A 288358-nucleotide genomic window follows, 5' to 3' on the forward strand; every position below is an offset into this window, starting at 1 on the left:
TGAACTGTTCTCCATAGCATCCTCTGATGCACACATTAGGACACATCATCAGTGTTGTTTCCTGGAGTCATTGGGTGTTTCAGGTCTTACAACAGACAACCTCTTCCAGGTGATCCAACCAAGGCTGAGCAGACCACAGCCTGTGTCCTAGTGGCATTCTTCTGCCCCCACTGCTCCCCCTCTTCAACCAGAGCCATCTTGGTGCTCTCTCTACCACCTCCATATTGTGATCTATGACTCTTCTTCTGCTGGCACCAGTTATGCATAGGGTTCCATAAGCCTTGTGCAGGGAGTGACCAGCAAATCCCCTACAGCACATCTCCACTGGCATACATCTGGTCCACCACCCATTTCTCCAACAATCCTCCACCAGCTCAACTGTCATCCTCCATTCTGGGGCAGTGGAGAGGAAACCTACAGAGCAGTCTTTTGGTGTTCTCTTCGGCACCTGTCCCTACTTAATAAAGTGGATGCCCTTGGCTGCAGCATGGGTGTATCTGCTATCCTTGATCCCCTTGCTGATTGCCTCAGTGATGGACTTGAGGACCTGGTCATGTCTCCACCGATACCAGCCATCACTCAGTACCTTGGAGCAGCTGCTCAGGACGCACGCAAGGGTTCCTGTCTTAGAAAACAGGGAGCATGCAGGTGTTTCTAGTTTGCCCCATGTGAACAGGTTGGATGGGCTCAGAAGGATATCATAGACACCAAGAATGAAGAAATTGATTCTCTGGGGGTTCCACTTCAAGATATCCTTCCAGGTGACATTTCGCTCCATTACCTGTTCAAACTTCATCCAGGCACCTTGCTTCCGCATGGCCCCTGCTCTGCTGGTTTGCTCATCCTCCAGTGAAGCTCACATATCCTTCTGCACCTGCTTTCACCTCTCCTTCCCAATAGCAGAGTCATAGTTGTGCTTGAAAGTTTGTGAACCCTTTAGAATTGTCTATATTTCTGCACAAATATGACCTAAAACATCATCAGATTTTCACACAAGTCCTAAAAGTAGATAAAGAGAACCCAGTTAAAAAAATGAGACAAAAATATTATACTTGGTCATTTATTTATTGAGGAAAATGATCCAATATTACATATCTGTGAGTGGCAAAAGTATGTGAACCTTTGCTTTCAGTATCTGGTGTGACCCCCTTGTGCAGCAATAACTACAACTAAACATTTCCAGTAACTGTTGATCAGTCCTGCACACTGGCTTGGAGGAATTTTAGCCCATTCTGCCATACAGAACAGCTTCAACTCTGGGATGTTGTTGGGTTTCCTCACATGAACTGCTCGCTTCAGGTCCTTCCACAACATTTCGATTGGATTAAGGTCAGGACTTTGACTTGGCCATTCCAAAACATTAACTTTATTCTTCTTTAACCATTCTTTGGTAGAACGACTTGTGTGCTTAGGGTTGTTGTCTTGCTGCATGACCCACCTTCTCTTGAGATTCAGTTCATGGACAGATGTCCTGACATTTTCCTTTAGAAATCGCTGGTATAATTCAGAATTCTTTGTTCCATCAATGATGGCAAGCCGTCCTGGCCCAGATGCAGCAAAACAGGCCCAAACCATGATACTACCACCACCATGTTTCACAGATGGGATAAAGTTCTTTTGCTGGAATGCAGTGTTTTCCTTTCACCAAACATAATGCTTCTCATTTAAACCAAAATGTTCTATTTTGGTCTCATCCATCCACAAAACATTTTTCCAATAGCCTTCTGGCTTGTCCACGTGATCTTTAGCAAACTGCAGATGAGCAGCAATGTTCTTTCTGGAGAGCAGTGGCTTTCTCCTTGCAACCCTGCCATGTACACCATTGTTATTCAGTGTTCTCCTGATGGTGGACTTGTGAACATTAACATTAGCCAATGTGAGAGAGGCCTTCAGTTGCTTAGAAGTTACCCTGGGGTCCTTTGTGACCTCGCCGATTATTACACGCCTTGCTCTTGGAGTGATCTTTATTCGTCAGCCACTCCTGGGGAGGGTAACAATGGTCTTGAATTTCCTCCATTTGTACACAACCTGTCTGACTGTGGATTGGTGGAGCCCAAACTCTTTAGAGATGGTTTTGTAATGTTTTCCAGCCTGATGAGCTTCAACAATGCTTTTCAAAGATTCATGTGTTATGAAGATCAGACTTTGATAGATCCCTGTTCTTTAAATAAAACAGGGTGCCCACTCACACCTGATTGTCACCCATTGATTGAAAACACCTGACTTTAATTTAATCTTCAAATTAACTGCTCATCCTAGAGTTTCACATACTTTTGCCACTCACAGATTTGTAATATTGGATCATTTTCCTCAATAAATAAGTGACCAAGTAAAATATTTTTGTCTCATTTGTTTAACTGGGTTCTCTTTATCTACTTTTAAGACATTGTGAAAATCTGATCATGTTTTAGGTCATATTTATGCATAAATATAGAAAATTCATGCAGAAATATAGAAAATTCTAACAGGTTCACAAACTTTCAAGCACCACTGTATGAGGACTTTGGTAGGCTCCCAAATCTGGCTCTGCCCTGAACCACACTCCCAAGACTGGCCTTATGCTTCAAGTGATTTTCTGCCTGCTGGACTACCTCTGCTGCCCTCCACTTCCTCCTCATCCTCACCACAATCCCTGCAGCAGACACTTTGGTGTCTCTGGATTCCATGTACTACAAGTGTTCCTGTGCATGTCCCACAATGAATTCCTCCATGACCAAGCTGAATGGGAGCCTGAGCTTGTTGCTCTTCCCATATAGTGCAATGCTGCTCAAGCTGTGTGGCAGACCCAGCCATCTGCATAGATGTGTGCTTACCTTGCTCTCCAAGTACTCCACAATGGTCATGGGGACTTCATAGATAAGCAGAGGCCAGAGGATTCTTGAAAGGATTCCGTGTTGGTAGACCCAAACCTTGAATCTTCCAGGGAGTCCAGACTTGTCCACTGCTCTTTACCAGCTCTCCATGTCAGCACTGGTTGCTTTGATGGAGTCTGTGTCCTTCAGGCTGCAGTTGAAGACCTTCCTGAGACTCTTCACTGTTTTTTTTTTTTCTGTGACTGTTGCCCCAGCCTGAGGCAGAACTTGTCTGTGATCTTCCCTCTTTTCAGAACCAAGAACCTGGACTTTGCAGGTTTGAAATTCATGCGTGCCCATAATATGAGTTTCTCTAACCCCTGGAGAATCCACCTGGCACCTGGCACAGTTGTTGTCACTGTGAGATCATCCATGAAGGTGCTTATGGGAGGTTGCCTTACTCCTGACTTGCTGAGAGGGCCCCAGTATTCCCTATCTGCTGCGTTAACCAGCATATTCATTGCCAGTGTGAACAGGGTCACTGAGATGGTACACCCAGTGATTATCCAGACTTCCAGCTGGTGCCAGTCTGATGTTACCTGGTCAGAAGAGACTCTCAAGCTGAACCTGATGTAATAGTCCAGGATGAGTTCCTTCACCTTCTGGGGTATGTGATGTTTTTCCAATACAACCTCGACCAACTTGTGGGGCAAGGAAAGTAATTATCTGGGGATATGGAATTCACATTTGCCTGCTTTGAAGAATAGGTTTTCCCACAGGTGAGACAACACCTTAACTTCAGTAATGTGAATCTCTTGGGATGGGGAGTAAATCAGGATGTTATCTATGTATGTGATAAAATATTTGCTCAGCATATCTTGTAGCATACCATTTATGAAATGCTGGAAGCAAGAGGGCATACATGAGAGCCCATACGGCATCACCATACATTCATAGTGCCCAGATGTGTTGCTGAAATGCATCTTTCATTCATCTCTTATGTGCATGCATACCAGGTTGTAAGTGCTTTGCAAGCCCAGCTTTGTGAATATATGTGGAAAGCAGAGATGTTGAAGAGCAAATGGGACCAGTAGGAGTGGATAGGGGTATTTCACTGAGATTTGGGTTAAGCCTTTGTAGTCACTGCAGGGCTGCAGGCCACTCCTTTTTTTTTCTCCAAGAAGAAAAATAGATTAGATTAGATTAGATTAGATTAGATTAGATTAGATAACTTTATTGATCCCTTTGGACAGGTTCCCTCAGGGAAATTAAGATTCCAGAAGCATCATTACAGATAAACAGACAAAAGAAATAGAGAAAACTTCTAGATAAATTAAAATAAATTATTTACATAGACAAATATAAAAAGAAGGGGGGGGAAAGGGGGCGGCGGCAGGAGAGATATTGCACTTTATATTGCACATTATATTGCACATTGTCCGGTATTGCTTATTGTTAGGCTAGGCCACTGCTCCTTCCCGTCCTCTGTCCTCCTGTTACCCCTCCTCCCCCCCAGAGAGGAGTTGTACAGTCTGATGGCATGAGGGACAAAGGAGTTTTTAAGTCTGTTCATCCTGCACTTGGGAAGGAGCATTCTGTCACTGAACAGGCTCCTCTGGTTGCTGATGACGGTGTGCAGAGGGTGACTGGCATCGTCCATGATGTTCAATAGTTTGTCCATAGATCTCTTCTCTGCCACCATCACCAGAGAGTCCAGCTTCATGCCGACCACAGAGCCGGCCCGCCTGATCAGTTTGTCCAGCCTGGATGTGTCCTTCTTGGATGTGCTGCCTCCCCCAACACAACATGGTGTAAAACAGGACACTGGTGACCACAGACTGATAGAACATCCACAGGAGTTTCCTGCAGATGTTAAAGGACCGCAGCCTCGTAAGGAAGTATAGCCTGCTCTGTCCCTTCCTGTATAAGTGTTTGGTGTTGCAAGTCCAGTCCAGCTTGCTGTCCAGCCACAGCCCGAGGTACTTGTAGGAATCCACAGCCTCCACCTTGACTCCCTCGATCAGAACTGGTCGTGACCTTGGTATGGACCTCCCAAAGTCAATGACCAGTTCCTTGGTCTTCAAGGTGTTGAGCTGCAGATGGTTCCTGTTGCACCACACAGCAAAGTCCCTCACCAGGCTTCTATACTCCTCCTCTCTGTTGTCACTGATACACCCAATGATGGCCGTGTTATTGGCAAACTTCTGAATGTGACACAGCTCCGAGTTGTAGCAGAAGTCCGCGGTGTACAGGGTGAAGAGAAGAGGGGCCAGCACCATGCCCTGGGGTGCTCCGGTGCTGCTAATCACAGTGTCAGACATGATGTCCTTCAGCCTGATGTACTGCGGCCTCTCACCAGGTGACCAGGCAGGGGTCCACTCGCATCCTGTTCAGTTTGTCCTGAAGCAATAGGGGCTGGATGGTGTTGAAGGCACTCAAGAAGTCCAAGAAGAGGATCCTCACTGTGCCATTTCCCTTATCCAGATGCGAGTGGGCTCGGTGTAGCAGGTAGAGGATAGCATCTTCCACACTGACACCTGCCCGGTACGCAAACTGTAGACAGTCCTGGGCATGTTGTACCTGGGGTCTGAGGAGGCTGAGGAAGAGCCGCTCCAATGTCTTCATCAGATGTGAAGTGAGTGCCACCGCTCGGAAGTCGTTCAGCTCACTGGGCCAATTCTTTTTGGGAACTGGAACAATACATGATGTCTTCCAGAGGGTTGGCACTCTCCCCAACTGCAGGCTGAGGTTGAAGATGCGTTGGAGTGGTTCAGCCAGTTCAGCAGCACAGGTCTTCAGTTGTCGGGGACACACCTTGTCCGGGCCTGCTGCTTTCCTGGGGTGAAGCTTCCTCAGTTGACCTCTGACCTGGTCTGCAGTAATGCATGGAGGAGTCTGTGTTGAGGTGGGGGAGGAGGGGGCTGCTGTGATGACTGGGGGGAGGTGTGTTGAGGGAAGAAGGAGAGATGGCTGCAGTGAGGGAGAGGGTGGGGGGACGTGGGCTGGTTGAACCGATTGAAAAAGTCATTCAACTCATTCGCCCTCTCCACTGTCCCCTCAACGACTCTGGTCTTTGTATTGTAGCCTGTGATGGTTTTCACACCTTCCCAGACCTCCCTCATGCTGTTCTCCTTCAGCTTCTGCTCCACCTTTCTCCTGTAGCTGTCCTTAGCTTCCCTCACGCAGCGTTTTACCTCCTGCTGTGCTGCTTTCATTGCCTCCCTATCCCTGCTCCTGAAGGCGGCCTTCTTCCTGTTGAGGACAGCTTTGACTTCTTGTGTTACTCATGGCTTGTTAGTAGGGTAACACCATACAGTCTTAGTGGGGGAGACCACGTCTGCACAGAAGTTAAGGTAATCTGTCAGACATTGTGTCAGCCCCTCCATGTCCTCACAGTGTGGGCTAAGTAGACATCCCAGCCCATGATGTCATAACAGTCCCTGAGGACATCTTCCATTTCAGGGGACCACCTCCTGATGGAGCTAGTTGTTGCAGGCTGCCTTTGAACCACGGGGGGTGTACTTCAGCTGTAGAAGAACCAGGTTATGGTCAGACTTCCCTAGTGGGGGGAGGGGTGTGACTCTGTATGCATCCCTCACATTAGCATACAGCAAGTCAATTGTCCTGTTGTTCCTTGTTGGACAATCCACAACCTGGTAAAAAGCAGCCAAAGTAGAGTCCAAAGTAGCATGATTAAAGTCCCCAGAAATTATGATAAATGCCTCAGGGTGCTGTGTCTGCAGCCTTGCTGTGACAGAGTGAATCCTCTCACATGCAGCGGCTGTGTCCGCCCTAGGAGGGATGTAAACACAGATGGTGATCACGTGACTGAACTCCCTTGGCAGATAATATGGCCACAGGCTAACAGCTAGCAGCTCCAAGTCCGGGCAACATAAAACTGTCTTTACGGAGATATGTCCCGGGTTACACCAGCGGTTGTTCATGTAAATGATGAGTCCCCCAACTTTGCTTTTCCCACTTGTGTTAGTGTCTCTGTCAGCTCTCACAGCAGTGAATCCCCCCAGGTCCATGTTAGCATCTGGTACAAGGTGTGTTAGCCATGTTTCCGTAAAGATAAATAAGCTGCTCTCCCGATAAATCCGCTGGTTGTTCAGAGCGGAAAGCTCATCGACTTTATTCAGCAGCGAGTTCACATTCCCCATGATAATGGAGGGAATGGATGGTTTGTAGCATTGCCGGTTGTCCACTAGCCTAGCCTTTAGCTTAGCTCCAGTCTTGCAGCCCCTGGGTTTCCTTCTCAGCTCCGCCGGGATGGGGTGTCGTATCCCAGCTCGTCCCATTGTTTTAAGGCCAGCAGCTCCTCTCTCGAATAAGTGGGAAAACTGGCTCCTGGTTGCGTGTTAAAGTTAAATACATCCATGTTATATAGTAAAACACACTATGTCTTCGTAAGAAGAGCAGAAAAGTACAAAAAGGTGGATAAAAGAGGTTTAAAGAGCTAAAAACTATAGAGCTACTGGAGAGGCAGCTGTCTCACACAGCGCCCATACGTGATGATGATACAGCTGAGGCCAGTGAGATGGAGGGCTGGATATACCCTTGCTGGAGTTCCTCCTGGTCATATTCATCCATGGCTTTCTGCTCAGAAAGAGAAAGGGGATATACATGATGAGGCAGGGTGATGCCAAGGAACAGGTTGATGGCACAGTCATATGGCCTATATGAAAGTAAGCCACTAGCTTTGACTTTACTCAAAAAAAAATATTCTCCATCAAGCATTTTGCATTTTCTGCAGGAATGTGCACAGGACTTTCAATGAAAGTGCTGGCTCAGGTGAGACAATATTGTAAACAATACCTTGATCATTTCTCTCTCTGGCCATGAGATTTGTGGACTGTGGAGTTGCATCTATGGGAGGCCCAGGATTAGAGGTTGTTTAGGGGTATTTGTGACAACATGGAAATGAATTCTTGGTGTATGCCACTAATTTGGAGGTAGACAGGTTCAGTGTACTGGGTGAAAAGGCCTGTGTCAATTGGGCCCCTAACAATGATGCTGATGTTCAGGGGCTGTCATAGGGTGTGTTAAGGATTCTTGAGTTTTAGTGTGGCATCTTTGTCAATCAGGTTTGCCACAGGCCCAGAGTTAATCAATGTTCAAGACAGAAATGTTTTAGATACTTGAACAATTCATATAACATGAATGATTGCAGTAACAAGAAAGGGTTCAAACTCACTGGGGAGGTTTGTGATTGACCGGAGGCTCCCTTGGCTGAGTTCGGAACAGGGGTGGCTCTTCTCCATGTGGAGCAACTGGTGATGGCCAACCCCTTTGCTAACTTAGTCAAGATCAAAGATATGATGGAACAGTTCAATGAAACATTCATAGAAACTCAGGCGCTCACTGCCCTGCTCCCAAACCATGGTGGACCATAGGAGCTCCTTGTCAGTGAGTAGGCTTAGGATATGTGCAATTTTGGACTAATCTAAGAGGCCCTCCTGTGCCGTGAACTAGAGGGAACACTGGGGCAGAAAGACTTTGCATTTGGCAAAATCTCCTACAAATTTGTCCAGTCTTGTGACAAGGGATTGGACAGGAGTAACAGAAGCTGGAGTCACTGTTGGGGTGGTGCACTGAGTTGCTGGACCTGAGCATTTCTTGGAGCTGTTGGCTGTGTGCTCCCAAGTAATCCCCCTGAATTAAAAGGGCAGTCTGGAGAGGATCTGAATCTGCTGCATCCATATTGTATGGCAAAGCAATTCTGTTATGGACACACAGAGACAGACTTGGATACGGATTGCAAATCAGTCTTCACTGGATGTTAGAGCAGGCAAACAAATCAAAAATGACAGACACAATTTGATATAGGCACAGGCTGAGAGATCAGCAGACAGACTATCACAGGCAGATACAGTAATCAGGAACTGGGTACACAGAACTTGGGTGAATATCATAAAGGCAGAACAGGCACTGTGATAATGGCTTGGCAAAGTTAAACAAGGATATACTGAGTGATTGTTTCACAAGTAGTGAGCAAATGCAGAGTCCTTATGTAATGTGTGAGTGAGTGGCAGGTGTGAACAGTGAGAAGGCTGGCAAGTTGGAGCACATGCATGCTCACGATGAGCCTTGGGAGTTGGGGTCTCTGTCAGCCATGATTGCAGTCCGTGAATGTTCATGGGACATGGAGTTCATGGTTGACTCCAGTGTGGATGTGTGTTGAGCACAAGCAGGGACTCCGGAAAGGCTAACTATGACAGCAGAAATAAGATGGGAAAGACAGAAGGTAACACAGACATGAGGGAGCCCTGGGACATAAAGCAGCCAGCCACTCCACCTTCAAAAAACCTGAGTGAATGCAGGAAAGTGGGGGTGACCGCATCCAAACATTCAAGTTTACCAAAACACTCTGTGCCTGAGAACCCTCCAAATCTGCTCCTTTGCCTCATAAAAAGCTATTAACAAAAGGCTTGACTAAATACATATTTTTAGACTGGATTTCAACACTGAGACTGTGTCTGAGTCCCGAATACTACTTGGAAGGCGATTCCATAACTGTGCGGCTTTCTAAGAGAAGGCTCTTCCCACTGCTGTAACCTTCACTATCTGAGGTACCAAAAAATAACCTGCACCTTTTGACCAATGAAGGTGTGGTGAGTCTTAAAAGACCAGAAGTTCACTCATGCACTATTAACCTATAAAGCACTGAATTCTTTGTGGTGCAAGAAGCACTGAATTATTTTGTGGTGATACGGTATGTGCTTTATAGGTAAATATAATAATTTTATAATCAATGTGAAATTTGATTGGGAGCCAGTGCATTGTGGATAAGATGGCGTGAAGTGGTCATATCTTCTGGTTCTATTGAGGATTCTCTGTGCTGCATTCTGAATTAACTGGAACTTGTTTATGTAACTATTGGAACATCCAGACAGTAGGGAATTACAAAAACCAAGAGGTAACAAAAGCATGAGCTAGTTCTTCTACATCATATAGTGACATTATATTTTATCTGAGCAATATTTCTGAGATGAACGAAGGTGATCCTAGTAATGTTATCTACATGAGCTTCAAGTGAAAGACGAGTCAATAATCACATGAAGAAACAGAAAGGCCATCCAGAGTTATTATGTAATCAGAAAACCTACCTCTAGCTGCATGCCATCCTAGTACAAGTACTTTTGTTGAATGTCATACATTTCTCTATTTTATTAAGCTGTTATGTCTCATCATTGCTTTGCTGAAACATACAGTGTCTTGCAAAAGTATTCATCCCACTGGTGTTTGTCCTGTTTTGTCACATTACAAGCTGGAATTAAAATGGATTTTTGGGGGGGTTAGCACTATTTGATTTGCACAACATGCCTACCACTTTAAAGGTGCAAAGTGTTTTTTTTTCTTTTTAATTGTGACACAAACAATAATTAAGATGAAAAAACAGAAAACCGGAGTGTGTATAAGTATTCACCCCCCAAAGTCAATACTTTGTAGAGCCACTTTTTGCTGCAGTTACACATGCAAGTCTCTTGGGGTATGTCTCTATTAACTTAGCGCATCTAGCCACTGGGATTTTTGCCCATTCCTCAAGGCAAAACTGCTCCAACTCCTTCAAGTTAGATGGGCTACATTGGTGTACAGCAATCTTCAAGTTATGCCACTGATTCTCAGTTGGATTGAGGTCTGTGCTTTGATTAGGTCATTCCAAGACATTTAAATGCTTCCATTAAACCACTCCAGTGTAGTTTTAGCAGCATGTTTAGAGTCATTGTCCAGTCTCAAACCTCTAACCAACTCAAGCAGGTTTTCCTTCAGAATTGCCCTCTATTTAGTGCCATCCATCTTTCCTTCAGTCCCTGCAGATGAAAAATATCCCCACAGCATGATGCTGCCACCACCATGCTTCATTGTAGGAATGGTGTTCTCAGGGTGATGGGAAGTGTTGGGTTTGCGCCACACATAGCATTTCCCATGATGGACAAAATGTCTAATTTTAGTCTCACCTGACCAGAGAATCTTTTTCCCTGTGTTTGGGGAGTCCAACATGCTGTTGGGCAAACTCCAAATGTGTTTTCTTTAAGCAATGGCTTTTTTCTGCCACTCTTCCATAAAGCCCCACTCTGTGGAGTGTATGGCTTAAAGTGGTCCTATGGACAGATACTCCCATCTCCACTGTGGATCTTTGCAGCTCGTTCAGTGTTATCTTTGGTATCTTTGTTGTGTCTCTGATTAATGCTCTCCTTGCCCGGTCTGTGAGTTTTGGTGGGCAGCCTTCTCTTGTCAGGTTTGTAGTGGTGCCATATTCTTTCCATTTTGCTACAATGGATTTAATGGTGCTCTGTGGGATATTCAAAGTTTGGGATTTTTTTTTTTTTTTATAACCCAAACCTGATCTATACTTCTCTACAACTTTGTCTCTGACCTGTTAGGAGTGCTCCTTGGTTTTCATGTTGCTTGCTTAATAGTGTTGCAGTCAGGGTCCTTCTAGAAGAGGTTGATGTATACAGACATCATGTGACTGATCATGTGACACTTTGATTGCACACAGGTGGATCTTAATCTACTAATTATGTGACTTATGAAGTTGATTGGTTGGACCAGCTCTTATTTAGGGGTATCATATGAAAGGGGGTGAATACCTAAGCACACTCCAGATTTCTGTTTTGTCATCTTAATTATTGAGCTGTGTCACAATAAAAAAAATTGCACCTTTAAAGTGGTAGGCATGTTGTGTAAATCAAATGGTGCTATAACCCCACCAAAAATCCATTTTAATTCCAGCTTGTAATGTCACAAAAACAGGACTGTCAGTTTGCAGGCACTTACCAATGCGGATGCAAGGGACAGTGCGTATGGTGCAAACTGCAGATAAAGCCAAATTGTGAATCACGAATTGTAGTCAGGAGACAGGCAGAGGTCAATCAATCAGCAAACAGAGCAGTGCAGGGCAGATGAAAAGATGAAGTAGAAAGTAAATGTAAACAGTGGTCTTTAACAGAAAGTCAGTCAGAAAACAAACAGCTTGGTAAAGTCAGGTACAGGACACAGAACGATACTTACCGAGGTGTATTTGTGATTGCTGAGCTTATATAGGGAAGGTGATTTCAGGATAAATGGAGACAGGTGATGTAGTTAAAACTCTGGCGATGGGGGGGGGGGGGGGGGGGGGTGCTGTGTATCATGGGAAGTGTGGTCTGGAGCAGCCATGTTTAGAGGCTGCTCCGAATTCAGGTTGTCAGTGCTGTTACTGGCACACACACACACACACACACACACACACACACACACACACACCGAGTGTTTGCTGAGCTTATATAGGGTTGGTGATGTGGGGTAATTGGCTGCAGGACCTTACATAGCAGGTTTGAGGCATGAGACGTGGAATGTTGGATCCATCTTGCTGTGATGGGGAAGTTCAAGCCTGTAAGAGACCTTATTGATTTTCCATAAAACTTTGAATGGCTTGTAATTTCTTGCAGGAGTTGAGAGCTCTGAGGTTCTTTGTGGAAACCCATACTCTGTCACCTGGGGCATATTCTGGAGTGGCATGTCTGTGCTTGTTGGCATAGTGTTTGTACTTCATATTAACATCTTCCATTCTTTGATGTACCTCCTCTCATATCTGCTAACTCACTGGCAGTGTCTTCGGGAATACACGGTAGTGGGAAGATCCGGTAGTGGGATGAGTCTGAGAGAACCTATCACTGATGACCAGAATGACAGTGTTGCCTTGAGACTGGGGTAGGTCAGTGATGAAATCAAGGGTGATGTGTGACCAGGGATGCTGGGGTACTGGGAGAGGGCATAGTTGGCCATGAGGGGGAGCTCTGGGAACCTTGGCTTGAGCACAGACAGAGCATGAGGAGATGTACAGTGGTGCCTGAAAGTTTGTGAACCCTTTCAAATTTTCTATATTTCTGCCTAAATATGTTACGGAGCTGTAAAAAAAATATGACCTAAAACATCAACAGGTTTTCACACAAGTCCTAAAAGTAGATAAAGAGAACCCAGTAAAATAAATGAGACAAAAATATTATACTTGGTCATTTATTTATTGAGGAAAATGATCCAATATTACATATCTGTGAGTAGCAAAAGTATGTGAACCCTTGCTTTCAGTACCTGGTGTGACCCCCTTGTGCAGCAATAACTGCAACTAAATGTTTCCGGTAACTGTTGATCAGTCCTGCACAACAGCTTGGAAGAATTTTAGCCCATTCCTCCGTACAGAACAGCTTCAACTCTGGGATGTTGGTGGGTTTCCTCACATGAACTGCTCGCTTCAGGTCCTTCCACAACATTTCCATTGGATTAAGGTCAGGACTTTGACTTGGCCATTCCAAAACAATAACTTTATTCTTCTTTAACCATTCTTTGGTAGAATGACTTGTGTGCTTAGGGTCGTTGTCTTGCTGCATGACCCACCTTCTCTTGAGATTCTGTTCATGGACAGATGTCCTGACATTTTCCTTTAGAATTCACTGGTATAATTCAGAATTCATTGTTCCATCAATGATGTCAAGCCGTCCTGGCCCAGATGCAGCAAAACAGGCCCAAACCATGATACTACCACCACCATGTTTCATAGATGGGATAAGGTTCTTATGCTGGAATGTAGTGTTTTCCTTTCTCCAAACATAATGCTTCTCATTTATACCAAAAATTCTATTTTGGTCTCATCTGTCCACAAAACATTTTTCCAATAGCCTTCTGGCTTGTCCACGTGATCTTTAGCAAACTGCAGATGATCAGCAATGTTCTTTCTGGAGAGCAGTGGCTTTCTTCTTGCAACCCTGCCATGTACACCATTGTTATTCAGTGTTCTCCTGATGGTGGACTTGTGAACATTAACATTAGCCAATGTGAGGGAGGCCTTCAGTTGCTTACAAGTTACCCTGGGGTCCTTTGTGACCTCGCCGATTATTACACGTCTTGCTCTTGGAGTGATCTTTGTTGGTCAGCTACTCCTGGGGAGGGTAACAATCATCTTGAATTTCATCCGTTTGCACACAATTTGTCTGACTGTGGATTGGTGGAGTCCAAACTCTTTAGAGATGGTTTTGTAACCTTTTCCATCCTGATGAGCATTAACAATACTTTTTCTGAGGTCCTCAGAAATCTCCTTTGTTCATGCCATGATACACTTCCACAAACATGTGTTGTGAAGCTCAGACTTTGATAGATCCCTGTTCTTTAAATAAAACAGGGTGCCCACTCACACCTGATTGTCATCCCATTGATTGAAAACACCTGACTCTAATTTCACCTTCAAATTAACTGCTAATCCTAGAGGTTCCCATACTTTTGCTACTCACAGATATGTAATATTGGATCATTTTCCTCAATAAATAAATGACCAAGTATAATATTTTTGTCTCATTTGTTTAACTCTGTTCTCTTTATCTACCTTTAGGACTTGTGTGAAAATCTGATGATGTTTTAGGTCATATTTATGCAGAAATATAGAAAATTCAAAAGGGTTCACAAACTTTCAAGCACCACTGTAATGGCTGATGTCTGAGATCATGTTTTCCCACCAGTACTTGTGTTCGAGGAGCTGGTAAGTGCGACGGCTGCTGGGATGTCCAGTGGCAGGAGAGGAGTGTGCCCAGGTGATTAGTTTGCCTCTTAGTCTGTGTGGAACATGCAAAGTCCTGGAGGGCAGTTTTCCAGTGGGCTTGTGGGCTATGCCTGCCTGATCTCTCTGTCAACATCCCAGGTTATGGCTTGCAGTAGGCATTCAGGTGGTAGGATAGTGGTAGGTTTGGATGGATGAGATGAGGATGTGTAGATTTGGGAGAGAGCATCAGCCTTGGTGTTTCTGGAACCTGGGCAATAGGAAATGGTGAATTGAAATCAGGTGAAGAACAGGGTGCATCTGGCCTGACAGGGGTTCTAATCCTTCACTGTCCTTAAATATTCTAAGTTCTTATGGTCAGTCAGGATCATGAATCGATACAGCACACCTTCCAACCAGTGCCTCCACCCCTCAAGGGCCAGCTTGACAGCCAAGAGCTCTCGATTACCAATGTCATAGTTTCTCTGAGTGGGTGTGAGCTTCTTAGAGTAGAACCCAATGGGGTGCAACTTAGGTCATTCTCCAAGGTGCTGTGACAGAACTCCTCCGACTCCTGTTTCTGATGTGTCCACCTCCACTACAACTGGTTTGGAAGGATCTGGGTGCTGAAGTATGGGGGCTGTGGTGAAAGCAGTTTTCAGCCAGTTGAAAGCCTGATCGGCTGCAGGACTCCAGTCAAGGCATTGAGGTCCATTTTTCAGGAGACCAGTGAGAGGGGCTGCGATGGTGCTGAACCCATGTGGCAGTAGAAGCAGGTGAACCCCAGAAAGTGCTGCAACTACTTGACTGAAGTGGGAGTGGGCCATGATGTCATGGCTGTGACCTTGGCTTGGTCCATGCTCACTCCCTCTGAGCTGATAATATAGCCCAGGAATGAGATCTGGCTGACATGAAACTCACATTTTTCTGCCTTAACATACAGGTGATTCTGGAGCAGGTGAGAGAGCACTGACCTGACATGCTCATGGTGGATGTCCTCATCTGGGGAGTAGATGAAGATGTCATCGACATAGGCGATAATGAACCTTCCCATCATGTCCCTGAGCACATTGTCGATGAGGCACTGGAAGACGCTGGGAGTGCAAGAAAGGCCATAAGGCATGACCAAATGTTTGAAGTGGCCAGCGGTGGTGCTTAAAGCAGTTTTCCACTTCTCACCCTCAGAAATCCTGACCAGGTTGTAGGCACTGCAAAGGTCTAGTTTTGAGAATACCTTAGCAGATCTGAGTTGTTCTAGGGCTGAAGGTACCAGTGGGAATGGGAGTACGTTACTGTGATCTGGTTCAGACCTCGATAGTCTATGCATGGCCAAAGACCCCCTCCTTTTTTTGACGAGGAAGAACCCTACCAAGGCTGGAGATGTTGAATGTCTGACGTACCCGTGCTGTAGAACTTCTTGTGTGTACTACTCCATAGCTGCTTGTTCCATCAAGGACAAAGGGTAAATGTGGTTTTGAGGAGGAGTCATGCCTGGGAGGAGGTCAATAGCACAGTCATAGGAATGGTGAGGAGGCAGACCATAGGCTTTATCATTGCTGAATACCTCCTTTAAATCAAGGTAACAAGCTGGGACATTGTTGAGAGAGTCAGGCTGAGGGCTCTCTACAGAAGTGGACAAAGTTGGGGAGTTGGGTAAGTTTCAAGCAGTTCTGAAAACAGGAAGGAGACCACTGAAGAATGTCCAATTGCTGCCAGAAAGTCAGAGGATCATGGAATTGGAGCCAATGGTATCCCAATATTAGGTTGTAATGTGAAGTTGGGGTGACCAGAAGGGTTATGCATTCAGTGTGACTGGCATCTACTTGAATCTCGAGGGGAGTTGTTTGCAATGAGACCAATCCCTCACCCATGGTTCCCCTGTCGATGGCCTTCAGCTTGATTGGTATCAAAAGTGCATGGGTGGTGAGTTGATATCTCTGCACAATCATGCTATTTATGAAGTTTCCGTCTGCCCCTGAGTCAATGACTGCAGAAAGCACATGTGTCAAATATTGTAGTTTTAATAACACTGGCACTTGAAAAGATTGTGAGTTGTGAGATGTTTCTGGACTCACCAGGTTAGTAGGGCTGGTAGCCTTGCTTGGCTGACAGTCCCGTGGAGGTCAAGTAGGGCACTTTGAGATCAGATGACCAGCCTCACCACAGTAAAAGCAGAGGCCCTCATGTCTTCTTTTCTCCCTCTCTGACTGTTGCAGTTGTGTATGTAAGACCTCCATAGGAGTTATGGGGTTTGTGTTGGAAGAGGGAGCAGGAGATAGTTGTAATGAGGGTCACTTTTGGATGAGGTGATCTAGATGGATGGGCAGGTCAATGAGAGAGCTCAGAGAGAGATGTTCATCATGGCATGCCAGCTCGCTGAGCAGATTTGGATGCAAAACATGGCAAAACATGGCTTTCAAGGCTGGCTCATTCCAGCTGTTGCCGGCGGCTAAGGTGTGGAAGTCCAGTGCATACTCTGCAATGTTCCTTTCTCCCTGTTGGATGGTCAGTAGACTCTTTCTGACCTCTATTCCCTCAGGTTGATGGTCAAAAACTCTCATGAACAGCTCCAGAAAACAGTCATAAGAAGTAGTGTGTTCGTCCCCATGCATTCAAACTGCACTTGCCCACTCAAGAGCTTTACCAGTGAGAAGACTAATGAACTGGGAGATCTTCTGTTCATCAGTTATGCCCATGAGTGACAAAAAATAAAAAATAAAAAACATTGAAGAAGGAATCCCTTGCAGTTGGAAACTTCCCCAGAAATTTTTTTAGGCAGAGGAATGCTTTGAGGTGCACCTGCGGGTGATGGGGGTGTGTGAGGATGGCCTGCAACACCACAGCAGTGAGCTGTGACATCCTGGTGTTGAGATCGCTGATCATCTGCTGGTGCTCTCTTAGCAGACGCCCCCGTGCATTGATTGCAGTCTGCTTTGCCTCCTCTGCCACATACATGGATGGCAAAGTATCCTGTCAGACTGCAGGCACTTACGAATGCAGAGGCAGGGGAGAGCAGGTACAGGGCAAACTGCAGATAAAGCCAAATAGTGAATCAGGAATCGTAGTCAGGAGACAGGCAGAGGTCGATTGATCAGCAAACAGAGCAGTGCAGGGCAGACAAAAAGACAAAGTAGGAAGTAAATGTAAACAGTGGTCTTTAACAGAAAGTCAGTCAGAAAACAAACAGCTTGGTAAAGTCAGGTACAGGACACAGAACAATACTTCACGAGGTGTGTTTGTGACTGCTGAGCTTATTTTAGGAAGGTGATTGCGGGTTAATTGGAGACAAGTGATGTAGCGAAAATTCTGGCGATGGGTGTCGCTGTGTATCATGGGAATTGTAATCTGGAGCAGCCATGTTTGGAGGCTGCTCTGAATTCAGGTTTTCTGTGCTGTGACTGACAAGGACAAACACCAAGGGAGATGAAGACTTTTGCTAGACACTGTAGTAGCAACAACTTCATGCATTTTTTCAATGACAAAATTGAAAATATCCAACAAAAAAAAATTCAAGCTACTAATTTAAAGCCAGACAATTTAAGTAACCCTGTAGTTAACAATATAATTGTATCAGATCAGAAATTAGAATGTTTTACTTCCTTTAGAGAAATTGAACTAACTCCATTAATTTCCACACCAATATCTTTAACTTGTATACTAGGTCCCTTACCTACATGAATCTTCAAGCAGATAATACCAGAAGCAATTGAACCCCTTCTAAACATAATCAGTTCTTCCCTTAGGATTGGCTATGTATCCAAATCCTTTAAACTAGCAGTTATCAAACCCCTGATTAAAAAACCTGACCTTGACCCCTGTCAGCTGTTCGATCATACACCAATATCAAACCTTCCCTTTATTTCTAAGATCCTAGAAATTCTGTGGCACAGCAGTTATGCTCATATCTACATAGGAATAACATCCATGGCATGTATCAGTCAGGATTTATTCCTCATCATAGCAGAGAGACAGCACTGGTTAAAGTAGTAAATGACCTACTGTTGGCATCTAATCAGGGCTGTGTCTCCCTGCTTGTGTTGCTTGACCTTCATGCAGCTTTTGACATCACTGATCACTCCATTCCCCTTGATAGACTAGAAAATGTTGTGGGAGTTAAGGGAAGGGCCCTCTCCTGGCTCAGGTCTTATTTAACTGATTGCTATCAGTTTGTTGATGTAAATGGTGATTTTTCTATACATACTAAGGTAAACTTTGGTGTTCCACATGGTTCTGTCTTAGGCCCACTGCTTTTTTCTTTATATATGTGACCTCTGGGTTATATTATTTATAACATGGTATTAGCTTCCACTGTTATACTGATGACACACAGTTGTATGTTTCTGCAAAGCCAGATGAGAGATACCAGCTTAATAGAATTGAGAAATGTGTAAAGGACATTAGACAGTGGATGCTTATTAACTTCCTTCTACTTAACTCTGACAAGACTGAAGTACTTGTACTTGGACCACATGCAACTAGAAGTAGGTTTTCTGATTACATAGTAACTCTGGATGGCCTTTCTGCTTCTTCACGTGCAGCAGTAAAAGACCTTGGTGTAATCATTGACTGCACTCTTTCATTTGAAACATATTGATAACATTACCCGGATAGCTTTCTTTCATCTCAGAAATATTGCTAAGATAAGAGATATAATGTCAATTCTTGATGCAGCAAAACTAGTTCATGATTTTGTTACCTCTAGGTTGGACTATTGTAATGCCTTATTACAATGTCACAATCTATCTGGAGGGTCCTCGGGCACAGAGTGTGTTGGTTAACTGGGATGTATGGATGCTGCCAACCCCCCACTATCACACACTCACTTGGGTTTGTTGATGGTGAAGTGGCTAGCTGCTTTATGTCCCAGAGCTCCCTCATGGCTTCTGGCTTTCCCTTTTAGTTGTGTTGTCAGTTAGTCTTGCCGGATTCCCTGCTTGCACTCAGAGCACAATGTATACTGTTCTTAAAAATTAGGTGACACTGGGCATACTGAACAACCTGTGTTCCCCCGACAGAAACTACCCTGCTCTCATTCTCACTAACTCTCTCTAGAGTCTGTATGCACATTTCTAATGCTTCAATCTTTCCCCCTCCTTTTATCCATCCTTCCTTGCTTTTCCTTACTTCCATACATCCTTTCTTGTTTTGCCATTCCTTCTTTTTCTTACTTAATTCCTTATTTCTAGTATTTCTCATTTATTTCACTTCCCTTCTTTCCCATTCTCCCCTTTCTCTTTTCCTTATTCATTTTCTTTTTTCCTTCTCTTTCGATCTTTCTCTCTTTCTCAGATGAAAACTGAAAGCTGTCTTTCTGTTTCTGTCTTTCTCAATGTCACTTCCTTTATAAATAATAACCTGTACAGTGATGATTTTCTCATTACACATTCATTAAACTGAATGGAACACATCAGAGTGACTTGAACCTGATGCTAAAGAGAGGGAGGGAGGAGGGTGTGTGTGTGTTGCAAGCTGGTAGGCTGAGACGAAACAGTGGCTGACTCAGTGGAACTGTAGAGGCAGCGTGCAATAAATTCACTCTTCACCGCAGCGCTCACTGAAAAGCTCTCTCTCTCTCTCTCTCTCTCTGACATCATGCCTCAAACACACACTCCTTGGGCAGCGAGCGGAGCAGATGAACACACCACACACAGTCCACACGTGGTGCAGAGCCGTCACTGAAACACAGACCAGAGTCTTGCATCCAGACTTCAGAGGAGATAAAGGGATTAGCGTTGTCTCACTTGGAGGAAAAAAAGAAGAGAAAGAACAACAGAAGACGCTTCAATCTGACGGATAACATGTCATTGATGGAGGGATGATGGAGAGATGATGGAAATCTCCCAATCTTCTACAGCACACTCGGGATTTTAACCTGAATGAGACGCAGCGCAGGCAGACCTCTGCAGGGACTCCACTTGTTTTAGTCTCTCTCTCTGTGCATGCGTGTGTGTGTGTGTGTGTACACGTTTCCACATGGCGTGCTACTACATCGTGATCAGTTCCACACACCTCAGCAATGGACACTTCCGCAACATCAAAGGAGTTTTCAGAGGACCGCTGTGCAGAAACGGCAACTTGGTAAGAGTGAGTGAGTGAGTGAGTGTGTGTGTGAGTGTGTGTGTTTGTGCACATACAACATCAAATAAACAACTGACAAGTTCAAACACTTTCATTAGTGGGAAATTCATATTTATATAATATATTAAGAAATCATACTCATTATGAGATTCTAAAAGTCTTTGTCTTTCTTTTTCTAAAATTCCTGAGGGTTTTGTTGCACAGTGATTTAATTTTTAATAGTTTTCAAAAACATGAAAAAATATGCAAATGTGTGAAAACAAGCGAAAAGATACGTGTAAAAGTCTTGAATTTTAATAGAGATTAGAAAAAAGATTTGAAAATCAATAATTGATATGTATCAAATATTTTTGTAATATCACCTTACTACATTATCCAAAAATGAAATTTTTGATTAAAATGAATAGAATGACTAAATAAAATATTAAAATTATTTTTTAATTCATTAACAATTCAAACATATCCTAAAAGATTGAATGTGGGAAATTTGTCAGATTTCTTTTTCTTCTGAAAATCTCATTGTATACATTTTAATTTAAAATTAATAAAATATACCAGCAAAATCTATTCAGGATTAAAATGTTTGTAAAAAGTGTGAAAGCATTATAAAATATCTATTTATTATAAATATAATATTATGAACATGTAACAATATCAATTCCTCATTTAGTGTTATTTTGTGGAACCACATTAAAAAACATAAAAAATAAAATTATGAAATAAATATAATTTGCTAAATAAAGTTGTTAATGTTGTTTCATACCAATATTTAGCCGCCTTCTTCTTCTTCTGGCTGCTCCCGATTAGGGGTCACCACAGCAGCTCTTTCATCTCCATTGCTCCCTGTCTTCCACATCCTTCTCTACCACACCTGCCACTTTCATGTCCTCTCTCACCACATCCATGTATCTCCTCTTTGGCCTTCCTCGTTTTTGTGTGCCTGGCAGCTCCATCCTCAACATTCCCCTTCCCACATGCTCTGCATCTCTTCTCAGGATGTGCCCAGACCATCTCAGTCTCATCTCTCTTAGCTTCATTCCCAAGCTCTCCACACGTGCTGTTCCTCTGATGTGCTCGTTCCTTATCCTGTCCAACCTCCCATCGCAAACCTTAACATCCTCAACTCCGCCACCTCCAACTTTGCCTCCTGTCTCTTCGTTAAGGGTCCGGTCTCCAATCCATACATCACAGCTGGTCTCACTACTGTCTTATACATCTTACCTTTCACTTCTGCTGGGACTTTCCGATCACAAATGACTCCCGAAATCCTTCTCCAACTGCTCCACCCTGCCTGCGCTCTCTTTCTCACCTCACTATCGCAGCCCCCATTTTCCTGCACAGTTGACCCCTATTCTTTTTTTAAAATATATAATAAATATATTTTCATTGAAAATGTACATTATATCTTAATTTTTATATAAGACAAAAATATTACATTTTAAAGAAGGAAATTTCACAGAAAATAACTATGCTTGAAAATGTGAAAATACTTGGACAATTTTGCTTTATAAATGAATAAAATAGAATATATCACATTTCAGTGATTTCTGTTTGTAACAAAGAGAAAAAAACTGTGAAACAGTGATAATTATTATCACTGTTTATTAATAATAATAATAATAATAATTATTATTATTATTATAATTATAATAATAAATACATTTTAAAGGTTTTTTTTCCCTATGTTAGAAAGTTATTCATAATATCAACATAATATTTGTGTGTGTGTGTGTGTGTGTGTGTGTGTGTGTGTGTGTGTGTGTTGTTTATCAGTAAAAGTTTGGTTTTGATGGCATGTGATGCTGTATGTGAGGAGTTAGTGCAAGAACATCATGCGCGCACACACACACACACACACACACACACACACATGCAGATTGATCAGCAGTGTGACAGATGGATGGGGACAGCTCTAATCTCTACACATAGTCATAAGCGATGGCTCGGGGTTTAGCTCAATTGCAGCGATTACATTAGCAGTTTCAGAGTAATCCTCCTGCTCCACTCTGCCTCCGCAATAACGTTAGTGAAATCTGGGCCAACACGACGGGGAAATAAAAAAATAACCAAATGTATCAGGATGAAAACTATCTGTAGTTAGTCTCTTATAGATCTGGCATGTTTCCAGGAAAGCGTCATGAAGCTCTGAAGTGAAATTTAATTAAAAACATCATTTAAAATAAATGATCAGAGATTTCCAATCTGAAATCCTCCATTCTTTCCATCTTTCTCTCGTTCTCGTGCTTCTCTCTGAGGTCTGTATTGTGTGTAAAAGTCAAGTGTGTTTGTGAACAAAAGTCGTGTATCTAACAGAGACTCTTGGGATTTGTTGAAGAAATTTGAAGCATTTCTTATTGGAGTTTTTAATCTCCAGCACTGCAGGATGTCTTTTAGATTCTTCACCTGAATTTTGTGTGTGTGTGTGAGGGGGGGGGGGGGGGGGGGGGGGGGGGGGAACAAACCAATAACACAAGCCACTGGAAAACAGTTCCAGATTTTATACACTACCTCTGATTCACATCTATCTTCTGAAATATGAGTTATGAAGTGACAGGTGAGAGTTTAGTGTAGAAGAGGAAAACTTAGAAGGAGAGGAGAACTTAGAAGAGGAAAGTCCTGGAAATTGCTCTCTCTCTCTCTCTCTCTCTCTCTCTCACCATCTTTCCATTTTTCCATTCCATTCTTGTTGGCAGAACAGAGCGATTGTCTTCCTTGAGTGTGACTTAGAAATGACTGGGGATGAAATGTTGACGTGCTCAATGGAGGAGACAGTGACAACATGACTGAATGCGTAGTGTGAAGTGTGTATGGCATTCAGATTTGAAGTGTTTTGTTGTGTGTGTGTGTGTGTTGAAGGAGCCTTTACTAACATGTTTTACAAGTGAGAGTAACGTTTGCATGATACTACAAACATTAACATTACAAAAATAGAGACTGTAGCTGTTCACCTCCTCTGATTGGCTGTTTCTATAGAAACACAAACAGCATCTTTCGAACAGAAAATCACATTATACAATTTATTCTACAGTCGCTGACAAATCAATAAGGATAAGGAATAAAGCTGAATCAGTAAACTCCAAACTGTTGCCATTGAGGAAGCCGCAGCTGTTGTTTCAGTTGTGTTTCTTTATAATATGATGTCGTCATCATCCTAATTATTAAAACAGTGTCAGGGACAGGGAGGTGGCTGCAAGTGTATTTATTAAGGTACATTAAGGTACACAGATATTTATTAAGGAAGTCACAAACAAAAGAAACCAAATGGAAGCACAGATCATTAACAAACACACACATGAAACAAACAATACCAAGAGTAAGGTGATATAACACGTACATGAGACTACACATAACCAAAATAAAAAAACAACAATAGCTTGGCAATGAAGCACAAAGAAACTGAAACTTAAATAAGGTTGGTTTTCAGTACAACAAGAAACAGGTATTATAAACAGTGATTATGGAGGCATGTGATATGTTCAAGCGATGTGCTAGGACTGATGGGTAATATAGTTCTTGTCTGCCATTTTGTGGCTGGAACTAGCAATAATAAAAAAAATCTTAGAAGAGGATGTCTTTTACATTAACTTCTGCTACCTTATATTAAACTACATTACATTATGCTACCTTACATCATCTTACTGTATGTTACCTTAAGCTACGGTCACACTACAACTTGCGATGCTTTGCAATGAGTTATTGATGAAAATGAGGCATCTGGTGGTAAAGATTCCCTGATCTTCAGGAAGTATTCCCAAACCCATCTGTGAATACTTGCTGCTTCGTTTGCTGACAAAAACATCGCCACCAAATTTCAATGCATGCGTTGAAAATTTTCATGACGTTTTTGGCCACTCATAAGGTGGAGGCACACCAAAAAACAACTCGAGAAGCTCGGAGAACATTCACTATGCATTGCATGACTGGTGGCCATGCTACCAATATTTCATCACCAAGGATTTGCAAACCAATCACAAGCTGCAGTGCGTGACCAGGGCCTTACATTACACTATGTTACACTACATTACCTTACACTACATTACTCCTCAACAGCATGATGGATGTTTGGCAATCAAATCTATCTAGACACCTAAAGCTTCGCTTCTTCTCAGCTACTATTATTATTATACATATGGGCTACTTTTTCCATGGAATAAAAACATGTATTCTATTCCCTTCTAGTGGGTTTATTGATAGCATGCAATATTCTTATCATATCGCTTATCCTCCGTGTATTACACCACTCAGGGATCCCAGCAGTAATTGAAAAAAATAGAGGAATGTAAGAAACTATCAGCAGGGGTCAAGGGCGCTGCAAGCCCCCTGAAGCTGTTGAGATTTTAACATTTAAAGATGCTATAGAACACATTTTTTTACATAGATTTAACATAGAAAAGCAACAGAATTTAACAATAATGTGTATCTATTTGATGCCATATTTTGTAATCAATGACATAAGTGGCAAAAAAAAAAATTATTTATAAAAATTAGATGAAAATGTAGCTTTGAAAAATATACTTCTAACCTGGACACTGTTCCACTATCTCTTTTATGGATGATATCTTTTTTCCACGACATATTCAGGGCTGTGAAATTGTAAATAAGAAATCAGAGGAAAAGGGGGGGGTCTGGGGGGCACAGCCCCCCAGCATAAGCCGGACACCAAGCCATTTTAGGTGTTATATGGTGTATTCTGAGCATTTCCTGCAAGTAAAAAATTGATCTCAACAAGTAAATATTTGAATAGTCTTGGTCTTCATTTTGCCATATAAAATACCTATCAACAGTTTTCTCTTTTAAAATGAAAGATCCATGTAAAATACCTTGAAATATCTAATAAGTGCCTATGTATTTTATCTCTTAATCAAAATAAAAGTAAAAAAAAAGTGTAAATAACAATTTAAAGAAATGTTAATAAAAGAAAACTTTGATGGGCCTTTCAAAATGACTTTGTGAAAAATCATGCTCAATATTTAAGTGAGATACCTGTTGTCTTCCAAATTACACTTAATTCTTGTATTATGTCCTGGCTTTTTCCAAGAATCTGTCACAATGTCTCTTGTCTACAGAGCAAAAGTTAAAAAAAAAACTAATGTTTCTTATCTAATATATTATTTACATCTTTTCTTTTACTTCTGGCTCCTTCTATTCCTCTTTGCATCACTCCCAGCTATTTCTTTCAATTCATCTTTCAGTAAGGCTATTAGTTTAGTTCTATAGTATTTGCATTCCTCTATTAAAGCTATTTACAAAATGTTCATAGTCTGTCAAACAGCATCTAATGAAAGTCTTTTAATTTTCTTTTCTTTAACACCATCTCTTTCAGTTTTGCAAACTTATTCTTTTTCATCTTTTCCTTCAGTCTGTCTGTGTGTTCTTTTCTAGCCCTCTTTGCATCTCTCTCAAACACCTCCTTAGCTTTCCTTTTTGATTGCCCCACCAAAATGCACTTGAAAGTGCCCAATCTGGCAACACTGCTCCTGAGTCGCAGTCAAGACGTGTTCCACGCTCAGCTGGCATAAAACTCCGCGAGTCCGGCTGAGCCGCCGGTCTCGTGCAAGGCGATTAAAACTGACTAGACCCCCCCCCCCCCCCCCCCCAATGATTTTTAATGCAAAAATAGACGTTTTGTGAAGATATTTTTCGCGACAGAATCCGCAGAAATTTCACAGCCCTGCATATTGAATTAAGTTCAACGCATTAGAAACAAAAGCACGAACGGAGTTAAAACACATTTTCTAGCAAATGGGCGCAGCCATATTGTTTTCTCGTTCTATTGCGTACAGTCTCGTGGTATTTACATCAATTTAACTTCCGAGTGTTCCCGAATGTCACAAATGAAGCTGACAAAAACATCGCTAAACAAGCAAACCAAATCAGAACGTATTCTGCTGGTCATTTTACTTAAACAAACATATTTTTAACGGATATACAAGAGATTTTAAAAAACACCACGACTTTGGCTAGAAAAATAGTGGAATTCCGCTAAATAGCGGACGTCTGGGATCCCTGACCACTATACCCAATGGGGAATGAGCGTGCAATATTGTTACAATATTGCACATTGTCAAGACAACACAACACCACGTGTCAGAGCTCATGCAAAGATCCAATGACAAAACTTTTCTGCTGCGCAGAATCATTTCTTTGTCCACCAGGAAAGAGAGAAGACAAGTCTAATCCAGTGCTACTGCTAGGATTAAGCACTAAATAAATAAACTGAAAACTAAAACTAAAAAACGCTGAACACCCAAAAGGCTACCAAAACTTCATTATATGTTCTTTATGCATATTTACAAGAGAAAAACCTACCAACAGACAGAAGTGGAAAGTAACAAAGTACATTTACTTGAGTACTGTACTTAAGTACACTTTTTGAGTATCTGTACTTTACTTGAGTATTTTTTTTGGAAAATTATAACTTTAACTTCACTACATTTAAAAGACAAATATTGTACTTTTTACTCCACTACATTTCTATCAAGGTCCTCGTTACTCGTTACTATGAAGCAGCTTTGAAAGTGGATGTTTTTTCTTTTCTTTTCTAAAACGTGATTGATTTTTTTCCCAGGTGACACTGAGACGGCCTATCAGTGATCACTAGGGTCACGTCAAGTCCATAGACTGTATAAAATCAAGTTCAGTGATTTCTCAGCAGCGTTATTGAACATGATCAGTTGATGACAGAATGGAAGGAGGCGGTTCTTCTGGGGCCCAGGGCCATACCTAAGACCCATGTTTCAGTTTTCTGAAAGGATTAAAGATTTGTTTTGTTTTAAATGTTTGCTTTGTTTAAATAAAACAAATCACATAACAGCCTACAAAAACTTGCCATCCAACCTGCGGAAGCATATTGAGGTATATAAACATTTTATTCCAAAAGAAAGCTTGCAATGAAGTTGTCTGTGCTTTTAGAGTTAGCAATAACGTTGCAATATCTATGCAGTCTGGTTAGTCAAATGAATTTCTATGGATTTGCCCACCAAGTTGCCGTAGCCTTGTCCACGGCTAACAATAACACATAGCTAGTTAACTTGGACACTGTTAGTTAACATGTAAAAATGGACTTACACTAACATGAATAACATTAACTTATCTGAAGTCCTTTCAGAAATAGGTTTGGGCATAATCTTGCCAAATAAACAATGTAGAAATCTTTCTTTTCTAGTAATGTTAGATACCCAGTATGATTTTGAGTTTGAAAAGAGTTTGCTAGCATGTCAGGTGGAGCTTCACTGACTAGCTAGCTTAACATTAAACCACCATGATGCACAACATGCATTAATTTTGTGAATTCACAAACTAATCCAGTAGGTTGCTTCAGAGGCATGAGATATTATATGTGTTGACAGAAAATGTACTTGTAATACTTAAGTATTTTTAAAAGCAAGTACTGCAGTACTTTAACTTAAGTAAAAATTTGACTGTACAACTTTCACTTGTATCAGAGTAACATTTGACCAGTGGTATCTGTACTTTGACTTAAGTAATGAAGTTGGGTTCTTTGTCCACCTCTGCCAACAGACATCAAAAACTAAAAGAGACACGTCGGAGATGTAAAACTTCTGAGCTAGTGAGTGACTGTGACAATTTGTAAACAAACATGGCTGTGAGGTTTGCTTCATTAAAAGCAGAAAATTTTGAGAGAATTTTGACTGCCAGGTCGCTCTTTTGTGTGTAGCTGTCGATGTTGATTTTAAAAGTAACTAAGAAAATTACACAGGTAAAATAATAATAATAATGGGCGGCATGGTGATGTAGTGGTTATTGCTGTCGCCTCACAGCAAGAAGGTCTGGGTTTGAGCCCCCTGGCCGGCGAGGGCCTTTCTGTGTGGAGTTTGCATGTTCTCCCCATGTCCGCGTGGGTTTCCTCCGGGTGCTCTGGTTTCCCCCACAGTCCAAAGACATGCAGGTTAGGTTAACTGGTGACTCTAAATTGAGCGTAGGTGTGAATGTGAGTGTGAATGGTTGTCTGTGTCTATGTGTCAGCCCTGTGATGACCTGGCGACTTGTCCAGGGTGAACCCCGCCTTTCACCCGTAGTCAGCTGGGATAGGATCCAGCTCGCCTGCGACCCTGTAGAACAGGATAAAGCGGCTAGAGATAATGAGACAAATGATGAGATAATAATAATAATAATAATAATAATAATAATAATAATAATAATAATAATATTCGGCTTGACTATGCTAGCATTGGCTTGCGCTAACACTACACCAGCTGGACGGTAACTGCACTGCCACACTAACAGCATTGACATTGGCTGTTTGATAGGACAGTTCTGAATGTGAGTTTAAATCCCAGCACCACCATTCTGCTACTGCTGGGCCCTCAAACAAGGCCCTTAACCTTCCACTACTCAGTTGTATCAATGAGATAATGTAAGTCACTCTGAATAAGGGCATCTTCCAAATGCTGTAAGTGTTGTGAATATTATATATATGTGGCAGCGGGGGCGTGGTCAAGCATCGGTCTGTGACAGGAGGGTGGAGCCGGGGAAGGTGAGTGGCAGATTCGCTACACCTGACGGTAATTAACCTGTGTTTTGTGTGTGTTTCCCCAGTAAACCGCTCCCTATTTTAAGAGGCTGAGAGAGAGCAGAGAGAGCGCGACCCGGGAGTGGAGGCTGAGAGTGTGTCTGTGTGCTGCGAGTTCTTTTTAAACTGAAAAGTTTATTAATAAAATAAGCTGTTACTACCTCCAAACGTTGTCCTGCCGTCCTCTGTGCTCCACCCACGCATTGTCCGCGCTACAGTGGTGCCGAAACCCGGGAAAAGGTGGAGCACCAGTGCTACAGCTCCATGGAATCCTCCCCGTTCGCGGACTTGGTCCACGCCCTCGCCACGGCTCAGCAGAGCCAGCACCAGGCACTCGTCACGCTCCGAACGGAGCAGGAGCGCCGCTTCGAAGCCCTGGTGCTGGCTCAACAGGAAGATCGAGAGGCGTTCCGGCGGCTCCTCGCGTCGGCGGGGTCCACCAGCGCCCCGGCCGCGGGCCCGTCTCCCCTCACTGTGACCAAGATGGGCCCGCAGGACGACCCCGAGGCTTTCATCACCTTGTTCGAGCAGGTCGCCGAAGCCTCGGGGTGGCCGATGGAGCAGCGCGCGGCGCGCCTCCTCCCCCTCCTGACTGGAGAGGCGCAGCTGGCCGCATTACAGCTCCCCGCCGACCGCCGGCTGGCCTACGCCGACCTTCGCCGGGCCGTCCTCCAGCGCGTGGGGCGCACGCCGGAGCAGCAGCGCCAGCGCTTCCGCGCGCTGCGGATGGAGGAAGCCGGCAGCCCGTTCGCGTTTGGCCAGCAGCTCCGGGACGCCTGCTGGCGGTGGCTGAGGGCCGAAGATCGCGACGCCGAGGGAATCATCGACCAGGTGGCGCTGGAACAGTTCGTTGCCCGCTTACCAGCCGGAACCGCGGAGTGGGTCCAGTGCCACCGCCCGGCGTCGCTGGATCAGGCCGTAGGACTGGCGGAGGATCATCTGGCGGCTGTACCGGCGGCAGGACAACGGATGACATTGTCTTCTGTCTCCTCTTCTCTCTCTCTGTCTTCCCCCCCTCCTCCCGTGTCCCGTCCTCGCCCCATTCCCCCACCACGGAGGCGGGGGCCGGCCCCACCCCAGCCGGCCCGCCGCACCCGTGGTGCCCTCCCGTTTCTCCCTTCTGTGTCTGTCTCTCCCCCCCCTCAGGTGAGTGAGCCCCAGAACACAGTTGCAGAGGGGAGGCCCGGGCCGGTTTGCTGGCGCTGCGGGGAACCGGGCCACCTGCAGCAACAATGTGCAGCGATGGAGGTGGGGGCGGTGGTGCGGATCCCCGACGCGCCAGAGGCTGCCCTCGATCAGGCCGGAGCGTATCGCATACCGGTAAGTGTACAAGGGGCTACATATCAGGCGTTGGTGGATTCAGGCTGCAATCAGACCTCGATCCGCCAAAGCCTGGTGCAAGACGAGGCATTGGGGGGAGCACAAGGGGTGAAGGTGTTGTGTGTGCACAGGGATATTCACAGCTACCCGTTGGTGTCAGTCCACATATATTTTAGAGGGGAAAAATCTATAGTGAAGGCGGCAGTTAATCCTCGCCTTACCCACTCTTTGATCTTGGGGACCGATTGGCCGGGATTTCGGGGTTTAATGGCACGCCTAGTAAAGAGTGGGTCCTGCCGGTTGACGGGGGAGGGTCCCGGTGTCGCTTTGGCTGGAGTGGCGGTTGCAGAGCCGTCTACGTCACCTCCGCGACAGGGGGAGGAGCCGCCGGCCCCTCCTCTTTCTATTGGGGAATCCCTCGTGGATTTCCCACTGGAACAATCGCGAGACGAGACTCTGCGACACGCGTTTGACCAAGTGAGAGTAATCGATGGTCAAACGCTCCAGCCGAACGTCACCCCGTCCTTCCCCTATTTTTCCATTTTGAAGGATAGATTATATCGAGTGACGCAGGACACTCAGACGAAAGAGCGAGTCACCCAGTTATTAATTCCAAAGAGCCGCCGGGAATTGGTATTCCAGGCGGCCCACTTTAATCCCATGGCTGGACACCTCGGGCAGGATAAGACACTCGCCCGGATAATGGCCCGATTCTATTGGCCGGGGATTCGCGGCGACGTCCGTAAGTGGTGTACGGCGTGCCGCGAATGCCAGTTAGTAAATCCAGCGGCCATTCCAAAAGCGCCCTTGCGCCCCCTACCATTAATCGAGACCCCGTTCGAAAGAATTGGGATGGATCTCGTTGGGCCATTAGATCGGTCAACACGAGGGTACCGCTTTATATTAGTCCTGGTGGACTATGCAACGCGATACCCGGAAGCGGTGCCTCTTCGCAATATCTCAGCACGCAGTATTGCAGAGGCCCTCTTCCACGTCATCTCCCGGGTTGGAATCCCGAAAGAGATTCTGACTGACCAAGGCACCTCGTTTATGTCACGAACACTGAGCGAACTGTATGGGCTACTAGGTATTAAGCCGATCCGCACCAGCGTTTATCACCCACAGACGGACGGTTTAGTTGAACGGTTCAATCGCACCCTCAAGAATATTATTAAAAAATTCGTAAGTGAGGACGCACGTAACTGGGATAAGTGGCTCGAACCCTTGTTGTTTGCAGTGCGAGAGGTCCCCCAAGCCTCCACGGGGTTTTCCCCGTTTGAATTATTATACGGGCGTAAGCCGCGCGGCATCTTAGATGTACTGCGGGAAAATTGGGAGGAGGGACCTTCACAGAGCAAAAACGAAATTCAGTACGTTATGGATCTGCGCGCAAAACTCCACATGCTCACCCACCTAACTCAGGAGAATTTGCGGCAGGCCCAGGAACGGCAAGTCCGCCTGTACAACAAGGGCACGCGCCTTAGAGAGTTCACTCCGGGAGAGAAGGTACTCGTCCTGTTGCCCACGTCGAGCTCCAAATTAATCGCCAAGTGGCAAGGACCCTTTGAGGTCACACGGCGAGTCGGGGACGTCGACTACGAGGTTAGGCGAACGGACAGGGAGGGGGCGCTACAGATCTACCACCTCAATCTGCTGAAACTCTGGAATGAGGAGGTCCCCGTGGCGTTGGTGTCGGTAGTTCCGGAGAAGGCGGAGCTGGGGCCGGAGGTCCCCAAAGGGTCATTGGCATCACGTACCTCTCCGGTCCCCTGTGGAGACCACCTCTCCCCGACCCAACTCGCGGAGGTCGCCCAGTTGCAGGCCGAGTTTTCGGATGTGTTCTCGCCCCTGCCCGGTCGCACGAACCTCATAGAACACCACATAGAGACGCCCCCGGGGGTGGTAGTGCGTAGCCGCCCTTATAGACTACCCGAACACAAAAAAAAGGTGGTTCGGGAAGAACTTCAGGCCATGCTCGAAATGGGCATCGTCGAGGAGTCCCACAGTGACTGGAGCAGCCCAGTGGTCTTGGTTCCCAAGGCCGACGGGTCGGTCCGGTTCTGTGTGGACTATAGAAAAGTCAACGCGGTGTCTAAATTCGACGCATACCCAATGCCTCGTATTGATGAGCTGCTCGATCGACTAGGCACGGCTCGCTTTTACTCGACACTGGATTTGACGAAGGGATATTGGCAGATCCCCTTGACTCCATTATCCCGAGAGAAAACGGCCTTTTCCACACCGTTCGGCTTACACCAGTTCGTCACACTTCCGTTTGGGCTGTTTGGGGCGCCCGCTATGTTTCAGCGGCTGATGGACCGGGTCCTCCGGCCGCACGCCACCTATGCGGCCGCGTACCTAGACGACATCATCATTTATAGCAATGACTGGCAGCGGCACCTGCAACACCTGAGGGCCGTCCTTAGGTCGCTGAGGCGGGCGGGACTCACTGCCAACCTGAAGAAGTGTGCGATTGGGCGGGTGGAAGTACGGTATCTGGGCTTCCACTTGGGCAACGGGCAGGTGCGTCCCCAAATTAATAAGACTGCAGCGATTGCGGCCTGCCCGAGGCCCAAGACCAAAAAGGGGGTGAGACAGTTCCTGGGGCTGGCTGGCTACTATCGTAGGTTTATACCTAATTATTCGGACGTCACCAGCCCGCTGACTGACCTCACTAAAAAGGGGGCACCAGATCCGGTCCAGTGGACGGAGCAGTGCCAGCGGGCTTTCTCTGAGGTAAAGGCTGCACTGTGTGGGGGGCCACTCTTACACTCCCCTGACTTCTCTCTCCCTTTTTTGTTGCAGACGGATGCGTCGGACAGAGGGCTGGGGGCCGTTTTGTCCCAGCAGGTGGAGGGGGAGGACCGCCCAGTCCTATACATCAGCCGCAAGCTGTCAGTGCGTGAGGGGCGCTACAGCACCATTGAGAAGGAGTGCCTGGCGATCAAGTGGGCGGTCCTCGCCCTCCGTTACTACCTGCTGGGGCGCTCTTTCACCCTCTGTTCGGACCACGCGCCCCTCCAGTGGCTCCACCGCATGAAGGATGCCAACGCACGGATCACCCGTTGGTATCTGGCACTCCAACCCTTCAACTTCAAGGTGGTCCACAGGCCGGGGGCGCAGATGGTCATGGCGGACTTCCTCTCCCGTCAAGGGGGGGGGGAGTCGGCTGCGGGCCGGACGGGCGCCCGGCCTGAGTCGGGCGGTGGGGGTATGTGGCAGCGGGGGCATGGTCAAGCATCGGTCTGTGACAGGAGGGTGGAGCCGGGGAAGGTGAGTGGCAGATTCGCTACACCTGACGGTAATTAACCTGTGTTTTGCGTGTGTTTTCCCAGTAAACCGCTCCCTATTTTAAGAGGCTGAGAGAGAGCAGAGAGAGCGCGACCCGGGAGTGGAGGCTGAGAGTGTGTCTGTGTGCTGCGAGTTCTTTTTAAACTGAAAAGTTTATTAATAAAATAAGCTGTTACTACCTCCAAACGTTGTCCTGCCGTCCTCTGTGCTCCACCCACGCATTGTCCGCACTACAATATATATATATATATATATATATATATATATATATATATATATATATATATAGTGGCATGCAAAAGTTTGGGCACCCTTACTGAAAATGTCTGTTACTGTGAATAGTTAAGTGAGCAGAAGATGAACTGATCACCAAAAGGCGTAAAGGTGACATTTCTTTTCAGTGTTTTCTGTTGGATTTGTGTATTATTTTTGTTTTGTGCAGTTGGAGAGTGAAAAAAGAAAAGGAACACCATGCAAAAGTTTGAGCACCCCAATACATTTGAGTTCTCAGGTAACTTTTACCAAGGTTCCAGACCTTAATTAGCTTATTGAGCTGTGGCTTGTTCAAATTCTTCATTAGGAAAGGTCAGATGATGCAGATTTCAAAGCTGTATAAATTCTCTGACTCCTCAAACTTGTCCCTAAAATCAACAGCCATGGGCTCCTCTAAGCAACTCCCTCGCATTCTGAATAATAAAATAATTGATGCTCACAAAGCAGGAGAAGGCTACAAGAATGTAGCAAAGTGTTTTCAGGTAGCTGTTTCCTCAGATCGTAATGTTATTAAGAAATGGCAGTTAACAGAAACAGTGGAGATCAAGGTGAGGTCTGGAAGATGAAGAAAACTTTCTGAAAGAACTGCTCGTTGGATTGCTAGAAAGGCAAATAAAACCCCCTGTTTGACTGCAAAAGACCTTCAGAAAGATTTAGCAGAGCCTGGAGTGGTGGTGCACTGTTCTACTATGCAGCGACACCTGAACAAATATGACCTTTATGGGAGAGTCATCAGAAGAAAACCTTTTCTGCATCCGAGCCACAAAATTCAGCGTCTGAAGTTTGCAAATGAACATGTAAATAACCCTGATGCATTTTGGAAACAAGTCCTGTGGACTGATGAAATCAAAATAGAACTTTTTAGCCACAATGTGCAAAGGTATGTTTGGAGAAAAAAAGGTGCCAAATTCCAGGAAAAGAACACCTCTCCAACTCTGAAGCATGAGTGTGGATCGATCATGCTTTGGGGTTGTGTTGCAGCCAGTGGCACAGGGCACATTTCACTGGTCGAGGGAAGCATGGATTCGAATAAATACCAGCAAACTCTGGAAGCAAACATCACACCATCTGTAAAAAAGTTGAAGTTAAAAAGAGGGCGGGTCCTACAATAAGACGATGATCCAAAACACACTTTGAAATCTACAATGGAATACCTCAAGAGGCCCAAGCTGAAGGTTTTGCCCGGGCTCTCACAGTCCCCTGACCTAAACACTATTGAAAATCTGTGGATAGATCTCAAAAGAGCAGTGCGTGCAAGACAGCCCAAGAAACTTGTAGAACTGGAAGCCTTTTGCAAGGACGAATGTGTGAAAATCCCCCAGGTAAGAACTGAAAGATTATTAGCTGACTATAAAAAGTGTTTACAAGCTGTGATACTTGCCAAAGGGGGTGTTACTAGGTACTAACCATGCAGGGTGCCCAAACTTTTGCTTCGGGCCCTTTTTCTTTTTTTGTCATTTTGAAAATGTAAAAGATGAAAATAAAAAATATTGTTTTTGCTTAAAATATAAAGGGATTGAGTCATCTTTAACTTTGTGCCTTTTGGAGATCATTTCATCTTCAACTTGTTTAACTGTTCACAATAACAGCAATTTTGACCAGGGGTGCCCAAACTTTTGCATACCACTGTGTATATATATATATATATATATATATATATATATATATGTATATGTGTGCAATGTATAGTGCAACTGATGATAAACATGAACCCTGCCTTGGCCACACACACACTGTGTATAGGAATGAAGGACCTGAATATCCTGGTGAAGTGCCATCTGGTCCTCTCACCAGGCACAGTGTTATTTCAGCGCAAACAGAAAGCTTCACTCTCTACGACATTTGTTGAGCACAGCTTAGGCACTGTGGAGACACAAGGAGCGCAAAACAACACGATAATAATGCGGAGTATCCGATGCTCAACCATGAAAAGATGAATTAATTTGGTGAAAAATAAAAACAGAATTATATAGATCATGATTTAAAAACAGCAGAAGATTTTTTAAGCAACACAACAAACAAAAGATGGCTCACACTCAAAGTCAGCATGTGTACCTCTATTCAAGTCTATTATTATTATTATCCTTGCTAACATTTTGTTCAAACTATATTTCTAGTGATTTAATGATTTCCAGAAGTGAAAGAAAAAATATAGATAGATAGATAGATAGATAGAGAGAGGTCCTGTGGTCACCCTTCTGCTCCACTCTGTGAAATCCATCTGTGCAATTAGCACTGGGTACTGTGTGGCGAGAAAATCCACCAGTTGCTACGACACACAACATGTTCTCAGGATTGCAAAGATTCATCTCATCTTATTGCTCCTCTTCAGAATATTAAACATCAATGGTAACCATCTGCCCAACGTTATCAGGACACATCTAATGATCTAATGAAGATTTGGTCAGTTTTAAATCAATCAATTTTAAAGTGTATCTGTGGGAACATAATATCCATTCATAATAATTTGCATTACATCGTTTCTATATTGTTTGCATGCATGCATGCTTGTGGGTGGCATGATGGTGTAGTGGTTATCACTGTTGTCTCACAGTAAGAAGGTTCTGGGTTCGAACCTCATGGCCGATGGGGGGGCTTTGTGTGTGGAGTTTGCATGTTGTGTCTGTGTGGTTTTGCTCTGGTTTCCCCCACAGTCCAAAGACATGCAGATTAGGTAAAATACCCAGCCACTGGGGTTGTACAAGCCAGTGTGTACTTAGTGCTGGTCTCAAGCCTAGATAGATTGGGGAGGGTTGTGTCAGGAAGGGCATCTGGTTTAAAACCTACACCAAATCAAATATGTGGAAAAAAGATCCACTGTGGCGACCCCCAACAGGAGCAGCTGAAAGAAGATTCACTACCACGGATAAATAAATTATGTAAATACAGTAATTAGTGAAAGAACAATTATGTGCTTCAGTGCATAAAAAGGGATCACACCTGTTAATATGTCACCATCGCCACAATCATACAAAAGGCCTATTGATATATAGGTGTGAAATTGAAATATTGAATATTCTCTGAAACAAAATCCCAAAACGTTTAAGTGATACAGTGCATGGAATGAGATAATGCCCTCTGATATGTAACCATGGCAACAATCTGACAAATACTCTCTTATGTGGTTGTGTGTTAACTAAATAAACTAATTTTGTCTGATTGTATACAACCGAAAGTACGAATACTAACCCTGGTCTTAATCTCAACCTTGGTAACTTTTTGTGCTTTTACAAATTTGTAAATATTTGCACATTTTAAATGCTGTATGTAGTAGGCTATGTCTGTGCTGAATTATATATTTTCTGATATCAGACATATTTGACAAGAATAATATTTTATAGAAGAAGTCTCCAGTGTCAGCGCGTTGTTTCAATCTGATTGATATTTAAGTTTTCTGACACTTTCAGGACAGAAGGGTTTACACTTTGCGGTTTCTCAGTAGCATGACAATCTGCATTTTTTGTCTTACTAACTTCAAGAGAGAGAAAAAAGGGAAAGAGAGAGAAAAAATGACTGTTTGTAGCTGCTAAGTTACACCATGAACTTGTTTCATGGCAATTTAAAAATTTTAAATGCAACTGTAAATGGAGTTAAAGTATTACATTTTTTTTTTTTTTATTTTGAGGATAACCCCTTGAGATGTGGCATCTCATTTTCAAGGGGGTCCTAAAACCCCCTTTTATTATTTTTATTTTTATTTTTATTATTATTTTTATTTTTTTATATAACATTATTATTTAATAAATAAAAATTGCAGCCAGTGGCTACTTTCTGTGGTGTATACACAGACTGTGTCATGTTTTAGTCCTTACATAAATGAGAGAAAGCAGTATTTTTGTATTATGCTGAATTTCTAAAATCGAGGAGCTTCCACTGCACGGCTTCTTTTTCTTCTTCTTCTTCTACTAGCTGCTCCTGCTTCTACTGCACTGCTATATGGCATTTAATTTTCTTCTCTTTCAAAATAAGAACCTGTAAGCCGATATTATGATGTGCTGAAACCCACACAATATGGGCTTGGACAATTATCATGCTTTCAATTTATCACATTGTTAGACATTTAATTGCTATCATCAAGGGGGGTTTCATTTTCAGGAGGCAGAAGGAATAAATTGAATCAATATCTGATTACGCACTCCCATCTCCTGTTCCGGAATCATTATGAACTCATATAAATACTTCACTATGTGTCATTGTGTTGGTAAAATGTGCATTTTGTTTCTTTCTCCATTTATAGTTCTGTTAGGTCCTACAGTTTTGGTTTATGTGATGTGTTAGTACGTAACAGAAGTATTAATGGTGATTTCTAATAATATCTGGCCCAAAAATGTCACAGAAATGTCTCACTCCTGATTTATTCCAGCTCCTTCATATGGTACAATGGTGCTCAAGTTTATATTTTAGTCAAGAAGATACTAAAATAACCTGAATGCAGAAAACATCACTGAATATCACTTCTGTTTGGTCTTGCCACTGCCCTGATTTCCATTCTCACCTCCATCTTTAAATCTTGTCTTGAAATCTTGTCCTACTCTAATAAAATCCCCTACATTTTGTGAACATTTGCTTTTTGCTTTCTCATAGAACCAAGCCATCAAGGGAACTGAATACCTGGTTCAGGTGTTTTAGCCCATGTAGAGAACCAAATGTGGTGATTTGGCCAAAGAGTGGAGAACCGGTTTGAGGAACACTTGGGTAGATCCTCCTATGTTCTGTGAGGGACTTTAAGCATTGAGTGCTGTAGCTGTGAGCAGAAAGAGCACTGTGTTAATGCTGTGGTGGTGGAAATAAAAGTCACGAAGCAACAACGCCATTGAACTTCACTTCTTTCTTCACTAGCTACATTTATATCCACACAATTTTTACATTACACTATCATAAATAGGGGTACAGTATGAGTCTATTTCTGTCCCCCAAAGTACAATCTACGCTAATGTTCCCCCTCAGGCTTATTATTGGACTTCAAGGTAACTACGGTGGTGCTTGAAAGTTTGTGAGCCCTTTAGAATTTTCTATATTTCTGCATAAATATGACCTAAAACATTATCAGATTTTCACACAAGTCCTAAAAGTAGATAAAGAGAACCCTGTTAAACAAATGAGACAAAAATATTATACTTGGTCATTTATTTATTGACGGAAATGATCCAATATTACATATCTGTGAGTGGCAAAAGTATGGGAACCTTTGCTTTCAGTATCTGGTGTGACCCCCTTGTGCAGCAATAACTGCAACTAAACGTTTGCGGTAACTGTTGATCAGTCCTGCACACCAGCTTGGAGGAATTTTAGTCCATTCCTCCATACAGAACAGCTTCAACTCTGGGATGTTGGTGGGTTTCCTCACATGAACTGCTGACTTCAGGTCCTTCCACAACATTTCGATTCGATTAAGGTCAGGACTTTGACTTGGCCATTCCAAAACATTCACTTTATTCTTCTTTAACCATTCTTTGGTAGAACGACTTGTGTGCTTAGGTTCATTATCTTGCTGCATGACCCACCTTCTCTTGAGATTCAGTTCATGGACAGATGTCCTGACATTTTCATTTAGAATTTGCTGGTATAATTCAGAATTCATGGTTCCATCAATGATGGCAAGCCGTCCTGGCCCAGATGCAGCAAAACAGGCCCAAACAATGATACTACCACCACCATGTTTCACAGATGGGATAAGATTCTTATGCTGGAATGCAGTGTTTTCCTTTCTCCAAACATAACACTTCTCATTTAAACCAAAAAATTCTATTTTGGTCTCATCCATCCACAAAATATTTTTCTGATAGCCTTCTGGCTTGTCCACATTATCTTTAGCAAACTGCAGATGAGCAGCAATGTTCTTTTTGGAAAGCAGTGGCTTTCTCCTTGCAACCCTGCCATGCACACCATTGTTGTTCAGTGTTCTCCTGATGGTGGACTCATGAACATTAACATTAGCCAATGTGAGAGAGGCCTTCAGTTGCTTAGAAGTTACCCTGGGGTCCTTTGTGACCTTGCCGACTATTACACGCCTTGCTCTTGGAGTGATCTTTGTTGGTCGACCACTCCTGGGGAGGGTAACAATGGTCTTGAATTTCCTCCATTTGTACACAATCTGTCTGACTGTGGATTGGTGGAGTCCAAACTCTTTAGAGATGGTTTTGTAACCTTTTCCAGCCTGATGAGCATCAACAATGCTTTTTCTGAGGTCCTCAGAAATCTCCTTTGTTTGTGCCATGATACACTTCCACAAACATGTGTTGTGAAGATCAGACTTTGATAGATCCCTGTTCTTTAAATAAAACAGGGTGCCCACTCACACCTGATTGTCATCCCATTGATTGACAACATCTGACTCTCATTTCACCTTCTAATTTTAACTGCTAATCCTAGAGGTTCACATACTTTTGCCACTCACAAATATGTAATATTGGATTATTTTCCTCAATAAATAAATGACCAAGTAAAATATTTTTGTCTCATTTGTTTCACTGGGTTCTCTTTATCTACTTTTAGGACTTGTGTGAAAATCTGATGATGTTTTAGGTCATATTTATGCAGAAATATAGAAAATTCTAAAGGGTTCACAAACTTTCAAGCACCACTGTATGTGTCCCTTTTTAGGATTGAAAAGGTGCATATATCTTCCCAATCAGTTTAGAAATGGGACAAATAAGTACCTTTGAGCAGCGTTTCACAACCACGGGGTCATTTGTGGGCCACAAAGCACCATCTAGTGGGCTGCAATTTGTTTTTCCAAGTTGAAGCTAATTTTTAGTATGGGACAATTGCTGGTTGCAGCTGACATCACATCTGCTTCATTAGATATGCAAGACATGAAGTGGTGGTCAGCTAAGCTCACTGTTTACAAAGCGTTACTATCACTGGGACTCCTTGTTAGTCATTAAAATGCCCTGCGCTTGCTTTGTTTTGGGCTGCTTGAATCAAACAAACCATGAAACTGATAAAAGTTTCTTCTGGGTGATAAAAAAGGGTGAAAGAGCAAAGGATTTTACCAAAAAATGATGAGAAAGGTGGCTCTTAAACCTTTTGCTATGATGGAAGGGAGCCGAGTCAAAGAATGCTCAAGTTCACAGTGATTACTTCATGAAAGGTTTGTAAATTCCTCTGATCTATATCATTTGGGTTTGCAAATCACTTTTTCTTGCCATTTTCCATTATTTTGTGATGTTTTGAAGTTCAGGAGATCCTTCAGTGCTCAGATGTGTTTTTGTTTACTGTTTGATCATCATCATCACCATATTGTAACTAACACGTATATAATACCTGTATTACCCAGGTCTTTAAAGGGGTTTCTGCGGATCTTTGTAAAGGATTTACCCAGAAGAGAAGAGCAGGGAGGATTGAGAATCGAGCAGCTGTGGTTTGTTTACACCTGATACTAAAACTTGTAGCGTCCTAGCAACCATCGCAAAAACGCATACAAAAAGCCCAGAAATTCCTACTTATCCAGGCAAAAATGACCCAGGATTTATCTTGTAGTGTCCTGATCCCCAGATCTTTAATCCAGCCACATATAAAAAGCTGTACTCCTCTAGGCTCTTCCAGGTTTTGATCTGTGTGTTCATGTAGAACAATGTCTGCAGCACCAGGTAGTTTGAGATGTCGGAGAACTTAACGGATGGATAATTTTCCAACTCATAGGAAAACTCCTTCTTTGTTAGCGTATAAGGATCTAATCCCACTGAGTGGTTTCTATATCCACTTCTTTTGAGTGAACTTCTTGGTTTTAATAACTCGCTTGTTTTCTGTACACAAACATGGCAATAAGTTCTCGTGTTAATGGACCAGACTCCACTTTTGGATCATTAATCCCTTTTGACTGAGAATGCCCTGCATGCATGGTTTTATGTTAGCTTCTAAATACAATACCTACAACTGAAAACAGTTTGTTTTTATTGTATTTATTTAATCCCTGGGTTCCCATCTGTAACAGAGAGTGATGTTGCATCCCATTAATACACTTTACAATAGATTATTAGATTCTAATCGAATAGATGAGCCAAAATAATTGGTGATCTTTTTTAAAAGGCCCTGACTCATTACAAGTATGAATAGGTGGGCCTTAAAGTAGAAAAGGTTGAGAAGCCCTGCCTTAAAGGGTACTGCCCCAGTGATAAGCCATTGTATCCCTCAAGCTACAATAATGTACTTCATTTTCTGAGAGTGTCAGAAAGGATTCATTCCTATCGCGATCCCGAACGTACCATTGATATAAAAGTGATCAGATAGATGTATGTGTTCATTTGTCCCACATGTTTAATCGGAAAGGAATTTCTGACATGCGCAAAATCTCACATAGCTGGCTTACTCTGCTCCATCATGATGGACATGGTGAGTATTTTAGCCAATCTTACTGTGTTTCTTTTATCTATTTTATTTAAGTAACATTAGGAAAGTAACCTTCTCCTCATAGAAATGTTGAACAGGAAATGACAAACACAAGTTGGTCAACAGATCTGTTTATCCCTGCTTCACTAAGCTTTTCCAACACTTGTTTAAACAGTTCATTGCTGCAAACTTTGCAGTCGTCCAACCATTCAATGATTTTTAATTCTTTAAGTATAATTTAAAAGGAAAATTGTCTCCACTGTCAACTGCTTTTATTACCACGCGCCATCATGTTTCTTCCTGCCGTAAAACATCACCATCACTGTGCAAAGGCATGCTGAACATGCTCAAAAGGTTACAGGTGCAGACGGCAATCTGATCGAGCATTTACATGGCTAATATTTGTAATAATCAAACGGATTATCAGGGGTCTACACCTCCTCTTTCAATCTGATTAAATTCTCAGTCAAAATGGGGGTTTTCCATTCCTATTGAGCTGTTTACATTAAGAAATTTCATTCTGACTGTAGTTGAATCTGATTATTATCTCATCCGGCCGACAGGCAATGAGCTTATGCCATCATGTTTTGTCCATCGTCCGTCTGTTGTTGGTCGTGTGGCATCTCTCTGGCATCGTCCATATTTCACGAAAATCACGTCTTCTCTCTGAATTCTCAATTCTTCACCAATTTTTATTCTTTTTGGCAGAAAGGTAGGTCTGCTTGGGGTGCATATAGCTTCTACCCAAATTTGCATAATTGCAATTAATAATGAGGATATGGAGTAATTAAAGTGCATATTATGGGTAAATTCAGGAGCAAGATCAATGTAATTCTCCTATTTTATATTAAACTTTGGTCAAATATCTGTCACATTTTGCCTTCTCTGCAATTTTTTTACCTTGCGCAATACCAGAAAAATTCAGTTGAAGTCAAGCCATTTGAGGCGAATTGGTCCGCCTCTGAAAAAACTTGGCATTTGAATTTCCCGCCAAATATTGATTTTCATGACGTCATGTGCGGGACGCCTCCCTCTGAATCCTATGTCAGCACTGGTTTGTTTATGAGAAAATGACCTGGCGGGTTTCTGCAAATTTCTTCAATGTTATCGTATAATTATTAAAATGGTTAATAGATGTATCGTAGGAGGGTGTAGCAACACCAATCTTGATGGGATTAGTACTCATCTTTTCCCAAAAGACCGGACAATGAGAGAGAAATGGGAGCACTTGGTCTACACAGGCTGTGCACTGAAACTGGCGCTTCTGCAGGTGACGTCACGAATCTGGCTCCAGACTCCCTTGGGATTTTTCCAGACGCATTTTATTTTATTTTTTTCTGCTGTAGACAGATGGCCTTGTGCAAAATTACCCTTCTGGATGAGTGTGTAAAGGGACAGACTTTCATATAAAAAAAAACACTAAATTGGTCCAGAATATGCACTTTAAGCCCTAACAAGCAGTTTCCACACAAATCACTTCTCTCTCAGTTCTTCACCTATTCTTTCTGCCATGAAGGTAGGAGTACCTAGGGTGCACATAACTTCTACCCAGATTTGGGCTGGAGTGAGCTACACTGTCATTGACGGTCTTGTTAATGGATTACCAGGGTCAATGTAAATGTAGCTAGTGAAGTGGCGCATAAAGCTCTGATCATGGAGAAGCCAAATGTTTCACTTCAAAGCTAACAGTCCGTCACACATTACTTAGTTTTTCTGCAACTGTTAGCAGAAAATAGCAAGGAAAAATGCTTATCCTACATCATTATTACTGTTCTAATACCTTCATTTGCTTTGCATTTTTACCACAAGAACATTTTTACCTACAGCCACATTTTCTATTGGCTCATGCTTCTGATGTTGTAATAATTACAGCAAACTTTTATTTTTATTGAAAACAGACTCCTACAGCGGGCGGCACGGTGGTGTAGTGGTTAGTGCTGTCGCCTCACAGCAAGAAGGTCCTGGGTTCGAGCCCTGGGGCCGGCGAGGGCCTTTCTGTGTGGAGTTTGCATGTTCTCCCCGTGTCCGCATGGGTTTCCTCCGGGTGCTCCGGTTTCCCCCACAGTCCAAAGACATGCAGGTTAGGTTAACTGGTGACTCTAAATTGACCGTAGATGTGAGTGTGAATGGTTGTCTGTGTCTATGTGTCAGCCCTGTGATGGCCTGGCGACTTGTCCAGGGTGTACCCTGCCTTTCGCCCGTAGTCAGCTGGGATAGGCTCCAGCTTGCCTGCGACCCTGTAGAAGGATAAAGCGGCTAGAGATAATGAGATGAGATGAGATGAGACTCCTACAGCATTAACAGCTCAAACAAATCTTAGCGTGATTTTGCATATCTGTAACTTTCATTCACTTCTTCCTGCTGTAGTTGTAGCTCATCAGTATTTAGTGAATACTGTATTAACCTTTTTTCCAGTCTTATCAAGTTCCAAAGCCTTTTCTAGGCCTCCAAAATTCCCAAATTCCCATTCCCCTCAATCCCGAGTCCTTTGTATTTCTGGCAGCTGTTGGTTCTGACTTTTGCTTGACAATGCTAACAATTCTCAGGTCTAAATAAAACTAGACTAACAAGATTAGGGGAGTGTTAGCACAGAAGGTAACGCTATGTTCTAGAAACCACAATCTTGTGATTTTAAATCCGAGCCATTATTTGCTCTTTGACAAAAAAAAAAACTATTTTAGTTTTGTTATTACTGAAGCTTGCAGCACAGTTACCTCACAGCAAGAAGGTTCTGGGTTCAAGCTCAGCGGCTGATGGGGGCAGGGTTCGAATTATCATTTTGTCTCTAAGGGGGTCTCTATCTTAAACAAATAAAAAATTGCACAGGTAGCCATATATATATTCACTGCCGCTCTTGATCCAGTCCGGGAGAGTGTACTGGACTGGATCAAGAGGGGCAGCGATTTTTGAGCACGGCAAAATTTTCGGACACATACACAGCAGGCAAAGAGATTGTAGAATGGATCTTTTTTTATTGAAAGTATTGTTTTACATTTGTAGGCTATAGCTCGCATTCCACTTAGAATACATTGAACTGAAATAGGCTATTCTGTTTGAACTTATGTAGCCTATACAGACAGATCTAACCTCATTGTAGGCTCGTGTTCTGCATGAGTGTAGAATAAAATGTAATTCAGTTTGAACTGATGTAAGAACAGATCTAACCTAAGTGTAGTGTTGTGCATTTGTCTTAAAACTGAAATAGCCTTCATGCGCTCTCCCGGACTGGATCAAGAGGGGGGAGGTTTTTGTGCACGGTAAAACTTTTGCACACGCACATACACAACAGACAGAGAGATTGTTGTATAGATCTTTTTTTAAATGATTCATTTTTGAAAGTATTGTTTTTTACATATAGTTGAACTTATGTACAGGCAGATCTAACATCAGTGTAGTGTTCTGCATGAGTGTAGAATAAAACGTAGCCTAATTCAGTTTGAAATGATGAAAGAAGTTCAGTTTGCGTGCATAGCCTAGTGCTGTGGTGGTGAAGTGCAACTGTGCATATGGCAATTTAACACGTTCACTTAGGGCACACTGTGATAGGAAATTAGTTTTATTTATGATTAAAACATGGCGTATTTTAGAGACCCCCACAGATTACTGACTTTGTTGCTTTCATGGGAGCCATTGCTCACTCAATGGGAGCTCAGCTCCCTCTGGCTCCCACGTAATTCGAACACTGGATGGGGGCCTTTCTGTGTGGAGTTTGCATGTTCTCCCCGTGTCCACATGGGTTTCCTCCGGGTGCTCCGGTTTCCCCCACAGTCCAAAGACATGCAGGTTAGGTTAATTGGTGACTCTAAATTGAGCGTAGGTGTGAATGTGAGTGTGAATGGTTGTCTGTGTCTATGTGTCAGCCCTGTGATGACCTGGCGACTTGTCCAGGGTGTACCCCGCCTTTCGCTGGTAGTCAGCTGGGATAGGATCCAGCTTGCCTGCAACCCTGTACAGGATAAGTGGGTACAGATAATGGATGGATGGATGGATTACTGAAGCCCCTAATCTTTGTGTGTCTCTCTGTACATTCACTCTGTATGCAGACCTGCCAGGATTCCGAGTCCTTGATAGTTCCAGCAGTTCCTGATTCTGACCCTTGCTTGCATACATCAGAAGGACAATAATAACAATTCCCACAGGTTTATGGTTTCGTTAGGGGAGGTAAGCCTGGGTTATAAACACCACAAGGTTGGGAGATGAAATCCCCGTGAAGTCTCTGAAATATGACAGTAATATTTCTTAGTATAGTTTTTACAGAAGCTTGTACTTGTAATGCTTCATTTTGCACTTGCACACTGTATTCCATACATTACAAAATGATCCCATTAATACAGAGAGATACTTCAGGAATGGGCCACAGTCCCTCACTGGATCAACTGGGTCAGTGAATTTACATGCACTGATTTCAGCTGCTGTATCGATATCTTCTCTACACCAGCCAATGTTTCCCAGGATTCTTTACCACTTCAGGTGTGTCATTGAGTTCTGGGGCTGATTCATCACACACACACACACACACACACACATACACACACCTCGCTATTGACGCCTGTTCTGTAGGGACTGAATGGAGATATAGAAGTGCTGTGTCGGCAGGAGGTTGCTATGGTGATGGAATATTTTGATGAGCGCTCTGTGACCTGCACTCCATTACTGCTTTTAAAGCGGCCTGCTTGACTTTCCCCTCTCCATCTGCCCTCGGTCACATCCCTCAGGCCCTCTTACAGGCAGTTCCATCACTATCAGCTCCCTTGACATTCTCTATAGGACAGTTATTTGAGGGAACAAGTTGACATCACTGTAGACTTCTGATTTTTTCATTGGAAAAATACAAATAACTACATCTTTAATAGTTCAGAACACAGCACGTGGTATTTGATATGGGATTTTGTTACTCAGACCTGTCTATCTGTGCATGACAGCGAATTAAACTTTTTCCACTTCATAACTAATTAATTAAATATTAATAAAGTGTGAAGACTTGTTACAGAGATAAAACAGATGGACTTCATGAGTGCATACTTTAATTTTTAGTGAAAAACTCAGAAACATGCTCAGAGTTCTCCAGGGTTAAAACAGACTTTGCTATTTTCTTCCATGAAGTGGAGCACCAAGGAAAAAGTTAAGTGTGAGTGGTCATTAGTCATTACCACCCCTCCATTTTTTCCCTTTCATCAAGAAGAGCCCACAGCCCCACCCACATTTTCTATTCGCTTGAACATTTAATGGAGCTCAAATGAATCTAGAGGAATATAACATAAAGCACAATGAACTGCTCTGAAAGCAGATTATATTTCACGTTCGAGTCACCTGTTTTCCACCAGACAATTTTTCTTCACTCTTGCAAGGTACCAATCCAATCAAGAACCCTAAAAGTGTGGGTTGTGCCTATGGGGGAACCCATAAGCATTCAGTAAACTCTACAACAAAGGTTCTTCTTTGAGAATGTGAAGAACTCTTAAGAATACAAAAATGATCACTTGAGAATCCCAAGGTAACAAACTCATCTAGAACCTTAAAATTCTAGTTCTTCTGTTCCTCTGGAGGAAATCTTACATTTTATAAAGCCTATTAAAGAGTTTCCTTTCACGCAGGGTTCCTTCTTAAGGAAACTACTAACACTTAATCCAATAATTGATTGAAAAGCCATTTCAAGTACCAAATCTAGAACCATAAAGGTTCCATTTCTTCCTCTATGGGGAACCCTTCAGTTTTATATAAACTTAACAGTTGTCTTTCATTCAGACAGTCCATGGATAAACAAGTGAAGATCCAATGAATCCATGAGAAGTATATTGTTGTAAGGTTGTTAGCCTTATCTAGAACCCAGTCTAGAATCCTGGGCTCTAGGTTTTACATGTATCTCTATGGGAACCCTTAAAGTTCTCTAAACATTACTACTGAGGGTTTTCTTTCAGATGGGATTCATCATTGATGAATAGAAGAGCCCTTAACCAAGGCTCATTTGAGAACCCAATTTTGTAAGGTACCAACACAGTCTAGACACCAATACAGAACCCTAAAAGGCTGAATTGTCCTTACAAACCCCTTAAATGATCCATTGAAAAGCCCATTTTCTAAGGTATCAATATAATCTAGAACCCTAAATACAACCCCGATTCCAAAAAAGTTGGGACAAAGTACAAATTGTAAATAAAAACGGAATGCAATGATGTGGAGGTTTCAAAATTCCATATTTTATTCAGAATAGAACATAGATGACATATCAAATGTTTAAACTGAGAAAATGTATCATTTAAAGAGAAAAATTAGGTGATTTTAAATTTCATGACAACACCACATCTCAAAAAAGTTGGGACAAGGCCATGTTTCCCACTGTGAGACATCCCCTTTTCTCTTTACAACAGTCTGTAAACGTCTGGGGACTGAGGAGACAAGTTGCTCAAGTTTAGGGAGAGGAATGTTAACCCATTCTTGTCTAATGTAGGATTCTAGTTGCTCAACTGTCTTAGGTCTTTTTTGTCGTATCTTCCGTTTTATGATGCGCCAAATGTTTTCTATGGGTGAAAGATCTGGACTGCAGGCTGGCCAGTTCAGTACCCGGACCCTTCTTCTACGCAGCCATGATGCTGTAATTGATGCAGTATGTGGTTTGGCATTGTCATGTTGGAAAATGCAAGGTCTTCCCTGAAAGAGACGTCGTCTGGATGGGAGCATATGTTGCTCTAGAACCTGGATATACCTTTCAGCATTGATGGTGTCTTTCCAGATGTGTAAGCTGCCCATGCCACACACACCATACCATCAGAGATGCAGGCTTCTGAACTGAGCGCTGATAACAACTCGGGTCGTCCTTCTCCTCTTTAGTCCGAATGACACGGCGTCCCTGATTTCCATAAAGAACTTCAAATTTTGATTCGTCTGACCGCAGAACAGTTTTCCACTTTGCCACAGTCCATTTTAAATGAGCTTTGGCTAGACCCCGAAGCCGTTTGTTTTCAGGATAATGGCTGGCTGATGAAATTATTGGCTGGCTAGCTGACTCAGCCAAAACCTTAATGGCTGCTGCAGCCACCAAAATGTTTATGGCTACAAATGGCTGATACTGTTTCTTCACGCCTATGGTCTACGTTCAATTGATTATAAGATGCAGTGTACTGGTTACACAGATACATAGGCTATTTCCACAACACGGTTAAAAAACTGATTGTACTACAACAAATGGTGTATTTATGATAGCATTTATTGATTATAAGTTATTTATTTATTACATTTATTTATTATAAGTACTTAGATGTATTATTATTATCATCTCTCTCTCTCTCTCTCTCTCTCTCTCACACACACACACACACACACACACACACACGGGTCATTTAACGTGAAATCATATTTACCACAGGTCCCCTGGTCTCTTACTTCATTGTAAATATAAATCTAGCAAGATTGTAGTTCAATGCTAATAATAAGCTAATCTGGATTGTTCGAGGAAGGCATCTAGCTATCTACTCTCACTAGCAATGACCAGTGAAGGACTGGCAGCTATCTTACTACGATGAAAGTAGAGTGGTGGAGTACTTTTTTTAATCAATCTCGAAGTATGTGAAACAAACAAACAAACAAACAAACAAAAAATACCTTTACACTTTCCCTCAGCAGCGGCAAAGAATGCAGCCATCTCGTCGATATCGGAGTCGATTGATGCTCTGGGTGGGTTCCCGGGTTCCCCAGTGTATCGTGGTAACGGTGTGAGGGGCGGGAAGCCAGACAGGTAGTCACAACGGCAAGCTTGTGGTGGCTCTCTGTGCTGTGATATCAGTTCTAAATCTCTACAGTGTATGCCTATACGTCTCTATTGTGTTACTACTAGTGTGTACAGTTGATCATGTTTGTGTCACTTTTCTTGTAGCTCATGATGTGGATAAACCCATTATTTGATGTACACAATTCTTAGTGGCTCAGCCAAATTTTATTAGATAGCGGCTCAAATTGGCTTACAAAATTATTGGCTGGCGGCGGCTCAAATTCTAAATGGCGGTTTTAGCGGCGCCTGGCGGCGGCTTCGGGGTCTAGCTTTGGCCCAGAGAAGACGTCTGCGCTTCTGGATCATGTTTAGATACGGCTTCTTCTTTGAACTATAGAGTTTTAGCTGGCAACGGCGGATGGCACGGTGAATTGTGTTCACAGATAATGTTCTCTGGAAATATTCCTGAGCCCATTTTGTGATTTCCAATACAGAAGCATGCCTGTATGTGATGCAGTGCCGTCTAAGGGCCCGAAGATCACGGGCACCCAGTATGGTTTTCCGGCCTTGACCCTTATGCACAGAGATTCTTCCAGATTCTCTGAATCTTTTGATGACATTATGCACTGTAGATGATGATATGTTCAAACTCTTTGCAATTTTACACTGTCGAACTCCTTTCTGATATTGCTCCACTATTTGTCGGTGCAGAATTAGGGGGATTGGTGATCCTCTTCCCATCTTTACTTCTGAGAGCCGCTGCCACTCCAAGATGCTCTTTTTATACCCAGTCATGTTAATGACCTATTGCCAATTGATCTAATGAGTTGCAATTTGGTCCTCCAGCTGTTCCTTTTTTTGTACCTTTAACTTTTCCAGCCTCTTATTGCCCCTGTCCCAACTTTTTTGAGATGTGTTGCTGTCATGAAATTTCAAATGAGCCAATATTTGGCATGAAATTTCAAAATGTCTCACTTTCGACATTTGATATGTTATCTATGTTCTACTGTGAATACAATATCAGTTTTTGAGATTTTGTAAATTATTGTATTCGGTTTTTATTTACAATTTGTACTTCATCCCAACTTTTTTGGAATCGGGGTTGTATGTGGCTTGTCCATCTAGGTGGAACTCTTAGGTTGGGATGACACTGACCAGCGGTAGAACTCTGAGAAGTAGAAGGTTTCCTATCGTTTGTTATCGTTCCGCAGGGGAATGGTTGACACCACTAGCATTACGCTAAGGACGCAGGAGTTGAACATTCAGCATTCTAAGCATAACGCAATGCTCACCAATGTCAGTTTAGTGTATCCTAGCAACATTTCTAGCATTTTGAGCAATCAAGGCAATAAAATCTTTACAGAGGCAGGATATCTGAAATGACAAGAAGACCACGTACAACAATGGACACCATGTTCCCTGTGGGTGGAAAAGGGGTATTTGAGGAAGTGAAGAACCCTGAACAATCCAATGATCCCTCGACAAGCTCATTTTGTAACATAATCTAGAACCATTAAAGTTTTTGTCCCTCTGGGGGAAACTTTAAAGGTTTTATAAACTCTCCAACTCAGAGTTTGTGGAAGTGAAGAATGAGAAATCTAATGATCCTTTAAGAAACCAATTTTGTCAGGCACCAATCTAATCTAGAACACAATCTAGAAGCTTCACAAGTGACTTCACTTGTGATTATTTGTAATATTTCTGTTTCAAATTTAAATATTTTGATAACAATTGTTGGATGGAGGGACATACTTGGCTCTGATGGCTGAGCAGTGTGTTTTGGAAGTTGTAAAGTGTGTGTGTGTGTGTGTGTGTGTGTGTGTGTGTGTGTGTGTGTGTGTGTGTGTGTGTGTGCGCATATTCAAATGCAGTTACTGTTGTGGTCAGAAGTTTACATACAGTGACATGAATGTCATCTTGGATATGAATGTCATGGCAATATTTGGGCTTTCAGTAATTTCTTTGAACTGTTCTTTTTCTGTGGCAGAATGATTGTACAGCATACAGCTTTAATTTAAAAAAACACGAGCATTTGGTGCACAAGTTTTAATTTTCTTTGGGTTTTCTGAAATCAACACAGGGTCAAAATTATACATACAGTGTCAAAAATGTACATACGCTCACTTCGATTATTAATTCAGAGGTGCTGAAACTTCCAATATGTCTCTTATCTTGCCAAGTCTGAGGTCTCTTAACTTCCTGTTAGTGATCATGATTGATTACAGCTGGTAGCTTCTCTGTGCCTTCATAAAAAGGGTTTGTTTACAGCACTCATTGGATTGACCAACACTTAGTCAAATGGGAAAGTCCAAGGAGCTCAGTGTAGATCTGGAAAAGAAGATTGCAGATATACACATCTCCAGAATGTCTCTTGGAGCCATTTCTAAACAACTGCAAATTCCAAGATCAGTTCAAACAATTGTACCCAAGTTATTGTGAGGTGTAGTCATGTTGACAAGCCACTTTGCTTTAAGAAAATCCAAACTGTCACCCTCAGCTGAAAGGAAATTGGTTTGGATGGTCAGAACAACCCAGAAACCACTATGGCACAGCTGTGCCATGAACTGGAAGCTGATGGATCACTGTCTACAGTTCAGATCAAGATTCAAGATGTTTATTTGTCATATACACAATAACAGACACAGTGGTTATTATTGGGTAATGAAATTCTTATTTTACAACTACCCGACCAAACTATGCTTACTAATATAAAAAGAAATGTATATAAAATATGTAATATAAAATATAAAGTGCATATGCAATGCAAAATATAAAAGCAGAATGAAAATAAACATAATTAAAATAAAGAATAAAGAATAACAAATAACCAATCAATGTGCAGTAGGACAACAATCAAACAATATGCAATAGGACAGATACTGTATAATGTGCAATGTGCAATGTCTTGTGCAAAATTGCAAATATAGAGGTAGATGGTGATTATAATCAGTGGTTCAAAAGCCTGATGGCCTGGGGGTAAAAACTGTTTGTCAGTCTAGTAGTCCTTGCTTTCACACTCCTGTAGCGTCTGCCAGATGGTAGGAGCGTGAATAGTCTGTGTTGTGGGTGTGTTTGGTCCCTGATGATGCTCTGTGCCCTTTTTGTGACCCGGGTGTTGTAAATGTCCTGTAGTGGGGGGAGGACAGCTCCACAGATGAACTGTGCCATTTTAATGACACGCTGGAGAGCCTTTCTGTCCTGAGTTGTGCAGTTCCCGTACCACACAGTGATGGAATTTGTCAGGACGCTCTCCACTGTGCACCTGTAGAAGTTGCTGAGGAGTTTGGTGGACAGTCCAAATTTCCTCAGCTTCCTCAGGAAGAAGAGTCTCTGTTGAGCCTTCTTGATGGTCTGCTGTGTGTTGTGTGTCCGGGTGAGATCCTCACTGATGTGAGTTCCGAGGAATTTAAATGTTTTCACCCTCTCCACCTGTGTCCCGTCGATGTGCAGCGAGGCGTGCTGGTCTCTCCTCCTCTTCCCCGGATCAATAATCATCTCCTTGGTCTTCTCAGCATTCAAGGAGAGGTTATTTTCCCAGCACCAGGAGACCAGCTGAGCCACCTCCTCCCTGTAGGCTCTCTCATCTCCGCCGGTGATCAGCCCAATGACAGTGGTGTCGTTAGCGAACTTGATAATGGAAGTGTTGCTCTGGGTGGGGGTGCAGTCGTAGGTGAAGAGGGTGTACAGGAGTGGACTGAGCACACAGCCTTGGGGGGTCCCTGTGCTCACTGTCTTGGTGCTGGATGTTCTGGTACTGACTCTGACAGCCTGGGGTCTGTTTGTGAGAAAGTCCAGGACCCAGCAGCAGAGGGAGGATGTCAGTCCAAGGGTGAAGAGCTTCTGATGCCCCTTTTCCACCAAAGCAGTTCCAGGGCTGGTTCGGGGCCAGTGCTTAGTTTGGAACCGGGTTTTCTGTTTCTACTGACAAAGAACTGGCTCTGGGGCCAGAAAAACCGGTTCCAGGCTAGCACCAACTCTCTGCTGGGCCAGAGGAAAGAACCGCTTACGTCAGCAGGGGGGCGGAGTTGTTAAGACCAACAGCAATAACAAGACCGTGAAAGATCACCATTTTTAAGTGACAAGAAGCAGCAGCTGTACAAACATGAAGTCATCCATTATTATTATTGTTGTTGTTGTTGCTGCTGCTGCTTCTTCCATGTTGTTTTTGCTTCGATATTCGCGCCAAAGTTTATGCAAACGTAGTGACGTACCTGACGTATACAGCGACGTAATGACATATACAATGATGTAACTGACGTATACAGCGACGTAATGACGTGGCTTCTCTTAGCACCGCGAGCTATGGAAAAGCAAACTGGTTCTCAGCTGGCTCGCAGGTTGAACGAGTTGTGAACCAGCACCAGCACTGGCCCCGAACCAGCCCTGGAACTGATTTGGTGGAAAAGGGGTATCAGTCAGTCTGCTGGGGATGACAGTGTTGAAGGCTGAACTGTAGTCCACAAACAGCATTCGAACATAGGTGCCCGTGTGTTTCAGGTGTGACAAGGCTGTGTGGATGGCTGCATTGATGGCATCGTCAGTTGAACGGTTCTGACGATATGCAAATTGAAGGGGGTCTATTGTGTCTGGTATGTCCTTTTTGATGTGTGACATGACTATCCTTTCAAAACACTTCATTACAACTGAAGTGAGTGCAATTGGGCGATAGTCATTCAGGCATGTTATATTGTTTTTCTTTGGGAGGGGCACTATGGTGGTGGTCTTGAAGCATGTGGGCACTGATGACATGGAGAGGGACAGGTTGAAAATGTCTGTGAAGACCTCTGCTAACTGTGTGGAGCAGACCCTCAAAGCACGGCCGGGGATGTTGCCAGGTCCGGCTGCCTTTCGGGGGTTAGTCCTCCTGGAAACCTTGCTCCCCTCGGTTATGGTCACAGTGGGTGAAGAGCTCTGTGCTGCCTCTGCTGGTAGAATCCCTCTGTGTTGGTTGGTGTTGAGGGTGTCGAAGCGAGCATAGAACTCATTCAGCTCATCTGGTGATGTGTTGTGGTTGGCTGTGACCCTGCTATTCTTCTGCTGGAAATTGGTGATGTGTTGCAGGCTCTTCCACATGCATCTGGAGTCTGAGGTGTTGTAATATCCTTCCAGCTTCAGTCTGTACTGCCTCTTGGCCTCCTTGATGGATCTATTGCCGCTTTTCCACTACCAACGCGGCTGAGTTGGGCTGAGCCGTGCCGTGCTGAGTTGAGCTGAGTGGGGCTGTTGGAGTTGCATTTCGACTACAACCACGCTGAACCGTGCTGGCTGGAAGTGGGTGGACACATTGGGTGGAGTTAGCGAAAGTGGGTGGACGTCACGTGATGTTGTTAGGCGGCGCAAACAGTGACATCAGTGATCTTTTAAGCGGTAGTCTCACGACCCAGATAGTAAACAATAAACATGGAGGACACGGAGTCGTTAGTGTTGCTGGTCTTAGTGCTGTGGCTTGTTGTCACCAACAATGCCAACAGATACTGGCAAGAGCATGAGGCAAGGCGCATAAGGCTTCAGAAATTCTCGTAATTCGTAATTCTTCTTCTTCCGGGTTTACGGTGTTTACAGATCCCAGCGTGCTCGCGGGGCGTGTGTGGGCATGTGAGGACATGCCTCCTCACCAATCAGTGCACAGGGGAGTGTCTCCTCATGCCCCTAGCCCCACTCGGCTCAGTTTGGCTTGCTTCAGCCCCACTCCAAAGCCGTGCGAGTTTTGGGTGCTAAGCAGGGCTGAAGCGAGCTGAGTTGTGCTGCTCTAAGGTAGTCGAAACTCGAGCCGTGTCGGGCTGAAGTGAGCTGAAGCGAGCTGAAGTGAGCTGAAAAAGGGTAGTGGAAAAGGGCCATATGTAGGTCATATCTGGCCTTTTTATATCCATCTGTGTCACCAGAGGCAAAAGCGGTGGAGCGTGCATGTAGCATGGAACGTACTTCACTGTTAATCCAAGGTTTTTGGTTTGGATATATTTTGCAGTGCTTGATGGGGACAATAGCATTAATGCATGTGCTGATGTAGCTGGTGACCACAGATGCATATTCCTCTAAATCCACAGAACAGTCTTCTCTCAAAGCAGCAGTCTTAAACACAGCCCAGTTTGTTGAACTGAAGCAGTCCTGGATCACCAGATCAGTCCCTTCATTCCAAACTTTAACAGTTTTACTCACTGGAGGGGCTTGTTTGAGAAGGGCCTTGTAGGCTGGGTAGAGGAACACAGAGATGTGGTCAGACTGTCCAAAGTGGGGGCGGGGCACAGCCTTGTAGCCATTCCTCACGTTGCTGTAGACATGGTCCAGGATGTTGTTGTCCCTTGTCGGAAAGCTCACGTGTTGGTGGTACTTCAGTAGCACAGTCCTGAGGTTGCAATGGTTAAAATCCCCGACCACAATGAACACGGCATCTGGGTGTGTGGTCTCGTGTTTGCCAATGATGCCGTGTAGTAGTCCTAGCGCTGTAGTCCGGTCGGCCCGCGGTGGGATGTAAACAGTCAGCATAAACACAGCACTGAACTCCCTCAGTAGATAAAAGGGTCTGCACTTCACCATCAGCACTTCAGTGTCCACACAACAGTGTTTTTCAACCACCTGTACATCCATACACCATCTGTTGTTAACATAAACACACACACCGCCACCTTTGTTTTTACCGGAAGCAGATGTGCGGTCTCCGCGGTGCATGGAGTGGGTCTGTAGTTCAATGGCCAGGTCTGGCAGGCTTGCAGTAGTCCAGGTTTCCATAAAAATCAGGGCACAACACCCTCTGATCTCACGTTGGGATGTTATCCTAGTTCTCAGCTCATCCATCTTATTCTCAAGCAAGCGAACGTTAGCTACCAGAAGGCTAGGTAGCGGTGGTCTTGTAGCTCTAGCCTTTAGCCTAGCATGTAGCCCGCCTCTCTTACCACGCCTCCGTCTTGGGTGCATGGATCGTCGGCCGTTACGCCTATTCGAGTCTGGTGGTGATGTGGCCTGCCGGATGGTGTCGGTGTAGCTTCGGTCGATGTCAGCGATGAGAAGAAAGTTACAGTCCAGAAGGACTGGACTGGGCCCGTGGTGAATTTTGCCAATGTCCAGAAGTGTGTCTTTGCTGTAGGTGATCCTAGTGTACAAGCACTGAGCATTTGTCACGATCAAAAGTACTAAAATAAACAATAAAGACGATCGGTGTTGGGAGCGCATCGCAAACACGTTCGCCACGGGGGGGCACCATGATGAATGGTGATGAATCACCATAGACTAAGAGGTTGCTATCCAAGAAATAACCCCCTGCTCCAAATTAACACCTTCAAGCTTAAAGTTTGAAGCTGACCACACGGACAAGAAAAAAGCCTTCTGGAGGAAAGCTGTATGGTCAGATGAGACAAAGATTGAGTTGTTCGGCCACAATGACCACCATGTACAGAGGGACACTCAGTACGTTTACATGCACATCCAAATCAAGCTGCTGTCGGTAATCGAGCAAAGGGTCCCAGCAGGGGTGCCAGAGAAATCCAATCCTACATGCACACTGTGAAATCGAGCTATTGAGTGAGGTGCATTGTGCACCCGAGCCACAGGTGGTGCTACACGCCCCATCGTGTTGGTACACTTCCGGTTGTCATCATGAAGAGCTATTCAAGAGTATAAACAAAGGGACTACAGGCGGAAATTAGCATGTACTGCTATAACCTGGTACAGACATCTGTCCTTACCACAAGGATAATGTTTAATTTGTGCACTGTCCCTTTTAAAAATAAAATAAACTCTAAACTCTAAGAAGAGTGTTTGTAGTTTGTATGTACGAACAGAAGTGTTCCTAATAAAGTGGGCGGCTAAGGTGAAGTGTCATGCCGACCGAGGCTGTTGTGTTTCCCGCTTGTGGTCTCGTCATTCATCAGTTCCGGAAGGGGCAGTGCTGAAGTAAGTAGCTCGACTACATAGCTCGATAGGGTTTACATGCACTAAGTAGCTCGGCAAAAATCGCATAATCTAGGTCGTGTAGCTCGATTCCGAGAAATCAAGTTCGGTTCAATTTCAGCCGAGCTAAAGGCCCGGTCCCACTGGCCGATGGACACAAAACGTATGCAAAAAGGACACAGCAGACGAGCAAAATTTCGGGGGTGGCTCTATCCATTTTCATCCGCTCCAGAAATGGACAAAATTGGCGAAAATTTGCGAAAACAGAACGGAAAAGAACGGACGTGGGTAGTATATAGTGGGGATGTTAAACGCATGTTCATAGGAAGCCTAGCGGATGGAAGTGGATGACAGCTCCGAAGGGGTTACCGGTGATAACTGAGAAGCGGACGCATAGCAGAAAGAGCGGATGCATAGCAGATGAAGGGGATGCATCACGTACGCCTAACGGAAACAAAGGGGATGTTGCGCGGATGTATATCAGATGCAGACCGATTGTCTGCTAGGTGTCCTTCTACATACTCTAGACATACTCCAGACATCCTAAATATACGAGATACATCCCAGATATAAACGCTTTGTCCGTTTTGAATACTTTATACACGAGATGCATACGCTTACATCCTTTCTATTTCCGTGCTACTAACGATGAATAGACGTTTCATGTACCTTATCTTTCCTCCCTCTTTCCGTTTTCAGCTGCAGCGGATGTGAGTTGCGAGGATGCCCAGAGGATGCAGAGAGGATACAGCAGACGTTTAACGGATGATAACGGACATAGAACGTTTGTTGCTCGTATATGTCGCGGATTTACATCGTACACGGCGGAAAGTTCATCCGTTCTAAAAGTTTTGTGCAGCTCAAAACTTTTTGCGCGGATGAAATCACAGTGGACGGATGCTCGATGGATAGAGCGTATGAAGCACGTATGCAATGAGTACACAACGGATGCATAGCGTTTTCCAACGGATGGGAAAGATTTTTTTACGTTTTACATCCTCTTTGCATCCGTAAGTGCAGTGGGACCAGGCCTTTAGGTGTTTACATGCCATTTAGAACTTCGATTTCAGACGAGCAACGGCAGAAATTCGATTTTCTCTATGTGCATGTAAACGCACTGACTGTACCAGCTGGTGGTGGTGGTAGGATCATCATGCTCTGGGGCTGTTTTGCTGCCAGTGGAACTGGTTCATTGCACAAAGTGGATGGAATAATGAAGAAGGAGGACTACCTCGGAATTCTTCAGCATAAACCATCAGAAACTTGAACACGACTTGGGACTTGGGAGTTACAACAGGACAATGAACCCAAACACGCATCAGAGCTGGTTGTGGAGGATAAAGCAGGCTAACATTAAGCTTAAAATAAGTCCTGACTTCAACCCTCTTGAAAATATATGGACCGTGCTTATAAGTCGAGTCCATGCCAAGAAGAAAAAAAACCTAATTTAATTGAACTCTACCAAGTCTACCATGAAGAGTTGTGAAATATCCAACCAGAATTCTGCCAGAAGCTTGTTCATGGGAAACAAAAATGTTTGGTTAAGCTGACTCTTGCAAAGAGACATTTTACCCAAATATTAGGTGTGCTGTATGTATATTTTTGACCCGTTATGTATAATTTTGACCCTGTGCTGATTTCAGAAAACCCAAAGAAAATTAAAACTTGTGCACCAAATTCCAGTGTTTTTTTTTTATTAAAGCTGTATGCTGTACAATCATTCTGCTACAGAAAAAGAACAGTTCAAAGAAATTACTGAAAGCCCAAATATTGCCATGACATTCATGTCACTGTATGTAAACTTCTGACCACAACTGTATGTATCCTGTCATAATAGATCCTCCATTGGCCAATTAACATGGTTAAATAATTATCCATTAATGAGCCAATCAGTGCTGCTTCATTTTCCTTTTCTACAATCTGATTGGACAGTTTCAGCAGGAGGCATATCAGGGGTTCAGCTCTCATAAGGCATTTACATGCAAAAAGAACTGTGTTTGTTTAACTTTACACACACACGAGCATTCTGGGAGAACTGTGCAGCATGCTTGGTTACACAGTGACACACATGCACACATCTGGCTTCATTAGCATAGCCATAAAATGGTGCTTAACTTCCCGCGCTGGTCCAACCGTGTCGTATACGCTTGTTAAGTGTAGCGCGGTGCTGAAATGTGTGCCAAGATGTTCTCTCTCTCTGTGTAGAAATATTTCTCGCTTCAATTTTCAAAAGAAAGATCAGCTTATGAATGTGCTAATCCTGTGACTTCCTCCTTTTACACCAGTTGGCGAAAAACCATGGATAATAAAATACACATAGCATATAAATAAACGCTGTTTCACTGTGACACGAAAACGCAGCAGAGGCTCAATTACACACACTATTAGCATTAGTATTAGCATCCTGACAAGTAACCTTATGGAGCATTGATTTCGGACTTTAAAAAGTCCTTGTATTTTTTTTTTCATTGAATATATTAAAAAGATCAAAAGGTCTGGAACTTCAATCAGTCCTGACTGAGAAATTAAAGCTTCATTATTAATTAAAAAGCCACAGAGCGTTAGCATGTTTTAGCCCTCCTGTAGCATTCACGAGTTTACAAGGTTCCAGCTCGTCACTGCACATCATCGTTTACAGTTCTATAACAATACAGCAGCAACAGTGATCTGCTGTTTTATGTGGTTTCATGTGACTGAAATGTGACCGCACAAACGATAAACCGAACAAAAGGACAGGATCAGATAAACGACAAAATTAGCTGATATTGTAACAGCCAAAGAGAAGGTATTAGTTTCGGTACCAGTGCATCTCTCCTCAGAACCTTGGATGTGTTTATGCTCTTATGTGTGACACTAAAGCATTAGCATAGTCCAGGTCATCACACTGCTTCTGCTCGCCCCTGAGCACAGGGTTAAAAATACACCAGTGTCCACTAGTGTGTCTGTGTGTGTCTGAAGGGCAGTGTGTAAGGTCTATCTTGGTGTGTGTATTTCCCAGAAGGCTATTCTCCACCTGCAAAGCGTGATACATCTGCCCTGATCTGCCCTCTGGCTTCAGCTTTAGAAAGAGAGAAATTCAGTAGAGGAACCTCTGGTCTATATTTTTAACATGCATCATTTTTATTCAATAATTTCCTCGATTCTTCCTTCCTCGATTCTCTCATTCCCTTCATCCTTTCCTCTGTTATGTCTCTTAGGCTTCAGGGAAACTGCACTGTTGAATACATTATCTTTGTTACTGGACCGGAGTTTCTGACAATGCCGTGGTCAATCATTTCCACTTCCCATTAGGTTTTAAAGTGCAATTTGCAACTTGTGCAGTCTGTGTGTGTGTGTGTGTGTGTGTGTGTGTGTCGTAGTAGTAGGTACAGTATGTTTCAATATTAGTAAATTCACTACAATTTCAGAAGCCTTGTATTTTGTGTTGCATCTCCTGACATGCATATATCTGGCCCATAATATGATGTACGTTCAATACATTTATATTAATATTCCGATAATATTCCAAATACAGCAATATTTGGAATTTGATACAGGTCACGTGAACAGCATATTCCTTTTTTCAGAATTTAGCATTTTCTGATTAAGACGTGGGATATTTGGGTTTGAGAAGCATGCTTAGGACAGAAACACAGCTCATTTGGAATATGTGTCTCATCGTCATGTGCAATAATGTTTTTCTCAACACCATGTGCAATATTTACTTTCACCATCAGGTTAGTCTATCATATGACTTACCTTATTTTCTATTGTTAGAATGCTAACTATCTAGACATTGTTTTTTGGGGTTTTTTTGCATTTATTTCTTGTACAGTTTTATTTTATATACTGTTTATTTTCAGCTTGTGTTGTCGTATTTTAACATATTGTATTGTTCTGGAGCGATTTCTGGCACAAAAATTTCCTTCGGGTTTAATAAAGTTTTATCTTATTTGGGGTTTTTATGGCATTTTGCAACATACGGTATCTTTCCTGCTTTATGGTTGATCAGCTCTGTGTGTCGTACCCAAAGGAACTAGATGACAGTTTGCAAGGCTGGGGTAGGCATGCGTGTAAATTGGAATATTAGTGAAATTTTCATTTTCATTAGCCATGTACAGTGGTGCTTGAATGTTTGTGAACCCTTCAGAATTTTCTATATTTCTGCATAAATATGACCTAAAACATCATCAGATTTTCACACAACTCCTAAAAGTAGATAAAGAGAACCCAGTTAAACAAATGAGACAAAAATATTATACTTGGTCATTTATTTATTGAGGAAAACGATCCAATATTACATATCTGTGAGTGGCAAAAGAAGAAGAAAAGAAACCTTTATTTGTCACATGCACACTTCAAGCATGGTGAAATTCATCCTCTGCATTTAACCCATCTGAAGCAGTGAACACACACACACACACACACACACACACATACACACACACACACAGAGCAGTGGGCAGCCACGCTAGAGCACCCGGGGAGCAGTCAGGGGTTCGGTACCTCGCTCAAGGGCACCTTAGCCCAAGGCCACCCCACGTCAACTTAACTGCATGTCTTTGGAATGTGGGGGAAACGGGAGCACCCAGAGGAAACCCACGCAGACACGGGGAGAACATGCAAACTCCATGCAAAGTATGTGAACCTCTAGGATTAGCAGTTAATTTGAAGGTGAAATTAGAGTCAGGTGTTTTCAATCAATGGGATGACAATCAGGTGTGAGTGGGCACCCTGTTTTATTTAAAGAACAGGGATCTATCAAAGTCTGATCTTCACAACACGTTTGTGGAAGTGTATCATGGCACAAACAAAGGAGATTTCTGAGGACCTCAGAAAAAGCGTTGTTGATGCTCATCAGGCTGGAAAAGGCTACACAACCATCTCTAAAGAGTTTGGACTCCACCAATCCACAGTCAGACAGATTGTGTACAAATGGAGGAAATTCAAGACCATTGTTACCCTCCCCAGGAGTGGGCGACCAACAAAGATCACTCCAAGAGCGAGGTGTGTCATAGTCTATGAGGTCACAAAGGACCCCAGGGTAACTTGTAAGCAACTGAAGGCCTCTCTCACATTGGCTAATGTTAATGTTCATGAGTCCACCATCAGAAGAACACTGAACAACAATGGTCTGCATGGCAAAGTTGCAAGGAGAAAGCCACTGCTCTCCAAAAAGAACATTGCTGCTCGTCTGCAGTTTGCTAAAGATCACATGGACAAGCCAGAAGGCTATTGGAAAAATGTTTTGTGGACAGATGAGACCAAAGTAGAACTTTTTGGTTTAAATGAGAAGCGTTATGTTTGGAGAAAGGAAAACACTGCATTCCAGCATAAGAATCTTATCCCATCTGTGAAACATGGTGGTGGTAGTATCATGGTTTGGACTTGTTTTGCTGCATCTGGGCCAGGATGGCTTGACATCATTGATGGAACAATGAATTCTGAATTCTACCAGCGAATTCTAAAGGAAAATGTCAGGACATCTGTCCATGAACTGAATCTCAAGAGAAGGTGGGTCATGCAGCAAGACAACGACCCTAAGCGCACAAGTCGTTCTACCAAAGAATGGTTAAAGAAGAATAAAGTTAATGTTTTGGAATGGCCAAGTCAAAGTCCTGACCTTAATCCACTGGAAATGTTGTGGAAGGACCTGAAGTGAGCAGTTCATGTGAGGAAACCCACCAACATCCCAGAGTTGAAGCTGTTCTGTACGGAGGAACGGGCTAAAATTCCTCCAAGCCGGTGTGCAGGACTGATCAACAGTTACTGGAAATGTTTAGTTGCAGTTATTGCTGCACAAGGGGGTCACACCAGATACTGAAAGCAAAGGTTCACATACTTTTGCCGCTCACAGATATGTAATATTGGATCATTTTCCTCAATAAATAAATGACCAAGTATAATATTTTTGTCTCATTTGTTTAACTGGGTTCTCTTTACCTACTTTTAGGACTTGTGTGAAAATCTGATTATGTTTTAGGTCATATTTATGCAGAAATATAGAAAATTCTAAAGGTTTTACAAACTTTCAAGCACCACTGTATATTGATGATGTACAGTTACACTTGGAAAATAAATTACTATACTATAGCATTAATGTACCTTTAGGGGTACAACATCATCATCATCATTTTCCATTTGGAAGTTGTAACACCCCTAGGTGCTTCTGTTAGGACTTGGTCCAACAGTCACTGAAAATCAGGTCGAGACATCACTGCCCGTCTTATCGGCTGAGCATCCATGCCCAGCAGATTCTCAATCCTTGTCCATTTCCCTGATCAATTCTCAAACAAAAATTGCTTCTGAATACTGTTGTTCTCCATGCAGCATATGTGCGCCAAGTATTTCAGCCTTTGTTTCCAGCAAATGAGTCTGATTGGGGGGGACGATTCATCACTGGGGCAGTAAGGTATTTATTTGTACACTTGATGCACTGCACTCAAAAAAATAACGCTCTGTGAAGGTAATAAAATTATGGAAAGTATTTCCACCCAAGTAAAATGCGTTAACTTAGCCAGAAACAATTTTGTTGAGTGACCTAAATGTCAACCGTTACATGTTAGACTTAGGTTCATGTAACAGACACCCACGTTGTTGTTTTTTTGAGTGTGTTTGGGAATATACAGTTAGGTCCATAAATATTTGGACAGAGGCAATATTTTTCTAATTTTGGTTCTGTACGTTACCACAATCAATTTTGAACAAAACAATTCAGATGCAGTTGAAGTTCAGACTTTCAGTTTTAATTTAGTGGGTTGAACAAAATGATTGCATAAAAATGTGAGGAACTAAAGCATTTTTTAAACACAATCCCTTCATTTCAGGGGCTCAAAAGTAATTGGACAAATTAAATAATTGTAAATAAAATGTTCATTTCTAATACTTGGTTGAAAACCCTTTGTTGGCAATGACTGCCTGAAGTCTTGAACTCATGGCCATCACCAGACGCTGTGTTTCCTCCTTTTTAATGCTCTGCCAGGCCTTTACTGCAGTGGTTTTCAGTTGCTGTTTGTTTGTGGGCCTTTCTGTCTGAAGTTTAGTCTTTAACAAGTGAAATGCATGCTCAATTGGGTTGAGATCAGGTGACTGACGGCCATTCGAGAATATTTCACTTCTTTGCTTTAATAAACTCCTGGGTTGCTTTGGCTTAATGTTTTGGGTCATTGTCCATCTGTATTATGAAACGCCGACCAATCAGTTTGGCTGCATTTGGCTGGATTTGAGCACACAGTATGTCTCTGAATACCTCAGAATTCATCCGGCTGCTTCTGTCCTGTGTCACATCATCAATAAACACTAGTGACCCAGTGCCACTGGCAGCCATGCATGCCCAAGCCATCACACTGCCTCCGCCGTGTTTTACAGATGATGTGGTATGCTTTGGATCATGAGCTGTACCACGCCTTCGCCATATTTTTTTTCTTTCCATCATTCTGGTAGAGGTTGATCTTGGTTTCATCTGTCCAAAGAATGTTCTTCCAGAACTGTGCTGGCTTTTTTAGATGTTTTTTATCAAAGTCCAATCTAGCCTTTTTATTCTTGAGGCTTATGAGTGTCTTGCACCGTGCAGTGAACCCTCTGTATTTACTTTCATGCAGTCTTCTCTTTATGGTAGATTTGGATACTGATACGCCTACCTCCTGGAGAGTGTTGTTCACTTGGTTGGCTGTTGTGAAGGGGTTTCTCTTCACCATGGAAATTATTCTGCGATCATCCACCACTGTTGTCATCTGTGGGTGTCCAGGTCTTTTTGCATTGATGAGTTCACCAGTGCTTTCTTTCTTTCTCAGGATGTACCAAACAGTAGATTTTGCCACTCCTAATGTTGTAGCAATTTCTCGGATGGGTTTTTTTCTGTTTTCGCAGCTTAAGGATGGCTTGTTTCACCTGCATGGAGAGCTCCTTTGACCGCATGTTTTCTTCACAGCAAAATCTTCCAAATGCAAGCACCACACCTCAAATCAACTCCAGGTCTTTTATCTGCTTAATTGAGAATGACATAACGAAGGAATTGCCCACACCTGCCCATGAAATAGCCTTTGAGTCAATTGTCCAATTACGTTTAGTCCCTTTAAAAACAGGGTGGCACATGTTAAGGAGCTGAAACTCCTAAACCCTTCATCCAATTTTAATGTGGATACCCTCAAATGAAAGCTGAAAGTCTGGACTTTATGTCCATGTCCATTATATAACTATAACTTGAATATGTTTCAGTAAACAGGTAAAAAACCAAAATTTGTGTCAGTTTTCAAATATATATGGACCTAACTGTATAATGTACCATTTTGGCCCTAAGAAGTTACACACATTTACCCTAAGGTCCAATAATGAGCCCCAGGGGGTAAATTCCGGTTAAAAAAAAAAAGTTACCGGAAACGTTTAGTTGCAGTTATTGCTGCACAAGGGGGTCACACCAGATACTGAAAGCAAAGGTTCATATATTTTTGTCACTCACAGATATGTAATATTGGATCATTTTCCTCAATAAATAAATGACCAAGTATAATATTTTTGTCTCATTTGTTTCACTGGGTTCTCTTTATCTACTTTTAGGACTTGTGTGAAAATCTGATGATGTTTTAGGTCATATTTATGCAGAAATATAGAAAATTCTAAAGGGTTCACAAACTTTCAAGCACCACTGTAAATAGCTTAGTAGGAATGTTGCTTTTTTTCAGAATAAGGGCTAAAACTGGAATATTTTGTGCATATAAACATAATGAAAGATACATTACTGGCATTTAGCAGATGCTCTTATCCAGAGCAACATAATATAAAATGAGCTCCTACTGAATAGCGGAGCTTCCATTCAAATGAAAACAAACCTGCAGCAGATGATGGACTTTGTGTTTCAATTTCAATTTTATCACGAGAAGATAAATTTCTCCAAACTCACATGTACATTATTCTTTTTATTCCTATAAACTACAGTGTGCTTTAGGGATTTATAGCAAAATGTTTTGAAAACAAAAGATACACGATTTATGAAAACACTGAGTGGATTCAGGTCACCGTGTCAGATCCCCAAGGATTTCGCAGTGATTTCAAAATCAACATCACTATTTAGAATTAAATTCCTACAACTCATCATTTCTATTCATTCATTTTTTACCCGTTTTCTTTGTCTTTCAGCTTGTGGCTTTTCTTGTGAAAGATTTCTTCGCCTTTCTCTCGCTCTTTCACTGCTTCTTTCCTTTTCTTCCTCTGTCAAAACTATCTTTCTCTTCCCGGGTTTCACTTCATCTTTCTCTCCTTGGTGAACTTGTTCTGACATCTTTTTAAAGTTTGTATTAAAGTTTGTAAAAATTATTATTATTTTGTTGCGCTGTTTGAGTTGTTCTCGGTGGAAAAAAAAACATAAATATGAAATTATCTGGAGACAAAAATAAGTTCTGTAGGCGCGCTCACGCTTCTCGTTCCGGCCAAAATCAAACAGCCAATCAGAATCGCGAGGGGCGGGGACAGACGGACCCAGCTGGGATCCCTGTGTGTCCATGAAACATCAACTCGATGAGTTTCCATATTTTCTTAAGTATGGAGCTCCTTTGGCCTGTGCAAAAGCTCTGCTATAACATGCACAGAGCAGCCTGGGGAGCAGGTGCCTTGCTCGAGGGCACTTCAGACATTTCTGCTGGTCCAGGGAATCAAACTGGCCATCTTTTGGTCCCAAAGATGCATCGCTAACCTTTAAGCCATGGTTTCCCCCATGGAAATGCTGTGGAGATCCTGACTAGGCAGGTAATGAAAATAAAAAATAGCCTCAGTGAGGCTGGAACTCATACCCATAAATATGAAATTATCTGGAGACAAAAATAAGTTCTGTTGGTGTGTGTTGTTGTTGTTGTGTGAGTTTGAAATCCAAACAGTCCTGTGGGAGGAGTAGCGATTTTTGTGAAATTGCATATGACCCCTGTGTCGCTGCATCCATGGCAGGTGGCGCCACCTGGTGAACAATTCTTGTTGGAATATGTCTTTAGAGTCTTCTGGCTGAGTTTCAGTGAAAACATCCTAGCAGTTTACAAAGAGTAGCATTTAATGTGACAAGTCACCCCAAAATTTTTAAATGCCCTTAAAATTGTAAATATGACAGGTGGCACCACCAACTTTTATGCATACCCATCTGGGGAATATTGTATGTAAGTTTGATCAAAATCTGATAAATCCTGTAGGAGGAGTATCAATTTTTTTTTTAAATTGTGGACAGACGACAACAGACGACATGTAATCGCATAAGCTCATCTGGCCTGACCTATGGCTGGATGAGCTAAAAACAGTAAAAAAAAACAGAGGCAGACAGTAAGTACACCATCTAATATTAGTTTGTTCATTCTCATTATCTGTAGCCGCTTTATCCTTCTACAGGGTCGCAGGCAAGCTGGAGCCCATCCCAGCTGACTACGGGCGAAAGGCGGGGTACACCCTGGACAAGTCGCCAGGTCATCGCAGGGCTGACACAGACACAGACAACCATTCACACCTACGGTCAATTTAGAGTCACCAGTTAGCCTAACCTGCATGTCTTTGGGGGAAACCCACGCGGACACGGGGAGAACATGCAAACTCCACACAGAAAGGCCCTCGCCGGCCCCGGGGCTCGAACCCAGGACCTTCTTGCTGTGAGGCAGCAGCGCTAACCACTACACCACCGTGCCGCCCTAGTTTGTTCATATGAAAATATTTCACATTTGATTAAACTGAGTCTACATTCAACTACACAAGATTAAAGCACAATCAATCATTAACACTTTGATATCACTTTTTTAATGCAGCTTAGAGGTGTATGTTTGTGTGAGAGACTGTTGTTGTTGTTGTTTTTCATCTCACTCCTTAAGGAGTTATGTTTCTTGTTTTTTTTTAAAGATAAATAAAATCCAGACTGAATTCTGTCACAGTTATGGCTGTGTGAAAGAGCACTTTCAGAGCCACGGGTTGCACATCACAATCCAATCCCAGTTGGCTAGGTTAGAGTCGTGCATGCCAGAGTGGTGTAAAGACGATGATCTAGACTTCTTTATGAACACTACTAAAGCCAGAATTGGTGGATAAAACCTCCCAGGTGCTGCTGTAGTCATCACATCGCCCATCCTGAGGAACTCTGTCTCATTGAGCTCAAAGTGGAGTGACAGTGATGGACATGAGTTTCCATGCTGCATGCTTTCAGTTTCAAAATCAGCTGTAGCTTGTCTCCACGGGTCTATTTTCACAAGAGTATGTCCTTGAAACATGATACACACATGTATTACTTTTTAAATGCTTATTATACTGATTATACTTTCCTTGTTGGAAGTGCAGCATAAACAAAGCACTGAAGCTGGAAATATAATTTCTTTGTACGGCTGTTAAATGGAGTGTAGCCTGACGTGTTCTTTGCTGCACTAATAATAAAAAAAAAAAACAGTAGCATACTGAATCCGTTTCTGCTTTAACTGTGGAAAAGATGACTAATGAAACATAATAGTAGTGACAGATCCACTTTTCCTTTCGTGACACGTTCAGGATATCATCAGTGTAGATGCAGAAGCAAGCTGAGAAAGTGCTGAAGTCGAGTCACATTCCCTGTTTCCTTTCTGAGATTAGTGAGGTGCAGTCATTTCTTCTCTCCATCTTTCCCACCTGCCTTGTTACACAAGTTTGAAGAGAGCAGTGCAGCTGGAGAACATGAAGTAAAACCTTCTCAACACACACACACACACACACGACAGGATTGAACACGGATGAAGAGCGAATGGAGAGCCGAGTCTTTCTGAAGTACTGCAGCTGAAGTGTGTGGGTGTTCTCCAAACCTCCTACACACTCTCTCTGTGTGTGTGTGTGTGTGTGTGTGTGTGTGTCTCTGCAGAGAGGGATCTCGAAGAGCAGAAGAACAGCTCAATTACTTTTGAGTGCACTGCTTGTCTTTTTCTTTCCTCCTCTTTCATCTTTTTCTCTTTCACATGCTTGCATACACTCTTCTGTCACCCACCACATGGTATCACACATTCAAACATGTCTTGCAGTGTGTGTGATCATCCTGGTTAGGTTTCCACGAAGGCCGTGTGTCTTTCACAGTGTTAAGGTTGTGTGTGTGTGGTGTGTGTGCATTGGATAACACAAAAGAAACATTTTGGGGTTTTTTTCTCCTTCCTGTAGTGTTTCCCAGCTGGATATAAACAAACATATTTGTTAATCATCCACAGGAGCATTTACACAAGAAATTACACTTAGTGTGTAAGCATAATGATACACAAAGGTTTTGTTAGATTTCTGTCTAAGTTGACTCACTAATATGAACCTCTACTGGGTTCAAATTTGTAGAACTGATGTTGAGTTACTGTGATTTTATTGATGGATTATACTGTCAAGTTTAAATCACTGATTTGTTTCAATTATACCCGAGTTTAATGAACATTTAGCGAAATGCAGTCATTTCATATTCAAAGGCTTGGAAGAAATCCATAAATTAAGACAAATAAGATTAGCTGTGCATTTAACACAAAAGTAATGGCACCCCATAACAGGAGGAGTTTGTGTGTCTGTGATAGCTGACGTGCTGCAATGGCTGAACTGCATCACTGGATGCATTTTTTTTTTAAAAGTGACGCTGTTTTAAAACAGTTAAAACACTGTACAAGATCCCAATAAATTCTCGTCTGAATTCTGCAACAGATTGTGTGATAGCGTGTCTCCATGTCAGATGCTACAACCCCAATTCCAAAAAATTTGGGACACTGTGGAAAACATAAAAACAGAATGCAATAATTTGCAAATCATGGAAACCCTATATTTCATTGAAAATAGTACAAAGACAATATATCAAATGTTGAAACTGAGAAATTTTATTGTTTTTTGAAAAATATATGCTTATTTTGAATTTGATGTCAGCAACACGTTTCAGAAAAGTTGGGACAGGGGCAACAAAAGACTTTCCTTGTGTAATGTAAAAAAAAAAACTAATTAGGTTAATTGGCAGCAGGTCAATAATATGATTGTGTATAAAAAGAGCATCCCAGAGAGGCGGAGTCTCTCAGAAGTAAAAATGGGGCGGGGTTCACTGCTCTGTGAAAGACTGCGTGGGCAAACAGTGCAACAATTTAAGAATAACGTTCCTCAATGTAAAATTGCAAAGAATTTGTGGATCACATCATCGATGGTCCATAATATCATTAAAAGATTCAGAGAATCTGGAGAAATCTCTGTATGCGAGAGACAAGGCTGAAAACTGACACTGGATGCCTGTGATCTTCAGGCCCTCAGGAGACACTGCATTAAAAGCAGACACGTGTCTGTAGTGGAAATCACTGTATGGGCTCAGGAACACTTCAGAAAACCATCGTCTGTGAAAACACTTCATTACTGCATCCACAAATGCAAGTTAAAACCAGATATAAACAATATCCAGAAACCCCGCCCCCTTCTCTGGGCCCGAGCTCTTTTACAATGGACTGAGGTGAAGTGGAAAACTCTCCCGAGGTCTGACGAATCAAAAGTAGAAATTCTTTTTAGAAATCATGGATCCCACATCCTCCAGGCTAAAGAGGAGAGGGACCATCTGGCTTGTTATCAGTGCACAGCTCAAAAGCCAGCGTCTGTGATGGTATGACAGTGCATTAGTGCACATGACACGGGTAGCTTGTACATCTGGGAAGGCATCATCAATGCTGAATGATATAAACATGTTTCAGAGCAATATGCTGCCATCCAGACTAAATCTTTTTCAGCAAAGGACTTCCTTCTTTCAGCAAGACAACGCCAAACCACTCTCTGCATGTAACAACTGCATGGCTCTGGAGTAAAAGAGTACAGGTGCTAAACTGGCCTGCTGCAGTCCAGACATGTCTCCCAATTAAAACATTTGGCACATTATGAAGCACAAAATACAACAAAGGAGACCCCAAACTGTTGCAAGTGAAATTGTATATCAGGCAAGAATGGGACAACATTTCTCTTTCAAAACTACAGCAACTGATCTCCTCAGTTCCCAAAAATTCACGGTGTGTTGGTGGTGTAAGTGGTTAGCATGGTTGCCTCACAGCAAGAAGGTTCTGGGTTCAAGCCCAGTGGCCGTCGGGGGCCTTTCTGTGCGGAGTTTGCGTATTCTCCCCATGTCAAGTTTATTTGTATAGCGCTTTTAACAATAAACGTTGTCGCAAAGCAGCTTTACAGAATTTGAACAACTTTAAACATGAGCTAATCTATCCCCAATGAGCAAGTCTGTGGCGACGGTGGCAAGGAAAAACTCCCTCAGACGACATGAGGAAGAAACCCCGAGAGGAACCAGACTCAAAAGGGAACCCATCCTCATTTGGGCAACAGCAGACAGCATGACTATAACATTAACGGTTTTAACATGAAGTCAGTTTCGTTGATGTTATAAACTCTTCATTGATGGAAACTTGAGTGCAAAACTGTTCATGACAATTGCAGTCCTAAAGTTAGCAAGTCAACTGTAGTCCTCAGCCATAAAAGCATTACTGTAAGTGTCCAGAGCGTCTTCCAAGTGTAACATTCAACTGTCCACATGGGGCCGTCCTCCACAAGATCGATGCGATGAGACTCCAACCAGACACAGGGCACCAGGATGGATCAGGCAGGTCTGAGGAGCAGAAGAGGTCAGCATCTCGATTCCTATACCAACATGTAACTCAGAGGGACAGATTTGGGGGGAAGAAAGAGAGAGAGAGAGAGAAAACACAGGTTGTTAGGTATGCCCAATGTCACCTGAATAAATAGGAACAGTATACATGTTGCACTGAGTACAAGCAGGGACTCCGGTAACTAACTCTGACAGCATAACTAAAAGGGGAGAGCCAGAAGGTAACACAGGCATGAGGGAGCCCCGGGACATAAAGCAGCAGCCACTACACCATCAACAAACTCGAGTGAGCAAGCGAGTGGGGACTGACAGCATCCATACATCCCAGTTTACCAAAACACTCTGTCTGAGGATCCTCCAGATCTACTCCTTTACCTCATAAACACCATTAACAAAAGGCTTGACTAAACAGATCTGTTTTCAGCTGAGACTTAAACGCTGAGACTGTGACTGATTCCCGAACACTACTTGGAACCCATGTCTGCGTGGGTTTCCTCCGGGTGCTCCGGTTTCCCCCACAATTCAAAGACATGCGGTTAGGTTAATATGGGGCGGCCTTGGGCTGAGGTGCCCTTGAGCAAGGCACCGAACTCCCACCTGCGCCCCGGGCGCTGTTAGCATGGCTGCCCACTGCTCTGGGTATGTGTGTGTGCTCATTGCTCACGTGTATGTGCATGTGTGTGTTCACTGCTTCAGATGGGTTAAATGCAGAGAGGAATTTCACAAGTGTGTGATGAATAAAGTTGAATAAAAGTAGAGGTGATGTGACACAGTGGTAAACATGCCCCTGTCACAACTTTTTTGAAATGTGTTGCTGACATCAAATTCAAAATGAGCATATATTTTTCAGAAGCAATAAAATTTCTCAGTTTCAACATTTGATATGTTGTCTTTGTATGATTTTCAATTAAATATAGCATCTCATCTCATTATCTGTAGCCACTTTATCCTGTTCTACAGGGTCGCAGGCGAGCTGGAGCCTATCCCAGCTGACTACGGGTGAAAGGCGGGGTTCACCCTGGACAAGTCGCCAGGTCATCACAGGGCTGACACATAGACACAGACAACCATTCACACTCACATTCACACCTACGCTCAATTTAGAGTCACCAGTTAACCTAACCTGCATGTCTTTGGACTGTGGGGGAAACCGGAGCACCCGGAGGAAACGGGGAGAACATGCAAACTCCACACAGAAAGGCCCTCACCAGCCACGGGGCTTGAACCCGGACCTTCTTGCTGTGAAGCGACGGTGCTAACCACCGTGCCACCCCTAAATATAGCATTTCCATGATTTTCAAATTATCGCTGTCTGGTTTTAGTTACAGTTTACACAGCATCCCAACTTTTTTGGAATTGGGGTTGTACGACGAAGATCCTCTCATGATAAACCTGTTTTTAAAGAACACGACTATGTTCTGGTTCTGCTCTCATCATCAAACAGCATGATCTAGAAATCAACTCGTGCAGAAAATGGGTTCACACACACACACACACGGTCTTCACAGTGAACTCAGGGTAATGAGATTTATTTCTGTCCATTAGCATGTTTTATTTACATTTCTCCATCTCCACTACCGTATCTGTAGCTGTGTCATGAGTTCGCCGGCTTCCTATTGGTGGATTTTAGATGAGCGTCTCAGCAACATTCACACTCCGAAATTTTAATTCAGAAATTTCTCACACTGATGCAACTTATCATTGAGTGTCTTTGTTCGCAGTGACACTAAATAAGGCCATATTATACACTCAGCATTTGATCTCACTGCATTACATCCAGCTCTTTATTGAGACTAAAAGTAAATCAGCTCTGCGTGAATGCAGGCACTTAATTTTCATAATTTATGTCGTGATTGGCATTTATCAAACATTTGTGAATAAGAAGGAAATCAGCAAGGCTTTTGTAACGTTACTAGATTTTTTAAAATTATTTGCTTTGGCTTGATTTTAGGAAAAGATTGATAGTGAAATGACTGATACATCATCATTATAACCCTCATTGCATTTTTTAAAACACGTTATGTAATTAAGCTTTGGGATGAAACACTCTGCAGCACTGTAAACATTCTGCTAAGGTCAGCTCATCTAATAAAGCAAGTCGGAGGATTGAGACGTCAGCTTGCCAATCAGTCAGGCTGATTAATTAAAAACTCCACCATTAATTAAAAAGCCAGTGAGCTCAGCTATTCATCAGTGTTAGCGTATTTAGCCCTCCTGTAGCGTTCGCTACTTAGCAATGTTCCAGCTCATCACTACATGCCATCTGTTATGGCTTTATAACAATACAACTGCGACATTGATTTAAACTCCACTTTTTTTTCTCCTCATTGCAGAGCTGATCGATGAAAACAATCCTGACAGAAAGTGTAAAAGCTGATTCGTTGTTTGGGAAGCTTTGTAATCTGTGTGGTTTTGAACAGATGACATTTAAATCCATTGCACAGGTTTCAGGTCATCATGATAAGCTACCTCGAGTTAATTAGCTGAGTAGTTATGTGTGTGTGTGTGTGTGTGTGTGTGTGCCAGAGGTCTGATCTGTGCTGTTTAGAAGGTGAAATGAAGGTCATGGCTCCCTTCTGTGAAATGGCCCTCGGTCCATGACATTTAAGACGTGACTCTGGCTCTGACATTTCCACTCTGTTCTTTTTCACTCAGCTTTACGTTGTGTTCTTATCACTACGGCGCTTTCAGTCGTAATACAGCCTCACTAAACCCAGCTCCTGATTAACATACTGGAAGTTTTTTTTTTCTTTAAATTAACAATTGTATTTTTATTAACATTAAAGAAGCCTGTAACAGTCAAACAAAGACATAAATACTAGTTCTCATGAAAACACAACATGAAGCAGGTGTGAAGTCATGTGATATGAATGTCATGATCATGTGAGATGCAGTGGCTGATGGGAATTGTAGTCCTGGACCCTATTTGGCAGTTTTTCTCCTTTTTTGTAAACCTTTTTATTAATATTTAAGAAAGAGGAAATTGTAATTTAAAAAAAAACTTATCATAAAGAAAAATAAAATATAACAAAATAGGATTTTACAGATGCTTACATATAATTTTTTTTTTTTACTGATACATTAATTATTCACTTAATTAAGAAATGAAATAGGGGAGAGCGGGGAGACTTGGGTGGGCAGCACAGTGGTTATCACTATAATCAGTCATGGCAAAAATGTTCTGGGTTCGAGCCCCGTGGCCAGCGAGGGCCTTTCTGTGCGGAGATTGCATGTTCTCCCCGTGTCCGCGTGGGTTTCCTCCGGGCGCTCCGGTTTCCCCCACAGTCCAAAGACATGCAGGTTAGGTTAACTGGTGACTCTAAATTGAGCGTAGGTGTGAATGGTTGTTTCCCAAGACTGAAAATGGGTGGGTTGCGGCAAGAAGGGCATCTGGTATAAAACCATGCTGTGACATGGATCAATAGGGTCCACATGGCAGTGACCCCACACATGTAAGTGGGGCAAGCTGGAAGAAGTGAGGGAGTGGGGAGACTTGGGACAGTTTGTATTCCCATGAATTAGTTTCACCCAGTCAGGCTTTAGATTCCACCAGAAGTTAGATGTTGCCCCTAAGAGTAATCAACTTCCTTTGGAGCCAGGAAGTTGGACACTGCAGTAAGACTTGTGCAATTCAATATTTCTGTTCCATGGCTCTGCACTATGTCCCAAGTCTCCCAACATCATGTCCCATGTCTCCCTCCAAAAAATAATGACAGACCAGAACATCAAGGATGTAGTAGCTCATCTGGCCTGCCATCAAATAAACCACAACTACCAAAACATCAAACAGAACTGAAATGTGACAATGTGAGAGAGGACCAACCTCCACGACAAACTGTTTACAACAGGAAAATCAACAAATGACTAAATTTTGTTCCCCAAGGGAAAATCGACCCAAAACATCAATCAGAACTGAATTCGCATAATAAATGAGAGAGGAGATACAATTCTAGTCAGAAGAAAATGTGTTAAGTTGACCTAATTACCAGTGTTGTAGTTGAGTCACTAAACCTTGAGTCCAAGTCCAGTCTCGAGTTCCCAGTGTTCAAGTCCGAGTCAAGTCCAAGTCATTAAAAAAATTTGAGTCGAGTCCAAGTCAAGTCGACTATTGATCTGAGTTGAGTCCCAGAACAACACTCCAACCACACCATCTGACGGTGGCTGTTTGAGCACCATTAACATTAGTTTGTTCCTGAACAATATATGAACAGGTGAATGTGCTTCTCTTTGTCAGGGAGTGTGAAGTATTCTATCAGAGATGGTTGGGAGATGGATGTAAGTGTAGAAGGTGTGTTTATTAATGCAAGTGAAGACAGTAAACAATCCAGAATGGCAGGTAAAATCGTAAAACGGTGAAACAGGCGATAGGTCGAGCGAGGCACAAACAGGCTATCATAGACTCAGCAGGATCAAAGATGAGAAACAGGAAATCAGGGATCAGGAAACCAAACAAGGAAATAAGGCTCGGTAACATATCAGCAAAGCAACTCAATACTTCGCAAAGTAAGTGCATTTTCACACTTTTTATATCGGTGCACTGATTGCATCTTAATCCTGTGCAGGTGCGAGTCATTTATGGTGCATACGCGAGAGTCTGCTTAGCATGCACGCTGTCCAGAGCGCGCCCGAGAGTCTATCTGATGCACACGCCAAGGCGCACAGGTGTGACACTCTTGCATGGAATTAGTACAAAAATTAATGTAGATATAAATATCTTATGCCAAATTATTATGGCATGTTACAAAATATAAAGAAAAAAATTTGAGTCCTCATCTCCAATTTACAAGTCTCAATGCAGTTAATGCACAAGTCTGAGTCCAAGTCACGTCACGAGTCCTTAAAATTAGGGCACGAGTCAGACTCGAGTCCAAATCCTGGATTCGAGTACTACAAGCCTACTAATTACTAATTTGTTAGCAAAAAATTGACAATACAATGACCAAGTTTTGTGCATAAGCTCGAGTTCTTTCAAATAAAACAATCAGAACTGAAATCCATTGAGAACTGTGGGAGGAGATATGATTTAACTGAAAATAAACAAAGTTATAAACAAATTGTTTACAACAGGAAAATAAACAAACAAAGGAACAAGTTTTATTCCTCATGGAAAGATTGGCCTAAAACATCAGTCAGAACTGGAATCGGATAAATGAGAATGACAGAGGAGATAAAATTCTAGCGAGAGGCCTGGAAAATTTGTTAATTTAGCCTAATTACTAACTCATTAGCAAAAAATTTGACAAAACAACCAAGTTTTGTGTGGAGTGACGAGTTCTTTCAAACAAAACAATCAGAACAGAAATCTGTGGAGAATTGATGCACGATTTAATTAAATTGTGTATGATGGACGGACAACGGATGCCATGCCATGGCAATCGTCCTTATGGACAGATGAGCTAATGAAGTGAGTCCTGAAGGTCAGTATATGTGACAAGCTGAGAAACTAATGTTGTGGTAAGAGGGTACAGTAAATACTCTAATGCAGTATGAATGTGACACGACCTGCAAAGAATTTCACACAATCTACAAACGCTGAAATCTCATCCCAAGTCTCCCCACTCTCCCCTATTTATTTTTAGCCAAGGAAATTAAATGTAAGGAATTAAAAAATGACAATTATTTTTGATGATGTTTGTTACTTGAAGGCATTGCTGTAATCTGTGGTGTAAAAGTGTCATAAAAAAACTTGGAGGAAAAATGTCCCCATGTTTTTTGATGATTATTGCTGATATTTGGGATAATTATATTTCTTTCCAGCTTTGTGTAAACGCTATAATGATTTTTTGATGTGAGCATTTTCATTTTAGTATTGACAGGATTATTGATTTCAGATTTTTGACTCGGGATAATCATCTTCAACCTTTGAAGAAAGACGAGTGATAAACAGCATGCCAATACCAGAGAGAACTGGTTCAGTGGTGTTATTGGTGATTGTGCAAGATTTGAGAGTGTGTGTGTGTGTGTGTGTGTGTGTGTTCTAGACATGTGTAAACTCCCCAAAGAGCACTCTTGAATGTAACACACTGTGAAATTGATATCAGCGGCTCTTTATAAACTGTACAGACTCGGTATGAAATTTTGGTGAAATTCCTGTGAAATAACAGAAACTACATGGCTGTGCTTTATGTTTTGTAGTACTTGTGTGTAATTGTTTGTGTATGCATATATATGTGTGTGTGTGTGTGTGTGTGTGTGTGTGTGTGTGTGTGAGAAAGTGAAGCTCTTAAACATCCTGAGGTCAGCCAAGGTGGTGTGTAATGGGAATCTGAGTGTGGCTGATGTGTCACACTGCTGGCAGGACGAATCTCGTTGCTGAGCAGATCAATATGAGGGACGTCCTCCTTCCTCGCCTGCGCTTATTCATCATCCTTCCTCTGACTGAATGCTGTCACTTCCTCTCATTTTAATCAGTAAATTACAGTGCTTTTCTGCCCAATGTGGAGTAAGGGGGTGTGCAGGGAGGATGGAGAGATACTTTATCGACCCACACATCTCAGTTGGTTCCTTATTAAACACGAAAACGATTTGTGTTTCTCAAGCCACAAGCCACGTTTCATCACAAATAACACACGAAAACGCTGATCCTGATTGGCTGAGAGCAGCAGGGATCATACACCAACACACCGAGGAGTCGAGTTATACAGTCATTAAAGCCAATATTCATTAATATTGTTTAATGTAGTAGGAAAATGTGTGTGTGTGTGTGTGTGTGTTTTGGGTAAACTGTGAATATAATACCAGAATGTGCTTTTATATTATGTTGAATATACAGAAAATATTAGATTAGATTAGATTAGATTAGATTAGATTAGATTAGATTAGATTAGATTAGATTAGATTAGAATAGATTAGATTAGATTAGATTAGATTAAACTTTGTCATTGTGCAGAGTACAGGGACAGTGGATATAAAAAGTGTACACGCTCCGTTAAAATGGGAGGTTTTTCTGATGTAAAAAAAAAGAGAGACCACGATAAATAATTTCAAAACTTTTCCCACCTTTAATGTGACCTATAACCTGTACAATTCAATTGAAAAACAAACAAATATGTTAAGGGGAAGAGCATAAAAAATAAAGAATGTTCAATAAGCTGCTTGCATAAGTGTGCACAACATTAAACTAATACTTTGTTGAAGCACCTTTTGATTTAATCACAGCATTCAGTCTTTCTGGGTCGGAGTCTATCAGCCTGCCACATCTAGACTTGGCAATATTTGCCCACTCTTCGTTGCAAAAGCGCTCCAAACCTGTCAGATTGCGAGGGCGTCTCTTGTGCACAGCCCTCTTCAGGTCACCGCACAGATTTTCAACTGGATTTAGGTCTGGGCTCTGGCTGGGCTGTTCCAAAACTTTTTTGGGGTCATTGTCCTGCTGAAAGATGAAATTCCTTTTCATCTTCAGCTTTCTAGCAGACACCTGAAGGTTTGGGGCCAAAACTGACTGGTATTTAGAACTGTTCATAATTCCCTCCACCTTGACTAAAGCCCCTGTTCCAGCTGAAGAAAAACAACCCCAAAACATGACACTGCCAGCACCATGCTTCACCGTGGGTATGGGGTTCTTTTGGTGATGCACAGTGTTGTTTTTGTGCCAGACATACCTTTTGGAATTGTGGCCAAAAGTTCAACCTTTGTTTCATCAGACCAAAACACATTTTCCCACATGCTTTTGGGAGAGTTGATTTTTTTTTTCTAAATTTAGCCAGGCCTGGATGTTTTTCTCTGACCCTACCTCATAGTCCAGACATATGGAGAATACAGGAGATTACTGTCACATGTAGTACACAACTAGTACTTGCCAGAAATTCCTGCAGCTCCTTCAGTGTTGCTGTAGGCCTCTCGGCAGCCTCCCTGACCAGTATTCATCTTGTCTTTTCATCAATTTTAGAGGGACGTCCAGTTCTCGGTAACGTCACTGCTGTCCCATATTTTCTCCACTTCTTGATGACTGTCTTCACTGTGCTCCATGGTATATCTAATGCTGTGAAAATGTTTTTGTACCCTTCTCCTGACTGATACCTTTCAACAATGAGATCCCTTTGATGCTTTGTAAGCTCTCTGTGAACCCTGGCTTTTGCTGGAGGATGCAACTGAGTCTGAACTTTATTTGGGGTGAATCAGAGTCATTTTAAATGATGGCAGGTGTGAACCCAAAAAGACTGAATGCTGTAATTAAATTAAAAAGTGCTTCAACAAAGTATTAGTTTAAGGGTGTGCACACTTATGCAACCAGCTTATTGTACTTTTTTTTTTATGCTTTTCCCGTTAACAGATTTGTTTGTTTTTCAATTGAATTGTACATGTTATAGGTCACATTAAAGTTGGGAAAAGTTTTGAAATTATTTATCATGGTCTAATTTTTTTACATCAGAAAAAAACATCAGGGGCGGCACGGTGGTGTAGTGGTTAGTGCTGTCGCCTCACAGCAAGAAGGTCTGGGTTCGAGCCCCGTGGCTGGTGAGGGCCTTTCTGTGCGGAGTTTGCATGTTGTCCGCGTGGGTTTCCTCCGGGTGCTCCGGTTTCCCCCAAAGACATGCAGGTTAGGTTAACTGGTGACTCTAAATTGAGCGTAGGTGTGAATGGTTGTCTGTGTCTATGTGTCAGCCCTGTGATGACCTGGCGACTTGTCCAGGGTGTACCCTGCCTTTTGCCCATAGTCAGCTGGGATAGGATCCAGCTTGCCTGCGACCCTGTAGAACAGGATAAAGCGGCTACAGATGATGAGATGAGATTTTTTAAATGTTAATTCAACGAAGTTTAGTAATCTTACATTTATTTTCAAACAATGTCTTAATTATCCAGCCATCCATTAGCCGTAACCGCTTATCCTGCGCAGGGTCACAGGCAAGCTGGATCCTATCCCAGCTGGCTACGGGTGAGAGGCGGGGTTCACTCTGGACAAGTCGCCAGGTCATCACAGGGCTGACACATAGAGACGCACAACCATTCACACTCACATTCACACCTACGCTCAATTTAAAGCCACCAATTAGCCTAACCTGCATGTTTTTGGACTGTGGGGGAAACCGGAGCACCCAGAGGAAACCCACACAGACACAGGGAGGACATGCAAACTCCACACAGAAAGGCCCTCGCCGGCCGCTGGGCTCAAACCCAGAACCTTCTTGCTGTGAGGTGACAGCGCTAACCACTACACCACCAAGGTCTTAATTATAAATGAATAATACTCCAAGTAGTAAATAATAGGAGAAAAATAATGTAATGTTTCATAGGGACATTTGGGTTCAAATCCTTAAATTTAGCTCTGATTTTAGGGTAAATTTACGAACCCAGATGTGATCTCAGAGGAAGGAAATATCACATTAGTGTTTGAGATGAAGTTTAACATGTTACTGTGGTGATTGTTGACAGAGATGATATGAGGCAAAGGTCCACAAGGTTCCTCAAAGTCTCTCTGGATAGTTCTCTAGCTAAACCCTATCTCTGGATTTTTCTGGATCAGGTTCTTCACTTCATAAAGGGGTTGTACTGTGAGAGGGCCCTGCCTCGTTACAGAGTTCTCTGTAAAGTCTTTAAGGGTTCTTCAGAGAGTGAAAATGTTTCAGCATTAATAATAGCACAGAGTAATGTTCTGTCTCTGGCTCTGTTGTATAATATTCCACAAATCCAGACAATGTGGGGTTTTTTTAATTCTTTGTTTTAATCAGGCCTGAGTGAATTTCTGCGTTTAAATGAGAGCTGAAATGTCAGCGAGTCATGCAGAAAAGGAAAGTAACAGCGGTCGTAAATGTCACAAGACCCAAAAATCAACATTAATAAGCTCTATGATCAATAATACATCATGCTGTCAGGTACACACACATAAGGAATGAATTAACAGCAGTATGTGTGTGTGCAGTGACAAAGGCATGCAATGCAGCAGTGAAATTGATCAGATCTGAAATCAATGGAAAGCGAGACAGAGAGAGAGAGAGAGGGACGTGGGACAGAAGGTCATTGTTGAGAATCTATCTGTCTAGAATCAGCGGATCAAAGTGTCTGGCTCTGGGTACGATCATCTCTCTCTCACACACACACACTCTTGTATCGCTATCTTTATGGGGACCCTCACTGACACACTGTGTTCCCTCACCCCTTACCCAAACCTCTTTTCTGAGATCCTGCCCCTTCCAGGTCCTTCCCAATGCCTGTGTGTCTTGTGAGTCTTGTATATCAAAGTACTGTCTCCTCCAAACTTTTTTCTCAGATCCTGCATCTTGTGAGGTTGTCCCCCCCCCCCCGAAACCTTGTATCTTGTTGAATCTTTTCTGACATCCTATCTCTTGTAAGTATTTTCCGAGATCTTATGTCTTACAAGTCTTTTCCGATGCTGTGTGTGTTCCAAGTCTTTTCTGAGGCCCTGTATCAAGGTTATGTCTCTTGTGAGTCATGGCTGAGGTCTTGTATCTTGTAATTGGCGTAGCCTAAAAGTTAACAAAGCAGGCTCGGGACAGAAAGGTTGCTGGCTTGATTCCCTGGACCAGCAGGAAAAATGTGTGGGCAGGGTTGGTGAATTAACAGTGCTTTACATCAATGGCTGAAGTGCCCTTGAGCAAGGGCCCTAACCACATAGTCCCACTTATTCCTCAGGTTCTGTACACGGCTGCCCACTGCTCCAGGTATGCGTGTTTGCTTGTGTGTTTTTTCACTACTTCAGAAGGGTTAAATGCAGAGCCTAATTTCCCCTCAGGGATTAGTAAAGTATCTAAAAAATCTAATCCATTGCCAAGGTCCTATAAATTACAGGTCTTTTGTCAGGTCCTGTATCTTGGCAATACTTTTCCAAGGAGTGGTAACTTCCAAGTCATTGGCAAGGTCTCATATCTCGCCCTGTATCTTGATCTGGATGTGCCTGTAGTCTGTCTAGGAGATGAGCTTGTGATCTGAAAGTCCTTGCAAGAGTCAGGAATGGATCTGATTAATGATCTTAGTGAGATTAATTGCAGCCAGATAGACTTGGAGATGTGGACAGGAGAAATGTGAGACTGGTAGAGAATGAATGGCATCACTTTTTTTGACTGCTATATTGGAATAACTCTTAATGTTTGTGCAAGGTCCCAAATGGCACTGATGTTGATGAGGATGAGGATGATGATGATGATGAGGAGGAGGAAGAATGGCTTTGATGGGTTGAATCCTTGGCTGACTCAAGAGGAAACAGACGTAGCTCACTGAGAGCTCTGTGTGTTTGGGGCTATTGTCAGTACAGTGGTGTAGTGGTGAGCACTGTTGCCTCACAGCAAGACGGTCCTGGGTTTGAAGCCCAGTGGTTGACGGGCCTTTCTGTGTGGAGCTTGCATGTTCTCTCTGTGTCTGCGTAGGTTTCCTCCAGGTGCACTGGTTTCCCCCACAGTTCAAAGACATGCAGGTTAGGTCAACATGGAGCAGCCATGGGCTGAAGTGCCCTTGAGTAAGGCACTTAACCCCCAACTGCTCCCTGGGTGCTGTAGCATAACTGCCCACTGTTCTGGGTATGTGTGTGAGGGTATGTGTGCTGATGGGAAGACAAGGGCATATGCATGGCCATGGGAAGGCCTAACACTTAAAAAAGGGGGGAAAAAACTGTAACAAGGCTGATCAAAGTATGAAACTGGTTGTAGTTCAATATTTCCACTTTTCTATAGGCCTACATGGTCCATTTCAGCTTGTGTAACAGATCATCTTTGTAGTTGATCCAGTCGCATTGGATTTGTCCAATCACCCACCATCTTCTCCCCAACCTCAAATATAAGTTCAGTTCAGACATGTTTACAAGGAATGTAAATGTAAAAATGCAAAGCAGACAGGTTACACTGCTCATGGATGAGACAAAATCCTTCCTAGGGACTGTTAGTAGATCAGTGACTTCCTGGAGTGTTTAGTTACTGTGTGTGTGTGTGTGTGTGTATGTGCGCGCGCATGTGTGACATTTGCACAGTTGTTGTTATGCATCTGGTCTCGTATTTATCTGCTTTGGCAGTAATGTGATTTGTAACACTTTGGCCAGTAAAGCATCGCAGAACTGAATTAAATTAAATTGAAGAAACGAGCCTCAGGGTATATTCACTTTGATATCCACTATCTAGTCACATGCAGAACAGTTCATTTGTATTTAGGACCTTTATTACGCCTTGTGTTTTTATTGCTTTTATTGTTCTTATATCATACGTGCATGACTGTAAGTCAGGCGTGAGTTCATTGAGTGTGTACTGCCTTTTATTGTTGCCGTTCTTCAATGAGAAATTGCATTAGGGTTACAGCCAGCCAGCCGCCACTCTTAACACACCCTTTCATGCATCACACTCGCACTCTGTGTGTGTGTGTGTGTGTTTCTACAGTAAATGCGTCTGGCTCCCTCTGCGATCCACAACAGCAAATCAAATCTGCTTTTTTACAGAGATTTGCCGCCAGTGCTACAGCAAAGCTAACCACACATTAATTATTAAGCCACACACACACACACAGTGTGCAGCAGGAGATTCTATCTGCCCTCTCAAATGGACCTGTAAAGTGCTCCTGAACACAAAACGATTCAGACAGATCCCAGAAGCTGAAGCTGATAAACACAACAGCATTTTTTATAGCTACAGAGGTTTTCGTGTTTTATCTGCAGACAGTGCAGATAATGACCACATCGGTATATTTTTTCCACTCCAAAGTTTAAAAAGCTAGAAATTACCCTCCAGGTTATAACAATGAATCTTAACGTCCAAATCTGCACTGTATAACTTCATGACTCTCAAACTAAAATTACACCAGGTAACCCCTTCAGGATACTCTCTTAAAAATGAAAGGTTCCTTTGGGAGATAAAAAATACAATGGGTAATAAAACTGTACATTTTTTTTTTTGTTAGCACAATGAACTGAATAAATATATTCCACCACAAACTTGCTTCTACATGATGGTAACATTTATGGTGGGAATTTTCTTTTTTAGTTCCTTCTGGCTATAACAAAATATAGTTAATGGTCATTTAATCAAATTGTTCTTTTGGGGAAACATTTAATCAAATGTTCTCCTTTGGCCTATTGGGGGAAGCCATGGCCTAAAGATTAATGAAGCAGCTCTGGGACTAAAACATCACTGGTTTGATTCCCTGGACCAGCAGGAATGTCTGAAGTGCCCATGTGATGTTTAAATAATATTGAGTGGTATATCAGATATATTTGATTCAACTAGCAAGATACTGAATGAGTCAAAGACAAGTAGCTGAATGGAATATATCTGATATACCACAAAAAAGGCAGCCATTATTATTATTATTATTATTATTATACATACACATTCCTTTCAGGTGTTCAACACGTCTTTCTCTTTCAAAAGTCTCTCAAAATTTTCCGTATTTAACAAAGCAAACCTGGCAGCCATGTTTATTTACAAATTGTCACAGTCGCTTGCTAGTGCGGAAGTTTTACGTCTCCAACGTGTGACATCATGTTGTCTTGACAACCGTGCAATATCGTAAACCATATTCAACGCTCATTCTCCATTGGCTAGAGTGACGCAATACACATAGGATAAGCAATATGCTAACAATATTACATGCTATCAAACCAAATGAATGAAACCTGTGAGAAGAGAACATGTTTTTATTCCATCGAAAAAGTGTCCTGTATGGATAATAATCTGTAATATTGTCTCCTTTTGAAACATTTTCTGGTACTGAACAGAGCATAGGGAAAAGAATAGGGAGAAACTTTAATACACAGCTAAATACACAGTGTTGAATTAACACCCAGACTGCTGATTTAACCCTTTCAGTGTTCATTTGTGTCCAACTGGACATACTCTCACCGGCCACTTTATTAGGAACACCCCTACATTCACCTGCTGTTTTCTGTAGTTCTGTCATCAGCTAATCCCTTGACAGCAGCAGGATGCATAAAGTAATCCCGCAGATACAAATCAAGAGCTTCAGTTAATGTTCACAATGTTTAATATCAGAACGGGAAAAACTGTGATCTCACAGTGTGACTTTCTGTCACTGTGGTATGGGTGTTGGTTTGATCCAGATGGACTGGTTTGAGTATTTCAGAAGCTGCTGATCTCCTGGGGTTTTCACACACAACAGTCTCTAGAGTTTACACAGAATGGTGCAGAAAACAAAAAACACTGAGTGAGTGAGCGACAGTTCTGTGGGTGGAAACAAACGCCTTGTTGATAAGAGAGGGTCAGAGGGAAATGGACAGATTGGTTTGAGCTTTTTTGCCAGGAAGGATATAGTCTCATCTCATTATCTCTAGCCGCTTTATCCTTCTACAGGGTCGCAGGCAAGCTGGAGCCTATCCCAGCTGACTACGGGCGAAAGGCGGGGTTCACCCTGGACAAGTCGCCAGGTCATCACAGGGCTGACACATAGACACAGACAACCATTCACACTCACATTCACACCTACGCTCAATTTAGAGTCACCAGTTAACCTAACCTGCATGTCTTTGGACTGTGGGGGAAACCGGAGCACCCGGAGGAAACCCACGCGGACACGGGGAGAACATGCAAACTCCACACAGAAAGGCCCTCGCCGGCCACGGGGCTCGAACCCAGGACCTTCTTGCTGTGAGGCAACAGCGCTAACCACTACACCACCGTGCCACCCCGGAAGGATATAGTAACTCATATAATCACTCTTTACAACCGTGGTGAGCAGATCTTTTTTGAGAAACAGATCTTTTTTGGGGGGCAAATTTGATACAAAATCATTTCCGCTTAGAATGTAAACAAACTGGCAAAATGATAATAGCAATTTGTGAAAAATGCGATAATAATAATTCTTGAAAAATAAAAGGTACATTCTTACCATCAAATACTTTTATTCCATATTTTGTTGTTGTTTGTATTTTTTGGGGTTTTCCTCGTTTGTTGGTGACTGGCAAACCAACTTAAAGGTGCATTACTGCCACCAACTGGGCTGGAGTGTGGAACAGGCGCTATTGGGAGGAAAAAAACTATATTATTTTAGCTATTTCTCATCTCATTATCTCTAACTGCTTTATCCTGTTCTACAGGGTTGCAGGCAAGCTGGATCCTATCCCAGCTGACTACGGGTGAAAGGCGGGGTTCACCCTGGACAAGTCGCCAGGTCATCACAGGGCTGACACATAGACACAGACAACCATTCACACTCACATTCACACCTACGCTCAATTTAGAGTCACCAGTTAACCTAACCTGCATGTCTTTGGACTGTGGGGGAAACCGGAGCACCCGGAGGAAACCCACGCGGACACGGGGAGAACATGCAAACTCCGCACAGAAATGCCCTCGCCGACCACGGGGCTCGAACCTGGACCTTCTTGCTGTGAGGCCACAGCGCTAACTACTACACCACCATGCTGCCCTTAGCTATTTATGTTTCTTTTAAATAATTTGATAACAATTTTCAGGGTTTTGTCCCCAGTTGTTTCAGCAACACGCGCCACCATTTTGTTTTCCTCTACTCACAGTATATGAGCTGATAGCCTAGTAGTAGAGTAGACAGTCAGTGCGTAATTGCTCATATCCAGTGAATGTGGATAGAATAAACATTAATGTTGCAATAGAAACAAGACTTAGAAAGAAAGACTTAATATAAAGATTTAATCAGAGTTTTCCTGGATCGTATATTTATTTGGTTGTCATTCAGGAATGGTTTGGTCATATTTGATTGTGTGCTGTGTTGGTGTTAATGCTGAGTTTGGTTTCTTCTACACAGGGTGTCATCTGTTTTTAGTTTCGAATCTCTGCAGTTGGTATGTGGGAGTGTCTCAGTATTCCCTCATTATCCTGTTGTAAAAGAGAATAATAACTTCACCTGGATGCTAATGTGTGTTTGTGTTTCACTTTGCTTGGTCTGTATGTCTCTGTTTTTCTGTCTGATGGTTATATCTTTAGCAACATCCTCACAGTTCCTGAATCAAACTCTATTCTGTACCCTGTGGTTTCATCATTAACCCTGCAATATGCCCTGGTGCTGTGAGGGATACTGTGCAGGCAGTAGTGTGTAGAGTGTGGTGGGAGTTGAGGAGGTTGATTTGGAACAAAAACCAAAGCCATTGTTAGTGAATCACAGAGCATGAGGACAGAATGTTTTCAAAAAGGAAATAATTCCATTACTAATAAAAGCAGATTTATTTAATTAAATAACCTAACTTCTGGGTGCCATGTTACTGGATGGACACCAGGTGCATTGTTTACACTCAGGACCACCTGATAGAGCTTTGATACATGCAGATAGGCCTCGAATTCTGGAGGAGCTCTGAAGGTGAAATGGTGGCTGTAGGGCCAGAGCAAAACAAAGAGCAAAAAATAAGGGGAAAAAATGCTCTCGAGCTCATAAAATGGGTAAACTTGAAGCACTAGCAAAATACCAAAGAGAACATGGAGCATAAGGTTTTTCACTGAGACGTGGCTACAGGCACATATCCCCGATGCTGATGCTACCATTGCCGATTTAGACGATACCAAACAGAGCAGTAAGTTGTAAGGTTGGAGTCTTGCTGTGCTTGTAAACAACAGATGGTGTAATCCTGCACATACTACTGTTAAGGAGTACTTTTGTAGCTCGGACATTGAGTTGTTGGCAGTGAGTTTGCATCCACACTATCTGCTATGAGAATTTCGATGGGTACAGAGAAAACTGAATGTGAAGATAAGGGAGTGCAAGGTCTCCTAAAAAAAGAAACTGGAGATGAAGCTACAGCAGAATAATACCAGGAATAATTGGAGTGGTATTGTGACCACTAGCTTCAAGAACGGGCAGCACGGTGGTGTAGTGGTTAGCGCTGTCGCCTCACAGCAAGAAGGTCCGGGTTCGAGCCCCGTGGCCGGCGAGGGCCTTTCTGTGTGGAGTTTGCATGTTCTCCCCGTGTCCGCGTGGGTTTCCTCCGGGTGCTCCGGTTTCCCCCACAGTCCAAAGACATGCAGGTTAGGTTAACTGGTGACTCTAAATTGAGCGTAGGTGTGAATGTGAGTGTGAATGGTTGTCTGTGTCTATGTGTCAGCCTTGTGATGACCTGGTGACTTGTCCAGGGTGAACCCCGCCTTTCGCCCGTAGTCAGCTGGGATAGGATCCAGCTTGCCTGCGACCCTGTAGAACAGGATAAAGCGGCTAGAGATGATGAGATGAGATGAGCTTCAAGAACAGTAACGAGGGAAGTACAGATTGGGCCAATGAGCTGAATCAATTTTTTGCATGGTTCAACACTGGGTCTCCAGCTGTCCCTTAACCATGTCAAATCAAGTCAAGTCAAGTTTATTTGTATAGTGCTTTTAACAATAAACATTATCGCAAAGCAGCTTTACAGAATTTGAATGACTTTAAACATGAGCTAATTGTATCCCTAATCTATCCCCAATGATAACGCCTACGGTGATGGTGGCAAGGAAAAACTCCCTCAGATGACATCAAGTCAAGTCAACTTTATTGTCAAATATGCTATAGATGCTCGACATACAGCACAGATGAAATATCAGTCCTCTCTGACCCACGGTGCAAACAGGCAATGCAATAAATAAAAATAGAGAATAATTGAAATAAAAAATATAAACAGTATAAACACTCTAGTTAAGAAATAGACAAAGACTAAACACACACACACACACACACACACACACACACATAAATTGGAGCAAAAGGACATAAAATAAACAGTCAAGGGCACTTGATGTATAGCAGGTAAACATGAAATAAGCAGTATAAACAATAAACTAATAGCTGTTAAGGTGAGGTAGTGCGGAATAGTGCAAATGAGCGAGGTAAAGTGAAATGTGCAGTCCCTGAGTTCAGTGTGCGAATGAATGTTGAGAGTGTGTGTGTGCGTGTGTGTGTGTGTGTTTGGGGGGGGGACTGTGAGGGTGACATGTCAGATGCTGAAGGGGGGGCAGGGGGGTGTACGAGCAGAATCTGTGGCAGGGGGCAGAGGGGGGAGGAGGGGCAGAACAGGGAGGGAGTTGAGCCTCCTGACCGCCTGGTGAAAGAAACTGTCCTTGAGCCTGCTGGTTTTGGCCCAGAGACTCTGCAGTCTCCTCCCTGACAGCAGCAGGCTGAAGAGGCTGTGAGATGGGTGGGTGGGGTCACCTGCAATCCTGATGGCTTTGCGGGTGAGGCGGGAGTTATAGATATCCATAAGAGAAGGGAGAGAGACACCAATGATCCTCTCAGATGCTCTCACAATGCACTGCAGAGTCTTGCAGCAGGACACGGTGCAGGCGCCGTACCACATGGTGATGCAGCTGGTCAGGATGTTCTCAATGGTGCCTCTGTAGAATGTGTGCATGATGGGGGCTGGGACGCTTGCTCTCCTCAGTTTGCGGAGGAAGTACAGATGCTGTTGGGCTTTTTTGGCCAGTGATGCAGAGTTGTTGCTCCTGGACAGGTCTTCAGAGATGTGCGCACCCAGAAACTTGGTGCTGCTCACCCTCTCCACTGCAGCACCATTGATAGTTAGTGGAGCATGCTGGGTGTGCACTCTCCTGAAGTCCACAACAATCTCCTTCGTCTTCTCCACGTTCAGGCGGAGATTGTTGTCCTTGTACCACATGGCCAAGTGGCTCACCTCACTCCAGTAGATTGTTTCATCGCATTGTTGATGAGACCCACCACAGTTGTGTCATCCGCAAACTTAATGAAGAGGTTGGAGCTGGATGTTGGTTTGCAGTCGTGGGTCAGCAGAGTGAAGAGGAGGGGGCTCAGCACACATCCTTTGGGGGCCCCCGTGTTCAATGTGATGGTGCTGGAGGAGTTGCTGCCAACCCGTACAGACTGTGGTCTCCCTGTCAGGAAGTCCAGCAGCCAGTTGCACAGGGAGGTGTTGAGTCTCAGCTTGTCCAGTTTATGAATGAGCTGCTGAGGAATGATTGTGTTGAATGCTGAGCTAAAATCTATAAACAGCATTCTGACGTACGAGTCTTTTGTCCCCAGGTGGGTGAGGGCTGAGTGGAGGGCAGTGGAGATGGCATCACTGGTTGAACGGTTGGACTGATATGCAAACTGGAAAGAGTCCGGGGGGGGGGGGGGGGCAGACTTGATATGCAGCATGACTAGCCGCTCGAAGCACTTCATGAGGATGGGAGTGAGTGCAATCGGGCGGTAGTCATTGAAGCAAGAGGGAGACGGCTTCTTCGAGAAACCACAAGAGGAACTAGACTCAAAAGGGAACCCATCCTCATTTGGGCAACAACAGACAACATGACTATAACATTAGCAGTTTTAACATGCAGTCAGTTTCGTTGATGTTATAAACTCTTCATTGATGGAAACTTGAGTGCAAAACTGTTCATGACAACTGCAGTCCTAAAGTTAGCAAGTCAGCTGTAGTCCTCAGCCTTAAAAGCATTACTGTAAGTGTCCAGAGCATCCTCCAGGTGTGACTTTCAACTGTCCACATGGGACCGTCCTCCACAGGAGCGATGTGATGAGACTCCAACCAGACACAGGGCACCAGGATGGATCAGGCAGGTCCGTGGAGCAGAAGAGGTCAGCATCTCAATCTCAGGATTGACATGTAACTCAGAGGGACAGATTTTTTTTTGGGGGGGAGAGAGAGAGAGAGAGAGAGAGAGAGAGAGAGAGAGAGAAAACACATGTTGTTAGGTATGCCCAGTGTCACCTGAATAAGTAGGAACAGTATACATATTGCACTGAATACAAGCAGGGACTCCGGGAAATAACTATGACAGCATAACTAAAAGGGGAGAGCCAGAAGGTAACACAGGCATGAGGGAGCCCTGGGACATAAAGCAGCAGCCACTACACCGTCAACAAACTCGAGTGAGCAAGCGAGAGGGGGACTGACAGCATCCATACATCCCAGTTTCCCAAAACACTCTGTCTGAGGATCCTCCAGATCTACTCCTTTAACTCATCAACACCATTAACAAAAGGCTTGACTAAACAGATATGTTTTCAAACGAGACTTAAATGCTGAGACTGTGTCTGATTCCCGAACACAACTTGGAAGGCTGTTCCATAACTGTGGGGCTTTGTAAGAAAAGGCTCCGCCCCCTGATGTAGCCTTCACTATACGAGGTACCAGCAGATAGCCTGCACCTTTTGATTTAAGCAGGCGTGGCAGGTCATAGAGGAGCAGAAGTTCACTCAGGTACTGTGGTGCAAGACCATTCAGTGCTTTAAAGGTCAATAGTAGTATTTTATAATCAAGACGAAATTTGTTTGGGAGGCAATGCAATGTGGATAAGACAGGGGTGATGTGGTCATATTTTCTAGTTCTAGTAAGGACTCTTGCTGCTGCATTTTGAACTAACTGGAGCTTGTTTATGCACTTATTGGAACATCCAGACAGTAAGGCATTACAATAATCCAACTTGGAGGTAACGAAAGCATGAACTAGTTTTTCTGCATCATGTAGTGACATTAAATTTCTTATCTTAATAATATTTTTGAGATGAAAGAAAGCTATCCGGGTAATGTTATCGATGTGAGTTTCGAATGAAAGCCTGGGGTCAGTAATCACTCTGAGGTCTTTTACTGCTGCACGTGAAGAAACAGAAAGGCCATCCAGAGTTACTGTGGAATCAGAAAACTTACTTCTAGCTGCATGTGGTTTGAGTACAAGTACTTCAGTCTCGTCAGAGTTAAGCAGAAGGAAGTTAATAAGCATCCAGTGTCTAATGTCCTTTACACATTCCTCAATTCTATTAAGCTGGTGTCTCTCATCTGGTTTTGCAGAAACATACAACTGTGTGTCATCAGCATAACAGTGGAAACTAATACCATGTTTATGAATAATATCATCCAGAGGGAACATATATAAAGAAAAAAGCAGTGGACCCAAGACAGAACCTTGTGGAACACCAAACTTTACTTCAGTATGACTAGAAATATCACCATTTACGTCAACATACTGATAGCGATCAGTTAAATAAGAGCTGAGCCAGGAGAGGGCCGTTCCCTTAACTCCCACAACATTTTCTAGTCTATCCAGAAGAATGGAATGATCAATGGTATCAAATGCTGCACTAAAGTCAAGCAACACAAGCAGCGAGACACAGCCCTGATCAGATGCCAACAGTTGGTCGTTTACTATTTTAACCAGAGCTGTCTCTGTGCTATGATGAGGTCTAAATCCTGACTGATACATTTCATGGATGTTATTCCTATGTAAATATGAGCATAACTGCTGTGCCACAGCTTTTTCAAGGATCTTGGAGATAAAGGGGAGGTTTGATATTGGCCGATAATTGGACAGCTGACAGGGATCAAGGTCAGGTTTTTTAATCAGGGGTTTGATAACTGCTAGTTTAAAGGATTTGAGTACATAGCCAATCATAAGAGAAGAATTTATTATTTTTAGAAGCGGTTCAATTACTTCAGGCATTATCTGTTTGAATAGACGTGTAGGTAAGGGATCTAGTACACAAGTTGAGGCTTTTGATGCCGAGATTAATGAAAGTAATTCAGTTTCTCTAAGGGGAGTAAAACATTCTAATTGCTGATCTGATACAGTTATATTGTTAACGACAGGGTCACTTACATTGTCTGACCTTAAATTAGTAGTTTGAATTTTTTGTCGGATATTCTCAATTTTGTCATTAAAAAAATTCATGAAGTCGTTGCTACTACATACTGCAGGTGTGCATGTGTCTATAGTGGACTTATTCCTGGTTAATTTTGCTACAGTATTAAATAGGAATCTAGGATTATTTTTATCTTCTATTAGGGAGGAGAGATATGTTGATCTCGCAGCACTAAGAGTTTTTCTATACTTCAGGAAGCTCTCCTTCCACGCTAATTTGAATGCTACCCATTTTGTTTGACACCATTTACGTTCCAATTTTTGAGTGGTCTGTTTTAATGTGTGAGTGTCATCATTATACCAGGGTGCTAATTTTTTGTCTCTGACCGTTTTCATTTTTAGAGGAGCTAAATTATCTAAAGTATGGCGGAATGTTGACTCTAAGCATTCAGTTGCCTGATCAAGTTCTGCAGGGGCTGACAGTGACCCAATCAAAGTTGATAACTCTGGGAGATCATTTATAAAGCTCTGTGCAGTAGTTGACGTGAATCTACATTTAATACAGTAGCATGGTGAGGTGCATATATTATTACTCAGACATATTTTGAATGAGATGAGATAATGATCTGAGATAACTTCAGACTGTGGAAGTGTGACTATATTTTCTTCGTTTAACCCGAATGTTAGTATTAGATCGAGGGTGTGACCACCATTATGGGTCGGTCCTATGACATTCTGATTCATCCCTATTGAATCTAAACTGGACACAAACGCTGTTTTCAAAGGGTCTTCTGGGTTATCAAAGTGAATTTTAAAATCTCCGACAACTAAAGCTTTGTCTAAGGAAATAACCAGATCTGAGATAAAATCTGCAAATTCAGAAAGAAACTCAGAATATGGCCCCGGGGGCCTGTAAATAATAAGTAATGGAATTAACTGGGTAGACCTATTTTTAGAGGCTATGTACATACATTATATGAGTATGAAGAACATCAAATATATTAAATTTATAACCAGGTTTGTGTGTTACACCTAGATAATCATTATAAATAACCGCGACGCCTCCTCCTCTGCCAGTTAGATGAGGCTGGTGTATATAACTGTATCCAGGAGGACTCGCTTCATTTAATGCTATACATTCATTTGGCTTAATCCATGTTTCAGTGAAACAAAGTACATTAAACTCCTGATCAGTAATGAGTTCATTAACCATTAGCGCTTTAGATGTCAGAGATGTAATATTTAATAGCCCCACCTTTAGATCAAAGGTGCTGGCAGCAGCTGTACAGTCAGTATGATCTAATTTTATATTGATTATGTTACTGGAACAAACTCTCTGAGTATTTCTACTTTTTTGTTGAGCTCGGGGAACAGACAGTCTCGATGTAGTGGACCCTGAGTGACGACTCTGTGCAGCTAGCAGACAGTCGGTTTAGCCTGTTCGTCTGCTCCCTGGCCTTGGCTCTGGATTGTCAGGAATTAACTAGGCCTGTTCTGAGACTATGACCTATGCTGCAGGAAATGAGAGCAGTACCTTCTTGAGTGGGATGGATACCGTCCCGCCCTAACAGGCCAGCAGTGCCCTCAAAATTAGCCCAATTATCTATAAAGTCCACACTGTTTTCAGAGCACCACCTGGACAACCAGCAGTTCAGCGACCATAACCTGCTGTAAGCTCCATCGCCACGCCACATTGGGATGGGGTCAGAGTATACTACAGCATTGGACATCACCTTCACTAATTTAAACACCTCTACAAAGTTACTCTTAGTAACCTCAGACTGACTAAGGCATATATCATTAGCTCCTGCATGGATAACTATCTTTGAGAACCTGTGCTTGCCCAGGACCCTAAGATTACCTGCTATGTCCAGCACCCTGGCTCCCAGTATACACCTGACAAAAGCTGCTGGTGCCCCTAAAGGCTGAGCTAATTTCATGTGCCATATGATAGAGTCCCCTATAACCAAAGCTCTTTCAGGTTTCTCAGTTGGTGCATCAATCAGGAGAGCAAACCTGTTCAGCACGTGACATGGAGAGGAGTGGTGCTCCTGTGGGCAAGCCTCAGCGGTAGCTTTGGCTCTATGCTTATGCCGCCGAGTTGTCACGCATTCGCCCCACTGTAAGGGCTCTAATGCCGGAGTTGGGGGATTACTAACTCTACCTAGGGCATCCAGACTTTCCCCTACAGAAACTACACTGTTCTCATTCTCACTGACCTTCTCTAAAGCCTGGATACACGCTTCTAACACTATAATCTTCTCCATCAGAGAGCTAAATAATCTGCACTTATCACAAATAAAGCTATCACTAGGGATGGAGGAAGAATGACTAAACATCCTACACTCAGCACACTGAACAGGCTGAAAGTGTGCCATGATGAAAGGCTTCGCATACTTTAATTGAAGATCTGTTGATATTAAAGCAGATCTGATGTGGATTTCCTCCATTTGTGGTCTTTACACAGGAGGAGAAAAAAAGAAAGCTTCCATTCTCTGTGTTCTTCCAACAAAAGAGAGAGAAAAATGGAAAAAGGAAAGCAAAAATGGAAAGTACAATAAAAAAAATGAAGAGGATACTGGAAAATTATTTGTAGAAAAAATAAAAAAGATTAGTAATTAACGCCAACACTTGTGGAAAAAGACTCGTTGCAAACAACTTGGGAACCAGGAAGTGTGTAGCACAGAATGCACATGCGCAACCCAATCACCAATCACCATGTCACATACAACCCTGATTCCAAAAAAGTTGGGACAAAGTACAAATTGTAAATAAAAACGGAATGCAAAAATTTACAAATCTCAAAAACTGATATTGTATTCACAATAGAACATAGACAACATATCAAATGTCAAAAGTGAGATGTTTTGAAATTTCATGCCAAATATTGGCTCATTTGAAATTTCATGACAGCAACACATCTCAAAAAAGTTGGGACAGGGGCAATAAGAGGCTGGAAAAGTTAAAGGTACAAAAAAGGAACAGCTGGAGGACCAAATTGCAACTCATTAGGTCAATTGGCAACAGGTCATTAACATGACTGGGTATAAAAAGAGCATCTTGGAGTGGCAGCGGCTCTCAGAAGTAAAGATGGGAAGAGGATCACCAATCCCCCTAATTCTGCGCCGACAAATAGTGGAGCAATATCAGAAAGGAGTTCGACAGTGTAAAATTGCAAAGAGTTTGAACATATCATCATCTACAGTGCATAATATCATCAAAAGATTCAGAGAATCTGGAAGAATCTCTGTGCGTAAGGGTCAAGGCCGGAAAACCATACTGGGTGCCCATGATCTTCGGGCCCTTAGACGGCACTGCATCACATACAGGCATGCTTCTGTATTGGAAATCACAAAATGGGCTCAGGAATATTTCCAGAGAACATTATCTGTGAACACAATTCACTGTGCCATCTGCCGTTGCCAGCTAAAACTCTATAGTTCAAAGAAGAAGCCGTATCTAAACATGATCCAGAAGCGCAGACGTCTTCTCTGGGCCAAGGCTCATTTAAAATGGACTGGGGCAAAGTGGAAAACTGTTCTGTGGTCAGATGAATCAAAATTTGAAGTTCTTTATGGAAATCAGGGACGCCGTGTCATTCGGATTAAAGAGGAGAAGGACGACCCAAGTTGTTATCAGCGCTCAGTTCAGAAGCCTGCATCTCTGATGGTATGGGGTTGCATTAGTGCGTGTGGCATGAGCAGCTTACACATCTGGAATGACACCATCAATGCTGAAAGGTATATCCAGGTTCTAGAGCAACATATGCTCCCATCCAGACAACGTCTCTTTCAGGGAAGACCTTTCATTTTCCAACATGACAATGCCAAACCACATATTGCATCAATTACAGCATCATGGCTGTGTAGAAGAAGGGTCCGGGTACTGAACTGGCCAGCCTGCAGTCCAGATCTTTCACCCATAGAAAACATTTGGCGCATCATAAAACGGAAGATTTGACAAAAAAGACCTAAGACAGTTGAGCAACTAGAATCCTACATTAGACAAGAATGGGTTAACATTCCTCTCCCTAAACTTGAGCAACTTGTCTCCTCAGTCCCCAGACATTTACAGACTGTTGTAAACAGAAAAGGGGATGTCTCACAGTGGGAAACATGGCCTTGTCCCAACTTTTTTGAGATGTGTTGTCATGAAATTTAAAATCACCTAATTTTTCTCTTTAAATGATACATTTTCTCAGTTTAAACATTTGATATGTCATCTATGTTCTATTCTGAATAAAATATGGAATTTTGAAACTTCCACATCATTGCATTCCGTTTTTATTTACAATTTGTACTTTGTCCCAACTTTTTTGGAATCGGGGTTGTATTACCACAGCATGGGCTCCTTTTACACAGCCTGTTCACAGCAGGAATTTTACACCTTTATTCTGCCTCACATTCTGTATAAAAGCTCTAATTGTGGAAGGGGGGTTGTGTTTTTCTGCTTCTAAGGCCAAGTTTACATTAGACCGTATCTGTCTCGTTTTCTTCGCAGATGCACTGTCCGTTTACATTAAAATGCCTGGAAACGCCGGGAAACGGGAATCCGCCAGGGTCCACGTATTCAATCCAGATCGTGTCTGGTCCGGTGCTGTGTAAACATTGAGAATACGCGGATACGCTGTGCTGAGCTCTAGCTGGCGTCGTCATTGGACAACGTCACTGTGACATCCACCTTCCTGATTCGCTGGCATTGGTCATGTGACGCGACTGCTGAAAAACGGCGCGGACTTCCGCCTTGTATCACCTTTCATTAAAGAGTATAAAAGTATGAAAATACTGCAAATACTGATGCAAATACTGCCCATTGTGTAGTTATGATTGTCTTTAGGCTTGCCATCCTTCCCCTTGCAAGTGGTAAGTGACGCGCATGCCCGATATGCACTGGAATCACACACACAGCGGCTCAGTCCCGAATCACTGCTCGTGCGCTTCACTCGCGCGCTCTGTGAGCTGCGCAGGGCCGGAGTGCGCACCCTCCAGAGGGCACTCGCTGTTCAGGGCGGAGTGATTTGGAGCGCAGGATGCCTGCGGAGCCGAGCGTATCCGTGTATTGGCGTTGCTGTGTGCACGCGAATCGTGTATTGGCGTTGCTGTGTGCACGCTAATCATTTTAAAAACGTTAATCTGATGATCTGCTGATACAGTCTAATGTAAACCCCACCTAAGACAGAACAATTGATGGCAACAGAAGTGGAATGGATGTCAGTGTCAAAGGGAGAGCTGGCATTGCAGAACAGAGGTGTGACGTCTTTGACACTGATACTTGTTTCTGACATTCTTCTTTCTGAGACCAGCGTGAAACCAAATGTCTCCATCTATGGCATCTAGATGCCTCAAATCACTTCCTACTTCTCTTCATTTTCTCCTACATTGTAGTTCTGATCGCACAGGAACTTTGCTGGTGTTTCAAGAGTGGTATAAATGTGTGTGGTTAACAAAAGCACCTAAACACTCGTCTCACCCACTGTTTCTGTTTTGAACACAAGGCTGGTATGCTCAGGGTATTTGTATTTTTGATCTGTAGTATGTTTTATTATATGGACATGAGTGTTTTACTGGGCAATATGCCATTCATATTTTTCATACAAACTGCAACAGGGACATTGAGTAACATATTTTCCAGTATCTTCACTCTTCAGGAACTCAATGAATTGTTTTGATAAATTTGTATAGTTTTTGTTTGTGAATGTGTCTATATAATAAAAAGAAAATCACATGTTGGCTTGAAGATATGAAGTTTATCTTCTAGTGTTGAAGAACTTGTATTTTTCATATGAAACACATCCCAGACCTGAGTAACATATTTTCCAATATCTTCACTCATGAGGATATCAATGATGCCACTTCCAGTGTTTTCCCGCTGACTTGACGTGCGTTGTCAAAATGGCGAACCAGTTCAAAATTAATATTCTTTTGATTAACTTGTGTATTTTTTGTGGATGTGTCTATATTATAAAAAGAACATTCCACGTGGCATAAAGATATGAAGTTTATCTTCTTGTGTTGAAAAATATTTAATTTGTTCGCTCCACTCACTCGTGAAATACATTCGCCACGCAAAGATAAACTTCATATCCTCTATATACTCTATGTCATGCTAGACACTAGCACTCTGTTGTGTGACACACCACGCCTCTGGTTGCAAAACACCGGCACACTGTGTAAAACACACTAGTGCAGCTTTATGCCAGCTTTATTTGGTTCTCTATAAACAACCAAAGCCAGAAAATTGAGGGATCTTCTTTACGGTATGATCCTTCTACTATTGCAGAAAATCTGTGTAAAAAGGGCTATAGACAGCTGCACCCACGGCCCCCTTTCCACTTCACTTCAGAGATCAAAATCAATGGAACTGATGCCCCTGTTCTCTGCCTACTGCTTCTTAAAACCTCAAAACCTGCCCCTGGCAAGGACATTACAGATACCTCCACATCACAGGCCAGAATACACATGCTGCATGAACAGTACTAGCATGACCAAATTTGAGATCCAATGTGCTTCCCTTGGGTTGACTGTCACTTCAAACAGGTGACAGTGCTCCATCAGAGGTGAAAAGGCTCCATTAGAGCAAGGCCACAGGGCCAAATGGCATTAGCCCAAGGGTCCTTAAGTCCTATGCAGATCAGCTCTGTGAAATACTACAGCCTGAGTCTGAGGAATGGTAAGGTACCCAAACTCTGGAAAATATCTTGTTTAGTTCTAAAGAAAGCATGTCCCAACAGCTATTAGTGACTACGGAACCATTGCTTTAACATCACACATGATGAAAATCCTGGAGGGATTGGTTCTTGCCTATCCAGCAGTAGCCTAGCCTGACAAAAAGCAATACTGTGCAATATAATGTGCAATACCTCTCTTGCTGGACTTTTTTTTCTCCCCATATCTTATTCTTTTTTATATTTGTATATGTAAATACTTAATTTAATTTAATTTAATTTATCTAGAAGTTTTCTCTATTTTCTATTCTCTGTTTATCCTGTAATGACACTGCTGGAATTTTAATTTCCCTGAGGGAACCCTCCCAAAGGGATCAATAAAGTTCTATCTAATCTAATCTAATTATCCATAACCACTTATCCTGTGCAGGGTCACGGGCAAGCTGGATCCTATCCCAGCTGACTATGGGTGAGAGGTGGGTACACCCTGGGCAAGTCACCAGATCATTGCAGGACTGACACTTAGAGACAAACAACCATTTACACTCACACCTACAGTCAATTTAGAGCCACCAATTAGCCTAACCTGTGCATGTCTTTGGACTGTGGGGGAAACCGGAGCACCCGGAGGAAACCCACACAGACACGGGGAGAACATGCAAACTCCAGTTCTTGCCTATCTCAAACCTAAATTTGGTTCATCAATGTACCCCATGCAGTTTGCATATCAACACAAAGTTGGTGTAGAAGATGTGATTTTCTATCTTCTCCAAAGGGCCAACTCCCACCTGGACAAATCTGGCAGTACATTAACACCATATAACCCTCCTTGTTTGGTGAAAAGCTTAAAGAGATGCAGGTGGACACTACCGCAACCTCCTGTATCACTGACTACCTGATAACTCAACCCCAGTTTGTGCATTTGAAAAACTGTGCATCAGATGAAATAGTGAGCAACGCAGGCGCTCCAGGATGAACAGGTCTATTCCCCTTCTTGTTCACACTGTACACCTTTTTTAAGTACACCAGACTGTAAGTAGAACTTAAATGCATGTCATTCACAACATTTTCTTACGGCTCTGTTGTAGTGGGGGTGTATAAGTGAAGAACTGGAGTTGGAGAATAGAGCTGTGTCACTGATTGATGTAGAAGGAACAAGCTACAGCTCAAGGTTGCCAAGACAAAGGAGATAGTGGTGGACTTTAGAAGATCCTTGGGGTGGATGTGGAAGTCACTGCTTATAAATCATAATAAGATGACTGTGGATGGTGCCACATGGAAACCCTAAAAATGGCTGTGGATGTTCTTCCTTAGATAGCCTTAGGACTATAATTGCAAAGAACAATTTGCACTCAAGCCTCCAACATTGAACAGTTAAGCATTTCAGTTTGATACAATGCATTTTAAGTTAAAACAATAATGAATTTGTTCAAGTTCAAGTACTTTATTGTCATTGTTAAGGCACAACAAAATTTATTTTGTGCTGGTCCCAAAGGTACAAAAAGTTAAGGTGCAAAAATAACAAGGACAAGTCATCAGAATGACTCTGATGCTCATATTCATAATCTATGCAGTTTATGCAGGTCTCTGTTTCCGGTTGAGAGTGCGCTGTGCATATTCTGGCTGCTGCTTCTCACCAGAGCTTTTTATTTTTATTTCCCCCTTTGTTTTTCTTTTTGTTTTTGTATAGTTTGATGTTTGTTCTGTGTTTGAATGTTCTTTATTTGGGTATTTTGTCTGCCGGTTGTGGCATAGCTCCGGACCCAGTTTTGGGCATCGGTTTCTTTCAGGCCTTGGTCTGTCATGGGTGATGCCTGTGCAACTCGCTATGGACTGCAGTGAGCTCGTTGCTCTTTTAACATCGGGGTTGTCCAGCGCTCTGTGCAGCGGTGCTTCTATGCTTGGTGTGGTGTTCCAAGTGATGTTGCCCAGTGGTGTTGCAGTGGCTGTGCAGGTGGTTTGGGACACACCAGTGCTCTGTGTGGTGGTGCTTCTGTGCTTGCTTTGTGGATCCTTGGTGTGGTGTTTCAAGTGATGTTGCCCAGTGGTATCACTGCGGCTGTGCAGGTGGTGTGGGACATACCTTTGTGTGCCTTTTGGTGGGACTGTGGGTAGCTATGTCATCGGAATTACATCCTGATCCTCTTTTGGTGGACTTCTTTTTTTTTGTAAGTGTAAAGCGACCTTAAGTGTGAGAAAGGCACAATATAAGTTAAAATAATAATAATAATAATAATAATAATAATAATTATTATTATTATTAGCTGCTCATAGGCTGATAAGTTCCTGTTTACACAATTGCAATTTTAACGACATGTAATCACACTATCAGGTGTCACCCAGATGAGGATTGGTTCCCTTTTGAGTCTGGCTCCTCTCAAGGGTTCTCCTTCATGTCATCTCAGGGAGTTTTTCTTCACCACCATCACCTCTGGCTTGCTCATTAGGGATACATTTATAAATTTAAAATTTTTATCCAGAAATTATATATTTCTGTAATGCTGCTTTGTAACAATGTCCATTGTTGGAAGCAGTAAACAAATAAAAAATGAAGTACTGAAGTGATGGAATCCTACAGGTAACCTGGAGTGCACCAGAGGGGAACCATCAGGGCCTTCTACGTCTTCAGAGAAGCCAAACATATCAGCATTTCAAGTGTTATATTTAATTTCTTTCATTCTTTAACTGCTTTCATTCTTTCATAATTTCATTATAATTATTCTCTTCTAATTCTAATTTGGCCTAATTTTCTCTTAAATTTCCTTCAGAAATGAAAGGGTTACTATCCTGAAAACATTAAAATCGAGTTATTCAATGAGATTGTTTTGTTTGTTGTCTCTAGGCTGAGAAGGTTTTAGAGCTGCTCACTCATTGGTTAGGACTTCATTGCCGGGATAGAAGGCCATGGCAGTGTATGTTTATGTAGGAAGTGACAGATGAATTAACCAATCTGATTTTGATTTATAGTGGAAGGGACCAAAAATGTATCACCCTCAGCCTCTCAAAGGCCAACGCGAGCTTAACCGCAAGTTGGCACTGTCAGCGCAGCAGTGAACTCACCTTCCAGCCGGTGTAGCGTTCATCAGTAATGCTAGCGAATGCTAATAAAGCAGTCAAGTCAGTGCTGTTGAGAGCAAGTAGCACAGATTAACGACTGAGAAACTAAGATTTCTGTCTCCAGTCACTTCTTCCATGCTGCACGCTCGCCACAGTATTTTTCACTCAGACTTAAGGATTCATTTCCCTGTGGAATTTACTGAGTTACTTTTAAAATCAACATTGACAGCTCCACACAACAGCGTGACCTGGCACCCTGATGCTAATCCCTTACAAAATCCTTTGCCCTGTTGCTTTTTTGGTGTCTGGCTAAGTTTTGGCTGAGCTCAAGTCCCAGCTCTAATAGTAATGGTTTGCTACTGGAGTGCACCTTGACAACAGACTGGATTGAACATGTAACACTAAGGCAGTCTGAAGACAGACCAGTTCTCCAAGTCATTTGTGACCATCTAATCGACTACGGTAAGTCATTGCCCTTGCCATAAAATATGTATATTAATTGCAAGACTGTTTGGAAACCCCATGCAGACTCCCCCACAGAAAGACTCCAGTCATGAGGTGACAGTGCTACCCACTGCACCACCATGCTGCCCTTTATTGTACTGCTGGTGCAACAAAAGGATTTACCTCGGGACTCAATAAACTGGGCAGCACGATGGTGTAGTGGTTAGCACTGTTGTCTCACAGCAAGAAGGCTCTGGGTTTGAGCCTGGTGGCCAATGGGGGCCTTTCTGTGTGGAGTTTGCATGTTCTCCTCATGTCTGTGTGTTCTGGTTTCCCCCCACAGTTCAAAGACATGTGGTTTAGTAAACTGGCTACTCTAAATTGCCCACAGGTGTGAATGGTTGAGAGGAGAAAACCTCTATAATAATCCAATAGAAGGCAATGAGGAAACCACTATTGTAATTCTTCCCTAGAATCTTTGATGGCTGACGCTGTCAGAGTGGACCGGCCATTAGGTAGAACACTGAAGAGAGAGAAAGAGAGAGAGAGAATCAATAAACTACTCTATCTATCTATCTATCTATCTATCTATCTATCTATCTATCTATCTATCTATCTATCAAACTGTTTAAGATTTGACATAATGATAGATTTTAATTTTTTTCTGAAATTTCACTCAAGAACAGATTCTTTTCCATTTTACTTTAAAAAGATTATGTATTTTCCATGTTACAGATACACATCATCATGGCGTTATTGTAAATGGGGCTGATCTATACCAACTGACACTATGTTCAAATCACAAATTTAAAGCTCAAATAAGGTAAAGCATGTCCACAATATTGGTCATTGCTAATTCCCACCCACTAACTAGCTCTCCCCTACCACACAAACCAGAGTGGGTGAAAGTGAGCCTGCTTGCTCAGAGGGATGTGAAGTCACCACCCCTTTACTTTAACTGTTCTGTTAACATATGTTCACATTCACAAACCACAAAGTGACAGAAGTGTTCCTTTTCTATGTATGTGTGCAAAAAGATCCAGAAGTCCAGAAACAGTTGAATGAATTGATTTTCTTAATTTTATGCAAAATATGTATGACACTGTAAAGCAAGAAATCTAAACAATTGTTTCGAATGACACCTTGGACCAATTCTCAAGTCAAGTCAACTTTATTGTCAAATATGCTATACATGCTCGACATACAGCACAGATGAAATTTCAGTCCTCTCTGACCCATGGTGCAAACAGGCAATGCAATAAATAAAAAATAGAATAATTGAAATAAACAATATAAACAGTATAAACACTCTAGATAAGAAATAGACATAGACTAAACACTCATATATATACACACACACACACACACACACACACACACATACTATATATATATATATATATATATATATATATATATATATATATATTATCCAGCCACTGGTAGGATTTCTTGATATCAGCCACTTCCTCTATCTGACGGTGGTACATGCCATGTAGGGGTTTGTCTCTCCAGGCTGTCTGTTCCTCCTCCTCCTCTGCACCCTCAGGCAGCAGAACCCTGATGAGGGTGCAGAGGAGGAGGAGGAACAGACAGCCTGGAGAGACAAACCCCTACATGGCATGTACCACCGTCAGATAGAGGAAGTGGCTGATATCAAGAAATCCTACCAGTGGCTGGATAATGCAGGACTGACAGACAGCACAGAGGCACTAATCATGGCAGCACAAGAACAGGCCATAAGCACAAGAGCCATAGAGGCCAGGATCTACCAGAGTAGATCAGACCCAAGATGCAGACTGTGCAAAGAAGCCCCTGAAACAGTCCAGCACATAGTAGCAGGGTGTAAGATGCTAGCTGGATCAGCGTACATGGAGAGGCACAACCAAGTGGCTGGGATAGTATACAGGAACATCTGCAACCAGTATGGAATAGAAATACCCAAGTCCCAATGGGCCATACCACAGAAGGTGGCTGAGAACAACAGGGCCAAGATTCTGTGGGACTTCAGCTTCCAGACTGACAAACAGATCCTGGCTAACCAACCGGACATAGTGGTGGTGGACAAAGAGCAGAAGAGGGTGGTGGTGATAGATGTGGCGATCCCAGCTGACGCCAACATCAGGAAGAAGGAACATGAGAAACTTGAGAAGTATCAAGGGTTGAAAGAGCAGCTGGAACGGATGTGGAAGGTCAAGGGTTGCGTGGTCCCCGTGGTAGTGGGGGCACTTGGGGCAGTAACCCCCAAACTGGGAGAGTGGCTCCAGCAAATCCCAGGAACAACATCTGAAGCCTCAGTCCAGAAGAGCGCAGTCCTAGGAACATCGAAGATACTGCGCAGAACCCTCAAACTCCCAGGCCTCTGGTAGAGGACCCGAGCTTGAGGATGACATGGATACCACCCCCCCCCCCCCCCCGCCGGGGGTGAGAAGGAGATTTTTTTTTTTTTATACACGTATAAATTGGCGCAAAAGGACATAAAATAAACAGTCAAGGGCACTTGATGTATAGCAGGTAAACATGAAAACATGAAATAAGCAGTATAAACAATAAACTAATAGCTGTTAAGGTGAGGTAGTGCGGAATAGTGCAAATGAGCGAGGTAAAGTGAAATGTGCAGTCCCTGAGTTCAGTGTGCGAATGAATGTTGAGAGTATGTGTGTGTGTGTGTGTGTGTGTGTGTGTGTTTGGGGGGGGACTATGAGGGTGAGATGATGTCAGATGCTGAAGGGGGGGCAGGGGGGTGTACGGGCAGAATCTGTGGCAGGGGGCAGAGGGGGGAGGAGGGGCAGAACAGGGAGGGAGTTGAGTCTCCTGACCGCCTGGTGAAATAAACTGTCCTTGAGCCTGCTAGCTTTGGCCCGGAGACTCCGCAGTCTCCTCCCCAACGGCAGCAGGCTGAAGAGGCTGTGAGATGGGTGGGTGGGGTCACCTGCAATCCTGATGGCTTTGTGGGTGAGGCGGGAGTTATAGATATCCATAAGAGAAGGAAGAGAGACACCAATGATCCTCTCAGCTGCTCTCAGGATGCGCTGCAGAGTCTTGCAGCAGGACATGGTGCAGGCGCCGTACCACACGGTGATGCAGCTGGTCAGGATGTTCTCGATGGTGCCTCTGTAGAATGTGTGCATGATGGGGGCTGGGGCTCTTGCTCTCCTCAGTTTGCGGAGGAAGTACAGATGCTGTTGGGCTTTTTTGGCCAGTGATGTGGTGTTGTTGCTCCAGGACAGGTCTTCAGAGATGTGCACACCCAGAAACTTGGTGCTGCTCACCCTCTCCACTGCAGCGCCATTGATAGTTAGTGGAGCATGCTGGGTGTGCGCTCTCCTGAAGTCCACAACAATCTCCTTCATCTTCTCCACGTTCAGGTGGAGATTGTTGTCCTTGCACCACATGGCCAAGTGGCTCATCTCACTCCTGTAGATTGTCTCATCACCATTGTTGATGAGACCCACCACAGTCGTGTTGTCCGCAAACTTAATGAAGAGATTGGAGTGTTGGTGTGCAGTCGTGGGTCAGCAGAGTGAAGAGGAGGGGGCTCAGCACATGTCCTTGGGGGCCCCCGTGTTCAATGTGATGGTGCTGGAGGAGTTGCTGCTGACCCGTACAGACTGTGGTCTCCCCGTCAGGAAGTCCAGCAGCCAGTTGCACAGGGAGGTGTTGAGTCCCAGCTGGTCCAGTTTATGAATGAGCTGCTGAGGAATGATTGTGTTGAATGCTGAGCTAAAGACTATGAACAGCATTCTGACGTACGAGTCTTTTGTCTCCAGGTGGGTGAGGGCTGAGTGGAGGGCAGTGGAGATGGCGTCATCGGTCGAACGGTTGGACTGATATGCAGACTGGAAAGGGTCCAGGGCAAGGGGGAGGGCAGACTTGATATGCTGCATGACTGGCTGCTCGAAGCACTTCATGAGGATGGGAGTGAGTGCAACCGGGTGGTAGTCATTGAAGCAGGAGGGAGACGGCTTCTTCGGGACCGGGATGATGGTGGTGGCTTTGAGGCATGTGGGGACAACAGCCTGGCTCAATGAGATGTTGAAGATGTCTGTAAAGACATCTGTGAGCTCCTCGGCACAGTCTCTCAGGACACGACCAGGAATGTTATCAAGACCTGGGGCTTCCCTTGCATTTGTCATCCTGAGAGCTCTCCTCATGCTGTCTGGGGACAGCATCAACACCTGGTCACCGGAAGGTGGTGGGGTCTTCTGTGCTGTGGTGCTGTTGTCTGCCTCAAAGCGAGCGAAGAAGTCATTCAACTGATTCAGCAGAGAGGTGGAGTTATCACAGGTCTGCAGCAAGGGCTTGTAGTCTGTGATGGTCTGAATCCCCCGCCACAGGTCCCTGGTGTCTCTGCTGTCATTGAAGTACACAGTAATGTTCCTGGAATACTGTCTCTTGGCCACCCTGATGCCTCATGACAGGTTGGCCCTAGCTGTCCTCAGGCCCACCTCATCCCCAGCTCTGAAGGTGGCATTCCAAGCCCTCAGGAGCCTGTGGACTTCCCCTGTCAGCCATGGCTTCTGATTTGCCCGAATGGAGATGGTTCTGGTGACTGTAACATCATCCATGCACTTCCTCATGTAGGCAGTGATGGTGTCTGTGTACTCCTGGAGATTTGTAGTGTTGTTGTAGGTGGCCGCCTGTCTGAACATGCTCCAGTCAGTGGTGGAAAAAGAGTCCTGGAGTGCCTCTGAGGACCCCTCTGGCCATACACATACCTGCTTTGTAGCTGATTTGGTGACTTTAACCAGCGGTCTGTATGCTGGCATTAGCATAACAATGGAGTGATCTGAGGCCCCAAGGTGGGGGAGGGGTAGGGCTTGGTAGGCACCTTTATGCATGGTGTAAACATTGTCCAGAGTATTGTTTCCACGTGTGGGAAAGTTGATATGTCCATAGAGTTTTGGAAACACGCTCTTGGGGTTTGCATGGTTGAAATCCCCAGCCAGGATGAGGAAAGCATCTGGATGGGCTGTCTGCTGCTCACTGATGTACTGATAGAGTTCATTCAGTGCTTCACTCCTCTTGTAATTGGAGCCGGGAGGGATGTATATTGCTACCAGCAATATGGCTGTAAATTCCCTCAGCAGGTAGAATGGCCGGCACTTAATAATTATAAACTCCACCAGTGGTGAGCAGTGTTTGCAGACCACAGCAGCATCGAGGCACCAGACATCACTGATGTAAACACAGAGTCCTCCGCCGTGAGTCTTCCCCCCCTTGATTAGCGCTCTATCTGACCGGTAGCATGTTAGCCGGGCTAGTTGAATGGCACAGTCCGGGAAGCTGTCGTTAAGCCATGTTTCCACAAATACAAGGACACAACACTCACTCACAGACTTAGAAGATGAGCAGAGAAGGCGGACATAATCCAGCTTGTTGTCCAGCGAGCATACGTTGGCCAGAGTGATGGTAGGGATAGCTGGCCAGTGAGGGCTAGCCGCTAGCCTAGCCCGGATACCTCCGCGCTTGCCCCTCTTCTGCTTCTGCATGTTCCGTCTGTGGTGCTTCCACTGTGGGCTGGATGCAGGAGTGGGGGTCGGTGGTTGAGCAGGCCTCTGGAGCAAACCGTAGTCGCATAGCACTTCCGCATCCACTGGATTTATATCCATGAATATAGTTCTGCGGATGTCAAGCAGAAACTCACGGGAGTATGTGCGCCTTAAGACTGATGGATGCGACAAAGATGAACAGATACATGCTGTTTGAAAACACAAAAAACATGAAAACACCGTTCTGTCAGGATGGAGAGGAGCCGCTGCGTGTGTACAGTATGTGCCGCCATCTTGGACTCTATGATGTTTATTGAGTTCCTGACTCACAACTTTAGTTCCTACTAACACTTAGTTTCCATTTACTGTTTACAAAAATGGAAGAAAATATTGTAACCATGGTTTCATCTTTGAAACCATCATCATTCAGAAGAGAAATAAACTTGGAAGGAGGTAGCATTGATTGTTGGTGCCTTGGTTAAGTATATGTAGTTAATAATATCTATGAATCACCACTAAAGGAGTATGAGGCACAAGAATTTGGGCCCCTTAGATTGGTGTCACTGACCAATAAAGGTTGAGAACCCCTTCATTGTGAGTTCTGGTGAGTCCTAGACTTTATCTGAGCTCTACAAAGTCTGGCTTCTGGTCTCAGAAATGAAAATTAAACCTCGGATCAGCTCCACACACCCACACACTAACTCGGAGAGCTCACATCTAAGCATGAGAGATCTTGCTGCTTTAGTCTCCTGATTCGCGCTTGTCCTCTCCTTCCTGACAGAGTGCATTACGGGATACAGATGAGTGTGTGTAATGCCTCAGGCACCACTCTTGCTTATTTTGCACTTCAAAAAAAGATTAATTAGTCCTATAGCTATTAAGATTAAGATGCGGCAGCTAATGATTTTCATCAGGCGGCTGTGTGTGTGTGTGTGTGTGTGTGTGTGTGTGTGTGTGTGTGTGTGTGTGTGTGAGAGAGAGAAAGCCAGGAGGAGGAAAGTGGGTGGAGGGGGACCCAAGTAGCGTGGGCAACTCAACAAAGCCGCGTGTGTGTGTGATGAATAAAACATGCTGCAGAGATCTGAAGACATTCTTCAATCTGAAACCCAAAACATCGAGCAGGAGAAGAGAGCAGGTCTGCATTAAACACTGATCTGGAGAGAAAGGGAAAAAGTGTAAAGTTGTGTGTGTAGGCATGTTTTAACCCCTTAAGAGGACAACAAAGGACTACAGGTCCCCACAATTATAGGACAGTGTCAGTTACACACACACACACACACACACACACACACACACCAGCCACTTTAATAGGAACGTGTTGTTGGTTCTAAGATCCCTGTTCTTGGCTGCAGGAGTGGAACCCAATGTGTTCTTCTGCTGTTCCATGCTGAGATGCTTTTCTGCTCACCACGGTTGTAAAGAGTGATTATATGAGTTACTATATCCTTCCTGGCAAAAAAGCTCAAACCAATCTGTCCATTTCCCTCTGACCCTCTCTTATCAACACGGCGTTTGTTTCCACCCACAGAACTGTCGCTCACTCGCTCAGTGTTTTTTGTTTTCTGCACCATTCTGTGTAAACTCTAGAGACTGTTGTGTGTGAAAACCCCAGGAGATCAGCAGCTTCTGAAATACTCAAACCAGTCCATCTGGCTCAAACCAACACCCATACCACAGTGAGAGAAAGTCACACTTCGAGATCACAAGTTTTTCCCGTTCTGATGTTTGAATAATGTGAACATTAACTGAAGCTCTTAATTTGTATCTGTGAGATTTGATGCGTCGTGCTGCTGTCGAGGGATCGGCTGATTAGAGGACTGCAGAGAACAGCAGGTGGATGTAGGGGTGTTCCTAATAAATAATTACATTAACCGAAGAGCCTCATTAAGAAGAGAAAGCATGACATGACCGCAGAAAACATCACACACACGCACACACACTTTAACTCTTATGAGTTGTAGCTGTAGCCGAAGCATGAAGTAAAACCATCTCCAGAAGTATAATGACACTGATTTATTTACTTCTTTGATTTGTTTTAAGACAAAATGTAAAAGAATTTTATTTTCATGAAACTTTTGGGGGTTTTTTTAGTCTGATATGGACAAGTATTTTTACTATATAGATTCACCTGAAACCACTATATACATGGTTTAATTTTATTTGGTATATTTTCACGTTTTAAGTCATGTATAATTGTTTGGTCTCATAAATTGTTTTACATTATGTATTTTATAGTTTACTGTTTTACATCTGTTACTTTTTAGTGTTTGGTTTTATGGTTTTGTTTTAACTGTTACCATCGCTGTAATTGGACCCGCAGGGTCTGTTGATGATGAATGAATAAATGAAATGAATAAATGAAAAATAAATATAGGAAACAACAACAACATCAATAATAATAATAATAATAATGTTTGAAGTAAAAAGGAAAATTACATTACATTTATTTACATTTATATACACATATCCTGTATAAATGTTTATATCCATATAATTATTATGGAACTCATCAATTCAGTTTGTTTTATTGGCTCTTTATATTATAATACCAACGTCAATCAGTAACACCAGTACCAATAGCAGTAGATAGAGTTCCCTCTTTGATGTTGAGCTCAGATTATTGTGCATGTGGAGTTTTACATGTTCTTCCTGTGTCCACATGGGTTTCCTCCAGGTTCTCCAGTTTCCTCCCATCTCCCATTTTAACATGAGCATATACTACTATGATTAATCTTTTAATAATTCATCTGAACACAGAAAAAAGTCTTGTGTTTTGGCAGATGAACCAGTGTATGAATCTGGAAAGACTGGCAGTAGTGTAGGTGTTTTAAACTCTCTGATATTCACTGAGCCCCTGGGAAACCCTGCCCCTTCCTCCTCATCTTATATTCATAAGGTTTCACCCAGCGCTGTCAAGATGTGCTGAGGCAGTGTCCTCACTTTCTGTCATGGTAAACAGAGAACATTTGGTGTTCATAAAATAAATAAAGGCTATGGACAAGACAGATATGTTCAAACAATTTGAGCAGAAGATCAACAGTAGAGGTGACCATGAGACTGTCATTAATCCCAGTCCCACAGCTTTTATTATTTGCACCAGCTTTTAATATTTTCTAATGGACTTAGATGTTTCTATTTATCAAAATGTAAACAAACCGGGCCATGCTCTTATGGCAGGAGGGCTAGATGGCATACTCTCTCACCCCTAACATCTGTGAGATCATGTATGCAGGAGTGGGTGGATAGCACTTTCTTCCGAGTGTGGTACGCCACCCAGTGATGTTGCATGAATAGCTGTTTGAAATACATGTGATCAGCTGGCTTCACATGCCTTGGAGGAAGCATGTGATAGTCTTCATCATCCTAACTGCTTGGTAGCTGTTGCATGATGGAGAGAGCTGCTGGATGGGTGGGAACTGGGCAAATTAGCCATTTAACCAAGCACAAGTACCATGAATTGCACTTTGACTCACAAGCAAAGTTGCCAAGTGAAGGGAACAGAAATACAGGGGTTTCAGTGTGCTCACATGTGACAGTGCCTCTGCATCCTCGCATCACTGCTCCAAGCTCACCAGTTCCTCAGTGTGCAATAGACAGTAGCGTGCACTTAGTTTAAACTCCTCATGCTGAGGTTTATGTTTGAGATGTTTTATCAAGTTACTTGTGTTGTAGGGAGATGCTATAATTCCATCATGATATTTACACAGAAAACAGTCTGCAGTCTGCTTTGCTTTAATCATCATTCTGGGGGAAAAATTCCAAGTCACTGTCATTTACTGTCATCTGTTAATTAGCATGACAGTGTACACGAGGATTAGATCATATGTTGGCATTGGCACATTTTTTGTTTGAGTATGAGTAAATGGACCTAGGATAGGTGCCAGATCTTCTACCACACTGACCAGGATTAAATATTTACTGAAGATGAATGAATAAATCAAAGTAGTGGACATAATGGCACTAATGAAAAGAGTAACAAAGGGATTTTTTAAATCTGTTTTTGGTTTATCTTTTCTGCTTTTTGTCATTGATCTTTTGTTTCTGTTGTCTCTGTTGTTCTAATTTTTTTGTATCTCCTTGTTTCTTATATGGTCTGTCATTCCTGTAGCCTGTTTTTAAGACTTTATGTATGTTACATAGTTCTGTGTGTGTTCCATATGTTATTTCAAAGTTTTGGTGTCTTCAGTATTGTTCTTCACTGTCGAAAATGGTAATTAAAACAAAGAAACCTATGAATGAGTGGGGGTGTATAAACTTTTGACTGGTGCAGCATAGACACTACAAATCACTGATACTGTATCAATCACTTCAGGATTTAATTTGCACTTTGAAAATCTACCTCTGTGCACTGTTGTCTTTTTTTTTTTGTTTCACTGTACTGTATAGCCTTTGTGTTAGTATAATAAAAAAAAGAAAAGAAAGAGGAACAACGATAATAAGGACAGTGATGAGAGGAAGAATCACAGGGATTACATATGTTATATATTTTGTAGTGTAGCTGTGCCTCATTCCCCAAGGAACATCTATGATTTTAAAACCAGTCATGTCACTGAAATTCTGGATCAGGAATTGTATGTGTCAAAGATCTCTCTCTCTCTCTCTCTCTCTTTCTCTCTCAGTATTTATTCTATCTTTATTCCTTGTTTTTTCTGCTCTTTTCAGGCTTTTTCATTTGGTTTCATTGCCTGGAAGTGTCGTTTGTTGCACACCCATGTGTGGGCGAATTCTCACTCTGTGTGTGTGTGTGTGTGTGTATACATGCGCACTCCAGAAGGAGGCACTGGAGCTGTGACACTGAGAGTCTCTTAATTGGAGGGTTGTGAAGAAAGAAATAAAAAAAAATTCCCCAAATAAATAAATCAATAAATAAAAACAAGAATGGGAGAAGTGAGGGACTTCAAAACAGATCAGATAGATAGATAGATAGATAGATAGATAGATAGATAGATAGATAGATAGATAGATAGATAGATAGATAGATAAAAACAGAAATTCTTCTGATGGAGAAAGAAAGCAAGAAAAAGAGACAGAACCATGGAAACAGGGAATCATTGACAGTTTCTACATCCAAAAGTTCAGCTTTATAGATGCAAGAACATGTCAAAGAAATGTGTGATGAAGCAGAGTTACTGTTACCTCTCTAAAGTTTATTTCATTTTTAAGATTGTTCTACTACAACAACATATTCCCAACCATTTTAATTCCTCTTATACTGCAGCAATGATTACAATTTATTATCTATTAAAGTGCTGATGACACGTTTTTGACATCTTTGGCGATGTTTTATAACATAAAAAGTAATTCCCGATGATCCATATATTAATATACGAAGGCGCCTATTTTACAAGTTATGATAAAAAACGCGGTTATTTGGGCAAATTTGACGGGGCTGCAGCACCCAGGAGACGAAAGAGGAGGAGGAGCTATATGACGTCAGCGAAAGAACCTTCCTCCTAACTTACCAGTTTGTTGTTGATGCAACAGGTGTTCAGTTTGTCATTATTAGTATTATTATTATACATTATATATATATATATATATATATATATATATATATATATATATATATATATATATATATATATAGTTATTATACCTTCGCGTTGTGTTGCCGGCTTTTGCTCCAAAACCTACATGGATGGGGTAAGTTTATTCAAGTTTCCCAGAGATCCCGAGCTGCATGCAAAGTGGGTGAAGCAAGTCAGGCGCACTCGTGACAAGTGGGAGCCCTCACCAACATCCGTCCTGTGCTCTGAATGCTTCGATTTGGATTGTTTTGACACCCTTCCCAGCATTAAAGAATCTCTTGGGTGTTCAGTTCAGCACAAACGTGTGTTACTACCATCAGCAGTGCCTACACAGTGTTGCCAGATTGGGAGGTTTCCCGCCTAGTTGAGCGGTTTCAAGTGCATTTTGGTGGGTTTTGAACATATTTCGGGCTGGAAAACATCAGCAGTATCTGTTGCCAGATACTGCTGAAGTTTTCCAGCCCAAAATATGTTCAAAACCCACCAAAATGCACTTGAAACCGCCCAACTGGGTGGGATTCCTCCCAATCTGGCAACACTGCCAGTATTCCGGAGGGGGTCTACTAGTAGCTATGCCGGATCCAAAGACAGTCCTCCTGTCAGAACATGTGTTGTGAAACGACATAAGATAAAGGTACGTAGAGCTATAGATTCTACATGATAATCATAAAGTCGGCGTGATATCAGTCATGTGTTTGCTTGTGAAAGCTTGCAGCTTTCATGTAACTGCCGCCTAGCAACGAGAGGCAAAGGGTAAAGAGGGTAGGCTATCATAGATTCTATTCGGAAGAGATCAACACAATTCTAGACTCCCAGAAGAGGAAGAGCTAGCACTAGAGAGTTCACCGGCGTTTTCATGCGCCATTTCCATTGAGTAGAACCAGAGTAGAACAGCCAGTGAACTGCAGTGTGTTCTCCCGCTGATGTCACAACATGGCCGCGAGCCACGGACCCAGTTTTCTTGCACTGTGCAATTAAAAGTTGGATATTTGCGTAACAACAGCTTCTTTTCACGTAATTATAACAGAAATCTAACATGTTTGCCATGTTGTATAGTTTATTTAAGAAATTGCATAGAGTCATGTTCATGTCATCAGCCCTTTAAAAAAGGGTGGCAAGGTGGTGTAGTGGTTAGCACAGTCGCCTCACAGCAAGAAGGTTCCGGGTTCGAGCCCAGTGGCCGGCAAGGGCCTTTCTGTGTGGAGTTTGCATGTTCTCCCCGTGTCTGCGTGGGTTTCCTCTGGGTGCTCCGGTTTCCCCCACAGTCCAAAGACGTGCAGTTAGGTTAATGTGGGGCAGCCTTGGGCTGAGGTGCCCTTGAGCGAGGTACCGAACCCCTGACTGCTCCCCGGGTGCTTTGGTGTGGCTGCCCACTGCTCTGAGAGTGTGTGTGTGTGTTCACTGCTTCAGATGGGTTAAATGCAGAGGATGAATTTCAGTGTGCATGTGATGAATAAAGGTTTCTTCTTCTTAAGTGACATCATACATTTTATCCTTTCCTGATTACATTTAATGTTCATGAAACAAGCTAGTTCCTGTTTTGACTTTCATTATAGCAGGTATAAATGGTTGTTCCCTCACTGACCTCTCTTTTTATCCTCTCTCTTGAACTGAATAAGACAAAAATTGCAGCTTGACATGGTACAGAAAAAAAAACACAAAGAAGTGTAAACTTCTCTATCCTGAAGATGTCAGAAAACTTAAAAGTTCCAGCTTCACCTCTGACTGTTGCAAAGCACTGACACTGGAGACTCCTTCCATAAATGTTACATAAACATGTTTTTAATTACAGAAAACCTCATACCAGCGATTACACGTTTTTAAAATGTTTATGTGTAGCGTTCGCTATCCACAACTTTCCCGAACTCTGACCTTTCCCGTGATTCATTGCTGCATCATAGCAGAAGCCGGGATCTTTCTTCCGCTCCACTGTGTTGACATCTGTAGCTAATGCTAACTGCTAGGGAGGTAAGAGCAAAGATGGCTAAAAGAGGTTACACAGGTCTGATTTTCTGACGTGCTCTGAGGATAATATGATCAAATTGCCCCATCCGTCTCCCCTCACGGAACGGATAGACGACATGAAGTTGTGGCCCGACATCAGCTATGTTGACATTGTCACTTATTTTATTCTTAGTGAGGGCGCTGATGGCGATGAGCTGAGGAACTACAAAAGCATGGAGGCGTACAGTTATCTACACAGTAATAACATTGGCAAAATTATGTGTAAAAGAGAGCGAGAGCGAGTTTGTTTGTTTAAAGGCTGAGGTTGAGCCGAGCCAGAGCGAAAAAAGGGAATAAATCCTGCAGTCATGCAGCAGCTCTCATCTGGAAGGTCGGCTCTGTCAGAGTAGAGCGAGTGGATTATTGGATTGGTTTAATAATAATGGAGTGTTTATATATTGTAAGTTGCTTTGGACAAAAGCATCTGCTGAATACCAGAACCATAACTATAACCATATTAACCATAAGCACCGAGCTCTAGTCTAATAGAACTCTACCAGCCCACTGTACCGTGATGTCTCTTGCATTGGCTCAAGAAGCAAAAGCTAGGAGAGAAGCACAGGCTCACCATTTTAATGCAAATGCTGTCAAACTTTGGAAACAATAAACAAACCGTACTTAAATAATTCCTTGTCGATGTATTTGTTGAAGCTTCTTCAACTCCTTAACTCCCCGATCGCTCCAGACACTGGATGGTATTTGTAGGTTATTTGTTTGACACTCGTGCTTCAGCACTGTTCGCTCTCGGACTCTCTCAGCTAAAGGCACTTATTGTTAGTCGCTTTGAATAAAAATGTCAGCTAAATGACTGCGATGTAGTGTAATGTTGAACTAGACTGCATTTCCGCAGAGAAAATGCAAAGTGTGCTTGCTGAGCTGTAGCAGAACAGCTAGCATGCCAACATGCTAATGCCAACATGCTAACAACTAGCATGCTAACAGTTAACATACATGCTAACAGTTAGCATATTAACATGCTAACAGCATACTAACATACTAAAAGCTAGCATGTTAACATGTTAATGCTAACATGCTAATAGATAACATGCTAATAAATAACATGCTAACAGCTAGCATTCTAACATGCTAATGATTAACATGCTATTTGTTAAAATTCTAACACTTTAAGGCTAATATGCTGACAGCTATCATGCTAACAGCTAACAGGCTAACATGCTAATGGCTAGTATGTTAACTTTTAGCATGCTAACACGCTGAGGGTGACATGCTAACAGCTAACAGTTAGCATGATAACATGCTCAGGCGAACTCGCTAACAGCAAACATGCGAACTCTGCATGCTACCATGCTAATCCTAACATGTTAACAGCTCTCATGATAACATGCTAATGGTGAACATGCTAACAACTCACGCGCTAACAGCAGGCCTGATATCGTAATGGGTAACATGCTAACAGCTAGCATGGTAACACATGAATGCTTATATGCTAATTGCTATCGTGTGTGTAAGTATTCCTAATAAAGTGGCCATTTAGTTGAAGTTGATTTGCTGTCAAAGTCTCAAATGAGCAGATCCTTGCCAAATGCATCATCACCTACGGGGGAAGGGAGGAACGACTCAGTCAAGCTTCCATTGATTAGTGGCAAAATGGAGAAAAAACGGACGGCTGAAAGGCGAGAGAAAGGCGAGTGCGGGTCAGAACCGATATCATGTGTGTGATGGTGATTTGGCCTGAGGTGCCGTATGAAGTTTGGTGGATGTGTGGTGAAGTGTTACTGAGCAAAACTCCATTCATTTGAATGGGGCCAAAAATCAATGGAAGCCTATGGAGGTAAAAAGAGATGCGTGAAAACCAAGGAAAAGACGAGTGCAGGTCTCAGATGAGGGGATGGATCTGTGCGGGGACTTGGCCTGAGGCATCAAGTGAAGTTTCTTGAAGTTTGGTCACTTGGTTAAAAAAATTGATGGAGAGTGAAAGTTTTTCTCCTGAAACACCATTCATTTTCAATGGGGCCAAAAATCAATGCAAGCCTATGGAGGAAAAAGGGATGAGCAAAAAGAAAGGAAAAATATGAGTGCGGGTCAGAACTGATTGCACGTATGTGTCGGGGGAGTTGGCCTGAAGTATCACATGAGGTTTGGTGCATCTGCGATGGAGCGTGTCCGAGTAGGACGATTCGATTCATGAGCCCTATTTATTCTCTATGGGATAAAACCAAAAGAAAAATGACAAGAACAAGAGAACGGGCGCGTTGATCCAAAAGCTGTATACAAGCGCACTACACCACTTCGGGCCAGACGTCTCAGAGTTGGAACGGTGTCTCTATCTCGAACGCCGTAGGAGGAGTAGTGGATCCAAAAAGTGTGTCGAAATAAGGCAGTAAACTTAAGCACACTAATAATGTACCATATCTAACAACAGTGACACAGAATTAAAGTTGATCCAGGTCCTAAATGCAGCGGTTACTGAATGACAGGAATCACAGTGTATGGTGCTGGACAACACGCCCTGCCAGTCCGTTTGTGCTCACAACAGATTCCATTCATAAAATCTTTAAGCTTTCGTGTGTTGTTTGTGCACCTGATGACGGCACACGCCGAACCAGAAAAAGACATAATTTAAAAAGACGTTATCCTCTGACTAAAACATGGTTGTCATAGCTAGCTCCGCTCGGCTACGTTTGGCTCCCTCAGCCTCAGCTGCTTGGATAAACCGGAAACCAAAGACCAGCATCAGGGAGAGGCGGGTGTCACGGCGACCCCCACAGTCTCTCACAGGAAAGCCATGAGTACACATACCTGTGAATGAGCTGTTACTATAGAAATAATAACGTATTAGAACAAATGCATTAATGTGAACCTATAACTTGAAGCTTTTAATGGTTCTTTATGGAGGGGCAATGAGGAACTTGGAGACAGGCGTGACAGTTCAAGGTGCTCTTTATTTTTCCCTTTCACTTTTCAGTGAACACACACATGTAGGAGAACGCAGCTCACTCTCTCGTTACTGTCCATCTGGATGACACACAGAGACACACGTTAAAGGAACAGTCCACCGTACTTCCATAATGAAATATGCTCTTATCTGAATTGAGACGAGCTGCTCCGTACCTGTCCGAGCTTTGCGCGACCTCCCAGTCAGTCAGACGCAGTCAGACGCGCTGTCACTCCTGTTAGCAATGTAGCTAGGCTCAGTATGGCCAATGGTATTTTTTGGGGCTGTAGTTAGATGTGACCAAACTCTTCCGCATTTTTCCTGTTTACATAGGTTTATATGACCAGTGATATGAAACAAGTTCAGTTACACAAATTGAAACGTAGCGATTTTCTATGCTATGGAAAGTGCGCACTATAATGACAGGCGTACTAACACCTTCTGCGTGCTTTGGCAGTGCATTGATACGGAGCTCAGATATCAATGCGCTGCCGAAGCGTGCAGAAGGTGTTAGTACGCCTGTCATTATAGTGCGCACTTTCCATAGCATAGAAAATCGCTACGTTTCAACTTGTGTAACTGAACTTGTTTCATATCACTGGTCATATAAACCTATGTAAACAGGAAAAACGTGGAAGAGTTTGGTCGCATCTAACTACTAGGGTTGCCACCTGTGTCTGACAAAAATCCTGGACATTTCGACCATCCAATCGACCTTTTTGCTTGTAAGCAACGGAGCCCTTCACACATCTAACCCAAGACAAAAATTGCCCTTCTACGCTGAAATTGTATTGCTCTAATTAGTAAAAATGACGCTTTTGCTAGTTATTTGTTTAGATAATTGCTTTACATAATATAGCAGGTCTTCATTATTTTGGTTTATTTCCAACAGTTTTTGGTTGTGGACACCTGGGGGCAGTAGTGGGCACAGGTAAAAGGGGAATACATAATTAAGTTGTTTGTTTGCTTATGTGGAATAAAAATAAATAATCTAATTTTTCATTGTATCTGAGAATACCTGAATGTAAGGTGTAGTGTCAAGCAGTTTACCTGATTGCTTAGAGTGTGGTGTGTGCTTTGCTTGTGCTTGCCTGTGCCTCTGCTGCTCTTGGCTAAACAAATACATAGGAGGACATATAACTGGGCACATACAGTACATACAGGAGTAGGCAGATAAGACTATTTGGATTTCATTTAATTCACCAAAACCTTACCTAATCTTCCATTTATATTTGGTGTTTTTCTTTGCTGCTGCTGCTATGAGTCCTGGCTGATTTTCAATGAATGTCTTGAACTCAGTACAGGACAACTGAAAGTTTAGCCTGACTTGAAGCTCAGCCTTCACCATTGCAACAGAGAGTCTGTTTCTTTTATCAGTCCAAGCATCCTCCATTGCCCCTTTTCCACCAAAGCAGTTCCAGGGCTGGTTCGGGGCCAGTGCTTAGTTTGGAACCGGGTTTTCTGTTTCCACTGACAAAGAACTGGCTCTGGGGCCAGAAAAACCAGTTCCAGGCTAGCACCAACTCTCTGCTGGGCCAGAGGAAAGAACCGCTTACGTCAGCGGGGGGGCGGAGTTGTTAAGACCAACAACAATAACAAGGCCGCGAAAGATCGCCATTTTTAAGCAGCGAGAAGCAGCAGCTGTACAAACGCGAAGTCAGCCATCATCATTATTATTGTTGTTGCTGCTGCTGCTGCTTCTTCCGTGTTTTTGCTTTGATATTCGCGCGAAGGTTTATGCAAACGTAGCGACGTAAGTGACGTATACAGCGACGTAATGTATTCAGCGACGTAATGACGTGACTCCGCTTAGCACGGCGAGCTCGGAAAAGCAAACTGGTTCTCAGTTGGCTCGCAAGTTGAAATACACATTTTGCCCATTATGTACAAAAAACCGGGACATTCAGTGTCCCGGATTTTTTTTTTTTTTTTCCGGGACAGACCATGAAAATCCGGGACAATCAGGAAAAACCAGGACAGGTGGCAACACTCCTAACTACAGCCCCAAAAAATACCATTGGCCATACTGAGCCTAGCTACATTGCTAACAGGAGTGACAGCGCGTCTGACTGCGTCTGACTGACTGGGAGGTCGCGCAAAGCTCGGACAGGTACGGAGCAGCTCGTCTCAATTCAGATAAGAGCATATTTCATTATGGAAGTACGGTGGACTGTTCCTTTAATACACATCCAGTAATTAGACACAGGTGTAACTCGTCACATGTTACCAGCTGGTTCACCCTGACTCCTCGCCGTTCACAGCCAACACTTCACCACACCCTCGCTGCCACAAAGCTGCACGATTGTCAGAGCTGGTGTTATTGAGAATTAATCAACACCTTCTGACCAATCACAGTCCATCATCACCACTAGTGCTCAACATTTTAACTGTAGATATTGTGTTAATTTTGAACGATCCTGTGATCAGAGCTGGGGTTTGAGTTTGATGCTTTGTCATGCACTCACAGATGGGGAAGTCATGGCCTAATAGTTAGGGAAGCAGCTTTGGAACCAAAGCGTTACTAGTTCAAGTCCCTAGACCAACAGGAAATGGCTGAAGTGCCCCTGAGCAAGGCACCTCACCCCTAACTGCTGCTCTGGGTATGCTGTATGTCACTCTGGATAAGAGTGTCTGCTTAATGTAATGAAACAGGATTTAAATCAGAGATTATCTCAAATTTAATTTTCAGTACATCTCACTTCAAACTGTACATTTAATGATCAATTTTAAGTTGTTATCCAACATTATAGCCAATGAGCATGAAAAATATATTTTTTCTTATTTATAATGATGATTCATTATATTTATAGGATTTAAAAAACCACTCTTAGAGCTGTATTACTCTAAAATGAGACTGTCTGGGAAGTAATAGGAAGTTTAAAATACATTAATGCTGATGGATTTCTCAGCTTGATGGCATTTTAATTATTTTCAAGCTGAGTATGTGAAATCTCAATCTGATTCTCACTCACTTTATCAGCCCAAATATTAACAATGCTGCAATACGATGTAATGTTGTTCCACTGTTTCATCCCAAAGTATAATTACATCAGCTATAAAAACAAAGTAAAAGGAAGAGAGAAAAAAGATGATCATAAAACTCATATTACACAAATTCATTCAAACAGCCTTGTAAAAGACTGTGTTTAAGGCCATATTATGTTCCAAGTGTCAGAATATTTTCTCTGTGATCGTGGAATAAAACATCAGGATGTAATTTTAGTAGTACTTTCTTGAATCTTGTAGAATCATCATCATATTCCATGAAATCAGTCAGAGGACAAGCAGGCACTCAGATGAGGTCAAAATCCAAAAATATCAGAGCTAAACAAGGGAGCTAGACTAAGAGCCTGAGTCAGCATCCAGGACCTTAAAAAACCATGACTGAGGACTGAAAGACAGGACATTGGCTAGACCCAGATTTGAGATGCTGACAGGAACAATGTTAGAGACAGCAATGGAGACAGATCTAGATCAGAAAATGAGACTGGAGCTGGTACTCGTGACTGGGAACAAAAGTAAGATCTGAGATTGAGCAAATAATTGAAAGAACAAGTGACAGGAGCAAAGTAAGATACTAAGATCTGATAATGAGCAGAACCTGATAACATCCTTTGGGATAGGGCCAGAAAAACACAGGAAAAGTTTTGGGCTGGCACAAAAGAAGAAGAAGAATTTCAGACTAACACAGGAGAAGATGCAGAAAGTCTGACTGACTACAGAGAAAAAGCAGAGCCTTGGAATGAAAGAAAAACTTCAGGATGACACTCAAAAAGAAGCACAATCATGGAATGACACTGGAGAAAAAGCTGAGCATCAGAATGACATTTGAGATAAAGCCTCTTAATGACACTGAAGAAGAAACAGAACCTTGAAATGACACGAGAGCAAGTAAAACCTTGAAATGACCCAAAAGAAGAAGCAAAACCTTCAACTGACACAGTAGAAGAAGCAGAACTTCAGAAAGACACTGGAGAAGTAGCAGAGTCTCAGAACAACACAGGAGAAGAAGAAGAACCGTCTCGGAATGATGAGAAGAAGCAAAGTATTGGAATGACACTGGAGAAGAAGCAGAGCCTCCAAATTTCACTGGAGAAGAAACAGTCTTGGAATGAGACAGGAGGAGCAGATAGCCTAGCCTAGCAATAAGCAATACTGGACAATGTGCAATATAATGTGCAATATCTCTCCTGTGCCCCCCTCCCCCTTTTTTTATTTTTCCTCCTCCCCCTCCCTCTCTTCCCCATATCTTATTCTTTTTATATTTGTATATGTAAATACTTGGCGGCACGGTGGTGTAGTGGTTAGCACTGTCGCCTCACAGCAAGAAGGTCCGGGTTCGAGCCCCGTGGCCGGCGAGGGCCTTTCTGTGCGGAGTTTGCATGTTCTCCCCGTGTCCGCGTGGGTTTCCTCCGGGTGCTCCGGTTTCCCCCACAGTCCAAAGACATGCAGGTTAGGTTAACTGGTGACTCTAAATTGAGCGTAGGTGTGAATGTGAGTGTGAATGGTTGTCTGTGTCTATGTGTCAGCCCTGTGATGACCTGGCGACTTGTCCAGGGTGTACCCCGCCTTTCGCCCGTAGTCAGCTGGGATAGGCTCCAGCTTGCCTGCGACCCTGTAGAAGGATAAAGCGGCTACAGATAATGAGATGTAAATACTTAATTTATTTTAATTTATCTAGAAGTTTTCTCTATTTCTTTTCTCTGTTTATCTGTAATGATGCTGCTGGAATCTTAATTTCCCTGAGGGAACCCTCCCAAAGGGATCAATAAAGTTTTATCTAATCTAATCTAATCTAATCTAATCTAATCTAATCTAATCTAGCTGCCCACTGCTGTGGGTATGTGTGTATGCTCATTGCTCACTTGTGTGTGCATGCGTGTGTTCATCGCTTCATGTGGGTTAAATGCAGAGGAGGAATTTCGTTGTACTTGAGAGTAAATGTGACGGAAATTAAGGCTTCTATTTCTTCTTCTTCTGATGTTCATGCTAGCAAGCAAAAATTAAAAAAAAAAAATTGCTCCTATCACTAGCATTAATTGAGTTCTAAAGAGAAGCAGTAGTAACTACATATAGTTTCCAAAGCTAGTGAGTTAAACACAAACATGGCTTTGTGCAGATGACTTCACTTTTCTCACTTATATAGCTGAGAAGTTAAAGGCCTTGCTCAAAAGCCCAGCAGTAGGGGCACTAGTATTTGAATGCATGACCTTGTGAGCAGGAAGCAATCATCCTAACCACTGAGCTAGAGTCGCCAGTGAGCACTGCTACTTTCTTCCAAGCTTTATTTTTCTTTGTAACATCTCTGTGCACATTTAATGAGAGTGTATATATGACAGGATTAGGTGAAACCATGCTTGTAAGTGGGGAACTGAAGAACAGTCAGACCACACACACCATGGGATTGGTCCGAAGGAGGAATCATTTGGATTTGTCTCTTTACTGTTTCATGCCTAATTTGCAAAGGGTTGAGAAAATCTCAGCTCAAATGTTGCTGAAATCCTGGCACCATGTTGTACATGTGCACAGAAAACTAGCTGTCACTTGCTAGTGTGTGTGCAAGAAATGATAAGGAAGAAAGAAATGTCTTGACTTGGAGAAAATGAGGACAATCATGACAAACATTTTCATTAATTAATTTTCCTTAGGTTTTCCTGGTGGGGTTGTGGTGATTCCTTCTAGGGGATCCTCACATGTTCCCAAGCAGTCTGTGAACACTGACTAATGAGATATAATGAGGCTAATCAGGAGGAATTGGTGTAATTTGGAGAAATGTCTCAGAGCAGGAAGTGATGTAAACAGGAAAATAAATATCCAGGGTTTTTTTTTTTTTTTTAATAACACAGCATTTCATGATTAGCCAGAAATGTGACTCTCTGAATATGTACAAGAGTGCAGACTCAATATTGAAGTGCCCTAAAAATCATGCAGCCTTTCATCACTCTGACTGCATCCATAACAAAGGGAAACTCTAAACCAGATTCATTTCTCATCTTTCCTTCCTGATGCAATATTAATATTTTAAATATTAACCCTGGATAGAAAAAAAAAAGTGAAAACAGCACAAATCCACTTTTACTGCAGAGACTCAGAATGATTTACACTCCAGTACTGCCTCTGAATAGAGCTCAGAAATGTGGCAATAAATATACTATTTCTGTATGAGTTTTTTCCACATGAGAAAATAGAAGTCCCAAGCTGAATGGGCTGAACAAGACATCCTTCCATATATTTTAGGTATAGATCAATAACAACAAAATGATAAAACAGCTACAAACCACATGGCCATGTTATGATCGAAACAGCCTGAATGAAACATAAGGTTGTCTCATATATATATATATATATATATATACACACATACACGGGCGGCACGGTGGTGTAGTGGTTAGCGCTGTCGCCTCACAGCAAGAAGGTCCTGGGTTCGAGCCCCGTGGCCGGCGAGGGTCTTTCTGTGTGGAGTTTGCATGTTCTCCCCGTGTCCGCGTGGGTTTCCTCCGGGTGCTCCGGTTTCCCCCACAGTCCAAAGACATGCAGGTTAGGTTAACTGGTGACTCTAAATTGAGCGTAGGTGTGAATGTGAGTGTGAATGGTTGTCTGTGTCTATGTGTCAGCCCTGTGATGACCTGGCGACTTGTCCAGGGTGAACCCCGCCTTTCGCCCATAGTCAGCTGGGATAGGATCCAGCTTGCCTGCGACCCTGTAGAACAGGATAAAGCGGCTACAGATAATGAGATGAGATATATATACACACACACAGTGCTCAGCATAAATGAGTGCACCCCCTTTGAAAAGTAACATTTTAAACAATATCTCAATGAACATAAACAATTTCCAAAATGTTGACAAGACAAAGTTTAATATAACATCTGTTTAACTTATAACGTGAAAGTAAGGTTAATAATATAACTTGGATTACACATTTTTTTCAGTTTTACTCAAATTAGGGTGGTGCAAAAATGAGTACACCCCACAACAAAAACTACTACATCTAGTACTTTGTATGGCCTCCATGATTTTTAATGACAGCACCAAGTCTTCTAGGCATGGAATGAACAAGTTGGTGACATTTTGCAACGTCAATCTTTTTCCATTCTTCAACAACGACCTCTTTTAGTGACTGGATGCTGGATGGAGAGTGATGCTCAACTTGTCACTTCAGAATTCCCCATAGGTGTTCGATTGGGTTCAGATCAGGAGACATACTTGGCCACTGAATCACTTTCACCCTGTTCTTCTTCAGAAATCCAACAGTGGCCTTAGATGTGTGTTTAGTCATGTTGGAAAAGTGCATGATAACCAAGGGCACGGAGTGATGGTAGCATCTTCTCTTTCAGTATAGAGAAATACATCTATGAATTCATGATGCCATCAGTGAAATGCAGCTCCCCGACACCAGCAGCACTCATGCAGCCCCACATAAGGACGCTGCCACCACCATGTTTCACTGTAGGCACCAGGCATTTTTCTTTGTATTCCTCACCTTTGCGACACCATACAGTTTTGAAGCCATCAGTTCCAAAAACATTTATCTTGGTCTCATCACTCCAGAGTATAGAGTCCCAGTAGTCTTCATCTTTGTCAGCATGGGCCCTGGCAAACTCTAGACAGGCTGTTTTGTGCCTGGGCTTTAGGAGAGGCTTTTTTTGTGGACGGCATCCATGCATGCCATTCCTCTGCAGTGTACGCCGTATTGTGTCATGGGAAATAGTCACCCCAGTTTGGCTTTCTACTTCTTTAGATATGTAACTGCAGTGAACTTGCATGCCGATTTTCTTCAACCCTTCTCATCAGAAGATGCTCCTGTCAAGGTGTTAACTTCCGTGGACGACCTGGATGTCTCTGTGAAATGGTTGCAGTTCCATCTTTCTTAAATTGTTGTACCACTTTTGCTACAGTATTCTGACTGATAAGTAAAGCTTTGCTGATCTTCTTGTAGCCTTCACCTTTGTGGTGGAAAGAAATTATTTTCTTTGGGGAATTCTGAAGAGACAAGTTGAGCATCACTCTCCATCCAGCATCCAGTCACAGACTTGCTGTCATTAAAAATCATGGAGGCCATACTAGATGTACGTACTAGTACTAGATGTAGTAGTTTTTGTTGTGGGGTGTACTCATTTTTGCACCACCCTAATTTGAGTAAAACTGAAAAAATGTGCAATCTAAGTTATATTATTCACCTTACTTTCACACACACACACAACGTTGTGTGTATATATATATATATATATATATATATATATATATATATATATATAATTCCCCATTCGCCCCTCCTTTGGGCGGTCTTTTTTTCCCTCAAGCTCAGGTCCTCTACCAGAGGCCTGGGAGTTTGAGGGTCCTGCATGGTATCTTAGCTGTTCCTTGGACTGTGCTTTTCTGGACAGAGATCTCAGATGTTGTTCTTGGGATATGTTGGAGCCACTCTCCCAGTTTGGGGGTCACTGCACCGAGAGCTCCTATCACCACAGGGACCACTGTGGTCTTCATTTTCCACATCTTTTCTCATTCTTCTTTCGGCCCTTGATACTTCTCAAGCTTCTCAAGTTCTTTTTTTCCTGATGTTATTGTCACTTGGTATTGCCACATCTATCACCACAGCCTTGTCCACCAGTACCATGTCCGGTTGGTTATCCATTACCAGTTTGTCCATCTGTATCTGGAAGTCCCACAGGATCTTAGCTTGGTCATTCTTAACCACATTCAGAGGTGTGTCCCTCTTTGACCTTGGGACTTCCAGTCCATACTCAGCACAGATGCTTCTGTACACTATGCCAGCCACTTGGTTATAGTGTTCCATGTACACTCTTCCTGCTAGCATAGAATGCCTTTATTGTCACAGCACAAATGTACAATGAAATTTAGTTCATCATAGGAGAGCAAAGCCACTGCGTACTTGCACACCACCACTCTTGGGCACTTCAGCCCAAGGCCATCCCATGTTAACCTAACTGCATGTCTTTGGACTGTGGGGGAAACTGGAGCACCCAGAAGAAACCCACACAGACACAGGGAAAACATGCAAACTCCACACAGAAAGGCCCCCGTCAGCTGCTGGGCTTGAACCCAGAACCTTCTTGCTATGAGGTAACAGTGCTAACCACTACACCACTGTGCCACCTTGCAGTTATGTGCTGCATTGTCTTGGGGGCATCTTTGCACAGTCTGCATCTGGGGGCCTATCTCATGTGGTAGACCCTGGCTTCTGTCGATCTTGTGCTTAGGGACTGTTCCTGTTCAGCTATGATTAGTGCCTCTGTGCCATCTTTCAACCCAGCTTTATCCAGCCACTGGCAGGATTTTTCAATATCAGCCACTTCTTCTATCTGCCGGTGGTACATATAACCGGCATATATGTACCACTGGCAGAGAAGTGGGTGATATTGAGAAATCCTCCCAGTGGCTGGGTAAAGCTGGACTGAAAGATGGCACAGAGGATTTTATATATATTATATATAATGCTGAAGGATAGAATTTGATTCCTGAATGAGTTACCTGTTGAAAAAGGTTCAAGTGTAAAAATGTAGAGAAGACACGAGCTCCAGCTGAAACATTCCTAATATGAGATGGGTGGAAGGGGGTGTGGCTTTCAGAGGGGGTCAATTAATATCAGAGAATTCAAGATACCAACACAACCATTAGTCATTCCAAATTTATATGTTGATTGGCTCATTTGCTGTTTTTGTTGGCAAAAAAAACCAAAGCCTGCTCTTTTGGCATAATTTATTTGATGTTCAGATGTACTCCAGTGGTAATTTGTTAGAGTACAGCACTCTCAGGCTAGGTGTGTGAAGGTCAGCAGTCTGCCACAGCGTTCAATGTACTCTCCGTTGGTCCTGAATTTTTTCTAGTGGGTAATATTGATCATGGTACATAAATGTGATACAAAATTAGAAGTAAGAGTTTTGTCTTGTATGTAGCCATATTATTTCCTATGAGATCTGAGCAGACAAAGAATTGAGCTGCAAAAATGAATGAAATCCAGAAGGTATGAGGACATGATGTCACATCTCATCCTTGGCACACAGATTGTCTTCTGGAGAATTTATGAACATGCATAATGTGTTATTTCAGGCTGGCAAAATAACATATAAATATGTGATAACCTTGCCACACATACAGTATATTTAAAGGTCTGAAGTGAGAACATAAGACAGCCAATTATTTGTAGAGTTCCCAAGAGGTAATGACAGCTTCTTATAATGAACCCCTTTTCTAACAGGGTTATTGGCTCAAGATGAGTCAAGATTGGTTGAGAGGTCAATAATAGAGAATATTGATCCTAAGCTTTGACATTGTTCATAGTTCTATTATCTGTTAAGGGATATAACCTATACAGTGTCCTCCACAATTATTGACACCCCTAGTAAACATTAAAAAAGGGTTAGAAAAAAACACCTTTTAGTGAAGTCGCTTCACCTCACACTGAAAAAAGAGAAAAAAATCCAACCTTTAATTGAAAAAAAATTATTCATAGAAAAACAAATCCCTCATTAAGAAACAATTATTTTCCACAAAAACACATATGGTACTATTGGCACCCCAGAAATGATAGTGAACACAATGTAACTGAAGCATGTTTCCCATTTAAATTGTACATGTTTGAGTTGATTGGAGTGTGTAGGAACTTTCAAGCTGTAATACATGACTTCCTGATGAACTGGGGAACAAATATGAGGTGACACAGAGGCCAAATTCCCTTAGTCATCCATTAACATGGGAAAGATAAGAGACACACAAACCAAATGAGGGAGAAGTGTGTTAACCTTCATAAGTCAAGGAATGGGTATAAAAAATTGCTCCTTGCCTGAAAATGTCCGTTTCTATTGTTGGGGCAATAATAAAAAAGTGGACACCAACTGGAACTGTTCCACACTCACCTGGAAGAGGAGCCGAGTTTATTTTACCCCCACGTACAGTGAGGAGGGTAAGAGAGGCAAAAAATATCCCCAAGGATCACTGTTGGTGGATTACAAGAAAAAGTAAAATCTTGGGGTTTCCAAGTCTCCAAAACCCCCATCAGACTCCACCTCCATGCCAAGAGATTGTTTGGAAGGTCCCAGAAAAAAGCCTTTCCTGTTAGTTAACCACAAACATAAGCACCTGATGTTTGTGAAACATTATGACAACTTTGACTGGGACTGTGTTCTCTGGTCTGATGGAACAAAAATAGAGCTTTTTGGCAATAAACACTCGCGGTGGGTTTGGTGTAAAAAGAAGGAAGGTTATAATGAAAAGAACCTGATCCCAACTATGGTGGAGGTTCTGTGATGTTTTGGGGATGTTTTTCCTCCAAAGGCCCTGAAACCTTGTTAGGGTCCATGGCATCATGGACTCCATGATGCCATGGACTTTTTTATCAGAATCCATGATGCCGGATTTTTTTATCAGAATCCGGCTCCTCTGCCAGGAAACTAAAACTGGGTCATCATTGGATCTTCCAGCAGGACAATGATCTGAAGCATCAGTCCAAATCAACACAAAAATGGTTCAGTGATCACAGAATCAAGCTTCTGGCCTGGTCATCTCAGTCCCTTGAGCTGAACCCCAGTGAAAACCTGTCGGCGGAGCTGAAGAGGAGAGAGAGAGCACAAGAGAGGGTCAAGGACCCTGGATGATCTGGAGAGATTGTGTAAAGAGGAATGGGCTCAATGCCCTGCTCTGGATCTTCAACCTTATAAAATGTTTCAGAAAGAAGAAAAGAAAGCACAAATTTATTCATCACACACTTGTGAAATTTCCTCTCTGCATTTAACCCATCTGAAGCAGTGAACACACACATGCACACACACACACACACATACCCAGAGCAGTGGGCAGCCATGCTAACAGCACCCAGGGAGCAGTTGGGAGTTAGGTGCCTCGCTCAAGGGCACCTCAGCCCAAGGCTGTCCCATATTAACCTAACCGCATGTCTTTGGACTGTGGGGGAAACTGGAGCACCTGGAGGAAACCCACACAGACACAGGGAGAACAAGCAAACTCCACATGGAAAGGCCCTCGCCGGCTGCTGGGTTCGAACCCAGAACCTTCTTACTGTGAGGCGACCGTGCTAACCACTACGCCACCCTCAGGAGAGACTCAGTGCTGTTTTACTGACAAAGGGGGTTGTACAAAATATTAAATGCTGGGGTGCCAATAATTGTGGCACATGTTTTTGTTGAAAATTATTATTTCTTGATGAGGGATTTGTTTTTCTCTGAATAAATGTATTTCTATTAAACTTTGGATTTTTCTCATGTTTTCAGTGTGAGATGAAGCGACTTCACCAAAAGGTGGATTTTTTCTAACCCTTTTGTATTGATCTTTACAAGGGTTGCTAATAATCTTGGTGGACACTGTAGGTCATGTGAAGTAGATGGTCAATTTTTACCTTGCTTAAAAGCTCCTCTATATATTGATCTAAGGCTTTTGATTCAGGGACTAAGAGAGGATACATTTTTCCTTTGGGAACAGTAGCTCCAAGAAGGAATATGGATCTGCCACTGAATGTAATGTAGAGACCTTGGTTTTGTTAAGGGGTTTTCACTGCTGGTAAAATAACAACCCAGTCACATGCAAGATTAAGGGTAGTAAGCAGTAATTAAGGGTAGTAGTAAGCAGAATCAAGAGCAGTCAAATCACTAGGATCAATAACATCTACAAATTATGATATTCCCTTTTGTGATGTTTGTCCTTCAGGGTCGAAGATGACCATGACTTCAATTTGGTCAGTGGCAGTTGTGGGTCCGGAGGTGACTGATGAGGCCTTTGAAGGTACGCCCACATGTCAGGCATGGGTGGGTACGTGCTGTAGTGGAGGTGGCAATAGTTCGAGTCTTCTATGCAGCTCATTTTTTCTGGGCCTCAGCAATGCGTTTCATCTATTGTTGGAGCATAAGCACTAATCAATGTTGCATTCTTCTTGCCTGAAAGTGGGACCTGAAGTGTCATCAGGTGATCGTTGATGCCCTCTGGGAGTTTGGTAAGTTTCTGGGTGAGGTAGGACTTTTCAGCAAATCCAATGCCTGCCTCTCACCATTCAGGGCTGCTATGACTACTCCAAAAGAAGGTATAACCACCACCATGTTCTATGAGCTGGCCCTTGTCCACTACACATATTTCACTGAGGGCAGCTATGTCCACATTGTAGTGAGCTTGTTCCCTGGCGACTAGTGCAGTTCTTCTCTCCAGCCTGTCTGCTTTGATGTTATCCCATAGAGTGTGCATGTTTCACATGCTAAGGTTGTGTACCTTCATGATCTTATTTTATTTGAAGTTGAAGTCATGATTTGTGCATTACTTGGATTAGAGTGAGAGCGAGTTGTGCAGCCATCAGCCTCACTCTCTCGTCCCGACCTAACTGGGTCCAGGGGCAAGACAGAATCTGCATGGCTGAAGCTAGCTCAGGATGCAGTGGATGGCAAACAGTGTTCTATGTGTTGTACTGATTGTGCTCCACAAATGCTTTGCTGGGTCCGCCTTCCTGCCTGTTGAACCACCAGGTGGTGGTCTCCTTTGTGCAGTCTGCTGAATCCAGTCTTCAGTCATAACCCTGACCAGAGGGAGCAAGGGGTTGCTAGTGCTTACTCAAGGCACCACTCCAAGCTAGTGGATGGAAGGAGACGCCTTACTACTCTGTTGCATGGCGGCCCTCCCTTTTGTTTAGGTTTACAGTAATGCTTGAAAATTTGTGAACCCTTGAGAACGTTCTATATTTCTGCATAAATATGACCTAAAACATCATCAGATTTTCACACAAGTCCTAAAAGTAGATAAAGAGAACCCAGGTAAACAAATAAGACAAAATATTATACTTGGTCATTTATTTATTGAGGAAAATGATCCAATATTACATATCTGTGAGTGGCAAAAGTATGTGAACCTTTGCTTTCAGTATCTGGTGTGACCCCCTTGTGCAGCAATAACTGCAACTAAACATTTCCGGTAACTGTTGATCAGTCCTGCACACTGGCTTGGAGGAATTTTAGCCTGTTCCTCCGTACAGAACAGCTTCAACTCTGGGATGTTGGTGGGTTTCCTCACATGAACTGCTCGCTTCAGGTCCTTCCACAACATTTCCATTGGATTAAGGTCAGGACTTTGACTTGGCCATTCCAAAACATTAACTTTATTCTTCTTTAACCATTCTTTGGTAGAATGACTTGTGTGCTTAGGGTCGTTGTCTTGCTGCATGACCCACCTTCTCTTGCGATTCAGTTCATGGACAGATGTCCTGACATTTTCCTTTAGAATTCGCTGGTATAATTCACAATTCATTGTTCCATCAATGATGTCAAGCTGTCCTGGCCCAAATGCAGAAAAACAGGCCCAAACCATGATACTACCACCACCATGTTTCACAGATGGGATAAGGTTCTTATGCTGGAATGCAGTGTTTTCCTTTCTCCAAACATAACGCTTCTCATTTAAACCAAAAAGTTCTATTTTGGTCTCATCCATCCACAAAACATTTATCCAATAGCCTTCTGGCTTGTCCACGTGATCTTTAGCAAACTGCAGACAAGCAGCAATGTTCTTTTTGGAGAGCAGTGGCTTTCTCCTTGCAACCCTGCCATGCACACCATTGTTGTTCAGTGTTCTCCTGATGGTGGACTCATGAGCATTAACATTAGTCAATGTGAGAGAGGCCTTCAGTTGCTTTGAAGTTACCCTGGGGTCCTTTGTGACCTCGCTGACTATTGCATGCCTTGCTCTTGGAGTGATCTTTGTTGGTTGACCACTCCTGGGGAGGGTAACAATGGTCTTGAATTTCCTCCATTTGTACACAATCTGTCTGATGGTTGATTGGTGGAGTCCAAACTCTTTAGAGATGGTTTTGTAACCTTTTCCAGCATGATGAGCATCAACAACGCTTTTTCTGAGGTCCTCAGAAATCTCATTTGTTCGTGCCATGATACACTTCCACAAACATGTGTTGTGAAGATCAGACTTCGATAGATCCCTGTTCTTTAAATAAAACAGGGTACCCACTCACACCTGATTGTCATCCCATTGATTGAAAACACCTGACTCTAATTTCACCTTCAAATTAACTGCTAACCCTAGGGTTCGCATACTTTTGCCACTCACAGATATGTAATACTGGATCATTTTCCTCAATAAATAAATAGCCAAGTATAACATTTTTGTCTCATTTGTTTAACTGGGTTCTCTTTATCTACTTTGAGGACTTGTGTGAAAATCTGATGATGTTTTAGGTCATATTTATGCAGAAATATTGAAAATTTTAAAGGGTTCACAAACTTTCAAGCACCACTGTACTGAGGTGCCAACACTGCTCACCTTCAAATGCTAGCAGACAGAGAGAAAAACAATTTTGTCACAAAACTTTTGTGTGTGTTGATGAATGAGACACCTATATGCTATTAGCATGAATGACAAACAACATTCTCTGTACTTTTATCAAACAGATCCACACCCCTGCCAAGACAGCACAATGTGAAAGCAACCAAAACCAGGAGCTAAGGCATGTCTTTCATCTTGTCTTTCATGGCCTTGTCATAATAACAGGCGATGAATTATAAATGCTGTGGTTAAACCATCTCTGGATCATCTCTGAATTATACTGGTTGTATTTATCAGACAGAACTTAGAGGTACTCCAAGAAGAGTAACTTGATTTTTATATTGGATGCAGCCCATGAATCCATTAAACAAAAAAAAGGGACTGATCCCTAACATTGGACAAAAGGAGCATGCAACTGTTTGTGTATAATGATTAGCAAAAGGGAAACCAGCATCCCCATGGGATACATGAGGACTGAACTAAATATATTTTGATGGTTTGATGTTCTTATTTGAAAGACAGGCTTAAAAAATATTGTTGTTCCCAAGCAGCTCCAATCCTTAGCTCTTCACCAACAATGAAATATCCAAACCTTCTGAGAGTAAAATGTGGAGGTTTCAAAAGCTTATTTCATGTATTACCTTTATATTTTATTCCAAAGGTATATTTTTGTGAAGTCAGTAAATCTAATGGAGCAAAGTATTAATAAAGTGTGAAATGAGGCAAATTCCTTCATCTACTTCCCCTCTCAATTTATCCTCGGTTTAATCCCCTTAGCCATATAAAGGAATTACATAAATGTTAGTTGAGAGGGATTAAGTTGAAATCACTGGAGACTCACTGCAGCACAGTTTAGACAGAAAGGAACTGTAATCGGATGCGATTTTCAAAACCAGTTATTTCTGATTAAAAAAAAGAATTGTAGAAAATGAGTTCATTAGAATGCTAAGTCTTCATATCGCTAATCAAGCTGATACAAGTGGACAGAGTATTAAGGGAAATGAATGTGTAAATTTTCAAGGAAAATTGCTTTAACTAACTTGCTCATATTTGTGAATTATTACACTACAACATCACATCTACCTCTGATGATACACAAAATCATAAATATGTCATGGGCTATTCGGAGAAAAGTTCATCACCAATTTGGCTAATGATTGTGTGGTGATGCCTCATAAGAATTTCTTTCATTGCTGTTTGCAGTTTTATGTTTTACTGCTGTTTTATTGCTCTGCAACCTCACACACTTTTCTCCTATTTTCATTCAGCATATGAAAGCTGTAGGGATTTACAGATATTACGGACATAGTCGGAGGGCAAGTGGTGTTTTTTCCCTTTCTCCATCTGTCCAACAGCTGTTTCTGAGACTGTGCCATTTGTTGAAGGTCACTCGAGAAATGTTTCTCATTTAAATGGAAAACGTGTGGGTTTTTTTCTGTAAGTTTTGCCAGGTCCTTGAGCGATGGATGACCATATGGATGACATGCTTAAATAAACACCACCTAGAGGAAGTTTGGGTAATTCATTCATGCATTGATTTCCATCCAAACAAGGGCGGCTGGTGCATAAGGGCGACTGGGCGACGCACTGCCAAAACGAAAAAAAAAGTTTTTTTTTTCTTTTTTTAAAACAAACTTTCACCAGCGCTGCTCGAGGCCATTTTAATCTGTCTCTGGGTATCATTGTCCAATCAGGGTGGTCTTGCTTCTAGAGTACCGCCCCTTTTGGGGCGATTTCAGTCACACTGAAAATCGCCCAAGAGTTCACTGATAGAGTCCCATGTTAATGTATTTTTTTTCTCCTGACTGACACTTCAATGCAATCTCTATGGGTTCCAGGGGGGCGTGCCCTAACGTGCTTACATCACTGCGAAGCGCGGCAAAGTTGCGTTCGATCCGCTCAGTTTCTGAGGTGAGATGGATGCGGAAAGCAATTTAGTGCGGTCCTTAAAAGAAGTTCCATTTAGTCAGCGATCAAATCGAGCTAAATTGGCAACAAAACAAGCTGGACCCCCTCGACCAAATCTAAACATAAAACAAATTTCGACAAGGGGGGGAAATCATATACTCGAGGTTTTACTTCAACATGGTCCCAGCGCAAATCCTGGCGAGCTGTCTGCAAGGACGCCTCAGCGGTTTTCCGCTACCCCTGCTTACTTTTCCACCCTGGAGGGGCTCCACGGACAACACTGCTTGGACGGTCACTGGAGTTTCGGACATGCATCATTTGTCAGAGAAAATAAAAAAACATGAGTCATCAAAGATTCACATGGGCAGCTGCCTGAAATTTTTGGCTTTTGGGAGAGTGAACATCGCTACACAGCCGGATGAGGGCTACAGGCTAGCAGTTCACCACCACAACGATGAGGTGAGCAAGAACAGGCACATATTAAACCGGCTCATCCAACGCGTGGAATTTTGTGGAGTGTTCGAGTTAGCTCTATGAGGCAAAGACGAAACTGAGGGCTCCAGTCACCGTGGTGTTTTTCTGGGTTTGGTTGACTTCGTGACTCGCACACACACACGCACACACACACACACACACACAGTCACAGAATCCGTTCACTTTTGATGTTTTCAATGTGCATTTTTATATTTGCCACACTTTGCTCTGAGAGTTAGCACTTTGGTAATATCCTTGGTAAATACCAGTAATTGCAAGATCTAAAGATCCACTCATCTATTTATTCAACTGCTATTGTTATGGTAGCCAACTATCTACAATGTTTTGTTACAGTAAGTGCACTTTCCTGTTGTCCTTAAGTTGCACAGTCTGTACAATTCTTGCTGGTCATGGAGTTTGAAGTACAAAATATATTTACAGAACATTCTGTAGAACAGTTGACTTGCTACCTAGGTCAATTTACTTCAGTCCTGTGGACATTTATGGTCCGTGTAGACATAACGGGGGAAAATTGCCCCCCCTGAAAAAAAATTCAGGAGCCGCCACTGCATCCAAATAATTTCCATCCAAAAAATAAATAGAAAGTGCGCTGATCAGAAGACTCGTGCAGGCTTTTAAGATAATTATCCAAAGATGGAATGATGATAATGGGACGGTACAGTGGTGTAGTGGTTAGCACTGTCGCCTCACAGCAAGAAGGTCCTGGATTCGTGGCTGGTGAGGGCCTTTCTGTGTGGAGTTTGCATGTTGTCTGTGTGGGTTTCCTCCGGGTGCTCCGGTTTCCCCCACAGTCCAAAGACATGCAGGTTAGGTTAATTGGTGGCTCTAAATTGACCGTAGGTGTGAATGGTTGCGTGTCTCTGTGTCAGCCCTACAATAACCTGGCGACTTGTCCAGGGTGTACCCCGCCTCTCGCCCATAGTCAGCTGGGATAGGCTCCAGCTTGCCTGCGACCCTGTTGAACAGGATAAGTGGCTACAGATAATGGATGGATGGAATGATGACATTGTGATCATAATTAAACATGACATATTAATATTTAGAAAGAGTCAAACAATTCTACATAGGGAATAATATAGCATTTATCGAAAATTATACCAACAGAATCCAGAACTAACTTTATATTCTACACTTTGAAAGCACCAAATACAATGCATTTTCATAAGATGTAAAAATGTGAGATGTTTTTTGATCAATCACACTTCCCATAAAAATCTTCAATTTATGATAAAATAATAGGAGACTCTTACCCAGCCAGAGTAGTAGATGTGTCCCTGACACAGTTTGCCTGAAGAGATACAAGATTAGCAAACAACATTAATTTCATATACATGGTGTTTTGCAGCTGTGCATCATGAATTACATCCATCTGGACTTGATTAAAGTGGTTCCCAGATAACCATATCAGAGCATTCATTCAAATGTTTGACACATTGCTGCAATATTCTAAAAATTATAGACTAACATGATACTGTTTTCCTTCACAATGTTATTAGACCATTACTGTTGTTCACACAATGTTTCCAACAAGACTCAAAATTACATGGAAACTTTTTTAATCAACTAACAACATCGCAATAAATATAATAAAGGTTTGGTAAATCAGGTAGGGCACACTGAACAGGTGTGTGAAATCAGTAATCGGGTGACTGTGAACGTGACAGTGCGTGGGTGTTGGGAGTCATAGACCGTGGTGGTCATGTTTGTAGGTCACAGTATGTTCTGGGACGTGGAGTTTGGAGTGGATTAGAGTGCAGATGAGACATAAACACACTTTTTTGCTTTTAATCTATAAGGGCCCTAATTTGACTTAAATAATGATTGTGACATGTTATTTTATATATTTTTTAATATTGTGAGGTTTTTTCATATTCTAATAGTAGAATATTCTCATATTTTCTAACCTTTCATAATAACAGACATCCAATATGGCCATGAGTCTTTTTTTTTTTTTAAAGGTGGTTCAATCATAAATAAGAGATAAATGTGTAAAGACAGCATTGGTTCTGTAATTACCGTTACAGTCTACAGCTCGTGTTTAATTAACCACGGAAATATATTCATTCCACTCTCGCAATTTATATCACACAGCAGAAAGCTTGCTTGATTCCCCTTCTCTCTTACACACAAAGACTGAATCTCAATCAGTCATACTAACAAGCTAGTAAGCTGGCATGCAAAGTGACAAATTAATTAATCCCACAATCAGAATATGAGCTCTCTCAAAGCTGAGTGTCATCCTTCACCATCGTTTAATCATGTCTCGGTCACAATTAAGCTTTTCCCAAAGTTCAGTGGCAAGAGAGAAACAGGAATGCAGCAGGTAATGACCCTAAAACATTATGAAATGAAGAAACAAAGCTAGCAGACATGAAAATGAATGCATTCTCATTCAATTTAAATCTCTTAAACTATTAAATCCCCTGATAATTCATCTTCAGGAATAGAAATTAGAGACTTCACATTTATTTACTTACATTGTGAATATTATATACTGTATAAATTTGAGTTAAGAATATGTTTGAAGCTACTTCTGCATCTAGCAAAAGGTTTTTTTGTTTGTTTGTTTTTTATTTATGATATATTTAAATAATATTGGCTGGCTTTTTTGTAGTATGTCAAATATATTCCATTCAGCTAGCATGATATTGAACGAGTCAAAGACAAGTCGCTGAATGCAATATATCTGATATACCACAAAAAAGCCAGCCAATATTATTAGTATTATTATTATACACTCTCTTCCGGTTTTTCGAAGTCCGTTGGTATGTTTTTCTCTTGTAAACAAAGGGGCACCGTCAGGGCCTTCTAGGTTTTTAGATTAGTCCAAACATATCAGCATTTCAAATATTATATTTAATTGCTTTCATTCTTTCATAATCTCATTATAATTATTCTCTTCTAATTTGGCCTCATTTTCCATCAAATGTGCTTCAGAAATGAAAGGGTTACTGTCCTGAAAACATTAAAATCAAATTATCCAATGAGATTGTTTTGTTTGTTGTCTCTAGGCTGAGAAGAGTTTAGAGCTGCTCACTCATTGGTTAGGACTTCATTGCCGGGATAGAAGGCCATGGCAGTGTATGTTTATGTAGGAAGTGACAGATGAATTAACCAATCAGATTTTGATTTATAGTGGGAGGGACCAAAAATGTATCACCCTTGGCGTTCTCAAAGGCCAGCACGAGCTTAACCGTGAGTCGGTGCCGTCAGCGCAGCAGTGAAGTCACCTTCCAGCCTGTGTAGCGTTCATCAGTAGTGTTAGCAAATGCTAATAAAGCGGTCAAGTCAGTGCTACTGAGAGCAAGTAGCACAGGCTAACGACTGAGAAACTAAGATTTCTGACTCCAGACTCTTCTTCCACGCTGCACGCTCACTACAGTATTTTTCACTCAGACTTAAGTATTCAGTTCCCTGTGGAATTTACTGAGTTACTTTTAAACTCAACATTGACAGCTACACACAATGCTAATCCCTTACAAAATCCTTTGCCTTGTTGCTTTTTTGGTGTCTGGCTAAGTTTTGGCTGAGCTCAAGTCCCAGCTCTAATAGTAACAGTTCGTCGCTGCTTGTAAATATGCGTGAAGAATATCTAATGAAGTTTTGGGAGCCTTTCAGGTGTTCAGCACATCTTTCTCTTTCCCAGCAAACAAAGAAACGCTTGAGCGCATGTACAGCAGAAAACTCTCTCACTGGATATTCAATCAGCTCCAACGTGTGACATCATGCTGTCTTGACAACCATGCAATATCATAAACCATATTCAATGCTCATTCTCCATTGAGTAGAGTGATGTACAGTGGATATAAAAAGTGTACACATCCTGTTAAAATTATAGGTTTTTCTGATGCAAAAAAACCAGACCACAATAAAACATTTCAAAACTCTTCCCACCTTTAATGTGACCTATAACCTGTACAATTCAATTGAAAAACAAGTGTTGCCAGGCAAAACAAACCTCACCCGGTACCAAGGTTTCTGATTCTGGTTCTCTGCTGCTTTCAGCCAATCAGAACACACCGTACTGCTCTCAGCCAATCAGAACACACCATACTGCGCGATTGTTACACTCTTACATTCTTACAGCGTGATGACATAGTGGCTACCGACTCTATTTGAAGCAGTAGCCACAAAAACCTTGACCTTGACTGGATGATCCCCAAAATGTTGGAGGTTGTATTTGAGACCACTGCCCATCTATCCTGAAAGTTTCATGAAGATTGGTCCACCTGTTTTCCCATAACATCAAACAAACCCAACTGAAAACAATACCTCGCCCCCTGGTGGACTCCATCCCGGGTGAGGAAAAAATCACAGAAGTAAAATATACCAAGTGTCTGTACTTTATAGCAGAGCTCCATACTTAAGAAAATCTGGAAACCCATCGAGTTGATTTTTCATGGACACACAGGGATCCCAGCTGGGTCCGTCCGTCCCCGCCCCTCACGATTCTGATTGGCTGTTTGATTTTGGCTGGAACTAGAAGCACGAGCGCACCTACAGAACTTATTTTTGTCTCCAGATAGTTTCATATTTATGGGTTTTTTCCACCGAGAACAACTCAAACAGCGCAACAAAATAATCACCATTTTTACACACTTTAATGCAAACTTTAAAAAGATGTCAGAACAAGTTCACCAAGGAGAGAAAGATGAAGTGAAACCCGGGAAGAGAAAGATAGTTTTGACAGAGGAAGAAAAGGAAAGAAGCGGTGAAAGAGCGAGAGAAAGGCGAATAAATCTTTCACAAGAAAAGCCACAAGCTGAAAGAGAAAGACAACGGGTAAAAAATGAATGAATAGAAATGATGAGTTATATGAATTTAATTCTAAATAGTGATGTTGATTTTGAAATCACTGCGAAATCCTTGGGGATCTGACATGTTGACCTGAATCCACTGTGTTTTCATAAATCATCTATCTTTTGTTTTCAAAACATTTTGGTATAAATCCCTAAATCCCATCCTGGTGCTCTGTGTCTGTTTGGAGTCTCATCACATCGCTCCTGTGGAGGACGGCCCCATGTGGGCAGTTGGGGGTCACGCCTGGAGGACGCTCTGGACTTTTGCAGTGGTGCTTTTGTGGCTGGGGACTGCAGTTGACTTGCTGACTTTAGGACTGCGGTTGACTTGCTGACTTTAGGACTGCGGTTGACTTGCTGACTTTAGGACTGCGGTTGACTTGCTGACTTTAGGACTGCGGTTGACTTGCTGACTTTAGGACTGCGGTTGACTTGCTGACTTTAGGACTGCGGTTGACTTGCTGACTTTGGGACTGCGGTTGACTTGCTGACTTTGGGACTGCGGTTGACTTGCTGACTTTGGGACTGCGGTTGACTTGCTGACTTTGGGACTGCGGTTGATTTGCTGACTTTGGGACTGCGGTTGATTTGCTGACTTTGGGACTGCGGTTGATTTGCTGACTTTGGGACTGCGGTTGACTTGCTGACTTTGGGACTGCGGTTGACTTGCTGACTTTGGGACTGCGGTTGACTTGCTGACTTTGGGACTGCGGTTGACTTGCTGACTTTGGGACTGCGGTTGACTTGCTGACTTTAGGACTGCGGTTGACTTGCTGACTTTAGGACTGCGGTTGACTTGCTGACTTTAGGACTGCGGTTGACTTGCTGACTTTAGGACTGCGGTTGACTTGCTGACTTTAGGACTGCGGTTGACTTGCTGACTTTGGGACTGCGGTTGACTTGCTGACTTTGGGACTGCGGTTGACTTGCTGACTTTGGGACTGCGGTTGACTTGCTGACTTTGGGACTGCGGTTGACTTGCTGACTTTGGGACTGCGGTTGACTTGCTGACTTTAGGACTGCGGTTGACTTGCTGACTTTGGGACTGCGGTTGACTTGCTGACTTTGGGACTGCGGTTGACTTGCTGACTTTGGGACTGCGGTTGACTTGCTGACTTTGGGACTGCGGTTGACTTGCTGACTTTAGGACTGCGGTTGACTTGCTGACTTTGGGACTGCGGTTGACTTGCTGACTTTGGGACTGCGGTTGACTTGCTGACTTTAGGACTGCGGTTGACTTGCTGACTTTAGGACTGCGGTTGACTTGCTGACTTTGGGACTGCGGTTGACTTGCTGACTTTGGGACTGCGGTTGACTTGCTGACTTTGGGACTGCGGTTGACTTGCTGACTTTGGGACTGCGGTTGACTTGCTGACTTTGGGACTGCGGTTGACTTGCTGACTTTGGGACTGCGGTTGACTTGCTGACTTTGGGACTGCGGTTGACTTGCTGACTTTGGGACTGCGGTTGACTTGCTGACTTTGGGACTGCGGTTGACTTGCTGACTTTGGGACTGCGGTTGACTTGCTGACTTTGGGACTGCGGTTGACTTGCTGACTTTGGGACTGCGGTTGACTTGCTGACTTTGGGACTGCGGTTGACTTGCTGACTTTGGGACTGCGGTTGACTTGCTGACTTTGGGACTGCGGTTGACTTGCTGACTTTAGGACTGCGGTTGACTTGCTGACTTTGGGACTGCGGTTGACTTGCTGACTTTGGGACTGCGGTTGACTTGCTGACTTTGGGACTGCGGTTGACTTGCTGACTTTGGGACTGCGGTTGACTTGCTGACTTTGGGACTGCGGTTGACTTGCTGACTTTGGGACTGCGGTTGACTTGCTGACTTTGGGACTGCGGTTGATTTGCTGACTTTGGGACTGCGGTTGATTTGCTGACTTTGGGACTGCGGTTGATTTGCTGACTTTGGGACTGCGGTTGACTTGCTGACTTTGGGACTGCGGTTGACTTGCTGACTTTGGGACTGCGGTTGACTTGCTGACTTTGGGACTGCGGTTGACTTGCTGACTTTGGGACTGCGGTTGATTTGCTGACTTTGGGACTGCGGTTGATTTGCTGACTTTGGGACTGCGGTTGATTTGCTGACTTTGGGACTGCGGTTGACTTGCTGACTTTGGGACTGCGGTTGATTTGCTGACTTTGGGACTGCGGTTGATTTGCTGACTTTGGGACTGCAGTTGACTTGCTGACTTTGGGACTGCGGTTGTCGTGAACGGTTTTGCGCTCGGGTTTCAGTCGGTGGGGAGTTTATAGCATCAACCAAGCTGACTTTGTTAGGACTGTTAATGTTATAGTCATGCTGTCTGTTGTTGCCCAAATGAGGATGAGTTTCCTTTTGAGTCTGGTTCCTCTCGAGGTTTCTTCCTCATGTCGTCTGAGGGAGTTTTTCCTTGCCACTGTCGCCACAGGCTTGCTCGTTGGGGATAGATTAGGGATAAAATTAGCTCATGTTTTAAGTCGTTCAAATTCTGTAAAGCTGCTTTGCGACAATGTTTATTGTTAAAAATGCTATACAAATAAACTTGACTTGACTTAAAGCACACTGTAGTTTATTGGAATAAAAAGAATAATATACATGTGAGTTTGGAGAAATTTATCTTCTCATGATAAAATTGAAATTGAAACACATCAAAGTCCATCATCTGTTGCAGGTTTGTTTTCATTTGAATGGCGCTATTCAGTAGGACCGCATTTTATATTATTATTCTACTCTTACCTCTTACAGTTTTTGAAACTGAAACCTCCGAACCAAGGCTGACCTACACACACTGTCGCCATGACCAGAGGTGGAAAAACCCGGGTGCAGAAAGTAAAAACCCTGCCACATTTTTGCTCCAGCCAATTCAATGAACCAGCTGATCCTAATTACCACATCCCCTAAGCCAGGTTGATGAGCTAATTGGTGAAATCACCTGTGTTGAGAGCACAGGCAGAAGGAAAACCTAAGCAGGACTTTTACTTTGTCAATCCAGTTTTTCCACCTCTGGCCATGACCTAAACTCTTATATCCCGGAAATGGCCCGGCGCTAAAGCTCAGTGGAAAGCACTCTCCCTCTGTAATAAGCATAAACATGTCTGAAAGTGATTTCTTTAGTCCATTTATTTATAATTTATATTTATAATAATAAATCAACAGAGCGGGGAAGTTTTTATCAATGGGGTTGAAAAGTGGGCGAGGCCAAAACCCACTTTGCGTATGTAAATGAACCAAGAAACCATCCAATGACAGCAGTATATGCAAATGAGGCGGGTAGTGATCCAATCAGCATGTTTGTGGGAAGAAACTTTCCGAGGCAGTGCTCCGCAGTCTGAGCTGAAAGCTTTTTTTTTTTTTTTTTTACTATTTTGGTCACTGTGACCTTGACTTTGGCCAGATGACCCCCAACATTCTATGGAGGTTCTATGTGAGACCAATGCACATCTATCCTGAACATTTCATAAAGATTTGTCCAGCCTTTTTCCCATAACATCGTTTAAAGCCAACAAACAAACTAACTCACTAACAAACAAAGAAACCCAACCGAAAACAATACCTCGCCTCATGGTGGACTCCATCCTGGGTGAGGTAACAAACAAATCTGTTAGGGAGAAAAACATAAAAAATAAAAAAACATACAATAAGCTGGTTGCGTAAGTGTGCACACCATTAAACTAATACTTTGTTGAAGCACCTTTAGATTTAATTACAGCATTCAGTCTTTCTGGGTCGGAGTCTATCAGCCTGCCACATCTAGACTTGGCAATATTTGCCCACTCTTCCTTGCAAAAGCGCTCCAAACCTGTCAGATTGCGAGGGCGTCTCTTGTGCACAGCCCTCTTCAGGTCACCCCACAGATTTTCAACTGGATTTAGGTCTGGGCTCTGGCTGGGCCATTCCAAAACTTTTTTGGGGTCATTGTCCTGCTGAAAGATGGAATTCCTCTTCATCTTCAGCTTTCTAGCAGACACCTGAAGGTTTGGGGCCAAAATTGACTGGTATTTAGAACTGTTCATAATTCCCTCCACCTTGACTAAAGCCCCTGTTCCAGCTGAAGAAAAACAACCCCAAAACATGATGCTGCCAGCACCATGCTTCACCGTGGCAAAAATACCTTTGTCAGTCCCGCGCGCTGTGGCGCATGCATCTGAAGGTGCGCCTCGGGCTGCACGCATGCCGAGTGAGCTCCAGCATGCGTGCCGTGAACAAGGCACACCTGAACTCAATTAGAGAGCTATGTGTTTGGCTATTTAAGGACTGTGCTGATGTAAATGCGACGCGAAGCATTATGCTACATTAAATATGCATTACCAAGCCTTTCTTCCCTTGTTCTTGTTTTCCTGGTTTCTCGATTCTTGTTCCTGTTTCTATTTCTTGTTCTCGCTTAATCTCTGACATACTGTTTGTGCTTCGACCGACCCTTTGCCTGTTTTCACGTTTTCATGATCTTGCCTGCCATTTTGGACTATTTTCCTTTGTGTGCGTTTTATGCACTTTGTGTATATATTGCACTGTATTAAACTGAACACTTCTGCACATACATCCGCCTCCCTCGCGGACCTGATAACCATTTGGAATTGTGGCCAAAAAGTTCAACCGTGGTTTCATCAGACCATAACACATTTTCCCACATGCTTTTGGGAGAGTTGATGTATTTTTTTTTTCTAAATTTAGCCAGGTCTGGATGTCTTTCTTTGACCCTACCTCATAGTCCAGACATATGGAGAATACAGGAGATTGTTGTCACATGTACAACCCCGATTCCAAAAAAGTTAGGACAAAGCACAAATTGTAAATAAAAACGGAATGCAATGATGTGGAAGTTTCAAAGTTCCATATTTTATTCAGAATAGAATATAGATGACATATCAAATGTTTAAACTGAGGCCCACTTTACACGGGGACAGTCTGAAACAAAAACGCAAAAGTCCGTTGTCGTTCTCACTTTTTTCCGCGTCTACACGACCGTTTTCAAGGAGGAAATCTGCGTCTATACGGTGACGCATAAATGTGTGGAATTCAATTGGATGTGCATGCCAGGCGGCTAGGTGGTGCTGTGAAAGACCTCCGCTATGTCTGCACGCATGCGCAACGTCTTCCGTCTTGTCTGATCTGCACATCTGCGCCGCGAAAACTTTGACTACTCTGGCTATGGTAAGAAAGTAAGTAAAAAAGTAAGAGCGTACTATACCCACCTCTGTTCATTAATGGTATATGTGCAGATTCGGTATAGATGTTCGAAGGACTCCTGGACGTTTATTAAAGCTGCCAGAGCAGCTTGAAGGTCCGTTGGATCGATGTAATCAGACATGCTCTTACTTTTTTACTTACTTTCTTACTTCCCGGGCTGGCATGTACAGTATATGACATATGTATGACGTAAACGCGTACCCGACGTGAGCAGATCCGAGCAGAGTTTCGCGTATTGGGTAGTTTAGACGGATATGCAACAGGGGCTGTTTTTAACTTATCCACTCTGGAAGGCGTTTTCAATTTTTTCCGTTTTTCAGCCTCGGAAACGCCGTCCCCATGTAGACGAAAGGCACTTCTGATAAAATATTTAGTCGTTTTTATCCAACAGCGTCCTCGTGTAAACGGGCCCTGAGAAAATGTATCATTTAAAGAGAAAAATAAGGTGATTTTAAATTTCATGACAACAACACATCTCAAAAAAGTTGGGACAAGGCCATGTTTCCCACTGTGAGACATCCCCTTTTCTCTTTACAACAGTCTGTAAACGTCTGGGGACTGAGGAGACAAGTTGCTCAAGTTTAGGGATAGGAATGTTAACCCATTCTTGTCTAATGTAGGATTCGAGTTGCTCAACTGTCTTCTGTCTTTTTTGTCGTATCTTCCATTTTATGATGTGCCAAATGTTTTCTATGGGTGAAAGATCTGGACTGCAGGCTGGCCAGTTCAGTACCCGGACCCTTCTTCTACGCAGCCATGATGCTGTAATTGATGCAGTATGTGGTTTGGCATTGTCATGTTGGAAAATGCAAGGTCTTCCCTGAAAGAGACGTCGTCTGGATGGGAGCATATGTTGCTCTAGAACCTGGATATACCTTTCAGCATTGATGGTGTCTTTCCAGATGTGTAAGCTGCCCATGCCATACGCACTAATGCAACCCCATACCATCAGAGATGCAGGCTTCTGAACTGAGCGCTGATAACAACTTGGGTCGTCCTTCTCCTCTTTAGTCCGAATGACACGGCGTCCCTGATTTACATAAAGAACTTCAAATTTTGATTCGTCTGACCACAGAACAGTTTTCCACTTTGCCACAGTCCATTTTAAATGAGCCTTGGCCCAGAGAAGACGTCTGCGCTTCTGGATCATGTTTAGATACGGCTTCTTCTTTGAACTATAGAGTTTTAGCTGGCAACGGCGGATGGCACGGTGAATTGTGTTCACAGATAATGTTCTCTGGAAATATTCCTGAGCCCATTTTGTGATTTCCAATACAGAAGCATGCCTGTATGTGATGCAGTGCCGTCTAAGGGCCCGAAGATCACGGGCACCAAGTATGGTTTTCCGGCCTTGACCCTTACGCACAGAGATTCTTCCAGATTCTCTGAATCTTTTGATGATATTATGCACTGTAGATGATGATGTGTTCAAACTCTTTGCAATTTTACACTGTCGAACTCCTTTCTGATATTGCTCCACTATTTGTCGGCGCAGAATTAGGGGGATTGGTGATCCTCTTCCCATTTTTACTTCTGAGAGCCGCTGCCACTCCAAGATGCTCTTTTTATACCCAGTCATGTTAACGACCTATTGCCAATTGACCTAATGAGTTGCAATTTGGTCCTCCAGCTGTTCCTTTTTTGTACCTTTAACTTTTCCAGCCTCTTATTGCCCCTGTCCCAACTTTTTTGAGATGTGTTGCTGTCATGAAATTTCAAATGAGCCAATATTTGGCATGAAATTTCAAAATGTCTCACTTTCGACATTTGATATGTTGTCTATGTTCTATTGTGAATACAATATCAGTTTTTGAGATTTGTAAATTATTGCATTCCGTTTTTATTTACAATTTGTACTTTGTCCCAACTTTTTTGGAATTGGGGTTGTAGTACACAGCCAGTACTTGCCAGAAATTCCTGCAGCTCCTTCAGTGTTGCTGTAGGCCTCTCGGCAGCCTCCCTGACCAGTTTTCATCTTGTCTTTTCATCAATTTTGGAAGGACGTCCAGTTCTCGGTAATGTCACTGTTGTCACATATTTTCTCCACTTCTTGATGACTGTCTTCACTGTGCTCCATGGTATATCTAATGTGGTGGAAATGTTTTTGTCCCCTTCTCCTGACTGATACCTTTCAACAATGAGATCCCTTTGATGCTTTGTAAGCTCTCTGTGAACCCTGGCTTTTGCTGGAGGATGCAACGGAGTAAATGTCTGATTTTATTTGGGGTTAATCAAAGTCATTTTAATTGATGGCAGGTGTGAACCCAAAAAGACTGAATGCTGTAATTAAGTCAAATGGTGCTTCAATAAAGTATTAGTTTAAGGGTGTGCACACTTATGCAACCAGCTTATTGTACATATTTTATTTCCCCCCCCCCCAACAGATTTGTTTGTTTGTTTGTTTGTTTGTTTTTTCAATTGAATTGTACAGGTTATAGGTCACATTAAAGGTGGGAAAAGTTTTTAAATTAATTATCGTGGTCTCATTTTTTTACATCATTTTAATGGGGTGTGTACACTTTTTATATCCACTGTAATACACGTAGGATAAGCAATATGCGAACAATATTGCATGCTATCAAACCAAATGAATGAAACCCACTGGAAGGGAATAGAACATGTTTTTATTCCATCGAAAAAGTGTCCTGTATGTATAATAATGTATTATATTGCATACTGTTCCAACATCTGTTAAATTCCTCAGGGTAAATTTTATGTAAATTCCCATGTGTGTTTCATTTTCTTTTCCTGTATTTCCATGTCAAAATATTCTTTAGTTTGTTTTATTGTGTTTCTTGCATTTGAGACCCTGCTGAGAGACACTATAGGAGCAGATGGAAAGCATCTGAATGTTAATGGAGAACACAGACATCAAACAAGTGTTCGATTTTCGGAAACGATGTTAAAGGCCCTTCCATTAATAGCCGTGCTGGAATGGGGCCATTTATAATCGCATCATTAAAAGCTGCTTTGATAATTTATTATGCTGAAAGTAAATTATTATCCACTCGCAGAGCATCGCTTCAGGAAAGAAACAATCGGAGTAACTGGCAGCAGAGGAGAAAACATTTTTCTCTTTCTTTTTGAGGTGTGGAGGTGCAGACATTTGCAAAAGAAGGAAATTACAGGAAACAAAAAGCGTCTCAGGAGATCTGAGCGAGAGATGTGTGTTATGTGTATATGCTGCTTTTCCATCTCCAGGCTGAACGATGTGTAAATGTGTTCATGTTCAGAGAAGATGGAAAAAGGCATGAGTATAAACATTCCATCAGTGTAACTTTGGTTTATATGCATATTGTTGGTTATATGGAGTGTAAATAGCATCAGTTCATTTGCATAATATCAGTTTAATATGATGATCTTGTCGTGCAGCGCAGAAAGATTGATTCTGATTTAACGAGAGAAAAAAGGTGAAACATATTCATCCCAGCTTTTTTTTTTTGTCTTATTAAAAAATGTGTGTCATTGATTAACTGAGTGGAAGGAGTCTCCAGTGTTAGTATTTTGTAACAGTCAGAGGTAAAAGTGTAACATTAGGTTTTCTGACATCTTCAGGACAGAGGAGTTTATGCTGCTTTGTGGCTTCTTGATTTTAATTTATTTATCTTCGGTTCAGTACTGCCACTCTTACACAGTTTTTATCTTCATTCATCACAATTCTTGTTTTATTATTAATGCACATTCACATGCGCAAAGTATATGTATATTTTATCGTTACATTTTGATCTGTATATTGTATTGTCAGCTTGTTCTTGGGATCTTTTTTTCCCTCTAAATCCTATTTTATGTTGAACAGTGTTTTTTTTTCTTTTCACATGTCTGATACCTTGTTGCTATAACCTAACAAATTCCCAGCTTGGGATCAATAAAGTAAATCAATCAATCAATCAATCAATCAATCTGTGACAAGTAGCATTTTTTCTTTTATTAATTTAAAAAGAAAAAAAACACAGGCTGGTGAGGGAACAACTGTTTATAGCTGCTATGACGTAAGAGAGAATAGGAAGTCGTTTCTCTGACATTCCACAGCATTAATTGTAACTATAAAGAGATAGGAATAATGTTGTGTTGTTCTTTAATAAATAAATAAAAATTGCAATCACTGTTAATTTGCTGTGGTGTAAGAGGAATAAAACACATGTAGATGTGCTGTTATAGGAAAATAATTGACCCCAGAGTGCTAAAAGTAATTCTGCTTAATCACCTCACTGTATCACTCAGTAACTAACACACACACACACACACACACACACACACACACACACTGTCACCCCTTGACCATGTGCTTTATGACGTGATGGATTAAAACGTAATCTCTGTTTAATGCATGAGTTTATGTTTAATGCATTTAATGAGGTTTTTGTTTGTTTGTAATGATTTTGAGCACATTTACCTGATCCAGATCTAATCCTGATACTCAAACCACAGGAAAGGACCAGATGTAAAGCTGCTCTTTGTGTATCTGGTGATTTAAGATTTTGTAAATGTCGATAAATTGTTTGGGGTTTTTTTTGTTTGTTTTTTATCCTGCTTTACTCACTATCATTTCTTTCCTCCAGGAAAATTCTGAGCAGTAAAAGACAATTTACAATAAAATAATAATCAAATAAAAATCTGACTGCAGTCAAAAAGTTTATCAAAGATTTACTGTAAATCAATATTTAATAAAGTATATAAACAGTCAAACTGGGACATCTGAGGCTCTACGAGGTTTTCTGCAACATTATTCTTAAAGATCTCAACACATACATTCATCCAAAATGAATTATACCTGTACATGAAAAAGAAGTGAGAAGTGCATGTACTGGTTATCATCACACACAACACAAATCACACTGTACACGCTGTGTAGCTGTTGAGACAATTCATCTGCTCTGAGACATCGATCTGCGTGTAAATTCACTTTTACTGGATTTTTACAAAAGAATCCGAGACACAGTCACAGATTACAACCTGCAACAGCGTGATTAATGCTCGAGTGTGTTTATAAACACTCCCACATGCAGACATGTCGAGCACAGACGATAAGAGAGGGTGAATAAGACAAAAATGTAAAAGTAAAAATGAAGGTTTTTGATTAAATGTTAATTTAAGCGTTGTGTCTGTGCAAATTTATAATCATGTTCAGATAATCAGCATTAAACTACTTTCACTAAGTGATGAAAGTTTGAATGAGACGCCCTGCTGTATGCTAACGCTAAACACTATAGGCAGGTCACAGCAAGCAGGAGAAACTTTCACTGAGAAGAGTTATGTCTTTTTTGATAAAATAGATGTTAAAACATGAGTGTTTAAATCAGATGCTTCTATATTTATTTACATTCAGTATTTAATGCTTCTGGTGAAATGAGTAACAGCTAATTTAGGAGAATTTTTAAACTAGACAGACCATTATTATTATTATTATTATTATTATTATTATTATTGAAATACTTTTAAACACTACATTAAGGCCTACATTTTGTTTATATTAATGGATGATTTTAAATTTGCTGTCAAAAATCAATCAAATTATCCAATAAAGATTTAATAAAGTTATTTTAAACTAAGAATGAGAATTTGCTATTTTTAATTTCTCTCTCTGTCTCTGTCTCTCTCTTACAGTGAGAAACAGTAATGCTACAAATACCGTAGAATTTTTGGTCAGGAAAGCCATTTTACACACACTATTGTATATTTAACAGTTATTCCACAAAATCGAGTCGTACATGAGCTGATAGCTGACGAGGCGCATAGCACCGAGTTGTCTATAATCCATGTACAATGAGATTGAGTGGAATAAGTGTTTTATTCTATCCACATTCACTGGATTTTGAGAAACAGAGCATTTTTATTTTTATTCTTTTGCAAATTTGATAAATAAAAACTTTATACAAAACGTCCAACAAAATAATTTCCACTTAGAATGTAAACAAACCGGTGAAATGACAGGAGCAGTTTGTGAAAAATGCGATAATAATAATTCTTGAAAAAATAAAAAGATACGTTCTTACCAGGCGGCACGGTGGTGTAGTGGTTAGCGCTGTCGCCTCACAGCAAGAAGGTCCTGGGTTCGAGCCCCGGGGCCGGCGAGGGCCTTTCTGTGTGGAGTTTGCATGTTCTCCCCGTGTCCGCGTGGGTTTCCTCCGGGTGCTCCGGTTTCCCCCACAGTCCAAAGACATGCAGGTTAGGTTAACTGGTGACTCTAAATTGAGCGTAGGTGTGAATGTGAGTGTGAATGGTTGTCTGTGTCTATGTGTCAGCCCTGTGATGACCTGGCGACTTGTCCAGGGTGTACCCCGCCTTTCGCCCGTAGTCAGCTGGGATAGGATCCAGCTCGCCTGCGACCCTGTAGAAGGATAAAGCGGCTAGAGATAATGAGATGAGACGTTCTTACCAACAAATATTTTTATTCCATATTTTGTTTCTTTTTTTTTGTAATTTTTGGGATTTTGTTTTCAAGTCGAGTTTTTATTTCATCCTTGGTTGGTTCAGCAACACGTGCCGCCATTTTGTTTTTCTCTACTCACGGTAAATGAGCTGATATCCTAGTAGTAGAGTAGCCAATCAGAGTGCACAATTGCTCATATCCAGTGAATGTGGATAGAATAATCTATATTATTGTTGTAATGTATATGTATTTGTATATACATTATAAAATGTAATTGTTGGGAATTTATATTTCATTAAAATAAGTCTAAATCTCCAGATATGGTTATTGTAGGAGAAGGCATAAACAAGATTTAAAAAAGACAAACTTCATCAATGGGCATAAAACTTAAAAGCAAATAGAGGGAAAGTATAAAAACAAGAAATGAAGCAGCAGTAAATGAGCAGATTTTTAGCATGTGTTATGAAGGTTCTCAGACTCATACCATCATGGCTGCTGATGATGTTCTTACTTTGTGCTCTGTAATTTTTCTAATTTGACAACATGTTGGCAGTTTAATTTCTCTTTATGTGATTATTACACCCTCATGTGGAGGAGTCAGAATCTGATCAGTGCCATACTGCTCCTGAATTCACCACTCCGGCGCTATGAACCACACTGACTCCCCAGATTTATGATCAGACCCTAGAGAACATGCTTGTCTTTGTTATCTTTAATTTTACAACTCTCAGTCTGTTGGCATTTTTTCCACATTCGGAGCTTAACATTACTCTTGAGGTGTTTATGATAGACTATGGACACCTACTGTGATGGCATGGTCATGTGACATTAACAAATCATTTTTTGCATTTTCGTGGGAGTAAATATTTTCACAAATGCTGTTCATTTGTAAAATAATCTTTCTTTCAAATTAGAGCAGTAAATACATTTGTATACACAAGGCCAGAATACAGCTCATAGCCTGAAAAGAAACTACATCCATGGTCCTGCATCGATAGGACGTGAGATCTATTTTGATGTAAATGCACATTCTTTATTCAGTCAGACATAAACACTGGCAAATCCATGATGAAGGTCAAAAATGTGATCAATACTGGAAAAAAAACTACAACAGCAGCAGTAGGGAAACAAGAAAAAAGAGGAAAAACACAAGCTATCAGAAACAAATGGATAAAACCGCAAAAATTCCATTAAAAAAAGAACACAACTAGTTGATGGGATTTAACTTGATGTCAGGGGTATGGTTAAGGCAAAGAGAGCAGAACAGGAAGTCCCTGCTTCAGAGATAAATATTTTAAAGTGGCAGAAGTTAAAATGCATTTGTGTTAATCTAATGGACAATTACATAAGGCCTTCATGAAAAGACATAAGCATGATAAACATTATTATTCCAGAACACATGAGCTGTTATAAGGACTGCTTTGATATAACGTCCGAGTCAGCTGTAAACAAAGTTACGTATCTTTTCTCTTAAGAGTAAACTGCATTCTTATTTCTGTGTATAGGTGCTTTACGAACAGTTGTGGCAATGTTGCAACAATTTTCATTACAAACTACACTGATCAGCCATAACATTAAAATCACTGACATGTGACAAGAATAATTAACAGTTATTCCATGAAATCGAGTTGTACATGAGCTGATGAGCATTTTTATTTTAAGTTTTTGCAAATTTCATAAATAAAACATATCACTATGGCCAGGTTCTTGCCTGAACTGATAATCACATCATCAGTTTTTCTTTGGCTAATCTGACACAAGGTACACCACCACACTTGCCAGAGAGGTTGGGGGTTAGGTGCCTTGCTCAAGTATGCTGAAGGCCTTTGCATGCTCTTGCGACAAGGCTTTCGCAGATAGCTTTTCGCAGACAGTTGTAATTTATCGTTGAGCGGCGAGTAATAGGCGTGCGTGATGTTATTCACCGCCACAACGCAAGGGGGCGCGAAGTCGCTAGGAGTAGTTGGTGGGTGTGGTTAGTGGAGTGTTTATCCTCCAGTTACTTATAATGACTAGAACTTTTTTTTTTTTAATGACTAGAACTGGAGTCGTATAGATGTACGTACTTCCTCACTTCCTCGATCAACCGCTCTTCATGCTGCTCCATCTTCGCTCGTGTTTTTAAAAATGCCGGTCGTGAAAACAAACCAAACCGGGAAAGTAGGGAAGCGGAAGTGCGTGTACAGCGGATGTAGAGTGGACCAATCAAAGCCCTCTTGTCTGCGACGCTGTCTGCGAGGCTTCTGTGGTGGTCACAATTTTTGGGAGGTGCGCACAGAGCGTCTACGAAGGGGGGGGGCTACGCAGACACTGTCTGCGATACTATCTGCGAGGAATGGGTTGTCAGCATAAATTGGCCTTGAGCCAATCCTGCTAGTTCAGAGAACTGAACCAGTGACCTTTTGGTCCCAAAAGTTGTTTCTCTAACCATTAGGGCATGGCTTCCCCCAAATAAAAGCTTTGTATAAATGCAAACTTTATACAAAATGTCCGACAGTATCATTCCCGCTTAGAATGTAAACAAACTGGCGAAATGACAGAAGCAATTTGTGAAAAATGAAATAATAATAATTATTATTATTATTGAAAAATAAACATATGTTCTTACCATCAAATACTTTTATTCCATATTTTGTTGCTTTTTTTGTATTTTTGTGGTTTTCTTCTTCTTTTGGGTTTTTTTTTGGTGGTTGGCAAACCAACTTAAAGGTGCATTACTGCCACCAACTGGGCTGGAGTGTGGAACAGGAGATATTGGGGGGAGGGGGGATGACACTATATTCTTTTTGCTATTTCTGTTTCTTTTAAATACTTGATAATTTTTGGGGTTTTGTTTTTGAGTAGAGTTTTTATTTCATCCTCGGTTGGTTCAGCAACACGCTCCACCATTTTGTTTTTCTCTACTCATGGTATATGAGCTGATAGCCTAGTAGTAGAGTAGCCAATCAGAGTGCACGATTGCTCATATCCAGTGAATGTGGATAGAATAGGATTGATTATCTCATTACAATGGCACCTGTTGAAGGGTGGGATATATTAGGCAGCAAGAGAACAGTCAGTTCTTGAAGTTGATGTGTTGGAAGCAGGGAAAATGGGCAAGTGTAAGGATCTGAGTGACTTTGATAAGGAACAAATTGTGATGTGAGATGACTGGGTCTGAACATCTCTAAAATGGCACATCTTGTGGGGTGTTCCCGGTATGCAGTGGTTAGTACTGAACAAAAGTGGTCCAAAGAAGGACAACCGGTGAACTGGCGACAGGGTCACAGGTGTCAAAGGCTCAATGATTCACATGGGGTGTGAAGGCTAGCCCATATGGTCCAATCCCACAGAAGAGCTATTGGAGCACAAACTGCTGAAAAAGTTAATGCTGGATAAAACAGAAAGGTGTTTTCATGATGCTGTTGCCTCCTGGACCATTTCTGAACATTTATGCTTAGTGTATTGTAGGACTTGTTAGTGTTATGCAACCTTATGAACTGTGTGTGTGTGTGTGTGTGTGTGTGTGTGTGTGTGTGTGTGTGTTTCAGGATTATGCGGAAAAGGAGAAAACTTTAGCCAAAGCTCTGGAGGACCTGAAGGCTAATTTCTACTGCCAGCTGTGTGATAAACAATACTACAAACATCAGGAGTTTGACAATCACATTAACTCATACGACCATGCACACAAACAGGTAACACAACACACACCAAATTCCTGATTCCAGAAGATTCTCACTGATCCTTAACACGCCTACACACACTCAACCATCTCCTCAGTCCTCCTACACACTCCGCTCCTCTGACATTCCTCCTCTCTGATCTGCATTCGTCTGAATTTTATTATTATTTATACTTTATAAATCTTCCTCAAATGTCAAATATAAATGTTCAGCTGTTTCTGGGTTAAATTTGCCATCTTTATTTTTTTTTTAAACAAACATACCAAAGACCTATCCTTTCCACACCAAAACCCAGAATATTACTGAATATTTTCAAGTTTTTGTTACATACTCTGTTTTTTGTTTTGTTTAATATAAGTTTAGTTTTTAATTTTATGTCCTCAAGTTTCACTTCTATATCATGGAATGTTTATTTTATGTTCTCAAATTTTCAGTGTATGTTTTCAAATCTTAGTGTCATGGTTGCTCCGAATACAGTGCAGGACTACGACTCCCATCATCCAGTGCACGTCACATGATCACAGCACTCATGTCACATGACTACTGTTTGCACCTGATTCACATTTATGTTAATTCACACATGGTAGCTGTGTCCGAAATCTCTCACTCGTTCACTACTCCCTACTCACTATATAGAGAATTACTATATAGAGGACTATATAGTGAGTTCATTAGTAAAATGTAAAAACACTTTCGGACACTACTCCGCCGCGCCGTTATTTACGTCATTACTGTCGTAATTTACATTACAATTAAAACGTGCCAGATCAGTCGGCTGGTAAGTTTCAAAATAATAAATACATGCATGCATTTTTGTGATAAATCCATATTATACTGAGCGTATTTCCCACATTAATAAATACAAAGTACTTTGTATCTGCTGCATTTTTCAGTTCTTTTAAATCAAGGCTGAATACTTTCTTCTTTGCTGCTGCCTTTTATTAAATCAAATTTGAGGCTTTTGATTAATTCCTTGCTCTGCACTGTAACTTTTATTCTTTTATATTAGCTTTCTTATTCTATTTTAGCTTATTTTCTATTCTCTTACTATTTTTAATTGTACTTGAATTAGACTTTTTTTTTTAAACGTGACACATGCAATATATATATATATATATATATATATATATATATATATATACATAGATAGATAGATAGATAGATAGATAGATAGATAGATAGATAGATAGATATTTATTCTCTCATTGCTGCACTGGGTGCTCCTCTCTGTCGTCTGCCATTTTTCCTTCAGCGCGACCACAATGCATGATGGGATATATTGCTTGGTTAGTGACCATCAGCTGTACACTACTGTCCATGATGCATTGTGGAATACTATGAGTCCACTATATAGGGTGTAATAGTTCTCACTATACATTCGGACAGCACTAGAAAATGGCAAACTCATTATATAGTCCACTATACAGTGAGTAGTGAGTGATTTTTGACACAGCGTCTGTCTAGCATTTGTCGTTTATCTGTCACTTTCAGTTATCATTGTAGCCAAATTCATGTCATGTTAATGTTGCTGCCTTGCTTCACTGATCTTCATTTTATTTTTGAGTATTTGTGTTACGTGTGTTTTCACTCATAATAAACTAAATCTGCACTTGTGCCCACCCCCTCTACAATTTTGTGACAGTTTTACATCATTTTTTTTTGTTTTAAAATTTTGATTCACGTTCTTAAAAGTACATATTATCACTTATTATGTTCTCATGGGGTTTTTTTGTTATTGTTGTTCTCATGTTTTTATTTTATGCTCTCTTGAGTTTCACATTCTCAGCTTTTGCTATATGTTTTCAAATTTTCATCTAACATTCTCACATTATTGTTTTAAGGTCTCATATTCTTGTTTGATGTTCTCAAAGATTTTGTTTTATGGTCTCAGGTTGTTGTATTTATCTTCTCAAGTTTTATTCAATATTTTCCAGTTTTTGTTTTATATTATAGTTTTTCCTCCTCATTAAAGACATATATTTGAGATAAATACAATGAAAAACAGACTATTTGATATTTCTGCTAGGCAGGAGGAGAACTGAGAGACAGGAAAGCATTAAAGTGAATAACGGTGAGATCTATCCACACTCTCACAGAACATACCCTTTAACATCACTAAATTATATTTGACCTGATGTTCACTTCCCCCTTACCCGAGTGCCCTTGCCACAGTGAAAACAATCACTGTCACTTTCTCAAATAGAAAAGGTTACAGTGCCGCTGAACCACACAATAGAGAGACACAGCCTGAACTGAATACTGAACATCACACTCTATTTTTATCCAGAACTGTTACTATCTTAAAACACCACAGTATTAAAACCAAGCTTGCATACTCACACTGGGTTGTCTTACTGCCAAAACTATATATCACTCACTATCCGTTTTGAGTCAGTTGACACATCAGACATGTGTATGACTAGCAGTCTTCAGCAGAGCTCTCCATTCAGCATGGTCTTGAGTTGCCTCCTCTGCAATATTCCATAGCTTCAAGTCAGCACAGACAGATTCTTTCCAGCTTTTTCGAGGTCAGCCATGGTTGTTCACTCCTTCAACTTCCAAAGTAGTACATCTGTTGATCCAAGAATTACTGCATTGGATGTGTCCAAACCAGTGGAGACAATTGCATCTGAGGACAGTGTCAAGGCGATGGAGGTTCAGCATCCGCAAAAGAGAAGACGTGCTAATTCGTGTTCCTCTTTTGACATTGCACATCCATAAAAGCATGGCTCTTTCATTATGCTCAAGCCGTTTTTGGTTATCTCTTCGGAGTGCCCAATATTCAGAACCGTATAACATGGTGCTACGCACACAACTGCTGTATAGTTGACCACAGGTATGAAGTGAGACAGCTTTGCAGATTAACAATGGCAGCAGCTCTCTAAACTTTCCCCAAGCCCAATGAGTTCTAAAAATTGTTGCCAGTTCACAACCATCTGCTGGGCAGATACCATCACCAAGGTATATGAAGCTATCGACGACCTCTAGTTTGCTACCTTCCAACATTACCTCACTGCATGGTCTTGCATCAATCAGCCGAGCTCCTCCGAGACAACGCTGATACTTGTAATCTGGGTTTTCAACTAACCTCCCCTGCACACCAGAACATCTTGTCTCATCACATCTCATTATCTCTAGCTGCTTTATCCTGTTCTACAGGGTCACAGGCAAGCTGGAGCCTATCCCAGCTGACTACGGGTGAAAGGCGGGGTTCACCCTGGACAAGTCGCCAGGTCATCACAGGGCTGACACATAGACACAGACAACCATTCACACCTACGGTCAATTTAAAGTCACCAGTTAACCTAACCTGCATGTCTTTGGACTATGGGGGAAACCGGAGCACCCAGAGGAAACCCACACGGACACGGGGAGAACATGCAAACTCCACACAGAAAGGCACTTGTCGGCCACGGGGCTCGAACCCGGACCTTCTTGCTGTGAGGCGACAGTGCTAACCACTACACCACCATGCTGCCCAGAACATCTTGTGTACCCACATTTTGCAACCACTACAGAAAATTGAATTCTGGTCAACCCCTTTTCTGCACACACCACAAGGGTATTTTCCAGAGATTCACAGTGTGTTTAGGTCATTACCAGACATCATGACTTTGGTCTTCCCCATGTTGACTTTCAGGCCCTTTTCCTCAAGACCAACCTTCCAGTGGTTCAGCTTCTCAAGTAGTTCATCCAAGGATTCTGCGATTATGACCAGGTCATCCGCATAAAGCATCTCCCAAGGACAACCAACCCGAAACTCTCTTGATAAGACCTCTAACACAATTATAAACAACAGGAGGCTCAAAACAGATCCTTGATGGACCCCAGCCTTCACCTCGAACTCTTCACTGAGTGAGTTGTTGACCCGCACCCGACTCTTTGCATCACTGTACATGGCTTGTACCAGTTTGACAATCCATTCAGGCACCCCAACCACCCGCATTGCCCACCACAGCACTCTTCGGGGAACCCTATCAAATGCCTTTTCCAAATGTTTTTGCTTGGCCAAATACTTTTCTTGTAGCTGTCTGAGTATAAAAATAGCATCAGTGGTACCTTGTCCTGGGCAAAACCCAAACTGCATTTCATCAATGTTGACATAACCTCTGATGATTTTCTCCACCACTCTCTGTGATCTTAAAGGAGATACGCAGAGCCTTTATTTTTAAATACATTTCTGAGTGGATAGTATCTCCATCCTTATCTCTTGTATGCTGCATAAATGGGAATTTAAAAAATATGTTTTTGAGAGTTAAAATTGACCGCAAAGTTGGCATTCGAGCTGCTCTGCTGAGCCAGCCAGCCCTGAGTGCGTGACGTCACAGCAGGAACCGGTTTTAAGGCCAAGGCCTTTTACAGCTATAGACCAAAGTCATATAAATAAAAATTTATGGTGAAAGTAAGAAATACCATTACCAACTTGCTCAGCTAAGACTGATTTGACTTCATTGATTGTGGGGTGACTGTCATTAAAACAGGACAGGTGTTATAACTTATGCAACATACATGTTACTTACTTACTTAGGCCTACTGTCCAACCTTGGGCATAGGCCATGGACTAGATCCCTCCATCTCATGCGGTCCTGGGCCCTCTCTACCAGCTGTTCCCATGTGTAGCTGGTTGCTCTCACATCAGCATCCAGGTCCCGCCTCCATGTGTTTTTCGGTTTTCCCCTCTTCCGCTTCCCCGGGGGGTTCCAGGTGAAGGCCTCTCTTGTGATATTTGTTACTGGTTTGCGCAAGGTGTGCCCTATCCATGTCCAGCATTTACTGATGGTGTTAGGCCAGTAGATTCTAAGAGTTTTCCTAAGGCAGGTATTTATGAAAGCTTGTATTTTCCGTGTTGTGCTGGCTGTTGTTCGCCATGTCTCTGCACCATACAATAGAACAGGTTTTACCATTGTGTTGAACATCCGGATTTTAGTACTGGTAGTCAGTTCTGATGATCTCCAGACTTTATCCAACTGATGGAAGCTGTTCTTGCCTTTCCTATCCGTGCCTTTACATCTGCATCTGTCCCACCTTGTTTGTCGATGACACTTCCTAGGTAAGTGAAATTATCCACCTCTCCTAGTGCCTCTCCTTCCAAGGTGATGGGAGTATTGCAGTTTGTGTTGACCTTGAGGAGCTTGCTCTTTCCACTGTGGATCTTGAGGCCTAGGGAAGCTGAGCTCGCATCTCTTGAGTTGGTCTTCTCTTGCATTTGTTGCTGTGTGTGAGAGAGAAGAGCCAGATCATCAGTGAAATCCAGATCATCCAACTGTTTCCCAGCTGTCCATTTTATTCCATTGTTCTTACCATCTGTGGATGTCTTCATACTCCAATCTATGGCCAGAAGAAACAAGAATGGGGACAGTAGGCATCCTTGCCTCACCCCCGTCCGCACTTGGAAGGCATCTGTGAGTTGTTGGCCATGGATTACCCTGCACGTCATCCCTTCATAGGAGTTCTTGATGATGTTGGTGATTTTTTTCAGGTATGCCATAGTGCCTCAGTAACTTCCATAGTGACTGTCTGTCCAAACTGTTGAATGCTTTCTCATAATCAATAAAGTTGATGTAGAGAGGTGAGTTCCATTCTATGGACTGCTCCAAAATGATTCTAAGTGTGGTGATCTGGTCCATGCAGGATCTGTTTTTCCTGAACCCTGCTTGTTGGTCACAGCATCTTTCATCCTGTTCAGGAGGACTCTGCTGAAGATCTTACTTGGAATTGAGAGAAGGGTAATTCCCCTGTAATTAGTGCAGGAGCTAAGGTCACCCTTCTTTGGTAGTTTGATGATGTACCCCTCCTTCCACTCCTGTGGGACAGCTTCTTTTTCCCATATGCTTTGGAACAATGGGTAGAGCATCTCCACACTTGTCTCCACATCTGCCTTCAGCGCCTCTGCTGGGATATTGTCTGGACCTGATGCCTTCCCATTCTTCAGCTGTTTGACAGCTTTCTGGATCTCCTCCTTTGATGGTGGTCCACACTCAATTTGCAGGTCACTGTCCGCTTAGTGGATGTCTACCATTTCCCTTGGGGCTGGTCTGTTTAGCAAGTCTTCAAAATACTGTGCCCATCTGTGCTTTTGCCCTTCCATATCCGGGATGATATTCCCATCACTGTCCTTTACTGGTCTCTCTGACTGGGTGTGTTTTCCAGAAAGTTTCCTGATGGTAATGTACAGCTCCCTCATGTTGCCATGGCGGACTGCATCCTTTGCTTCTACTGCTAGTGTCTCCATGTAATTCTTCTTGTCTGCTCTTATATGCCTCTTTACTGCCCTGTGTGCTTCTACGTATTCCTCATGTGCTTTGGCTTTTTCTGTTCTTGTGTGACAGTTGTTTATTGCTGCTTTCTTATTTTTCCTTTCCTCCACTTTTTCCAGGGTCTCTTCTGAGATCCACTCCTTGTGGCTTCGTCTCTTTGTGCCAGCACTTCCTGGCATGTTGATGTTACTGCCTCTTTTATCCCCTGCCACTTTTCCTCAATGGAGTCTTCTATCATGGTCTCTAAGTCTTGCAGGACCTGGAACTTGTTGGAGAGTGTGATCCTGAATTCTTCCAGCTTTTCTGCATCCCTCAGGACTGAAGCGTTGTACCTTCTGCCACTTTGTCTGGTGTCCCCTGTCCAGTTTTTTCTCAGTTTTAACCTTAAGATTGCGATCAGTAGGTGATGGTCTGAGGAAACATCAGCTCCTCACTTGACTCGAACATCTTGGAGGGATCTTCTTAACTTTTTCCCAATACATATATGATCAATTTAGTTTTCCGTGAACATGTCTGGTGATGTCCAAGTGGTTTTGTGTATCCTTTTATGTTGGAACATACTCCCACCTATGACTAGGTTGCTTGTAGCACACATATTGGCAAACCTCTCCCCATTATCATTCATTATGCCCAAACCTTGTTCCCCCATGATTGACTCGTAGCCTTGGTTGTTACTCCATATCTTGACATTGAAGTCCCCCAAGGTGATGATGATGTTGCATCTTGGCCTGTTCTGGATGATTGTCAGTACTCTGTTATAGAACTCCTCTTTGACCTCTTCATCGCCATCGTTTGTTGGAGCGTAGCACTGGATGATGTCCGTGTTGATCCTCCTTTCTGTATGGAAGCATGCAGTTAGAATCCTTGGGCCATGTGTCTCCCATCCAATGAGAGCTTTCTGGGCTGTCTTGGACAACATTAAAGCCACTCCCTGTGTTTGGGGGGCGTTTTCCTCTTCATGACCTGCGTATAGCAGCAGTTCTCCTGTGTTTAACATCACCTGTCCTGAGCCTGTCCATCTTGACTCACTGATTCCTATCACCTCTAGCTTGTAATTTCTCATCTCTGTTGCCACTTGTGCTGTTTTTCCCGCCTCATACATAGTTCGGACATTCCATGTCCCCAACATGGTAGTGGTACTGGTCGATAGGATGGTTGTCAGCCTAGTAGCTTCCAGGTTTATTTGGATTTCACTACTTGGTGTCATGTGTCCTCCTTCTGGAGGACCATCTTCTCCCAGGCCGTATATATAGAGTTTCTAGTTCATGCTTCTGCGGCAGTTTTAAGTTTTTGTGGTGAGGGGGTGCTGACCCTTCACCCAACCTTATCTATTTTGTATCACACTCCGATAAGGAAGAGCAGTAAGCTGGAAAGGTGCGGGTGCTATTTGCCAGCAGCAGCTCCCCTGGGAACCGTCCCACCATGATTGAACCTGCCAGGAGCAGGGGGAACCTTCCAGGACGAGCCTGCCGGTTTCCCACCATGCTCCCGGTGGTATTGCAACCCAAGGTCATTGCTGTAGCTGTTGCCCGGGGAATACCACTAGGAGGTTAGCACTCTGATTTAAACCCCCAACATAAATGTACATGCATGCATTTTCACTGATAAAACATAAAAGGCTAATTAAATAATCAGATGAACCGAGACAATCACATTCTGAAACAAATTAAATAATCTTATACTGGTAACTTAAACAGACAATACAAGTTACATGTATTAATCTAAATGCAGGTAAACAATGAGTGTTTTCTTTTTATCCAAATGAGAGTCAGAGCTTACCCATCTGTGTTCTCACTTCTTGAAGGCCTATTGTTTTTACAACAATCTGACTTTTAGTTGTTTGTTTAGTTCTCTGTTCATTTACTTCTTCCATGTAAGGGCGAGATGGCAGCAATATCCAGTTCAGAAATAAGACGGCTGCTCCACTCATTCACCTTTCTTCAGACTGTGTATTTCGCCATTACTGCTGGGCTCAGGCAATTACTAAAACCCGGGATGGAACGGGATGTCACCATTTTTAGCAACAACTGCAGGGACGTCACTGCCCAAGTGATATGTCCCATCCCATTCCGTCCCAGGTTTTAGCAACAACCCTCGGCTCACTCCAGGAAGACAGGTGCAACTGAACTCACTTTCCTTTTAAAAATAAATAAATAAATAAATAAATAAAACTTTCCTTTTCTTGTAGTTTTCTTTTCCTTTAATTGTTGGTACTGCACCCTCTTTCAATACGGGCTTATAGCCAACGCTCCTCAACAGATCAGAGGTTTCGTATGAGTCTTCAGTAAAATGTGCAGAGCAGAGGAGAGACCACTTTGTAGCCGCCCAGTGTGCCCATGAACTTCTCGCAAAATGCATCCAAATCTTTGCAGTTTGAACATTCTTGGACCATGAATGCAACATAAATCCAGCTTCTGTCATGTTGCTGCATCAACCAAAAACACATCTCTGTGGCATGGCGATAAATTAGCTCAAAATGGAGAATCGGAGTTGCAGTCAGCTCTGTGTTTTAGTATAGCAGAAATGGCGATGAGACTGATAAACTTCCTGTTGTGACGTTAGGGACATCAAGGTCATTAACTCAGACCGCTACCTATATAAATCACTTTAATCGTAAAAATTACAAAATTAGATTCATTGTTAACGCTTAAAACTATTCCTGTGCCATTCTTGAGGTCTCAAGGCATTTATAAACGAAAGTCAGGCCATGGCTCTGCGTATATGCTTTAACTACATGTCTGTGAAGATTCTCAGTCATCCAGGTCATAGTAAACTGTGGGTGGTAAAAGAGAGCAACTGGACTTGCTTGAAGATTCTTGAAGACCTTTCACCTCTCATCCGAAAGGCTTCTTCAGTTCTGTCTGACTAATAGGGAGTATCAGGTATTTATCCTCTCATGGATGAAAAGCAATCCTAAGGTGTTGTTGAGTCTTCCTGTTGGTGTAGGTCACTGGGGGCTGGGTGTGAACGGCCTAGAGAGTCGTTGGGGTGATCAATGGGTTGTTGGTTTTCTCTCTCCTCCTGTGAGTCACTGAAAACAGCTTGGTTTTGGTGTGCATTCAGTTGTCTGGGAAGTGTGCCAAGGACTGCATTGTAGGTGGCTGATAAATGGCATCTTAGACCCCCACCTCTGTTCAGTGATGGCCGTTCCAGGTTGACAAAAATGGCTTCTTTAACTCCCTGCTCATACCAATGATCCTCTCTGGCTAGCATCACCTCAACTATCGCTAGGCACCAGCTACGATGGACAGGTCATGTAGTACGCATGCCCAACTACCGCCTTCCAAAACAGATTCTGTATGGCCAACTAAAGGAAGGAAAGCGTACCCAAGGAGGGCAGAAGAAGCGGTACAAAGACATGATCAAAGTACATCTCAGAAAGTGTCACTTCAGTCTCAATAACTGGGAGGAGGCTGCCCTCAAAAGAGATGAGTGGAGAAGGATGGTCCATGAGGGTACAGCACACCTAGAAGAGGACCTCCACTATGCCGCAGAAACTAAAAGGCAACTGAGGAAGGAGAGAACCACCACCAAAATGGCTCCTCAAACCCAAACCACCCCCTCCAGGACAACAATCTACATATGCCCCCACTGCACTAGAGACTGTGGATCGAGGATTGGTCCCAACCGCCACCTGATGACCCACAACTGACCAGACCCACCATCAGGAGGACAATCATACTCGTTACGAGTGACCGCCGATGATGATGGTGATCAGGTATTTATCCTCTCATGGATAAAAAGCAATCCTAAGGTGTCATTGAGTCATCCTGTTGGTGTGCGTCACTGGGGGCTGGGTGTGAATGGCTAGAGAGTCATTGGGGTGATCAATGGGTTGTTGGTTCTCTCTCTCCTCCTGTGAGTCACTGAAAACAGCTGGGTTTTGGTGTGCATTCAGTTGTCTGGGAAGTGTGCCAAGGACTGCATTGTAGGTGGCTGATAAATGGCATCTTAGACCCCCACCTCTGTTCAGTGATGGCCGTTCCAGGTTGACAAAAATGGCTTCTTTAACTCCCTGCTCATACCAATGATCCTCTCTGGCTAAAATGCGTACGTTGCAATCCTGAAATGAGTGTCCTTTGTTGTTAAGATGAAGATAGACAGCAGAGTCCTGGCCTGAGGAACTGGCTCTCCTGTGTTGAGCCATGCGCCTGTGAAACGGTTGTTTTGTTTCCCCAATATACGAGTCCATGCATTCCTCACTGCACTGAATTGCACACACTATGTTGTTCTGTTTGTGTCTGGGTATTCTCTTCTTAGGGTGGACCAGTTTCTGCTTCAGGGTGTTACTGTGCCTTAAATCACAGCCACAGAGTCAGCCATCAGAAACAACAATCTGACCAACACAGAGGCAGAACAACTTAGACTGAAGGTATCAGCTGCTCTTACCAGTTCGAAAGCACCCCCCTCCAACCTCACCATCCAAGAAAGGAGGGCTCTTACATTGCTTCAAAGAGACTGGAACATCACCATCCTTCCTGCTGACAAAGGGAGATGCACAGTGGTGCTAAACACAGCAGACTACCACTCCAAGATGACCAGTCTCCTCAGCGGCACAACCACCTATGAAACCTTGAGGTGGGATCCCACCAGTTATTACAAAAAGAAAGTTGTTAGCTGCCTGCAACAACTTGAAAAGGACCAAGCCATCGACCGATCTCTGTACTACAGATTGTACCCTGGGGAAGCTGTTCCTCTCATATACGGACTCCCCAAGATTCACAAGGAAGGAGCTCCACTCAGACCTATCATCAGCAGTATAAACTCTGTCACCTATAACATTTGCCAAACACCTAGCCACCGTCCTGGCTCCTCTTGTTGGAAACATGCCACATCACATCAAAAACTCCCAAGATTTTGCTACTAAAGTTGCAGATCTCAAACTAGACTCAGATGAAACCATGGTTTCCTACGATGTCACTTCTCTATTCACCTGCATTCCCACCACAGAAGCAGTCAAATCTGTTAGAAAACGACTCCTTCAAGACATCACCTTACTGGATAGAACGAACCTCACCACGGACCAGATTTGCACCCTGCTTGATCTCTGCCTGACCACCACCTATTTCCAGTTTAATGAAAGTTTCTACAGACAGAAGCATGAATGTGCCATGGGCTCACTGGTGTCCCCTATTGTGGCCAATCTATACATGGAGGAAGTGGAACAGAAAGCTTTGACCACTTTTTCAGGAGTTGCTCCCAGCCACTGGTTCAGATATGTGGATGACACCTGGGTTAAAATCAAAACCCATGAGGTGGAAGCCTTCTCTAAGCACATCAATGCAGTGGATATCAACATCAACAGCCTTCTTGGATTGTGATGTACACATTAGACAAGACAGAAGCCTTAGCATCGAGGTCTACCAGAAACCCACACACACAGACCAGTACCTACTTAAGTCAAGTCAAGTCAACTTTATTGTCAAATATGCTATACATTCTCGACATACAGCACAGATGAAATTTCAGTCCTCTCTGACCCACAGTGCAAACAGGCAATGCAATAAATAAAAATAGAATAATTGAAATAAACAATATAAACAGTATAAACACTCTAGATAAGAACTAGACATAGACTAAACACACACACACACACACACACATGCATATATATATACACACACACACATATACATACATATATACATACACACACATAAATTGGAGCAAATAAACAGTCAAGGGCACTTGAGGTATAGCAGTTAAACATGAAATAAGCAGTATAAACAATAAACTAATAGCTGTTAAGGTGAGGTAGTGTGGAATAGTGCAAATGAGCGAGGTAACATGAAATGTACAGTCCCTGAATTCAGTGTGTGAATGAACATTGAGAGTGTGTATGTGTGTGTGTGTTGGGGGGGAACTGTGAAGGTGACATGTCAGATGCTGAAGGGGGGCAGGGGGGGTGTGCGGGCAGAATCTGTGGCAGGGGGCAGAGGGGGGAGGAGGGGCAGAACAGGGAGGGAGTTGAGCCTCTTGACCACCTGGTGAAAGAAACTGTCCTTGAACCTGCTGGTTTTGGCCCAGAGACTCCGCAGTCTCCTCCCCGATGGGAGCAGACTGAAGAGGCTGTGAGATGGGTGGGTGGGGTCACCTGCAATCCTGATGGCTTTGCGGGTGAGGTGGGAGTTATAGATATCCATAAGAGAAGGGAGAGAGACACCAATGATCCTCTCAGCTGCTCTCACAATGCTCTGCGGAGTCTTGCAGCAGGACATGGTGCAGGTGCCGTACCACATGGTGATGCAGCTGGCCAGGATGTTCTCGATGGTGCCTCTGTAGAATGTGTGCATGATGGGGGCTGGGGCTCTTGCTCTCCTCACTTTGGGGAGGAAGTACAGACGCTGTTGGACTTTTTTGGCCAATGATGTGGTGTTGTTGCTCCAGGACAGGTCTTCAGAGATGTGCACACCCAGAAACTTGGTGCTTCTCACCCTCTCCACTGCAGCACCATTGATAGTTAGTGGAGCATGCTGGGTGTGCGCTCTCCTGAAGTCCACAACAATCTCCTTCGTCTTCTCCACATTCAGGCGGAGATTGTTGTCCTTGCACCACATGGCCAAGCGGCTCACCTCACTCCAGTAGATTGTCTCATCGCTATTGTTGATGAGACCCACCACAGTCATGTCATCTGCAAACTTAATGAAGATATTAGAGCTGGATGTTGGTGTGCAGTCGTGGGTCAGCAGAGTGAAGAGGAGGGGGCTCAGCACACATCCTTTGGGGGCCCCTGTGTTCAATGTGGTGGTGCTGGAGGAGTTGCTGCTGACCTGTATAGCCTGTGGTCTCCCCGTCAGGAAGTCCAGCAGCCAGTTGTACAGGGAGATGTTGAGTCCCAGCTGGCCCAGTTTATAAATGAGCTGCTAAGGAATGATTGTGTTGAATGCTGAGCTAAAGTCTATGAACAGCATTCTGACATACGAGTCTTTTGTCTCCAGGTGGGTGAGGGCTGAGTGGAGGGCAGTAGAGATGGCATCATTGGTCGAACAGTTGGACTGATATGCAAACTGGAAAGGTTCCAGGGCAGGGGCGAGGGCAGACTTGATATGCCGCATGACTAGCCACTCGAAGTACTTCATGAGGATGGGAGTGAGTGCAACAGGGTGGTAGTCATTGAAGCAGGAGGGAGACGGCTTCTTCGGGACCAGGATGATGGTGGTGGCTTTGAGGCACATGGGGACAACAGCCTGGCTCAATGAGATGTTGAAGATGTCTGTAAAGACATCTGTGAGCTCCTCGGCACAGTCTCTCAGGACATGACCAAGAATGTTATCAGGACCCGGGGCTTTCCATGCATTTGTCATCCTGAGAGCTCTCCTCATGCTCTCTGGGGACAGCATCAACACCTGGTCGCCGGGAGGTGGTGGGGTCTTCTGTGCTGTGGTGCTGTTGTCTGCCTCAAAGCGAGCGAAGAAGTCGTTCAACTGATTCAGCAGAGAGGTGGAGTTATCACAGGTCTGCAGCAAGGGCTTGTAGTCTGTGATGGTCTGAATCCCCTGCCACAGGTTCCTGGTGTCTCTGCTGTCATTGAAGTAGTCAGCAATGTTCCTGGAATACTGTCTCTTGGCCATCCTGATGCCTTGTGACAGGTTGGCCCTAGCTGTCCTCAGGCCCACCTCGTCCCCAGCTCTGAAGGAAGCGTTCTGAGCCCTCAGGAGCCTGTCAGCCATGGCTTCTGATTGGCCCAAATGGAGATGGTTCTGGCGACTGTAACATCATCCATGCACTTCCTCATGTAGGCAGTGACGGTCTCCATGTACTCCTGGAGATCTGTGGTGTTGTTGTAGCTGGCCACCTGTCCGAACATGCTCCAGTCAGTGTTGGAAAAGGAGTCCTGGAGTGCCTCTGAGGACCCCTCTGGCCACACACGTATCTGCTTTGTAGCTGGTTTGGTGACTAACCAGTGGCCTGTATGCTGGCATTAGCATAACAGTGGAGTGATCTGAGGCCCCAAGGTGGGGGAGGGGTAGGGCTTTGTAGGCATCTTTATGCATGGTGTAAACATTGTCCAGAGTATTGTTTCCACGTGTGGGAAAGTTGATATGTCCATAGAGTTTTGGAAACACTCTCTTGGGGTTTGCATGGTTGAAATCCCCAGCCAGGATGAGGACAGCATCTGGGTGGGCTGTCTGCTGCTCACTGATATGCTGATAGAGTTCGTTCAGTGCTTCACTCCTGTTGTTATTGGAGCCGGGAGGGATGCATATTGCTACCAGCAATATGGCTGTAAATTCCCTCGGCTGGCACTTAATATTTATAAACTCCACCAGTGGTGAGCAGTGTTTGCAGACCACGACAGCATCGCAGCACCAGGAATCACTGATGTAAACACAGAGTCCTCCGCCACGAGTCTTCCCCCCCCCTCGACTAGCGCTCTGTCTGACTGGTAGCATGTTAGCTGGGCTAGCTGAATGGCACAGTCCGGGACGCTGTTGTTAAGCCATGTTTCCACAAACACGAGGACACAACACTCACTCACAGACTTAGAAGATGAGCGGAGCAGGCGGACATAATCCAGCTTGTTGTCCAGCGAGTGTACATTGGCTAGAGTGATGGTAGGGATAGCCAGCTGGTGAGGGCTAGCCGCTAGCCTAGCCTGGATACCTCCGTGCTTGCCCCTCTTCTGCTTCCACATGTTCCGCCTATGGCACCTCCACTGTGGGCTGGATGCAGGAGTGGGGGTCGGTGGTTGACTCTTCGACTCACACCACCCACTGGAACACAAATCATTAGGACCTTGCAACACAGAGCTCAGAACATTCCTACAACAGTAGAGGGAAAAGAGAAGGAGCAAAATCACATCAAGAAAGCACTTCAGAACTGCGGGTATCCCAACTGGGCTTTCTTCAAGAGCAGAAAAAGGAACATAATGGACAAGGAGGATAACAGGAACAAACACAAGAACATTGTCATTCCCTACATTTCTGGTCTATCTGAGAAACTCAGGAGGATCTTCTACAAACACAACATTCCGGTACATTTCAGACCCAGTAACACCCTGAAGCAGAAACTGGTCCACCCTAAGGACAGAATACCCAGACACAAACAGGACAACATAGTGTATGCAATTCAGTGCAGTGAGGAATACACAGACTCATATATTGTGGAAACAAAACAACCGTTTCACATGTGCATGGCTCAACACAGGAGAGCCAGTTCCTCAGGCCAGGACTCTGCTGTCTATCTTCATCTTAACAACAAAGAACACTCATTTCAGGATTGCAACGTACGCATTTTAGCCAGAGAGGATCATTGGTATGAGCAGGGAGTTAAAGAAGCCATTTTTGTCAACCTGGAACGGCCATCACTGAACAGAGGTGGGGGTCTAAGATGCCATTTATCAGCCACCTACAATGCAGTCCTTGGCACACTTCCCAGACAACTGAATGCACACCAAAACCCAGCTGTTTTCAGTGACTCACAGGAGGAGAGAGAGAACCAACAACCCATTGATCACCCCAATGACTCTCTAGCCATTCACACCCAGCCCCCAGTGACGCACACCAACAGGATGACTCAATGACACCTTAGGATTGCTTTTTATCCATGAGAGGATAAATACCTGATCACCATCATCATCGGCGATCACTCGTAACGAGTATGATTGTCCTCCTGACGGTGGGTCTGGTCAGTTGTGGGTCGTCAGGTGGCGGTTGAGACCAATCCTCGATCCACAGTCTCTATTGCAGTGGGGGCATATGTAGATTGTTGTCCTGGAGGGGGTGGTTTGGGTTTGAGGAGCCATTTTGGTGGTGGTTCTCTCCTTCCTCAGTTGTCTTTTAGTTTCTGCGGCATAGTGGAGGTCCTCTTCTAGGTGTGCTGTACCCTCATGGACCATCCTTCTCCACTCATCTCTTTTGAGGGCAGCCTCCTCCCAGTTATTGAGACTGAAGTGACACTTTCTGAGATGTACTTTGATCATGTCTTTGTACCGCTTCTTCTGCCCTCCTTGGGTACGCTTTCCTTCCTTTAGTTGGCCATACAGAATCTGTTTTGGAAGGCGGTAGTTGGGCATGCGTACTACATGACCTGTCCATCATAGCTGGTGCCTAGCGATAGTTGAGGTGATGCTGGCAATGTTGGCTTCCTTTAAGACACTGATATTAGTCCATCTATCTTCCCAGCTGATCCTGAGAATCTTGCGTAGGCATCGCTGGTGATACTGCTCCAGGGCTTTCAGATGTCTACTGTAAGTAGTCCAGCTATCAGCTCCATAGAGCAGGGTGGGAAGAATGACGGCTTGATAGACCAGGAGTTTGGTTTTGGTCAGGATTTCACGGTTGTCAAAGACCCTGTCTCTCAGCCTAGCAAAAGCTGCACTGGCACACCCTATGCGGTGGTGGATTTCTGCATCAGTGTCAGCTCTTGTGGATAGAAGACTGCCAAGATACATGAATCGGTCCACATTTTCCAGGATGTTGTTGTCCACATGGATTGCTGGGGCCTTGGAGGGTGTGTCGGGGCTGGTTGGTACAGTATCTGAGTTTTCCTGATGTTAATATCAAGTCCCAGGAGTTGGTAGGCTCTGGCAAAGGCATCCGTGATGCTCTGGAGGTCCGCTTCAGAAAGAGCCACTAGGGCGTTATCGTCAGCATATTGGAGCTCCATGATGGAGGATGTGAGCACCTTGCTTTTTGTCCTGAACCTGTTGATGTTGAAGAGCCCACTGTCTGTCCTGTATATGAACTTGAGACCCTCAGGTAGGTTTTGGCTGTGAGGTGGAGGATGGTGGCGATGAAGATGGAGAAGAGGGTTGGTGCAATGATGCAGCCCTGCTTGACACTGGTGTGCACTTTGAAAGGGGCTGTTTCACAGCCACCATTTCCAACTACGGTTGCGGCCATGTCATCATGTAGTAGGCGCAAGATCTTCAGATACTTGTCTGGGCATCCAATCTTGGATAGAGCGCACCAGAGGGCAGGTCTATTCACAGAATCAAAGGCCTTTGTAAGATTGATGAATGCCATGTAGGTGTTGTAAGATTGATGAATGCCATGTAGGGTAGGTGTTGCTCTCGACATTTCTCCTGCAGCTGGCGAGCTGTGAAAATCATGTCGGAGGTTCCTCTGGCGGGGCGGAAGCCACACTGTGACTCTGGGAGGATCACTTCTGACAGTGACAGTAATCGGTTGGCCAAAATACGGGCCAGTACTTTGCCTGTGGTGGATAAGAGGGAGATGCCCCTGTAGTTGCGACAGTCCGCTTTATCTCCCTTCTTGAATATGGTGACAATCAGGGCATCTCTGAGTTCGGCAGGGATTTTCTCCTCCTCCCAGATCTTAGAAAGGAGGCTGTGGATGTGACTGAGGAGTTTGGGCCCACCTTGCTTGAGGATTTCTGCTGGAATCCCATCTGGTCCAGAGGCCTTGTTGTTACTCAATCTCCTGATGGCACCCATGACCTCACTTTCAGTGGGAGGGTCATCCAAATGCTCCATGATGGGCCGCTGAGGAATTTGGTTGATGGTTTCTGAGTCAACTGTGGTGTTTTGGTTCAGGAGCTCCCAGAAGTGTTCTTCCCATCTGGAGCTGATCCCTTCCTTGTCCTTCAGCAGGGTTTGCCCATCTTTGGAGCGGAGGGGGTTGAGGCCTCGATAACTTGAGCCATACACAGCTTTGGTGGCATTGAAGAAGCCCCTGGTGTCACCTGAGTCAGCAAGCCTCTGGATCTCCAAGGCCTTCTCTGTCCACCACTGGTTCTTTAACTCTCGCACCCTGCGCTGGACAAGTGCCTTTGCCTTGGAGTGGGCCTGTCTTTTAGCCTTACAATTGATGTCATTCTGCCAAGAACAAAAGGCTTTCCTTTTGGCATCGATTAGCTGTTCTATTTCGGTGTCATTGTCGTCAAACCAGTCTTGATGTTTCCTGGTCTTGTAGCCAAGGGTGTCCATGCAGGTCTCGAGTAAGATCATCTTAAGGGTCTTCCAGTGTTCTTCCACGTCCTCAGGATATTCTTCAGGGAGTCGTTCAAGTAGGGTCTTTTGAAGTTGTTGCACTCTTTCTGTATCCCCCAAGATGTCGATGTTGAATTTAGGACATGTTTGCTTCCTTTGGGTCCTCCTTTTCTGATGTAGCTGGATGTTCATTGTGGAGCGGATTAGGTGATGGTCTGTCCAACAATCATCCGCACAGGTCATGGCCCTGGTGATGTTAACATCCTTGCGATCTCTAGCCCTGACAATCACATAGTCAATGAAATGCCAGCACTTTGATCGAGGGTGCATCCAGGAGGTTTTGAACCTGTTTCTCTGGCGGAAAAGGGTGTTTGTTATGACCAGCTCATGTTCAGCACACTTTGACAGTAGGAGGGTTCCATTGGAGTTGATATTTCCAACACCCTCTTTGCCTAGGGTGCCTTTCCAGAGCTTGTGATCCTTGCCAACCCTGGCATTGAAATCCCCGAGTAGGAGGATCTTATCTTCCTTCAGGATGTTCGATAGGACCTGGTCAAGGGATGCATAGAAGGCCTCCTTGTTTTCATCCTGTGAGTCCAGGGTTGGTGCGTAGGCACTCACAACAGTGGCCATCTGGTTGTTTAAGAGCCTCAGGCGCAGTGTCATGAGATGTTCATTTATGCCTACTGGAGATTCAGAGAGTTGGGAGATGAGACAGTTCTTGATGGTGAATCCCACTCCATCAGCTGGTTTTCCCTTCCAGAAGAAGGTGTATCCACCTTTCTCCTCCTTCAGTTGCCCCTCATCGGCCAGGCGGGTTTCAGACAGGGCAGCAATGTCGATGTTAAACCTTTTCAGCTCCCTAGCAATTATTGCAGATCTTCTTTTGGGGTGATCATTGGGGGCCCTGTCCATAAGAGTCCTCACATTCCAGGCTCCAATGTTTATTGTTTTTTGTTTTCGACCGCTATGAGGTGAACCCATTGGGTGCGGTATTCCAGCCAGGTTTGAGAGGCAGGCTATTTTTAGGGCACCTTTTCTAGCCCCTTCCCCATTGTGGGGTGAGCAGAGCGGATCCTTAACAGGGCTGCTCAGATGTGAGTGCTGCTACCGAGATGCTCTCTCTGCCTCAGTCCGAGAGCAAAATGACTGAATCAGACACCCACCGCCTATGTGCCAGTGCATGACTAGGAGCTCCCAGACTTCACTGTCCTGCTCCCGTTACCATTTTCTGATCACCATAGGACTTGAAGAGGGGTTGGGTGTTGGGGGGGTCAGGAGAACGCCTGTGCGTGGAATCGTTTAGAGTGGGGAGACTGGTGCACTGGCAGCCACCACACTGTTCTTGGCAGAGAGAGAGCCAGCTCTAATGGCATGAAGATCAAGACGATCGGTGGCCTCTCTTTGCTGCAGCCTTCTTCCGCCTTTGTGACCATTGTGGTGCACTTCTGCCACCTTCCTCCGCCCACTCCGCCGTTGAAGGACTTGTTTGGGTCGCTCTTCGTCTGGAACCTCCCCTTCGACCTTACTGCCATGGGTGACCCTACCAGGAGCTTAGGCTCCAGATGGCTTTGCTCTCAGGTTCATTGGAACACACAAGGCTCTCCACCACTGCAAGGTGGCAACCCAGGGAGAACCCAGGAAGAACTCCCTATTCGTCAGACAGAACTGAAGAAGCCTTTCGGATAAGAGGTGAAACGTCATCAAGAATCTTCAAGCAAGTCCAGTTGCTCTCTTTTACCACCCACAGTTTGCTTTAAGTACCTGTTCTGTAAGTTTCAGGCCTCTGTAGTTGCCTTGAATCAATGCATCACCTTACCTTTAAACAGAGTAAGGATTATGCTTTCGTCCCAGTCTGTAGGGATCTTTTCCTCTCTCACAACAGCATTGGCCAAATCCGCAACAACTTGGCAACACACCTCAGGGGATGCACACAACATTTCAGCAACAATGCCAGAAGGACCAGCTGCTTTGCCCATTTTCATTTTCTTCAGTTTATCGAAGACCGTTTTATGAGTGACATAACATGGTGGTCCAGCAACAGGATCTTCTGGGGGAAGGTTTTGAGACCAAGGAAATTTGATGCTAAGTAGCCATTCATAGTGTTGTTTCCAGGTCTTCTTTTTAGCATCCTCATCAAATGCCATGTTGCCATCATCATCAAGAATACATTTCTCACCTACTACATCTTGGTTCTTTCTGCACATTTGTTTTGCCACATGGTAGATGCTGTCCATGCCTGAGTCTATGCCAGCAAAGGTGATCTCTTTGGCATTCCTCTTGGCAAAGTAAACTGCAGTTTTAGGCCGGCTTTTAGCTGCCGGGTAATCTTCTTTGCTACCCCTGTTCTTCCAGGTTTTCTGCAGCTTGCATTTCTCTTTCACTGGGCCGCTGACATCCTCATTCCACCACCAGGTTTGTCTTCTCCATAACCCCTTCTTTGTCCAGCCACAGGTCTTATCAACAGCATACAGGAGGCTGTCTTTGAGTTCCGTCCATATACATTCAACATCACTGCCTACTATGTTGTTAACACACTCCTGCAAACAGGTCTTAAACTCATTGCATATGTTGTCCTCTTTTAGCTTCCAGACACGCCTTTTACACACAAACTCTTTCTGCCAACTCACTGAACATGATAGCTTGACATTGCATACCACTAACTTGTGCTGGGTAACACATTCCTCATTTGGAATCACTTTTGCATTGCGCACCAGTTTGAGGTTGCGTTGCTTGACCAGGATGTAATCCACTTGACTACGATTTCCCCCAGACTTGTACGTCACCAGATGATTATCTCTTTTCATGAAATGGGAGTTGGCTACAACTAGGTTGTTGGCAACAGCAAACTCAAGTAACCTTTCGCCCTCTGTGTTTCGAGTGCCATAACCCTTTCCTCCATGAACACCATCATATCCAGCAGCCATCATTCCAGTGTGTCCATTGAAGTCACCACATTGGAATAGGATCTCCGAAGCACCTATCTTGGCTACAGTTGCTAGTAGATCTTGGTAGAAAGAGTCTTTCTCATCAACACTGAGGCCAGCTTGTGGAGCATAGGCTGACAGCACAGTCACAATACATTTTCCAACAGTGAGTTTGATGAGCATGATTCGATCGGATACATGCTTCACATCATTGACATTTTCCACCCACTTTTCAGCAAGCAGAATCCCAACACCTCCAATACCCATCTCATTACCAACCCAAAATAACTTATACCTTGAATTTTTCCCTGTGATCATTCTGGTGGATGCTCCTCTCCACCGGACTTCCTGAATGCCACAGATGTCAATGTTCCACTGGGAAAAGGTTTCCACTACTTTGCCTGATCTCCCTCTCATTGTTCCGACATTCCATGTGCTAACTCTAAAATTCTGATGTGGTCGCTGATTATCTATCTGACTGGGCCCACATCTAACATCAGTCCTACCAGGAGTGACACCTTCAACCACATGGTTTCCAGTCCCTCTCTTATGAACTTTACCGATAACTGCCATAAGAGAAAAATTGAAGCAATATTTTATGGCTGGATGCCCTTCCTCCCACCAACCCCCAACCTGGAGGACCAGGAGATCACACTTAGTCTGGCCTCTACCCTTTGACCTGTATGGCATGGGTGGCCCTACCAGGAGTTTAATACTCCAGCTGACGTAGCTCTAGGGGTCACTGAAGTGCACAAACTACCCCACCACGATAAGGTAGTGATCTCCTTGGGGTAGGGCCACCTGCCCCAAATGATGATTAATGGGTATTTTAACCCATCTGTAGTAGGGGTGTGTGTGTGTGTGTGTGTGTGTGTGCTTTAAAGCAGAAACATTAAATATTAACACATAAATGAATTAGAACTTTTCAGATCAATACCTGGATGGTGTTTAGAGAATTTCAGGGTTTCAAAAACTTCTCAAAAGGTCTTCAAAAGGTCATGTGCAATATTCATGACAAGTAGTTTAAATACTACAACCCCAATTCCAAAAAAGTTGGGACAAAGTACAAATTGTAAATAAAAACGGAATGCAATGATGTGGAAGTTTCAAAATTCCATATTTTATTCAGAATAGAACATAGATGACATATCAAATGTTTAAACTGAGAAAATGTATCATTTAAAGAGAAAAATTAGGTGATTTTAAATTTCATGACAACAACACATCTCAAAAAAGTTGGGACAAGGCCATGTTTCCCACTGTCAGACATCCCCTTTTCTCTTTACAACAGTCTGTAAACGTCTGGGGACTGAGGAGATAAGTTGCTCAAGTTTAGGGATAGGAATGTTAACCCATTCTTGTCTAATGTAGGATTCTAGTTGCTCAACTGTCTTAGGTCTTTTTTGTCGTATCTTCCATTTTATGATGCGCGAAATGTTTTCTATGGGTGAAAGATCTGGACTGCAGGCTGGCCAGTTCAGTACCCGGACCCTTCTTCTACGCAGCCATGATGCTGTAATTGATGCAGTATGTGGTTTGGCATTGTCATGTTGGAAAATGCAAGGTCTTCCCTGAAAGAGACGTCGTCTGGATGGGAGCATATGTTGCTCTAGAACCTGGATATACCTTTCAGCATCAATGGTGTCTTTCCAGATGTGTAAGCTGCCCATGCCACACGCACTAATGCAACCCCATACCATCAGAGATGCAGGCTTCTGAACTGAGTGCTGATAACAACTCGGGTCGTCCTTCTCCTCTTTAGTCCGAATGACACGGCGTCCCTGATTTCCATAAAGAACTTCAAATTTTGATTCGTCTGACCACAGAACAGTTTTCCACTTTGCCACAGTCCATTTTAAATGAGCCTTGGCCCAGAGAAGACGTCTGCGCTACTGGATCATGTTTAGATACAGCTTCTTCTTTGAACTATAGAGTTTTAGCTGGCAACGGCGGATGGCACGGTGAATTGTGTTCACAGATAATGTTCTCTGGAAATATTCCTGAACCCATTTTGTAATTTCCAATACAGAAGCATGCCTGTATGTGATGCAGTGCCGTCTAAGGGCCCGAAGATCACAGGCACCCGGTATGGTTTTCCGGCCTTGACCCTTACGCACAGAGATTCTTCCAGATTCTCTGAATCTTTTGATAATATTATGCACTGTAGATGATGATATGTTCAAACTCTTTGCAATTTTACACTGTCGAACTCCTTTCTGATATTGCTCCACTATTTGTCGGCGCAGAATTAGGGGGATTGGTGATCCTCTTCCCATCTTTACTTCTGAGAGCCGCTGCCACTCCAAGATGCTCTTTTTATACCCAGTCTTGTTAATGACCTATTGCCAATTGACCTAATGAGTTGCAATTTGGTCCTCCAGCTGTTCCTTTTTTGTACCTTTAACTTTTCCAGCCTCTTATTGCCCCTGTCCCAACTTTTTTGAGATGTGTTGCTGTCATGAAATTTCAAATGAGCCAATATTTGGCATGAAATTTCAAAATGTCTCACTTTCGACATTTGATATGTTGTCTATGTTCTATTGTGAATACAATATCAGTTTTTGAGATTTGTAAATTATTGCATTCCATTTTTATTTACAATTTGTACTTTGTCCCAACTTTTTTGGAATTGGGGTTGTATTTTTAGAGGGCTGTATCGCTATAACATGAAAATAAAGGCGAAATTTAACCAGTGGGATGTAAGTTATCCCTATAAAGTATCATAACTTACCTTTTTTCCTATATTCTATTTTTGTCCTCAACAAAACATCAGCAAGTCTTTGGCCAATGTTTTTGGCCATTTTCTGAATTGTTCTCACTTCTTCAAAGAAAGTTATTTGAGTCTGCATTGCTATATATTTATGATCAGTAGAGTTAATTTATCAATAGAGTTAATATTGCATTTAGTTATATTCTCAACAACATTTTAATTTTTTTTTAAAGTTTAATATTAGGTCTTACATAAGACCTCCTTGATATAATGATATGTATTTATGTATTTGATATGTATCTATTATAGTAGTTTAATGCTTGTTTTGTTTACATTTTTAATTTAGATTTTTTATTAGTTCCAGTGTATTTATTACGAGTCTTTGACTCATTGTACATATCGACAATAAATAAAGCTATGAATGGATAAATGGATGAAAAAATGAATGAATATGCATTAGACTGTACTGTGGATAGAAATTATCTGTCATCCATGCAAGCTAATTAGTACATCTGGAAAAATAGTTCTTACCAATGGAACAAGTAACAGCTGGTCGCAAAATTGAATTGAGATTTTTTTTTTTAAATTATGCTACCTATTAGGGATATAACTGATATACAGCTTACAGGAAAAACAAAGACACATTTGTGCAATTAAAATAGTCTCTTCTATTAGTTTGCATTTTCTCCCCGTGGCTGTTTGGGTTTCCTCCAGCAGTCCAAAGACATGCAGATTCAGTCAACTGGCTCTTCTAAATTGCCCATAGGTGTGAATGCAAGTGTGATGGTTGTTTGTCTGTTTTAGCACTGCGACAGATTCGTGACCTGCCCAGGGTGAACTCCACCTCACTAGTGCTGAGTGACACATTTACAGCATTTCTTTTCAGTAATTCATCCTTAGTCACTGCCTGGTCTGAGTTGTGGTGCTTTACACGAAATGTATGAAATTATATGTTACATTTATTCATGCATATCAAATTATTGTACTTTTTTATATGAAACAGCAGAATTTTTGCTTTCTGTGGATGTTGGACAGAAGAGTGCTGAATGTTCTGACCCTATTTTTTTTAGATTCAAGATTCAAGAGATGTGTGTCAGCCCATCCATATACAAGTATACAGTAAGGTTGAAATAACATTTGTCGAAGACCCATGGTGCAATGTAAAAGACAAAATCCAAGACAAAGGACAAGCATAAACCAGTCCAAGTCAAAAGGATAAACAAGTCATGCAAAATGAGCAATGAGTAAAGCAATGGGAATGTACATTACGCAATGGGGAGTGTAAATGGGTGGCACGGTGGTGTAGTGTTTAGCACTGTCACCTCACAGCAAGAAGGTTCTGGGTTTGAGCCCAGTGGCTGACAGGGGCCTTTCTGTGTGATTATTAGAAACTTTATTGTCTGTTCTTCAGTAAAAAACAGAAATTTGTCTTAGACGGCTTCAACAGAAATTTAAAAAGGGGGGGGGGCTGTTCTGCGAGGAAGGTGACTCCTGACACGGCTTGTGTATGCGTGTGGTTTATGGCATTTTTATTTAGTTTATGGCATTTTTATTCATGTTATTTTGTGTTTGTCAACTTGTTTTGATCCATCGTTATGTGGATGGCAATAATGCTTTACTTGGCCTCCATGTGGCTCATAATCATGGGTCTATGGCCCACAAATGGACTCTGTTTGCAATCGCCACAGTCATTTACCGCCGCTCCAGGTAGACTCACCTACTCCTGGGACTTATTGTTAGGGTTACGCGGCCCCTACTCCGAGCCAGCCAATGCATTCCTCTGCGCTAACAACATACCTCTGGAGATAGTACGAGGTCAAAAGCAGAAGCGATTGCAGAAGAGAAGAGGTTCCAGAGGAGGGATACGCAACAGGCTGAGGAGGAGAGGCAGCCGGCTACCTTTACCTGCCATCACTCTGTCAAATGTCCGATTGCTATGAAACAAGACAGAAGAACTCTGTACACTGATCAAGTCTGACCTGGATTATCAACGAGCCAGCAATTTTTGTTTTACGGAGACATGGCTCTCTAAAGATATGGACTTTCAGCTGGAAGGATTTGACATCATCCGCTTTGACAGAGATATAGTCAAAACACGGAAGTCGATTGGGGGCGGGCTCTGCATGGCAGTCAACAGGGGGTGGGCTACCAATTACACAGTGAGGGAGATGGAGTGCTGCAAACATTATGAAATATTGACTGTGTCCTTCAGACCATTTTATTTACCGAGAGAATTCTCACAGATCACTGTTATTTTAGTGTATGTCCAGGTCCGGATTTTAACTTAGCGGCTGAGCGCATAGCTAAAACTTATAACAAAGCTGTCATTAAGACTGGAGAGCAGCCAGTATTCATACTGGGTGATTTTAACAGGTGCGATATTTCCATATATCTTCCCAGTCTGGAGCAATATGTCACAACTCCAACAAGGAAACATAACATGCTTGACTTGTGCTTTGGGAATATACCTGGAGCATACATTTCAAAACCACACCCACCTCTGGGTCTGTCTGACCATAATGTCATCCTGCTGCTACCAAAATACAGGTCACAATTAAAGACAGGGGAAATTATAACAAAAACCATCAGTACCTGGAATGAGGATGCATCAGAGACATTAAAGGACTGTTTTGAGCTGACAGATTGGGATGTATTCTTTGATGACTGTAGATCATTCACTATGTTATGATTGGTTCGGTTTGAGCAATTACAGCCACCATATTTGTAGTCAGTAAGCTGTGCATGCGTATACTGGAGAGAAGTGTGTGTGCGGATGTATGTTTTGAACTACTGCCATGTGTACCTCATCGCATCCTCAGTGTTACAGTTAATAAACCTGAGTTATGGTCAAACTTCAAGCTTATCATCATTCCAGTAAGCTTCCAACATGGTGTCAGAAGTATTTTCTCCGGAGTTATCACGGACTTTACTAGTTTGACCGGGATTTTTTTTTTCGAAGTGAGGACAACAGAGCCAGCTCGGTGGGCCAAGTAAACAGCACACATGGCAGATGGATTCCGGAGACCCGATCCGCTCATCTTTGACGGTAACATCGGCGAAAACTGGCGGGTTTTTGAACAAGAGTATGACATTTTCATCGCGGTGGCACACTCTGACAACCCAGCCCGCACTCGAGCATACATCCTCCTCAATCTGGCGGGATTGGAGGCCATTGAACGTGAAAGGTCTTTCGTGTATGTGGCTGCAGTAAGGGAGTCTGGCGAGAATGGACGGATCCTAGTTCCGGCGGAGTGTAAAGAGGATCCTGAATGCCTGAAGAGGAAATTTCAGGAGATATGTAACCCTCAGACTAATGTTACCATGGAAAGACACAAGTTCAACACACGAAATCAGAAAGCTGGTGAGACAGTGACTACGTTTACATGCACATCCAAATCGAGATGCTGTCGGTAATCAAGCTGAAGGTCCCAGCAGGGGTGCCAGAGAAATCCAATCTTACATGCACACAATGAAATCGGGCTATTGTGTGAGGTGCATTGTGCACCTGAGCCACAGGTGGCGCTACACACCCCATCGTGTTGGTACACTTCCGGTTGTCGTCATGAAGAAGAGCTATTCAAGAGTGTAAACAAAGTTATCAGTTCCGTGTTCTCCATTGCGCGTTTTTCTCCCGTCCATGAATTTTAATATATTCAACTCCTTAAGCTGAATGAGCATGAACTCTGTCTCCTCATTGCTCCAGAAGTGCACGTTTCTGCTTGCCTGTGGCAGTGGGGGCGTGGTCAAGCGCCGATCTGTGACAGGAGGGCGGAGCCAGGGAAGGTGAGTGGCAGAACGACGGTACACCTGACGGTAATTAACCTGTGTTTGTGTGTCTTCCCCGTAACCGCGCCCTATTTAAGGAGGCAGAGGGAGAGCAGAGGGGAGAGCTCATCCCGGGACTAGAACACAGCGCGCGTGTGCCTCTCAAGAATAAAAGTAGGCTGTTAAATTGAAAAGTCTGACAATAAAAAGCCTATTAGTACCAGAAGCTTTGTCCTGCCATCCTCTGTGCTCCACCCACACTTCAGAGAGCTCTACATCGCCATTTTCTCTTCTTCGTTTGTTCCTCCTGACCTCTTCTGCTGCTCGCTACTACTGTTGTCATGCCGACCGAGGCTGTTGTGTTTCCCGCTTGTGGTCTCGTCACTCGTCACTTCCGGAAGTAGCTCGACAACTAGCTCGATAGGGTATACATGCACAAAGTAGCTCGGCAGAAATCGCATAAACTAGGTCGTGTAGCTCGATTCCGAGAAATCAAGTTCGGTTCAATTTCAGCCGAATTAAGGTGTATACATGGCATTTTGAACTTCGATTTCAGTCGAGCAACAGCAGAAATTCGATTCTCTCTATGTGCATGTAAACGTAGTGAGTGGAATCATATGTCAGTGATTTAAGGATTAAAGCAAAAAGTTGTAACTTTGGAGAGCTTTGTGAGGAACTTATCAGAGACAGACTGGTCTGTGGCATTAACAATGATCATCTGAGAAAGGTGTTATTGAGAGACAGTGATTTAACATTAGCCAAGGCTATATCTATCTGTCAGATCCATGAGGTGACTGAAGTGCATAACAAAATGCTAGCTTCACCACAGCATTCAGCTACAAATGTGGATGAAGTCCAGCCGACGTCCATGAGGAAACCAAAGCAAGACATGAAAATGAAAAGCCAGTCAGAAAACAAAACAAAGGATATTGTTAACTGTTACAATTGTGGAGGTGGCCATGCAGCCAAGAAAGACAAATGCCCAGCTTTCGTCCAACAGTGTCATGCCTGTAAAAAATGGAATCACTTCAAAAAATGTTGCAAGTCCAAACAACAAACCTACAGCAGGCAAAGACCACGAAGGGCCGTTCATCAGCTAGAACCTGACCATGCTGATAGTGCAGATGACACTTTTTATGTTGATGGTGTAACACTAATGACTGTTGATTCAACTGATGGACAAATAGAAAAAATGATGAAGCTTTTGTCTCTGTGCAAGTTAACGGCACTACAGTTGAAATGAAGGTAGACACAGGTGCTAAGTGTAACGTTTTGCCAGAGCAGACACTAGAGCAACTGAAGCTCGCAGAACAAGTAAGAGCATGCATCACATCCACAAACCTTGTTGCATACGGTGGGAGCAAAATCAAAACTGTGGGTATGGTCAAGTTGCAGTGCCACTTGGAAGGACAACCATACACATTACCATTCTACATTGTTAAAGAGGACGTTCTGCCACTGTTAGGGCTGCGTGCATGCAGACAGATGGGACTTGTTTCATTCAGCAAAGATGTACACCAACTATGCCCTACTGATGATGATTTATCTCATCAGATTCAGACAGAATACAGTGATCTCTTCACAGATGAGCTTGGAAAGCTACCTGTAACCTATTCCATGACACTTGACCCCGATGTGAGACCTGTTGTTTGTCCTGCACATCGTATTCCTGTAGCTATGCAGGACAGAGTTAAGGCTGAGTTGGACAGGATGCAGGAACTGGGTGTCATCACTCCTGTCTCAGAGCCAACTGATTGGGTGTCATCTATGGTTGCCACCAACAAAAAAGACAAACAGGAAATCAGGATATGCATCAATCCCAGAGATCTGAACACTGCTTTAAAGAGGCCACATCACCCTATGCATACTGTGGAAGAGGTGGCCACACGCATGTCGAATGCAACTGTATTTTCAGTTTTGGACGCAAAGAACTCTTTCTGGCAGATTTCTCTCGACCACAAATCGTCAATGCTGATCACTTTTAGCACTTCTTTTGGTCGTTACAGGTTCCTGACAATGCCATTTGGATTTAACTCAGCAAGCGAAGTGTTCCAACGCTCCATGGAACAAATCTTTGATAGTTATCCCTGTGCCATCATAGTCGACGACATAATCGTTGGAGGTAAAAATGTGGAAGAACACGACGCCAACTTGAGAAAAGTGCTGAACCGTGCCAGAGAGGTTAACCTGAGGCTTAATCCTCTCAAATGCAGATTCCGGCTTAACCAGGTCAGCTACGTAGGCCATGTTTTCACAAGTGAAAGCCTCAAAGCAGACCCAACCAAAACAAAAGCAATCAGTGAAATGCCAGTGCCAGCAGATGTCCCAGCTTTGCAAAGGTTTCTGGGGATGGTTAACTACCTTGGAAAGTTCATTCCAAACTTCAGTCAGCTGACAGCTCCACTACGTCAACTCACACACAAAGACACTGAATGGACTTGGCATGAACATCAGCAAAATGCTTTTGAAGCACTAAAGAAGCATATGTCCTGCCTACCAGTTTTGTCTTACTATGATGTCAGCAAGCCTGTGACACTTAAGGCCCGGTCCCACTGGCCGATGGACACAAAACGTATGAAAAAAGGACACAGCGGACGAGCAAAATTTCAGGGGTGGCTCTATCCGTTTTCATCCGCTCCAGAAATGGACAAAATTGGCGAAAATTTGCGAAAACAGAACGGAAAAGAACGGACGTGGGTAGTATATAGCGGGGATGTTAAACGCATGTTCATAGGAAGCCTAGCGGATGAAAGCGGATGGAAGTGGATGACAGCTCCGAAGGGGTTACCGGTGATAACTGAGAAGCGGACGCATAGCAGAAAGAGCGGTTGCATAGCAGATGAAGGGGATGCATCACGTACGCCTAACGGAAACAAAGGGGATGTTGCACGGATGTATATCGGATGCAGACCGTTCACTGCGCATGCGGGGGGTATGAATTGCGTCTGCTCCATGGATATAAAGGGATGCAGCACGCACGCCGTCAGCATAAAGCGGAAAGACGTGCTGGCGGCTACATCGATACATCTCTACTACTAGATGATTTTCTCCCCCTTTTTATACAAAATATCGATTGTCCGCTAGGTGTCCTTCTACATACTCTAGACATACTCCAGACATCCTAAATATACGAGATACATCCCAGATATAAACGCTTTGTCCGTTTTGAATACTTTATATACGAGATGCATACGCTTACATCCTTTCTATTTCCGTGCTACTAACGATGAATAGACGTTTCATGTACCTTATCTTTCCTCCCTCTTTCCGTTTTCAGCTGCAGCGGATGTGAGTTGCGAGGATGCCCAGAGGATGCAGAGAGGATACAGCAGACGTTTAACGGATGATGACGGACATAGAACGTTTGTTGCTCGTATATGTCGTGGATTTACATCGTACACGGCGGAAAGTTCATCCGTTCTAAAAGTTTTGTGCAGCTCAAAACTTTTTGCGCGGATGAAATCACAGTGGACGGATGCTCGATGGATAGAGCGTATGAAGCACGTATGCAATGAGTACACAACGGATGCATAGCGTTTTCCAACGGATGGGAAAGATTTTTTTACGTTTTACATCCTCTTTGCATCCGTAAGTGCAGTGGGACCGGGCCTTTACCTGCGATGCTTCTCAGTATGGACTTGGTGCAGCATGTTTGCAGGGAGACAAGCCTGTAGCCTATGCTTCACGCACACTAACTGACACAGAAACCAGGTATGCCCAAATTGAAAAAGAACTGTTGGCGGTGGTTTTTGCATGTTCAAAATTCAATGATTACATCTACGGGAAGCAGGTGACCATTGAAACAGACCACCAGCCTCTTGTCATTATACTGAAAAAGCCTATCCATGCAGCACCAGCAAGACTGCAATGGATGATGTTAAGACTTCAAAAGTACAGCATCACTCTTGTATACAAGTGCGGAAAAGAAATGCACGTGGCTGACACTCTGTCTCGAGCTCCTAGAAGTTCCACAGTTCAACAACCCAATGAGGAGGACAGCTTTGATGTGATGACAGTCAGCTACATATCCTCTTCTCGCCTTGAGGAGTTAAAGGCTACGTTTACATTATGTCGAATCAGCGGATCATCAGATTAACGTTCTTAAAACGATTCGCGTTTACACTAAAACCGTTAGCCGTGCACACAGCAACGCCAATACGCGGATACGCTCGGCTCCGCAGGCATCCTGCGCTCCAAATCACTCTGCCCTGAACAGCGAGTGCCCTCTGGAGGGTGCGCACTCCGGCCCTGCGCAGCTCACACAGCGCGCGAGTGAAGTGCACAAGCCACGATTCGGGACTGAGCCGCTGTGTGTGTGTGATCCCAGCGCATATCACTTACTACTTGCAAGTGGAAGGATGGCAAGCCTAAAGACAATCATAACTACACAATGGGCAGTATTTGCATCAGTATTTGCAGTATTTTCATACTTTTATACTCTTTAATGAAAGGTGATACAAGGTGGAAGTCCGCGCCATTTTTCAGCAGTCGCGTCACATGACCAACGCCAGCGAATCAGGAAGGTGGATGTCAGTGACGTTGTCCAATGAGACGCCAGCTATAGCTCAGCACAGCGTATCCGCGTATTTTGAATGTTTACACAGCACCGGAGCTGACACGATCTGGATTGAATACGTGGACGCTGGCGGATTCCCGTTTCCAGGCGTTTCCAGGCGGTTTAATGTAAACGGACAGTGCATCCGCGAAGAAAATGAGACAGATACGGTCTAGTGTAAATGTAGCCAAAGAGACACACACAGCAGATGACACAACTCTTCAGACACTCAGCATGATCATCAGACATGAATGGCCGAGGAAACAACGCAATCTTCCACATGCCATTCATCCCTATTTCCCTTTCAGAGATGAGCTTACTATCAAAGATGGAGTCATCATGAAAGGCCACAAGGCAGTCATTCCTGTCTCACTACAAAAGGAGTACATCAGCATCATGCACAGAGGGCATCCGGGTGCTGAAGCTACTAGACGGAGAGAGAGAGGCATAGTTTTCTGGCTGACTATGACAGATGACATAAACAAAGAGACTGAGTCATGTTCTGTGTGTAACAGTACAAAATCACACCAACAGAAAGAACCACTCCAGCTACATCCAGTTCCAGACCTGCCTTGGTCAATTGTGGCAACAGACATCTTTGTATGGCGCAGTCAGCAGTACTTAGTGCTAGTGGACTCATATTCAGGCTGGTATGAGATTGACCTGCTTCGTGATGCAACCTCTGCAACAGTTATCACAAAACTTAAGAGAAATTTTTCAGTTCATGGAGCACCACACACTCTCTTATCAGATAATGGTAGACAGTTCACAAGCCAGTGCTTTAAAGATTTTGCCACACAATGGGACTTCACTCATGTTACCAGCAGCCCAGAGTATCCCCAGTCTAATGGGTTAGCTGAGAAAGCTGTGCGCAGTGCTAAACATCTCATGGAGAAATCTCACAGAGACGGAACTGATGTTTTTCTCAATCTCCTGAATCTCAGAAACGTACCATGTGATGCCAAGCTAGGTTCTCCTGCACAAAGACTAATGTCCAGGTAGACATGTGGCGCTCTTCCAGTCTCAAGGAAGCTGCTTGAACCACATGTGTTTAAGCCACAGGAAGTAAAAACACAGCTTACTAACAAGAGACTGTTGCAAAAGTTATGCTATGGCAGATCAAGCTGTCCACTTCAACCTTTGATGGAAGGACAGACCGTCAGGCTGCAAACCCCACAAGGCTACAACCGAACAGGTGTGGTGAAGGAGATTTGCAAGGAGCCCAGGTCCTACCTCATTCACACAGAAGGAAAGCAGTACAGAAGGAATCGTCGACACATATTGCCTGTATCCAAGCCTGTTCCAGCACAGTTTAATCTTAGTGACACTGACCACCTGGATAGAGGACTTGGATCAAAAGACAACAATACTGGACAAAGACTTGAAACAATGGACACTGAACAGCTCCAGGATGAAATACCTGTAGCTAAGCTGCCTTCAAACACAACTGAAAATCTGTACAAGACACGCTCAGGTCGTGTTAGCAAACCAAATCCTAAGTACAGAGACTGAGTTCATTTGTCAGTTAAACATGCATAGCACATTGTTCAGATTAATTCAGAATATGTGATGAACCAACATTCAGGTGCTGTGCTTGAATTTATGTTTAAAGTACATTTACTTGTTGTGGTCTCCATTTCATGCTGGTTAGTTGTGGTTGACAGTTATGTTATTTACATCTCAGCAGGGTGTTTATGAGTTTCATAATGACATGATTTTTCACCTTCATATGTCTGTCATTGGATCACATCTGCTAAATGTTGATAATAACATAACCCCTGTTATGTCTGTTGTTTAGCTAGATAGTTTATTAAGGTTATGCAGCATGAGCTAAGGAAAGGGGATGTAGATCATTCACTATGTTATGATTGGTTCGGTTTGAGCAATTACAGTCACCATATTTGTAGTCAGTAAGCTGCGCATGCGTATACTGGAGAGAAGTGTGTGTGCGGATGTATGTTTTGAACTACTGCCATGTGTACCTCATCGCATCCTCAGTGTTACAGTTAATAAACCTGAGTTATAGTCAAACTTCAAGCTTATCATCATTCCAGTAAGCTTCCAACAATGACTGTGGGGATGATTTTAACATGCTTTCCAATGTACTTACTGCATACATTTTATTCTGTGAAGAAACTGTCACTCCCACTAAACTTGCAACTATTTATCCAAATAACAAAAAGTGGATTACCAAGGATATGAAAGCCTGTTTAGTCAAGAAGAAAAAGGCTTTTCAACAGGGTGACACAGTCAGAGTGAGGGAGCTGCAGAAGGAATTCAGGAGGAAAGCCAGTCTGGCTAAAATTAAGTATAAAGACAGCATGGAGAAGAAATTAACATCAGGAAATGCGAAAAAGGCATGGCAGGGATTAAATATCATGATGAGCAGAGCATCCAAACCTGCAGTGGTCGCCTGTTCAGATCCCGCCTCCCTCGCCGAACAGCTAAACTGCTTCTTCACCCGTTTCAACAACAATGGTACACCAGTAACTTGGACTCCTGAAACCCTCAGCTCCCCCCTCCAAGCTCCCACCATTGATGAGCAGCTGGTAATCTCTATCCTGAATAGGTGTCAGAAAACAGAATCCAGGGACACATGTCTGCCCGGGGGCATTTTGAGTTATTGACAGATTCAGAAAGTACAGTTTCTAAGCTTTCCAATGATGCCTTCCATGTGGAGATCTGACAATATTTGAAGAATGTGTGGCCTTTTGAAAGTGTATACTTCTTAAAACAGGAAAGGGAGAAAATCGCCCTCAAAGTTTTCCATCTCAGCTACTCTGGGTGCAGGGCGGGCACATAATGGTGCTCATTTGCATGATATTAAGGAAAGCTCTACCCCCTACTAGCTAGCATGATGCTACTTTCATGTAAACAAAGATCACCACGTCAATTTTCCTTCCATGCAAAGTATGCCCAACACAATTATGAAGTACAAAAATAAGTCCTAAAGTATACTTTAACGTTTTGTGGTTGAAAAATTACTCACACCGTAAGAAAGAAAGAGAGCATGATGATGACACAACTAACACAACACTAGTTTCATGTAAAGCCTCGGTCACAACCGGCCGTACGGTACCGAGCTCCTCCGGCCGGTCTACATACAAAAAACGCAAGAAACGCACGAGAGCGCGCATGAAACGCAAGAGAGCGCGCGTGTGACGTGCTGATTTTTGAGCCGCAGACCGGCCGCAGAGGTTCTTTGTCATGTCAAACAAACTCTATGGGCGCTTACGTTTTTTTCAGGTTGCAAGACAAACTTACGGCCAACGCGCATCTTTCTCCGTGAAAAAAAAAAACGCAGCGATTTGGGAAAAGCCAAAAATCGCACGGCCAAAAAAACGTATGTCCGGTTGTGACCTAGGCTTAACCAAACCACAACACTCTCCGTTACATGCAAAAATAACCACACAGCCTTAGATTAATAAACTCACCCCATCAGAAAGAGAAACGGCGCCTTGCACACACCAATGCCTCTGATGGAATGTAATCCTAGAATGGTCCGTGTATCATCCGATCATTCAAGTATTCCATTCAATCTGGAAAACGAGGTTGCGGGGTTTTTTTGCTAGAAATGGTGATCTCCGATGTAAATACCGTGTGTCTGTTTGCTTCGTGGTGTTTCAGCTCCTCTGCGCTCTGTTTAACTTCCTCATTCCATAGTGAAATCACACGCCTGTATGCAGGTTAAGTAGCCATGCGCTCAGCTCGCATCATACAGCTGATTCGCGAAAAAAAAAAATACTTAAATCATCATGTGAATGGCCCATATGGTAATTTACCCACACCCCCCAGCAGGCTACAGTCCTGACAAAAACGAGACAATTTGCAACAAAAAATGTATGCTTTTCCGACAAAACAATCTATTATCTGAAATACTGATTGCATTCTTCAAAATCTCAACTTGCACATGATGGAAAAAAACAAAAATCACAAATTTCGAAAAAAAAAATGCTTCTTTTGCGATTATTCCGGATTCGTTTCGGCCGACATGTGTCCCTGGATTCGGTGAGGGGTCACATTAGATTAAACCCTGACAAAGCCGCTGGCCCTGAAAGGCTTAGAAGCAGGGTGCTCAAGGAATGCTCAATCCAGCTAGGTGGGGTGTTAACCAGGCTGTTCCAGCACCTCTTGGACACTAGCAGCGTCCCCGACCAGTGGAAGGAATCCACCATCATTCCAATTCCAAAGAAGACATGATCAAAGGATCTGAAGGACTACAGGCCAGTGGCCCTGACATCGATCCTGTGCAAGTGTATGGAAAGAGCAGTGTGTACATTATTGTTAGGTGAGCTGTCAGACAAACTGGATCCACTCCAGTTTGCTTACAAAGCAAAACAAGGCATTGAGGATGCAAGCCTCATGCTCCTCGACACAGTCACCAAACAACTGGACTCTACACACCCATACACACAGATTTTATTTATGGACTTCTCATCTGCTTTTAACACTGTTAACACCAACACTCTGCTGCACTGCCTCTCTGATCTCCTGGTCGACCGTGCACTTATTTTATGGATAAAGGACTTTTTAAAAGACAGACCACAGCATGTGTTTTTAAATGGTTTTAAATCCAGCACAATGGTTAGGGTTAGGTTAACCCTAACCTGACAACAATCCACCAGCTGTCTGATCTCCTCTCTGTATGCAGACTCATTTTTGTTACTGAGTCCCCCCACTGTTGTGTTGTCTGCTAATGTGATGATATTGTTTGAACTGTGCTTGGCAGCACAGTCATGTATCAGAAGGGTGAACAACAACAGACTGAGCACACAACCCTGGGGTGTGCTGGTGTTTAGTCTGATGACTTTGGAGGTGTTGTTACCTATGATGACAGATTAGGGCCTGTCAGTGAGGAAATCCAGGATCCAGTTACAGAAGGAGGTGTTCATGCCTAGTAGGCTTACCTTCCCTACCAGTCTTGTTACCAGTACTGAAGTCTATGAACAGCATTCTGACATAATTTTTTTTTTTTTTAACAGATGAGGTGGAGGGCAGTTGAGATGGCATCATATGTTGTTTGGTTGAACCAGTATGAAAACTGTAGTGGATCTAATTGTTCCAGGAGTTGGGTGTTCATGACATCAGTACCAGCCTATTGAAGAACTTAGTGATGATGGGTGTGAGTGCTACAGGCCGGTGATCATTGAGGCAGGACACGGTTGACTTCTTGGTCACTGAGATGATTGTGGTGGTTTTGAGGCAGGTTGGGACCACTGCTCTGCTCAGGGATGTGTTGAAAATGTCAGTTAGAACATCTAATGGTTAGTCAGCACGTTCTCTGAGCATGCAGCCAGGTATTTTGTCTGGTCCATTAGTTTTCCATGGGTTGACTCTGATGTTGTCTTCCTAATATCAGCTCTAGTCAGATGCAGGACCTGGTCGTCAGAGGAAGGAATGGTTTTCCTCTGACGACCTCTTGACTAAACAGATATGTTTTCAGCCTAGACTTGTTTAAGTCTAGGCTGAAAACATACCGGTACCTGTTTAGTCAAGCCTTGTGTTAATGGTGTTTATGAGATAAAGGTGTAGATCTGGAGGGTCCTCAGACATAGAGTGTTTTGGTAAACTGGGATGTATGGATGCTGTCAGTCCCCCACTCGCTTGCTCACTCGAGTTTGTTGATGGTGTAGTGGCTGGCTGCTTTATGTCCCGGGGCTCCCTCATGCCTGTGTTACCTTCTGGCTCTCCCCTTTTAGTTATGCTGTCATAGTTAGTTGCCGGAGTCCCTGCTTGTACTCAGTGAAATATGTATACTGTTCCTACTTATTCAGGTGACATTGGGCATACCTAACAACCTGTGGGTTTCTCTCTCTCTCTCTCTTCCCCCCCCAAAAAAAATCTGTCCCTCTGAGTTACATGTCGGTCCTGAGATCGAGATGCTGACCTCTTCTGCTCGTCAATCCTGCCTGATCCATCCTGGTGCTCTGTGTCTGGTTGGAGTATCATCGCATCACTCCTGTGGAGGGCAGCCCCATGTGGACAGTTGGGGGTCGTGCCTGGAGGACGCTCTGGACTCTTTCAGTGGTGCTTTTGTGGCTGGGGACTGCAGTTGACTTGCTGACTTTAGGACTGCAGTTGACTTGCTGACTTTGGGACTGCAGTTGTCATGAGTAGTTTTGCGCTCAGGTTGCCGTCGGTGGGGGGTTTATAGCATCAACGAAGCTGACTTTATGTTAGGACTGTTAATGTTATAATCATGTTGTCTGTTGTTGCCCAAATGAGGATGGGTTCCCTTTTGAGTCTGGTTCCTCTTGAGGTTTCTTCCTCATGTCGTTTGAGGGAATTTTTCCTTGCCATGATCGCCACAGGCTTGCTCATTGGGGATAGATTAGGGATAAAATTAGCTCATGTTTTAAGTCATTCAAATTCTGTAAAGCTGCTTTGTGACAATGTTTATTGCTAAAAGCGCTATACAAATAAACTTGACTTGACTTTTCCTCACAGGTTCTTTGCCTCAAAACGTGCATAGAAGTCATTTAGCATGTCTGGCAGAGAGCATCACAGCTACAGGCCTTAGGCATTGACTTGTCATCTATAATGGGTTGTAATCCCTGCCACATGCTCCATGTGTCCTTGGAGTCTATGAAGTGACTGTGGATTTTGTTTGCATGGGTATGCTTTGCCCTCTTGATGCCTTGGGACAGTTTAGCTCTAGCCCTGCTGTGAGCCTCTCTGTCACTAGATTTAAAGGTAGCATTTTTGCCTTTACCAGGGCGTGCACTTCCAAGGGAAAGCAGGGTTTATAGTTTGCCCAGATGATAACAGTTTTGGAGACATTAACATCCTCAATGCATTTTCTGATGTAGTCAGCAACTGAGTCTGTGTACTCCTCCAGGCCCATTGTGCTGCTATAGGTGACAGCTTCCCTGGAAATGTCCCAGATTTGCTTTCAAAGCAGTCCTGCAGCTTTGAGGTGGATCCCTGAGGTCAGGTTCTAACCTCCTAGGGTTAGGACTGGTTTGATCCATTTTTGGATGGGTCTGTAGGCTAGGGTGAGAAGGATGGAGAGGTGGTCAGACTGTCCAAGGTGTGGGTGGGGTGCAGCCCTGCAAGCACAGTGTGTGTTTGTGTAAACAAGGTCTAGAATGTTCTCCCCACACATGGTAAGGTCTGTGCACTGTTGGAATTTGGGAAGTACTCTCTTTAACAATGTGTTCTTGAAATCCCCTGCAACAATCAAGAAGCTGTAAGGGCAAGCTATCTGTAATTTGCTGATTATCCTATAGAGTTCACCAAGGACTTCATGAACTTTAGTATTAGCAGTAGCAATAGGATGGATGTAAATAGCCATGATTATCACAGAAATTAATTCTCTAGGAAGATAGAAAGGTTTGCATCTGACTGCTAGGACCTTCATGAGTGCTGGGCGGTGTACTGTAGTGGTCGTCGCATTTGTGCACCATTCCTTGTTGGTGTAAACACATAGGACCCTGCTATGCATCTTACTGGACAAAAAAGCTATCCTGTCTGCTCAGAACATGGTTAGTTCATGAAGCTGGATGGCAGAGTCAGCAATGCTCTCATGCAGCAATGTCTTGGTGATGATGAGAGCACTAGAGTGCCTCATCTAATTTTGGAAGGTCATAAGCGGTTTTATACAGCCCATTTTATTGTTTATGCCATGGATGTTGGAGAGGAAAACTGATGGAAGAGCCAGTCTTGCTTGCCATGCATCCACTTTCTCACACATTGCTTTTGGAGTCCTTCTGGTTGGCCACTGCTACTGTGCTTGGGTGTTGGTTCTCAGAGCAGGCCGAAGTGCTTCAATTGCTCCATTATGCCGCCATCTAATCACATTTGGTGCTGTTTTCCAATGTTGATAAGAGTCTGGCAGTCATATGCATGCTCCACAATCATTGCAGTGCCCATATGAAATTTCTTGGCAGCTCACAGCTAAACAGTATTTAAAAAAAAAAAAAAACACCATGTTTTGGTCCCCAAGTGGCTGCTGCATCTAGCATGCCACCCTCTTGGAAAAAGATCATTTTATAGAACTTGAAAACCCAGGTATATAATCTGCATATCACACTGGCAACAATTTGTCCACCCATGGTAATGCTAGCTGTGGCCTATTAATTCTAAACTGAGATTGGGTAGGTAGTGTGAAAACTCAGTGCATGTTTTACTTAAGGTGCTACAAGTATGGCATGGTGGTGTAATGGTTAGCACTGTCGCCTCATAGCAAGAAGGTTCTGGGTCTAAACCCAGTGGCTGATGGGGGCCTTTCTGTGTGGAGTTTGCATGTTCTCCTTTGTGTCAGCATGGGTTTCCTCCCACAGTTTAAAAACATGAGGATTAGGTTGATTGGCTACTCTAAATTGCTCATTCACAGCAAAATCCCCAGTATTGAATCAACACTTTCAGAGTTAATTTGTGACCAATTGGACATATATAAACACTGGGTGTTAATTCAACACTGGGGATGTTGGTGTGTATGTGTACCCACCACCAGATGAGGGTTTGGGTCCCTCTGGTGTGCTATAATCACCCAAGAGAATTCAAGGAAGCTTGCTGATAGCTTCCTGGATTGCTGACCCTCAACTATGAGGATGACAATAGATAGACAGATACAAGTATATTTGTAAAATTTCATTGTTGGTGTGAAAACACAGGTAGGCAACATGAAAGCACAAAAGTTCATAAATATGAAAAATGGGCAAGGCTCAAAATTCACTGAATGAGGAAAAAAGGCTCAGAATTAACAGTATAGAAAGGTAACACAGAGAAGAGGTGAACACATTAAGGTAATCAGTTAACATCATGATGGAGCTGAGACCAAATCTAAAACAAAAAAGCATGTCAAAACATAAACATATGAACTCAAAACAAATTATATAAGAGTTCAGAAATTCAGCCAGCACTGACATTGTTAATCACTGCAAAGAAATGTATCTGCTACAGCAAAGATAATATGAGAGTGATTTTTAGATATATAATCATTGCCAATAAAAATGTGCAGACAGAAATCTGCAAATACCTGGATACAAGAATCTACAACACAGTTATTTTCATGATGGATTGATATACAGCTGAATAGACTGTGGTTAGGTTAGTGTTTATAGTCTCAAAGATGTAGGAAAGAAAATAAAACTCTTCTACACAGAGAAAGCAGCAGCACTGACTGAAGCAGATAGGAGGTATTGCTCACACTGGCTGACTGACAGCTAGACTTACCTAAAAAACAAAATGAAAAAATGTCTTGCTATTGGAGCAGTGCTGTGCAGGATGAAAAGCTAACATAGTGCTGGGAAAGAGAACATGGTGAGCAGCAAAGAAAAGAACAAAACATAAGCCACTATATGTTTGGCGGTCTTTTATCCATCTAACAATAAATCACTAGCTGCGACACTACACTAGCCCTGACCCCAGTACAGTCTACTCTAATGTTTCTAAACACTGATACCTTTTTTTTTTTTCAGATTGAGTGTGAGTACATGTATGTTGGTACTCGAAGCTGATGCAAAAATGGGTAAAAAAAAAAAATGAGTTGAATTGAGAGGTTTAGGTGAGACTTTATCTTGTCTCTCTCATGGTGTTCCCCAAGGCTCAGTACTCAGACTATTGTTATTCATTAAATACATGTCTGCCTTTGGCAGTATGATCAAACATATGGCCTGCTGTTCCATTCCTATGCTGATGACACACATTTGCATATACACAGAGTCCATACACACATGGGTGCGCACACACACAAACACACACACACACACACAGAGACTGTGTCCTCCTCCAGCTCTAACTCATAACAACCTCAATGGCTGCAAACTTCCTGAGGCTCAGTAATAACAAATCCGAGGCCACATTGATTGCAAGCCCAGACATCCTAAATAAAATAAAACACCTCCCACTATCTTCTCAACTTTATTTCACAATCTTTAGTCTCACTGTCACTTTAGATTTCAGTTGAGTTTCATATCCCACATTCAGTGTTCTCCCCAGGATTAAAATAAAGCCCTAATTTTTGGGTGGGCGCAGGCCACCCTGTGTGGCTCATAGGGTGGAGAGTGCGTAGGTGCACAGGGGGAGAGTACAAGAGGGGGGTTTCCCCGCTCTCTTTGGGGGGTCTGGGGGGCCTCCCTTGGAAAATTTTGAAAAAAGGGAGCCCATTTGGTGGCATCTGGTGACTTTTAGGAGCATTTTATGGTGGTACTGACACTCACTTTTTACTGTTAACATGGTTGAAAAGGTTGCTAAAACAAGTGGTGGTCTGTGATGTTGTCGTTTGCAGCATAGGGTTTACATGAGCAGTAAAAAAGCTCATCATCTGACAACAATGTATTCTATAATAATGCTGCTTTATTACCTGAAACACTGCCAGAACACCACTAACTAAAAGTTTAAATGAGTTCTGTTGCAGTTAGGATGATAATAATAATAATAATAACAATAATAATAAAGGACGGCACAGTGGTGTAGTGGTTGGCGCTGTCGCCTCACAGCAAGAAGGTCCGGGTTCGAGCCCCGTGGCCGGCGAGGGCCTTTCTGTGTGGAGTTTGCATGTTCTCCCCATGTCCGTGTGGGTTTCCTCCGGGTGCTCCGGTTTCCCCCACAGTCCAAAGACATGCAGGTTAGGTTAACTGGTGACTCTAAATTGAGCGTAGGTGTGAATGTGAGTGTGAATGGTTGTCTGTGTCTATGTGTCAGCCCTGTGATGACCTGGCGACTTGTCCAGGGTGAACCCCGCCTTTCGCCCGTAGTCAGCTGGGATAGGCTCCAGCTTGCCTGCGACCCTGTAGAACAGGATAAAGCGGCTACAGATAATTAAATGAGATGAATAATAATAAAACATCCTGCAAACTGCATTTACTGCACAAATGCCCTTTATACTTTGGCCTACTTAAAACTTCAAATACCAAAAGCACCTTAGAATAAACATGTTTGAGCAATAATACTGCTACTAGTACATGTAATTATTGAATTAATTAATAATGTAATTATTGTACCATCCACTATTAGATAAAATTAAAATAAAATCTCACAATATTGTTTGAAAGTCTAGAGCAAGATATTTTGTTATTTTACAAATAATAACACTTCAGATATTGTTTTAACAATAATAAGCATCACTGTATGAATGATAGAGTGCAAATAGCTGTGTAACTAGATGTCCTTGGGGTTGTTGAGACATGGAGGGGTGGGAGTAAGATCTAGCCCACAGTTCAGGTCAGAGTCCTTTCAGAGTAAATGCTTTGGCTTTTGCAAAATTCTGTTCCCAAAAGCTGATGTCGGGGAAAAAGTCTTTACACAAAGAAGGCTTTGTTGCTTTTGTAGTTTTTTTAACTGTTCTTCTGTGTCGGGACTCTTCAGGAAAAGAAGGTATATTCCAACATGTAGCTAATGCTAATGCTAGGCTACAAATCTGCACTGACTCTTTTTTTGAAGAGCAAGCTGACTTTCAACTTTCGACATTTAATGTTCTCAACACTCCTGACTTCCAAGTACTTGAAAACTATAAAGCAAACTTTAAGCTTGGTCATCTCAATATAAACAGCTTGGCTGGAGGTAAATTTTACAATGTGAAGCTCTGGCTAAGTAAATATTTATTTGATCTTCTGGTTCTTTCTGAAACCAAACTGGATGATACATTTCCAGATTCGCAATTTAATATTGATGGTTATCGATTCTTACGTAAAGACCGGAACATAAATGGAGGCGGAATTATGATATATTGGCGTTCGGACTTGACTCTTCACAATTTACGAAATGCTTGTGACAGTATTACCAACAAAGTGGAATCACTCATGCTCAAAATGAAGATTGGTAATTCTTGGATCGTTATCGCCGGTATATATAGACCACCTAATATTATTAAGTCAATTTGGCAACAAGAGCTTTTCAATCTGTTTGAATGTGCATCATCTCAAGCTTATGATATGTTGTTTTTGGGGGATTTAAATTGTGACATCTTACATCCTGATCACAAACTAGAGGGTAAAGACTTACTTGACCTTTGTGATGTGTTTGATCTCCACTGCTTAATTAAAGAACCTACAAGAGTTACTCCAACAACAGAAACCTTAATTGATCTTATTTTGACCAACAATAAGCGTCATTTCCTATCTTCTGGTATCATTGAGTCTCATATTAGTGATCATTGTTTGGTCTACACCGTAATGAGAGTTAAATCCACATTTAAAAGGTCAAGAAAAGTCACCTGTCGTAATTTTAAGAATTACGACAAAGATGGATTTTTTGCCGATTTGAACACTGTTCCTTTTCATATTTCATCTATCTTCAATGATCCAGATGACAGAGCAGAGTATGGGCTTTTCAGAAGCTGTTGTCTAATGTGATTGACGAACATGCACCAGTCAAGACTTTTCATGTCCGAGGTGGACATGTACCATACATGACTCCTGCCTGGAGGAAAGCCATTAGACATCGTAATAGACAATAGAACAAATACAAGAAATCTCCTACAGACAAAAATTGGAAGTCTTACAAGCAACAAAGGAACATTACTACTTCTATGAGAAGAAAATCGAACTCGAACTATTTCTCTCATAAGACGTTAAATTTGTCATCTAAGCAGTTTTGGAATACATTTGGTCCTCTGTTTCACACTAAACATAAACAAATTAATGACATTATACTTCAGAATGATGACAACAATCTCATATCTGATAAGACCAAAATTGCTCATTTGATGAATGACTATTTTACTAACATTGCTGTTTCTGTGCAACAACCTGATGCTCTTCAGTATGGAACTGACTTTTTCAATCATCCAAGTATTCGACTCATCAAAGACAAGATATGCACAAATCATTCTCAAGATGCCTTTACCTTTACATCAGTTCATCATGGTGTTCTTACTGATATTGTTATGGCACTTTCTTCATCCAAGTCTATGGGGTATGACAACATACCCATTCGTCTCATCAAGGACGGTATTGGTGCTATTGCTAAACCATTGGCCACATTGTTAAACTCGTGTATTGATGCTAATTACTATCTTACTTGCTGGAAGTATGGTCATATTACTCCCGTTTTCAAGAAAGGAACTGAACATCTCATCTCATCTCATCTCATTATCTGTAGCCACTTTATCCTTCTACAGGGTCGCAGGCAAGCTGGAGCCTATCCCAGCTGACTACGGGCGAAAGGCGGGGTACACCCTGGACAAGTCGCCAGGTCATCACAGGGCTGACACATAGACACAGACAACCATTCACACTCACATTCACACCTACGGTCAATTTAGAGTCACCATTTAACCTAACCTGCATGTCTTTGGACTGTGGGGGAAACCCGAGCACCCGGAGGAAACCCACGCAGACACGGGGAGAACATGCAAACTCCACACAGAAAGGCCCTCGCTGGCCCCGGGGCTCGAACCCAGGACCTTCTTGCTGTGAGGCGACAGTGCTAACCACTACACCACCGTGCCGCCCGGAACTGAACATTGTAGAACTAATTATAGACCTATTACTGTACTTCCTATTTTAAGTAATATCTTTGAACGTGTTTTAGCTTATCAGTTAAATTGTTTCCTTTGCCAATAAGTTATCTGATTTTCTGTCGGCTTATCATAAGTTTTATAGTTGCCAGTCTACTTTATTATGTATTGTTGAAGATCTTAAACTTGCACTCGACAATGAGAAATTATCTGCGATTATTGGTTTAGATCTTTCTAAGGCTTTTGATTCTCTTCCTCATGACCTCTTACTTGCTAAACTTAAGGCCTATAACTTATCTAATAACAGTATAGGCCTTTTAACTAGTTATCTTAGTGATCGATCCCAGAGGGTTAAAATCGGTGACACCACATCGGAGTGTTCCACCGTATCCAGAGGTATCCCTCAGGGATTGGTCCTAGGACCTTTGTTGTTTAATATTTTCATTAACGATCTTATGTTTCTTGACCTTACTTCTAGTATTAGTTCCTATGCCGATGACACGCAGTTATACTCCAGCAATACTAAAGCTGACTCATTGCAACAAGCAGTTAATGCCGATCTTGATATTATCAATGAATGGTTTACTAATAATGGTATGCTTATCAATGCTTCTAAGAGTACTTCAATGCGTATGAGTCGTAATCTTAGTTCTCTAGATAATATCTCATTTAAGCTATGTAATGAAGATTTTGCTATTTCCAACACTATGAAATTACTAGGTGTTACTATTGATAATAAATTTAATTTTAATGAGCATGTTGCCAATATAATTCGCAAGGTTAGTAATAAACTTCAAGTTTTGAAACGCCATAAGTGTCTAATTCCTGAACATGCCAAGGTTATGCTGTATAAAGCATATTTCTTATCACAATTAAATTATTGTTCCGCTGTTTGGCACCATTGTGGTAAGCGAAATTATGACAAGCTAGAGAGTTTAAATCAGCGCTGTTTACGATTTGTATTTAACAATTATCAGGATAGTTATGATAACTTACTTAAACGCATTGATCAACCCGGCCTATTGCAGTCTAGATATTGTGACATTTTAATTTTAGTATACAAGGCTTTACATTCTTTATCTCCTCCCTATATAAGTAAACTTTTTAATAATAGACAGACATCATATAATTTATGTGGGGAGCGAGCTCTAAAAATACCTTTTGTTTGTACCACCAAATATGGTTTACATTCCTTAAGGTATTTCGGACCTAAGCTTTGGAAGTCTCTATCTGATTCTTGTCACAAATTATCTTTTAATGATTTTAGATCTGCCATTAAGGAATTAAATTTTATAGCATAGTGCTGCTTATTCTGTATTTTTTTAATAGATGAATATTTTATTTATTTAATTTTATTAATAATTGTATTGTGTTTTTTTCCCTTTTTTATTTATTACATTTATGTGTATATTTTTATTATATTCAGAGATATTAGCATGTATTTGCTATTTTAAATTCGAATTTAAATAAAGTTGTATTGTATCATCACTCCAAGTCGTTTAGAGGAATTTTGTATAGATCATAACCGCTAATAAACTCTAATTTCTGCATATACAGTTGTGGTCAGGAGTTTACATATAGTGATACGAATTTCATCTTGGATATGAATGTCATAGCAATATTTTGGGCTTTCAGTAATTTCTTTGAATTATTCTTTTTCTGTGGCAGAATGATTGTCCAGCATACATCTTTAATAAAAAAAAAAAAAACACTAGAATTTGGTGTACAAGTTTTAATTTTCTTTGGGTTTTCTGAAATCAACACAAGGTCAAAATTATACATACAGGGTCAAAAATTTACATACGCTGACTTCGGTTTTTAATTCAGAGGTGCTGAAACTTCCAAAATGTCTCTTATCTTGCCAAGGCCGAGGTCTCTTAACTTCCTGTTAGTGATCATGATTGACTGCAGCTGGTAGCTTCTCTGTGCCTTCATAAAAAGGGTTTGTTTACAGCACTCATTGGATTGACCAACACATAGTAAAATGGGAAAGTCCAAGGAGCTCAGTGCAGATCTGAGAAAGAGGATCATAGATATACACAACTTCACAACAGATATACACAACTGAATGTCTCTTGGAGCCATTTCTAAACAACTGCAAATTCCAAAATCAGTTCAAACAATTGTATCCAAGTTATTGTGAGGTGTAGTCACTTTGCCAAGCCACTTTGCTTCAAGAAAACCTAAACTGTCACCCTCAGCTGAAAGGAAATTGGTTTGGATGGTCGGGAACAACCCAGAAACCACCATGGCACAGCCCTGTCATGAACTGAAAGCTGATGGATCACTGTCTACAGTTCAGATCACCATGGACCAAGAGGCTGCTATCCAAGAAATAACCCACTGATCAAAAATTGACACCTTCAAGCTTAACAAAAGTTTGAAGCTGACCACATGGACAAAGAAAAAGCCTTCTGGAGGAAAGCTGTATGGTCAGATGAGACAAAGATTGAGTTGTTTGGCCACAATGACCACCATGTACAGAGGGACACTGTACCAGCTGGTGGTGGTGGTAGGAACATCATGCTCTGGGGCTGTTTTGCTGCCAGTGGAACGGGTTCATTGCACAAAGTGGATGGAATAATGAAGAAGGAGGACTACCTCAGAATTCTTCAACATAAACCATCAGAAACTTGAACATGACTTGGGACTTGGGAGTTACAACAGGACAATGAACCCAAACATACATCAGACCTGGTTGTGGAGGATAAAGCAGGCTAACATTAAGCTTAAAACAAGTCCTGACTTCAACCCTGTTGAAAATATATAGACTGTGCTTATAAGTCAAGTCCATGCCAAGAAAAAAAATTTTAATTGAACGCTACCAATTCTACCATGAAGAGTGGTGAAATATCCAACCAGAATTCTGCCAGAAGCTTGTTCATGGTAAACAAAAATGTTTGGTCAAAGGGAATCTTGCGAAGAGACATTTTACCCAAATATTAGGTGTGCTGAATGTATATTTTTGAGCCTGTGTTGATTTCAGAAAACCCAAAGAAAATTAAAACTTGTGCACCAAATTCCAGTGGTTTTTTTTTATTAAAGCTGTATGCTGTACAATCATTCTGCTACAGAAAAAGAACAGTTCAAAGAAATTACTGAAAGCCCAAATATTGCCATGACATTCATTTCCAAGATGGCATTCATGTCACTGTATGTAAACTTCTGACCACAATTTGTATCTATCCTTCGCTTCTTTCTGACTAACGCTACGTTCACACTGCAAGGCTTAATGCTCAATTCCGATTTTTTTGTGAAATCCGATTTTTTTGTGAGGTCGTTCACATTAACAAATATATGCGACTTGTATGTGATCCTCAGTATGAACGAAAAGCGACCTAAAAGTGTTCCGCATGCGCATTGCAGGATACGACGACGTCACACGCAGTGAGCATGGCCAGTGTTTACGGAAGTAAAACCGCCCGGTTGCGGTATGATCCATCCAATCTAGCTTGAATAGCTGCATCCCCCCAAATGGAAATCAGCTCCCTAACCTCTGCGTCCTTCCATTGAGAAGATTCAGAACCTTCACAGCCCGAAGCGTCCCTCGCATTGATGTCATGCGCAGGGGCGCAGATACGTTTTTTGAACTGGGAGGGACAAAAAACTGGGGGGAGACAAAGCTGCCAGCAAACCAACCCCAACCCCGATATGCCTGTCAAACTTGTTGTTAGTAACCATAGCAACCAAGCTCGAGCTCGCAACCTGTGCAGTCTGCGCAGCTCAACCAACCGAATATCAGTCTTTGTTTTGTTTTATGTGAATTGTTGCAACTATGTATGTACTGCCGTGCACCTCAATAAACCGAATGGTAATTAGTCTTTTGATTTTTCCGTGAGGTTTGCCTTATACAAAGAAAGACAGCATAGACATTTTTCCTCCGTATAAGTGGGGGGGACCGAACGAGGTGAATTTAAATCTGGGTGGGACGAGTCCCCCCCTCTATCTGCGCCCGTGATTATGCGCCATGTTGTTGTAATTTTTTTTGAGAGACCCGCCGCCTACTTCAGCGCAGAATATTGACGTTTGTGGCTCGTTGATGACGTGTAAGTCGGATGAATGCGACCTGGCGGTTCAGACTGAAGTCGCATATGAAAAGAGCGGATAGGGATCGGAATTAGGACCACATATCCAAACTGCCTGGGTCGGATTTGAAAAAATCGGATCTGTGTCGTTCATATTGTCAATAAAAGATCGGATACAGGTCACATATGGGCGAAAAGATCGGATTTGAGTCACTTCAGCCTGCAGTGTGAATGTAGCCTAAGATTATCCAAGTAATCCGGTAGTAGAGCTTTTTTAGCTGCAGTTTTCTTCGGACAACAGATGCCAGACATCTTCACTTGGCTTCAGTATGTAAACAGTATGTAAACAAAGTTCGCTTGTCCCCCAGGCATAGGGTAGCAACAGTTGCTAATGTAAATGTGATGTCAGTGCAAGGGTGCTCACCCACGCACTGAAGTGCCATGGTACCCGTGTAGCAACAAAGTGATTGAGGGCGTTTTTTGTGATTGGGGATTTCCCAGGGGTATTTCTGGTCTGCCTGAGTGCATCATGGCAGCAAACTGGCCCAAAACACTGATTTTCCTTCAAGATATGCCCCAAACATCACAAGCTAGAAATCTAACGTGATTTTTTAGCGAGTGTTGGCACAAAAAAATAGTGTCTGCAAATTTAAAGTGTGTCGGCATGAAATTAAAGTGTGTCAGCCCCGACATGCAAAAGCACGCTGGGAAGAACACTGTACCTTATAAGGCACCTTTTTCACCATAAGTAAACTGAATTTTTTTTTTTCATTTTCCACTCTCTATGTGAGATGTGTCCAAACCCTGCCTATTTATCTAATGTCTGTTACCACCCAGAAATTGATTATTTCCTCTAACAGCACATCCCCAATTGTTACTATAGAAACAATAATGGATAAGAACATGTGCATTAATATACATCTGTGGTTTGCATCTGCACACCAGGTTACTATGATTGACATCTTGGACACATATGAGACAGACAATTACAAAAAGAGATTGTAGAGAACAAAGCATATTAGCATTGAGCCATAGTTTACAATATATATAAACTAGGAGCATTAACCCCAAAGTGCATAAATAACAACCCTACAAGAAAGTAAACCCTGAACCATATATTGCCTTCTGCTGTCCATCTAGAGGAACACTGAAATGTTTGAAATGCTTGTCTGAAAGGGTTCCAAGTATAACTCCATCCATTATCTATACCACTTATTTGTCAGGGTCACAGAGAAGCTGGAGCCAATCCCAGCTGACATCGAGCAAGAGGTGGGGTACCACCTGTCACAGGGCTCTTTCATATTAAAAAGAAAAAATATTTTATATATATACAGTACCAGTCAAAATTTTGGACACACCTACTCATTCTTCTTTTTTTTGACAATTTTTGATACTGTAGAACAATACAGAAGACATCAATATTATGAAATAACATATGGAACATAATGGAATTATGTGCTAAACAAAAAAGTGTTAAAAAATAAAATATGTTTAATATTTTAGATTCTTCAAAGTATCCAGCATTTCCCTTGATGACACTTTGCTCACTATTGGCATTAGCTTAACCAACTTCATGAGGTAGTCACCTGGAATGCTTTTCAATTAACAGGTGTGCCTTATCAAAAGTTAATTAGTGGATGAGTTTCTTACCTTCTTAATGCATTTCAGATCAAACTGTAAATAGTAAATAATAAAAATACATTAAATAGCCCTATTCCACAACTATAGTAATCCATATTATGTCAAGAACTGAACAACTAAGTAAAGAGAAACAACATCCATCATTACTTAATTAGAAGAAAAAGAAACCTTTATTTGTCACATGCACACTTCAAGCACAGTAAGATTCATCCTCTGCATTTAACCCATCTGAAGCGGCAAACACATGCACCCACAGCAGTGGGCAGCCACACTACAGCACCTGGGGAGCAGTCAGGGGTTAAGTACCTTGCTCAAGGGCACTTCAACCCAAGGCCACCCCATGTTAACCTAACTGCATGCCCTTGAACTTTGGGGGAAACCGGAGCACCCAGAGGAAACCCATGCTGACATGGGGAGAATATGCAAACTCCACACAGAAAGGCCCCCACCAGCCGCTGGGCTTAAACCCAGAACCTTCTTGCTGTGAGGCAACAGTGCTAACCACTACACCACCATGCCGCCCAGTTTTATTTAATAAAAATAAGTGTCTTAATTAATAAAAATAAAGAAAAGCCATTGAATTAGGAGGGGTGTCCAGACTTTTGACTGGTACTGTGTGTATAAATGTCACATATATTTTCATGTAAAGCATCACAACCCTGAACAAACAGTTACTAAAAATGAATTACTGAAATAATGCTATACATGTATCACTTAGCACTACATGTTCAGCCATCCACCCAGCCATTGTCTATACCGCCCATCCATCAGGATCATGGAGGAAGCTGGAGCCAATCCTAGCTGACTTCAGGCGAGAGGTGGGATACACCCTGGGCAGGTTGCCAAACTATCACAGAGAAAAGCAACTATTCACACTTACATCTATGGGCAATTTAGAGTAGCCAGTTGAACTAATCCTTTGGACTGTGGGAGGAAACCGGAGCACCCAGAGGAAACCCACACAGGCACGGTGAGAACCTGCAAAGTCTGCATAGAAAGGCCCCAGTCAGCCATGAGGTTCTTGCTGTGAGGCAACAGTGCTAACCACTGCACCACTGTGCCACCTTCCAAGTATAACCACTTTATGAAACATAACTATTGAATAATCTTTGACCAACCCTTGAAGTGGTCTTTTTTCTATGACTCTAATGCCAACCCAACTCACCCACATGCAGCTGGATGAACAAGTGAGGTCTTCATGTTGGCAAGCAAATCCTAATGAATATCTCTGGCTCATGTCTAAAATAAACAGGACAACTTCTGTATGCAAATCATCCAGAATGACTTTTCATTTACATGAGAAACAGATATGATGAAGTGCAATGTTGGCATACAGATAGTTATTATCCTCTGTAGTCTTGAAAAGGTTTGTTTGGGGGGTGTTTGTATTTTTGTTTTTGTTTGTTTGGTTTTCAGTGTTTCAGTAAGGTCGATACACTTAGATTCATAAACCAGACTTGTTATTTTGCACTGAATATTATAATAATAATAATAATAGTAGTAGTAGTACAATGTCTCATCTCATTATCCCTAGCCGCTTTATCCTTCTACAGGGTCGCAGGCAAGCTGGATCCTATCCCAGCTGACTACGGGCGAAAGGTGGGGTTCACCCTGGACAAGTCGCCAGGTCATCACAGGGCTGACACATAGACACAGACAACCATTCACACTCACATTCACACCTACGCTCAATTTAGAGTCACCAGTTAACCTAACCTGCATGTCTTTGGACTGTGGGGGAAACCGGAGCACCCGGAGGAAACCCACGCGAACACGGGGAGAACATGCAAACTCCGCACAGAAAGGCCCTCGCCGGCCACGGGGCTCGAACCCAGGACCTTCTTGCTGTGAGGCGACAGCGCTAACCACTACACCACCGTGCCGCCCGTAGTACAATGTATTTTTGTTAATTTTATTTTTCACTAAATTATTAGTATAGCTGCTATTGCAGATTATTATTATTATTATTATTATTATTATTGTTATAGCCATCAAGATGGATATGTGTGTGTGTGTGTGTGTGTGTGTGTGTGTGTGTGTGTGTGTGCAGAGGCTCAAGGAGCTAAAACAGAGGGAATTTGCCCGCAATGTGGCCTCCAAATTAAGGAAGGACGAGCAGAAGCAAGAACGAGCACTTCGGCGGCTACATAAATTAGCCGAACAGAGAAGAGAGGTTCAATGGTGGGACATGGGCAAAACTAAATTTCTGCTTAATATAATGCATAAAGTAATATTTAACCTTCTTGTTCAGTTCACTATTTAGCACACTGACCCAAATGATCAATTAGATTTAACAGCAGTATAATTCTATCAAGCATGAAATATCCTTCCTGTGCTCAGTATCTATTTGCAGTGTACTGTTTATCTGTTTACTACTCTTTTTTCTTTCTGCATAGTAGTGCTCCAGGAAGTGGCCCAATGTTTAAATCCACCACTGTGGCAGTGGAAAGCTTCAATAAATCCTGCTTCATGGATAAGGAGGAAAACCAGACCATTGCAGAACAAGAGACGGAATCTCAAATCCCATGGCCATATCGAGGAAAAACAAAGAAACAAACTCTCCGCCGCAAGATTGCATTCTCCTTTTCCTTTCCAAAGAAAGCCTCACTGAAGCTGGAATCTTCAGCTGCAGTCTTTTGTGAGAGTACCGAGGACAAGAAGCTGATTAAATATGATACAGAGATGATGACACATCAAAAGAGTTCCACCAAAAGTTCCCTGAATGATGCAGTGCCTGCTTCAGATCTCTGTGCTTTCCTCGTTTACTCAGAGGATAGATCAGTGTCTCCAATTAGCCACTTTCCAACTGTTTCTGGAAGCTCTGATCTCAGTCTCTACTCAGAGGAGAGCAATATAGTTGAAAATAAAGAAGACAGTAGTCAGGAAGAGAGCACCATAAATGATGCTCCTCAACCAACATCATGTGATGTCAGTTCATTTCAAAGCCAAGAAAAAGATGTTTTTCTCAGAAAACCTAGCCAACCTTTCATTTCTGTTGTGGGTCGAGATGGTAAAACTATCTTCCAATGGCCTTCAGAAATGGTGTGCTTCACAAAAACAGAGCCCTCCATGTCATTTAGCTGCAACCCTCTCCATTTTGACTTCAGAGGTTCACAGTTCAGGAAGTCTCCTGATGACTTTCAGAACAAAAATGACCAAGAATTGTCTTTCATTTCTGAAAAAAGTCCAAAAACATCCTTCTCTTCCTATGAGATATCCACAGAGGAAGCCACGTGTAGAATGGAAAGAAATATCCTATATTCCAGCAATGCACAAAGCAAATGTAAGCGTTTGAAAAATTGGCCTCAGAGTAGTAAGAGAGCAGAGGACAAATTGCAAGGCAGAGATCGACGCCATTACAGAAGTCAGCACAAAAAGAGGCACAAGAGAAGAAGTAGGTGGCAGAATGAAGATCATCGTGAGATGGAGCAGAGTGCAAAAATGAAGAAGTGGACTAAACTCCACAAACGAGAAGGATTTGAAAGCCGATTTAGAGGCTGTGCTGCACAGCAAGAGCAGCAATTAGAGAAGTCAAAGCAATCAGCTCAGAATCAGGCAGAGAATAACAGCACTGTTTCCTCAGCAGGAGAATCTGTTGAAGTTGAAAAGGTACTTGATATTAGTCAGGGAACATTAGATGTCCCTGCTTTAGGGCAGACAACAATCACACGAAATGACTCACACCATCTCAGTGTGATTCCTTCTGATCATGAGACATCAGTTACAGATCACAGCAGCCTGACTATACCAAAGAAACGACAAAGTGACTCCCAGAGCAAAGAGGATAATGTTTGGTCAGATCATACACAGTGTGGCGTGATTGAGGAGCTAGACAAAGAAGAAGATGTTTTGTGTCTAAATCAAGGACCAAAAAGGCAAAAATTGGACCAAAGTCCTATCACACATCTCACTGATGAACATCCTGCTTTTGTTGTAAAGGGACCAGATGGAATAGTGGACATGGAATCAACATGGAATATCCTCAATTTAAAAGATCCAGGCACATGTGATCCTGAAGGAGATAATGTGGCAGGTGAAGCATCCACTGATAAAAACTGCATTTCCACCTCAGATACAAATTCTCAGGGTCTACCTGAGCAAGATCTACAGCCTAAAGAGGCAAATCAGCTTCCTACTGTCCAAAATGGTGACTCAGCAACAGAGAAAGACTCTGAAAATGAGTGTAATAAATGTGCCATCACATCTCGAGTCAAAGAAAAAGAGAAAGTCAGCCATGATAAATCCTGCCAGCACACTCCACCATTGCCAGGCTTTCAACTTCTGGATGAGGAAAGGCAGAACTGTGCAATCCAGAGTCCATTTAACCCAATGCTGTGCTTTACATCTCAACTCAGTGGTGTGGAGAGGCATGGCTTTCTTCACAGCCACACACACAAACAGGTTCTGCACCAGAAAGTGTTCTCTGCTAAGCTCAGATCTACGCTTCCCCTGTCCTCTCCTATTATTCACCCTGTTCATTTACCATCTGCCATTCCATCCAGTTCCATCACCGTCCTTCAGCATCACTCTACCTTCCTGCCCACTCAGCCTTCCCTCTTTACCCAGGTAGTGCCTCTTACTCGCCTTCCTCTTGCCCCTGAAATCACACCCTTCATAACCTCATCTCAAGTTTCAATGGTGGCTCCACCCACTATCCACACAACAGCCGTGACATTCCACACTTTACCCCGTCCTCAAGTCTTTCGGCCACTCTTGCACCCCCCTACTCCTTTCCCACCCTTACTCCCCCCTCACACTACTGTCATTCCCCTTCAGCCTCTCTTCTGAAATTACTACAACTTGATAAAATAGTTATAGTGGTAAAGTGTTACAAACTACATTTGGAAATTACAGTACAAAATAGTAATATACATAAATATATCACCAGGGGAGCAAACTAGTGTCTATGCCATTTTTTTTTTTTACTAAATGTGTTTGTGTCTAGACGGATAGGACATTACAGATGTTAGCGTTTTTTACTAAAATAATTTAGCAATCGGTCAGGCAAATGACAATTCTTTCTTACCAATGAGCCATGACACTGCAAGACAGGCAGCATCACTTTATTTTGAAATAATTTAAATCTTAAAATCTTAATTTTTTTAGTAGCACATATGTCAGAAGTGAAGTATCTTTCACAAACATTAAAAGAAAACTCCACCATGGATGATTTGCACATTAACCATTAAAAGTAACATGTAACCTTCAGGCATCCAAGATTTATTTTATAATGAAATGTTGAGGGGTTTATTTTCCTCAATTTTCCAAAGTACCATTCAATTGCCTACTAATAGAGGTACAGAGACTAGGCTTGGCTAGTTAGCAATCTATGAGATGATGAGAGCAATGGCATTAACAAGGGTATTAGCATGAAGGTTGAAACTTTGTAAGTTGATGTGCTTCTGCAGAATACACACATGAGGTGAGAGAGCTGGACAGACTAAAAGAATAAAGCCCTGCTGCATTTGTTTGTGATGTAGTGATGTAGACTAAGGCTACATCCACACGACAACGGCAACGAGATGTTATTTAAAAATATATCGCGTCCAAATGGGCAACGATCAGTAAAATATCAGGTCCATATAGCAACGCAACGCTTGCTGAAAACGATGCAATACACATGCCACACCTCTAGGGGCGCTGTAAGACGGTCCCTTCGGAGACACCAGAACAATAGAAGAAGTAAGGACGCATGCGCATAAACTATTATGCGCGAGACTTCATATTAGCCACAAAGTCAGAAAAATCTGTTCGTAAAATTACATTATAATGACCAAATACAATGAAAAGTATTTTTCCAGTCTCACCTGTGAAAGGTAATCCCATGTGATCTCGTTTGGACGGCAAACCTGTTGGTACAGTTAAACGCAGCTAATCTTTATTCTCCGCTTTGACCTATCCAATATGGCGGCGAGGATGACGTATGATTCTACGCGGAAGGCGGCGTCTTTAATGGTCCGGAATAAATTGAATGCTACACGTTGATGGATTAATTTGTTGTTTCTCACCTGTGAAAGGTAATCCCATGTGATCTCGTTTGGACGGTAAACCTGTTGGTACAGTTAAACGCAGCACATGAATCTTTATTCTCCGCTTTGACCTATCCAATATGGCGGCGAGGATGACGTATGATTCTACGCGGAAGGCAGCGTCTTTAATGGTCCGGAATAAATTGAATGCTACACGTTGATGGATTAATTTGCTCTTCTACGCCCTTTTTGAGGAATGTATTGTAGGACTTAAACCATCATCTGAAGAGGTGAGATCGCTCCTTTTTTTCCCTATTTTTGCTGGCGGGATTGACTCTGCCCTAAGGGCAGAGTCTCTCTCTCTCTCTCTCTCTCTCTCTCTCTCTATCACTTTGCACCATTACACAATAAATATTCACAGTGAAAATATTTTGTAAGCGCGTTTCATGAACCAAGTTATAGGATTTGTTGACAACTCGCATCGAGTTCGTTACACTTCTACCCGGCGTGAAGCACTCACAGTCATGTGGTTGTGACGTCATCGTAAACAAATCCGTTCTACTCATCCAGATGACTTCACAACGGCAACGTTGCCAGATCTTTCCACTCTGGAACCCGTTCTCAAAAAGACTGCGTTTTGGGCACCCAAAACGCCGGTGCCGTGTGGACGCCAGGCCTAAATGATAAGCAATTGTATCGGAGTCACCTGAATCCGTTGCCGTGTGGACAGGGCCTTAATGTACCAACATTGTTTGCACTTTGAGTCCAGCATTTGCACCATTGTCTCCACTACTTCTGTGCTGGAATTCTCATTAATATGATGTTTAATGTCAATGGAAAATGAAAAGTTAGTGAGAAAAGAATTTTCTTTTTAGGACATAACAGAAAAATCTGAGTGGCTGAAATCTTCTCATAGGAATGATGAAAAATACAGCACCAACCAACAAGTTTGCCCCAGAATCACGAAACAAACACATCATTAATATTTCAATATAAATATGTTTAACTAACATTGTGTTTCAGGGTGGGGTTCACCTTTACAAGTTGTGTTTTTATATATCATTTAGTTCAAAATTAGTTCAGTGGTCATACCAACATCACTGGAGGTATGCTGAAATACCAATGTGTATTTTATGGATCATGTAAAAATATTCTTTACCCAGTGTTTTAAACACATCTATCTGAAATTTAAAGTCGCATATAGTAAAGGATAGCAAGAATGCATTAAGACATGCATTAAAAAACAAAACAAAGCAAATATGCATTAAAAATGTCATCAGTTGCCCATATAACTGACATAATGCATAATATATTTATTTAACCAACACTGACCTCAAGCGCAGTTCTATGGCACTAGGAAAGCAAAAGCACAAAGCATTAAAACACAAGTTTCTTCATCAAGACTGTTGAAAATATTGAAATTGCTTTAGAAAATCAGATTCTGAACTTGGTAGCACAGTGGTTAGCACTGTTGCCTCACAGCAAGAAGGTTCTGGGTTTGAGCTCAGTGGCTGATGAGGACCTTTCTGTGTGGAGTTTGTGTATTCTCCCTGTGTCTGCATGGGTTTCCTCTGGGTGCTCCAGTTTCCCCCACAGTCAAAGACGTGCAGGTTAGGCTAATTGGTGGCTCTAAATTGACTGTAGGTGTGAATGGTTTGTTGTCTCTATGTGTCAGCCCTGCGATGACCTGGCAACTTGTCCAGGGTGTACCCTGCATCTCGCCCATAGTCAGCTGGGATAGGCTCCAGCTCGCCTGCAACCCTGCGCAGGATAAGTGGCTACAGATAATGGATGGATGAAGATTCTGAACCTAAAATTAATTCCAAATTATAGCCACAATAAATTTATGTGGCTAAGTCATATATATATAACTACTTTTTACTAAAACTTGTACATACAACCCCAATTCCAAAAAAGTTTGAATGCTATGTAAATTGTAAATAAAAACAGAATGCAATCATTTGCAAATTATGGAAACCCTATATTTAATTGAAAATCATACAAAGAAAACATATCAAATGTTGAAACTGAGTTTTTTTTTTAATATATGCTCATTTTGAATTTGATCTCAGCAACACATTTAAAAAAAATTGGGACAGGGGCGTGTTTACCAGTGTGTTGCATCACCTCTACTTTTAACAACATTGGAAACATTTGGGATCTGAGGAGACCAATTGCTGTAGTTTTGAAAGAGAAATGTCCCATTCTTGCCTGATATACAATTTCAGTTGCTCAACAGTTCGGGGTCTCCTTTGTCATATTTTGCGCTTCATAATGCACCAAATATTTTAAATGGGAGACAGGTCTGGACTGCAGCAGGCCAGTTTAGCACCTGGAGCCTTTTACTACAGAGCTATGAAGTTTTAATATGTGCAGAAAGCGGTGTGGCGTTGTCTTACTGAAAGAAGGAAGGTCTTCCCTGAAAAAGATTTAGTCTGGATGGCAGCATATTGCTCTGAAATGTGTTTATATCATTCAGCATTAATGATGCCTTCCCAGATGTACAAGCTACCCAGGTCATGTGCACTAACGCCCCCTCATACCATCACAGATGCTGAATGCTTTTGAGCTGTGCACTGATAAGCCGGATGGTCCCTCTCCTCTTTAGCCTGGAGGACGTGGTGTCCATGACTCCAAAAAAGAATTTCTACTTTTGATTCCTTAGACAGTTTTCCACTTCGCCTCAGTCCATTGTAAAAGAACTTGGGCCCAGAGAAGGGGGAGGGGTTTCTGGATATTTTTTATATCTGGTTTTTACTTGCATTTGTGGATGCAGTAATGAAGTGTTCTCACAGACGATGGTTTTCTGAAGTGTTCCTGAGCCCATACAGTGATTTCCACTACAGACACGTGTCTGCTTTTAATGCAGTGTAAGATCACAGGCATCCAGTGTCAGTTTTCAGCCTTGTCTCTTGCATACAGAGATTTCTCCAGATGCTCTGAATCTTTTAATGATATTATGGACCAAAGATGATGTGATTCCCAAATTTTTTGCAGTTTTACATTGAGGAACGTTATTCTTAAATTGTTGCACTGTTTGCCCATGCAGTCTTTCACAGAGCGGTGAACCCCTCCCCATCTTTACTTCTGAGAGACTCCGCCTCTCTGGGATCCTCACATTCTGTTTTTATTTGTTTTACACAGTGTTACAATTTTTTTGGTATTGGGGTTGAAGATACACAATGAAAAGTCACAAGATAAAACAAATTCGAAAAAATACCAATGGTGTAAAAAGCAAGCTAATTGGCTAATTAACAGTTAGCATATGATGCATGCTAAAGCCTGACAGAGTTCAAAGGTATGACTGTATCCACTGATCTGTCCAAAATGTATGAGACAGTTATGCAGGCATATCAAATTAACCCCTAATACAATACAAACCACTATGAATTTAATTAACTGCATGTCTCTCCCTACTCCTATATAAGCGCACTACTTAGGGTATTAACTAGGGAGTATGAAGCAGGTTGGGATTAAGCCAGTTATGAAGCAGGTGTGATTTCAGTAGACATGTCTTGTTACAAGTTGCTAGATTGGTTAATATTTGTTGTTTGTGTTTGTTTTCATGTATTAATTATTTGAATATAAATTATCAGAACTGGTTAATGGAAAAAATCCACCTATTGATATTAAATATAAACAATTAAGAAGTCCTAAATCTGAGGATTTAGAACAAATTTTATTTATTTATTTTTAATTTTTTTTAAATAAAGGTCCTGTTAATGCCAAATTAGTTCAAAATAAAGAGAAAATGTAATGTGAAGGTTCTTCCTGGTCATGGTAAGTGTCTTATAGTAGTGAATCTAGGTTGAATGGACTTGTGTTTTATTCTTGAAGATGTTTGTTCATTTATCTGAAGTTCTTTAGAAAGCTTACTGAAAGAATGCCTCATCTCCATACTTTGCATCTACCTATATCAGGATCAACATTTTAGTGAGCTTACAGAAATGTGACCCACTACATAGTTCAATGATCCCAATGCTGAATGCGTATGACACAAATAGCGAACTTCTAATCTGTTGTTTTATTTCCATTCTTCCTTAAACTTCTCTGACTCCAGTTAGACCTTTCATTCTATTGAGTTAAATGTTTCATTCATAGTTTTATCTATCTATCTATCTATCTATCTATCTATCTATCTATCTCTTGATATTCTCCTTTTCTCTCTTCTCACTAATTACTGAAAATGTGCTCATAAAATAAATGTGATGTACTCCACAGATACCATCAGGTTACATTGCTAATGTTATTGCAATCAGCTAATAGCAAGCTGATTTAGCTAACAATATTATCAGTAGTTTGCATTGTCCAAACACAAGCTCAAACATTTATATCCTACACTGTAAAAAAAATCCCGTTGTTTTTACGGAAAAAAACTGGCAGCTGGAGTCACCAGAAAAAATCCGTAAAATATACAGCAAAACGGTAATTGCTTTTACAGCACAGCATGTACATTTTACAGTTTAAAGTAGCAAATATAACAGAAGTCCAGTGTTTTATATGCTGGATTTAACTGTAAAATGTACAAGCTGTACCGTAAAAGCAATTACCGTTTTGCTGTATATTTTACGGATTTTTTCTGGTGACTCCAGCTGCCAGTTTTTTTCCCGTAAGAACAACGGGATTTTTGTATGCTGGTTTCAATGATCTACTAGACAGATATTTTTTTGGGGGGGCTTTTTTCACCTTTATTGAATAGGAAAGTGTAGAGACAGGAAATGAGCTAGAGAGAGACTGGGAAATGACCTTGGGTCAGAATCGAACCCGGGTCCCCAGATTCACGGTATGGCGCCTTAGTCGACTGAGCCACGACAGTGGCCGTTTTTCTAATTTTTTTAACAGGGCAATGATGTAATTTTAACTATCACATTCTGTTTTAGTATTACAGTTTGTCTGTGTTTAAACTACAACAATTTGTAAATTCTACAAAAAAATATGATCAATTCAACATATTCTTACTGTTAAATTAACAGTGGTATTTGGTGAGGAGTTTTACAGTATATTGATGTAAATTACACACTGCTTCATTGTTTTTGTATTTACAGTTTTTTTATGTCATGATTTTACATAAATTCCCTGTTAATTCTACGGACATTTTTTACAGTGTAGCTATCTCAGGTGTGCATTGCATACTGTTCAACAAGATGTTAAAGTGTGATTGAGTATTGAGCTCTTGAGAGCTGAACACAAAGGCTGATTAAGACTTTTGAGAACCAATCATCACTGCTTGGTCTTTAAATGCATTTTTTTTCATATAGTAGGTTACATTCTGCCACAACCTTTATCACAATATCGCTGTTTCCATGTACAATTTGACAACTGGAGATGTTACATGAGAAAAAAATCTTTCAAAATTACAGAGATCTAGATCTCGTAGCTAGTATGGCCATGCCTATACCTGATGGACAAGGGGACATTTTTTTAAAAAAACATGGGTGTTTCCATAAACATAAAAAAGTCAAAGTCCTTCCCATGCCAGGACCTGGTCTTCCCAGGCAGTCTCTTGACCCAGTACTAACCAGGCCCTTAAGGCGCATTGGGCAGCACCAATCGCTGCTTCTATTGCCCTCAGCCTCTCACCTATACAGCTAGGGTTATTGGGGGAGGCTGGTCCTCTGATAACCAGAAGAGTTTGACTCCCCACTTGCATCTGTATTACAGTGTGCCTTGTCAGACAGCACTAGGTACCATTTTGATGATGGATTTTCGTATAACCCAACCGCAAGTAGAACTTGCAATCTCCCAACCAAGAGGCAGACACGCTAACCACTAGGCCAACTCGCAGTTTCCATAAGCATTGATGGAAAAAAATTACAGAGAAACAGTATTAAAAAAAAATACAAGAACTGTGTCAAAATCTTAGTTGAAAGCAGAAACCAAAAATCTACTTCAGTGAAAGTAAAAAAAAAAAACTGGCATTGTTTGTTATTTAATGGTTAATAAACCAATTATAACAAATGCTAATGTGACTGTGACAAAAAAATAATAATAATCATAAAACTAGCTAGCAAATTCACCAAACTTAAAGCTAACTTACCTCAACATGCTTTTTTTAGATTTGGATAAGACTGATACTAAGGTATAAGCACTGATGCTCAGGCTGCTGATTGTTTCAAACTCAACTTGTCCATTTTTTTGCTGAAGGTATAATTAAAAAAGAATCGGTTATGTGTGCTGCATTGATTCATGAGTGATGCCGGCCTTTACAGCTGTGTGCTGTTTCAGTTGACATTGATGTGAATTTGATTGGATGTCTTTAAAACATCCAACCATTTGGTTTAGCAGCTGGGCATTAGAAATCACTCATGGCAATTGAGATTGTTAATGTGTATCTCAAAGTCCACAGTTATAATGTGTTTTTTTTTTTTCTTCTTGTGTATCTTCTACATTTACATTGGTACAAAAATTTCTTTTCAACACTACTTGAGTAAGCTACAAATCTTCCAAAATAGTATAATAACAAAGTACAATTAGTCAAGTACTTTCTACCCTAGTATATAAATAAATATATTTCAGTAGATGCATGCATGCAGATCTTTAAGGTTTCAGTTCAAGGTTTTGGTGCCTGTTTTGGGATGCTTATCACTTACAGGGTGCGAGGAAGTAAAATTCAGATTACATTATTTCACATAAATACTTACCAAGACCTAAACTTTGCTGAAGTTACCAAGACACCTAGCACTGAGCTCAGCAAAACCAATCCTCAAAAGGTTCCTAGACTGTCTAAGAGCCACTTGTTCTAGATTTTAAATAATGCAGCTTGTTCTTCAGTTTGAATTCAACCCCTTGCTCTCCTGAGCCTAGAGTGCCCTCTCGTGTCCACAAGAGCTGTAGCAACATCTTCTACTGCTTACCTCAGTAGGTCCAGAACAGTTCAAGTGCTTGTGGATGAAAATGTAAAAAGCAGAAATCCAGAAGGTAGCAAGCAGACATCCATAATCATTCTCCACAGTGGTGTTTCTCAACTGGACCACCTTCAGAGGCATGAGAAGTGGTGGTGGAGTTTATAAAGAAGTGAAAACAACAAATAGATAACCTTAGGAGAATGTTTGATTAGTTACATGATTTAACCTCTCGATGATCTTTATTTCAATGAAGATCTTGGTTGAACAGGGAGTGAGTGTGCAATGATGATCACACTGCTGGTTGTAGGTTTCAGAAAGTTGCATGTTGTTTGTTTTTTTCCAGGCTCTGTGGGCTCCCAGCTCAGACCAAATACAGATGTTGATAACTGAACTAAATCTGAAATGGAGGCATACCATACATGAAAGTTTTAAAATTTACATGAGATAGTTTAGCATCTTAAGGTGATACCATGCCCTTCATTCCTCAAAAGAGGCTTTTATTGTCAGAAAATCTGTCACCCACATTTCTATAATGAAAATAAAATGAAAATGATTGTGCTTACTATCCACTGGCAATGTTTATGAAAGCACAGCCCCTATTCCTGTACTGTATGCATTCACTTCTAAAATACATGCCCATGTATGTCACTTGAAAGTGCTCATGAAAAGTACTCAAATAGCACAGGTCTATTTTGAATTTTCAAATTATACCATTATTAATAATACTATCAATAGATTGCATATCAATTTTGTTGCATCACTAATTGCTTAGTTTTCCTTTTCATTTCAAAACTCTGCATTTCTATTCACAATTCTATTATTAACATGGAAGAAATTGCAAACATAAACTGTTGTTCTTCTTCCATTTTTGTGCATTAAACAGTAAAAGGATACTACCTGCAGGTAAGAACTAAAGTTGTGAGCTGTGAACTGACAAGATGTCAGACTGCACGTCATAGGACTGATCCAAGGAATTGTTTGAACAAATTCTTGTTTTACTGCCTCATACATAATTTGCATCAAAGTGAGAAAATTTCACTTCAAGTTGTTGCTGAAATCATCCTTATTGCACATGTGAACTCCAGGTCACTCATGCACACAGAAAATGAATGATCATTCGTTGCTTTTTTGCTCGCAGTGTGAACGTAAGGTTGACTTAATAATCAAACATTTGCTGCAGGCAGGATATCAGAGGGTGACCCCAAGCTGTAAGCTTCTCATCACCCAGTCTAAGAGTGCCACAAATAATGCTGATGGTTACTTTTTTTTTTTTTTTAATCCACCCGAGAGTCTGCGAGCAGCTTGTGGTAAAATGTGTAAGTGAAAGTTATTCTTGAACTTGAGAGCCACGACAAGACCATAATGGATCATGGACTGTTGTTCAATGTAAACCTATGAATGAGCTGTTACTATAGAAATGATATAATACGTACTAAAACGAGCACGTTAACATAGTCCTGTGATTTGCACTATTGTCAGAGCTGCTGTTCTAGAAACTTAATCAACACCTTCTGACCAATCACAATCCAGATTTAAGAATGAAGGACGCCATCTACATCTACGGTGTGACTGTGTGAAAACCCCAGGAGATCAGCAGTTTCTGAAATACTCAAACCAGTCCATATGGCACCAACACCCATGCCACAGTTAAGGTCACACTTTGAGATCACAATTTTTCCCATTCTGATGTTTGCTGTGAACATTAAGTGAAGCTCTTGACCTGAATCTGCATGATTTTATGCATTGTGCTCCTGCAACATGATTGGCTAATAAGATAACTGCATAAAACAGCAGGTGTATGGGTGTTCCTAATACAGTAGTTGGTGTGTGTATATCAAAATGAAACAAAGCATTTATGATACATATACTGTACATATGATATATTTAGAAAGATTTCCGAAAATTAAAATTATGTCACAAGTTAAGATGTAACAAGTTGAGGAATTAACTGATGACAAACCTCAAATGAGTAAAGAATTAAAAACACAAGTCATCACGTGGGCTCACTACTATGAGAAAACTCACAAAACTTTTTTCCAGAAATTATTTAATTTGGTTTTAATCTTCAGAATTTAATCTTCAGAAAAGAGAGTGTGAAATTAAAAATGTAGTCTTAACTGTAATCTAATTGAAGATTTTGTGATGTTATCACTTTATTTTTTATGCTGTTTAAGTGTCCCATCTGTGTGTTATCCCAATTGCACTGAAAAAAGTTTGTTAATAGACAAATGCATTTCCTTTTTTTCTTGAATGTGTAAATGAACAATGTTTATAAATCATGTAAGATTTAATCAAAATGTAAATATGTTCCTGTTTTTATTGTGTAAGGTATCAAGTGTGGATGAAATATTTAGATAAGACAAAGTGACTATGTTTTTTATGCTACTTTGCCAAACAAATGATGTTCAGATATATCTAATAAAATAGACAAACCAGGAAAATGTGTGGGCTTTTTTCCCCCGGACTCAGATTTAATTTAGTCAAAGCAGATATGTAAATATATATAACTGAGATATGCCGATGATGGAATGTGGAGTGATCTGAAGTGTTCACAATAATGCCATTATGGAACAATTACATATATTTTACAACCACAAATCAGAAAAAGTTGGGATGGTATGTTGAAATTGAAATTAAAACAGAAATAAAATGAGTGGTAAATAATATTTGACCTGTACTGCACTCAGAAAAATGCAACTGCACATTATTTGATGTTTTACCTCCTGAATTTTTATTTGTTTGTTTATATGTTTGTTTGTTTTTAATTTTAATTAATTCATTCAAAATAAACAATTAATTTAATTTTGATTTTTGCAATACATTTCAAAAAGAAGTTGGGACATTAAAGTATTTACCACTTTATAATGTTCCCATTCCTTCTCCCAGCACTTAAAAGATGTTTAGGGACTGAAGATTCCAAGTGATGAAGTGTTTCAGGTGTTATTTTTGTCCCTTTCTTCCTGCAAACAGGTCTTAAGGTGTGTAACAGTACGGGGTCGTCACTGTCATATTTATCATTTCTAAATTCCCCACATATTCTCGACTGGGGACAGAGGAAACATGCCCTGTTTTTCCACAGCCACGCCTTTGTAATGTGAGCAGAATGTGGTTTTACATTGTCTTGTTGAAATCTCCCTGGAAAAGACGTCGTCTTGAAGGCAGCAGATGTTGCTCCAAAATCTCAGTGTACTTTTCTGCATTAATGCTCCATCACAGAAGTGTAAGTTAACTTTGCCAAGGGCACTGACCCAACACCATACCATGACACCCTGGCTTTTGGACTTGTTCCTGGTAACAGTCTGGATGGTCCTTTTTGTCTTTGGTCCAGAGCACACAACATCCATTTCTTCCAAAAAAGACCTGGAATGCTGATTCATCTGACCACAATCCACGTTCCCACCGTGTGATGGTCCATCCCAGACACCTCTGAGCCCAGAGAAGTTGACGGCACTTCTGGACACAGTTAACATAAGGCTTCTTTTTTGCACAGTAAAGTTTTAACTGGTGTTTATGGATGTAACTCCATATTATAGCTTGATAAAGGTTTTGCCAAAGTAATCCCAAGCCCATGTGGTTCTATCAGCTGTAGATGAATGAGGGTTCTTGATGCCGTCTGAGGGATCAGCGATCACGGGGGTTCAAATTAGGCTTGAGCCCTTTACACATTGAAGTTTCTTCAGGTTCCTTGAATGATTTAATGATATTCTGCACCGTAGAGGGTGAAATATCCAAATCCCTTCCGATCTTTCTTTGAAGAACATTGTTTTTAAACATTTCAATAATTTTCTCATGCATTTGTTGATAAACTGGAGATCCTCGGCCCGTCTTTACTCCTCAAAGACTCGGCCTTTCCTGGAGACTGATTTTGTACCAAATCATGATTACAGTCAGCTGTTGACATCAGCTATTTCAAAACACATCATTATTTAATTGTTTTACCTCATTATGCACCCTAAATTTCCTGCCCCAACTTTTGTTGGAATGTATTGCAGGACTGAAACTCAGGAATGGATGGATATTAACAAATGAAATGAAGTTGACCAACAAAACATGAAATATATTGGGTTCATTCTGTCTGCAATGAAGTACAAATCAAAAATAAATTTAGAAATCCCTGCATTCTTTTTTAATGTGCATTTTCCATACCATCACAACTTTTTCTGGTTTGAGGTTCTAAAATATTACATTAAAAATAAACAAAACACATTAAAAAATATCACATGACAATAAACTAATCATGTACAGATCATATGTAAAAAATCCCAAGAAGAATTGTGTAAAATAATCATTTAAAGTCACATGTAAAAATAAACAAATCATGTAAAAAACACACTTGAAAATAAATGATCGTGTATTTATAGAATAAATAAAATGTGAAAAATCATATGACTGTAAATTAACTGTGTACAAAAAATTAATCACATAAAAAAATCACGTAAACAAATGTATCATGTGTCAATTAAAACTGTGAAAATAAATGAATTATGTGTCAAAAATGTTGAAAAATAAAAGCAGATACATGTGAAGAATTTGCAAAAGATCATGTGAATATTCATGTGCAGATCATGTGACTTTTTTGTCAGCTCAATACTGACCATGTTATATAGTGTGGTTTATTACATTAGTGATTGCTAGTTAATAGATGTATTGGCTCCAAGTTGTGCGTGCACACACACACACACGATGTGAGTCATCACCTCAGACCAGCAGGTTTCTGGAGCGGATATATTGTTTCTCACTCAGTGTGTCCAGGAACACACACACGCTGTCCTGCTGCTTGAACATGAAAATCCGACAAGGCTCAGTAACGGCTTCCTGCTGGAGCTTCCTTTTCTGGCTCTGATTCCTTATACACCTGTTGTGTTCACTTCTGTTACACTGACTCAGGACATATGTAATCTTTGCATTATATGTCAATATGATTATAACATATCCAAATGCTCCCAGGGCAGCCATGGCCTAAAGGTTAAAGAAGCAGCTTTTAGACCAAAAGGTTGCCAGTTTGGTTCCCTGAATGAGCAGGAAAATGTTGGGGTTGGTGAATGATGAGCAAACAGCACTTTCTGCCTACATCCAAGGCTAAGGTACCCTTGAGTAAGTCACTTAACCCCAACTGCTGCAGTGCATGTCTGTGTGTTCTACTGCCCCAGATGGGTAAAATGCAGAGAAAGAATTTCACTTTTCTCTACTGTGTATATGTGACAAATAAAGGCTTCTTCTTAAATGTTCTACAGGTAATCAGATGACTTCATTTACAGTGGTGCTTGAAAGTTTGTGAACTCTTTAGAATTTTCTATATTTCTGCATAAATATGACCTAAAACATCATCAGATTTTCACACAGGTCCTCAAAATAGGTAAAGGGAACCCAGTTAAACAAATGAGACAAAAAATATTATATTTGGCAATTTATTTATTGAGGAAAATGATCCAATATTACATATCTGTGAGTGGCAAAAGTATGTGAACCTTTGCTTTCAGTATCTGGTGTGACCCCCTTGTGCAGCAATAACTGCAACTAAACGTTTCCCGTAACTGTTGATCAGTCCTGCACACTGGCTTGGAGGAATTTTAGCCCGTTCCTCCGTACAGAACAGCTTCAACTCTGGGATGTTGGTGGGTTTCCTCACATGAACTGCTCGCTTCAGGTCCTTCCACAACATTTCGATTGGATTATGGTCAGGACTTTGACTTGGCCGTTCCAAAACATTAACTTTATTCTTCTTTAACCATTCTTTGGTAGAATGACTTGTTTCCTTAGGGTCGTTGTCTTGCTGCATGACCCACCTTCACTTGAGATTCAGTTCATGGACAGATGTCCTGACATTTTCCTTTAGAATTCACTGGTATAATTCAGAATTCATTGTTTCATCAATGATGGCAAGCTGTCCTGGCCCAGATGCAGCAAAACAGGCCCAAACCATGATACTACCACCACCATGTTTCACAAATGGGATAAGGTTCTTATGCTGGAATGCAGTTTTCCTTTCTCCAAACAGAATGCTTCTCCTTTAAACCATAAAGTTGTATTTTTGTCTCATCCGTCCGCAAAACATTTTTCCAATAGCCTTCTGGCTTGTCCACGTGATCTTTAGCAAACTGCAGACGAGCAGCAATGTTCTTTTTGGAGAGCAGTGGCTTTCTCCTTGCAACCCTGCCATGCACACCATTGTTGTTCAGTGTTCTCCTGATGGTGGACTCAGGAACATTAACATTAGCCAATGTGAGAGAGGCCTTCAGTTGCTTAGAAGTTACCCTGGGGCCCTTTGTGACCTCACCGACTATTACACACCTTGCTCTTGGAGTGATCTTTGTTGGTCGCCCACTCCTGGGTAGGGTAACAATGGTCTTGAATTTCCTCCATTTGTACACAATCTGTCTGACTGTGGATTGGTGGAGTCCAAACTCTTTAGAGATGGTTCTGTAACCTTTTCCAGCCTGATGAGCATCAACAACGCTTTTTCTGAGGTCCTCAGAAATCTCCTTTGTTTGTGCCATGATACACTTCCACAAACATGTGTTGTGAAGATCAGACTTTGATAGATCCCTGTTCTTTAAATAAAACAGGGTGCCCACTCACACCTGATTGTCATCCCATTGATTGAAAACACCTGACTCTAATTTCACCTTCAAATTAACTGCTAATCCTAGAGGTTCACATACTTTTGCCACTCACAGATATGTAATATTGGATCATTTTCCTCAATAAATAAATGACCAAGTATAATATTTTTGTCTCATTTGTTTAACTGGGTTCTCTTTATCTACTTTTAGGACTTGTGTGAAAATCTGATGATGTTTTAGGTCATATTTATGCAGAAATATAGAAAATTCTAAAGGGTTCACAAACTTTTAAGCACCACTGTATGTTGATATAATATTATATTTCTATTTTCGTATTTATTAGAGAAACCAAATTGTTTCTGTAAAACTCCATTGCATTGTTCTTGTTTTTTTTTATCCTTGCACATTTCACCTTTCATCTTATGAAACACCCACAAAAAATACAGTGATAAGCAAAAGGCTTACGCCTGCGTGTGTGAGCGCGCGCGCACACACACACACACACACACACACACACAAAGTGCAGTTTGTAAACAAACAAACAAACTTTCTGACTCTTCCTTTTCCATGTGTTTATGTGGTTAATTTCTCATGTGACTATCTGATCGGGCGGCACGGTGGTGTAGTGGTTAGCGCTGTCGCCTCACAGCAAGAAGGTCCTGGGTTCGAGCCCCGGGGCCGGCGGGGGCCTTTCTGTGTGGAGTTTGCATGTTCTCCCCGTGTCCGTGTGGGTTTCCTCCGGGTGCTCCGGTTTCCCCCACAGTCCAAAGACATGCAGGTTAGGTTAACTGGTGACTCTAAATTGAGCGTAGGTGTGAATGTGAGTGTGAATGGTTGTCTGTGTCTATGTGTCAGCCCTGTGATGACCTGGCGACTTGTCCAGGGTGAACCCCGCCTTTCGCCCGTAGTCAGCTGGGATTGGCTCCAGCTTGCCTGCGACCCTGTAGAAGGATAAAGTGGCTAGAGATAATGAGATGAGACTATCTGATCACTATCAATGGTTAGTGGTTCCTGCTTTGTTTTCTCCTGTCAAAGTCAGACTAATATCATAAATGTGACAAAACCCAACACTTTTTACTCCAGTCACCTGGACTTACATCAAAAGTAAGTGCATGTTATGGAACAAATTTTTAAGAATAAATGCACTACATCTAGAAAGCAGACTGTAGTTTAATTAAATTGTCCTGTTTATTTCTCTTATATTGAATTGGCTTCCTAACTAGGCCACTTGCTATTTATCTAGCAAACAGAGTAAAAAAACAAAATGATTGAGCAATTTGGGTTCAAAAAGCTTTTTACACAGTCATGTGAAAAAAGTGGGGAGGGGGTTAGGGAGATTTTGTCCCTAATTTATATTTGACCAGTGTTAGGTTTTGATCTGTCTGTACCAAAGGAGGTTGAATTATCAAAGTATGATCTAGGACTGTAGAGTTCTGCTGCCGAACACATTCTGCCTCACAGATTGATCCAGGAGATGATGTAGCCCTGTTCCGCCTAAGAGATTCTGCCTCACAGATATCCGGGAGATTCCGCTGATTCTTCTGATTGATCTGGGAGCAAACAGTCATTGACACAGACAGCTGTTCAGAGATGTTTCTCCTGGATTGATCTGTGAGGCAGAATCTCTTAGATGGCAGAGGTCTACATTCCTAGATCATACTCTGTCAATTCAACCTCCTTCAGTACAGGCAGATCAAAACCTAACAGCCAGTTTGCAGACACTGGTCAGGTATCCCTCCCTCAATCTAGCCTAACAGTTATTTTCAAACTGCTGTTCGTTCTGCATCACAGGTCAGCATAAAACTGAGGAAAGCATGAACCTTCATGAGAGAGAATATTCCCTCCAATTTTGAATGAATGAATGAATGAATGAATTTATTTATTTCGAACATGTATAAAAAAATGTATGTAACTATTTGTACATACAAAAGAAAGAACACAAGAAAGTCACAAAAAAATTAATAAATAAAATACATAAAGAGCTCAGACATTACAATACACCGCACATTGTTCGAAAAAGGAGTGGGAAGAAGTACAATACTTTTTTTAATTTCCCACCCCTTTTTAACTACCCCGAAATCCAAACTTCATTAATACACCTAAAAAAAATATACCATATATACACTTCATGAATATCTATATAATTACAAAAATAGATATATACTACACACCATATATATACACACTTCCTAAACATCTATATAAATATTTAATTACAAAATAAATACACTGTAAACCCGAATAAGTTGAGTTTACTTAAAAAAATTGAGGAAAGTGGTTGCCTTAAAAAAAATAAGTAATTATTAATGATTGAATTGAGTACCTTAAACTTACAATCTTCTGGTAAGTTTAAGGTACTCAATTCAATCATTAATAATTACTTTTTTTTTTAAGGCAACCACTTTCCTCAATTTTTTTAAGTAAACTCAACTTATTCGGGTTTACAGTGTATATACTACATTCCATATATACACTTCACAAATATCTATATAAATATATAATTACAAAAAATATATATATACTATATACCATATATACACTTCATAAATATCTATATAAATATATAATTACAAAAATAAATATCTACTACATACCTATCCCTGTAAATATGAATATATAAACTATCCCCATAAATAAATACATACCATATATACCATATACTAAATTAGTTCTAATATAACAATCAACTCTATTCTATTTATCCCTCATCATCCTCCATTGACATACTTCCTCTTCTATATACTTGTTTAAAAATATTTTTGTACCTTCTTTTAAACAGATTTATATTTGCACTTTGTTTTATTTCTGTCTCCAGTCTGTTCCATAAAGTCACCCCACAGCTCGATACGCACATGTTTTTCATATTTGTTCGAACCTTTGGTTTTTTAAAATTTAGGTCTCCCCTTAGATTATATCCCCCCTCTCTCTCACTAAACAGTCCTTGTATATTACTTGTCCAGGGTGTACCCCGCCTTTCGCCCGTAGTCAGCTGGGATAGGCTCCAGCTTGCCTGCGACCCTGTAGAAGGATAAAGCGGCTAGAGATAATGAGATGAGATTATTTCTCGCTTTATACATTATTTGTGCTGTTCTGAATTTGACCAGATCCATAAATTTCAACATGTGTGATTTGATGAATAGTGGGTTTGTGTGATCTCTGTATCCTGTTTTGTTTATTGTCCTTATTGCTCTTTTCTGTATTGTACATATCGGCTGCAGAGTGGTTTTGTAGGTGTTTCCCCAGACTTCGACACAGTAAGTCAGATATGACAAAAATAAAGAGTAATATAGAGTATACAAAGATTTGCAATCAAGAATATCTTTTGTTTTCCACAGAATTGCCGAGCACTTTGCCAGTTTTGCTCGTATGTATCCTACATGAGGTTTCCAGCAGACTTTATGATCCAAAATCACACCAAGAAATTTAATTTCCTGTACCATTTCTATCTTAGTATTGTCTATTATCAATTCTACATTACAATCTATTATGTGTCTCCCAAACAACATGATCTTTGTTTTGCTTAGATTTAATGATAATTTATTTTTCTCAAACCATAGTTTTAGTTTATTTATTTCAGTTGTGATTGTCTCTAAAGTCCGCTGCAAATTCTCACCGGAACAAAAAATATTGGTGTCATCTGCAAACAAAACAAATTTCAGTACTCGCGAAATTCTACATATGTCATTAATATATAATATGAATAATTTCGGACCTAATATTGACCCCTGTGGTACCCCGCATGTAATATTCATGAAATCAGATTTATGGTCACCTATCTGCACAAACTGTTGCCTGTTTCTTAGATAGCTCAACAGCCAGCTCCACCCAACTCCCCTAACACCATACTTTTCTAGTTTACTTAATAATATACTATGATCAATGGTATCGAATGCTTTTTTTAGGTCCACAAATACTCCAATTGCTATTTTTTTTATTGTCTGTACATTTTGTGATTTCCTCTATTAGTTCCATTAGTGCCATTGATGTTGATCTGTCCGTTCTGAATCCATATTGACTGTCTGTAAGGAGGTTGTGTTTTTCAATGAATTTGTCCAGTCTATCTGAAAAAAGTTTTTCGAGTATTTTGGAAAATTGGGGGAGTAAAGAAACAGGCCTGTAGTTTGTGCACAGCCACTTATGATCTCCTGCTCTCCTTGCCACAGATCATTCGTTGTCCAGATGAAAAGGCGAACACTACATTTGCTCCACCCTGCAGCCAAAATTTTAGTTAAGTATCTCATTTTTCACATGAGTATTTCATTTGACAGGGTCTCATTTATCAAAGCATGCACAGAAGAAGTTCTAAATGTATGCATAAGAATCACCAGTACACATAAGGAAATTAGTATTCATCACATCTGTGTATGAACAGCTGGATGGAATGGATGTTGATAGTCAAGTCAAGTCAAGTTTATTTGTATAGCGCTTTTAACAAAACATTGTCGCAAAGCAGCTTTACAGAATTTGAACGACTTAAAACATGAGCTAATTTTATCCCTAATCTATCCCCAATGAGCAAGCCTGTGGCGACGGTGGCAAGGAAAAACTCCCTCAGATGACATGAGAAAGAAACCTCGAGAGGAACCAGGCTCAAAAGGGAACCCATCCTCATTTGGACAACAACAGACAGCATGACTATAATATTAATAGTTTTAACATGAAGACAGTTTTGTTGATGTTGTAACTCTTCATTGATGGAAACTTGAGTGCAAAACTGTTCATGACAACTGCAGTTCTAAGGTTAGCAAGTCAACTGTAGTCCTCAGCCATAAAAACATTACTGTAAGAGTCCAGAGCATCCTCCAGGTGTAACTTTCAACTGTCCTCATGGGGCCGTCCTCCACAGGAGCAATGCAATGAGACTCCAACCAGACACAGGGCATCAGGATGGATCAAGCAGGTCCGAGGAGCAGAAGAGGTCAGCATCTCAATCCCAGGACCGACATGCAACTCAGAGGGACAGATTTGGGGGGGGAACACAGGTTGTTGATAGAGGCATGCTACAGAAGAGAAACAAGCAGGTCAGGGACCCAGTGTAGGGAGATTAGGTATGTTCAGCTGACTGAAGCCTTGAAGACCACCTAGTCTTTTTCTTACACATGCAGGTCAAAATACACCTACCCAGTCTAGTCAAGTCAATTTATTTGTATAGTGCTTTTTATAATAGACATTGTCACAAAGCAGCTTTACAGAAAAATAAAGATTTTAAACATATGAACTCAAATTTATCCCAAATACTGAGGCAATGATGACAAGGAAAAACTCCCTGAAACAACATGAGTAAGAAACCTTGTGAGGAACCAGACTTAAAAGGGAACCCATCCTCATTTGGGTGATAACAGATAGTGATTATAAATAACTCACTTCTATAAGTTTGTTTTATATGGTCAAAAAGTGAAATTGTGTAACCAGGAAATTCATTATAGTTTTAACATGAAGTTTATTTTGTTGAAGTTATCAACTGTTCATTGATGGTGATAGTTCATGACAACTGCTCTCCAAAAGTTATCATGGCAATTGTAGTCCAAAGACACTGTAGCAAAACTGTAAGTGTCCAGAACCATCTTCTACATGTATCGTAGTTTTAAACTGTCCATATGGGGCCATTCTCCATCACTTTGTTCCACAAAAAAAATAAAATGTGGTTTGGGATGAACTCAAGGCTATGCTCAACATGGGGGCAATTGAGGTGTCACACAGTGACTGGAGCAGCCCAGTGGTTTTGGTCCCCAAAACTGGCAAGTCAATCCAGTTATATGTAGACTTTAGAATAGTCAAGGCAGTGTCTACATTTGATGCATATCCAATGCCTTGCATTGATGAATTGCTCAAACAGTTAGGTGTAGCTCACTTTTATTCAACACTGGACTTGACAAAGGGATACTGGCTGATACCCTTGACACCATTATCCCAAGAAAAAAATGGTCTTTTCCACTCCATTTGGGTTACATCAGCTTGTCAGCATTCTGTTTGGGTTGTTTTGAGTCCCAGTGATGTTTCAGCATCTCATAGATAGACTCCTCTGCCTACATGGTGCATATTCCGCTACCTATTTAGTTGACATCATTATTTACAGTAATGATTGACAACAACATTTACAGCATCTAACAGCTGTCCTGAGATCACTGAGATGTGCAGGACTCACAGGAAAACCTAAGAGGTGTACAATTGGATGGGTGGAAGTATGGTATCTGGGCTTCCACTTGGGTCATGAACAGTTGTGTCACTAAATTGATATGACTGCAGCAATTGTGGCCTGCCCAAGACCCAAGACCAAAAAGGGGGTGAGGAACTTCCTGGCTGGTTGGCTATTACAGGAGGTTTATATCTAAATTTTCAGACATCACCAGTACATCACCTTACTAAAAAGGGGGCATCAGATCCAGTCCAGAGGATGGAGCTATGCAAACGGGCTGCTGGCTAGGATAAAATTGTTTTGTGTGGGAGACCACTGTTGCATTCTCCTGACTTTTCTCTCCCTTTTGCCTTGCAGACTGATGTGTTGGACACAGGACTGGGGGCCATTTTGTCCCTGGTGGTAGAGGGGGAGGAGTGCTCCATGCATCAACCATGAGCTCTCAGTGTGAGAGACAAAGTACAGCATGATTGAGAAGGAGTGTCATGCCATCAAATGGGTGGTTCTCACTCTTTGATACTACCAGCTGGGATGCTTTTTCTCTCTCTTTTCCAACCCCATCCTGCTCCAGTGGCTCCGTCATATGAAGGATGCCAATTTGTAGATCACCCGCTGGTATCTAGCTCTTCAGCCCTTTAATTCTGAGGTGTTCCACAGACCGGGGTGCAGATGATGGTGGTGGATTACCTCTCCTGCCCAGGGGGAATCACCTGCAGGCCAGGCGGCTCCCCAGTCTGAGTCTGGCGGTGGGGGTATATAGTAGTAAGGGCATGGTCGAGCATCAGTTGTGGGCAGCAAGGAGTCAGGTACAACCAGCAGGTAACATGTGATGAGTTTCACCTGTGTTTGATTCCTGCCAATTTATTTTGTGTGTTTTCTGTATTCTTTCAGAGAGAAGCTGGTAATCAGAGAGAGAGAGAGAGATGAACTATCCAGTGCTGTGTTTGTGTGTGAAAAAATAATTAAAGTCACTGAAAAGGGAAATCAAAGTAAAATTAAAATGCACCTTGAGTTGTCAAGCCTATGTCCCAGTTCTTCATTCCCTAACCTGCAAGAGTGTTACAATCACCTACTCACATTCTTCCACAGAGGGGTCAAAATCCCACCATTCAGTCTAAAAAAACTACTGCTAACCAGTGACCTAAGGGAGCTTGGAGAGCTTTAACAGATTGAAACCTTGAATATTACCTCCTCCATTCCTACACATGGGGGTCAAAATTCCACATTCTGATCTGAAAGTCCTTTCCTAATCAAGCTCTAACAAACAGAACTTATCTATAATAAGAACAATCTTATCTCATTATCTCTAGCCACTTTATCCTGTTCTACAGGGTTGCAGGCAAGCTGGAGCCTATCCCAGCTGACTATGGGCAAAAGGCAGGGTACACCCTGGACAAGCCACCAGGTCATCACAGGGCTGACACACAGACAACCATTCACACTCATGGTCAATTTAGAGTCACCAGTTAACCTAACCTGCATGTCTTTGGACTGTGGGGGAAGCCAGAGCACCCCCACACAGACATGGGGAGAACATGCAAAGTCCACACAGAAAGGCCCTTGTCAGCCACGGGGCTCAAACCCAGACCTTCTTGCTGTGAGGTGACAGCGCTAACCACTATACCACTGTGCCACCTGATAATAATAATACACTACACCCCTGCTACAGCAAACTCTTTTACGATGAGCTTTTGCATAAATCAAACTAAGTTTGTGTCCCCCACCTTTAATGATAATGAGTTGGAGTCTTCAAAAAACATCACTGTGTAATGTCCATTGGCGCTCGGCGAGTGTGTGCAGCACAATTAGAACTAATTACAGTACTATGCATCTGTTCCATATTAGAGAACAATCACAGCGCATGCTCATAAGGGCTCTCTAAACACATATTTAGTGAAATATACATGCTGTACCTCATGTCTCATATTACCAAGCTGTGTATTGCCTTTCTTGTTTTGACTTTGTTTTGTGTATTTGGACTCTGCCATTTGTCTTTGCCTCCACCATTCTGTTTGTGCCTCGTGTCCTTTGGAACCTATCAGCTCATCTCTCCTTAAGACTATCACTCCTAACATCCGTCCATTTATCACCTCCCTTGTCAACTCCTCCTGGTTCTCTGGATACCTTTCCTCCAGCTTTATAAGCAGGTCCACATCACCCTATTGCTGAAAAAATCACCCTAGACCCTTCTGTCATCCAGAACTACTGCCCAGTTTCTCTTCTCCTCTTCCTATCAAAGATGCTTGAACATGCTGTTGCCCTTTTTTCTCTCAGAACAACCTCCTGGATGCTCACCAGTCTGGCTTCCAAGCCGGACACTCAAATGAGACTTCAATTCTCTCTGTCAATGAGGCACTTCATGTAATACATGCCACCTCCATCTCTATTATAATTCTCTTAGATGATTCTCCTACATTTTACACCATAGATTATCCCATCCTCCCATCATTCTTATCAGCATTAGGGATCTGCAAGACAGCCCTGGATTGGTTCAACTACTGAATGTTGATTTCAGTTGCTTACAGATAAGGCTTGTTGCATGTAAAGGCTTGCCGATTCAGGTCCTGCCACAGGTCTTTGCTCTCGAGACTCTCTTGAAGGTTTCTTTCAATCGATGACAAAAATGCACCTCTACAATCAAGAAGTACAGGCAAGCAGTATGCCGCCCATAATTGTGGAACGGCGTGAGGTGAAAAGCCATGGCAAGATGATAAAACTGGCCCAAAAGGGACTGCCAGTAAACAGGAGCCATGGTATCCCAGCAGAGCCTGAGACAAAAGTCTTCTGTCGGTGCAAGACAGATTCCTTGTGTGCCCATCTTACTTTCTGAGCTGAAAAACGAGCGAAGACGGCATGGTGGCACACTGGATGTTGAATTGCAGGCCTTGCGCTGATGCTTGTGGGTTGAGATCCTCCCAGAGTTCATTGGTTTTGAAGTTTACCGCATGTTCATTTCAACTGTTATGAACAGAAAAGGACTTGTCCCTGGAACAGAACAGGAAACGTGAGGCCAGGCAGGAATTTGAAAGAATCTGAGAGGAAACACCACAAGCCCTGGGCAAAATGGGCTCTGTGGTGCAAAGGATAGCGTGTTGGACTTCTAGGGTCATCGGCGAAGCCATTCAAAGGTTGTGGGTTCAAGTCCCACCAGAGTCAATTCCTTTTGTATACACTCTGCAGGGAAGCTTCTTCCAACGGAAATCGTCGACCTGAGGTGAAATCCTTTGGATTTGGCCATTCCTTCTTTTCCTTCTGAGATGCAATTCTTTCTTGACCCCAGTCAAACAGAAATATCACCAAGTTCCACCTCTTCCGACGAATTTGGCCAAAAGGAAGCTGTACCTGAAATTCCAGTTCCTCACAACACTCATGACATTCACTCCTGCCATAATTTGTGCTTACACCTCCAAAGCCCACACTTGCATTCTCCATGTGGGAGAAAACCCAGCAGCGCCTGATGCAAGACCCTACTGAATGTTGATTTCAGTTGCTCACAGATAAGGCTTGTTGCATTTAAAGGCTTGCCGATTCAGGTCCTGCCACAGGTCTTTGCTCTCGAGACTCTCTTGAAGGTTTCTTTCAATCGATGACAAAAATGCACCTCTACAATCAAGAAGTACAGGCAAGCAGTATGCCGCCCATAATTGTGGAACGGCGTGAGATGAAAAGCCATGGCAAGTTGATAAAACTGGCCCAAAAGGGACTGCCAGTAAACAGGAGCCATGGTATCCCAGCAGAGCCTGAGACAAAAGTCTTCTGTCGGTGCAAGATGGATTCCTTCCGTGCCCATCTTACTTTCTGAGCTGAAAAACGAGCAAAGAAGGCATGGTGGCACACTGGATGTTGAATTGCAGGCCTTGCGCTGATGCTTGTGGGTTGAGATCCTCCCAGAGGTCATTGGTTTTGAAGTTTACCGCATGTTCATTTCAACTGTTATGACGAGAAAAGGACTTGTCCCTGGAACAGAACAGGAAACGTGAGGCCAGCCAGGAATTTGAAAGAATCTGAGAGGAAACACCATAAGTGCAGGACAAAATGGGCTCTGTGGCGCAAAGGAGAGCGTGTTGGACTTCTAGGGTCATTGGTGAAGCCATTCAAAGGTTGTGGGTTCAAGTCCCGCCAGAGTCAATTCCTTTTGCATACGCTCTGCAGGGAAGCTTCTTCCGATGGAAATCGTCAACCTGAGGTGAAATCCTTTGGATTTGGCCATTCCTTCTTTTCCTTCTGAGATGCAATTCTTTCTTGACCCCAGTCAAACAGAAATATCACCATGTTCCACCTCTTCTGACGAATTTGGCCAAAAGGAAGCTGTACCTGAAATTCCAGTTCCTCACAACACTCATGACATTCACTCCTGCCATAATTTGTGCTTACACCTCCAAAGGCCACACTTGCGTTCTCCATGTGGGAGAAAACCCAGCAGCGCCTGATGCAAGACCCTACTGAATGTTGATTTCAGTTGCTCACAGATAAGGCTTGTTGCATGTAAAGGCTTGCCGATTCAGGTCCTGCCACAGGTCTTTGCTCTCAAGACTCTCTTGAAGGTTTCTTTCAATCGATGACAAAAATGCACCTCTACAATCAAGAAGTACAGGCAAGCAGTATGCCGCCCATAATTGTGGAACGGCGTGAGGTGAAAAGCCATGGCAAGATGATAAAACTGGCCCAAAAGGGACTGCCAGTAAACAGGAGCCATGGTACCCCAGCAGAGCCTGAGACAAAAGTCTTCTGTCGGTGCAAGACGGATTCCTTCCATGCCCATCTTACTTTCTGAGCTGAAAAACGAGCAAAGACGGCATGGTGGCACACTGGATGTTGAATCGCAGGCCTTGCGCTGATGCTTGTGGGTTGAGATCCTCCCAGAGTTCATTGGTTTTGAAGTTTACCGCATGTTCATTTCAACTGTTATGAACAGAAAAGGACTTGTCCCTGGAACAGAACAGGAAACGTGAGGCCAGGCAGGAATTTGAAAGAATCTGAGAGGAAACACCACACGCACACGGCAAAATGGGCTCTGTGGCGCAAAGGATAGCGTGTTGGACTTCTAGGGTCATCGGCGAAGCCATTCAAAGGTTGTGGGTTCAAGTCCCACCAGAGTCAATTCCTTTTGCATACACTCTGCAGGGAAGCTTCTTCCGACGGAAATCGTCGACCTGAGGTGAAATCCTTTGGATTTGGCCATTCCTTCTTTTCCTTCTGAGATGCAATTCTTTCTTGACCCCAGTCAAACAGAAATATCACCATGTTCCACCTCTTCCGACGAATTTGGCCAAAAGGAAGCTGTACCTGAAATTCCAGTTCCTCACAACACTCATGACATTCACTCCTGCCATAATTTGTGCTTACACCTCCAAAGGCCACACTTGCGTTCTCCATGTGGGAGAAAACCCAGCAGCGCCTGATGCAAGACCCTACTGAATGTTGATTTCAGTTGCTCACAGATAAGGCTTGTTGCATGTAAAGGCTTGCCGATTCAGGTCCTGCCACAGGTCTTTGCTCTCGAGACTCTCTTGAAGGTTTCTTTCAATCGATGACAAAAATGCACCTCTACAATCAAGAAGTACAGGCAAGCAGTATGCCACCCATAATTGTGGAACGGCGTGAGGTGAAAAGCCATGGCAAGATGATAAAACTGGCCCAAAAGGGACTGCCAGTAAACAGGAGCCATGGTATCCCAGCAGAGCCTGAGACAAAAGTCTTCTGTCGGTGCAAGATGGATTCCTTCTGTGCCCATCTTACTTTCTGAGCTGAAAAACAAGCGAAGACGGCATGGTGGCACACTGGATGTTGAATTGCAGGCCTTGCGCTGATGCTTGTGGGTTGAGATCCTCCCAGAGGTCATTGGTTTTGAGGTTTACCGCATGTTCATTTCACCTGTTATGACGAGAAAAGGACTTGTCCCTGGAACAGAACAGGAAACGTGAGGCCAGCCAGGAATTAGAAAGAATCTGAGAGGAAACACCACAAGCGCAGGGCAAAATGGGCTCTGTGGCGCAAAGGATAGCGTGTTGGACTTCTAGGGTCGTCGGCGAAGCCATTCAAAGGTTGTTGGTACATGTCGCACCAGAGTCATTTCCTTTCGCACACACTCTGCAGGGAAGCTTCTTCCGACCGAAATTGTCGACCTGAGGTGAAATCCTTTGGATATGGCCATTCCTTCTTTTCCTTCTGAGATGCAATTCTTTCTTGACCCCTGTCAAACAGAAATATCACCATGTTCCACCTCTTCCTACAAATTTGGCCAAAAGGAAGCTGTACCTGAAATTCCACTTCCTAACAATACTCATGACATTCACTCCTGCCATAATTTGTGCTTACACCTCCAAAGCCCACACTTGCGTTCTCCATGTGGGAGAAAACCCAGCAGCACCTGATGCAAGACCCTACTGAATGTTGATTTCAGTTGCTCACAGATAAGGCTTGTTGCATTTAAAGGCTTGCCGATTCAGGTCCTGCCACAGGTCTTTGCTCTCGAGACTCTCTTGACGGTTTCTTTCGATCGATGACAAAAATGCAGCTCTACAATCAAGAAGTACAGGCAAGCAGTATGCCGCCCATAATTGTCGAACAGCGTGAGATGAAAAGCCATGCCAAGATGATAAAACTGGCCCAAAAGGGACTGCCAGTAAACAGGAGCCATGGTATCCCAGCAGAGCCTGAGACAAAACTCGTCTGTCGGTGCAAGACCGATTCCTTCCATGCCCATCTTACTTTCTGAGCTGAAAAATGAGGGAAGACGGCATGGTGGCACACTGGATGTTGAATTACGTGCCTTGCGTTGATGCTTGTGGGTTGAGATCCTCCCAGAGTTCATTGGTTTTGAGGTTTACCGCATGCTCATTTCAACTGTTATGACGAGAAAAGGACTTGTCCCTGGAACAGAACAGGAAACATGAGGCCAGCCAGGAATTTGAAAGAATCTGAGAGGAAACACCAGAAGTGCAGGGCAAAACGGGCTCTGTAGCGCAAAGGATAGCGTGTTGGACTTCTAGGGTTGTTGGCAAAGCTGTTCAAAGGTTGTGGGTTCAAGTCCCACCAGAGTCATTTCCATTTGTATACGCTCTGCAGGGAAGCTTCTTCTGACCAAAATCATCGACTTGAGGTGAAATCCTTTGGATATGGCCATTCCCTCTTTTCCTTCTGAGATGCTATTCTTTCTTGACCTCAGTCAAACAGAAATATCACCATGTTCCAGCTCTTCCTACGAATTTGGCCAAAAGGAAGCTGTACCTGAAATTCCATTTCCTTACAATACTCATGACATTCACTCCTGCCATAATTTGTGCTTACACCTCCAAAGCCCACACTTGCATTCTCCATGTGGGAGAAAACCCAGCAGCGCCTGACGCAAGACCCTACTGAATGTTGATTTCAGTTGCTCACAGATAAGGCTTGTTGCATTTAAAGGCTTGCCAATTCAGGTCCTGCCACAGGTCTTTGCTCTCGAGACTCTCTTGAAGGTTTCTTTCAATTGCTGACAAAACCGCACGTCTACAATCAAGAAGTACAGGCAAGCAGTATGCCGTCCATATTTCTGGAACAGCATGAGATGAAAAGCCATGCCAAGATGATAAAACTGGCCCAAAAGGGACTGCCAGTAAACAGGAGCCATGGTATCCCAGCAGCGTCTGAGACAAAAGACTTCTGTTGGTGCAAGAAAGATTCCTTCCATGCCCATCTTACTTTCTGAGCTGAAACAGCAGAAAAACTAGTGATGATGGCATGCTGGCACACTGGATGTTGAATTGCAGGCTTTGCGCTGATGCTTCTGGGTTGAAATCCTCAACAAAACATCCACCTGTACAATCAAGAAGTACAGGCAAGTAGTATGCTACCCATAATTGTGGAACAGCATGAGATGAAAGTCAACTGTAGTCCTCAGCCATAAGAGAATTACTGTACTTGTCCCGAGCATCTTCCAAGTGTGACTTTCAACTGTCCATATGGGGCCGTCCTCCACAGGAGCGATGTGATGAGACTCCGCCCAGACATAAGGCATCAGGATTTATCAGGTAGGTCTGAGGAGCAGAAGAGGTCAGGGTCTTGACCTCAGGATTGACATATAACTCAGAGGGCAGATGGGGGAGGGGAAAGAGAAAGAAAACACAGGTTGTTAGGTATGCCCTGTTGATTTTAAAGCAGATCTGATGTGGATGGCCTCCACTTGTGGTTTTTATGCAGGAGGAGAAAAAAGAAAGCTTCTGGTCTTGGCATTCTTCTGGGAAAAAAATGCGGAAAAAGGAAAGCGAAAGTGAAAATACAATTAAAAAATTAAACGGATGCTGGAAAATTATTTGTTGAGAAAATAAAAAAGATGAGTGATTAATGTAAACACTCACGGAAAAAAGACTTGTTGCAAACAACTCAGAAACAGGAAGTACGTCACACCTAGACTCGGCAAACAAGAAAGGACTCAAAGCAGATCCTTGATGGAGTCCCACCTTCACCTTGAACCATTCAGTCATTCCAACTGCACACCTCACTGCTGTTTCACTGTTCTCATACATGTCTTGCACCACTCTAATATACTTCTCATTCACGCCACACTTTCTCATACAGTACCATAACTCATCTTTCGGCACTCTATTGTATGCCTTCTCCAGGTCTACAAACACAATGTAGCTTTCTCTGGCCTTCCCTGTACTTCTCCATGAACATTCTTTAAGCAAAAATTGCATCTGACGTGCTCTTCCTTGGCATAAACCCGTACTGCTGTACACAGATTGCTACCTCTCTTCTCAATCTCGCCTCCAATACCCTTTCCCATAGCTTCATGGTGTGGCTCATCAATTTTATCCCTCTGTAATTACTGCAGCTCTGTACATCTCCCTTATTCTTGTTTATTGGGACTAGCACACTCTTTCTCCATTCATTCGGCATTTTCTCATTCTCTAGGATCTTACTAAACAGTCTTGTTAGGAACTCCACAGCCGTCTCACCCAAACATCTCCAAGCCTCAATCGGGATACCATCTGGTCCGACTACTTTCCCAGTCTTCATTCTTTTCATGGCTGCCCTCACCTCATCCTTACTAACCAACTCTACTTCCTGATTTGCTGTCTCCAACGAATCTGACCTTTTATCTCTTGGATTCTCTTCATTTAATAAATCCTCAAAGTACTCTTTCCATCTTCTTAATACACTCTGTCAGCACATTTCCATTTACATCTTTCATCACTCTCACCTGCTGTACCGGTACATACCTCACTTCCCTGTTTCTCTGCCTAGCTAGTCTGTACAGGTCTTTCTCTCCTTCTTTGGTCTCCAGTCTTTCATACAACTCCTGGTATGCATCTGCTTTTGCCTTCGCTACTGCTCTTTTTGCCTTCTGTCTCGTCTCTCTGAATAACTGCCTGCTTTCCTCATCTCTCTGCTCATCCCAATTCTTCTTTGCTAACCTCTTCTCTTTTATAATTTCCTGAACTTCTTTGTTCCACCACCATGTCTCCTTGTCTTCCTTCCTCCTTCCCAATGACCACCCTAGCACCTTCCTTGCTGCCTCTCTTACTAGTATAGCAGTAGTATCCCAGTCTTCTGGCAGACTTCCATTATCACTCAATGCTTGTCTCATTTCTTCCCTTAACTCCTTCTGATGTTCAACCTCTTTTAGTTTCCACCACTTAATCTTCAGCTTCACTATTTCATGCTTCCTCTTTTTCACTTTCAAGCTCATCCTGCACACAACCACTCGATGTTGTCTAGCTACACTCTCCCCTGCCATCACTTTACAGTCTCCAATCTCCTTCAGGTTAACCCTTCTGCAGAGTATGTAGTCCACCTGTATAGATCTTCCTCCACTCTTAAACGTCACCCTGTGCTGCTCTTTCTTCTCAAAGTATGTATTGACCATTGCCAAATTCATCCTCTTTGAAAAATCAACCACCATCCTTCCACATTTCTCTCGCTTACACCATATCTGCCCATCACATCCTCATCTCCTCTGTTTCCCTCGCCAACAGTATTATATATATATACACACACACACACACACATATATATATATATATATATATATATATACACACACAGTGGGGCAAAAAAGTATTTAGTCAGTCACCAATTGTGCAAGTTCTCCCACTTAAAAAGATGAGAGAGGCCTGTAATTTTCATCATAGGTATACCTCAGGGGTCACCAAACTACGGCCCGCGGGCCAGATCCGGCCCGCCACCCCCCTTTGACCGGCCCCCCAGCCCCTCTGCCCCCCATCACTTGAACCGGCCCTCTGAGGCAATCCCCAAAAGTGGTCATGGCCTATTTTTTTAAATTGCTTTTTGGCAAATAATAACATGTCTGCATCTTGTATTTTGTTGATTTTATCAATTAAATTGATATTTAGTTATAAAATGAACTATTCATATTTTCCGAATTTTCGTCATATGCTCGCGATCAAGCAGTGACAGGCAGCGCACGCGCAGAGAACTGTCAGTGTTCAGGACAGCAAAATGGCGAGCGGTCAGCGAAAAGCTGACAGAGAGTGCAGAGTTTTTAAAGAACAGTGGACCACCGATTATTTTTTCGTTCAGTGTAAGGACCGTGCAGTTTGTCTTGTATGTAAAGAAAGTGTGCCGGTTTTCAAAGAATATAATCTGCGTCGTCACTATGAAACCCGCCACAAAGCAGGGTTCGAATTATAAATTTGACCCTATGGGGGTCTCTATTTAAAAAAAAAAAAAAGCAATGCATACTCGCTCTCCTGGACCAGCGCACTTTTGCGCACTGCAGTGCACAGCTTTCACACACAGGCGCGCGCATGCACGCACGCACGCACACACACACACGGTGTTGCGCATATATATATATATATAGTTAAACAAATTGTGTATATATATATATATATATATATATATATAATTATATATATTGTTAAACAAAGGAAGATCGTTGTGAGATAGAGGACAAGTCTTCTTCGGACTTAACTTCACATTCGATTTCGCAGGCTGCAAATTTCAGTTTGCGCGCATAGTGGTGTGGTGGTGAAGTACAGCCGTACATGTTGCGGTTTAATAACACGTTCAATACAAAGTTATGGCTGCATGGTGATCGGAAATGAAATGAGTTTTATTTATATTTATATGGTGATATAGGCTATTCAAGCTTATTATGGTGATATATGACGTATTTGAGAGACTTCCACAGAAAATTAAGTTTGCTTCTTTCATGGGAGCCTGAGGGAATGGGAGCTCAGCTCCCATTGGCTCCCACGTAATTCGAACTATGCCACAAAGAGTATGCTAGTTTGCGAGGGCAAACAAGAGAAGACAGGATTCGGAGGATGAAATGCGGACTGGCTGCACAACAGAATGTATTCCTTCGCCAAACCCAGATCAACCAGGCTGCTGTCCGAGCTCGCTATAAGGTAGCTCACCTACTAGCTACTCATGGAAAGCCGTTTACTGATGGGGACTTTGTTAAAGTATGCATGCTTGCTGTGGCCGAGGAGGTGTGTCCCGACAAGAAGGATGCGCTCAACGCGGTGAGTCTCTCCGCACCTACTATGACCAGGCAAACCGAAGATTTGAGGGACAACGTGTATGACCAGCTGAATGAGAAAGCGTCAGAATTCGAGTTTTTTGCTTTGGCCATGGATGAGAGCAATGACGTGCAGGACACGGCACAACTGCTGTGATCTATTGATCATATTATTATAATTTCACTGTTTTTTAAAATGTATTTATTTTATAGGCCTATTTATTTGACCTTTATTAAGTGCTGCATACAATTATTATTAATATTATTAATATCAACAGGCCTACCTACAATTTATAATTTTCCACTCACCTTTGCCAGTGTCAGTCACCTCAACTAGGCAGATGTTTCTTACCTTGACAGCTTTGATATTATTTTTATTAGAAAATAAATAAATGGAATATCAGTGGTATTTCAAATTAAAACAAAGTGTGAAGACTTGATTACTACGTTTGCAAACCACTAGTAAAGATAAACAAATATGTGCCAGGAATCGTGTGTTGATATAGTAGTGGGGATATAGTAGTGGGGATGGCCGTGCCAGGCTAGTAATCTCTACTACACAATGAGGCCTGCTGGTGGTCATATTTGTCTGGGTTATACAATTCTATGTGATATAGCTGACCCGACCCCGGCCCCCCATCACAGTCAGGAACGACAATGTGGCCCCCAGAGAAAAAAGTTTGGTGACCCCTGGTATACCTCAACTTTGAGAGACAAAATGAGAAAAAAAAATCCAGAAAATCACATTGTCCGATTTTTAAAGAATTTATTTGCAAATTATGGTGGAAAATAAGTATTTGGTCAATAACAAAAGTTCATCTCAATACTTTGTTATATACCCTTTGTTGGCAATGACAGAGGTCAAACATTTTCTGTAAGTCTTCACAAGGTTTTCACACACTGTTGCTGGTATTTTGGCCCATTCCTCCATGCAGATCTCCTCTAGAGCAGTGATGTTTTGGGGCTGTCGCTGGGCAACACGGACTTTCAACTCCCTCCAAAGATTTTCTATGGGGTTGAGATCTGGAGACTGGCTAGGCCACTCCAGGACCTTGAAATGCTTCTTACGAAGCCACTCCTTTGTTGCCTGGATGGTGTGTTTGGGATCATTGTCATGCTGAAAGACCCAGTCACATTTCATCTTCAATGCCCTTGCTGATGGAAGGAGGTTTTCACTCAAAATCTCATGATACATGGCCCCATTCATTCTTTCCTTTACACGGATCAGTCGTCCTGGTCCCTTTGCAGAAAAACAGCCCCAAAGCATGATGTTTCCACCCCCATGCTTCATAGTAGGTATGGTGTTCTTTGGATGCAACTCAGCATTCTTTCTCCTCCAAACACAACAAGTTGAGTTTTTACCAAAAAGTTCTGTTTTGGTTTATTCTGACCATATGACATTCTCCCAATCCTTTTCTAGATCATCCAAATGCTCTCTAGCAAACTTCAGATGGGCCTGGACATGCACTGGCTTAAGCAGGGGGACACGTCTGTCACTGCAGGATTTGAGTCCCTGGCGGCGTAGTGTGTTACTGATGGTAGCCTTTGTTACTTTGGTCCCAGCTCTCTGCAGGTCATTCACTAGGTCCCCCCATGTGGTTCTGGGATTTTTGCTCTCCGTTCTTGTGATCATTTTGACCCCACAGGGTGAGATCTTGCATGGAGCCCCAGATCGAGGGAGATTATCAGTGGTCTTGTATGTCTTCCATTTTCTAATAATTGCTCCCACAGTTGATTTCTTCACACCAAGCTGCTTACCTATTGCAGATTCAGTCTTTCCAGCCTGGTGCAGGTCTACAATTTTGTTTCTGGTGTCCTTTGACAGCTCTTTGGTCTTGGCCATAGTGGAGTTTGGAGTGTGACTGTTTGAGGTTGTGGACAGGTGTCTTTTATACTGATAATGAGTTCAAACAGGTGCCATTAATACAGGTAACGAGCGGAGGACAGAGGAGCCTCTTAAAGAAGTTGTTACAGGTCTGTGAGAGCCAGAAATCTTGCTTGTTTGTACAGGGTAGGTGACCAAATACTTATTTTACTGAGGAATTTACCAATTAATTCATTAAGAATCCTACAATGTGATTTCCTGGATTCTTTCCCCCATTCTGTCTCTCATAGTTGAAGTGTACCTATGATGAAAATTACAGGCCTCTCTCATCTTTTTAAGTGGGAGAACTTGCACAATTGGTGGCTGACTAAATACTTTTTTGCCCCACTATATATATCTCATCTCATTATCTCTAGCCGCTTTATCCTGTTCTACAGGGTCGCAGGCAAGCTGGAGCCTATCCCAGCTGACTACGGGCAAAAGGTGGGGTACACCCTGGACAAGTCACCAGGTCATCACAGGGCTGACACATACAACCATTCACACTCACTTTAAAGTCACCAGTTAACCTAACCTGCATGTCTTTGGACTGTAGGGGAAACCAGAGGAAACCCACACTGACAACATGCATACTCCACACAGAAAGACCCTCGCCGGCCACAGGGCTCGAACCCAGACCTTCTTGCTGTGAGGCGACAGCGCTAACCACTACACCACCGTGTGTGTGTGTGTGTATGTATATATATATATATATATATATACACACAGTACATGTATCCTACCGACACAGCTGGCCCTAGAATTAAATTTCTAGAAAAAAAGGTCAGATTGAGTTCCTTATATCTCACATTTGATAAGCTTCAGAATGATTTGACTAATATTGGGGTCCACAGGGAATGTTATCACCAATTTATAAACAAGACAAACAGTATCTAAGCACAGATGGCAAAAGAAAAGGCATCCAGACACAGAATGTTTGTATTCAGCATGAGAAAATCTGTGCTTACACCACACATATTTAAAAAATGATACCAATGTGGCCTTCTTCCCAGTTTTTTGAGAACATGTTAATGGGCTTACCTACGGTTTTCATTAGGAAAAAAGGAAAAACAAGAAAACTGCAACTTTAGTGTGTATGCCAGTGAAGGATCTAGTTGCCTCTCATCAGTGGACTGTGTCTTAGCTCTACAGTATGTTATGATGCTTTTTGCATTAAATAAAAATAAATACAAATGAAAAATGTATAGAAACTACACATGTATTATGAGGCTTATATTCTCACCATAAAGGTTTTAAAATGAACAGAGCTGATTCAGAGATTTGACACAGTGTTGTAAAATGCCCTGTAGCTTTAAAATGGGATATTATGGGATGGATATTTCTGGATGTTGTTGCTTTTTGTCTGGAGATGCAACTTGTGTTGTTGGTGGCATGTGTTATGTTAAGTATGTCAAGCCATGGCTCTGTTACTATATCCATCCTCCGTAGACATTTATCCTGTACAGGGTCATGGGCAAGCTGGAGCCTATCCCAGCTGAATATGGGCAAGAGGCAGGGTAAATGCTGGATAAGTCACCAGATCATTGCAGGGCTGACACAAAACACAAAACATTGCAAAATAAAAATCTCATCAATTTTTGAAACATCTACAACCAGATGTAGCTGTATCCAAGTCATTTAAAATCCCTTTAAAGGTGTTCAGTGAAACCAGATCCTGAAGGTTTAAGTGATTCTGCAACTGGTTCCAAGCAGAGGGAGTGGCGTATTTAAATTTTATATATATATATATATATATATATATATATATATATATATATATATATATATATATATATATATATATATATATATACAACCCTGATTCCAAAAAAGTTGGGACAAAGTACAAATTGTAAATAAAAATGGAATGCAATGAGGTGGAAGTTTCAAAATTCCATATTTTATTCAGAATAGAACATAGATGACATATCAAATGTTTAAACTGAGAAAATGTATCATTTAAAGAGAAAAATTAGGTGATTTTAAATGTCATGACAACAACACATCTCAAAAAAGTTGGGACAAGGCCATGTTTACCACTGTGAGACATCCCCTTTTCTCTTTACAACAGTCTGTAAACGTCTGGGGACTGAGGAGACAAGTTGCTCAAGTTTAGGGATAGGAATGTTAACCCATTCTTGTCTAATGTAGGATTCTAGTTGTTCAACTGTCTTAGGTCTTTTTTGTCGTATCTTCCATTTTATGATGCGCCAAAATGTTTTCCATGGGTGAAAGATCTGGACTGCAGGCTGGCCAGTTCAGTACCCGGACCCTTCTTCTACGCAGCCATGATGCTGTAATTGATGCAGTATGTGGTTTGGCATTGTCATGTTGGAAAATGCAAGGTCTTCCCTGAAAGAGACGTCGTCTGGATGGGAGCATATGTTGCTCTAGAACCTGGATATACCTTTCAGCATTGATGATGTCTTTCCAGATGTGTAAGCTGCCCATGCCACACGCACTAATGCAACTCCATACCATCAGAGATGCAGGCTTCTGAACTGAGCGCCGATAACAACTTGGGTCGTCCTTCTCCTCTTTAGTCCGAATGACACGGCGTCCCTGATTTCCATAAAGAACTTCAAATTTTGATTCGTCTGACCACAGAACAGTTTTCCACTTTGCCACAGTCCATTTTAAATGAGCCTTGGCCCAGAGAAGACGTCTGCGCTTCTGGATCATGTTTAGATACGGCTTCTTCTTTGAACTATAGAGTTTTAGCTGGCAACGGCGGATGGCACGGTGAATTGTGTTCACAGATAATGTTCTCTGGAAATATTCCTGAGCCCATTTTGTGATTTCCAATACAGAAGCATGCCTGTATGTGATGCAGTGCCGTCTAAGGGCCCGAAGATCACGGGCACCCAGTATGGTTTTCCGGCCTTGACCCTTACGCACAGAGATTCTTCCAGATTCTCTGAATCTTTTGATGATATTATGCACTGTAGATGATGATATGTTCAAACTCTTTGCAATTTTACACTGTCGAACTCCTTTCTGATATTGCTCCACTATTTGTCGGCGCAGAATTAGGGGGATTGGTGATCCTCTTCCCATCTTTACTTCTGAGAGCCGCTGCCACTCCAAGATGCTCTTTTTATACCCAGTCATGTTAATGACCTATTGCCAATTGACCTAATGAGTTGCAATTTGTTCCTCCAGCTGTTCCTTTTTTGTACCTTTAACTTTTCCAGCCTCTTATTGCCCCTGTCCCAACTTTTTTGAGATGTGTTGCTGTCATGAAATTTCAAATGAGCCAATATTTGGCATGAAATTTCAAAACATCTCACTTTCAACATTTGATATGTTGTCTATGTTCTATTGTGAATACAATATCAGTTTTTGAGATTTGTAAATTATTGCATTCTGTTTTTATTTACAATTTGTACTTTGTCCCAACTTTTTTGGAATTGGGGTTTTATATATATATATATATATATATATATATATATATATATATATATATATATAACTGTTTGCTAGCTACTTAGAGAAGAAGGTATTTTATACACTGTAATGGTGATGACCACCGCTTTCATATAAAGCACATGTTACTTCATTCAGATCAACACCATGTGTGTGTCAAAATGGATCCTTTCCATGCTGATAGACATTCATTTATGCTGTCATAATCTGCTCAATATTTGGGCATTATGAGGGAAATACACTTCATCCCAGGTGGTGTAGTGGTTAGTGCTGTCACCTCACAGCAAGAAAGTCCGGGTTCGAGCCCCGTGGCCGGCGAGGGCCTTTCTGTGTGGAGTTTGCATGTTCTCCCCGTGTTCGCGTGGGTTTCCTCCGGGTGCTCCGGTTTCCCCCACAGTCCAAAGACATGCAGGTTAGGTTAACTGGTGACTCTAAAAATTGACCGTAAATGGTTGTCTGTGTCTATGTGTCAGCCCTGCAATGACCTGGTGACTTGTCCAGGGTGTACCCTGCCTCTCGCTTGTAGTCAGCTGGGATAGGCTCCAGCTTGCCTGCAACCCTGTAGAACAGGATAAAGCAGCTTGAGATAATGAGATGAGATACACTTCATCCCAAATTCTGCATGATGTCTACTTTTGTAAACATCAGAAAGTGGCCCCTGTGTGATAATCAACTACAGACACTGAATGTGGTGCTGTGTCATAGACTGGATGAAGAGAAACGTAAAACAATAAGTGTAGAAACAGTCATTTTCGACAGTTTCTTTACAGTTATTGAGGGAAACAGAGACAGGTGTATCTCTGAAGGAATCCTTTCCATGTTGTCCGACACTTGTAATAGCATGATGAGCCTGTCAGTGGTAAAAAAAAAAAAAGCAGCTGAATTTGATGTGGATGATTTCCTCATACGTACAGGATTAAACTGTATAGTTGTTTTGCGGTTGTAGGTTATAGCATTCTAACTCAATACTGGACCAATTTCAATAATTTTGTCCTGAGTAAAATTTTGGACCCCAAAAGATGGGAAAATAGGGCCCAGGTTAAAAAATCTTGACATTACTCTTTAAGTCATGCAATGTACAAAACTTGCCATTTTGGAGATGCTCAGACCCAGTCATCTAGCCATCACAATTTGTCCCTTGTCAACATCACAAAGATGTTTATGCTTGCCCATTTTTTCTGCTTCCAAAACATGAACTTCAAGATCTAACTGTTCACTTGCTATCTAATATATCCCACCCCTTGAAACCTGCCTTTATAATGAGATAATGCCAAGGCTTTTTTATTGTCATTTCAAGTCAAGTCAAGTTTATTTTTGTAGCACTTTTAACAAGAGACATTGTCACAAAGCAGCTTTACAGAGAATTAAAGGCTTTAAACATGAGCTATTTTTATCCATAATTTATCCCCAATGAGCAAGGAAAAACTCCCTCAGACAACATGAGGAAGAAACCTCGAAGAGGAGCCAGACTCAAAAGGGAACCCATCCTCATCTGGGCAGGGGCGGACTGACCATCGGGAGTAGTGGGAGTTTTCCCGGTGGGCCGGTGGTTCAGTGTGGGCCGTCGGAGAAAAAAATATATATAGTTGCGCTGGCCTTTAATATGATAAGCAATGTTAACAGTTTCTCTAGTGTCTGGATAATCAGCATTGGCTTACATGGGCGTCAGTCGTGGGGCTGTTGGCCAATCACAGCCGAGCCGAAGGCCGAGGGTTTCGGTCCGGCCCCCTTCTCCCTCTTTATCTGTCAATCAGCCATGCAAAAATGGAGAAGAAACACAAGGGAGGAGCACAAAAATTAAGAGAAAAGAAAAGGCAGGCACTACAAGCAGATACAGCCAAGTGTCAGAAACTGACAAATATATTTTCTGCTGCTGCATCATCTGCACCATCCTCAGCGGCACCTGCAGCTCTTGCGGCGTCGCCTTCTGGAGGACAACATGACCCGGAGGGGGATGCTACTCAGGCTGTAATGTTATAACATTATTTAGCTAGCTTGCTAACTTTTAGCACAATGCATTTAGGCTAGTTTGGCTGTAAAAACATCATTACTGTGTATGGACTACACTAGTACTGCTAGGCCTAGTATACTAACAACATAACATTTTTTAACCATCTTAGCCCTATTATAAAAAAAATTATATTTTACTGATAGTTTGATTTAGTGGTTTACTAAAACATTACTAACAGTACTAATCTCTTATTTAGACTGAAGATGATCCAGCTACTGCTAGAGGAAGCCAAGCCCAGGAAGTCAGTGCTCTCTCTTCAAAAGTTGATTTTTTTACAAGACCAAAACCAGAGGACTTAGATTATTTCTTGAGTCATCATCCCCAGCAGAAGGCAGAGAAGGCTATAGTGCAGAGAGCTTTTTCTTGCAAAGATGGCACAAATAGGAAATGGCTTTCATACAGTGAAGACAGACAATCATTCTTCTGCTTCCTTTGTATGGCATTTGCTAAGGCTACAGATAGCAGTTTGTTCATCACTGGCATGACAGACCAGAAACACATACATCAGAGAGTGGAAGAACATGAGAGGAGCAATCTACACAGAGGTTGTGCGAACCTTCTCATGTGACATCAGATGTCTCTTTGTAAAGTGCAGGTGCGCAAGAGGCGGCAAGTGTTGGAGCGCATCATAGATGTGGTGAAGCTCATTGGAAAAAGAGGTTTGAGCTACAGAGGGTCACAGTCGGAGACAGCATATAGTACATGCTTGATGATGATACAGTGGATCATGGCAACTTCTTGGAAATTATTGTGTTGCTTTCAAAATATGATGTTTGCCTCAAGGAACACCTCACTCTTTGCATAGAAAAGAGTAAGAAAATACACCAGTCTGGATCCAGAGGTGGTAGAGGTTCTCTGTCCAAAACAGGACAGGAAATACATATATGTGAACATATTTGTTCCACCTCCAGCATCGACCTCCAGCATCCGCCTCCATCATCTGCCTCCAGCGTCCGCCGCATCATCCACCTCCAGCATCCGCCTCCAGCATCCGCCGCCCTGGCCCCTGAGTGGGCCAGTCAGGTACTAAATTCCCGGGCCACTTTTTTGCCCCAGTCCACCCCGATAACAGATAACATGATTATAAATAACTAGCTTCTATAACTGTGTCCTATATAGTCACAAAGTATAATTGTGTAACCAGGAAATGCATTATAGTTTTAACATGTTGTGTTGAAGTTATAAACTCTTCATTGATGGAAACTTGAGTGCAAAACTGTTCATGACAACTACAGTCCTAAAGTTGGTAAGTCCACTGTAGTCCTCAGACATAAATACATTACTGTAAGTGTTCAGAGCATCTTCCAAGTGCGATTTTTGACATATGGGGCTGTCCTCTACAGGAGCAATGTGACAAGATTCCAGCCAGACACAGGGCATCAGGATGGATCAGGCAGGTTCAAGGAGAAGAGGTCAGTATCTCAGTCTCAGGATCAACATGTAACTCAGAGGGACAGACAGAGGGAAGGGGGAGGGAAGAGAGAGAACACAGGTTGTTAGGTATGCCCAATGTCACCTAATGAGTGAGAACAGGATACATTTTGTGCTGAGTACAACCAGGGACTCTGGCAACAAACTATGAAAGCATAACTAAAAGGGGAGAGCCAGAAGGTAACACAGGCATGAGGGAACCCTGGGACATAAAGCAGCAGCCACTACACTGTCAACAAACCCGAGTGAGCAAGGGAGTGGGGACTGACAGCATCCATACATCCCAGTTTACCAAAACACTCTATGTCTGAGGATCCTCCAGATCTACACCTTTACCTCATAAACACCATTAACAAAAGACTTGACTAAACAGATCTGTTTTCAGCCGAGACTTAAACACTGAGACTGTGTCTGATTCCCAAACACTACTTGGAAGGCTGTTCTATAACTGTGGGGCTTTGTAAGAAAAGGCTCCGCCCCCTGATGTAGCCTTCACTATACGAGGTACCAGCAGCTATCCTGCACCTTCTGATCTAAGTAGGCGTGGCGGGTCATAGAGGAGCAGAAGTTCACTCAGGTACTGTGGTGCGAGACCATTCAGTGCTTTAAAGGTCAATAGTAGTATTTTATAATCAATACGTAATTTGGTTGGGAGCCAATGCAGTGTGGATAAGACAGGCGTGATGGGGTCATATTTTCTAGTTCTAGTAAGGACTCTTGCTGCTGCATTTTGAACTAACTGGAGCTTGTTTATGCACTTATTGGAACATCCAGACAGTAAGGCATTACAATAATCCAACCTGGAGGGAACGAAAGCATGAACTATTTTTTCTGCGTCATGTAATTAAATTAAATTTCTTATCTTAGCAATATTTCTGAGATGAAAGAAAGCTATCCGGGTGATGTTATCAATGTGAGTTTCGAATGAAAGACTGGGGTCAATAATCACTCCGAGGTCTTTTACTGCTGCACGTGAAGAAACAGAAAGGCCATCCAGAGTCACTGTGTAATCAGAAAACTTACTTCTAGCTGCATGTGGTCCGAGTACAAGTACTTCAGTCTTGTCGGAGTTAAGCAGAAGGAAGTTAATAAGCATCCAGTGTCTAATGTCCTTCACACATTCCTCAATTCTATTAAGCTGGTGTCTCTCATCAGGTTTTGCAGAAACATACAACCGTCATCAGCATAACAGTGGAAACTTATACCATGCTTACGAATAATTAACTGTCTGAAAATAAAGTTTGTGTACATATAGGCTCACTTTGCCTTTTTGGTGTTTTATAGATTTGTCTAAATGTAAATCAGCTGGGCCACTAATGTATGGTAATTTACAGCTGATTGGCATTATTAAACACTAGAGTATAAATAAAACCAGCAAAACTTTTTTTTTTTAATCGAGATTGACCACAAAAACATTTACACACAATTTGAGGTCCAGTGTTTGTTGTTTAGAAAAGAGGAGACAGGAGCAAGTACATCTTTTAGAAAAAGGTCCACAATTTGATCCCACACACTACTGGTCTGTTGGTGTGGAAGGTAGGGTTGGGTGTGATGACAAAAATATCACCATGATTCTCAAAGTCATTTCTATGTGGCCCATTCTATAATTGTGGGTGCATTTCAAGTGTTGACTCTCTTAGTCATGGTCAACTCTATTATTGTTAAACATTAACAGAACTGACAATAACAGAGTTGACATTTTCCACCATTTTGTGTCTTAACTCGACATACTAACCTCAAACTAGCTAGCTGTTTTTATGGCATGCATAAAAACAGAATGTTATGGATTTTAACCATTTTTTTTAATGAGTGAGGGATTCATTTCAAAATCACAATAACAGATTTGATGAATACTTAATCTACTGTTGGTGTATCCTCAACATTTTGTTCAAATTAACGAGAGAACAAACACAGCACACCTCACTGCCTTTCTGAAGTTTCCCTCCAGAGGAAGTGACATCACTCAGTGCAGGTGTCATGCATATTATCAAGTCTTTGTGGATTTTATGCAGTTTTATAACAGAGTTAACCAGAACAGTGGGACAGATAAAAATATATTTATTTCTGAAATTTCACATAATACAGAAAATAGACTTTCTATGCAATTGATTTTATAACCATGAATAGAATACGCCCCAAAAAACAGATTGTTAGACTGAATCACTTCATGTTTATTCAAGTTGAACGTACCAATCAGTAGCTGAAGACAGCCAATAACGTGGGGGGAGGGGTGGGAGTCATTTAAATGGTTTATGGATAAATTGTGTATAAAACATAGATCAAGCATTGTTATTGGTTAAAGTTTGTCATAATTTGCATTACTGTTCAAAACAGATTCAATAAAGATTTATTTTGTGGAAAATAAAAGGTTTATCTCAGAGACACGAAACATACCCTGAATTCTAGAATGACCCATGCATGACAAGACCTACAGTACTGTGCAAAAGTCTTCACACATGCAGAGAAATGCTGTAGAGCATACGACATGAAGTAGTCTCAGGTACAATAAATGCAGTTTTATAAAGACATGAGCTGCAAGTTTTACTAACCATCTTGCAGAACCAGCTACAGTTCTTCTGAATACTTTGTCACAGTTGGTTCTTAATTTTCCAGCAGCCTTCATTATGATTTTTGTCTGAAAAGTGCCCTTATATAATATGCTGTTTTCTTTACTGACATACATTTTTCTAATACATTTAATGTTGTGCTGGAAAACTTGTGTTTGGAATCTAAAATGTATTTGTACTGAATCAATAAATGGAGACATCGTCAAATAAAAATCTAACATTTGTAAGACTTCATTTGCATAAGACTTTTGCACAGTACTGTATATTTACTCAACCATTTAATTTCAAAAAACCTGTTCAGTGATTTACATAATGTCTACAACAATAAAATGTTTTATTTTTTATATTATAAACATCTAACACAAAACAAGATACAAATCTGTAAAATTAAATTAGTTGCTTCCAGTCAGCTTGTAATAAAAATAATGAAAAATATCAAATCCAATGAAAATATTGTGACAAATGATATCACTATTATATGATCATATCACCCAACCTAAGTGAAAGGCTCATGATCATGTAAAATGAGTAAGGAAGTGATAACTTCACTCAGAGTGTAATAATTACTCCAAGCAACAGTCCTTTCACTGAATTATCACACAAACTGGTTAGACAAAGATATTTATTTACACAACATCTATACAAAAAAAAGATACAAAATACAGAGTGAAGGTAAAGTTCTGAATGCACTTTTGGTTTAAAAACGTCATCCGTTACAGATTATTAAAAGGATCAGTGATGCCATTATAACCGTGATTAGAGACAGTCATCTCTGAACAACAGGATTAAGGCTATGACAGTCGTATACCATCACACCCTGCTGAGTGCATGTGTGTTTGTGTCCATCCAAGTATTCAGATCCAGCGTACACTAAAGTGCTCTGTGAGACCTCTTTCACACCTCCACCTCACCCGGTGACATCACCTGCCTCACACCTCCATCACCAGCCGAACATATACTCCATCGCTTTGGACACAAAGCTGTCATCCTTCCGTGGGGTCCCTTTGTCTGACACCACCTACACACACACACACACACACACATGTAACTAAAAGTACATTTTTATACATTTTAAGTTCTGATGAGCAAAAATTATTTAAGTGTTCCAGAAACATAGCAAATTTGGCAAGGAATTGCACTACAGTGAGTCCATTACTGGTAGATGGAGGACGATGATAGATGGTAATCCTAATCCATTTAGAATTCACTTTCAGAAGATATTGAGAATATTCAAAGGCATCATATATCCCATTGTTACATTGACCATCCCCAACACCACCTCCACGGTGACCAGTGCTGCAAGGGGTACGAGACATTTTGTTTCCCTTTGGGCAGACATTACCTATAATTTGGTTAGCCAAAATATCTTCACGCAGGAGCCATCTCTCGGTGACCGCTATAACATACTGATGCCGGAGCCCGAAAAACAGGTTTTAAAAACACAGTATAGTATCATTTCTTCTTCTCGCTTCTCCTTTCCTTGCGCTTCCAGTACTCTGCGATTCTCTTCAAGTTGTCGGAGTCGCACACGAAACTTATTAGCTTTTTCCATTTTTGTCTGTTTTCCACCCAAGTTTGCCATACATCAAAGAAACGGCCACACTTTAAAAAGTGTTCTTACAAGTGTCTTTAAAGCGAAGTTTAGGACGTCCTATTGATCGAGAACCATGAGCCAAGTTCACCATATAAAAGTTCCTTTGCTGGTCTGCCGTCATTCATTCGTCAGACATGACCGAACCACTGTAAGCAACTTTTCACTAACTGCAATTCAATGTTGTCGACCCCCGCCCTATTCAGCACATCTTCGTTGCTGACGAAATTATCCCACTTAATCTTTAAAGATAAGACGTAAATGGCGCTGCCGTATTGTATGAAGCTGCTTAACCTCACATTGATACAAAAGTCCACGTCTCACTACCATACATCAGAATAGGCATTGCACACTGATTATACACACTGATTTTAGTTGAACACAGAGCAGTCACTGGTGACATAGCTGCCGAGGTACTTAAAGCGGGTGACCTTGGCTAATTTAGTACCATCTATATAAAAATCCGCTGTATTACCAATGCACATGGCTTTTGTTTTGGTTGTATTAATACGCAGGCCCATGCGCTTTGCCAAGTTCTTGTAGGATGTCAGAAGCAGCTGCAGGCCCTCTGGCATATCGGTGAATATCACAATGTCGTCAGCATACTGGGCCCCCCGATGTACTCTGTTAGTATTTCAGTCTTTGCCTTAAGCCTGCTCATATTAAAAAGAGATCATCATAACGGAATCTAATCTGTATACTACATTTATGCTTGATGTCCTTGAAAGCCAACCACAATAATGCTGAATACATGCCAAAGAGCACAGGTGCTAGTTTGCTGCCTTGTTTAACACCACTATTGCACTGAAGAGGCTGGGTTAATTCACCATCAATAAGGAGTCTTGCGTGTAGATCAGTATATAGCTTCTTGATGATTTTTGTGAACTTTGATGGACAGCCTAGTTTGCCAAGGATAATGAAAAGTAGCTTGTGACTGATGGTGTCAAATGCTTTAACCACAAAGGCTATATACAATTACTGCGCTGCTTTCTCCCCCCCCCCAGTCAGCTGATGAAGCATAAAAATACCATCGATAGTACTCCATCCCTCACGGTACCCTGACTGGGACTCCAGGTATATTAATTCCGCTAGAAGTTGCAACTTTTGAAGGACGATCTCAGCAAAGACTTTCCCAGCAACACTAAGTAGGGACATGCCTCTATAGTTTCCGCATTCACTTTTGTCACCCTTTTTAAACAAAATGACAATGAATGCATCAATCCAGTCCAAGGGGATTATCTCTGAAGCCCAGATGTTGTTGAACAAGGCAAGTAGAAAAGCCCTCAGGTGGCTACCACCATACACAAGTACTTCAGGAATGACTCCATCAGCGCCTGGGCTTTTCCCTAATCTGGTGTTCATTAGAGCTTGATCCAGTTCTTGTTCTTCAATTGGGCAATCCATTGATTTAATGATTGGGAGCTGGTCTCTCTCATCAGCAATCCTTAACATCAGTTGGCTGGTTTAACAGATCACTAAAATGCTCAACCCATCTGTCCTTGATACCATTGGGAGCAGTCAGGAGCTCACCATTTTTGGACCTTATTGGACACAAAGATCTAGATCTAGGACCATAGTGTTTACATCACAATCATGTTCAGCTATATGTTCTCAAGCTGAAAGATCATTCATTCTTGTTTAAAGACCTGCAGTTAACTACTGCTCCTGAAAGTACCCATTTCTCAACCTTAGGCTGTAATTGATACCGAATCCGAACCAAACTGCTTTTGTTTACACCTCTCTAGCGGGACAAAGACTCTTGTTTATGATGCGTCACCATCCATTGCTCGGGGATAAAAACAGCTCGTTTGCAAAGTTGAAACGTTAAAAAAAAAAAGTGTGGGTGGTAGCAAAGGGCAACTGGACTTGCTTGAAGATTCTTGAAAACGTTTCACCTCTCGTCCGAAAGGCTTCCTCAGTTCTGTCTGACTAATAGGGAGTATCAGATATTTATCCTCTCCTGGATCAGAATCAGAATCCTGATGACCAGCTCATTTAAGGTGTCATTGAGGCATCATGTTGGTGTGGGTCACTGACACTGTCAGAATTCTGATTCTGATCCAGGAGAGGATAAATATCTGATACTCCCTATTAGTCAGACAGAACTGAGGAAGCCTTTCGGACGAGAGGTGAAACGTTTTCAAGAATCTTCAAGCAAGTCCAGTTGCCCTTTTCTACCACCCACAGTTTACTATAACCTGGATGATTGAGAATCTTCACAGACATGTTAAAAAAAAGTGCAAGTGTTTTTGCTCGGTTTAGTTCATACTCTCAGCAACGTGTGTTGTGTATTTTTTTGAACCGAGGATTATATTATAGCACGTACTTGGAAAACAGCTGGCTGAGGAATTTCCTCCACAGCTGAGAAAATCTCACTTCAGACGATGCTCATCACTGAAACTGTGGCTCCGTGTTGCTTGTTGCATGAGTACATAGAACATGAATGATTAACTGTCAGTTTGGTATTTGTTTGTTTAAAAGTAGCATTATCCTTGGTACAGATCACTGATCTGAAGCTGATGCATCAAGGGTCATGTTTGTAAATCTACCCAGTCATAGTACATCATCATTCTTCCGCATGAACATTTTTCATTAAGATCACGCAACGACTGTAGAAAACACGGACACAGTAATGTCTCTAAAAAGCGAAGCCTCCGCAGGTCTAGCACCTCTGCTGACTGGCTGCAGTACAATTTTTAGCCCCACCCATCTCCATGTGTCTTAAAGACAAAATAGCCTCCCTCCATGTCACTTTTCTTGTCCAAACTGTCTTTCCATGAACAGTGTTTAGTCGAACAGTTAGTTTTCCCTAATCTGATATCTGCACATTTATTTTCTCCCAGAAGTTAGTTTTTATAAGGTTATTCTACTATAACGTAAGGAGGCGTGACTACACTTGGGAAGTGATTGACAGCCTTGGCCAGAAGAGACTGGATGCAGCTCCTGCATCACATCCTATCTGTTCATTACACATACCTACTTAATTGAACTTTTCTGAACGCATGCACTAATGCAAACTGTTAGCCATTTCTATTAAAAACATTTGAAACATTAAGAAGTCTAATAAGGAATGGCTAGTTTGTGGAAGCCCATGGCCTAATGGTTAGAGAAGCAGCTTTAAGACCAAAAGGTCACTGGTTTGATTCCCTGGACCAGCAGGAATGCCTGAAGTGCCTTTGAACACCGCACCTAACCCCAAACTGCTCCAGGTATGTTGTACATCGCTCTGGATAAGAGCATCTGCTAAATGCCTCTAATGTAGTTTAATCATGCTAGCTACCTAGCCAATTATGTTGTTATTTTAGTATTAACAACATCCAGCCAGCCAGACATCGAAATTTGAGCAAAAGCCATTTGTTCTTCAGTGAACATATACAGTGGTATGCAAAAGTTTGTGCACCCCTGGTCAAAATTGCTGTTACTGTGAACAGTTAAACAAGTTGAAGATGAAATGATCTCCAAAAGGCATAAAGTAAAAGATGACTCATTCCCTTTATATTTTAAGCAAAACCTATTTTTCTTTCATCTTTTATATTTTCAAAATGACGGAAAAGGGCCCGAAGCAAAAGTTTGGGCACCCTGCATGGTCAGTACCTAGTAACACCCCCTTTGGCAAGCATCACAGCTTGTAAACACTTTTTGTAGTCAGCTAATAATCTTTCAGTTCTTACCTGGGGGATTTTCACACATTCGTCTTTGCAAAAGGCTTCCAGTTCTACAAGTTTCTTGGGCTGTCTTGCATGCACTGCTCTTTTGAGATCTATCCACAGATTTTCAATGATGTTTAGGTCAGGGGACTGTGAGGGCCCGGGCAAAACCTTCAGCTTGGGCCTCTTGAGGTATTCCATTGTAGATTTTGAGGTGTGTTTTGGATCATCGTCTTATTGTAGGACCCGCCCTCTTTTTAACTTCAACTTTTTTACAGATGGTGTGATGTTTGCTTCCAGAGTTTGCTAGTATTTATTCGAACCCATGCTTCTCTCGACCAATGAAATGTGCCCTGTGCCACTGGCTGCAACACAACCCCAAAGCATGATCGATCCACACCCATGCTTCAGAGTTGGAGAGGTGTTCTTTTCCTGGAATTTGGCACCCTTTTTTCTCCAAACATACCTTTGCACATTGTGGCTAAAAAGTTCTATTTTGATTTCATCAGTCCACAGGACTTGTTTCCAAAATGCATCAGGCTTATTTAGATGTTCATTTGCAAACTTCAGACGCTGAATTTTGTGGCTAGGACGCAGAAAAGGTTTTCTTCCGATGACTCTCCCATGAAGGTCATATTTGTTCAGGTGTCGCTGCAGAGTAGAACAGTGCACCACCACTCCAGGCTCTGCTAAATCTTTCTGAAGGTCTTTTGTAGTCAAACAGGGGTTTTATTTGCCTTTCTAGCAATCCAACGAGCAGTTCTTTCAGAAAGTTTTCTTCATCTTCCAGACCTCACCTTGATCTCCACTGTTTCTGTTAACTGCCATTTCTTAATAACATTACAATCTGAGGAAACAGCTACCTGAAAACAGTTTGCTATGTTCTTGTAGCCTTCTCCTGCTTTGAGACCATCAATTATTTTATTATTCAGAATGCGAGGGAGTTGCTTAGAGGAGCCCATGGCTGTTGATTTTAGGGACAAGTTTGAGGAGTCAGAGAATTTATACAGCTTTGAAATCTGCATCATCTGACCTTTCCTAACAAAGAATTTGAACAAGCCACAGCTCAATAAGCTAATTAAGGTCTGGAACCTTGGTAAAAGTTACCAGAGAACTCAAATGTATTGGGGTGCTCAAACTTTCGCATGGTGTTCCTTTTCTTTTTTTCACTCTCCAATTGTACAAAACAAAAAAATAATACACAAATCTTGCACAAAAACTCTGAAAAGAAATGTGTCATCTTTACCTTTATGCCTTTTGATGATCAGTTCATCTTCTGCTCACTTAACTATTCACAGTAACAGACATTTTCAGTAAGGGTGCCCAAACTTTTGCATGCCACTGTACACTACCAACAACATTACAATGGAATTTATAATTACGCCATACTTGGCACACGATACAGTCGATGATATTACACACGTACACTGAGTAAACACGAACATGGTATTGGACATTGTGTGTACCTGATAGTCAGCGTTGGTGTGTGTGAGTGGTGTGCTGAGGGGTCTCATGGATGATCGGGGAGTGGAAATGGAAGCCAGCTTGTTACTGTTCTTCGCTGGAGGAGTGAACACTGCACCACTGCTCCTGTCTGAGCACTCCATCACACTCTGTGTGTATACACACACACCCACACACACAGCTCAGTATTCATTAACACATGCTCCTGTTGCTTGTGCGAGTGTGTGTACCTTATCGATACAGGGCTTGACTCCGATCATGATGGCTTCTCCGAATATCTTCCCGTCTTTACTGAGCGCTTTCCTGGCCTGCAGTTTGGACTGATATTGGATGTGCATCCAGTTTCCTGAGTTAGACATCTGTGTACACACACACACACACACACTTAGAGAGGAGCATTCCAGCATGATAGTTGCTGATCTATACCCTTGTTACTCACCACGTGTTTGAGGATGTTCCCATACTGAGCAAACTGCAGCAGGATGTAGGATGCAGAGGCTGGGGGAAACCTACAGGAAGTTACACGCACATTTTTCATTTGCATAACCACACCCATGATTGCACATATCTATATCAAGACAGAACTTTATACGCTTACCCAAAAACAGTGACCCATGTCTCATCAAGCTGGTCCTCAGAGGACAAAGCGTCTCCTTGAGTGAAGAATGGGTCTACCTGCGCAGGTGATAGGGCGCTCTTCACCTGTCCTAAAGAGGCGGGGCTAAACACACTGCCCGCTACACACACACACAGTCATCATAAAGGCATGTCTGAATTCTGACAAGAACTTCAAGACATTGACTCCTCAAGACACGCCCACTTTACCCCCCTCTCATTTACAAACACAGCTCTAATAACCTGGTGACAGTGTATTAGAGTGGGCGTGTATTTCTATCCATACACTCATGAGTGCACTAGAGTGGCCGTGCCCTGAATACAGACACACCCTCACTCCAATCTAAAACTTTAAGGTAACCCTCCTGGTGTATGGATCTATATATGGATTCAAAGACACATCCACATTCAAATCTAAAAACTGTTAAGTCACTCCCAACCAGAGCTGTCATCCTGTGACAAACCCTATTTGCGAAAGCAGGAGGGTCATGTGATCATTTCTTACCAGATCCTGGAGTTGCAGCCACACCAGACAGAGGAGTGTGCATGACTGAGAACACCTACACACACACACACACACCCGAATACTGCAGTGTACTGTGTAATAACAGACAGTATTGTGTGCTGGTGAGAGGATGAATTGTGTATGTTACCTGTTTACGTGATGCGAGTGGGGAGAAGCCAACCATGGGACTGGACAGGTCGTCATGGATACTTCTCACAGGAGGAGCACCACTTTTATCTTTAGGTGTAGGAACCACTGGCTGAGGAGGAGAACCACCTGATACACCTACAAACAACCATAATAATAATAATAATGCAAATTATAGTATCAATAAATTATAGTATGTTTTGTTATTATTGTGTGTGTAACAGACCTGTGAGGGACAGGGCTCTGGTCTCAGCTCCACCCACACTCAGACTAAGGGATCTGGGCTGTGGTGTAGCAGGAGCAGGTAAATCACCCATCAGGAACCCGGGGAGGAACTGAGCTCCACCGACAGGCTTTGGGGACGACGGAGAACCGAGAGACATCGGCTCCATACCTGACACGGAAGGACAAAGACATTTTGATTAAATTTAAATATACAGAGCCAGGCTGCAGGTTCATGGACACTTCAGTAACCTGGTAAAGAAATTCATGGGCTACAAGAGAACATACTAAAGCCCAGTTTAAAATACAGAACAGTAAAATACAAAAAGTTTTTCAAAGGATGTGTCAGAGAAGCCTCTGCGGGTTTTAGTTATTGTGTAAATATAATGTTAATCCACACTGATTGGCCACTTTATTAGAAACTTGTGGAAGCAGAGCAATGGATACAATCCAAACAGGCCAGGTGTTTCAGTTAATGTTTACATCACACATCAGAATGGGGGAAGAACTCCATGATACTAACTGTAGCATAATCAATCAATAATCAATCAATAATCAATGCTCCCCTAACTCAGGTCCAGACACCTTTATTTAACCATCAACATCTGAACAGTTTATAGTTTAGTTAGATCTCACATACCACACTACAGCTCCTCCTTGATATCTCACTAATCCTGTGCATGTATTAAAAATAAAGCTGCGTTAGAAATAAATAACTTTACTAGCTGCTAAGCAGCTAGCGCCACGCTAATGCTAACATCACTCAGCTACACAAAGATTTACACAAACTCACTGAGCGCTGAAAAACCAAACACATCGCGCTCACCTTGAATATCCATCACAACTCTCACACGGTAACGGCTGATGATAATAATAATAATAAACTTTAATTTATTTTAAATAAATAATACTACCACGTTAGGGCACCGGTTAACTCGGAAATTTCAAAAACGCCGGAAGTGACGCTTGCCCGGAAACTTATGGAAGTCTGCTTGCGCATGCGCGTTATCAGAAGCGTCATTTGTGTGAGCAGTTTCTAGCAACGTATTCACTTTATAAGCGACAAGACAGTTATTTCACTTTATATTGAAATTAAAATAGTTTTAAATTAGTTTCCTTGTGTGTTGGACTTTTCTCTTTACGTTTATAAATCCTGTATTATTTAAAATAAAACTCACTGTTTCGCTCTTAAATATTTCAAACACTTAAAATGCACTATAAAGAAAAGTGAGGTTGAGGCAGCAGGGTGGTGCACTGGTCATCACTGCCGCCTCACTGTAAGAAGGTTGGGGGTTCAAACATAGACATCCTAATACATAGACGGAGCATCCAATGTAAATTGTAAAAGCGCTGACGAGACGCGGGGCCGCCATCTTGGAGCGGTGATCCGCTGCACTCAGTGTAATACTAAATACATTAGATATAAACAGCTTAACGTTTTTCTATCGGCTACAACAGGGGTGCCCACACTTTTCTGAATGGTGATCTACCTTTTAAGTGACTGACTCAGAATGATCTACTAACTACGCACATTACGTGTCTTTTTTAAATTTACAATACCAAAATTAACACAGTGTCATACGGGCTATTTCACTAAGGTTTCACATTTAAATCACAAGCTGAATTCATTTATGATTGAGTTTTATTTCCATACCAACCCTGGAAATAACAACAGTAACATCCACAATAGAGGCTACTAATCAGCATGTGATTTCATACACAGTGACATCACATTGCTCATACAATTTAGTAGCCTACATTTATGATAAAAAAAATCCACACATTGAAATGTAACTTTTTTTAACACTACGATTTTCTTTTAACATACATACATAGATAGAGGCATTTGGCCCACAGTACACACTCTCATACTAGAACTCACTGTTCAAACTGAAACTTTCAGACAATGAATTAACTTTATGTGTACATTGCATGTAGCCTTTTTTTTTTTGCATGTGGCAGGTTCACATTACATTGCCCATAAAATTCAGGCCTACATTTATGATCAAAGTCCACACATTGAAAATGAACTTTTTTAAAACTAGGACTTTTTTTTAACATGCATAGAGTGGCAATTGGCCTACATTACACACCCTCTCACACTACAATTCACTGTTGAAACATTGAAACTTTCAGACAATTAACTTTATGCATGTAGTCTTTTTTTTGTGCATACACAGGGGCATGTTCACATCAGTGGTCAGTAGGCTACCTTATTCAGATGATGACTTGCATTGGATGGAGTCAACAAGGGATGCATAGTCCGGGATATAGCTACTGATAGCCAGTCTCAGACACGCCTCCAAATGATCGTCGGTCAGGGTGGAGCGGTATTTGGATTTTATAATTTTCATATGTGAAAAGGCTGACTCGCACAAGTAAGTAGACCCAAACATTGCAGTCAGAGATGTTGCACATTTTCTCATGTTGGGATACTTTTCTTCTGTGAGCAAACTCCAGAACTGTTCATTGGCCCTGGACTTCAGGTTAATGTCTGCTTGCAGTGTCAAGATCTCATCCTCAACTTCAGCAGAACTGAGCTGAAACATTGTTGAGATTTTGGAAGCGAGGACATCGACCTCAGCATCCTCCCGAAAAGGGAAGCACATGAACATGGCAACTGGCTCGAGTAGAGCGAAGTCTTGAAATCTCCTGTCAAAGTCTGACAGGACGGTGTCAATCTGTTCTGCATAACATGCACTGTCAAACTCCGTTGAGTCCTTTCCTTGATTATTCAGCTCAGATGCAAGGTTGCTAAAGTTTCCCAGATCATTGCGTTGGATCTTTGAAGAAAGCAGTTTAAGTTTTCCTTTGAAGGCATTCACTGTGCTTATCATATTGATCACGAGTTTCTCTTTGCCCTGTAATTCCACGTTTAGCTCATTGAGCATGTTTGACAGATCCGTTAAAAACGCCAAATCAAGCAACCAACGATCATCATTAAGTTGCTCGTATTCTGCATGTTTTTTCTCCTGAAGGAACTGCTTTATCTCGGGAAGGAGATCGCGAAATCGTTGCAGGAATTTCCCCCTACTCAACCACCTTACGTCTGTGTGAAGCAGTAGTCCTGTGTGGTCGCTGTCAGCCTCCTCAAGCTGCAAGCGGAAGAGTCGTCTTTGGAGAGATTTTGCACGGATAGAACAGGCCACTTTTGTTGCTACGTCCATGATCTCTTTCATGTTCAACATTTTCGCACACAACGCTTGTTGGTGTATGATACAATGGTAACTTAGAAAGTCAGGAAACGCTTCATCCTCTCGGCATTTGGCAACAAATCCATTACGCCTGCCTGTCATGGCTGGCGCCCCGTCCGTGGTGATAGACACCAACTTGCACACTGGAATCTTAGTCTTGTCGATAAAGTTTTTGAATATCTGAAAAATGTCCTCCCCCCGTGTGTGTGCGTTCATATGCAGAACTGCTAAAAGTTCCTCTTTTGCAGTCATATCATGAACCATCCGAATAAAAATGCACAACTGGGCTTTGTCTGTGATGTCGGTAGATTCGTCCATCTGTAACGAGAAGCACTCGCAACAGTCAATGTCCTTAGCAAGCTGCTGTACTAAGTTGTCGCCCATCATTTCGCATCGCCTGGTCACTGTATTTCCTGTCAATTGAACAGCTTTGACTGCAGACATTATTTCCGTTTTGTTTTTAAAGTCTTTAAACAACGCATCTGATGCCTCGATGAAGGCTTCCTTCACCATAACTCCATCCTGGAAACACTTTTTGTGCCTAATGATCGTGCGACTCACCCGGAACGATGCCTCTGTGGCGGCCTTGGCTTTCGACGTTGGCCGAGTGAAAAGAGACTGCTGTCCAAGAAGCTGAGACTTCAACTCCCTCACCTTTCTCTTTCTCAATTCAGTGCTTGGAGGAAAGTCAGTATCAAAGGTTCGATGAACCATTCGAAAATGTCTCTCTACGTTCCCTTTCTTTGGAAGTGCAATGCTGGATTGACAGATCAGACAGACACACTTCGAGTGTGACATCGTGAACAAGAAGTCCTCTTCCCATTCTTGATGGAAATGGTAAGTCTTCGATTTTTTTATTTGTTTACCTCCCTCATTCATTTCCGAATCATTTTTTGTAGGCTACTACACAGCGAATCGAGCTACAGCGAAAACGAAAATGCAGTGGTAAAAGGAAAGCAAGCAACAACTGGCGCTTGTCTGTAGTAGGCTATGAGATATGTTATGGTTGTTATGGTAATGGTGTAACAAACTTTGTAGCAGCCAGCAGACTGGCCTGTCTACACGTCAATCAGCGGGCACGTTATAATATCATTATGTGATAGGATGAATTGCTTTTCTGAAAACGCGCGGTTTTTTTTTTCCGTTTTTTTTCTTGCGGAGTTCTGTGAGCTACTCTCATTGGCCCTGCGATCGACCAGTCGATCGCGATCGACGTATTGGGCACCCCTGGGCTACAACCACCAATCTGTTGCAAATAAAATGCGGTTTTAACAATCTAAATCCATTATAATGATTCAAATGTGTGTATATTTTCTTTAAATAGATTAAGAACATATCAAAGGGGAAATTAATCTAGTCAGTGAATTTATAAGAGCCTTTTACATCCTTCAACACAATCTGACCCCCTTCAGCAAAGCTGATGGATTCAGGTTGAGTGGGGCACTTTGTTTGGTATGTAGGACAATGTGTGATGACCATATATTGACCACAAACATTTTTTGTCTTGTTTTAAAGCATATCAAAACATTTATTTATAACAAATTGTCAAACATAAAAAATATAACAATGTAGTAAATAAATAAACTAGTAAATAAATAAAAAAGGTAGTATATGAATAAACATTTAATAACAATATATATATATATATATATATATATATATATATATATATATATATATAATATTAGCATACAACATTAAAACATCACTCATGAAACCACTACCTGATGACGATTTAAGTCTATTAGCTCCTTCTCAGCTCTGGTAATATACTATTTTAAAAAAACAACAAATAGTACGGGTGGCATGGTGGTGTAGTGGTTAGCGCTGTCGCCTCACAGCAAGAAGGTCCTGGGTTCGAGCCCTGGGGCCGGCGAGGGCCTTTCTGTGTGGAGTTTGCATGTTCTCCCCGTGTCCGCGTGGGTTTCCTCCGGGTGCTCCGGTTTCCCCCACAGTCCAAAGACATGCAGGTTAGGTTAACTGGTGACTCTAAATTGAGCGTAGGTGTGAATGTGAGTGTGAATGGTTGTCTGTGTCTATGTGTCAGCCCTGTGATGACCTGGCGACTTGTCCAGGGTGTACCCCGCCTTTCACCCGTAGTCAGCTGGGATAGGATCCAGCTCGCCTGCGACCCTGTAGAAGGATAAAGCGGCTAGAGATAATGAGATGAGATGAACAAATAGTACAGTAATGTTAAATCTTACTTGTGAAAAGGAATCCCCCTGCTTCTGTTTGAAACGGTTCGCTCGTTTGAGCAGGAGTACGCTGGGCACCAGCCTGGCATCTTGTCTCGTCTTCTTCTTCAGTCGTGCAGTAATAGACGGTACTTTTTTTTATTATTATTATTATTATTATTTCCCAAAACATTCAAAATACAAACAAATAGAGCACCATATATATACAGATCCAAAACATCAAAATAGTAAAACACACACATAGCAATAAAGTAAAAAATATGAACAAGAAAGGGGTTACTTAACTATCTTAACATATGTTAATCGAGTAAATCAAAGTCATCCAAAAAAGATATAAAATAACCAACATCCTTATTTTCAACTAACTTTAAAGATTTGGCAAAAAGCTTGAGGTCATTCTTCCAGTGTGTAACATAAGGTTTAGTTTTAAATAAAACGACATTTGTGAATAAAATGTTTACCTAAAAGTAGTAAATTATTAATACCATATTCAATTTTGTTATTATTTAAAAACACTCCAAATGTAATTTCTTTAATGGATAAAGGGGCAAACTGAATCCCCCTAGACTAATAGACGGTACCTGGATATCTCGCGCTTTCTCACCACTCCAAGATGGCGACCGTATTTCTCGCGTCAGAACAGCCAACTCTCCGTCTGTGTATTAGGATGTCTATGGGTTCAAACCTCATGGCCTTCCTGTGAGGCGTGTCCGTGTTCCCCCAGAGGGTTTCCTCCCACACTCCAAAGGCATGCAGATTAGGCCAACTCTCTTCTTCTTCTGGCTGCTCCTGGTTAGGGGTCGCCACAGCAGATCTTTCATCTCCATTGCTCCCTGTCTTCCACACCTGCCACTTTCATGTCCTCTCTCACCACATCCATGTACGGTATCTCCTCTTTGGCCTTCCTCGTTTTCGTGTGCCTGGCAGCTCCATCCTCAACATTCTCCTTCCCACATGCTCTGCATGATTAGACCAACTGCCTACTCTAAATGGTCCATGGGTGTGAGTGTAAACGGCTGTCAGGCTCTGCGTTAGACCTGCAACAAATCAAAATCAAGTTTATTTGTACAGCGCTTTTAACAATAAACATTGTCGCAAAGCAGCTTTACAGAATTTGAACGACTTAAAACATAAGCTAATTTTATCCCTAATCTATCTATCCCCAATGAGCAAGCCTGTGGCGACGGTGGCAAGGAAAAACTCCCTCAGACGACATGAGGAAGAAACCTCGAGAGGAACCAGACTCAAAAGGGAACCCATCCTCATTTGGGCAACAACAGACAGCCTGACTATAATATTAACAGTTTTAACAGGTATAACCCTCAACTGTCCTCATGGGGCCATCCTTCACAGGAGTGGGGCGATAAAACTCCGACCAGACACAGGGCACCAGGATGGATCAAGCAGGTCCGAGGGGCAGAAGAGGCCAGCATCTCAATCCCAGGATCAACATGTAACTCAGAGGGACAGATGGGGGGGGAGAGAAAGAAAACACGTTGTTAGGTATGCCCTAAAAATGACAAGTATTAAATCTGTGTGATAGGCTCACAGAGACGAGAGTCTTTACATCAGGCATGACGCACAATGGCATGTTAATATGGTAAAAAATATATCATGACCTGCTCTGGCTGGATGCTTGATTGGGTGATGGGAGCACACTCCTCAGCAATGATGAGATGCAGATGGGACCCTTAGGCCTGGCCAAGACAATTCAGTTACATTTCACCGGGTCTGGGACATGCGACAGAACGTCTGACGGCCGATTCCCTGCAGGCTACGATAGCCAGTCGAGGTCCCCACCGTCTCCACCAAAAGATTTCCTGTTGACTCCATGTAACTCAGAGGGACAGATTTGGGGTGGGGGGGGGGGGGGGGGGGGGAAGAGAAAGAAAACACAGGTGGTTAGGTATGCCCAATGTCACCTGAATAAGTAGGAACAGTATACATATTGCACCGAGTACAAGCAGGGACTCCGGCAACTAACTATGACAGCATAACTAAAAGGAGAGAGCCAGAAGGTAACACAGGCATGAGGGAGCCCCGGGACATAAAGCAGCCAGCCACTGCACCGTCAACAAACTCGAGTGAGCAAGCGAGTGGGGACTGACAGCATCCATACATCCCAGTTTACCAAAACACTCTATGTCTGAGGACCCTCCAGATCTACTCCTTTACCTCATAAACACCATTAACAAAAGGCTTGACTAAACAGATATGTTTTCAGCCTAGACTTAAATGCTGAGACTGTGTCTGATTCCCGAACATTACTTGGAAGGCTGTTCCATAACTGTGGGGCTTTGTAAGAAAAGGCTCTGCCCCCTGATGTAGCCTTCACTATACGAGGTACCAGCAGATAGCCTGCACCTTTTGATCTAAGTAGGCGTGGCGGGTCATAGAGGAGCAGAAGTTCACTCAGGTACTGTGGTGCGAGACCATTTAGTGCTTTAAAGGTCAATAGTAGTATTTTATAATCAATACGAAATTTGATTGGGAGCCAATGCAGTGTGGATAAGACAGGCGTGATGTGGTCATATTTTCTAGTTCTAGTAAGGACTCTTGCTGCGGCATTTTGAACTAACTGGAGCTTGTTTATGCACTTATTGGAACATCCAGACAGTAAGGCATTACAATAATCCAACCTGGAGGTAACGAAAGCATGGACTAGTTTTTCTGCATCATGCAATGACATTAAATTTCTTATCTTTGCAATATTTCTGAGATGAAAGAAAGCTATCCGGGTGATGTTATCAATGTGAGTTTCGAATGAAAGACTGGGGTCAATAATCACTCCGAGGTCTTTTACTGCTGCACGTGAAGAAACAGAAAGGCCATCCAGAGTTACTGTGGAATCAGAAAACTTACTTCTAGCTTTATGTGGTCCTAGCACAAGTACTTCAGTCTTGTCAGAGTTAAGCAGAAGGAAATTTATAAGCATCCAGTGTCTAATGTCCTTAACACATTCCTCAATTTTATTAAGCTGGTGTCTCTCATCAGGTTTTGCAGAGACATACAACTGTGTGTCATCAGCATAACAGTGGAAACTAATACAATTTTTACGAATAATATCGCCCAAAGGTAACATATATAGAGAAAAAAGCAGTGGACCCAAGACAGAACCTTGTGGAACACCAAACTTTACCTCGGTACGTCTAGAAATATCACCATTTATATCGACATACTGATAACGATCAGTTAGATAAGACCTGAGCCAGGAGAGGGCCATTCCCTTAACTCCCACAACATTTTCTAGTCTATCCAGAAGAATGGAATGATCAATGGTATCAAATGCTGCACTAAGGTCAAGCAACACAAGTAGCGAGACACAGCCCTGATCAGACGCCAGCAGTAGGTCGTTTACTACTTTAACCAGAGCTGTCTCTGTGCTATGATGAGGTCTAAATCCTGACTGATACATTTCATGGATGTTATTCCTATGTAAATATGAGCATAACTGCTGTGCCACAGCTTTTTCAAGGATCTTGGAGATAAAGGGGAGGTTTGATATTGGCCGATAATTGGACAGCTGACAGGGATCAAGGTCAGGTTTTTTAATCAGGGGTTTGATAACTGCTAGTTTAAAGGATTTGGGTACATAGCCAATCATAAGAGAAGAATTTATTATTTTTAGAAGCGGTTCAATTACTCCAGGCATTATCTGTTTGAATAGATGTGTCGGTAAGGGATCTAGTACGCAAGTTGAGGCTTTTGATGTAGAGATTAATGAGAGTAATTCAGTTTCTTTTAGGGGAGTAAAACATTCTAACTGATGATCTGATACAGTTATATTGTTAACTACAAGGTCGCTTTCATTGTCTAACCTTAAATTAGTAGTTTGAATTTTTTGTCGGATATTCTCAATTTTGTCATTAAAAAAATTCATGAAGTCGTTGCTACTACATACTGCAGGTGTGCATGTGTTGATAGTGGACTTATTCCTGGTTAATTTTGCTACAGTATTAAATAGGAATCTAGGATTATTTTTGTTATCTTCTATTAGGGAGGAGAGATATGTTGATCTCGCAGCACTAAGAGCTTTTTTATACTTCAGGAAGCTCTCCTTCCACGCCAGTTTGAACACTACCAATTTTGTTTGACGCCATTTACGTTCCAATTTTCGAGTGGTCTGTTTTAATGTGCGAGTGTCATCATTATACCAGGGTGCTAATTTTTTGTCTCTGACCATTTTCCTTTTTAGAGGAGCTACATTATCTAAAGTATGGCGGAATGTTGACTCTAAGCATTCAGTTGCCTGATCGAGTTCTGCAGGGGCTGACAATGACCCAATCAAAGTTGATAACTCTGGGAGATCATTTATAAAGCTCTGTGCAGTAGTTGACGTGAAAGTACGTTTAATACAGTAGCGTGGTGAGGTGCATATATTATTACTCAGACATATTTTGAATGAGATGAGACAATGATCTGAGATAACTTCAGACTGTGGAAGTATGACTATATTGTCTACGTTTAATCTGAATGTTAGTATTAGATCAAGGGTGTGACCACCATTATGGGTCGGTCCTATGACATTCTGCTTAATCCCGACTGAATCTAAGATGGACACAAACGCTGTTTTTAAAGGGTCTTCTGGGTTATCAAAGTGAATATTAAAATCTCCGACAACTAAAGCTTTGTCTAAGGAAATAACCAAATCTGAGATAAAATCTGCAAATTCAGAAAGAAACTCAGAATATGGCCCCGGGGGCCTGTAAATAATAAGCAATGGAATTAACTGGGTAGACTTATCTTTTGAGGCTACATACATTATATGAGTATGAAGAACTTCAAATGTATTAAATTTATAACCAGGTTTGTGTGTTACACCTAGATAATCGTTATAAATAACCGCGACGCCTCCTCCTCTGCCAGTTAGACGAGGCTGGTGTATATAACTGTATCCAGGAGGACTCGCTTCATTTAATGCTATATATTCATTTGGCTTAATCCATGTTTCTGTTAAACACAGTACATTAAACTCCTGATCAGTAATGAGTTCATTAACCATTAGCGCTTTAGATGTAAGAGATCTAATATTTAATAGCCCCACTTTTAGATCAAAGGTGCTGGCAGCAGCTGTACAGTCAGTCTGATCTAATTTTATATTGATTAGGTTACTGGAACAAACTCTCTGAAAATTTCTACCTTTTGCAACAGATTGGTGACCCGTCCAGGGTGAGCCCCTGCGACGCTGAACACTTTAAGAAAATCTTAATAAATAAAACTAAAAGTAAATAAAAAACTTAATTGGCTGAATCTGTTTAGTTGTGACTGAGTCAATCAGATTGGTTGTGATTGAAGAACGGTTAAGGGCTTCTTAAAATTCTTATTTCAGAATATGTGTAATCCTCCACCTGATGGAGAAAAACAGTGTGTGCGTGCACCAACAATAACATCCTTATCTGTGTTATGGATTAAATGTTTTGAGAAAGACCTTTTTATTGTGAGAAACCAGAGAATGAGTGAAAGTGGGGTCTTTTGGCATGCAGGGAGAGTGCGTCAGGGGCAGACAGAGTGTGTCAGACAACACCGGTGTACATTCATGAAGCTTCTTTAATAAAATCAGCTCTCTCATTAAGTCTTGCTGCCTGCTTGCAATTCTTTATTGAAGGGGAAACAGAAAATTTACTTCACAATCTAACATGATGGAGCATTAGTGAATCCAATTGGCTGTGACAAGCGTTATCATGAAACTGATATTTACCTCGCCCAGGACAGAGTCCACCAGGGGGTGAGGTATTGTTTTCGGTCGGGTTTCTTTGTTAAGAGTATTACGAGAAAACAGCTGGATCAACCTTCACGAAACATTCAGGATAGATGGGCTTTGGTCTCAAATAGAACCTCCAACATTTTGAGGGTCATCCGGTCAAGGTCACTAAAAAGGTCAAAATTGTTTTTGTTGTGGCTACTGCCTTATATAGAGGCGTTAGCCACTACATCATCATGCTGTAGTACATACATGTGTTCCTATTAAAATGGCCAGTGAGTGTATACAATTCAGTTCACCATTCGAAATAAATGTACTAAAGAAATCGCTTTGAGACATGTTTATGCTTATTACAGAGGGAAAGTGCGTTCCACTGAGCTCTAGCGCCGGGCCATTTCCGGGAAATAAGAGTTTGGGTCATGGCGACAGCATGTGTGCGTCAGCCTCGGTTCAGAGGTTTCAGTTTTGAAAACTGCAAGAGGAGAATAATATAAAGTACAGACACTTGGTATATTTTACTTCTGTGACTTTTAAATTGTTTATTTTTGGATTACACTTCAAAATATTAATACTGATCTGTACTTAATACAGTAAATCATGTACCTGTGTGATCTCTTACACATATGTAAATGATTTGACATGTAGATATGTTCACATTACATACCGCAGAACCACATTCAGATGTTATATTCATGAATTACGAAATGTATTTACCACACACACACACACACACACACACACACTCTTTATTAAACCTTTTTACTGTGCTTTGTTCACATTACAGCTGTAGTCATGTGATGAATATTTGAGTATTGTAACATCCATCAACATAATTTAAAAAATTGACAAAAATATTTAAGCAGAATAGGTCATTAATATTACACAGGATCAATAATGATTAAGAAAAATTAATCACTGCTCTTACAGTCAACACACTAACACTAATTTCATTCTGAAATCTGTTCGCTTCATCTGACCAATCACTGTCCAGAATTTAACCATGTGACTATAGGCCCTGTTGGGATTGGATTAGTTTATCAAGGGGACATCTGTGATAAATTAATTTTATTTTTTTTTACACATCTCCTCAGTGATAAAAATCTCACACCTGGACAGAAATAAAATGACCACAGAAGGTTTGAGTGAGTTGTACTTTCTACAAACCTGTATGTTAGTGTCACATGATATGATCACACTCCATTCACAATATCCAATCGAAGAGGCGGTGGAGTACAGACGAGATGCTGGCTCTTATTTCAGTTTGGGGTGAACCAATGTTCCAGCAACATTTTGAAAACGCAATTCAAAATCACAAATCGTGCAAGAAGCATCAGCCGAGTGCGCAATTTGGTGAAAAACAGTAGGTAATTCAGGCTGTAATTTTCTCAGAAGAGAACAAAGAAAAACATCAACATGGCCAATCAGGAAACAAGTAAAATCACAGAGTAGCTCCTGTACCCCAGGACCCCATGGACATTTAATCCCATCTGAATAGGGCTTATGCTTAATGGTCAGTGTTTAAAAATGAAAGGTCTGTCAGAGTTCATCCCTCTGTCTCTAATTATACACTACACACAATGTGTACAGTGTAGTGGGTTAACTAGTACCTGATGATTACAGCACAGTACCGTCTCACACACTCATCCTTTACACTGAAAACAGATGACAGAAAACCACAAACAGAACCAAACTGAATGACTGAATTTACAATTCTAAATGTTTTCCATAAACTTTTCAGAAGAACCATCCAGAGGAACAGAACCATACAGAGCAGAAGACAATGAACTGAAATCAAAAAGAACAAAACAGAACTAAATACAACAAAACAGAATAAATGGGGGGGAGGGGAGAACAAAGCAGAAACAAAGAACTAGAGAACCAACCAAACCAAACAGAAGAGCAGAAAACTGAACCAAAAGTACAGAATATAGCAAAAAAGAACAGAGCAAAACAGTGTAGTTTTCTCATCTCATCTCATTATCTGTAGCCGCTTTATCCTGTTCTACAGGGTCGCAGGCGAGCTGGAGCCTATCCCAGCTGACTACGGGCGAAAGGCGGGGTACACCCTGGACAAGTCGCCAGGTCATCACAGGGCTGACACATAGACACAGACAACCATTCACACTCACATTCACACCTACGCTCAATTTAGAGTCACCAGTTAACCTAACCTGCATGTCTTTGGACTGTGGGGGAAACCGGAGCACCCGGAGGAAACCCACGCGGACACGGGGAGAACATGCAAACTCCACACAGAAAGGCCCTCGCCGGCCCCGGGGCTCGAACCCGGACCTTCTTGCTGTGAGGCGACAGCGCTAAACACCACACCACCGTGCTGCCCAGTGTAGTTTTCTCCAGGAACAAAAGCAATAGATTGATTTCTGTTAAGCTAATAATCTCCGTGTACTCATCACATTAAACATACTACTACTACTAATAATAATAAAATATAAATACGGAGGTGATTATACAAAATCGCGCGCCAATTTATCAAGAAATAGTCCGAATCTCTCGACCATCACCTCGAGCAACTCGGCAAAATGGCGGCCGATTGCTTCATCACCGTAAATGAGGAAGAATTACAGATGAAAGAAAATGCTGTTCCTAAAAACACTAAAGATGCTACGAAGTTTGGTCTAAAACTATTCAAAGGTAAGGTGGACTTGTGATTTATTTTATCCATTTCAAAACAAAGGATTGTATGTGACTTGGTGTAGATAAGTGGCACAAGTCTATACACATTATATTTGTATGCCATTTTTGAAATTAAATTTTTTTTTTAATACGATTTTTTTTCTTTTTTAAATCTGCCTCAGGCTCAGTGAATATTGGGGAATAAGAACCTCGACCTCATCTCATTATTATTCACTGATATTCACTTCACCTTCAGTGAATAACTGTTAAAATATTATTGATTTAATCAATCACTGCATTATAAAATTATTTAAAACCTGATATTTCTGACTACACTGTTAATAATTTATGAGTGTAAAGTCAGCGGTGTTCTGCCTCAGTTATGATTTCTGATTATTAACATTTCCTTTAAGATGTTGCGAGCATTTATCACCTGGGTTACAGGTGACTGTGCAAGTTGTTGAGGTGAGACTTCCACTGCTGTATTGGTGGACTTCCTTCAGCCACCAGTTTCCTCAGTAAGCGGCTCGGCTCCAGACTTGGCACATCCGGGTGAACGCGATGATAATGCTCCAGTTTCTCGAGCACTATGGACAACCCTACCTGAGCAGCATAAAACATCGGACCTCCGCGGTGTCTCGGCCATCCGTAACCAAACAAGTAGATCGTGTCGATATCTTCCGGACCTGCTGCGATCCCGTCCTCCAGGATACGGAATCCCTCGTTGGCCAAAGCAAAGGCACATCGCTCAATCACTTCCTGTGAGGTGATGCGTCGTGGTATGATCCCATATTTACGCCTGTAATCCTCCAGGAAGTTTCGGATCTCCGGATCAGACTTCGCTTCTTTGGACCCAGGAGAGTCGTAGAGGTACCATCCATGGCCTGTTTTCTGTCCAAAGCGTCCCTGTTGGCATAGCATGTCAGGAAGCGGGCAGTATCTCTGTCCAAGCCGCCATCGTGAGGGCTTTACTGGGTCGACGTCAGGTCCGATCAAACCAGAAGCCTTCCGAATCCTCCATCCGACATCCAAACCAGAAAGATCGCCCACTTTGAAGATCCCCAAGGCGAATCCAAACTCCTCGAGAGCCTGGTCCACTTGCTCAGGTGTGGCTCCTTCTTCCAAAAGGTACACAGCCTGATCCAGATAAAGCTTCAGCATGCGGTTACCCACAAAACCAGGGCAGTTGCCAACAGCGACACACACCTTTCCTATTCTCTTTCCAAGTGCCATTGCTGTGGCAACAGCTTCAGGAGACGATCGGGATCCATAAACAACTTCGAGAAGCTTCATGACATGAGCTGGAGCAAAAAAATGCATCCCGACTACCAGGGGCTGTCGATCGGTGACTGCCGCGAGCTCGTCCACGTTCAGCCCCGACGTGTTGGTGCAGATTAGTGCAGTTGCCCTCAAGACTTTGCAGAGATCGCTAAAAACACGCTTTTTAAGGTTCATGTCTTCAAACACGGCCTCGATGACCAGGTCCACGTCCCTCAGCTGATGGAAAGAGAGTGTGAACGTGAGGAGGTGTAATGGAGGACTTGTGCCTCGTCTCTGAGCGTCTCTCTCCAGCATGGCCGTCACCGCCTTCTTACCCGACTCCAACTGTTTTACATCTGTCTCTATGGCAACTACGGAGATTCCTGCTTTAATGAGGGATACAGCAATGCCCCGACCCATGGTGCCCAGACCTAAGGAGGAACAGATACCAACATTTAGTCCCTACAGGGTAACTGCTAAACTCTAGTAAGCTCAGCTTTATTTGAATGATGGACTATCTGAGTGGCACTTTCAAGATACGTGCCTATGACTCCAGCTCGTTGGACATCCCTGGCCTTGGTATTGTTCCATTGTGCCCCATTAGGAAGACTCCATTTCCCAGCAGTCCTCTGAGCAAAGAAGGCATACTGCATGGCTCGAGCCTGGCCGGACTTAAAGAGTGTGTCCATCAGCTGTCTCTCTCTCTCCATTCCTTTACTGTAGGGCAGCATGGCTGCAGCTCTGACGGCCTGAACGCATGCCACCGGAGCCATCGCTCCCCGAGAATGCTGCTTCACCCGTGCTAAAGCCAAATCACACACACTGTCCACATCCGGCACCCACACAGGGGCACGCAGACTCAACCTGCGGGGATTTAATGGCTGGCCTGTAACACACACACAAAATAAATACATACATACATACATACATACAGTGGGGCAAAAAAGTATTTAGTCAGCTACCAATTGTGCAAGTTCTCTCACTTAAAAAGATGAGAGAGGCCTGTAATTTTCATCATAGGTACACTTCAACTATGAGAGACAGAATGGGGGGAAAGAATCCAGGAAATCACATTGTAGGATTTTTAATGAATTAATTGGTAAATTCCTTGGTAAAATAAGTATTTGGTCACCTACAAACAAGCAAGATTTCTGGCTCTCACAGACCTGTAACAACTTCTTTAAGAGGCTCCTCTGTCCTCCATTTGTTACCTGTATTAATGGCACCTGTTTGAACTCATTATCAGTATAAAAGACACCTGTCCACAACCTCAAACAGTCACATTCCAAACTCCACTATGGCCAAGACCAAAGAGCTGTCAAAGGACACCAGAAACAAAATTGTAGACCTGCACCAGGCTGGGAAGACTGAATCTGCAATAGGTAAGCAGCTTGGTGTGAAGAAATCAACTGTGGGAGCAATTATTAGAAAATGGAAGACATACAAGATCACTGATAATCTCCCTCGATCTGGGGCTCCACGCAAGATCTCACCCTGTGGGGTCAAAATGATCACAAGAACGGTGAGCAAAAATCCCAGAACCACACGGGGGGACCTAGTGAATGACCTGCAGAGAGCTGGGACCAAAGTAACAAAGGCTACCATCAGTAACACACTACGCCGCCAGGGACTCAAATCCTGCAGTGCCAGACGTGTCCCCCTGCTTAAGCCAGTACATGTCCAGGCCCATCTGAAGTTTGCAAGAGAGCATTTGAATGATCCAGAAGAGGATTGGGAGAATGTCATATGGTCAGATGAAACCAAAATAGAACTTTTTGGTAAAAACTCAACTTGTCATTGTAACAGTCCGGTATGGATGGGTGGAGCACAGAAGACGGCAGGACAGAGATCAGGTTGATAAACCGTTATTTTTATTGTCACACTTTTCAGTCTAACTTAGAAACCACAGACAGCCACACACACAACCAGCGTCTGGTTCGGGGAAGAGCTCCTCTGCTCTCGCTCTCCCTCCTTAAATAGGGCGCGGTCACTGGGAAGACACACAAACAGGTTAATTGTCATCAGGTGTAGTGATTCTGCCACTTACCTTCCCTGACTCCGCCCTCCTGTCACAGACCGGCGCTTGACCACGCCCCCACTGCCACATACCGCCACCGCCCGACTCAGGCCGGGCGGCCGTCCGGCCCGCAGCCGACCCCCCCCCCCTTGACGGGAGAGGAAGTCCGCCACGACCATCTGCGCCCCCGGCCTGTGGACCACCTTAAAATTGAAGGGTTGGAGTGCCAGATACCAACGGGTGATCCGCGCATTGGCATCTTTCATGCGGTGGAGCCACTGGAGGGGCGCGTGGTCCGAACAGAGGGTAAAAGGGCGCCCCAGCAGGTAGTAATGGAGGGCGAGGACCGCCCACTTGATCGCCAGACACTCCTTCTCGATCGTGCTGTAGTGCCCCTCACGCACTGACAGCTTCCTGCTAATGTACAGGACGGGGCGGTCCTCCCCCTCCACCTCCTGGGACAAAACCGCCCCCAGCCCTCTGTCTGACGCATCGGTCTGCAACACAAAGGGGAGAGAAAAGTCAGGGGAGTGTAAAAGTGGCCCCCCACACAGTGCAGCCTTCACCTCAGAAAAAGCCCGCTGGCATTGCTCCATCCACTGGACCAGATCTGGTGCCCCCTTTTTAGTGAGATCAGTCAGCGGGCTGGTGACGTCCGAATAATTAGGTATAAACCTACGGTAATAGCCACCCAGCCCCAGGAACTGTCTCACCCCCTTTTTGGTCTTGGGCCTCGGGCAGGCCGCAATCGCTGCCGTCTTATTAAATTGGGGACGCACCTGCCCGTTGCCCAAGTGGAAGCCCAGGTACCGTACTTCCACCCGCTCAATCGCACACTTCTTTGGGTTGGCTGTGAGCCCCGCTCGCCTCAGCGACCTAAGGACGGCCCTCAGATGTTTGAGGTGCCTCTGCCAGTCATTACTATAGATGATGATATCATCTAGATAGGCAGCCGCATACATGGCGTGAGGGCGGAGGACTCTGTCCATCAGCTGCTGAAATGTCGCAGGCGCCCCAAACAGCCCAAATGGAAGGGTGACGAATTGGTGTAAACCAAACGGTGTGGAAAAGGCCGTTTTTTCTCGGGATAGTGGAGTCAAGGGGATCTGCCAATATCCCTTCGTCAAATCCAGCATCGAATAAAAGCGAGCAGTGCCGAGTCGATCGAGCAACTCATCAATACGAGGCATCGGGTACGCATCGAATTTAGACACCGCATTGACTTTTCTATAGTCCACACAGAACCGGACCAACCTGTCGGCCTTGGGCACCAAGACCACCGGGCTGCTTCAGTCACTGTGGGACTCCTCGACGATGCCCATTTCGAGCATGGTCTCAAGTTCTTCCCGAACCACCTTTTTTTTGTGTTCGGGTAGTCTGTAAGGGCGGCTACGCACTACTACCCCCGGGGGCGTCTCTATGTGGTGCTCTATGAGGTTAGTGCGACCGGGCAGGGGCGAGAACACATCCGAAAACTCGGTCTGCAACTGGGCGACCTCCGTGAGTTGGGTCGGGGAGAGGTGGTCTCCACAGGGGACCGGAGAGGTGCGTGATGCCAATGCCCCCTTTTGGACCTCCGACCCCAGCTCCGCCTTCTCCGGAACCACCGACACCAATGCCACGGGGACCTCCTCATTCCAGAGTTTAAGCAGGTTGAGGTGGTAAATTTGTAGTGCCCCACCCCGTCCGTTCGCCTCACCTCATAGTCGACGTCCCCGACTCGCCGTGTGACCTCAAAGGGCCCTTGTCACTTGGCGATCAATTTGGAGCTTGATGTGGGCAACACTACGAGTACTTTATCTCCCAGTGTGAACTCCCTAAGGCGCGTACCCTTGTTTTACAGGCGGGCTTGCCATTCTTGGGCCTGCCGCAAATTCTCCTGGGTTAGGTGGGTGAGTGTGTGGAGTTTTGCGCGCAGGTCCAGAATGTATTGGATTTCGTTCTTGCTTTGTGAAGGTCCCTCCTCCCAATTTTCCCGCAGCACGTCTAGGATGCCGCACGGCTTACGCCCATATAATAATTCGAATGGGGAGAACCCCGTGGAGGCTTGGGGAACCTCTCGCACTGAGAACAACAAGGGCTCGAGCCACTTATCCCAATTACGTGCGTCCTCACTTACGAATTTCTTAATGATATTTTTGAGGGTGCGATTGAACCGTTCCACTAAACCATCCGTTTGTGGGTGATACACACTGGTGCGGATCGGCTTAATCCCCAATAACCCATACAGTTCGCGCAGTGTTCGTGACATAAATGTAGTGCCTTGATCAGTCAGAATCTCTTTCGGGATTCCGACTCAGGAGATGACGCGGAAGAGTGCCTCTGCAATACTGCGTGCTGAGATATTGTGCAGAGGCACTGCTTCCGGGTATCGCATTGCATAGTCCACCAGAACTAATATAAAGCGGTACCCTCGTGCTGACCGATCTAATGGCCCGACGAGATCCATCCCAATTCTCTCAAACGGGGTCTCGATCAATGGAAGAGGGCGCAAAGGCGCTTTTGGAATGGCCGCTGGATTTACTAACTGGCATTCGCGGCACGCCGTACACCACCTACGAACATCGCCGCGAATCCCCGGCCAATAGAATCGGGCCATTATTCGGGCTAGTGTCTTATCCTGCCCTAAGTGTCTAGCCATGGGATTAAAGTGAGCCGCCTGGAATACCAATTCCCGGCAGCTCTTTGGAATTAAAAGTTGCATGACTCGCTCTTTAGTTTGAGTGTCCTGCGTCACTCGGTATAATCTATCCTTCATAATTGCGAAGTAGGGGAAGGACGAGGTGGCGTTTGGCTGGAGCGTTTGACCATCGATTACTCTCACTTGGCCAAACCCATGTCACAGTGTCTCGTCTCGCGACTGCTCTAATGGGAAATCTGTGAGGGATTCCCCAATAGAGAGAGGAGGAGCTTGCGGCTCCTCACTCTGATGCGGGGATGACGTGGACGGCTCTGTGACAGCTGCTCCCGCCAAAGCGACACCGGGACCTCCCCCTGTCAAATGGCAGGACCCACTCTTTACTAAGCGTCTCATTAAATCCCAAAATCCCGGCCAATCAGTCCCCAAAATTACAGAGTGGGTAAGGCGAGGATTAACCGCCGCCTTCACTATAAATTTTTCCCCTCGGAAAAAAATGTGGACCGACACCAAAGGGTAGCTGTGAACGTCCCCATGCACACATAACACCTTCACCCCCTGTGCTCCCCCCAATGCCTCGTTTTGAACCAGGCTTTGGTGAATTGAGGTCTGGTTACAACCAGAATCCACCAACGCCTGATATGTATCCCCTTGGATACTCACTGGTATGCGATACGCTCCGGCCCGATCGAGGGTGGCCTCTGGCGTGTCAGGGATCCGAACCACCGCGCCCACTTCCATCACCGTGCACTGCTGTTGCAAGTGGCCCGGCTCCCCGCAGCGCCAGCAAACCGGCCCGGGCTTTCCCTCTGCACCGGTGATCTGGGGCTCACTCACCTGAGGTGGGGGAGAGACAGACACAGAAGGGAGAAACAGGAGGGCACTGCGGGTGCAGCGGGCCGGCTGGGGTGGTGCCAGCCCCCGCCTCCGCGGTGGGGGAATGGGGCGAGGACGGGACACAGGAGGAGGGGGGGGGAGAGAGAGAGGAGAGAAGAGACGATGCCATCTGCTGTCCTGCTGCCGGGACAGCCGCCAAATGGTCCTCCGCCAGCTCGACTGCCTGATCCAGCGACGCCGGGCGGGGGCACTGGACCCACTCCGCAGTTCCTGCTGGCAAGCGAGCGATGAACTGTTCCAGCACCACCTGGTCGATGATTCCCTCGGCGTCGCGGTTGTCGACCCTCAACCACCACCAGCAGGCGTCCCGGAGCTGCTGGCCAAACGCAAACGGCCGGTGGACTTCCTCCAAGCGCAATGCGCAGCAGCGCTGGCGCTGCTGCTCTGGGGTGCGCCCCACGCGCTGGAGGACGGCCCGGCGGAGGTCCGCGTAGGCCAGCCGGCGGTCGGCGGGGAGCTGTAGCGCGGCCAGCTGTGCCTCTCCCGTTAGCAGGGGGAGGAGGCGCGCCGCATGCTGGTCCATCGGCCACCCCGAGGCTTCGGCGACTTGCTCGAAGAGCGTGATGAACGCCTCGGGGTCGTCCTGCGGGCCCATCTTGGTGACGGTGAGGGGCGACAGGCCCGCGGTAGGAGCGCTGGTGGACCCCGCCGACGCGAGGAGGTGCCGGAACGCCTCTCGATCTTCTTGCTGGGCCAGCACCAGGGCCTCGAAGCGTCGCTCTTGTTCCTTTCAGAGGGTGACGAGCGCCTGGTGCTGGCTTTGCTGGGCCGTGGCGAGGGCGTGGACCAGGTCGGCGAACGGGGAGGACTCCATGGGGCTGATCGGCTGGCGCTCCACTCCCGGGTTTCGGCACCACTGTAACAGTCCGGTATGGATGGGTGGAGCACAGAAGACAGCAGGACAGAGATCAGGTTGATAAACCGTTATTTTTATTGTCACACTTTTCAGTCTAACTTAGAAACCACAGACAGCCACACGCACAACCGGCATCTGGTTCGGGGAAGAGCTCCTCTGCTCTCGCTCTCCCTCCTTAAATAGGGCGCAGTCACTGGGAAGATACACACAAACAGGTTAATTGTCGTCAGGTGTAGTGATTCTGCCACTTACCTTCCCTGACTCTGCCCTCCTGTCACAGACCGGTGCTTGACCACGCCCCTGCTGCCACAGTCATGTGTGGAGGAGAAAGAATGCTGAGTTGCAGCCAAAGAACACCATACCTACTATGAAGCATGGGGGTGGAAACATCATGCTTTGGGGCTGTTTTTCTGCAAAGGGACCAGGATGACTGATCCGTGTAAAGGAAAGAATGAATGGGACCATGTATCATAAGATTTTGAGTGAAAACCTCCTTCCATCAGCAAGGGCACTGAAGATGAAATGTGTCTGGGTCTTTCAGCATGACAATGATCCCAAACACACCGCCCGGGCAACAAAGGAGTGGCTTTGTAAGAAGCATCTCAAGGTCCTGGAGTGGCCTAGCCAGTCTCCAGATCTCAACCCCATAGAAAATCTTTGGAGGGAGTTGAAAGTCCATGTTGCCCAGTGACAGCCCCAAAACATCACTGCTCTAGAGGAGATCTGCATGGAGGAATGGGCCAAAATACCAGCAACAGTGTATGAAAACCTTGTGAAGACTTACAGAAAACGTTTGACCTCTGTCATTGCCAACAAAGGGTATATAACAAAGTATTGAGATGAACTTTTGTTATTGACCAAATACTTATTTTCCACCATAATTTGCAAATAAATTCTTTAAAAATCCTACAATGTGATTTCCTGGATTCTTTCCCCCCATTCTGTCTCTCATAGTTGAAGTGTACCTATGATGAAAATTACAGGCCTCTCTCATCTTTTTAAGTGGGAGAACTTGCACAATTGGTGACTGACTAAATACTTTTTTGCCCCACTGTACATACATACATACATACATACATACATGCATGCATGCACACACACACACACACCTATAACACTGAGAGCGAGCTCCATAGCAGCCTGCACGGCGTTCCCCTCAGTAACCTGATCCACGATGCCGAGTTGCAGAGCTTCCTGAGCTAAAACATGGCGACCTGAGGAAACACACACATTACAACTCCAAATCACAGATCACTCTGTGTGTATGTGTGTTTGTGTGTGGTGTGTAACCTGTGGTGATTAGTTCCAGGGCTGCAGAGATGCCAATAAGTCGAGGAAGACGCTGCGTTCCCCCAGCAGCAGGAAGTATACCAAGAGTCACTTCAGGAAGACCCAAACGGGACTAACACACACACACACTACACTGTCACACCACTGTGTAACAACACACTGTCTCTCAGTAAAACCACCTGTAGGTTAGGGTGTGTTTTACCTTCGTGTTAGCGACGCGATAATGACAGCCGAGTGCTAGCTCCAGTCCTCCCCCCAAAGCCACGCCCTCTATGGCTGCCACCACTGGTTTCTCTCCGGCCTCCACAGAATGGATCATTGGAACCAGAGGAGGACCGGTCATGGAGCCCGAAAACTCCTTAATGTCTGCCCCTACAAGTTCACACACACACATACACACACAGTATGAACACTATGTGACTGCTATAAGAGTACTATATAAGTGCTGTACGAGCAGTATATGGCAAGTCTTGATTTATTTTCTTGGCACTTGTGTGCAATAGTTACCACACACAGTCCCCCAAATC

The 288358-nt window shown here is 42.6% G+C and overlaps 4 protein-coding genes and 4 non-coding genes across 12 annotated transcripts in view; 5 read left to right on the forward strand and 3 right to left on the reverse strand.

The window, feature by feature from the left end:
* The first annotated feature begins 20280 nt into the window (after nt 1–20280).
* Nucleotides 20281–213464, forward strand: znf804a (zinc finger protein 804A). Its single transcript, XM_060930608.1, has 4 exons — nt 20281–20385; nt 157370–157513; nt 210727–210857; nt 211076–213464. The coding sequence occupies exons 1-4, from the start codon at nt 20281–20283 to the stop codon at nt 213462–213464; spliced, it is 2769 nt and encodes a 922-aa protein (XP_060786591.1).
* Nucleotides 213465–237255: 23791 nt separating this feature from the next.
* On the forward strand, nt 237256–237345 carry trnar-ucu (transfer RNA arginine (anticodon UCU)). The gene is given in 2 exon segments: nt 237256–237292; nt 237310–237345. It is a non-coding gene; the product is annotated as a tRNA-Arg (tRNA).
* An 882-nt stretch (nt 237346–238227) lies between these two features.
* Nucleotides 238228–238317, forward strand: trnar-ucu (transfer RNA arginine (anticodon UCU)). Its single transcript is given in 2 exon segments — nt 238228–238264; nt 238282–238317. It is a non-coding gene; the product is annotated as a tRNA-Arg (tRNA).
* An 882-nt stretch (nt 238318–239199) lies between these two features.
* trnar-ucu (transfer RNA arginine (anticodon UCU)) lies at nt 239200–239289 on the forward strand. Its single transcript is given in 2 exon segments — nt 239200–239236; nt 239254–239289. It is a non-coding gene; the product is annotated as a tRNA-Arg (tRNA).
* Nucleotides 239290–241143: 1854 nt separating this feature from the next.
* trnar-ucu (transfer RNA arginine (anticodon UCU)) lies at nt 241144–241233 on the forward strand. Its single transcript is given in 2 exon segments — nt 241144–241180; nt 241198–241233. It is a non-coding gene; the product is annotated as a tRNA-Arg (tRNA).
* A 16333-nt stretch (nt 241234–257566) lies between these two features.
* On the reverse strand, nt 257567–266114 carry nup35 (nucleoporin 35). Of its 4 annotated transcripts, none has more exons than XR_009655403.1 (10): nt 265976–266114; nt 265154–265321; nt 264929–265065; nt 264781–264835; nt 264259–264397; nt 264100–264169; nt 263891–264019; nt 263663–263809; nt 260876–260965; nt 257888–257976 (listed from the first exon to the last, which is right to left on the reverse strand). XR_009655403.1 is itself a non-coding variant. In XM_060930449.1 (10 exons), exons 1-9 carry the CDS (start codon nt 265986–265988, stop codon nt 263461–263463), a joined length of 882 nt encoding a protein of 293 aa, XP_060786432.1. In that variant the 5' UTR covers nt 265989–266114; the 3' UTR covers nt 257904–257976; nt 263443–263460. The 4 variants fall into 4 exon arrangements, 3 of the variants coding, with proteins under 3 accessions (XP_060786430.1, XP_060786431.1, XP_060786432.1); XM_060930449.1 differs by lacking the exon at nt 260876–260965 and adding an exon at nt 263443–263484 and having other exon boundaries at nt 257904–257976; XM_060930447.1 differs by lacking the exon at nt 260876–260965 and having other exon boundaries at nt 257567–257976.
* Nucleotides 266115–267362: 1248 nt separating this feature from the next.
* LOC132892214 (general transcription factor II-I repeat domain-containing protein 2A-like) lies at nt 267363–269057 on the reverse strand. The gene has a single exon (XM_060930609.1). It carries the CDS (start codon nt 269055–269057, stop codon nt 267363–267365), a length of 1695 nt encoding a protein of 564 aa, XP_060786592.1.
* A 9379-nt stretch (nt 269058–278436) lies between these two features.
* ehhadh (enoyl-CoA, hydratase/3-hydroxyacyl CoA dehydrogenase) overlaps nt 278437–288358 on the reverse strand; it is a 26217-nt gene continuing 16295 nt past the window's right edge. For both annotated transcript variants that reach the window (XM_060930450.1, XM_060930451.1), the window contains exons 3-7: nt 288034–288203; nt 287832–287943; nt 287651–287755; nt 280678–281019; nt 278437–280564 (exon numbers count right to left, since the gene is read on the reverse strand). In XM_060930450.1, coding sequence (XP_060786433.1) covers nt 279312–280564; nt 280678–281019; nt 287651–287755; nt 287832–287943; nt 288034–288203 — 1982 coding nt within the window. In that variant the 3' untranslated portion in view covers nt 278437–279311. The remainder of the gene's footprint in view (nt 280565–280677; nt 281020–287650; nt 287756–287831; nt 287944–288033; nt 288204–288358) is intronic.

The sequence above is a fragment of the Neoarius graeffei genome, chromosome 9 (assembly GCF_027579695.1).
Source record: "Neoarius graeffei isolate fNeoGra1 chromosome 9, fNeoGra1.pri, whole genome shotgun sequence".
NCBI classification, from domain to species: domain Eukaryota; kingdom Metazoa; phylum Chordata; class Actinopteri; order Siluriformes; family Ariidae; genus Neoarius; species Neoarius graeffei.

Coding starts and splice junctions, on each gene's coding strand:
- nup35 (XM_060930447.1), bottom strand. Junction 264,836..264,928: donor CACTCGCATCACGTAAACAG/GTAACATACACA, acceptor GTGTGTGTGTAG/GTGTTCTCAGTCATGCACAC. Junction 263,810..263,890: donor TCAAGCCCTGTATCGATAAG/GTACACACACTC, acceptor GTATACACACAG/AGTGTGATGGAGTGCTCAGA.
- LOC132892214 (XM_060930609.1), bottom strand. CDS start 269,057: ATGGTTCATCGAACCTTTGATACTGACTTTCCTCCAAGCACTGAATTG.
- znf804a (XM_060930608.1), top strand. CDS start 20,281: ATGGCGTGCTACTACATCGTGATCAGTTCCACACACCTCAGCAATGGA. Junction 20,386..157,369: donor TGTGCAGAAACGGCAACTTG/GTAAGAGTGAGT, acceptor TGTGTGTTTCAG/GATTATGCGGAAAAGGAGAA. Junction 157,514..210,726: donor ACGACCATGCACACAAACAG/GTAACACAACAC, acceptor GTGTGTGTGCAG/AGGCTCAAGGAGCTAAAACA.